General features: G+C 32.9%; 1 protein-coding gene across 1 annotated transcript; it reads right to left on the bottom strand.

Annotated features, from left to right (window-relative positions):
- Positions 1–54,245: 54,245 nt before the first annotated feature.
- Positions 54,246–171,315, bottom strand: Ets65A (DNA-binding protein D-ETS-3). Its single transcript, XM_077445894.1, has 8 exons — positions 170,936–171,315; positions 150,133–150,216; positions 92,942–92,995; positions 77,763–77,834; positions 64,671–64,718; positions 58,178–58,367; positions 55,660–55,868; positions 54,246–54,400 (listed from the first exon to the last, which is right to left on the bottom strand). Exons 1-8 carry the CDS (start codon positions 171,276–171,278, stop codon positions 54,273–54,275), a joined length of 1,128 nt encoding a protein of 375 aa, XP_077302020.1. The 5' UTR covers positions 171,279–171,315; the 3' UTR covers positions 54,246–54,272.
- Between the last annotated feature and the right edge of the window lie 62,391 nt (positions 171,316–233,706).

Below are 233,706 nucleotides of genomic sequence, written 5' to 3'. Positions count from 1 at the left end.
ACTCACAATTTAAATACATATATGTGATTTTTAATGGGAAATGAGTCATACGTTATTACACATGAGTCATGATATTTTTTGACTTTTTGGTATGTCAGCATTTTGGTGAAAGTCTCAATTTTGAAACGAATGCAGATTTTAATGATCCTATATACTTACATATGTATAATATATAGCTTTGCCGATTTTTTTTTCTTATTTTTATTTTCAAGTACATACATACATACATATGTATGTACGATGATGAAAACAAGTCAATATTTTATTTTAAGGATGCAGAATAATCATATAATGAATAATTTAAAAACTATATTTTAAACTGTAACAGCACATGTCTGCATATATCATATAAACAATTTTACGAAAAAATCTATTAATGATTTATATATGTATATGTAACATACATTTCCCTCTCTTATTAATATTTCTTTGAAATTTGTATATACATATTATATATAAATTATAATAGATGAAGGGCAAGTTTGAATGAGGTCATTATTATTAATATGCATATGGACAAATTTTATATCCAATAAATTGTATGTATAAAATGTTAGGTTCACACAAAAACATTGATTTGATTAAAAATAACAGTCGAGAAATGGATTTTTCTCACGTTATCATATTGCGTCTTGAAGTTCAAGGCGAACAGTATCTATAACATTCTGATAAAATTTTACCAATCAATACTTGTATACATACATAAACAGTCAACTCACATTCGGGTGTGGTAAGTGATTTTTTCATTACGTGTAATTAATTACAAACACATTGAGAATCACACACGTTTTGATATACAATTATGCTTGAATGAACGTTTGATACTTGTTTATAATACAAGCAATGTATCAATTTTGATTTGTTAATGCAAATATTCAGTGGCTGATTTACTTCTTATATATTTACTTACATACATATATAAATATAAAAAGCTGGTTTCAAAACTTGCCCTCCCCCGTTACACGTACAATATTTTCAAATTAGAACAGATATTTTTTTTTTATATAAATAGTACGTATCATCATCCACTGCTGGATGAAGGTCTCTCTATCACGCTTCAATTTAACTCTGTTTTGCGCAAATCTCATCTTTCTCACCACACACATTTTCCTAATTTCGTCTTCCCATGTCCTCTTTCCCTTTTAAAATATATCGGGTACCATTCTAGCACTTATTTTGTCCACCTTTCGACCATTTTTCTAGATAAGTGAACCGCCCATTGCCACTTCAATCTCTTCGCTATATCCACCACCCTTGTCAAGTTTCCAACCCACGTATTCCGCTTCCCGTATATCTTGCTTCAAATATGATAAAGTTCCCCTTTGTTAGAAACGTTATTAAAGTATAGAATAATCATTTTTGTACTAACAAATGTGTTAAGTAAAGACCACAAGAAGGTTAGAATGTCAGAATTAGACTGATTTAAATCAACGATTAAACCGGTTTCGAGTGAAGACTAAAGCCATGCGTAGTGCTTTTTTGGAAATGGGTACGTGCGCGCATAAACATCCCCATTGACTTTTTGATCGTCTGGAATATTATATTATTACTTAATCTATGTTTTTTAAATAAACATAAAATTTTATTTGCACTGTGCATAAATCCGCCACTGCAGATACTCATACTCAAAAATAACGAATATCGTATTATACGGGGGGGGGGGGGGATGTTTAAAATGTTACAATTTACAAAAAGGAATACACACACACACACACACATATATATATATATATATATTTATATACCCATCATCTGGACTTTCATTTGTACTGTTATTCGATTATCACTTTATATATATATATATATATATATATATATATATATATATATATATATATATATATATATATGTTTAAATGTGTACATTGTATCGCCGAAGCATGCTATGGATATTATTTGATTAGAAAAATTTTTCGTGTCGACCCATTAAATTACATTAAAGTTACATTGAAAATGTCATATACTACGTACTTGATAATTAAAAGCGTGAAAAATATTGTCAAGTAATGGCGTAGGTGGAAAGTGAATGCTGTAATTAAATTGAAAAATTAATGCTAATTAAAAACGCAAAATATAAATAGAATCGAAAAACGGGTTCGAATGAAATTCAGAGACTTTCAATTCTTTTTTTTTCCTATGTATAATATTTGCTTGCAATAGAGCTTAGGTTTTAATTCTAAAAGGTCCGTTTTAAAGGTCAATCACCTTTATATGAAATGATACAAATTTATAATGAGAAATTTCGTTGAAAAATCTGGGTAGGTATAATAGTTTTCACTCCCACTTCATTTCACCTGTACCTGAATTGTAATAAATCTTTCAACTCCTACAGTGTTTACTCCTGAAGATCACCGAACAAGATTTATCGGTTCGAAATTTCCTCGTCTACTTGACTTGCTTTCATGGCTAGTAAAAATAATAAGACTGCGAATTTACTGTTTTTCTGGATGAAATCTTAAAGGAAGTAGAGGGAAAATCTGCAACGTATGTACGTAATTTATGTATATACATATGTATGCACATATGTATTACTTTTAAATATTTTTTAATATCTACATCTAATCTATAATTTGGAAAGAGACTTTGTATGTATGTATGTATCCTTGGTCGTCGTCGTCGTCGTCGTCTTCGTCGTCCGTAGATCGGTGACGTCATCGAACACGTGATTCGATTTTTTTTTTTTTTCGATCCATGGGCGCCGATTTTTTTTTTCGTTTCAATGGATTCACCCCCGCGGGGGCGCAAGGCGAGTAGCTTCATGGGGCCCCGCCAGGGGCGCCACAAGGGGCGCAGCCCCGAAGGGGGCCCGGGGGGCGCAGCCCCGTGGGGCCCCGAAGGGGGCCCGGGAGGCCCAGCCTCATGGGGCGCAGCCCCATGGGGCTCAAAAGGGGGCGCCAACAGGGGCACAGCCCCGTGGGGCCCCGAAGGGGGCCCGGGGGGCCGAGCCTCATGGGGCGCAGCCCCATGGGGCTCAAAAGGGGGCGCCACAAGGGGCGCAGCCCCGTGGGGCCCCGAAGGGGGCCCGGGGGGCCCAGCCTCATGGGGCGCAGCCCCATGAGGCTCAAAAGGGGGCGCCACAAGGGGCGCAGCCCCGTGGGGCCCCGAAGGGGGCCCGGGGGGCCCAGCCTCATGGGGCGCAGCCCCATGGGGCTCAAAAGGGGGCGCCACAAGGGGCGCAGCCCCGTGGGGCCCCGAAGGGGGCCCGGGGGGCCCAGCCTCATGGGGCGCAGCCCCATGGGGCTCAAAAGGGGGCGCCACAAGGGGCGCAGCCCCGTGGGGCCCCGAAGGGGGCCCGGGGGGCCCAGCCTCATGGGGCTCAAAAGGGGGCGCCACAAGGGGCGCAGCCCCGTGGGGCCCCGAAGGGGGCCCGGGGGGCCCAGCCTCATGGGGCGCAGCCCCATGGGGCTCAAAAGGGGGCGCCACAAGGGGCGCAGCCCCGTGGGGCCCCGAAGGGGGCCCGGGGGGCCGAGCCTCATGGGGCGCAAGCCCTAATAGGCATTAACTAAGGGGGGCGAAGCCCTAGACGGCAATTAATCATGGGGGCGCGGAGGGGCGAATTTTTTTTTTTAATTTTTAAATTTTTTTTTAATTTTTTTTTTTTTTTAATTAAATTAGCTTAGTCATGTTTAAGCGGTTTATATTATAAACACTGAGCGAAGCCGGGTAATACAGCTAGTATATAATAAAATATCTTCCATTTGTAGTCGTTTTTTGCTTGCGGTGCAACTTGGTATTTAGTTCTTGTTGTTTTTGACATTTTTTTCATAATTATTGAGCATGTCGTTGAGAAATCAATACATGGACTTCCAGTGCCAATTTAATAATTAATAAAAAATCCATATTTGACGAGAGTTTGCTATACTCTAATTTGTCACTGGGAACCTACAGTTTTTCTTGTACATATGTAGATCCGAGAGACGCGAATATACCTATACATACATACATAATAAATACAATCGAATCGAGAATTTCATCAGTGCGAAAATGATTTGAATATCAAGTTGTCTCTTCGACAGCACAGCGTGTTTACACACATCGAAAATAACAAAAATACAATTGTCTCGTAGGTATACATGATGCGATTTGCATTCAATTGTCGTGCGTGTTGACCTGTGGTTGCTGCGCGCTCATTGCATGTTAACATCCAAACTGCGTTACCGTTCCACGCCAATTTTTTACCACATTCTGCTGTAATTTCCCGGAAAGGATGTTCGAAACTTTAAAACGTGGATATAACACTCGGATATGTGACATTAAAATTGAAATTTACCATACAGTAACTTAATTGTTAAAGATTAGATTGAAATAATACAACGTGTTTGATCAAATATCATTTAAATGATGATGGCAGATTGTATAACAAATCTTGGCGGTTCACTTAAAGATTCGTCTGCTGGGTAATGAAATTAAACATGTCATTACCTTCACTGATGTGAGGATTATGCCAGTCATTTATTTAAGCTTAAGTTTGGGCCATTATGGCTTTACGGGAATCCCTAATGCGCCACAATGGTCGAATAAATACAGAGAGATGAGAAAAATAAATATATATGTATATGTACAGACAAAAATTACATTTATACAAAATCATAAAAAAAAATTGTATTATAATCATTGCAGATAAAGTAAAAATATCAAACGATAAAATTATGAAAATAATGATGAGCGCAGGCTACCAGACAAATATGTTAAAATAATCTCCAATAACCTACGATCACTGTGGTGGAAAATGTCATATTCAGACACGGCAGTAATTATGTCATTGAGAAGTGTGATAGCTCTTGGAATAGGAGCCATTCGACATAACCATCATATGATGATCTACCACGCACATAATTATTAGGGACATACAGTCCCAACTGTTCCAGCAACGACGGGCATGACGTCTTACCATGTAGAAGTAATAAAAAAAGAAACATTAGCTATATAAGAAACATTGGCTTTATCAAAACGACTAACTTACTCCTTTAGACTTCGCACATCTCGACATCCTCCGAAACACTAGAGTAATGTTCGCACCCAATCGAAGGACTGATGTATCGATATTGAATCATGAACAAGTGCAACCAAAGTTAGCGAGACCACAGGGCTTTTGACGCTTATGGCCAATTTACACATGCAAGTATAGTCGGTTGACCTTTTCGAGCAGTTGATCGTGCCATCGAAGCTCATTTTATTATTTACTTACGAGCGAAACCGGGTCGATGCTTTTTATATATGTATGTGCGTATGAATGTGCATGCCCGATCCCCCAGAGAGTTTGAGTGTACCAGCTTTTGTCAATGGGAAAAGCACACGTTGAAATTGAAATTGTACGTGCTAAATTGCGTTGAATTCCGATGTAGTGCCATTTTACAATAAATACACCATGAAATCCGGTACTAAATTGGTGAAATATTCGCCTTACGTTAAAGTATTAGTAAACATTTATTGAACGGTCCAGTAAATCAGAAACATGTCTGCAAATAAGTCGCTGCCAATTTATCTGTCGTCGATTCTTAACGATGTGTCTGTCGGCAGGTGAGGCTTTTAGACAAACTATAATATAATATGTCGGATGATCCTACAGGTAAAGACACACATAGAGGTACGTAGCACGTGTGATTTTTTTTAGATAGTATGTATTGGATAAGCAAAAAATGCTAGACGTACACTGGTACGCCAAATCTGTTCCCCTGGAATGCTTTCGATTATATTTTATCCTTGAATTGACATAAATTGATTCCCATATTTGAAACAATGTAGGAGAAGGTTGTCAATATACATTTTTTTAAAAATAGTGTGATAGTTCAATTTAACAATATATGTATATTAATCAATGCGAAATCAGTTTATGAAACGAATTGGAAACTATTGAGTAGATTGATTTTTTGCATCACATGCTTTTCACATCATCGTAACGTATAGTACATAGACAAAACAAGTCTTGATTAATTTCAAGCTTCATCAGTCAGTTGTTTATTATGACATTTTCTGATTTTACACTGCATTTACAACAGGTATGTATGAATATACATAGACACCAATTAGTCAGGTGAGATTATTCTTCTAGTTTGAGTGCCACTTTTGATCTAGCCGCACGTTATAAGAACAGCCATTGTGCAATGTATACATGATGTAAAAATTGTAAATACTATATACAAGCATATGTATGTACGTATAAAACTAGGGTCCTGATGGATAAGGCTTTGGAGTGGAGGCCGAATCTGAAAAATTGACCAACTAAAATAACTAAAACTTATTTATGAACAGTGCAGTAAATGATACAAATTCGCAAAGCGTTGACGCCATAACTTGACTTTTTAATGGCAGGATAACGCATCTATCCAATCCCATCAATAAAGAGTCACCAACCATCTAAATTTAAATTTATATCGTAAATTTACATTTACGACGCATGCACATAACTCTACACGTCGTTATTGGTGGATTGTTTAACTTTGCGAAAATTGTGATTTTCCCCTTATCTCGGACATTGGAAACCAACAGCTGAACCTTTAACGACTAAGATAAACCGAATGTTATTATGATTGATTCATGTTGTAATAGGAAAAGTTATAATTCTGCATGAAAAGCTTTCTTTACTCGGTTATATACATACATATAGATGGCATATCCCCGGGAATATTTAAAAGAATGATGCTGTACATCATTACCTCGTTTGGAAACTATCAATGTTAAATTCACATTTGCATTTTTGACATTGAGAAGTGAATTCGTAATTATATTATTAGATTCATACGCTTAACTACCGGAGTTATGGAAATAATAATTTCACTGTAACATATTTATATTATTTACAGGTTACGACCCATTTTAATGCATAAACAAATAAAATTACATAAGAATAATAACCAAAGTAAATAACATCAATAGATAAATTTAATAACATATGTCACTTCATCATCATCATCTACAGCCATCCACTGCTGAATGAAGGCCTCCAACACTCTTCCACTAATCTCTGTTTTGCGCAATTTTCATCCATCTTATCCCATACATTTTCCTAATTTCATTTACCCATCTTCCTTCCTTTTGCATTCTTTCGGATACGATTATAGCACTTCTTTTGTCCACCTTTCGTCCATTATTCTAGCCACGTGGCCCGCCCATTGCAATTTCAGTCTCTTTACTCTATCCACTATTCCGCTTCCTGCATTTCCTCGTTATGCCGAGCATACAGCGCTACATACTTATTTGAGTACATTGGACTTTGTGTTGCATCTTGGCGTTCAATGTCCAAGTTTTTCATCCATATATCATCACTGGCAAAACGCATTGATCGAAGATTTTTTTCTTCAGGCAGAATGGCAATATTTTGATTTAAAAACAACATTCATTCGTCCGAATGCACTCCATCCTAATTTCATACGTCTCTTTATTTATTCTTCTTTACTACCGGACATGTATATTATTTGACCTAAATATTTATAATTATTTACTACTTATACTATTTTATCAATGTCATTTACATACATAATCATACATATGAATATGGAAATGCAAAAATAGTATAAAGCATAATAGACAAAAGATAAAAGAAGAGGACACTAATAAATAACATTCAAGAAAAAATAATGTGCTGTATAGAGCTAATAAATTGACCATAAGTCACATTAAATATGTCGAGATTAATATGATCAGCTAAATGATTAAATAACCCCATGACCGTGTATATTTGGAGAATTGAAAATAATGCTATATTTTGCGATAATGGGTGAAAACAGAACGTGTTTCCGTACTCTAAAATAATTTTTAGGTACATAAAAATTTAATTCTTGGAGAGTCGGCGGATTATAAATAATTCCACGAAGTACAAGGAACATGTGACGTAATAATATGTATATAAAAAAGAGCATTACCTTTCTATTACATGAAATTGAATGCTTGTCCTAACCTAGACCGCAGACAGTTTTAGTAATAGTTCAAGGCGGCAAATATTTTTAAATAATTCTATTAATTTTACTTTATCAGTTGATCGCGAATATGTGCCGATTACGATCCTACCTATGTTACGAGAAAGTGTTATCGGTCCTTCGACTGTTACACACAGAGTTGACCTTAGAGTAAGTTTTGGCGTGACGGATTGGATAAAAGTCACCAGAATGTCAGGTCACTTCGGGCGTCATCTGGAGCGTTAACCCCGTGATTTCCCGTTGGTTTTATTACAATATGTATGTGTATTTAACGCGAAGCGATGAAGATATCCATCTGACGACGGACGTGCATCGTAAGCGCATCGCTCGTTCTCTTTCGAATTTCAATTAGCGCGGTATCCGGGCTTAGGCCACAGACCATCAATCACGCGCGCTTCTATTGTGCTCGAATTGACCATTATATCAATAATGAGCTGAGACTCGTGCCATCGCTTTTTTTTTCATCTTTTTTTGTTTCATTTTTTTTTTGGCTCACCCTAGCTACTGATATGCCTTCACAATTTGAACAATCTATTATATCGTTGACATACATATATAGATTCATACATATATAGATTCATACATATGCAGTGGTGTAGTGCTAAATTAAAAGGTTGTGGCTATTTGCAGGTACCATATCAGGGAATTATTAGCTATTTGCAGGGACTATATCTGCGACAGGCGCAAAGCCTTCTGCGCATGCGTGTAAACCGATTATGATTTCTTACATTTAATGTATGCTAGACTTGTTTTATAAATCGTTCATTATACATGCGACAAATAAATTTCACACGTTATTATAATAGATTTATATCATTTAGCTAGTTCGCGGCTTGTACTTGTATGTATGTAGGTATTATACGTTTTATATGATAATTATTTTCTAACAATTAATAATATTAACTAATTTGGATTATATTTTTTACTCTACGTCACTTTATGAGTTTGAACTAAATTTTAAGAGGTTTAAAACAAAATTTTAACAGTAAACACGTTGACAGTGACAATTCACGCGCATGCGCAGAAGGCTTTGCGCATGTCGCAGATATAGTACCTGCATATAGCCAATAATTCGCAAATATAGTACCTGCAAATAGCCAATAATTTGCAGATATAGTACTCCCGTTTTTTTTTACTCCATAATAGTACAGATATAGTACTCCCGTTTTTTTCGTTACTTAAAAAATATGTATCTTAATATTGGTAGCATCAAATGCTAATTAACTTGAAAAGTCAATGAAAATGGTCTGAGTAAGTTATTATTTTTTGCAATATAATAATATACAGTTCTGATGATTCGATTTCGGCATCATTCAAAGTATCTATAATTTTTACAATGGGTTGTTGGGCTGTTTTTGAAAATTTTTCTGCACTCAAATGGGTATTTGGGTGAGGATATGGTTGTAGTCACCAAACGCTCACAATATTTGGTATACAAAATTTGATTTGAAATATAAGCAAACATATTTTTTCATAAAAAATAATTTTTATATCAAAGTACCAAGGCGGCGACCTGGTTCAAAAATAAGTACCAGGACGGCGACCTGGCCCGACTACACCACCATTATTTTCATAATTGAGTGGAATTTTAATCTTATTTCTTCCATTTGGGCCTCGCAAGGATGTTTTGTATTTGGGGCTGGTTCTTATATATTGGAGCTGGCTATAGGTGCAAACCATTCCCTACTGTGTATTTTTCTTATTTGATATTTTTTTTTGTAAATTATCATCTTTAAATAGTTTCAATTCTATTTGCACAATGAAATCTAAATACTTGCAATGTTTTGTTTCAATTTCTATTATTTTAGTTATATAATTATAATTAGTTGCAATCAGCATATTACATTAAAACGTTTACTCGTTTACATAAAATAAATATGCATTGTTGTTCGAATTCCATTGTGATTACTTGCGTGGAATTAAATATTTATACAATCGTCTAATTATACAATAACTGGCAAAGCAGAGACAGAGACAGAGATGAAAAAAATCATAGTTTGTAAGACTCTAACTTTAGAAAGATATGTATGTAGTTATCTTGTATACTATTTAATTCGAATAAATAAGTAAAATGTAGTATATATATATATAATATATAAACTCTTCTTGTGATTATTTTCATGCTATAAAAAATATTATTTGGGAGAAGGGACTATATACATAAATATATATATATATTCCTGAACAACCCAGAATAAATCAATTTGTAATAAATCAATAGGACTAAATATATAAATAATTATATGGAATGATTCACTCCATCTAAATATCTTTCAATTTAAGGTAACCTTAGGTAAGTTTAGACATTTCAATAGGTGGCTTTGCATAGGAATCGATGCGTGATTTAAAATAAAGTTGAAACTTATGACTTTTGTACATTGCATTTCCTAACAAATTTGACGTAAATTTTAGAACTTTTCAATGTGCTTTGATAAAATATAAAAAAGGTACAAAATTGTATTAAGCCAAATCGCAGGCTTATCATTGTACTCTAAAGATTTGATATGTACGGTATTGCGGTATGTGGAGATAGTCGTAGCTGACATTTGAAGAGTTTTAAAATTAGAAGATTTTCTTCGTGCAATGACTGATACTGATAGCTTCTAATAACCGTCAGAAAAATATTATATTTAAATTTATTGAAGTTTTTATTGCAGAACTTAGATCAGATATGCATGTAGATACCCGTTATGAATATATTTTTTCCAATTAAAAATAAAATGCAATACATTTCGCTCTTTACGTAAACACCACTCACGATATAATATATATTTACAACCTGGCAATATCTCAAGCCGCATAACGATAGATTGAGAATGTGTGTGTGTGTGTGATATTGAGGAGATTTGCGGTGGACCCCGCGCGTCGATGTCTCCGACCGGTGCACACTGGTCACCTATTGTGGAAAGCATTGGCCAAAATTGTTACAAACGACTTTCTTTAGTTGTCAATTTACATATATTGTGGGAATCGTGATGATATAAGATTGCAGAATTGCAAAGTGATTTTCACAATTTCAAATGTTGGTACGTATTTGAAATTTGGAAGTTATATATACATAGGTAGGATAAAATAGCTTCATTTGTACTTAAGTACTTATATAATGTCTGGGTTATTTCATGATATTTTCTTCAGACACTGGCATTGACAGTCTCTACTGAGAAAATGATGAAATTGAGAACGCGCTCTCAACCACGATTGAAACGATTAATCCAATCATAAAAAGTGGTTTTCTTTAATGCATTGACTGACTTTAACTCATTTTAACAAATATTTCAACGCTTCAAATTTATTCAAATTCATGTTTGCAGATTCAATACTAATTCCAAACCAACATAAATGATCGTGCAGCATTGTCACGATGAACTTTTTAATTTTGACGCAAAATGTCGTATTTCACCCGTTGAAATCAACGGGTACAACAATAATAGTTCTTAAATAAATAAATTAATAAAAATGCAATAGATGAATATTTAGCGTTATTTTTATAAATCTAATATATAATTTCGAAAGATACTTTGAAAGAATGTAAATAAATATGTAATTTTGGTTGGTAACATCGAAGACAAATCGAAGTTTCTATGATGATTCGATACATTTTTTTTCGATTCAAATAAATTTAATAAAAAAAACAAACAAATATTTACTATTAGCTGAACCCGACAAGCGTTGCAACGCCACAATAACGCATGCAATTCCCGTTTCCGTTCCCATTTGTCAGAAAAACGCAGGCAGCGAACGCATTTGAAATTATTGCATTGCAATGACACTCATTCCCGTTTCCGTTTTCGTTTTTCCCGTTTTTTTTCAGAGTAATCTTCCCGGACATGCATACAACAAATTCGGAAAGTTCCATCGTAATCGGTTCAGTGGTTTAGTAGCCTATTCGAGACACACACACAGACATTCATTTATATATATATATATATATATATATATATATATATATATATATATATATAAAAGATTAGATTCGCCATGTTTAAGCTGTTTATATTACAAATACTGAGCGAAGCCGGGAAAAACAAACAGTACTTTATAAATCAGAACTATTTAAAAAAAAATCCATATGAGAAAACCAACTTTTTCTAATTTTTTGTCGAGATAAATCGATTGATTGAAGGCACAGGACATTGTTTAAAATCGAAGAATTTTTTTATTTACACTTATATGATACGTCGCAAGTTTTCCACTAGGTCCATCGTGGTAAATCCAAAATTCACGTTTTTCGCTTCCGCCTAATGTACACACATACATACATACATGCCTACATACCGGTCTCCGTGACGAGCCAGAATGTTAAATTACAGAAAACACAAATATCGGAAGACAAAGATCAAAAATCGAAAGATCTTAAGTCGAAAGATCAGAAAAAAGGGTGCATGGTAAACGGTACATACTCACTTAATTTGCGCGAGCAGGATACAACAGGAACAAGAGGAACAGGCTTTTCCTCCCGTATTAATGTGCGCGCGCAGAATACGGGAGGAAAAGCCTGTTCCTCTTGTGCCTGTTGTATCCTGCTTGCGCAAATTAAGTGAGTATGTACCGTTTACCATGCACCATTTTTTTTTTTTTTGATCTTTCGACTTAAGATCTTTCGATTTTCGATCTTTGCCTTCCGATATTTGTGTTTTCTGTAATTTAACATTCTGGCTCGTCACGTAGACCCCATACATATGTACATATGTCAAAACAATTACATATGACTGGGCATTGTATGACGGGCCACCACTGTGCACCGTTGCGCTGGAATGTAATTGTTGAATAGTGAAATTTTCGTGTTCCTCCGGTTCGGCAATAAATAGCGCTAAGTGTCTCCTCCGGCATGCGACCAGGTGCGCCAGCCTCGTCTGCAGGTGGACCAGGAGAAAGTTCTGCTCTTCGAGTTCGCGAACCGGCAACGAACCGCCTTGTGTGCTTCGACTCCGCATACTAACCGAGCTACAAACGGCGAAACCGAAAAAAACACACACACACACACACACACACCCAACACATCGACCGCGTTCCAGATCGCCTTTTTATGCGATTGTTTTTGACCCGTGAGAACCGCCGATCGATTGGAGAAAAACTAGCCGACGTTGACGCAACCCTTATTCGAAAATCAATATATTTTCAAATTCACCTAGAAACTAAATTCCGTGCCTATGTACATACACATATATAATATATAAGGCTCGGCTATGAAATCCTTATATTAGGGAATATAATAATAGCCAGCAGCGTGGCTCGGTCGTTAAGCTTCTGCTTAACACTGAGAGGCGCCGAGTTCGAGTATATCTGTAATGCTGCTGGTCAGACCAGGATTTGTGACTCCTGGTTGATCGTTTCCTATCAGAGTTTGCCAATTTTCTCTGATTTCATTGTTGAAACGATTCCCGATTAAAAATTGGCTAAAAATCCTTCCTACCCACTATGTCACCACTATTTGAGTATGATTAATGTAAATATTACAATAAAAATGTATGTACAATTCATAGATGTCTCGTTAATTGTCGAGTTTAAGTCAGTGTCTCGTAATTTAGCGACTTATATAATAAAAAATGCTGTATTGTTTGTAATTTGGCCAGGAAGGCGCATTGGGGTTTACCTGTAATGCCTTCCTGGTATGAAATAAAATAAAAAAAATAATTACCCTTAGTTTTAGATAGTACTTGCTGAAACCGGCATGCGTTACTGCAATGTCACAATAACGCATGTTCTCGTTCCCATAAGTCAGGAAAACGCAGGCAGCGAACACATTTTAAATTATTCAATTGTTTATTTATTTGGTAAAAGTCGGAGTTCTCGACAGGGAGGACCCTCTAGGCTCGGAAGAGAGGCTCGGTCGACCCGCTCCTTCCTGTCATTGGTTGCTCTTTGCGAGTACTTGCTAGTATTGCCGTGCCCTGAATTAACTCAACTTTTACCTGATGAAATACTCCGACATATACTGCCTGGTTCGCATATAATTTCGGATGGTTATGGATCACATATTTCGAATGGAATATACATACACGCATTCATTTGTGGTTCAATACAAATTCATCTAAATATGAATCAAAACGGGCACGCGATGTGCCAAATTGACGCCTTGTCTTTCTTTTCACATATTTTCCACATTTTGCGTAAGTATTTCACTATCATTTGGATCCGCGAAATTATAACCACTTTTAACGGAATTCTGAATATTTCCGTACGCTGCCCAACCGTTCGAAATTATATGCGAACCAGGCAGTATATGTCGGAGTATTTCATCAGGTAAAAGTCAATTAAAAATATAAGGATGAGCGCAGGCTACCAGACAGAAAGGTAATCTACGCTCACTAAAGTGGAAAATATCACATTCAGACTCACAACGATTATATTCAGGCTCACAATGAAAATATCATAACGATTTCATTGAGGAGTCGGATAGCTCTTGGTCGGATAGCTCTTGGAGGTACGACTATCAATAGCTCTTGGTCGGATAGTTCTTGGAGGTACAACTATCAAATGATGATGTCTACCATGCTCATAATGATTAGGGACATACATACAGTCCCAACTGTTCCAGCAACGACGGGCATGACGTATTACCACGTAGAAGTACGAGAACAAAACGAACTACATATGTATGTATATGTATGTGTAGTCGAGGATAGGTAAGAAACGGGATACGTGGGTGAGAAGTATGACAGATTGACGGGTTACGTAGCTTGAAAAATGGATGAAAGTACTCGGATGGTACCCAAGATAACGTAAAAGGGTGCAAGGAAGGCCACAAGGGAGATGGGTGAATGAAATTAGAAAAACGTATGAGAATTGATCAAAACACAGACGAATGAAGTGTGTTGGTGAGGTTTTCATTCTGCAGTGGATAGTGAATGGCTGTAGATGACGATGATATAATATGCAGCAGCAAATAAAACATGTTTTAATATGTTTACTGTATGTTCTTATTATCAAATGTCTATCATTTTAATATAGTCACGTTTTATATGTATTTATTTTGTGTACGTAATACAATTATTTTCAATATTTCACCAAACAGTCTATCCACTTTTTCAATGTTTTTTCACTTTTAGTTTAATTAAATTTAGTTTAATTTTATGTTTTCACTGTTTTTTAATTTTCTTCTTTATTTTTTGTTTCTTTGAATATTTTAGGTAACATGTGAAGATAAAATGTCGTTATGTATATTAAAATAAAATAAAATAAAATATGTATAATATAAAAAAAAACGATTTGCGATTGAAGTTTATAAATTCAGGCCACATATGTATAGGTACATATGTACCTATATATGTACATACATATAAGAAGTTGATAGACAAAGTTCAAAATTAAAATACATATTTTCAAACAGCATATATTGCTGTGATATTCAAAGATTGATATTTTTTTCAAAAAAAGAATTAAATTGAAGGGTAAAATTTTGAACAACAACCATCCTAGACATAGTTGATCATAAAATCATTGCAATCGTATTTAATATGAAATGTATTAAATAGCCTAAATGTAAGCACGAGCAAGGTAGATACATAGGTATATACAAGTATGCTTGAATAGTCCTCGAAACCAACTCTTGTTTGCCATTTTTGACAAGTTGGAAATTTGTTTTTCTTGTTTGTTTTCCTGAGAGTGTGCACTCTTGCAAATTCACACGATGCAACATAAATCATAACACTAATTCTATATAACTACTTGGAAAAAAAAAGCTTCCGAATTGGTGGTATTTACGAATTTAAAACAGGCTAATATGTATAATAAATGGATGCACACAAGTTAAAATAGTACACATAGCAAATCAGAATACTAGAAATGCAACTGTTAAAATTTCAATGAGCTCGTCTTATACGATTTAATTTTTTACAGGTATGAAGCACAGGTAATAATATTTGAACGCATGCCGTTAATTATAGTTATCAAGACGTTATAAACGTATAAGTTATAAACCACAACTTTAAAAATATAATGGCTCATATGTAGACTTGCTTATGTTTATACTAAGCTATTCCACAGATAAATCTCTACTTTTGGGATCCTGGTTCTTTTTAGTTGAAACATTGTGTATGATTTTACTGTTTAAGTGTACGAAATTGATGCGGCCAAATATAAAAATCCTACCCAAGAGAATGCATTTACAGAGTGATAATGGTGCGTTACTTACGCTTTCTTACGTCCGAGTTCATAAAACGTCATAAAATTTGTCCCCAAACTGGTTGGTTGCCAAATTTTGTACGAAACGTTGATTATTCCAATGTTTATTCAAGATAAAACTTACTTTGCAAAGAAAATATTACTTTGCAAACAGAAATAAATATACTATTACTAATGTTAAATTATGAAAAAAACAATTAATTAAAAAAAAGGATAAAGTTATTAAATTAAAATAAACCTAAAAAAAACGTACATATGTATATAAGTAATTTTTACATACGAAATTACATATGTAGGATCATTGACGTTCTCAATAATACGGACTTAATTTGGAATATATGAAAATGAATCATCAAATGGTACTTACATAATGTTAAATTTCATTTAAATGCATTTACTCTAATCATGATAGTGATATGGTATTGTTTTGTTGAATCTTTTAATTAAAAATAAATTGTGTTTTATAGTTTTATGTATTTATGTACGTAAAACTGATCTCCATCTTTTTTGCATTCAAAGCTATGCGATGAATTATCTTAACCGCGGAAAAAGGCGATAAATATTATACGTATATACGTATATGTTTACATACATACATATATAATACTTTTGTTAAGCCAGTTACCTTACTTCAATATTAAAAAGAAGATCATATGCCAATTTTGTGGTTGTGATTTTGTGATTTCGGAAATGAAAGATATTATAAAGTATTTTCTGCTAATTTATATCTTTACCATACTCCTTTCCTTTTGGGCATGCTTGGGTGTAAGTCCCTTGAACATCGGAGAAACTTCATATTATTAATTCGTTTTGTTGTCCAGCTTCTACGTGGTAATACGTCATGTTCATCGTTGCTGGAACAGTTGGGACATTATGTCCCTAATAATCATCTGCGTGGTAGACATCATCATTTTATGGTTGTATCGAATGGATCATATTCCAAGAGCTATCCGACTTCTCAATGAAATCGTTGCTGCTGAGCTGGTTCTTAAATATCGGTGCTGGCTATATGTAGATGCAAGCCATTCCTTACTTTGTATTTTATTATTTTATATTTTTACTTTAACTCCTATTATTATAATTTTATTGTTTTTTCTGATTATGTATAAATGTATTCTTGTTTTTCTCATTTTTTCAAGCGGGTGGAATTTTATATGAATAAATTTGAATTAGATGTTTTTTATATGTATGTATGTATGTATATATATATATGTATATATATATATATATATATATATATATATATATATATATATATATATATATATATGTATATATATATATGTATGTATATACATATATGTATGTTTATATAATATTTAATCATATTCAATCAGAAATATATTATTGAACGGAGCAATGAAGATTTATAACATTATTAATGTATGTATTGCAAAGAATATATGTGGATACGTATAAGGTATATATGTAAGTACATATGTATAGCAATATAAGGTTTAAATGTTGAATGAAGATACCAGCTGTACAGTTTATTGAGCTTTAAAGTTCTATTTATGGTTTTGATCAATTAAGTCGACACAATTTTGCTGTATAACATTCACATTAAAATTTCTGCTATAAAATTCAACTGACATTTTAAATTAACACATACCGATTATTAAACATATTTATGTATTTATTTTAGATACTTTATTTTTAATGTACCTTCATATCGAAATACGAAATACCAAGAATAAATCATATTACAATAATTAAATTAATAATGTACATTTGAAATGAAGAAGAGCTAAATGGATTTAAAGCTCAAACGCTACTAATGTATAGGTATATTCATTTCTATTGTGTAAAAACATACATTTATGTCATAGAAATGTGTACATTTTGCAAATTCCACTTGACTAAGCGTTGCAAAAAATAAAACGAACTCTCTCGAGACAATAATTATGTCTGATACGACATTCTGTATATTTAAAGTTACAGCGGGAGACTTAAGTTGCGCAGTTGACTTAAATTTCATTCATTGGACACTCACGTCTTACTTACTTACAAATAAAATTGGATTGTCGTATTTTCAGAATATGTGTATGTTTGAATAAACATATACATTTGTACGTATATTTCTACTTACATACATATATATGGAGGGAGGGGTATTTGATTTCGTTTTTTTCCCAAGAGTGTTGAAAAAAAGTTTTCCAAAGTTTGCGAACGTTTTTATAACACAATTTTTCAGTTCTAAAATTGATTATATTACTAAAAATGGACAAACATACTTGCACGGTGTCACCCAAGCGTTTTTTTAATTGGCAACCATTCGATCCCCTGCTCCGAGCAGTTCTAAAATCCTTCTACGGTCTTGCATAGTTACCATGAGATCGTATTAAATTTATTTGCCCTTATTCGGAAATATTAATTTGTATTATATATGTATATACGTCGACATATCATTTTTTTAATACTTATTATTAACAAAATTATGATTTTGTTAAATTTTCAAGTATAAGCATTTTAATGAAAATTTGAAGATTTCAAAAATCTATCAAGCTGTTATATATTTTATACAAAACATACATACACATAATAATAAAAATTAATATTCATATGTTTGTTTGTGTGCTATGCAAATTTACTGTTTTCAGCGAAACGCCATTAAATTTGGTAGACGTACATATACATATGTATGTTAGTGTGTGCATGGAATTTCACGATGCCCTGAATTATATAAAATAATATGTTTAGGTTTTGGAAGTGTTCGGAGACTTTGGAAAGACGTTTTTACAGTTTTCATTATTGAAATAATAGTAAAATCGGAAGTACCCGAAATTGAGTAATATCACTTACGTATGTACATATGTATGATAATAAGACATGGTGTTATTTTAACCAAAGGTGAAGGAACACCGTTAGAAAATCATAAATGAATATGAAAAAGAATCAAAGCGGTTAAAAGGAAACAGAAGAGCACATTATTTTATGTCGTAAAGAAAGCTTTTCTATTTTTTAAGAGCGTCGTAAACACTGTTAGATTACGTCCGTGTAATAAAATACGTCTAGTACAGATCATAATGGCGGTTTTAACTGTTTATGTGTGAAATGAACAATCGCAGAACTGATCGTAGACATCTCGAATCTAAATTTCTGTATACATACATATGTACGTATGTATAAGTATATGTACATATATAATACATGTGTACATGCATATAATATGTTCACAGAACAAATAATAAATATATAAATACACACACAAATACATATATTGCATTATATATATGTATGTATGTATACATATATATGTAATATGTACCTGCGTGCATATTTACTTTCTTTTTAAAAGTCGCTTAGACGATTGATTTATTGAGCCATTTCCAAAAGATAGATTTTTATTTCACTTTCACGAGTTGGTGAAATAAATCGAATTGAATTATCGTTTCGTGTGATTATTTAGGAAAAAAAGAGCGAGTGCACGGAAAAAATACTCTTTTTGAAGGAAATAGATTAATTTTAAGCGTGTGTTTAATCAAAATTTAAACATCCGGTGCTAAAAAAAAGACACTTCGACAGGACGTGACACTCTCTCGAGTTAGTGTTTCTCTTTTCGTAGTGTTTTATTTTATTTTCTGGAAAAATCGTATAACTTATCGATTACGACGTTTGTTTCTTGACGTTTTACTTTTCTTTTGTACGAGATTATTTTATTTTCGGATTCGATATGCAAAATTGCATCCGAGAGATTTTAATTACTAGTTCGACTTCCTCGAGTGTTTCTTTAACTGATGGAAAAAATTGGACTAGGATTCAGATGAGCTATTGCGAGAGCTATTCAAATAAAATATTAGCTCTAATAATTATTTTTTCTTTAAGTTTGAAGCAGGAATTACTAGCCTTTTTTATTCTATGAACCTCTTTATCAATAAGATGTACATAAGTCACGAAACCCTTATCAAAAGAACGTTTTTAAGTGCACAAAAAAAGAATAATATGTAATATGTACCCACATATGTACATATGTATGTAGATATATAGTAATTTTTGTACAAAACACTGCAATGTGAAGACTGTTTGTTTTTTATTTTAAATAAAAAACACTAAACTGTAATTTAATATTTAACAAGGCAACACGCATTTCATGTTGGACATTGAATCGATTTCGAATTTGATTTTTCATTTTTACAAGTATTGAAAATACCAATTTGAATAGTCGTTAAAATATAATTAAAGCTGGTATAGGGCGCTTTGCAAAACGTTTAATAATGTTGATTAACAATTCTCTTCCTAAACAATGTTTTAAACCACTCTCGAGACAAGATTTAACCAGCAGCTTGGATTAATGGCTAGCATATTGTTCTGAAAATACCAATTTGAATAGTTGTTTGAAGTTTTGAAAACACCAATTTGAATAGTCGTTAAAATAGAATTAAAGCTTGTATAAGGCGCTTTACCAAACGTTTAATAATGTTCATTAACAATTCTCTTCGTTTAATAATCTTCTGAACCACTATCGAGGCAAGATTTAACCAGCAGCTTGGACTAGTGGTTAGCATATTATGGTTTCAAGCAGAGTGGTCACGGTTCGATTCTCACTAGTAGCTGCTGGCCAGAATTTGGTTTGTGACTCCAGTTCGATCGTTTCCCATCAGAGTTTGTCAATTTTTCAGATTTTCGTTGAAATGGTTCCTGTAAAATTGGCATCTTATTTGGCAAGTTATTCTCTGTGCTGAGGTTCGCCAATTTGTACAATAAAATACTGCAAAAATTTCTCCATAGATGTCACTGTGGAAGATGTTTGTATGAATTCGCAATGTATTGATCGTATTGTATCTGTATTAGTACACTCGTCGCTTTGGAGCGAACTGTAATGTTCGATTGAAATAAAAAAAAAAAATAGGATCAACGAATTCATCCTCGGTTAAGTTAACAGTTAAAGAAAATATTTTAGATTTTAGTCATTGAAAAAATTATTTTTTTTACTCGTTGAAATTTTACAACAGGTTAATAGCCGTTGATTTGAAACGACGATAAACCCCATCCTAGTAAAGAGTCCAATTAAAATGTATACGAAATCACTTTCGGCAGGGGCTAAATCTAGTCGGTCGCCGTTTGCGCGGGAAAAGTCCCACATCCCACGCACTCCTCAAAGCGAATCTATCGTTGTTCATCAGTTAAAAGCTTGGTAAAGCTGTAGACAGCGAGAGTGGCATTCTTGTATCCATCAGAGAGGTTCGAGTTGGCCTTCTATAGATCCGGATTCGAATCCCGGGCGGTTTGTGTGGGTGTACAGTTCAAACCGACAACAATGAACGCAACAACAACGAGACGACCCGGCCCGCCAACTACGCCAAATTGACCGCGAAAGTATCAAACTATGTCTATTATTATAAAAAAAGCCTTCAACTTTGACCGATCCGATCGAGAGTATGGTGTAAATGGACCGCCGGCAAAAATTTTGTAAGCGCCTCGGCTAGTTTATGTATTTCAATGTGGCCAAAGGATAAAGATAAAGGTGGCCATCCACGCATAGATCTATCTCTCGTACAGACTTTAACTGTGAAAGACGAATCGAGAGATAAATCTCTCGACAAGATTTTGAAAGAAATTATTCAAACTGTTGGCTCGACTCTCAAAGTAAGAATTCACGCAGAGATCTGGACAGAAATGGAATAATATTGACAAAATATTTAATTATTGTTGTTATAGTCGATCCGATTAGCGCGAGACTTACGAGAACTGACAATGCTGTCACATTCGTGCAATGTATTGTAATATTGTAAGGACGTAAAATAATTATTTATTTATTTTTTTAATTATTTCTATATAATATTATTACAATATAATTCAATGCAAGGTCTTTAATAACACTGTTCGACAAATGACGACTTTTTTTTGGTTCAGAGACGAGATATGACTTTTCAAAAATTCTATAAATAACTGGCTTATCTCGATAAAATAAACGAATTTTTGTTATTAATCCTCAAGAATAGTAGAAATATGATTTTTCTAAGTGGAATTTTATTTAATTCTCATATAAAGATAATTTAATATATTATCCCTATTAATTCAATTCAGATTCGTGTAAATACGAGTAAACACTAGTACGAGCTTTTTGCTCGCAATTTTACCGACTTAAAGTTCAGCACACTTCCAATTAACCCTTTTAAACAAAAACAAAAAATATTGTGGTCAGAACACTATCTCAATAAGCATGTTTCAATAGAAAATACTCAATATATAATAGTATTAACAGTGGGAAAAAATCCCAAGTGAAAATACGTACTTTTGACTTTTGATTTGAACTGGATGACTACTTAGAGAGATTTGAAAGCTGAAAAGTACTACAAATGAAAGATAAAATAGCCGACTATAGATTCCATTATTCATTTTGAACAGGAAATTGACAGATTTTGAGACATCGACCGAACAACACCAAGATATAGAAAAATCGCGCGATTTAAAAAATCTCTGAATCTCAAGCCAATCAACATTTTTTATTACCAGATTCGTGTTTACTGGGAATAGATCTATAAGAAAAGTCATATCTCGTCTCTGAACCATTTTTCGTGTCGAACAGTGTAATATTATTGTAAATTTTGCTGTCCATAACATGACGTTGACAACTTTTATCATCTAAAAAATATAAATTTCTATTAATCTAATATATAATTTCGAAAGAGACTTTGTATGTACATATGTATGTAAGTATTGTTGGTTGGGACAAATACTGAGCGAAGCCGGGTAAAACAACTAGAATAAAATATATACGTATTCCATAAATAAATTAATAATGTCAACAACTTACGTATTTTGTATTAACAATTTATTAATGTAAATATTTCAAAATACGAAACACGAATTAAAAACTAACAAGAAATAAAAGTCAAATTCTACCGTCCGCTATATGCGCGAACAATGTTGTATTTCTTGATCAAAATGCAATGCGAAACTAAAACGAAATGTAATTGGTCATCGCGGGTCAAGTGGGGGGTGAATTCGATAGCATGTATATTTTAAGTAAGCCACATATTAGATTGGTTCGAATATAATGTCCGATAATCTAAATAAAAATAGCTTATGTGGGGAAAAACTACTATGTATAGGTACATGAACTTTTTGATTGAGCATTGTCGGTGTTAAAATTATCTCCAAAGCTCACACATGCATTTTTTAAAAACCAGGGAAAAGTGGTCATTGTCGATTCCGAGTTGGGTGATTAGGTGAATGAGATAGCATGTAAATTTTAAGTAAGTCTCATGCTGTGTAGATCGGTTCCACTATAAAAGCAAACCTACTCATTGTTCAAAAAAAAAAAGTGTTGAGATTATCTCCAAATGTTCCAAATAAAGATTGAAGTCTTTGGATGGTTCTACAAATAACAATGTTCAGGATTTCATTCACTTTGGAATCGTTTTTCAGTGATTTGATTTGAAAAAATGAGAATACAACTAGAATCACCCGACTGAATTGAAAAAACTTTAAAATTTAAAAATCTTTTAGTGGACAAGTTGTTAAACTTTAAAAAACCGCTACGACAAACACGTCGATAGGAACTTGATGTGTCTGCAGTCATTTTTTAGTTTCATCTTCATAAATTAATAGTACTTTAAAACAAGACAGATGACATATTGACACATTCTTCAATAGAAATTCTTATACCTACATATATAAATGTGTATGTAGTTCATAATCAGACCCAAAGGTATTTGAATGAAAATTTGGTTACAATTCAAAAGTGCATACTTTAAACTACATAAAATCATCTAAACATCCCCTTCAATATATTTCACACAACAGACAAACACTGTGTAGAATGCGATACCGTATTGCGAAACAATAATAAAACCGACGACTGGGATTTGCGAAATATACGAATACCTTAGTGGCATATTTTAAGCGGAAAATTTATTTGTTTGTTCCTTCGATTATTACAATAACAATTTAAGCCGTTCTATTTATACGAATATCGCATAATAATATTGTATGATTATTAAACGATTTCATTATTTATGTACATATAAACTTTTGCAATCCAATTTTTAACCCACTTACTTACACCGAGCTAATTGAAATTTTGTAGACATATGCATTGAAAAATATACTTTAGATTGTTAGCGAGACTTGATCAGCTATGTTTGGTAAGATGTCACGACAAAATGATAACGCGACATAATGTCTACGGACAAAATGGTAACGTGACATAATGTACATACGCAAAACATTCATATGTTCAAAAATGATTTATTTTAACGAAATAAGCGTGCACATACATATTTAATAAAACGTGTGGTGTCGTTGAGCGTTAGGTCCAATGAATGGTCATAGTAAAAATAATAAATGGTCAGAATATACAAGCTACAACGATAATTATCTTGTAGATCATTGTGTTATTCATTTGAATGAAAGATTCAATTTGAGAAGTATGTAAGTATATGGGAAAAGAACTCAGTCAATTTCAGTATTTGGGAATGTGTAATCTTTTCTGAATATTATCGTTCAATTCCTTGGAAAAAAAGTCTAGCTTTAAATCATAGAAATAAATCATTTTTTAAATTTATTTATCCATATTTTGGATAAAAATATACTAGTATAATATCTATGAATGTAAGTTTAAAACAAAATCTTTTAAATAATAATTTTTTGTATGAAGTATGTAGGATTTATAAACACGCTGTGTTAACGGTTGAATGAAATTTTATTAAAAACACGGTGTATGTTTCTACGGCCAATAGTGAGTTAATATTATTCGACACAATAAGATGAAAAAAATGCAGATCTACTGATTTGTGACCAATTTGTTTACTAGAACTGTATATTTTTCAGAATGGCTGAAAAGAATACTGATGCTATTTTGGACGGTGAAAAGGTTAAAGAGGATGAACCAAAAGATAAAAAGAATAAGTCTCACAATGAGTCCATTGAAGAAACTGTCGCATAATGAACTACATATTTACATATTATTATTATTATATTGAAATGTAGAAAAAAATTTACTGAAAATGAGATTAAAGTTCGCAACATGTTGCCCAATCCAACGTTCCAAGACATGCTTCCTGTTTTGAAGAGATACTTCAGTTTTCGCGGAACCCACCGTAGTTTTGTCCGTAGACATTATGTGGCGTAATCATTTTGTCCATATATATTATGCCACGTTATCAAGTTGTCTGTAGACTTTATGTCGCGTTATAATTTTGTCGCAGACGTTATGTTGTTAGAAATTTTCTCGCGGTACCGTTAAACTTATAAAAAAAACCAATTTAAAGACTGTAATTTAATTAGTTAATTTTAAATACCATATTATAGATCAGAAGGTCTTAATTCATATTAAATTTTAGCCTTTTATCCAAAAATATAATAATTACTTTAGAAGGAATGCATAAAATACCTACATATATCTATACATGCAAAAGAGGTTTTTGGTTGGGATAAAACGATGGTGGATTTAGTCAGGCGCTGCTTGTGTATTTTTCGTATGAAAGATGTTAGATCCCCTAGCCTATCTAAATACCACATATAGTATAAACGAGGTTCGTAAGAAAGTATATCAAATTTAACTACCCCGAATTGAAAACTGTGGATTTGCGTAATAGACAAACGAAATTTCAATTTTGCACACATATGTGCAGGTATGTATACATATACATAGACTCAAAAACTCATCTTGAATGCTTACAATATTAGCATTACGAACCGTCCATTTAATAATTGTCAAAATAGAGCAATATTTCAACATAGACTTGGTTCACTTTTATTCATCGGAGACAATAAAACAAAATCAAATTTGGAGAAAAGCTTTTTTCGCACAGCCCCGATAGAAATACGGTCCAAGCTGCGAGGAGCGAGGGACTCCAGAGCGACGTCTCTATACGGACTTGGCTCACTTTTATCGAGCAGGGTCGCGATCATCGAATCGTTTAATCGTCGCGTTTAACATGGCACGGTTCATTAAATGGTCGCCGACGTATTAAAGTAGACCGGAATCACGCTTCGCACGTGAATTACAATAAGCAATAATATTCGACATAAACGTATGCATGTGTGTATGTACGTACGTACACGTGGATTCCTCGACATACAATTTATACGCTTGTGCATACATACATACATATGTATGCATGTACGTAAGTATGTGTTTGTGTTGGGGGGAAGATAGGGCAATTATTTATATGAAACGGTCATCGAATAGTTTATACGCAACATTTGTTAATATCCGTGGTGGGCTCCCGCACGTGAGAACAACAATCGAAACTCGGGGGAAACGAGATACATTGTTACCGGGCCGATTGATGATGATACCATAGCCAGGGGAGATCAATCTGCACGCTGGTGTCATTTATAAAATATGACATGTGAATTTTTGCAACATATGTACATATGTTTGTACTAAAAATAACACCGATTTTGATTTTATTTTACCTTAGCATTTATAATGCTGATTATTATTTACAATTTTAAATTAAAAATGAGTAAAATAGTATACACACATACATACATACATATATACAAATATACCTACTGTTTATTTCATGGAATTTTAAAAACAAATGCTCAGTTCGTGAACGGGGCAAGCTCGTTGCCTTTTGGATGAAGTTGAAATATTTGCCGAATTCGCGAAGTGTGAAAAAGTGTTTTGCTTATTTCACGAATTTAGTATGTAGATAATGATTTACTGACGGTTCGTCAAGCGGTTTACGTAAAATGCTATCGCATTCACTCCACACTCGCCCCGTGATGGCCAATTACATTTCGTTTCAGTTTCACATTGCATTTTGGTCAAGAAATATAACACTGTTGGTGCGTATAGCGGTCAGTAGAATTTGACTTTTATTTTTTCTTTGTTTTGAGTTCATGTTTGGTAATTTGGGATATTTACATTAATACAATTTTAATATAAAATACGTAAGCTGTTGCTATTGTTAAATTATTTATGCAATGCGTATATATTTTATTTAAATGGAAATTTATATTTTTTAGACGGATTTTAAAAAATTGACAACGTCATGCTATGGGGGGTAAAATTTACAGTAATATTATCAAAGACCATGCATTGAATTATATTGTAATAATATTATATAGTTTAATAAGAAATAATTAAAAAAAAAGTAAAGAAATTATTTTACGTCCTTAAATATTATTTTTAATGTTACAACACATTGCACGAATGCGACAGCATGTTCGGTTCTCATAAGTCTAACACTACATCGGATCGACTATATACATATGTACTTTAATCTAGTTTGTTTAATTTTTAAATCACGTCTGAAATAAAAAATAAAAAACGTGAAATAAAAAATGCCAACGTCTGAAATAAAAATTATTATTGTAATTATAGTGAAATTCATTTCAATTAACGAAGTGAAAATAATGCATACATGATTAACGAACAAATTAATCATAATTTAAATAATTAACCGTAAAATACGGTTTGTGAGATTTTTAATACAAACTAATTTGAGAGAATGAATCATTTTGTCAAAATAATAGGTTTTCTTTTTTACAAATTCATGAATAAACAACAGATTTATGACGTTGATTTTGATTTTTAAATGCTTTTTTTTGGTACTAGTCTATTCTACACATTACTTTTCTTGTAAGTATTTATAGTATGCACTTATTTGTATAAAGCATAATAGGAAAAAATAGATTAGAAACCTATAACAATTCTCATAAATGTTCATAGTAGATTTCAAAAATATATTATTTTTGAAACTAAAGCCTCTTAAAAGTGGACGATCTGAAGCAAAAACAATTTCACGAAATGAACAATTTCTCAAATTATGTCTAACGTGCAAATATACACGTTTCATACTGATCACATGCCAAATTGTTATCTCACAAGTGATCCAACACACAAACGAGATTAACAACAATGAAAAAATGTAAAAAAAATGAGAGCCCCTGACACGCATACGATTAATTCTCATGGGCTGAGTGGACTTGACAATCGTTTGCTGCCTGAACGATTGCCGTAATACTTCACTGATTTTTGGATATAAGTATGCATTTTTTCTTTTTCATTTACAGTTAATAATGAGCATACTCACGAAATGTGACCTTTTATATGATACACACGTACACAATGTTCTATCGTTCGATTAATAACAACCTCGAGTGAATGGACTTGAAATTCCCGAATACGATACGTAGGACCCCTCCTATATTTATTATTGTATTAAAATTGTCCGCGAAATTGACATACATTGTATTTGTAAGACGTTTGGAAATAAGTACACGAAATAAAATTACCTGCATTTGTATCCAGGCGTCTGCAAATGGACTGTTGCTCTGGTAAGGTGGAGGAGGAGACGCCCAACAGTCGGAAGCGCCTGGTACAATCTGTCAAAATAATACATAAAATTATTAGATTTAATTAAAAACTATCTAGCATAAGACTTATGTTAAATGTACATGGTATTGCATTCACCCCCCACTCGACCCACGATGGCCAATTACATTTCGTTTCAGTTTCGCACTGCGATTTGGTAAAGAAATACAAATTGTTCGTGCATAATAGCGGTCGGTAGAATTTGACTTTTTTTTTTTGTTAGTTTTGATTTCGTGTTTAGTATTGTGAAATATTTACATTAATAAAATTTTAATATAAAATACGTAAGTTGTTGATATTATTAATTTATTTGTGGAATACGTTTATATTTTATAATAATGGAAGTTTATATTTTTTAGACGATGAATGTAGTTGCCGTCGTCATGTTATGGACAGCAAAACTTACAGTAATGTTATTAAAGACCTTGCATTGAATTATATTGTAATAATATTATATAGTTAAATAAGAAATAATTAAACAGAAATATAGAAATAATTTTACATCCTTACAATGTTAAAATACATTGCACGAATGCGACAGCATGCTTGGTTCTTATAAGTCTCGCGCTACATCGGATCGTGTGATTTGATATATGACCCAGTCCTCGTCACTTTCCTTTCGATTGCAAATAAAAGTTATTTATTTTCAACTTTTATTGAAGCTTTAGATTTTATGTCATCGAGCATTGGAAGGCATTCAAAATACCGAATTTTATTACTTAGAATGGAGAAATACCAAATTTGATTGATAAAATAACGTAGTAAGCAGTAGGTAGTACAGTTTCATTTATTGATTGAAGTGAGAGCTGATTTATATCGATTCTAAATATTGAGATTCGATATATTAAATACACATCCCCTACATTGCAATAAGCAATGATTAGTGAGAGTAATTGGCATTTAAAGCGTTATAATATGAAAATGATTCATGTAATTTAGTATTTATTCATCATATAGTTCAGATGACAGAGACTCGTATAACAGCGTGTTGATCACTCTTTTTGCTTTTTTTTTGGTAAAGTAAAGTAAATACTTCAAATTGAGTTAAATGAATTGTATAACAGATATAAATAGATCTAGAAAAAAATCTTAATTGAAAATATTCGATATGATTTGATGAAATCGACGGGATTGAGATCGTAATAATCATCCACTGCTGAATGAAGTCCTCTCTGACACGCTTCCATTCATCTCTATTTTGTAGAATCAATCTCTACCCACAATTTTTCTTATTTCATCCACTCATTTTCCTTAAGTTTATTTTTATCCATTTTTTTCTAGCTACGCTGCCCACCCATTGCTTTTTCAATCTCTTTACTCTCACCACTTGGCCCTTGTTATGCCGAGAATTCAACATTATATACTTCTTTGAATAACATTTTGGCGTTGAAATTTCGCCAAAAAACACATTGATTACAGATCTTTTCCTTCAGACAAAGTAGCATTTTTGATTTAAAAACGATGTTTTTTCGCCCAAATGCCATTTGCCCTAAATATAAATAATCTAACTAAATACTTCTACTGTTTTACTATTTAATGAAATGAGGAATGCCAAACCATAACGTTTCCAGGTGAGGTTTAAAGCTGTTTAAGCAAATAAATAATGCATAAATTCATTGTTGCAACATTTTTTTAATCTAATGTAAAATTTCGAAAGAGACTTTGTAACTATGTATATATGTAAGGTTTATTGAATGTAACAATTGAATGTTTACTATTAGATTGTTTCGCCATGTTTAAGTTGTTTATATTACAAATTCCGAGCAAAGCCGGGTAAAAACACTAGTAAACTATATTCTTCTGCGGTGTAGTATAATCATTCAACGAGGGATCAATACATCTTAGATATCAGAAAAATAAATTTAAAGAGAGAAACGAACACATCGTTTTAAGTGCCATCATTTGTGTCATAATTAAGTGCCTTAATAAAGTTGTATGCACCACTTTCATAAAAATAAATGAACAAATTACATATACACATCTCTAACAACTCTTAGATGTTCTCTTGATCATGGTAGCTGAAGGTATCATCAGCTTTTTAGTGTTAATCATCTCTTTAGCAAAATTCATCCAGTTAAAGTTAGACTGACAGTACAGTGGAACCAATAAGACACGTACAATGTAATGTTTTCCTACTTCGATTTTCTACCCCAAGGAGGTGGCATTTCAAAAAAAAATTAAGGTTAAATGCGGACACCGCAAATCACGAATAAAACGCATACAAGCCTATGTGGAACTTGCAACGTTATGGTTATGGTGTGGCAACCCTCAAATTTAATCAGGCATACAATACTCATTGAACATAGTTTGGTATTACCTACGTTTTTTTACGTAATTTTAATCCTACTTTGCTAATATTGTCGAAAATCGTAATATATGCGTATTATTATATTGAATTAAAAACTATCTAGCCTGAAACTTGCGTAAAATGTACACGCTATCGCATTCATCCCCCACTCGACCCGCGATGGCCAATCACATTTCGTTTCAGTTTCGCGTTGCATTTTGGTGCATAATAGCGATCGGTAGAATTTGATTTTCATTTTTTGTAAGTTTTGATTTCGTGTTTCATGTTTTGAAATATTTACATTAATAAAATTTTTAATATAAAATACGTAAGTTGATGTTATTGATTTATTTATGGAATACGTATATATTTTATATGAATGGAAATTTATATTTTTTAGGCTATAAACGTAATTGTCAACGTCATGTTATGGACGGCAAAACTTATAGTTATACTATTAAATACCTTGCATTGAATAATATTTTAATAATATTATATAGTTAAATAAGAAATAATTAAAAATATATATAGAAATTATTTTATGCCTTTGCAATGTTGAAACACACTGAACGAATGCGACAGCAAGCTTGGTTCTCGTAAGTAGTCACCGGACCCAGAAGGTGCCGCGTATTGTTCAAAGGTTGTAAATGCATTGTTCAAGGTTTGCCGAACCTTTTTTACGAAGGATTTACAACAATGGATAGCACTGTGACTATCCTACCTCTAATTATGAGTTCTTAAAAGACAGCGACGGACATAATTAGGACTTTTTATATATTGGCATATAAATGGCTGGTTTGTGAGATATTACTACGACAGAAAATTTTTTAGTCTCAAGATATGCCTGCAAACAAATCTCTACGTGGAATCTCGTGGTAGGGTTAAGTGTCATCCCCTTTTATTTATTTTTTCTAAAGAAGAAAAAATCGCACACAAAGAGATCTTTGGGTGAACCTTCACCTTTATTGTGTACATATTATATGTTATTGATAATGATCAATTCTAGTTCTGGCATAGTATGATGAAAAAATTATGGGGTGTTTCAAAAGTGTGCTCCGAAAACTAAATATAAATCTGATTTCGAGTTAAGTGATGTGACTTTTGATCGGTAGTGTATGTTATTAAGTTTGATCAATATTATTAACAGGCTCAACTGGGAAGTCTTGCAATGTAGGAAAGTTAAATAAGAAATAATTAAAAATATATATAGAAATTATTTTATGCCTTTGCAATGTTGAAACACACTGAACGAATGCGACAGCAAGCTTGGTTCTCGTAAGTAGTCATCGGACCCAGAAGGTGCCGCGTATTGTTCAAAGGTTGTAAATGCATTGTTAAAGGTTTGCCGAACCTTTTTTACAAAGGATTTACAGCAATTGAACAATGGATAGCACTGTGACTATCCGGTGTCTACTCATAAGTCTCACGCTACATCGGATCGAATATGCCAAAAATCACCGTTGGAAGGTTGATTTTCAAATAACAATAGAGTGTTCAAAGCAAGAGAACAAAAAAGCATGTTTCTTTAAACAAATTTACAATATGAACCATTTTTTGTGCGAAAAGCATCCATCGCCTGCCTAATACTGATTATTACAGAGTAATGAAACTGAATATGAAAAGCGAAGGTAGAGGATTTTAAGTGGCCATTTTGTGTACAGACAAGTCTATCGTAGGGTATCTGGCTACGACATTTGTCATATTATAAAAGCTGCGAGAGACCCGTCGAGAAACAACCATCTAAACATTGTTTCTGAGAATCTATATAATCGAACGAATTTTTTTCCTTTGAATATATTGACGTATATACATATGTATGCATAAAAAAGCAACCATAACCCAACATGATTGATTTAGGTTGATTGAAAAGGTTGACACTTTCAATACAAACAAAAATAACAAAGGTTTGCTACATAGTATAATCAGATAATTTAAAATGTTAAGCGATATTCGGTTAAATTAACACAAATTCCTTACATTTTGATTTTTTGAGACTCTTTTCTTACGAATTTGTTTAATTTGATGCATTCCATTGTACTGTATGTACATGATGTGAATTTGTATAGACTGTTCTCTTTTGTTTGTTATTTATTATTCCTTTTGTTTTTTTTTATATACATTTTTATTATTTATTCAAAGCACGTACGTTTTATTTTTAAATTAATATAATATTAACTATAATACATACATTTTTATATGATAATAAACATGATTCAAATTGGTATTCAAACAGCATCTCAAGTCCGAAAAAATAAAACGATTGGATAAAGTACTCTTTCGAAAACGAATTGAATCGCCAAATGTTCATTCATTGATACATTTATGTCCATATGTATGTATGTTATCGATTTGAATTTCTTCGTTATTAATCTACACACTTGGATATAAAACGGGCGTCAATCGAATGAATAAAAATCTTAGTATACACTGTAAGATAATTCTCACAATAAAAGTCAAAAGTTCATATCATGATATGCCTATATACTATCTCGGAGAAATATGAAATTAAAACACTGGCGGCATTGTAATTTTTCAAAATTAGTAATCCGTGATTCATCGATGGAGAATCATATTCATATATAAATAATATAACGTGATATAACTTCATGACATCAACGGTGTTATTAATTCGTTATGAAAATTCACCATGACGGATGTCCTATTAAATGTCGCCGAAGCGCACAGGTATAATTTATCGATCGAGTTATTCATCATAATCCTTGGATGAGAACGATTAGGTACACTTATACACGTCTGTTAATTATCTATGACCTCCTCTTTGCTTTTATTATTACACACTTGGCGGCTAGCCCGTCATGAGACGGTCGGTGCTCAAATGTTTCGCCTTTAGTCGGCATATCCATACGTATAAAATGTATTATGAATAGACTGTTTCCCTTTAATGTTGCATATACATACTATGTAGGTCTCTTTTTAAGAGAACATGTCCTCTTTGTTGACATACTTTTTTTGTTCCCCTTTTTTGTCAAAAAAACACATGTTCAAAATGTTGTCTTTTTGGTTTGGCCGACTTCTAAATATTTCGTAATGATTAAATAAGTGTTTATGATTTTTTAATAATAAAATATGCATTTATAGTATACTAGCTGAACCCGGCGTGCTTTGCAATGCTACAATAACGTATGCAATTCCCGTTCCCGTTGCGTTCCAGTTCCCGTTCTCGTTCCCGTTCTCATTCCGGAGATGTATACAATAAATCCTGAAAGTTCCATTGTAATCGGTTGAGTGGCTTAGGAGCCTATACGAGACAGACAGACAAACAGACAAAACATTCATTTTTATTATTATTATATACATTCATACAATTTGGAGCAATCGAATTGTTTAGTTCTAGGATTATTGAAAATCAACGAGCGTGTTATTAAAATATAGATATAAAGGATATTATTAGAAAATTTGAATAGTTAAAATCTGATCGAACAGCTTACTTTTAATTTGAGTGTTAAGAGGGCTGTACACCCGAAACCTTAATTTTGTTACCGTTCCTTTCTTCGATATATATATTGAGTGTATGTATGTATATATTGAGTGAATGCGACAATATATATATTGAGTGAATACGACAGTTGCGCTTCGACCAGATAAAACGTATTTTAAATTGACAAAATTGAGCTTTCGTATTCTCCTATTTTCTCCTCCAAAACTGGACCAATTTTAAAAAAATTTCATCATCGGTATGAGAAAGATACTTTCTGTGCATCTATTGGCGTATTTTTTTTTAAATCGACCGTTAAATAAGCACGCTGGACTCGTTTCGTGGGTGTAAAAAAGAGGCGATTTTATAGATGTTTGGCGGCTCCTAGCTCCTATAAAACATAATTTTTCAAAAAAAAAAATAAAACGATAGATGCACCCCAATGGTCGATATCCATAGCATATTAAAAAATAATTTCTCTAGTGCCATAATTGAGGAAGGGAGAAGTATAGTACGTTTGTATGGACAAGGCGCTGCTGTCCAGCCCTCTTAATGTGTTTCTGTAAGAAAATTTTTCAATCATAAGTGGATGTGATGGATTTTCATTTTATGAATTGTATCTATGTATAATCGTTTTGATGATGTTTATTTAAATTTTGACTATTTTAAAATCAATTTATAAATAAAAGAAGAAGAATATAACGCCATATTATAGTCGATCCGATTAGCGTAAGACTTACGAGAACCGAACATGCTGTCGCATTCGTTCATTGTGTTATAACATTGTAAGGACGTAAAATAAAATCTTTATTATTTTTTATTTAACTATATAATATTATTGCAATATAATTCAATGCAAGTTCTTTAATAATATTACTGTAAGTTTTGCTGTCAATAATATGACGTTGACAGTTACTTTTATCGTCTAAAAAATATAAATTTCCAGTAATGTAAAATATATACGTATTCCATAAATAAATTAATACTATCAACAACTTACGTATTTTGTATTAAAATTTTATTAATGTAAATATTTTTAAAATACGAAACTCAAACTCAAAACTAACAAAAAATTATAGATCAAAAATTCTAAACTTCTATAAAAAATTAATCACAAATAGAAAGAATAAGGAAGAAAGTACTATTAAGATCTTAACATGGATAAAAAATTGATATGCACCTTATCTAGTGTACGTATTACAATTGGATTAAAGTTAAATAGTATTCGAAGTTATTGTATAAGTTTGAATGTTATCCAATGTTGTCAATTTACGATCGAATAAATCTATACATTAATGAAATACACAAGTTAGGGATATGTTTGTTAATACATTCATTATACAGTATATATAATATAGGTACTTGCAATGTGCTTGTTGCAAAATTGCCTGCAAAAGTTTCAATGTACATTCGTAATTTTATAGGATTTTATATATATCAAATTTATATACTAATAACTTATTAATTAATTTGTGGGTCAATTAATTAATAAGTTATTAATCTTTAAATTAATCTTTAAGAATTGATTTTTAATCATTGAATTTACCCACATCGAAACACATTCATTCATTATCAGTTTTGTAAATAGTCGATTGAAAACTATCGAATGTTATTATAGTATATTTCAACATAAATTAATACGGAATGTTTCCTCTTATAGGAAAAGATTTGGGTTATATTTTTGGTTGAGAAGAATATTCTGTAGTGAATTTTCCAATTTGTTTTTAAGAAATTAGAATAAATCTCGAAACAAAAATCGGTTGCTTGAAACTTGATAATATTCAAATATAGCCAGTCGTTTTATCTTCGACTTCAGAATCTTTAGATAATATTATGTATTATGAGCATTTATAAGAATATTGTAAATAGGTTTTTGAGCTATTTTTCCTATTGCGCTGTACATTATAAAATTATATAATACTATAATTACTAACAAAAAAAAGTTGTAAAATAGAAAACGGTCAATAGATCACTAGCTATTAAAATATAACATAATTTAGTAATAATAAAAAAGTATTTAAACATAATATATGCAATAAGTGCAATACTTAACTGCATATCCTCTTGTTTATATACATTTTTAAAGTTTTAATATATATATAATACATGTTTCAATGAAATTCTACAGCCGCTTAAGTCAATGCTAGATATTTTCTAGATAAATAATAAATAGCATTTTGTAATAATATATCAGTAGAATGTTTGTGAATCCATCAAATTAGAAGTACATATTACATTTATTTTCAACTAAAAACATCTTGATTTCAAACAAAACTCATGTTTTCAGATTTCAGAGTGTTGTTTGAAATACATATGTTGTATCTTATGAATTTTTGATGTGCGATTTTTGATACGCGACTTTCAAAAAGTCAAAAAATTAAAACCATATAAATGTAGATAGATCCATAGAATTATACAGTTATAAAACCGACAAATTGTTACTACAAATATTTATATCCGAATTAGATATGCCAGTGTAAAGATATCGATATTGAACCAATTAGAAAGAAATAGACGGCATTACAAATTGGTACATATTATTTTCATATTAATATAATTTTTATTTCATTAAATATTATATAATTTTATTGCATCATGATATATGTATGTATGTATGAACTTTACCCTTTTACGCGATTTTTTTCTAGAGTAATCGAATTCCAATCTTCGATTTACAATAAGGCGTAAATAGAGGAAAGGATTTCACACTATGCAACTTTTTGCCTTTCATTTCAAATCTGCCTAATATTACATAGAAAGATACATATATACATATACATTATATTTATTTTACTCAAAACTACGTCATACGATGTTTTTCTCAAAACCTTTTGTTCATAGTTTAACTTTTTTATAAAGGTATTGCTTAAAGCTTTCATAAATATTAAGATTGATTGATCCATTTATATTTCTATTTCTATTATACGTATATTCTTTATCCAATTATATTATATCGCTTTATGTTTATCCAATTATATTATATCACTTTATGTTTATCCAATTATATTATATCACTTTATGTTTAATTATGCATTGTCCTATTGAGTCATACTTTAGTTTTTATTATTTTCTTTTTAATTTGTTTGTCTATATGCAGTGGTGTCACCCCAATTTTGGAACAACGGCTTTCCAATTTTTTTTCAGTTTATATATGTATGTACATATATACATACATATATTTTTTTCGTCCAAGGCACTACTATTAATTGCAACTAATCTAAAATATTTAGATAATATATACTTCATGAATTATAATTACTATTTGGTGTGACTTCACATCTATTTTTTATCAAACTTCTCTTTGACTTTTACTAGGAAAGATAATTCCGAGTGCAGACTGCAGACAAATTAAACAGTAAATTTCGCTTGTGCATAACGGAAGAAAAGGTATTTTCTCTTTACCTGCTATGTAATATACTGCGACCTTTTTGAAGTTGTAACCACCGAAAACAATTTTCAAGATTCGTATAATTTTTAGATTTCTAACAAAGAGTTTCCGGAAATTTTTTAATTTCAACAACCATTAGGGTAACACCACTGTCTATATGTACTAGATATATTATGTAAAAATCTATAATTGGGCTGAGATGCTATTTTGTTATATGTATTTATTCTTTATTTTTATGAATTTCTAGATCTGAGGCCTGTTGGTTTTTCAATAAGTACATATGTAATTAAAACTGACCGAAAGGGCATCAGTTTGCAGTCAGCAAACTGATGCCCTTTGCCTGATGCCTAGCAAACTAGATATGTATATTGAAAGGAAAATTCTTTATTTTTATGAATTTTTACATCTGAGGCCTGTTGGTTTTTTAATAAATAAATAAATACATATGTAATTAAAACTGACCGAAGGGGCACCAGTTTGCTGACTGCAAACTGATGCCCTTTGCCTGATGCCCAGCAAACTAGCTAAATATATTGAAAGGAAAATTCTTTATTTTTATGAATTTTTACATCTGAGGCCTGTTGGTTTTTTAATAAATAAATAAATACATATGTAATTAAAACTGGCCGAAAGGGCATCAGTTTGCTGACTGCAAACTGATGCCCTTTGCTTGATGCCTAGCAAACTAGCTATGTATATTGAAAGGAAAATTCTTTATTTTTATGAATTTTTATTACATCTGAGGCCTGTTGATTTTTTAATAAATAAATAAATACATATATAATTAAAACTGGCCGAAAGGGCATCAGTTTGCTGACTGCAAACTGATGCCCTTTGCTTGATGCCTAGCAAACTAGCTATGTATATTGAAAGGAAAATTCTTTATTTTTATGAATTTTTATTACATCTGAGGCCTGTTGATTTTTCAATAAATAAATAAACTTTATGAATGTTTATTTACATATAAAACAGTATGAACTTTATCGAAAGTCGTCAGGGATATTATATGAGCCGTTATCAAGTCCAATTTCAGTTCCGAAAGCACTATTTCAGTTTGACTTAATTCACAGATTGTCATCAGCGCTTTTAAGTCCAGAATTTGGGAAAAGCGGAATACACCAACATATTACAGGCCACCAGTATTTTTAAATATTTTAAAACGCAAAACATAATATTTAATGTTTCGCGAGGTATTTCTCTAAATGAACAAAAGTGGACTTACGCCAATTTCAAGTATAACGGCTCATATGTATGCGATGTGATGTTTAAAATCAAAGAACCCACTGTTGCGGAATTCGGTTGACACCACCGACGAAAGGAATATTGCAGAATCTCACCTGATCCCCCAGTGGATCCCCAGTGGTTCTCAATACGCAGCAGGCAGCCTCCATACCCCCCGCGACTCCTGCGTTGTTCGAGTGCCCCTCTAACACCGCCTATACCGCCCCCGCATCCCACAAGGGCGGCCACCGCTTCTCAAACTGTCGACAGGCGAAAGCACCCCCCTGTCTACATATCACCAGTGCATTTATATATATATATATATATTATTTTATGTTATATACGCACGAACAACCACCACTCACTCTAATATTTCGGTCTAATATATTGTATAGAAATGAATATATTTCTTCGATTGTTGATATATTTTTCGGTTCGAAAGTTTCACATTGGTTTAATATGTAAATGTAAATGAAAACGGTTGGTTTCGAGTGAGTTGAACGAGTTTTGGAGTGTGTACAACAAACAATATGTGTATGTAAGTTGCGAGAGTTGAGTTGAGCCGCGTACTAAACTGACTTGCGCGACCGCCACGACTCGACTGATCGAGCCTGACGTTCGGGATCGCACTGTTTATGCTAATACTCGTTTCTTGACATTACACACTCGCGCCAGCTTCGGCCAATGTGCGTAGTCGGCCAATGTGCGAAAAATCCTAGTCGATTTTCGATTCGGCTTGGAGATTTTTCCGATTTTCCCATACATTTCGGCTTCGGCTCAGTACACATGTACGCACTTGCTATAGATTACACCTATTTGTACTCGGAATCGACAATGACCACTTTTACCTGGTTTTTAAAAAATGCTTGTGTGAGCTTTTTTTTATTATTTTTAAATGCTTTTTATTATTACGAAATTATGTTCACAATACATCTTATATCTATTTTAATAGCTACTGATCTACTGATCATTTTCTATTTTACAATTTAATTTAATTTGGTTAGTAATCGTAGTATTATATTATTCTAATGTTAATCTACAGCATAATAGGAAAAAGAGCTCAAAAACCTATTTACAATCCTTATAAATGTTCATATTACATCTTAAATCGCCCGTTAAATAAGCACGCTGGACTCTTTTCGTGGATGTAAAAAAGAGGCGATTTTATAGATGTTTGGCGGCTCCTAGCTCCTATAAAAAATAACTAATCAAAAAAATAAAACGATAGATGCATCCCAATGGTGGATATCCATAGCATATTAATTTCTCTAGTGCCATAATTGAGGAAGGGAGAAGTATAATACGTTTGTATGGACAAGGCGCTGGTGTCCAGCTCTATTAATAGCTACTGATCTACTGATCATTTTCTATTTTACAATATAATTTAATTTGGTTAGTAATCCTAGTATTTTATTATTCTAATGTTAATCTACAGCATAATAGGAAAAAGAGCTCAAAAACCTATTTACAATCCTTATAAATGTTCATAATACATCTTAAATCGCCCGTTAAATAAGCACGCTGGACTCTTTTCGTGGATGTAAAAAAGAGGCGATTTTATAGATGTTTGGCGGCTCCTAGCTCCTATAAAAAATAACTAATCAAAAAAATAAAACGATAGATGCATCCCAATGGTGGATATCCATAGCATATTAATTTCTCTAGTGCCATAATTGAGGAAGGGAGAAGTATAATACGTTTGTATGGACAAGGCGCTGGTGTCCAGCTCTATTAATAGCTACTGATCTACTGATCATTTTCTATTTTACAATTTAATTTAATTTGGTTAGTAATCGTAGTATTATATTATTCTAATGTTAATCTACAGCATAATAGGAAAAAGAGCTCAAAAACCTATTTACAATCCTTATAAATGTTCATAATACATCTTAAATCGCCCGTTAAATAAGCACGCTGGACTCTTTTCGTGGATGTAAAAAAGAGGCGATTTTATAGATGTTTGGCGGCTCCTAGCTCCTATAAAAAATAACTAATCAAAAAAATAAAACGATAGATGCATCCCAATGGTGGATATCCATAGCATATTAATTTCTCTAGTGCCATAATTGAGGAAGGGAGAAGTATAATACGTTTGTATGGACAAGGCGCTGGTGTCCAGCTCTATTAATAGCTACTGATCTACTGATCATTTTCTATTTTACAATTTAATTTAATTTGGTTAGTAATCGTAGTATTATATTATTCTAATGTTAATCTACAGCATAATAGGAAAAAGAGCTCAAAAACCTATTTACAATCCTTATAAATGTTCATAATACATCTTAAATCGCCCGTTAAATAAGCACGCTGGACTCTTTTCGTGGATGTAAAAAAGAGGCGATTTTATAGATGTTTGGCGGCTCCTAGCTCCTATAAAAAATAACTAATCAAAAAAATAAAACGATAGATGCATCCCAATGGTGGATATCCATAGCATATTAATTTCTCTAGTGCCATAATTGAGGAAGGGAGAAGTATAATACGTTTGTATGGACAAGGCGCTGGTGTCCAGCTCTATTAATAGCTACTGATCTACTGATCATTTTCTATTTTACAATTTAATTTAATTTGGTTAGTAATCGTAGTATTATATTATTCTAATGTTAATCTACAGCATAATAGGAAAAAGAGCTCAAAAACCTATTTACAATCCTTATAAATGTTCATAATACATCTTAAATCGCCCGTTAAATAAGCACGCTGGACTCTTTTCGTGGATGTAAAAAAGAGGCGATTTTATAGATGTTTGGCGGCTCCTAGCTCCTATAAAAAATAACTAATCAAAAAAATAAAACGATAGATGCATCCCAATGGTGGATATCCATAGCATATTAATTTCTCTAGTGCCATAATTGAGGAAGGGAGAAGTATAATACGTTTGTATGGACAAGGCGCTGATGTCCAGCTCTATTAATAGCTACTGATCTACTGATCATTTTCTATTTTACAATTTAATTTAATTTGGTTAGTAATCGTAGTATTATATTATTCTAATGTTAATCTACAGCATAATAGGAAAAAGAGCTCAAAAACCTATTTACAATCCTTATAAATGTTCATAATACATCTTAAATCGCCCGTTAAATAAGCACGCTGGACTCTTTTCGTGGATGTAAAAAAGAGGCGATTTTATAGATGTTTGGCGGCTCCTAGCTCCTATAAAAAATAACTAATCAAAAAAATAAAACGATAGATGCATCCCAATGGTGGATATCCATAGCATATTAATTTCTCTAGTGCCATAATTGAGGAAGGGAGAAGTATAATACGTTTGTATGGACAAGGCGCTGGTGTCCAGCTCTATTAATAGCTACTGATCTACTGATCATTTTCTATTTTACAATTTAATTTAATTTGGTTAGTAATCGTAGTATTATATTATTCTAATGTTAATCTACAGCATAATAGGAAAAAGAGCTCAAAAACCTATTTACAATCCTTATAAATGTTCATAATACATCTTAAATCGCCCGTTAAATAAGCACGCTGGACTCTTTTCGTGGATGTAAAAAAGAGGCGATTTTATAGATGTTTGGCGGCTCCTAGCTCCTATAAAAAATAACTAATCAAAAAAATAAAACGATAGATGCATCCCAATGGTGGATATCCATAGCATATTAATTTCTCTAGTGCCATAATTGAGGAAGGGAGAAGTATAATACGTTTGTATGGACAAGGCGCTGATGTCCAGCTCTATTAATAGCTACTGATCTACTGATCATTTTCTATTTTACAATTTAATTTAATTTGGTTAGTAATCGTAGTATTATATTATTCTAATGTTAATCTACAGCATAATAGGAAAAAGAGCTCAAAAACCTATTTACAATCCTTATAAATGTTCATAATACATCTTAAATCGCCCGTTAAATAAGCACGCTGGACTCTTTTCGTGGATGTAAAAAAGAGGCGATTTTATAGATGTTTGGCGGCTCCTAGCTCCTATAAAAAATAGATAATCAAAAAAATAAAACGATAGATGCATCCCAATGGTGGATATCCATAGCATATTAATTTCTCTAGTGCCATAATTGAGGAAGGGAGAAGTATAATACGTTTGTATGGACAAGGCGCTGGTGTCCAGCTCTATTAATAGCTACTGATCTACTGATCATTTTCTTTTTTACAATATAATTTAATTTGGTTAGTAATCCTAGTATTTTATTATTCTAATGTTAATCTACAGCATAATAGGAAAAAGAGCTCAAAAACCTATTTACAATCCTTATAAATGTTCATAATACATCTAATACATAATATTAATTAAAGACTCTCTAAAGTCGATGACCTAAAGCAGATTGTGTTTAGGTAATCTGTGTGTTATACCTGAAGGGTATAGACATTTAGTTGTAACCACCGAGACTCTTCACAAGTGTGTTAGTATGGTTATCAGTGATTCTGTCATAGAATCTACTGGTTAGTTTGTTAGTAATGTCTGTAACAAACGGAATATTATATATGGCATGCAGTTTTTTCAAGTTAGTATATATGGGTGGAGATAATTTTAACACCGAAAATGCTCAATCAAACTGTTAATGTTAATTTCTCCCCATATAAGTTCTTTTTTAGATTATAGGACATTATATTCGAACCGATTTAATATGACTTAAAATGTACCGGTCTCCGTGACGAGACAAAATCACGGAGTTTACCATGCCCCATTTTTTTTGATCTTTCGACTTAAGATCTTTCGATTTTCGATTTTTGCCTTCCGATATTTGTGTTTTCTGTAATATAACATTCTGTCTCGTCACGTAGACCCGAATTTGACTTTTATTTTTTGTTTGTTTTGAGTTCGCGTTTTGTATTTTGAAATATTTACAATAATAAAATTTTAATATGAAATACGTAAGTTGTTGATATTATTAATTTATTTATGGAATACGTATATATTTTATATTAATGGAAATTTATATTTTTTAGACGATAAAATTAATTGCCAACGTCATGTTATGGACGGCATAGTTTATAGCAATATTATTAAAGACCTTGCATTGAATTATATTGTAATAATATTATATAGTTAAATGAGAAATACTTATAAATAAAGGAACATTTTTACGTCCTTAAAAAATCATTGCTCCAAATATTTGAATAACGGTTTTAATCTATATTTTAAAAAGTGCAGTCAACATAAAAATAGAAGATTAATATTGTGGATTATAAATATTTGCATGAAATCTGTCCCTGCAATAAAAAGCCACTGCTATGAAATGTCTGGAAACGCTTTTTTATTAGCATTCATTTATCTCCTATGCTTCACGACGGATTAGGCTGAAACTTTTTTAGATTTACTAACAGGTATTATAAATATCATTCTTATTTTTAGATCTAGAAAATCGACATTACATCTAGTCTCTTTTTTGGGCAGCTTTCAATCATTTCATCCCATACATTTTTTCTAATTTCGTCCAATCGTCTTCCTTGCGGCCTTCCTTTCAGCCTTTAACATTCTTTTGGGTATCATTCGAGCACTTATTTGATGTATTCTGATGGCTACGTGACTCGCCCATTGTCATTTCACTCTCTCTACTATATACTTACATACATATATTCAAAATTCCATTCTTGATGCATTCGACTTTGTGAAACATTTTGTAACAGTTTCAGATCGAAGATCCTTTTCTTCAGGCCTATATGAACTGAATATTTCATATGATATTTCGTATATACATATATACATAAGTTTTCACTTAATATCATAATAAAAGAACATAATAAATCAAGTGAAGATCCGTCAATCAGAAATGAAAGTTTCACTTTTTCTTTTACTATTTTTTACGAGAAAATCAAGGTATAATCATCCTATTGATAATTACAGTATAAAAATAAAAAAAAGCTACATTTTTTATCACACATATTGCATAACCGAATTATGCAAATGATTTGATAATTTCCTCACGTGAAATACAAAATGAGATCAGGAATGAAATTTACAATAAAATAGTGATTGATTTTAAATTTTAGGGACTCCTTATTTTTTAAAAACTCCTTATTTATTGAATAATAAAGCCTTTGATTCACAAAATTGTTTATAAGGATTTCAATGATCGTTACTAATACATACGTATATTGGAGTTACCAAAAAGCAATTTCATGATTTGAATTTGGTGATACGTTTAAATTTATTAGGATTCTTAAGAATCGCGATTTCATTGTTATTATTCATTTATTTATTAAAAAAAAAAACAGAAACAAACATTACAACGTATACAACATTGACACCAAAATGTCTAAAAATTATTAAAAAAATAAAACAAAGAAGAAAAGCATTGAATAATGGTAGATATGGAATTCGCATTTCGAGAAATATTTCTCAAAGCATTTTGCTTTTAACAATATTTAAAAATTCTGGTGGCCTGTAATACGTTTATTCTGTTGTTCCGAGATTCTGGACATATCGAATTAAATGAAGTGGTAACAATTTGTGAAATAATGTTTTTTTAACTGAAAATTCAACTACTGCCAATTTTAAATGTAACGGCTCATACGTACATATGTATTAATTGATCAAACAATATAAATTTAAATCCAGAACCACAAAAAGTATCAATATGAGTGGGAAAATTGTTAAAACAAGAGCACGATCTGTGTATATAAAAAGGAATCACAGAAATAGTCGGTAGAATGGTGATTAATGTGAAATTACAAAGGGATCTCATTGGACATTGGAATAGGATGTTATTAATAAATATGGAATATATATTATATAATTCAAAAGCTTTTAAAAATATATTACAGTAGAATAGTGTAAATACGATAAGGAATAGTAAATTAATGTTTTATGCGAGTGTTCAAACATCTCGTTTCAAGTCTTAATACAATTGCAAAATACTAATAAAACGTTTTGAAAATACTTGATTGATTTCAAATTTATAAATATACTACATTGTATTATTGAAGGAAACTTGTAACTAAATTTTGTCAAATCTTGAAGCTATCTTCAATGTGCTTTAAGTACTTGATATTGAATCTTGCATAATAATCCCTACTTATATAATCTTCAATTCAATTTATGAATCAATAACGTGTTTCATTACTGAAACGATGTTTTTTTTTAATTCGAAGATGACGACTTGATCAAATAGTGAAAAAGTTGACGATATTAGATGGTTTAATGATTCGGCTTATGTTAAAATAAACCCGTTCGGTAAATTCTTCCAAATGTAGAAAGATATTTCTTGAATTGCAAAAAACTTACTCGAGTTAAATGAAATGTTTAAAGTCAAATTTCAATAAAAAATCATCAAATAGATTGATTCAAGTGATCTGAGATTTTTGTTTTTGTTTTAATGATGCAGATATCGTCTCTAATTTCAATCGACAAATAAAATATGGCTTACAGCATTATTTACATCACAACATGTTTTTGTATGTACATAGTTAGGAGAGTTCAGTTATGGATACATTCGTAAAAAATAATATTGAAATAAAAATAAGGCATTATGTAATATATATTTAAGAAATCAAAAGTACTTCATATCATATCGCGCTTAGTATCATTTTAAAGAATGGTTTCATCAAAATATTCAATAGAGCTTTAGATGGTTAGCTTTCAGCTTCATTTAAAATTTCAATGACAATAATAGTTTTGTGTAATGGATTACGTTTTTTTTAATAGAAAATCATCGATATAATCCGCGTATATATATATAATTCATATATCGATGGCTTGGTGCATAGTGTCCATTTTCGAATTTGTATCGGATTTCAAGTTTTTATCGAATTTTAAGTTTGTAGATGTTGGAATAATTTAGGTTTTTCCTTTCAAGGTAATTTATATGGTATACATAAATTCGAAAAAGCCATCGATATGAACATATATTGTATTATTATAAATTGATTAGGTGGTTAGTCCGTCATAGGACCATTTTTGTTCAAACATCCTACCAATTTTAAATAATCAAAAACTTTTCATCATTCACTTCATTGCTTCAATTCAATTGTTTCACAATCATATGATCCTGTTTTTCAAATTCATCATTTTTGAATTTTGAAATTTTGTTCCTCTTATGTGTACCTACATACATATTTATATTATATGTACATATGTATATAATTTATTTATCTCTGCTGGCAACGATCAGACTTTTGAACTTTTAATAAGCAATAAATTTTGATCAATAATACGAAATTTATTTTGATAATATTAAATGCTATAATTCTCGAATGAAAAGTTTTTATAATATGATTTTCGGTTTCGAATGGATTTGAGGAAGTGTGACGAGACTTTTCAAAGTCAACGATTCATCTTTACAAGATAATGAGATGTAATCTAATATATAATTTCGAAAGGGACTTTGTATGATTGTTTGGTTCAAATAAATTTAAATAAAATAAAACTATTCAAATAAATAAAAAAAAATGTTAACTATTAGATTGGCCATGTTTAAGCGGTTTATATTACAAATACCGAGCGAGGCCTGGTAAAAACGCTAGCATAAAATAATTTGCATACAATATAAAAGTCTCGCAAATATTTATCTTTATGAGATACGGAGATATGATATAAAATATCTGGATATACATAATATAAAAGCCTAAAAATGTTCTAAATTTTTCAATTCACAGTTCTCTTGGCCTCGAAATGAATTACGGTCTCTTGTATTTTTATCCAAATGGGCTTAAATATTGATAATATTATTGTTATAAATTTATTTTACACCTTAACCGAATTCAAAGACCATAAAGTGTAGTAAAAATTCAGTGAATTGTAGTCTGAATATAAGAAAAACTTTTTGCACGTGGATTTAGTACAATGTGTACCTGCAAATAGTAGAAGTTGTTAAAATAGAAAATCTATGCATTGCGTAAGAAGTCGGCTAAGAAGTCCTGTTGTTGATCGGATCGACTTTCACTTCTGCTCTATCGAATGAACAAGTAAACCCTTAGCATTTCGCTAAATCGCTACGAATTGAATACGAATCTCAATCATTTTAATGTTGAGTGTAATTGCGCCGCTCACACAGGTGGATACATCAATGCTTCGAGTTTGTGGATATTTCGAAAGTTAAGGATCTATTTGTACTGAGAATCGCCTATTGTGTTTTCAGGTCCGCGTTCAAACTGCCATTAAAGCCGACAAAAACAATGGTTTCGATTGTTACCGAACCGTAATTATCGCACATAAAGCGCATCTCTGTCTATACAGCCTCAATATTACATACATAAATACGTCCGTGGATGCAGTCAATTTGCACTCGGGATGTTTGATTTTTGACCGTTTGAAAGCTGTGAAAAAATAAATTGCGTTTGTATTGTTAAAAGTTAAGGAACATATGTATTTGTAAATATGTTGATTAAATAAACGAGGGTAAAGAGACATCTATGTTTGGAAAATAAAACTAATGAAATAATATTCGATGGAAGTTCATTTTCGTAATGATAATTTATAAATAAAATATATCATACACTTAACAAATAAAATTCATATTGAATATTAAATATATTATGATAGCGTTAAATATTATTTAAAAAGCGTAGGTGTCTCATTATATTCCCAAGCATATTAAACATATGAAGATATTTAGTTTTTGGCCGAATAAATTAATATTTTTATCGTGTATTATATAAATATGTATATATATAATATTTTGTTGTCGTGGATATTTTAATAAATGGCATATTTTGGTTTTTAAAAATATGTAGTTTCAACTCAAAAATAGCTTACAGTGCCATCTATCCATCAAAAGTTAAATTTATCAAGCATTAAATATAAAATATGTTTTAGTTTTAAATTATCTTCATAGATGTCACTAAAATTATAGTTTTCAATTAATTTAAAAATACAGAATAGCACGACAATTCAGCGCACGTCAACTCAGCGGACGACAATTCAGCGCACGGATTATTCAGTGCACCGACAATTCAGCGCAAAATCAATTTTTTCAATAATTTTTAAATTCGAAAATAATTACTATTTAAATATTTTAAATTGTCGGCCATATCTACTTAATAATTTCATAAAATGCGAATAAATTTATTTGATACCTTTGTGTCTGTGATTTTCTCACTGGGGTCCACGAAATATTACGCAAGCAGGGTTTCTTAACTAAGGCCGCAAAAATTTATTCTTAAACAGGGTTTCAAACCGGGCAGCAAATATTTTTTTACATTTTGCCTTTTAGCTATCCAAAATCTTACGTATGCAGGGTTTCTAAACTAAGGTTCGCAAATCGTCATTATGGGCTTTGCTTTTGATAAAAAATGGGAGAATCTTTGGTTTTCTAGTTTTTTTTTATTTGTATCAGTGAGGCAAACATTTTTTCTAGCTTTGCAGCCTTTCAGCCCAGCTTCATTGAGTCTCCTTCTTGCGGTTTAATTTCAGCAACTTCAGCAGATAGCTTCGATGAAGTCATTCGGCGGTTTTTTAGCGATAGGCGTAGCAAAAAACGATCTTCAACAGCCGTTGTGGCCCTTTTTCTTCCTGATCTAGGCTTGCTAACTATGCTATTCGTTGTTATGAATCGATTCAGTGTTTTGAACATAACCACCTGAATACTTTAATTGCTGTGCAATTTTAACTTGACTCACCCCTTAAGAGGGCTGTACACCTGTAACCTTAATTTTGTTACCGTTCCTTTCTTCGATATATATATTGAGTGTATGTATATATTGAGTGAATGCGACAATATATATCAATATATATATATATATATATATATATATATATATATATATATATATATATATATATATATATATATATATATATATATATATATATATATATATATATATATATATATATATATATATATATATATTGAGTGAATGCGACAGTTGCGCTTCGACCAGATAAAACGTATTTTAAATTGACAAAATCGAGGTTTCGTATTCTTCTATTTTCTCCTCTAAGACTGGACCAATTTTTAAAAAAATTTCATCAGCGTTATGAGAAAGATACTTTCTGTGCATCTATCGGCGTATTTTTTTTAAAATCGACCGTTAAATAAGCACGCTGGACTCGTTTCGTGGGTGTAAAAAAGAGGCGATTTTATAGATGTTTGGCGGCTCTTAGCTCATATAAAAAATAATTAATCAAAAAAATAAAAAGATTGATGCACCCCAATGGTGGATATCCATAGCATATTAAAAAATAGTTTCTCTAGTGCCATAATTGAGGATGGGAGAAGTATAGTACGTTTGTATGGACAAGGCGCTGCTGTCCAGCCCTCTTAAGAGTTGAGTAAAACAATATTCGCTCTATTTAATTCACTAAATTCGCAGTTTTTTGGCATTTTAATATAGTTTATCTTAAAGGTCGACATGCGCTGAGTTGTCGGGGAGCCAAAATACAGATTTGTATCTTATTTTTTTAATTCTCGCCCACATTGACTTATTTGTTTACTCCTTGCTTCCATTTAAATATTCATTATATAATCTACTTTCTTTTTCTATGATTGCTGATTTAAAGATTTTAGCTTTTTAATTTATTTAAAAGCTGGTTAATTTCAGTTCTATCTATATTAATCATTAAAGAAACTTTTTTTTATCAGCTTCAATCTGTTGTTATTCATATGTATGTATGTGTGTATGTACATAGGTACAATATATTATATAACCTGAATGATGTAATTGTATATAATAATATGAATTTATTAAAACTTTTAAATCACCATTGAAAACATTAGTGAATTACTAATTTTCATTTTTGTCTCAGTTCATTCATCGTCAGAAAGGAAAAGGAGTTGAGAGACAAAATTCAAACAAATTCAATTACAAATATTTATATTTTTAATTGTACTTTTTTAATATTAATAACATTTATGCACACCGGCTACTACACAAAGGTCAGTAATGTAAACCTTACATTTTCATTTTTATTTATTTTTTGACATTCGACATTTTTCTCATCATAAAAAGCTGAATCTTCTAATACCACCACACTAAATTGAAAAATATCGATATATATATATATATATATATATATATATATATATATATATATATATATATATATATATATATATATATATATATATATATATATATATATATATATATATATATATATATATATATATATATATATATATATATATATATATATATATATATATATATGTATGTATGTATGTATGTATGTTCAATGTATATGTTCGATAGAGATGTGACAATCGAATATACGCATTTACATATGTATACATTTTCCCCATCCGTTTTGTTATATATTAATAATAATAACACAAAATAACACGAGAGGATAATAAATAATAAAAAAATACGATCATATATACGTATATATGTATGTATATATATTTAGAGTACGATAAATAATTTATTTTCCTATTTTTCCTAACATTCAGATAGATTAAATATCAATAATGCAATAAGTCTAAAAGGAGGTACAACATAACACATTTATATACAGAGTGAATCGATAATGATCCAAGTATGCATCTATTTATATGTGACACTTTACATGTCGCTTATCGATTCAAAAATCAATCAAATATAAATTTACACAAAATTAACAATGGATTTCACAAAAACTTTATTAGAGTTCTTTTTTTGTTGCATCGCATAATCAATGTATATAAAAAATGAAATACGTCAATGTAAGTCAAATATAATAACTTTTTAAAATATTATTGGAATTCATCTATTATTTTATTTGACCGAAAAATGTTTTTTTGACAGTTTGACTTGTGTCGGGATAAAATTTTGATATGTCGCATTGTTTTTGGACGGAAATTTAAAATGTAATATGAATTCGTTCCATTAAAATTGTTTTTAAATTTGTATGTATTGTTAACGATTAGTTCGAGCCTACTATTTTAAAAAGTTATCATATTTTATTTACATAATTTAATTTTGATACATATTTTAAATGTATGTACGCGAAAGAACACAATATCAATAATGGGAAATTAGAAATTGATATCATTATTAAATATTATTTTAGTATCATACACATAAATTTCTACAAGTTGTACACATACAGTAGCTCTATGTACAAGTTCATACGAACTGAATTTTTTATTTATTTTTTTTTAGTTCAATATTAACTCATTACAATAAAATATTTTACAAAGTCTCGTTGCACTCGGAGATTGTGCGCGATTCGTCAAATCATTTGATCAATATGACATTTTAACATTGAAAAATAATTATTATAATTATAAATAAAATACAATTTACACAGCTCACAAAAAATTTACAAGTGACAATAATTCTTAAATTGTATATACAATTATTATATCCTACTTTCCTTTCGTTGTTAGAGAACGCACGCGTTAAAGTCTCATTCTGTTTAATGCATTTTTTTTTATATTATTATTCTTTGAAAGGAAAGCGACAATGATGTATTCGAAAAGGGTAACGAAACGAAACAAAAATTTACGTAATCATATTATAGCTTTTAACAAATGTTAGGACAATAGTCTTAAATCACGTTAGTACCTAAATAAAATTTTATCATAATGTATATTTTTATATGTACACATTATCATTATTAAAAAGTAAGTCTTAAGCGACACACCACGATTTCACCAGCCTCACTTCGCCGTTTTGAGACTCAATTGAGTTTTTTTTTTCTTTAATAATGAAATGGAAACACACTCAAATTAGTCGGGAAATGTTGCGCTCTTTATTTAATCACATCGATTTACATTTAGTACACATATGACACGTAAACATTTAAATATTGAAAATTCGATGTGAATAAATTAGAATCGAAATATTATACATTATACAATCACAGAGGTTTGCACATATTGCAACCGTGATGCAGCTATTTTACTAAGAAGCTGTTATTTTGTATTTGAAACATATATTACCAGGGATATTTCAACTACATATGTATATGTATATCCTTTACGTTCCCAAATCCCAGCTGATGTTTTATTCACAAAAAAACAACAATCAAAGCGCTATGTTTGTGTGTATTTAACATGTAAATGCAATTATACTAGCATGTATTAAATGTTTTTCGATTTTGTAATTGTTTAAGCGTTAAAAGCAGGGATTCTTTATCTTTTTTGTCCAGTTCAGAAAGAAAATTTTAAATGCTTAAAATAAAATTACAATATAAGATATGTTGAATTGTAGTTTTAATTTCATAAATGGATCAGTGAGTTGAGATGAAAATAGTTATTCAAAAGTTTCTGTAATGCTTTCGAGTTCTTTTCTAAAAAAAGTTTGATCTGATCATTGATTCCTCAGAATAAAGTTAAAATAATCCAGATATATTGAATTTAAGTCTCAATATCATGTATAAATTATGATGAATGAGTTCATCATTGATTCACTTAAGAAAGGAAATGCTTAATAGTTCAAATTTCATATCATCGAGATGAAAAAAGTTCTGTATTGCTTTCAAATGCTTTTCGAAATAATTGAGCATTTTGTATTTCAACTGCATAAGGCAAAGAGCATTGGAAAGTTTGATCCGATCATTGATTCCTCAGAATAAAGTTTAAAATAATCCAGATGTATTGAATTTAAGTTTCAATATCATCTTTAAATGATGCTGAATGAGTTTATCATTGATTCATATCAGAATGGAAATGCTAAATATTTCAAATTTTATATCATCGAGATGAAAATAGCTTCTCAAAAGATTCTGCATGCTTTCAAGTGCTTTTCAAAATGATTGACAGAGAATTTTGTAATTCAATTACATCTTGGCAAAGAGCTTCGCATAGCATTGGAAAGTTTGATCTGATTATTGATTCCTCAGAATAAAGTTTAAAATAATCCAGATATATTGAATTTAAGTTTCAATATCATGTTTAAATGACGCTGAATGAGTTTATCATCGAATCATAACATAAAGGAAATGTTTAATAGTTCAAATTGTATATCATCGAGATGAAAATAGCTTCTCAAAGGGTTCTGTAATGCTTTGAAATGATTGACTGATAATTTTATATTTCAATTGCATCTTGGTAAACTGCTTCTCAAGTTTGATCTGATCACGAACTCCCCTAATCTTTCCATGGACCACTAGATAAGAACCCCTGATTAAATTCTACAAATCCGAAATTATACGGTAGATCAGTTCAATGTAAAAATGTAACAAATCTAAGAAAAAAAAATGAAAATGTTATATAAAAACGTGTCATCTTCTGTATCGTGTTTATTACATTTTCATTTATTTTTCCCTTCTTACTATTTTTTCAGTTTTCGATTGACTGGTGCTTTGACAGAAAAGCGGCATATTTTACGGAAAATTTGTTCTGTTTGAGTATGTTCTTACATTGTACAGAATTGCGAAAGTATTCTACATAAATATAATCGAAATTGAACAACACAAAGAAACAAACGGACTTTTTGCATGTTTACAATACATATACAACGACTAACTTTCAGGTGGAGCGCTTTCTGTGTTCTATAATAGTTATTATATAAAATTAGACACTTAGAAAAATTAATTGATTGATTATTGTATTTATTTTTATTTTATTTTTAGGATATAATTATGAATGTCATCCACGAGGTCCGGCAACAAGGGTGGTTTATTTTTTTTCTTCTCATCTCCTCATCTCGTCTCGTTTCGCCCGTCTAGTCCCATTTTATCCCTGCTTCTGTTCTAGTTTATCGTTATTATTTACTTTTATTCATTTTTTTGTCGTTTTGGATTTATTTTATTTAACTTTTGGTATTTTTTAGATGCTAGGTCATGCATAATGCGGATATGAGCCTAAATGCGAAGTGACGTGAGGGGGTGCCATCGAATGGGGCGAATACAGGTTTCCACTGCCACCGCCCCAGTTGCTCCATGATGCTGCTCCAGGGAATATTGAGGCTGTAAGATTTAAATCTGTTAATGAAAACAATACGGTTAATCAAAACGAATCGACAAATAAGTGACGCCGGCCTTACATATTATATAAAGAGTCCCATATTATATAAATAGTAGTAAAAGTATATATATATATATATATATATATATATATATATATATATATATATATATATATATATATATATATATATATATATATATATATATATATATATATATCGATAGGTTTTACTGCTGAGGAAAATTATCAGAATATTATATACATGAGCGATTATTTTTATCGCAATACTAAATGTGAATCAGTTGTGAATTTTTCACCAATTTATATTTCGTTCGACAAACTGAAATATGTACATAATTTGGAATTGGAATTCATGCTACTAAAATTTATATGAAAATGATGTATGATTCAACTCCTTTAAAAAATTATAATCGAAGCTATTATATATGTTATATAGGTATAAGCTGTTTTCACCAATTAGATCAAACATTCTTATAAAACGTCTAATTTTAAATGAGTGACTTGAACAATGAAATATTGTGAAATAAGTAACTAACTATTCTATGTATACTTTGAAGATAAGTAGGGGTGGCAAAAAGGCGCATCTGATAGCCAGTTGTCATCACGTTGATCTGACAGATGATTCCGATGCAATTAAGCTTAATATTGGATACAATTGCTTACTTTCAGTAAAATCATTAAATTACCAAAGCAATCGGAAGATTGAAAGTGGTTCAAAATCAGCTCACAAATGTTGTTTAATTATAAATGTGAATGAAAAAAGTAACTACCACTAATCAAAAATTTCAGCTGTAAGTTGCAAAGGGATGTTAGGAAGCCGCGTTTGGATAGATTGCTGTCATCGCCTCAATCTGATGTAATTTTTAATTAGTTCGTTAGTGAATCAACTCCTCTAGCTTCATGTCAGGAACATTGGCTTAATAATATCGAAGCGATCTAATGAGTGGTTCAAAATCAGATAACAAATTTTTGACATAGTGGAATGACTCTTAACTAGCTAAAATAAAAATATGGCATGAATTCCGCAATAGAAAAACCACAAACGGAATACTAAATTTGGATTCAATACCGATCAAGATCATAATAATGAACCTCATACGTATGACACATCACAAATTAGTATATGAGCGAGTGCAATTCGCAACGCGTCGCATAGGACATTCGCAAACTTTCGAGAAAAACGGCATACGCGCTTTAATTTTGTTTTTTGAATTTTTGAATAGACATGACTTTTAACCTGAAGAGGTGGGCATGGCGGCATGTGGTGACATGAACGAAGACAACTTGGCGCTGTGATGATACGAGCTCATGAAGAGATCACTCTGGTACTTGTATGCCGGGTCGCTCGCTGCGGGCTGGGTGGCTGCTGCCAGGCCTTGGAAGTCGAACTTGTAAGCATATCTCTTGCCATGGACTTTGGTCATTATGTTCTTGTCGTAGTAGTACCTGCCGGTGACACCATGGAACACATCAGCTTAAACCGTTTGAGTATCGTCACGTATACACACGGGACACATATCTCAACAGTCGCAATATTTACGTATATAATGTAGCGGTTATATGCGCAATTACATATATTAGATTTTTTAAATATTTTATATACACATATTCGCTGAAAGTTTGTATATATGCTCATACAATTACTTAGGAATGAGTTTTAAACTGTGCTAATTAATTTTGAATTTTGTAGTTTAAAATTTGATCCATAGATGTCACTAGTAATTAATTTTGAATTTTATAGTTTAAAAATTGATCAATAGATGTCACTAGTAATTAATTTGTTTTATAAAAAAATATATTCAAAAGGCAGAATATTAATTGTAAATGATACTATGTATAACGTTCTTAATTATAAAAATATTTTAAAAACTACATATATTTCACATATTAAATATTAATAATTTTACTGTTTGATATTTATATTAAAAGAGTGTTTAGAAAAAGATTTCCATGAAAATACGTAATAAAAATGATTTTTCAGGTCAGAATTTTAATACGTTCGTTGTCAGAATTTATATTACAATAGCAGTGCTACCCGGATTCGCTCAGTAAATGGAAATGCAATCTAGTATTGAGAATACCGTCAAACCATGAAAACAATCTTCATTTGTTTTTTTATTAAATTTATGTAAATTGAAAAATAATTATATTGTCTAACGACTGACTAATTACAAACGTCCTTGACCAATCCAGCCAATCAGAAACGAATTATAGATGCCGTTTCGGTTTTATATTTAAAGTTGGTCAGAATCAAACGGTCAAAATACTTTGACAGAATATAAATGGCCAAAATAAATATTAGATGGGCGGAATTCATACTTATTCGTCAAAATTTATATTGAATGGTCAGAATTTAAACTGGATAGGTTATAATTTACATCAATTAGTGAGAATTATTCTGAAAGATGGTCAGAATTGTTTTTTTTTTCAGTTAGCAATATCTAGTGTTGTTACTATCGCTAATATTCATGACCTTATGTACTTTCTCGTCTCGGATACGATTCATATCACTGTAAGACGATCAGTTAGCAGTTGGAATTTCAACGTACTCTAACCTAGTTAAAATCCAGTATTAATGCCGACTTCTTATTATTTTTGACCAATCTGACCATTTATAACCAATTATAACAATTCTGACCGTTTATTATGACCATTTTGACAATTTATTATGAGCATTCATTACTTTTATTTTGATCATATGCTACTTTTTTAATAAAATAAAATTGAATAGTAAAATTCTGACCGACATTCGATTTTTTTTCCGACCAAAAGTTGATTTAAGTTTTGACCATTTAATTTGTTGCCAATAAAAAGTGGGGGGTGCAAAAATACTGTCCCAATTGTTCTTATGAATTCGGCAAACTCTATTAAGAGATATTTAATTTGAATTATATATTATTTAAATCTTGTCGAAGGCAATAAAAATAAACGAAAATATTTCCAAATTGATTTGAGTCCGAATTCTCAACCGAAAGAATATGCATTAAAGATCTAGAGGTATTTAATAGTTTCCATTTATTGAATACCTTTTTTTATTTTGCTTAAAATTGATCATTTGATTGTGTTATTTATATATATATGTATATAAAATACAAAAAAAATCTTTTTTTTAGTCAACAAATACAAATGCTAAAAATAAATCGCAAAAAATACATCAACACCAAATGGAAAATTTCGCTTATTTATTTTTTATTTTAAATCAGAATCTTTATATAATATTAGAATTAATTAGTTAGATTCTGATTTAAAAAAAAAATATATATATATTACACGTATTTTTAACGTATAATATATTATGCAAATATTTTTCAAGCAAATTGATTTATTATATATAAATAATATAACGAATGAGGCGACTTTTTTTGATTATATGGTACGTTGATTGCTTTTAAAACAAACCAATCTGTTTAAAATCGACAAAAATTCGCCACAAATAAAACAAAATAATTCGCAGTGCAGCAATAATTCGCTTCGCCGATGTACAATAGTAAAATCACAGTAGTTTAAATTGAAATTCAATACAAATTCAGTGACAATTTCACCAAATGTGTACTTTATATACCTATATGCACATACATATATAAAGGTTCGTTCACACCGTAGTACATAGATGGCGATCGATCGCAACCACCATAGATAGGTACATACATATATGCAGACATTTCGACGTATATAAATATTATTCGTCGGTGTGAACGAGCCGTTATAATGAAAGTGGTCGATCAATACTAATTTCGTCTCGTTGGATTTCTAACCTAAGTGCGCGGCTGAGTTTGTCGTAGTTCATGTTTGGCTTCGATTTCCTCTCCCCCCATCGCCTCGCCACTTCGTCTGGATCCGTCAGTTTAAACTCGCCATTAGTTCCCTCCCAAGTGATACATCCGGCGTTGCTAGAGTCGCTCAACAGCTCCAGTAGAAATTGCCAAAGTTGGATCTGACCAGAGCCTGAAAACGACCAAGTTAAAAATTTAAATAACGTTCAATTATTAAAAGATATTCACTTAATATGACAAACGATAAAAAATTTTATTTTTTTATTTTTTGCCTTGGGTGGGTATCGAACCCGTGAGCCTCATACTGATAACTAGAACATTTGTGCATTTGATGTGGCGAGAGACTCACGAGAACTAAGATGCCGTCGCATTCGTGCAATGTGTTGTCACATTGTGAGGACGTAAAACTATTTATTTATTTTTCGTACAAGTATGTTTTATTTATTATGAATATAATATTATTTTACATATACCTTGATTTTAATTAATATATCAATATGTGTGTGAGAGGGTTACCTGACAACTCGTTCACAGATTTTCCGTAAACCGAGGATGCGCTCTAGGCATTACGTATACGGCCATATCTTTCTCACCCCGTCTGTTCACCAAGATCTCGTTTACTATGCCATTACGTATGCAGCCATCTCTTTCACAGACCGTCTGTTATCGGTGAACAGACGGTCTGTGAAAGAGATGGCTGCATACGTAATGGCATAGTAAACGAGATCTCGGTGAACAGACGGGGTGAGAAAGAGATGGCCGTATACGTAATGCCTGGAGCACATCCTCGGTTTATGGAAAATCTGTGAACGAGTTGTCGTGTCACCGTGTGAGAGATACATAAACGCTTGACGAACATAAAAGATAACTGAGGCTTTATGTTACCGTCACCAGCCGAGGGCCGAAATCAGGTTATTCAAATTTGGATTCACAGAAGACGTCTTCTTGACTTAGTCACCACACGTTGTTCAAAGTGTGTCCAGTAATTCATCTGCTGTAGGAAGACACTTAGTAGGTAAAACGTACATATGTATGTACATGCTATCTCTTTCACCGCCTCTCGACCAATAGTATTTCGTATAGACAAAAGAACATTGTACGTACGAAATGCTATTGGTCGAGATGGGGTGAAAAGGACAGCATATGCGTTTTAACTATGTAAGTGTCTTCCGACATTTCATTAAAGATTATAATTGTCAATGGAAAACCCGAAATTCATTACTTCACGCACTATTTTGACCATGTAAATATTACCTAACGGAAATTTCACTTAGCCGGGATTCAAACCATTTCACTTGACGCTGTTTTGTGGAATACTACTGCGTTAGTTCTCCTTGAGCATCTTTGAAAGTTTGGATGTCTCGAGAGTGCAACTATCTCGAGTGCATTTTTCCGATCACCATGAAAAGGTTCCCGGAAAGGGTGATCGGAAAAATGCAATCGAGATAGTTGCACTCTCGAGACATCCAAACTTTCAAAGATGCTCAAGGAGAACTAACGCAATAGAATTTCACAAAAAAGCGTCAAGGAGTAGTTGTATGTTATCCGTGGGTGCTAGCCGTTTTTTGTGAAATTCTATTGCGTAAGTTCTGTTTGAGCGCCTTTGAAAATTAAACAACAGATAAAATTAATTTGAGACAGCTACATACATATATGAAAAATGGTTTCCGGAAAGATGCACTAAATTGCTCTGAATAGTAGCGCAGTTTCGAGAAGTCCTATTTTTCAAAGGCGCTCAAAAATAACTTACGCAATAGAATTTCACAAAAAAAGGTTAGCACCCTCGGATAACATACAACTACCCATTGACGCTTTTTTGTGGAATTCTATTGCGTTAGTTCTCGTTGAGCATCTTTGAAAGTTTGGATGTCTCGAGAGTGCAACTATCTCGAGTGCATTTTTCCGATCACAATTTTAAAATTCTTAATTAAATATAAATAATTCGGTCTATTAATTTGTTATTTTTAATAGATTTTTTTTATTGAATAAACGATTGATATTTCACCAGGCTTATCACTAGTGTAATTCTAATTATCATATCGTACATAATATTGAATTAATAACGTCAAACTCCCCAGTCGCGTGTTAACCCTATTAAATCTGTGTCATTTACAACAACACCGGCTAACCCTCTTACTGCCGTCGTTGTTATTATTATTGCTATCGCGCATTTAATGACACGTAAGTCAAAGGTAATCACAGCGCACCCCAACTCGTTTCAATGGTTTTTAATGGTTTTATTGGCCTTTAGTCATAATCAACTCCCAGCCCGAGTGTACCTACACCATAAACATACATTTTAACCCCCCCTCCCACCCCTCATGCCGTTATATCCATAGTATTTATCACCGTACATTGAATATTTAGATTTGAAAATTTTCTAGGCGAGCCGTTATTGTGTAGCGTATTGATATTTCTACGGTCTGTGAGTAGAATTATTCGCCAAGTTATGTGTTGTGCGATTCTGTTGCTTTTTAATGTGTACTTTTAACGAATGCCGCACTAAAAAGTTACAATTTATCGCCTAATAAAGATTACTGGTGAGTTTTACATACGTACATATTTAGCATTGTGCAAGATCCTTCGGCTCATGCCGGTCGTAAATTCGACTTTTGGAATATTTTCAAAACCAAAATGACTTTTCAACTTTTGGCAGTTCGAACAACGTTGGGTAATTCGGCAAGTATAATTAAATTTATTTTAAGAAAAACCAAAGCTAGGAGTGTAGTGATTTAAATTACATAATCTTGTATACAATCTTATTAAAAATAAACGCATTGATTTTTTTAACAAAATAAAATTTCTTATAATTAACACTTTGTATGCGGGAAACGGAGATTACAGTCTTTAGCGCATTGTTACTTGACGGCAGGAGACTGTGATTTGTGTAATGAGACTGTGTCCGTTTGCATCCATGCTCTCCCACTATGATTTCCGTGAACAGTAGTAGGTTACTAACCTTTTTTTATACAACAAATTTTTTAAAGTGAGAAAAAAAATCTAATAATATTCCCATGGTCTTGATGTTATTAATTATTGAAAAATTTAAAACAAAATAAATTTTTGACTAGAGGAATAAGCCTTTTTTATACAAAAAAATCATTTCTGCAATCATTTATAGCAGAAAAACGATTTTTTCTAACTTGAAAATTTTATTTTATGAAAAAAGGCTTGTACGCTAGTCAACAAATTATTATATTTTAAATTTTGCAATCATTTATAATACAAAAATGATGGAAATATATTTAGACTATTTTCTCACTTCAAAAATTTTGCAATATAAAAAAGGTTGGTGGAACCAGTCCAAAAAATTATTATATTTTAAATTTTGCAATGATTTATATCATTAAGATGGTGGGAATATTTTTAGACTTTTTTCTCAACCCAAAAGTTTTGTTGTATAAAAAAGGTTAGTAACTCCCTTTTTAAAATATTAATCGATTAATTAGAAGTCCCTAAATAATCATTGGAACTTCCATTTTAATTTTATTTCAATCAGTCAATGCGTTTAAAAGTTTTGTTTTCACAAATGTTTTCAAGTCTTTTTGAAAATTTCTCTGATTTGCCTGCTACTCGGTAAGGAGCAATTTTGATTGACCCCCAAGCAAAGTGTTATCAAGCCGTTATCAGGTAGCCCTTGAGAGACTCTATGGTATTAAATTTGTACATATATAAATTTTGAAACCAGATTCCAATAGTGGGTAGGATGGTTTTGCCAATTCGATGAAGAACCGTTTCAACAATGAAATCAGATAAATTGGCAATATCCGATAGTAAAAACGATCGACTTGGAGTCACATATATCCAAGTCTGACGAGCAGCACTACAGAAAATACTCGGAATAAATTCTTTTCGATCGAGATCAACCTAAGGGATCGAACCCGGCAACCTCTCGGTGGTTAGCATTAACACAACCACCAATCTATGCATCTGTATATATTACCTATGTACATATGTAATGACTGATATTTTAAAAATCATTAATATTCATTTATTCAAAAGGCGAATAGTATATTTGTTAGCCTGATAAGATAAAATCATGAATAGTTATAAAAATAGACCGACCTATGGACATGCGGAACTGTTATATTTTTGTGAAATGTAATCGAATGAAAGCATTAAAAAAAGTAATATTTCAAATGCATTTGAATCTAATGAACTTAATTCACTTGTTAATTTTAATTTGTTTTCAGTTGACGAATAACTGACGAACCCTACACTAGGCAAAATTTTGTACGCGAATATTTGACGTTTCAATCAAATTGAATCAATCGATACAATGATACAGTTCGCGAATAAATCTGAAGACTTTCAAGAAAATTAAGCTCAATTCAAGTGTCGATTATAGTTTTATTGTATATTATCGTCTGCGAATTCGTACTTATGTATGAGCGCAGCGTCTGCGTACTTTGTTTAGATAAATCATCATTTGCAACAGTTACTAGTGACTATTAGCTATGTATTGTGATAAAAGTGATTTCAATGAATGTTTTTCATAATAATCTTAATTATTTCGCTGTTTAAATTTTTCTTCGCGTGTGAAAAATAAATTCATTTGTTTTTGTATAAAGTGAATTCGAATTTTAAAAATAATCAATATATAATTATAAACGGAAGCATAAATAAATATCAATGTTGAATTATGTGCAGTTTTTTTAAATGCATATTGAAGAAGATGATTGGCAAAGGCGCTTGAACTATTGCTATGGAGACTACGTACAGCTGGTGAATTTAATTTTGTTTAATTTTCCCGTTCAATTTTCTTTGATAATTTGAATTTAAAATATTAAATTAAAATTTTTAGGTCGCAGTGAAGGTAACATATTTAATTTAACTTGCGGAGACGATTTACCTGTAAGTGAATTTAATTTATTTTTATTACGAGATTTTACTTAATTTCACTTCTTCAATTGGTCTAAAAAACTTCCTACACTCTTCTGATCGCTTTGAAACGTTGCCATTTTGCGAGGATTGGCCACCGATAGCGATTTCAATTGAGTCCGCCGAATTGTGTCGATGGTGAAATATAATCGTAATAAACACGTTTAAGAATCTAAAAATGTTGAAGAAAGTGACAGCTTACCCATTTCTAATAGCCAGTAGTCTTATTTGTTTGACTTTCCACCCCCCCCACTAGTTTTGTCAGATTTTTATTGTTCAAACGCCAATAACTTTATCATATTCACACTATATGTACATATCTTATAAAATAAATTTGCATTATAGACTCTCATATATATTTTACTTCACTAATAGGTATAATGAATGTATGCGGTCTACCTTCACATATCTACTTTAGTATGCGATCTACCTTCACGTTTTTACTTTATGCGGTCTCATTGTCTCAGTTATCGCGTGTGATACTGGGACTGAATAAAACCGACCCTGACAACCTAATCTTAAATTAATAGGGCCCACCTTAACTTAACCTAACCTATCCTGACCCTTAAATAAATACGTGTTTGCTGCTAAGATATATATATTTGTTTAAAGTTTTATTTCATCAATATTTTCACAAAAATAAACATATCTTAGCAGCCAACACCTATTTATTTAAGGGTCAGGATAGGTTAGGTTAAGTTAAGTTGGCCCTATTCATTAAAGATTTGGTTAAGAGATATGTATCTGTTGACAATATTTTGATAGAAATACTTCGACGACATTATGGGGCGGCAGAAAAAACAAAAATTGTAATAAACATTTCATTGCTACGATACAAATAAAAAAAAATAGTCGACTGTGATTCAAAGGTAGATCGCATGCTAAGGTAGACTGCATACTAAACTAGCACCGTTAAAATGTTTATATTATAATGTAGATAATTCGATATGCCTGCTATGGCCAAAACACTAACGGTAACTTTTTGACGTCTCTCCGCTCGAACCAGTGTTTTCAACTCTCTGAATTTTTGCTTTTTGGATTGATTTTGAACAGAGAGTGTCTATTCGTAACTGCGATATATTGCGGACTTTATATTATACTATTTTTTATAAGCTATTTTTATACAATCGCCTATACCTTTACTATTTTAAAAACAGCTAAGGAAAAAAAGCAGTGTCGCTTTCATAAACAATGGAAATTTTCTCTATTTGTGTCCGGCAACATATTATAAATTACACAAACAACACAGGAGAGCCGTTGAAAAATCAAAATCGAATATTCCGAGCGTGACCGTTTGATTCGCGATAATATAGTGCTATGAATAATAACGACTGACAAAAAAAAAAATAGGTTCCCACTGTATATATGTACATTTGAAGTGGGGTAGAGTTACCAAGTGAGCAAGCTGACGCGTGTATTACTCATAAATGATAATGTGAGATTATTAAGGGGTGGCGATGGACACGTGCCGTTGACTACTGACTTTCGAAATGACTCGGTCTATCATATTAATCGTACTGTGTGTGTGTGTGTGTGTGTGTGTGAGTGTGTTGGATGAAAATAAAAAAATATATTTAAATCGATTTGAACATACCTGAACTCGCCAGCCGACTACTCGTAGGGCCAAACATTTGATAGGGATCTGAAAAATGCACGCATGATACACATTAATAAGTATAATAGTGACAAGTTTGAATATCAATGTTTGTTCTCAAAATTTCAGATTCACCCGAATCCGTTATGGATTTGGGAAAAATGATAGCTACATACATTGATAATTCGTATGATGTTCTAAAATAGTTAATACATGTTCTAGAGATTTATATAATTATAAAAATAGAAATAGGAATAAATTAATTATAGGCAGAGTTAATAAAGCAAGATCTGCAGGAGGTGTTTTTCACAGAGGTATTCGAATCTATTATTAGATTAGAAGTGCTAATAACATTAGTGTTTTCTTGAAGGGTGTAAATGGATACCTCTGAGGAAGATGATGTAATTATATAAATTAATAAATGCAATCTTTGGCTTCCTTTTCGGCCTCGCAGGGATGTTTCGTATTTACGGCTGGTTCTTACATGTTGCCGGTTGTAAATGCCAAACATTCTATACTTTGTATTACATATATTTATTTTATACTAGTGGGTTTACCCGGCTTCGCTCGGTATTTGTAATATAAACCGCTTAAACATGGCTAATCTAATAGTAAACATTTTATTAAATTTATTTGAATAGTTTTATTTTATTTGAATATTCATTTATTTTTTTATTAAATTCAACGCCACGGATTCTACGAGCCAAAACTTATATACATATGTACATATAAAGTCTCCTTCAAAATTATATATTAGATTTTTAATGTGTCTACCATTGTTTTTAATGATCATTTAATAATGTAAACTTAAATAAATAAAAATAAATAATGGAAAAAACAGCTAAACTATTGCTTGTAAACAGTTGCAAAAAAAAAGTACAATGTTGTACGTTGGCAAAGTTGCAACAGGTTGAGAAACTCATTTGGCAATTTGTCGTATTGCTAAACGAGCAAAATAATTTTGCGTGCTCTGATTGAATATTAAAGTGGGATTAAAACTGCATTAGACTCAATTCGACCAATTTGTGGAGTTGTCACCTTTGCGTACTACATACATATTGTATATGTACATATGTATGTGTGTACACTTTCTAATCATTCCAATCGAGGATTCTGTTATGATCAATCTGTTTTTTTTTTTTTTATTATAATATAATAGTTGTTTGTGCTCAGACGATCTCGAATCCCCTCCCCGTACGACATTCCATAATGAAACGGCAATGACATAAAGGCGCAGAGGTGAGGGGGTAAAAACACCCTTCGATTCGAAATTGAAAACGTAATCAGTTTTGGCATTCTCGCAAATCGCTAAAATAATATGACATCTGAGAGGAGGTGGGGGGAGTGGGGGGGGGGACAGGAGCACTAATTCGATGATCGGTTTTATTCATTTTTATTTTCAATTCGAGACGGAAAACTCGATTAGTCGCAAAACCATACGTTCGAGCGGGGAGAAGACGACTCCCCGTGTCTTCGTTATTTTTATTTTTAGTTTCGATTCGGAACTGCAATCACACGCGGATTTGTGCCGAGATTTGTGTCTCTGCAATGGAAGGCATTTGCATTGAACTGGCGTTAAATCAGGCGTGTCATCGGTCTATTGACCAGAACAAGAGATTTGCCCCGTTCACGCTATGCGAACATTAACTTACCCCAAGTCGGTAGTGCGCAAGCGAAAGATTCATTGTTAGGGGAGGGTTCGGGAAAAACGGGAGAAACCTTTAGGGTGCGCGCACTCGCTTGGCGTCTTGAGGTGTAAAAATTGGAAAATGAATATCGAAATCAAAACGTCTATTGTGTTGGTGTGCATTTTTTGCGGTGTATCCAAAATAGGCTGATCGTGAGCAATTTATTTGTGAAGTGAAACTTTGCAGGAGATTTTCCATTAAATAACGTTTCTTCGTACAGGAAGCCGAAAGTGGAGGTATTTGGAAATGTTCCTCTCTCTCTCTCTCTCTCTCTCTCTCTCTCTCTCTCTCTCTCTCTCTCTCTCTCTCTCTCTCTCTCTCTCTCTCTCTCTCTCTTCTCTCTCTCTCTCTTTCTCTCTCTCTCTCTTTCTCTCTCTCTCTACTTCATCCGCACAATCATCAACAAAATCTGCTCATCTGATTAATAAGTAATCATCAAATTTAGATCGAGAATTTCTTGCTTGGAGTTAGTTACATATTTTGAACAATATTCGCTGAGACGATTTCATCAAAAATCAAACGTTCCCACCAAATAATAATCCATTCTCACTTTCTATTCGTTTCCTTCCACTGCAGACAATAATCTTTCACGGGAAAACACTGCATGGGAAAGTCGTAGAAATTTTTGACATTCAAACGGTTCTTCAAGTAAGAAACAAGAATTTTTTTTCATTCTCTCTCTCTACTTCGTATATGTTTATTTTATTTTTTCTGAACAACATGTCACTAGTCAACGATGAAGGTAGCTAGCACTTATGGACTAGCACGAGAACCGAGCATGCTGTCGCATTCCTGCAATGTGTTGTGACATTGTAATGACGTAAAATTATTTATTTTTTAAATTATTTCTTATTTATATACTTAATATTATTACAATGTAATTCAATGCAAAGTCTTTAATAATATTACTGTAAGTATTGTTGTCCATAACATGACGTTGAAAATTACTTTTATCGTCTTAAAATTATATATTTCCATTAATATAAAATATACACGTATTCCACAAATTAATTAAAAATTGTATTAATGTAAATATTTCAAATTATGAAACACGAACTCAAAACTAACAATAAATAAAAGACAAATTTTACCAACCGCACTAACAATGATTATTTACTATACGCACGAACAATGTTTTATTTCTTGACCAAAATGCAATGTGAAACTGAAACGAAATGTAACTGGTCATTGCGGGTTGAGTGGGGGGGGGGGGGGGTGAATGTGATAGCATGTACATTTTACGTAAGTCTCATGCTGGATCGTTTCGAGTAAAGCACTATATTTGTGATTGCATAAGTTCATACCCGATTTTCATAGGTTTTTTTTAGCGGAAAACGATCATGAACTAATCATCGAATACAGGGTTCCTCAAACAATGGTTCGTGAGTTGCAAAAAATATGAGCGAGAAACTGAACAGGATTTTTACAAAAGTTATAAAAATTATAAACAACATTAAGAATAGTCCTTTGAGAGCAAGGCTGTTTGCAAAGCTGTGTGCTGATATGGAAGCTAATTATACCTCACTTTTGTATGACGAACGATAATTTTATTGCTAAACTTAAACTTGAAATTTTTGGAAAATTGAGCGGTTTAAATAAATCAATGCAGGGATCACAAATACACCCACTTGTTCAAAAAGACAAAGTAAAAGCTGTCATTACAAAATTAAAGTTATGGAAATCAAATTTACAAAAGAATGGGTTGGATAGGTTTTCACTTACCAAAGATTTCTGGGCCACAGCCAATATTGAAGCAAGTAAAAATATTTTTACCGACCACTTGGATGTTTTAGTGCTGCATTTTTCCAATTATTTCAAAGACCTTAATTTCTCAAAGTTTTTTTGGATACAGAATCCATTTAACTACAACGAAGAAGACGAATTCGAGCTGACAACCATCGAAAAATAAAAATTGATAGAATTATCATGCGATAGCTCACTAAAACAAAAGTTTCAAAATGAAACCATAATTAAATTTTGGATGAATCCTAGTGGAGAGTATGAATCTTTGTATTGCAAAGAAATGCAAGTGCTGCTACCGTTCGTAACGTCTTATTTATGCGAAACGGGTTTTTCGGCACAAGCTGCAATGAAAACCAAATATCGAGCCAGGTTAATAGTCGAAAAGGAGTTACGAGTGGCACTCTCCATATTGCCCCCAAGATTTGATAAACTTTGTGCCAATAAACAACAACATCCTTCGCATTCAATTTTGATGTGTTAGATGTTAGATGTTCGTATAAATTTATGTTATAGCAAAACCTTTTTATTATTCTGTCTATTGTAGAGTTCAGTATTTTATTTTTAAATAAAGGTTTATTATTTAAAACGTGTCTATATTATTATATCTATTAAAAAATAAAAGGTAGGGAGGCGTGAAAAAAAAAAATTGGAAACCGCTGGTCTAATAAAAACACATTAAGATTCATAAAACACAAAAAATATATGATTCACTATGATTTTTCGGATGAATAGTTAAACAAAACGCTTCCGCTAATCTCTCTTATGAGCAATAGTTATATGTATATCTGATCCAGCGTTAAATTCTAACCCCACGATTTTTACTTATTTTGTCTACCTATTTTACTTCACCTTCATTTACATTTTCTTGGGTACGTTCGAGGACTTTTTTGTCCAATTTTCATACACTAGGTGACCCGCCCATATAACGTCCTATACTGTTTTGGATGTATTTGATCTTTTGTAACATTTTAGTGTTGACTTCTCAAGTTCTATACCCAACCGTCATTTCCGACAAAACAAAAAAATCTATTAGGTACTGCATATATGTATAATATTTAAAAATTAGTGATTTTTGCAACAACTTCTAATTGAGGTATTCAAAAACGTAATACAGATTTATATTAATAATTATCAAATTACTGTTCAGATATGCAGCGAGACAAAAAAAAAGCTTTTAAAAATTTTGTATATTTTTTTGCCCAGCCATATAATATAATATAGCCGGTATTGTGGGAGAATGTGTGTAAATTGGTGAGGGGGTTGATCGAAGACGAGGGATTGTGGAGGTTTTTGGGAGTGGTGTGGTGGTGGTGGTTGTTGGTGGTATTAGTGGCTCAATCACTGCTCCCTTTGTTGGCGTTATTCTCCTTCATCAGCCGCCTTCACGTGCCCTTTGTGCTCCGGCCCTATTTACTAATGACCTTTTGATCGATGTTACTTTTACTTATTGCCAATTAGATTTATCGGTGGGGTGAATGAGCACGCTTTTAAGGGCGGGTGTTGGCTTTAAATTTTACAAATGTGCTCAAATCTATGTACTCGGCGTACCCACGCTAAGAAAAAAGGATTTCCAGTTCGCTAGAGACTTCGATGGAGCTCTGTGACCAACCCACGACTTAATCTATGTATTTAAGGGATATAAGAAGTATAAAAAACAAAACTCGATTATGAAACATATGTGCATACATTACGGTTATGAGAGCATTTTCGATACAAATTGAGCGCAATTATTCCAAGGATTATATTTGAATTTTCTCGTGAAGAGCACAAATGTTTAAAGGGTCGAAAAAAATAGTGGAAGAAAAATCGAACAAGAGTAAACTGCCACTTCCAGTTGACGGGTTCACTAAATTATATATGTATACTTATGTATATATGTAACTTGGTGTTAAATTGAAACTTCTAGATATGAAATTTCAGTTCAATACACTAAAAGTTTTTTTGAGAAAAACATAAAAAGCCTCGACCCTTTAGAGTAAAATTAGTACTTCCGGTTTAGGTAAAAATACTTTTAAAATATTAGTGTATGAAATTTATAATTCCCATTACGTGTAAAAAAATTTCAGTCCGATTTTTTGAACGGTTTGCGAGATAATTGAATTAAAAACATAAAAAAGGACACTTATTAGGAGAGGCACAATTTCCGATCAACTTAATAATTTGAAAAAAATTTAGATCGTACCGATAAACATTTCAGTAATGATACCACGTTTCAGTTCGATAGGACTCCCCAAAATACACAGACACACACACACACACACACGCATTTTTTCTAGATCATGAAAACGTGATCAGTGATCAATTCTGAGTTTGAATCAGTTAAAATCACGAGTAAGAATTTTTGCATGATCATAAAACTTCATCTATTGTTACTACGTATGTACATAGATAAAGTAAAAACAGTAGTGGAACTTTATAAACAGTAGTGTAAATATTCTGACTAAAATAGGATCGAGTGGTCGTCACTTCCAGAGTAAACTTTGAATAAAGCTCGATGTTTCACAGGAGACGCCAGTATAATACATACATATGTATGTACATTACTCAAGTTCTTAACGTACACGTATTCAATTTTCAGAACGGAATGTTTCGAGCTGAAATCCACCGGTGATTTGTACATATGTAAGATATGTATGTATGTAGTATGTACGAATGTACATTCTGTGTATCGGTGTTGGGTCGCATTTGCATGGCTTACTAAATAAAGCGGAAATATGGGTCTGAACCGGGTCTGTAACACGTGTCGCACTTCCGGTTCACGCAAGGTCGCGACACGCGTCTTGGCACCCCTGAACACACCTTGGCACAACACGTACGCCGAACAAATCAATGTTTCTACACCGCGATCCAACTCTATGCGCCCCCCCCCCCCACCCACCCACACCCCTTGATATACAGCATGTCTCAGAAGCGCGGCTACGGTCGATAGGCGAGGTCATTCCGAAGTTTATTGATGTTTTTTTTTATTTATTTTTTTAGTTTAGTATTAGGACGTCTTTGTTTCTATTTCTATTTCTGAATGAGGGGGGGGGGGTTGACTGTTATGTTGAGTTTTAAATTTATCCATTTTACTTTTTAAGAGGATATGTGAAATCCATTTCTATTTATGAAATTGATACGTTCGGTATTCCTCGACTCTTTTTTTGTCGTTTTCTTTGTAGTCGATCCGATGTAGCGTGAGACCTACGAGAGCCGAGCATGCTGTCGCATTCGTGTAATGTGTTGTGCAATAATTTTTTTATTTTTTTTAATTATGTAATATTATTACAATATAATTAAATGCAAGGTCTTTAATAATATCACTGTAAGTTTTGCTGTCCATAACATGACGTTGACAATAATTACTTTTATCGTCTAAAAAATATGAATTTCCATTAATATAAAATATATACGTATTCCATAAATAAATTAATAATATGAACAACTTGCGTAATTTATATTAAAATTTTATTAATGTAAATATTACAAAATACGAAACTCGAACTCAAAACTAACAAAAAATAAAAGTCAAATTCTATCGACCGCTATACGCACGAACAATGTTGTATTTCTCGTGGCAAAGTCTCTGTAGTGTTTTTTTTTTTTGGTTTCGGCATCACAAAGTGTTTTAAAAATGTTATTTACAACAACAAAATAATTTCATTATATGAGCCGCTATATGTGAAAATGTCGGAAGTCTAATTTTCAGTTCCGAAAGCACTATTTCAGTTTTACTTAAATAATAATTCACCAATTGTAATCACTATTTTTAATTCGATATGTTCAGAATTTCGGAGAAGAATAAACTTATTACAGGCCACCAGTAGTTTTAAATATTGTTAAACGGAAAACATTATATTTAATGTTTTGCGAGATATATTTTTTTTGTTTGAACGTTTAACTTTGTAATTATTACAAGCCCTGTTTGTTTCTATAATGTGCTTTGAAATATTCTTAATTAAAAAAATAAATAAAGTAGAAGTATGGAACGCTGTAAGCTTGCCATGATTAGAAGAGATAGAAAAAGGTATAAAATGAAATGGAAATGAGCGGGTCATGTAGCTAGAAGAACGGACGATAGATGGACGAAATAAGTGCTCGAATGGTACCCGAGAGAATTTAAAAGGAAGATGGGTAAACTAAATTAGGAAAATGTGTGGGGTGAGATGAATGAGAGTTGCTCAAAACAGAGACGAATGGAAGCATGTCCATCGGTTGAAAACGAATGGCTGTGAATAATTAATTATTTAATTAATTAATGTAATTGATTAAAATATATAGTTTACGATTAACCAACAATTAATTAATCACTATTTTATTGGTAATTCATTAAATTTTATTTCTCTATTTTTTTGGAATCCCTAGTACTTTTGAAATACATACATATTATTTTATAATTTTTATTTTCATTTAACGCCAGTCGAAATCTCAACGAAAGAGGGTCATCGCAGTCATTATCCACGGTTTAAAATTAATCGCTATTGTCGGGGGCTCTAGGGTGATTCACCAAGACCCTCCCACCCTCCGCTTTTTCTGATTGCCGTTTGCCCCGAGGAACGAATCAATTTTTATTTTTGTCGTTATGAAATAATTTGCGACATATAAAGGGGTCACCTCCGCCCGTCTCCTCCCCTCCCCCCCACCGAGCATGTGTATGTACCTATACATATAGCTAAATAAGCATGTGCATATGTACATACATACGTGTGAAATGACAATGGAATGTTCTTTTTGTTTGACATATTTTCAATAAAATTATTAAATATAATCAAATTGAGGTGAAAAATATATATGTAGATACATATATTTATGTATCTATTTATTGGTATGGCGTAGTCAACTTTGTGTATATTTGTATTATGACCATATTATGTGCATAGAATGAGTCTGGAGGATTCGTGGGATCTAATTGTTAATCAAGTCTTGTCCGAGTGGCTCTCGGGACCAATCACGTAAATAATTCCTTCTCTATCGGTAGGGACGTGTGATCTGAAAGCTATCAAGAGATGGGCTCTTTGTCTTAATCTGGAGCCTGAGCCAAAGTGTAAATATAACATAATACGTGCCTGGAAAAGGTTAGTCAGTTCGTAGAAATGGGGTGGGGTTTGATTGAAGCGTTGTTTGTGGGAGGGAGACTTTTTCGCAATATATTTATTAAGGTCAGCGAAATTTCGTATATGTACATATGTGTGTATGTATGTATGTATGTACGTATGTAGTTAAAATAATAATTAAATTTCACTTTTCATTGAATATATAGGTAAGTATGAGACATATCACAGTGCAAATACATATGTACATACATCCATTAATTGAAGGAAATCAGCTACTTGTACCTCTCTGTCTCTCCTCATTTCAAAAAATTTATTGTAAAGAATATATACATACATATATGTATGTACATAAAATATGACTTAGAATTTCATATAATAATTAGTCAAGCAATAAAATGTCTTTAGATCAGCGGTGGTGAGCCTTTTGAAAAAAATGTCACTTATTTTGAAAAAATTCTACCTAAGGTACTCAAAATTTATGTATAAAGCCAATATTGAGCTATAAGAATATTCTATAGGTGGCATATATAATATGTATGTATTTTTCAAAAGATGATGGTTTCTTGATAACTAATCCGCTCTTTCTTTCCATTAATTCACATAAAAAATTGAATTTTATTCTAATTCAATTATTTTTAAAATATTTATACATACAATTTATTTTTGAAGAGATTTCAATTTTTAAATTATCTTTTTCAATAGATTTGAGTTCACTTAATTTATTGATTTTTACAGATATTTATTTTTTCAATTGAATTATATTCAAAATCCAATACGGAATCTACATATACTCGCTGAATATCCTAAATTCAAATATATATAATTTTATAATGGTTATTATTATTGTATTATATAAAAAAATTTAAATAGATTTTGAATTTGTAAATAATATGAACATTAAGCGTAATCAAATATTTTTTTTTACTGCAGGTCTTTTCTGTGATAATTATATAACACGTGAAAGAGGGGGGGGACTTCGGGTATTTTTGAAATTCCAAAATAAATGTCTCCCCCCCCCATAAAAAGGTACAGAATTTTGCAAGGCTTTGATAAATCTAGTCTTTCTTCACCTAAATCCGGCTCTGTCTGAATATTATTTTTCAACATTTTATTACAATTAGACAATTAGAAAATAGATAAATTAGTCCATTTGTCAAAAAGGTTGTGCATCGCTGACACGAAATAAACAACAATGAAATTTTTCAATTAGCATTCAGTACCTTTATCATTTAAGTAGAATTTTTGTTTAATTGTTGAAAATATTTTGCGTGTAAGAGAAATTTTTCTACATAAGTTTTTTTTTAAATTGAAAAAATTTCAATAAAACTATTGCAGATGGGGCACAATTTTGTAAGATAAAACCCTGACATGTACTACTATAATATATGTACATGTGTATCAGTCGAGAACGGTCGTATAACGGTATGTAGAATCAGTTTGGATTTGAAGTTTCTAGATTGGCTCTAAGAGTCAAAGTATAGTAGACTCGTTGACGAGATATAGTCAAGTCGGGTGAGTGTATGGGTGCTTTAGAGCCGTGTTTGAGGACAATATACGGCGACAGGAATAAGCTTTTATGTGCCGAGCGTAACTGACCGTGCTCAACAAACACGCCGGGAAAACAAATTCAAATATTTGTACGGGCTGATGGAAGCGCCAGTTATATATTCTATATATATGTACGTACATACTTCTATATGTATATGTATATGTACGCTAGGTATTCGCCCGGTAGCCCTTCGTCGTTTTTGTCCGGCAAAACCCTAAATCGGACGCTATAATTCGACAAAGTTTATTCCCTTTGAGAGCCTTTCGACGATCGACCGTTCGAACGGGACAAATGAATGAAGCGTCGAGGTTGTTTGAATTTGCATTTATGCTGTGCGAAAGCTTAGGAGTGTCCGCTGAGTTTGAATTGCTACACAAACAAAAGCAATATTTTAAATATAACTAAATGGGACAAATCAATAAAAATGTTTTCTTTCTCGCCCGGGTGAAATTTAATTTTGGATTTACGAAGTTGATGTATTCGTGTAATTATATGTATGTATGTAATGTGTAATATATTTTTCATTGGAAGACACATTTTAATTTTTTTTCTGATGTATATTTTAGGTAAATTAGATTCTATCAAAAATGAGGCAAGCGTAACATTTATTTTTTTACGAGGTTTTCATTAGTTCGTTAGTATGGACAAACTTCCTACACTCTTCCGATCGCTTTAAAACTTTGCCATTTTAGGAAGTTTGGATGTTTGGATAGGGATTTCAATTGGGTCCGTCGATATAAACCGAAAAGTCGATATAAACATGTTTAAAAATTCGAAAATTGTGGATATGGTGACAGCTAACCCAATGACAATAGTCTTGTTTGTTTGATTTTATGCCCCCCACTCGTTTTGTCAGATTTTATTTGTTTAAACGCCTATAACTTTATCATTTTCACACTTATATCTTATAAAATTTGCATTATTGGCTCGCATTATCTCTCATATATATATATTTTTACTTTACTGATAGTTTTTCTTTTTAATATGAGGCATCACACTTTGATTTTCTTTATAAATATTTCGATGAAAAACTATTAACGTTAGCAAGAACGATAATTTTCTATTAGACAATAACAATTTTTAAAGTATCTTAGAAAAAAATGTTCTTTAATTGAATTAAAAAAAAAGACTAAAGGCACATAAAAATATTAAAAATTGACATCAACAATATTAATTTAACAGTTAAGTTAGTAAAAAACTTGAAAACACTAGAAATGTTTCCAGAGTCGTAAAGAAATCAACCGGTTCCAACTACTTTTATTAATTTTTTTAATGAATAATTTTGCAGAAGGTGTCAACTAGAGTCTCTAATTTTATTTAAGTAAAACGACTAATAAATTGAAATTTAATAAATTCTTTAAGGAAACCGTGAATTTCAATTACATTATAAATGGAATCGTAGAATTTCACATATTTTGATGTGTTCATATATTTTTTTTATTCTTATTTTTATATTAAATTGATTTGTTTGTGTATTAAATTCATACACATATACTATAAATTTGCTAAATTTTTATTTACATAATATACCTATTTCTTTAATTCTTTAATTTTTTATTTGTTTCAATTGCTATTATTTTTACTACTAATAATTTTATACGTTGGGAAATTTATACGAAGTCTGTCTTACTAAAATAATTCAAGTTGACGTTGGAGTCGAATCATAAAATAAATCCGTAGTCGGAGTCGGTAAATTTTGATCCGACTCCGAAAAAAATTATTAATGAAGTCGAGTAAAGAAAGAACGTTGTACATAATTTGCTTGAATGTCTATACATACATAAGTTAATGAATAAAATATATGTATGTGTTATCATTGACACACGTTGAAGACTTTGACTATTTTCCCGTTAGTTAGATATTATTTGTTCAATGCACTATTTTGAATTGCAACACTTCGGATTTTGAAGAAGTTAGTATTGAAAAAGCTCAAAAGACTTCAAACAAAAAGCTTTTCTACCCTTCATTTGTCTTTCGCTTCAATTCACCTCCTTGATTTTCACTTAAGTACTATATGTACGTATACACATAGCTATATACAAATATCTAAATTTAAACGAAAACATAAGCTATCTTACTTTTAGTTCCGTGAGGAATACGTGAGGATACCCCGATACAGAAATACCCCAAGATCAAATTATCAAAAATTAAAATTTCCTTTTAGCGAATTTCTTTTCTTTACCTATCGAAACTCTTGACAAATAAATGCCTATACATACATACATACATAGATATGTTTGCAGAAAAGTAGACGATATTTGGGCATTTTGTCGCCGTAGCCACGTCACACGCAGACATTGCACTTTATGCGGCACAAGGGGAATATTTGCAATATAGTCTGCAGCGTGCCAATGTTTGTTTGGCAAATATTTGACACGGTTTCGCGAATTCATGTTACATTAAATATATCCATACACACACATACACGCCCATATATATATATTTATGCATTGGTCGTTTTACATTCATCGGGGATGCCACGAAATAAAATTTGACATATAAATTTCTAAGAAAGCAATGACAAAATTTTATTTATAATAGAATCAACATTTATACGACACAATGATTAGTAGTTCGGATTATCGAGAGTTTTTAATTTTTCGATCCCCCCCACTCTTCACAAATAGTTAAGTATGTAAATAAGTTTTAATTACCAAATTTTAATTTTGAGTCGTTAAGTTATTTTATTTGATGTAATAGCCTTTACATTGCGCTTTTATTGAGTTGAATTTCTTGTTCATATATTTGTATACATATGTACTTGTATATTTATACATAATTTCGTACTGGGGAGTACTAGAGGGATGTACATTTATTAGCGACACGATAAAATCACTTTTGCAGATTCTCCACGCGGGACAATTTATGGGCAAGGGGAACACATAGACAATAAGGAACGAACTATTAATTGGGTTTTCATAGCGAGCACAATGGATGTGGGGACTTTTATTGCTCAATACACTTCTGCGAGGATTGAAGGGGGTTTTATCGCTCTCGTGGTAGGACGAAAAAGACATTTTGCTATTATGTTGTAGTTTAGATTTTTTTTAAGTGTATCGCATGTATTATATGTACATACCTGGCTGTCTGAGATGCGAGTGCGCTTCCAGTGTCGATTTTGACATTGCAGACAGTGAATTTGTTCCATAACCTGTTGAATAAATAATAAAAATTGCGATTAAAATATTGTTTTAAATCATTTTGTGCTGGAAATAATGCTCTCTAAAGTAATACAAATACATATTGAGTTGTTTCTTAGTATTTTATTATGTGAGCCGTTATATTTGTAAGTGGCATAATTCCACTATTCTTCACTGGGATAATCTCGCAAAACATTAAATATAATATTTTGCATTTAACAATACATATGTAGTTAAAAATACTGGTGGCCTGTAATACGTTTATTCTGCATTTGCGAGATTCTGTACATATCGAATTAAAAGAAATGATAACAATAAGCGAATTAAGTAAGACTGAAATAGTGCTTTTGGAACTGAAAATCGGACTTCCGCCACTTTCAAATATAACTGTGATGCTAATAATTGTATGCCATAAAATGTATGGAGTCATTTATTATGTATAAAGATTAACGTTTGCCCGGTTGCTCACTCATAGCTTACTTATGCCGTGGATAGTATTTAATGCTTGGATTAAATTTAATCCAAAAACGAATATAGCCGTAACATAAAGAGTATTAAGAAATTGATTGAGTCGATGGGGTTTCATCTGAAACGACTTTCCATTTCTATTTTGCAGCGAGATACCGCAGGAACAAAAGGTTTTTCAAAGACCTTTTTGAATATATAAAGTGGAAAGAAAAAAATTATATATGGCAGATATGGTGGAGCAGTTTTTGAAATTGATCTTGCAGATAAAGTAAATAAACAGTTTTTACTTGAAAAACAAGTTAAAGAATCACGAAGTTCTAAATTGAAAACTGTACATTTGCATAGATGATAAACAAACAAGAAAACATTTATTTTTAGTAGAAAATTAATAGTGCCACTTATGTATATGTATGTAGAAATATAGTCGATTCGATGTAGCGTGAGACTTATGAGAACCAAAAATGCTGTCGCATTCGTGCAATGTGTTGTAACTTTGTAAGGACGTAAAATTATATCTGTATTTTTTATTTAACTAGTATATAATATTATTACAATATAATTCAATGCAATGTCTTTAATAATATTACTGTAAGTTTTGCTTTTCATAAATGGCGTTGACAATTACATACTTTTATCGTCTAAAAAATATAAATTTCTATTAATATAAAATATATGTATACATGCGTATTCCATAAATAAATTAATAATATCAACAATTTAGTTTTCATATTAAAATTTTATTAATGTAAATATTTCAAAATACGAAACACGAACTAAAAATTAAAAAAAAATATTTCTTGTATTTCTTGACCAAAATGCAATGCAAAACTAAAACGAAATGTAATTAGCCATCGCGGGTTGAGTGGGGGGTGAATGCTTCATCTCATGCTAGATCGGTTCGACCAGAATTACATGTGTACTTTTACATATCGGTCAGATCAATTCTGACAGCTTGGGTGTATCCAAATTTTGTTAGCAGTGACGATAATCGAGAATTTACGAGCAAGAGAGCTCCACCGATTATTTTTCAACATTGTTTGAAATTTGCAGTGCAACCCAACAGATTGTCGGCGAAATGAGGGAGGGGAGGGACGATACGAGAGAAAATATTCGCGTTAGTAAAGGCTAATTTAATCGTCCGAAACGAGGGTAGATCTCGGCGCTACGCTCGGCGAGGGATGAGACGGTTCCCGTGCCGGAATTCATGTAACATTAACTTGAATAACTGTCCTGGAGGGAGGGACCGGGAGGACTAAGCCTCTCAAAGAGGACTCTGCGTATCCCTCACCCTCCCTGCGGACGATGACGAGTGTCAGGGGGTATGTTGGGGGCGATTACCTGCCAATTATCTGCGGCTAACCACCCCCAAGAGTCACCGATTAGTCGGCATGGCGAACAAAGGCGCACTCGAAAAGAACACTCATTCGCCGAAAGTTCGTCATCGTTCTGAATATCCGAGTAGTATTGTTATGAATTATTGTCTAGGTATGTACATAAATATGTATACATATGTATGTACATACGTTCGAACGTATGCACGTGTCTCGAAAATGATTACCTCAATTAAAAGATAAATATTCACTAGTTACAAATTATAGTATTGTTACAAAGCTATATTTTTAAGAAAATGTCTCTTGGGTGAAGTGCAATGTGTGCATTTCACACGGGCGGCTCAATTCTAAGGGCGGTCTTCAGCGAACTCGTATTCATTCATACAATATGCATATGCACTATGTCAGTTATATAGAAATTGGCGAACCTCAAGACGCTGAATGACTCGAGATTTGCAAGAGAGATTGGAACGAAGACGCCAATTTACAAGAACCGTTCAACGAATATCGAGTGAAGCCGGGTAAAACAACTAGTAATTAATAAACATTATCTTAATTAGTCATCATTGACGTCAATATGTACAGTCGATGATCGAAAATCTGGTAATCGATACGTTTTCCTCAGATCCGGCATGGATTTAGGAGTGCATTTTTAAATTTACCGCGTTCACGCTCCAATAAATAAATAACTTGAATTTGACACTTGAGACCAGTTCGATAATAATCTTTAATGTTGCAGATAAAATTGAAAGTACATATGATTAGAAAATTAGATATTTGGAATGTTTGTATCAAAAATGATCAAACTGAAGTATTTGAAACTTTACATAATTTCTTATCTGAAAACAAGAGTCGTATATCTCGGGATATACGTGAAAAAATAATTTAATATTTAATAGGGCTCGTCATTTACGCAGTGCTTCCCCAAGCCTTTTAGAAGCAAACAATTTGATTTCAAACCCCTTTGTTAATGAACATTTTTGGACAGGTACCAAGGAAAAGGAGAACTTAATTGAACTGTCAAATTATAGCATTTAAAAACTGAATTCTAAATAAATAAGGTTATTAATTTTTGGCTAGGTATTAGTGAAGAATATAAACAGCTTTATGATATAGCGCTTAAATTTCTGTCGCCGTTTACTAGCACTGAACCGGTTGAGAGAGCTTTCTCTTCATATATTTTAATAAGAAAAATATAGAAATAGATTGAATCCAGCTCCAGACTTAAGGGTAAATCTCGCATCATTTGAACCAAATAAAAAAAAACTAATTACAAGGATCTCAATAAATTTATTTTGTAAGGAGATTTAATGAAAAGAAAACATATTAGATGTACTTTGTAATATTGAGTTTTATTAAAACAATCAATAATATTTTTACTATAAATATTAGAAGTATGACAAGATAGTAGATTATATTAAACTTTGAGCATATTATAATTGACTGAATTGAATTCCATAAAATTGCTTACCAAAACAGATCTACATATTGCGTGTATCATGTCTTCACATTCCTTACCATGCAAATACTATATATAATAATTACACTTGCAAAAACAAATTTCATGAAATACAATCATTTTTATATGGTGGTACAATTTAGCGTTATGTACTACCAAGTGGTACGCGAGTCAAAAAAAGGTTGGGAAACGCTGGTTTAGACTAACTATGTATATGTATGGACATATGTATGTGCATATGTAGAAGGTGCACATATTTAAAATAATTTGTACCTATGTACATATATATGTATGTGGGTTTTATTTATCGTTTTTGTAAGTAAATTCCACGAACACGCCGTAGATTGAATCAGACCCGTGAAAAATAACTAAGCTGTGAATAGATCGAATTTATTTTCGAATAATTCGAATACCGTTTTCGTCGGGGTAGAGTACCGTTCGTGTTTGCGTGTCTGATTTGCAATGGGGGGAAAGCTAAGCTAGTTTACGGCGACGGTGATTTGCGCTTTGATCTCTAACAATTGCATTTCACGTATTGTTGAAAATAAAAAGGCTACAATTAGCTAGCACAGACATGGGATTTTCGATTACTATTTTTCTTTCTTTATGTTCTGTTCCCCATAAACCGATATTTTCGAAATCAATTCCGCCAATACCCACTCCTAATTGGAAATGGGGAGAAAAATCAAACGAAAAAAGCTGAAACCATATCTTATACCACATATGTACATACATACATACCATATACATATGTATGCATGTATGTACATGTCACAAAATATTTTCAAAAATGTGTGGAAGCTAAAAGTATATAGGAGTGTCAACATTTTCCGCACTGTGATGGGTAGCGAGTGACCAGGACTTGTATTCTATTTTATTTCTCCAAATATACTAAATTTAGGGTCTTCATATTGCATGTATTCCTCATCAAAACCTCTATGATTCGAATTATTTTATTTTAAGTTTAAGTTTGGACCATCGTGGTATTACAGTAGTCTCTAATGCGCCACAACGGTAGGAAAATACAAGGAGATGAGAAAAATAAAAATATATACATACATACATATGTATGTATATACCTATATACAGACAAAAAATAAATTTATACATAATCATAAAAAACAGTAGCATTATAGTAATAGCAGATAAAATAAAATAAAATACAAAGTAAGGAATATCTTGCATCCATGTATGTATGTATAGCCAGCACTAATATATAATATTAGAACCAGCTGTAAATGCAAAACATCCCTTCGAGGCCCAAATGGAAGAGAGCTAATCGAAATTCCACTCATGCATCACATTAAATTTTGAAAATAGTGGTGAGCGCAGGCTACCAGACAAATAGGTTAAAATAATCTCCGATATTCTACGTTCATTGATATGGAAAATATCACGTAAAAATAAAATTGATTAATAACAACAGAAATAATCATTTTAGCGGGGAAGTCTTTTAAAAATTTCAAGAAATTCCCTACTTTGTTTTTTTATTATTTGATATTTTACTTTATCTGCTATTGTTTTTTTTTATGATTATGAATAAATGTATATTTGTCTTTGTATATATGTTTATTTCTCCCATGTCATATGTATGTATTTTTCCGACCATTGTGGCGCATTAGGGACTCATGTAATGTCACTATGGTTCAAACTTAAACTTAAATACATAATAAATAATTAGTATTTTTAAATACGGCTTCGCTCGGTATTTGTAATATAAACCGCTTAAAGATGGCCAATCTAATAAATGGTAAACATTTTATTATATTTATTTGAATAATTTTATTTTATTCAAATTTGTTTGAATATTCATTTGATGATCGGTGACGTCACGGATTTACGAACCAACAATAGTTACATACATACATACATAGTAACATGCAAAGTCTCTTTCGAAATTATATATTAGATGGTTAATACTCGTTTGTGTATTAATCAGCTATGAAAATTTCATCGTTTTCAATCTATTTATAGAGTCGCCGAATTCAGAATACTATGTTATGGTATTCTAATTTAGATCTTAGACGAATTTTGGAAAAAAGCAAGAGGAGGAAAAAAATTAACTCTCATTCACCCGAGCAACGCCACGCATACAGGTTAGTATGGTATAAATATTGCGAATCTGCTAAACGTTTTTACGCGTGATAAAATTTAAGATTACAACCATTGGATTTGGTGTGTAGAAATTCGAAAGCTGACATCTATTCAGGCTCGAATTCGACTCGAAACTTTTCGAGTTCCCTGCACTTATGTACAAAGTGTATAAGGAGGTAGGGGGAGAGCGGGCGTTGAAAGCAGGCACTGTCAGTGGTGTATATCATATAATACACGTATAGAGGGACGGTGGGGTTGTTGAAAATCTCCTTTTGTGGAGACGTGAGAGATTTGCGAGGCAATCGCGCGAATTACACACTACAAAGGGTGTCAAAAAAGGCGAGCGAGCCGGCCGTAAACAGCCGCCCTGGGGCCATTTACCCTGCCGCACAAAGTGACTCGTTGTCTTTGACGTCGGCACGACACTGGAACGCAATCACTACACGCCCGGTTGAACATTTCGCGCACACACTCCCGCGAACTTATCCAAAGACATACGTGTATATGCAAGATGAGATTTTTCTTAAATAAAAACGATTGCGTGTCTCGATTTTGGCAAAAAAATATTTTGATTTTGTACAATTGTCAAAGAAATGTTTGAACGTTACACAAGTGTTTTTTTTTTCAAGAAAATGTGCAGAAAGTGATTTTTCTGTGCGGTTATATCGATAGTGAACTTTTATAGCGAGGGGTTCATAACGGATGTAGTAACGTCATTTGTAACGAAGCGCTGGAAACTGGTTGTTTTGGAAAACTTGAAGACTTCCGCTTGATCTGTGAGATAAAATAAAATTTTCATAAAAATGTTATTTTCTTATTTTCTTATTTTCCTTGCCACAATCCCCTGCTGATCTATACCATCTCTCGCTCTGATCATAAATTCAAAGAAATCAAAGATATTCACCCCGTGTCACGTTTGACATGCATGCCATCAGATTTCCTTATAGTGATATTGATCAAGACCGTTTTAATTTTTATATTTAAAGTTTTGGACTATTGTGGCATTTCAGGAATTCCTAATGCGCTACAATGGCCGAAAATATAACAGAAAAAAATATCTGTACAGAACAAAAAAATATATTTATACATAATACATAAAAAAATAAACGTTCAAACAATAATAGAAGAGGTCACAAAATACATTATATTAGTTAATATAAAGAGAAAAATTGGGAATGTCTTTTAGAACCAATACATATGTACAGCAGTGGTAGCCACGCGGGCTTTTTTCGGGCATATTTTATATTTTGGGCGTGAGCCATTTTTTATCGACTAATACAGAATGAATACCAGTCAAGAAATTGATATTGTTTTCGCATCTTTTGAAAATAAATAACTGCAATGAATACTTATGGTATAGTAGTACATGCGATGCCCGTTCATTGATACTATTTTTGTATGAAATTTCTGTCACTAAATACATTTTTTCTGTAAGCAAGACATTGTTTAGCTGTCAGCAGGGATGTTCATTTTATTTAAAAATAATACTGTCAAAGAAGCCGAATAGTTAAAAACAGGAAATAATGTTTATTGCGGACAGACGGACCGATGTCGTTAAATGTAAGTGCAAGCCTAAATACAAAAATAAAATAGATATAAACTTCATCGACAAAGAGAAAAAGGAAACGACAGATCTCATCTAAAATGTTTAACACGAAACATTTACAATTGTTATTGATTTATTTTATGACAATACATAGTACTTGCTTATTTATTTTATTAAAATAATCATATTTTGTATTGAAAACCCCTGTCCATTGCATCTATAGATAAAAAATATGCCAAATTAACTACGTCCGAAAAAAGCCTGCGTGGTAACCACTAATGCACTAGAACCAGTCGTGAATACAAAACATCCACGTGAGACCCGAATGGAAGAGAGAAGATCAAAATTCATTCATACATCACATACAATTATGAAAAATAATTATGAGCGCAAGCTACCAGACAAATAGGTCAAAATAATCCACAATAACCTACGCTCACTGAGGTGGAAAATATCACATTCATGCAATGAAGCAAGGATTTCATTAAGCATTTGGATAGCTCTTAGAATAGGAGCCAAAGAAGTGTGCGGGCAGAACAACCATCGAATGATGATGTCTACTAGCCACATATTTATTTATTTAAGTTTATGTTTGGACCGTTGTGGCATTGCAGGAGTCCCTAATGCGCCACAATGATCGAAAAAATACAAGGAGATGAGAAATATACACACAAAAAATAAATTTATACATACAAAAAAGCAACAGCATTATAGTAATAGCAGATAAAGTAAAAATATCAAATAATAAAATACAAAGTAGGGAATGTCTTGTACCTACATATAGTTAGTACCAATATATAAGAACCAGCCGCAAATACAAAATATCCCTGTGAGCCACAAATGGAAGAGAGAAGATTAAAATTGCACTCATACATCACATTCAATTATTAAAATAATTATGAGCGCAGGATACAAGACAAATAGGTTTATATAATCTCCAATAATCTACGCTCACTGAGGTGGAAAATATCTATTATAATAAAATATAATTTAGATAATATGTACAAGAATTTTTTTTTGATAAAAATATTATATGTGAACAATTAATTGAATTATTACATACATAGAGTGGAAATATAAATCGCGCTTAGCATCCAAAACACTTTTTAGATCATAACGAAGATAAATTTAGTGTTTCTATAGAACATTTCTACAAGGACTGTTGATGAAAATTTCGCAATAAAATTTATTAGCGAAATTTGACCGTAAAATGCTAGCGGCACTGAAACCTCATTACATGTACGAGTACATAGGTGTGTACGTATTTTGAGCGGAAACGTATCACGTGCGGTTTTTGCACTCATGTAAACAGTATCATTTACAAATCGGTGCTGATTCAAGAGACACCCTGTATTTATGTGTGCAGTGCGAATGAATGGATACACGAGCCGCGCGAAAACAATTTGTGTTAAAATTGAAGTAGTGGGCGCCAGACCGCAATGCTGCCTTTGATGTGGTTACGGTGGGTGGTTATGGGGTGAGTTTTGGGAGTGGTAAGGGTTCTGCATTTGGGACGACAAAGGCGTTGTATTGCGCCCCGGGGCGGGGGCTGACTCCGGCTCCCGCCCTTTGAGCGTTACCGAAGTTAAACACCCAACGTCAACGCCGAAAGCCTTTTCCACAGATGCATGCTCAATCTTTTGATTTTTTTTTTATAGCGCAACCGTAGCTTTGATTCGGTGTTATGTATCAATGAGATTATCTCATGCTAGATTTAAATTTCGGTCGAAGGCGGTTTTATAAACAAAAGGGATGAAAATATTTTTTTTTATTTATCTGTAATTTCTTCCGTCATTATGTATATTTTCATTTCTCTACTATTTCAAGTCGCGGCTATTTTTTTTTTGCTATGACTGCTTATTTAATTTTTCATTCATCGTCAAACACCCAATTATGAATCTAAAATAGTTTCTTCCATTAAGTAATCATCAATACAAGAAGGATACACTCTCTTTATAATAGTTTCATCGTAGGATATATGTATGTACATTCGCTTTTATTAAACTATTTGTTTGAAACATGTTTTTCGAGATTCAAGATAAGACTTCCCGGGCAACGGGACATCAAAAATTTCCTGATTTCCTGAAATATCTGTCGCAGTTCGACTCGGGCAGATTGTATGTATATATGTTTGTTCACTATAAAAATCTATATTTTTCAACTTATGACCATCAAATTGTAAACCGTCTCATGGTATCCGAAATTAGAATTTTAACGAAGATTTTTCCACTTTCATCCGCCTGATTAACGTAATTCCATTTAAGATGAAAAAAGTGAAAATGTCCAATTTAGTATTGTTGGAGAAAATAATTTTCAACAAGAAAAAACTACACATTATAAAAGTACTACATACATATGTTGGTAGTAACGTGCACTTGATGTTTACAATGTAAAGAAAGTAGAAACGTTTCACTATTCATTTCACTATTAATCCCACTCAAGAAAATTTACCCTACATTCATATTATCTAATATATAATTTCGAAAGAGATTTTGTATATATATATATATATATATATATATATATATATATATATATATATATATATATATATATATATATTTATTTTTTTATTTTTTTTTGGTTGGGAAAATAAGTTTCTATGACGACGTTTCGATTGGTTGAATATTATATAGTTTTCGATTCAAACAAATTTAATAAAAAAACAAATTAATATATACTATTAGATTCGCCATGTTTAAGCTGTTTATATTAAAAATACTGAGCGAAGCTGGATAAAACAACTAGTACTCACTTTTATAAGAAGTTCAAATTTATAAGCAACCAAAGATTAATGAAAACATTTATTAGAAAATCTTTTTGCACGCTCGTGAAACATACCGTCGATCTTCTCACGCCATAACGATGTTTTGACACGAGCCACAGTCGGCCATTTATTATGTGCAAGTAATAAAGGCCCCGCATCGATGATGCGGAAAATGCACGACGATGATTTCGATGGGTCGCATTGAGCGTGCGTTTTCCTAACAACAAAAGAGCGCAACGTTTTTGACCCCCTCGCGACTAGCTAATGTTCCTCGACTTGTGCACTTTAACCCATTAGGACGGCTGATTTATGATTGTTTAACGTGTTTGCACAATAAAGTCATCGGCTCGTTTAACCACCGAGCAATTAATCGTCCAGAAGACGCGTGACTACCATCAAGCGGTGAATTTTCATGTGGATTTGTTCCAAAGGGAATAAAATGGAAAATGTTATTTTAATATAAACATTTCTGTATATGTGTGACAGTCGAAGTGTATTTCAGTTGGAATATATTCCAACTGTCGTTTTAGGTCATTCATATTCGAATACAATTTAGCTAGTAAATTATAACTCTACAAGCGCGAAGAAACTTTCAACAATGTGCGCCAGTTGTAATATAACAGTTGAGTTTTAACAGTTCAGATGCTTTTACGAATGCTTTAGAATTTAAAAATGCGTTAATATTTGCTAGGTATTACAAATAAACGTAATGAGTACCGTATTATGATAACTCTAAGAATGCGAATATAGAATATTAAAGTAATGTATTCACCTTAACCTTGATGGGTACGATTATTCGTTTTTCATTCGAAACACTTAAAGCTTGGACAAGAAATCGTGCCTTTTAAGGATTGAAAAAACTTTTCAATAAAACGTTTTTACTCACTTGTATTTATTAGAAAACTAAAAATTGTATTGAACATAACGAGGACGTAAGTCTCATGCTAGATTTGTAATATTTCTCTTTAATTGATATTTTTATTGGAGTAATAAATAATAACAAATTTAAATTTTTTTTATTGCTTTACAAATAAAATGTCTTAAGAAAATATTAAAAAAATCCTTTCTATTGAGGATATTTTTTAAAATTTAAAGAATGAAATGTCTTTTCCACTCTAAAAATGTTTTATCATCATTTTTACTATTATAATTTGTAATTATTATATACATACATACATAGAATTTGAGCTTTGCATTGAGCTAATCTTATGTAATATTTGTGCAAATTACTATATTTTTAAGTTTTTTTTTTTAATTAACTTGCAAAATTTAAAAAAAATGCAAATACAATGAACCTATTATCTGTATTATACTCAAGAATGATATATTAGATTTATTCTATACTAGTTGTTTTACCCGGCTTCGCTCAGTATTTGTAATATAAACAGCGTAAACATGGCGAATCATTTTTTTATTATTAAATTTATTTGAATCGAATGGTCGTCATAGAAACATTGTATTGTTTTCGAAGTTCCCAATCAAAAATATTTACATACATACATATATACAAAGTCTCTTTTGAAATAACATATTCTATATATATATGTACATACGTAGATTTATCATTCACTCCATACATACATTTTTGATCAAAATTCACAGAGCCACAGAAAGTTTTACGTTGAAATATGCAAATCGAAATTCAATTTCATTCAAAGATAAAAATAGCTTTCCCCACATCGGAAAAAGTTTTCCAGAGACGATCAAAAATAGTATATTTATTACATAACAAAACTGCAAACACGTTTACATATGATACTTATGGAGGAGTTACACGATGATGTGATGCGTACAGCCCCGCTTAAAAGTTTAACTTCAGTGATTTGCTATGTTATCCAAAACACAATACACCCACACACATACATACATACATACATATATAGTACATTTGTAGATACATACATATATGTATATGTATATGTAGTATGAGGAAATCGTCCCCCCTCTGATAAGGTGAATGCTCATAGTATTGTGTTTAAGTTCAGTGAAGTAAGTGAGCGCGTGAGCTTACGGAACCGTGAGCTTCACGCTCGATCGCAGCTTTCTAAACTTATCTACGAATATACATACTTACTCGTACATACATACGTGTATAAATACATTTAATCGGTACAAATATGCTACTGTAAAAGCTCGAATGTCAGTGAAACGCAGCATTGGCGTGCAAAGTTTGGTGTTTTCCTCTTCTGAGAGCTTAGAGTAATTGTTTAAAGTCGCTCTTTATATCTTTAAGTATTCTGTTGTATATTTTGTTATTTGGCCTAAGCTTACTTAGTTTTATTTACTTAGTTTTACAACAACTTTTGGTATCATATTATGTGATTCTAAAATTCAATCGCAAATTCTCTTATTTTTCTTTTAAATAGTTTCTATACATACGTAGTTATATCGTGATGCAATATAATATTGAAATAGTTTATTTAAGTATGTTTATATATGTAGCTATGAATAATAAATGGAAATGAAATTGCACATTCAATGTACAAATATAAGAATATGTAAATATTTTATTTTTGATGATTTCTAGTCAAAATGATTTAAACATGTAATAAAAAATAGTATTTCATAGTTAAAAAAATATTAAATATGTTAAAGTACATACATACATATACAATAGCAATCTTTTTTTAGATTAAAATATATGTAGGTTTGTACGTACATATGTACTAATAATACGAGTCACATTTATTATTTTATAAGTATATTTTCTTTAAAATGGGTTGTGAAAACAAAATCGTTTCTATTTAAGTTTGAAATAAATTTTTTTTTACCTTACATCCCAAAATGAAAAATTATATATTATTATACTGTTATTTTACTAAAAATAACAAAAAAATAAACGTTTGGGAACTTTCCAATGTATGTACATTAAATCAAAAGTGCTAAGCAATCAAAATCTAAAAACGTGTTAGAATGTTTTCAATGATTACCAATGTGGCAAGATATGGATGTTTATAAAATTCAAATCGACAGTTCCTTTTAAAAAAATTCCGACTTTATTTAACTAAACCAGCCCTCCAAAATCGTAATCCATTCCCAAAGAGAGCAAACTGAAAAATAAATACCTTCTTCAGGACAACTTTACTACTTATTATAATAGGTACAAATGTCAGACACAAGGAATTTAATATAATTTATTATATATTAGTTGACTGAATCATAAAAAAAAATAAAAATCATCACACGGGGCCCCACTGTGTGGCGCGATTTCTCACGTGATCGACTCGACACGATCGAACGCAATTATTATTTTGATTTATTAATGGCATTTTGGCGCCCCATCCCCACACTTAGGGGAGGGGAGGGTGGTCCATGGGAGGCTGCGGGGAGGTGGGTGGCAGTTCAACCCCTCGACTCAACTGAACCGTGTGCGGATCCGCATTTAAAAGATATCCATCGGAATATTGCGTCACTTAGCGAAATATTGTAACTGTCAATCAATGCATTAAGGGGTGTATTGTTCGCGGCGCGTGCGGCGACGCAAGCTCAACCCACCCTCGCGACACGCTCCATACTATTATATTATATATACATATACATATATACTATGGATATGGTATGGTTTGGTACTCTGTGCCATCAGTGCTCTGTATTATGTGTTTCGATCAATTCGTCGATGAAATGGGGTGGGTAAGTTATAATTGCATAGGTGAATGATATTGCTCCTTGTATATCGGTTAGATGAGTTCCTCTATATCGGTTGGATGAGTTCCTCTATATCGGTTAGATGAGTTCCTCATACATGTAAATACATAAATAAATGGTAGTCGTTTTTGGAATATATTTTGACGTAGAATTATTAGTGAGAGTACAATGCACTCTCACTAATTCTACGTATTTTCTATCTAAGTGTTCGCCAAGTAAGTTGTTTTTGGGCGTAGTTTATATTTTGGGTGTGAACATTTTTTTCGAATAGTAAAGGACGATACTAGTCAAGAAATTGAAACTGTTCTCGCATGTTTTGAAAGGAATTAACTTCTAAATGAATACTTGTGATATTTTAGTAAAATAAGAGATAGGAGATATAAAAAATTACCACTTGCACGAAAACCATGTGAAATGTAAAGGAGGTATGTAATAATGAATGCTTGTGGTATTTTAGCACCTGCTCTGCCCGTTCATTGAGACTATTTTTGTATGAAATTACTGTTAACTAAATACTTTTAGACATTATTTAGCTGCCAGCATAGATATTCATTTTTTTTTTAAATAATACTCTTAACCCTTTGAGTGCTGACGTCCTTTCTGTTGAAAGCCCGCCACGCTGAGAATTTCGTCAACATTTACAATTATAATTACTTAGAAATCCAATAGAAAGCAGGTATAAAAATTGTAGCCAATCCAAACAAACCCTAGATAACTACCGTTGAGGATTTAGAGTTTTGTAAAGGTATGTTTAGACTCTCTAATATATCTTGCAAAAATATAAAATAAACAAAATAAGTCTATTTAATGAATGTATTTTTCTAAAACTAGTTCCATCTTCTTCATTGTTGTTAAAATGTAATGCTCAAAATCTAAATGCCAAGCCATAATCAAAAATACTCAGCAGTTAGGGATTTCCATCGGAAAATTCTGCTATGGTTATAAATTCAGAAATTTCGATGTAATCCAGTCTTTATAAACATTGACACGGATTACACGACCCATGTTCAATGCTAACTGGAAAGGCTTAGCGGGTAGTATTCTTGTTTATTTGTTTATAGAAAGAGAGAAAAAAGATACGACAGATCTCATCTAAAATATTTAACAAGAAAATATTGTCATTGTTATTTATTTATTTTATTACAATTATTAGTACGTGTTTATTTTTTTTATTGTGATTTATTTTATTAAAATACATATTATATTTTATATTGAAAACCCCTGTCAGCTGCATCTATAGACAAAAATCGGCCAGTTGGTTAATCTTGGAAAAATTAACTACGCCCAAATATAGTAGCTTGCGGTTTACATATACTTGCTAGCGGTTTACACATTATATGGAGAATGGGACATGTACATATGTAGATGCCTTTAGTAAGTCGAATGCCTTTATGTGTTGAAGGCGAATCTCCATCTTCAAAGAGCTGGAAGTTTCAGAGAGATTCTCCACAACATGTTGAAAAAGGATTCTTTTCTACTTTGGCTATATTGCCAGGAAGAACGTGGAGAATTTTGAGAAGTTCGTAGTTACTGGAACACCAGAGAGAAGGATGGTCTCCCACAAGATGGTCAGATCAAACCAAAGAAGTGATGGGATCGTCCTTAAACACAGCATTTACATATGTAACTTGGCACAGAACTGGGAGGAGTGGAGGCGGAACGTCCACCGAATTTCAGATGACAGAAATGACCACGACGCTCAGAATTGAGCGAAACGAAGAAGAAAAAGTCTAGTCTTATTATTATATAATCCAATGATGTACATATGTTCTTATTTGTATATGTATAATGATATGAAAATAGCTCACCTTGTGATCCTTGTGAAGCGGCATGAGAAGACCAAGAGCTTTTATACGACGCATCTGAAAAAGGCAATAGTACAAATTAATAATTTCAAAAGAAAAACTTAATAATTAATAATTTTAATTTGTATTGAATTTTATTCCATTAAATTCAAGGAATAATATTTTTGAAATAGTCTATTGTATGTAGTTGTATTGAAATAAATATGTCTGACAGATGTGTGTTTTATAAGAAATATGTTTATCAAATTTTAGCTTTTCATGAACGTATCTACAAGTTATTTTAAAATCTCATTTATTGGTAAATCAGGTAATAAAATTAAATATTCGAGTTGGTCCAATGTAATTTAATTTGAAATCAAGATCACCCAAAGTCTCATAAAAAATGAATACCTACACAATTAGGTGTATTAGATACATACATATTATTTATTGTTTTTAGTTATTAGTACTCTTTATTACTAGTAAAGCATAGGTACATTTAAAAATTATATATAATAAAATATTTCACATATTTTCCATTGCATTATTACTACATATTACTAGTACCTATGTACATATGTATATAAGAATTTATAAATATATCGATCAGCTGTTGTTGTTATCAGCTGTGAATATCGATTTTTCTATCAGTCATTTTGAGATGATGCAACGTTTTTAAACATTTTAAAAATAGAGTTCAGGTGCTTATGAAGTCAATAAATCATTTTATGTTTTAGGAACAAAATTTTATGGTATACTTGAACATAAAAAAAAAATCACGATTTTCTTTAAAGTAATTGAAATTCAATAAACAATCACTACAAACAAAAATAAATAATAATAATTAGTAAATCAAATGAAAACATACTTATTGATACGTAAGCTTTCATTTACAATGAATACTATCGATTTACATAGCTGTTACTTAATATTAGAAGAATAACCCAAAATAATATGTATTGAAAATATTATCTTTTACATACATAGATTTTTCCGGATAGTTGGAGTCTTATTGGAATATATTCAGAATTGCACCCGGAAAATCTTTTATAAGCTAAAACAGCATTAATATAAAAAAATAAATGTGAATTAAAATAAATTTTCCTAAAAGCACTAAACGTTTCTAATATCTCAACTCATTTTATTTATGTGATTTTACATAAAAAAATTGTATATACATGTACATATATATGTACATGTATATTCGACCTTTTTTGGTAAAAGGGGTAGGATTTTAAGATACTAGAATTATTACACAATATGCATCATGACCATAAAGTTGACTCAATGACATAAATCTTGATTGATTAATCATATAAAATTAGCCGTTTTTTAAATTTTTTCATTGAAAAACACTTCAATTATGCAATTACAGACATTTGAAATGCAAATGTCGGTAGGTTTCTTTTGTGACATTGTAATATTTAGCTATATGCATAGCTACAATACACATATTTATGTATGTATATATAAAGTCAAAAATACATATTTGTGGAAAATTTAGAAAACCCAATAGGAATTTATGTAAGCAGATTCCAATTATGGAAAATATATTTATCGGAAAATCGAAGACACGTGATATAAAATAATATTTGAATATTAAACTTCTATTATTTTGACTAATACTAATTCGTGAACTTTGTATAGTTTAAGTTATATTATGTTAATATTTATGAAAGAAAACTGTTCGAATGGCAAGAAGTACAGTAAATATTTTATAATGAACGATACTTGCGGGAAAACTTCGATTCAGGGATCAGCTTATACTAATAAGCTTATTGATATTTTCACAGAAAATACTACGTGCTAAAATCATACAGAATTGCACGAATTTCCGTTCGAAAATTGAAAAACACAAAATGACACATTTCACAACACTCAAAAAAAGCACCAATCGACAATGCAATTCCGTCGATGATTAAGTCATTAAGTACGTCATCACGACGTTGACGCATAATCGACATTTTGTACATACTAATTACAAAGCACGCACTTTCAAATTAATTTTCATATACGGACTGAACTCAACACAATCGACGATCACCGTATAATACAACCGAATCATTAATATTGGCAACTGACAATCACTGCACTATTTACAAACGATTTCACAACAAGCATTTTTATATTGATTTCAAATATAAAATATAATATGTAGTAAATAATTATCTATATTTAAGTCAAATAATTGACATGTCCGGTAGTCATGTCGAAAAAGAAGAAATAAAGATACGTATGAAACTATGTAGGATGGAGTGCATTTGGACGGATTAATGTTGTTTTTAAATCAAAAATACAACTTTGCCTGATGAAAAAGATTTTCGATCAATGCGTTTTTGCCAGTGATGCAAAACTTGCACATTGAACACCAAGTCCAATGCACTCAAAAAATTACAAGGAGATATACATGTGTAGGAAACGGAATACGTGGGTGAGAAGTATGACAATAGTGGATAGAGATTGAAATGGCAATGGGCAGGCCACGTGGCAAGAATAATGGACGAAAAGTGGACAAAAGAAATACTAGAATGTTATCCGAGATGATGCAAAATGCTAAAAGGAAGATGGGAAGACGAAATAAGGAAAAGTGAGATGTACTAGAGTTGTGCAATATAGAGGCCTTCATCCAACAGTGGATGGTGAACGGTTGTAGATGATGATGATGTATACATGTACATATATGTTTATTGGATTATTAGTCACATTGCGATCGCCCAAAAGGCAATTTTTACCTTAAAAATCGTGAATTCAAAATATTTGGCACTCGAGTTCTTGTTAGTGTGATGGACTTTTCGGCTGCCATATATTCCGTTATAGAGATTTTAGTGACTTTGTGACATACATATGTATATACACCTTCATTCCGGACGGTATTTAAATTCACAAATCACTTTAGATGAGAATTGAGTTTATGTTGCAATTTAGGATACATACATGTATAGAAGTCGATTTACATCGAAGGTTAGGTGTATACATTGGTAAACTGACAACAATGGAAGTTAGTATGAATGTGTGTGTGTGTGTGTGTGTGTGTGTGTGTGTATATATATATTGACCGGCGAATAGCATGGAGAAGTTGGTGAAGGTGCCAGATCTGGTGAGGTAGTCAGCGGAGCTCTTGATGTCCAACATGGCGCTATGTATGGTATGAGTATAGGACTAGCGCACCACAAATGTCCGCATGTTCGTGTCGCGTTCGGTCGCGCGCGCCGATCTACACCACTGTGAAAGCACCTCAGTTTGCACCCCGCGACTAGAAGGGGATGATTTGGGCCGGGGGCGGGCCGAGCCGCGCGTCGGCCAATCGCGGCGAAGGAGACAACGCGCTCGACCAATCGGAAGGCTCCGCCACGCCTCCCCGCATAGCGTTAATCCTTATCGCGGCGCGCGCCACTAAAATAAACATCGTTAGCGGGTAGAGAGCGCGGCGCCTATCGTTTTCGGCACAGATAATGGCGGCCGCTTTTTACCCCCGGCCCTCTCACCCTCCTCCGGTGGTCTCCCGCTACCCTCCTATCCTCCCGCGCCTACCCATCTCTCGTCTGAAAAGTGTACCGCGCTAGCCTCTCGAGTGGCGAGCAGTGGCGGTGCGTGAACCACCGTTGTCCGAGTCCGGCCCGCACTGCTATGTACAACCCTTCCGCATTTCGTTTCGAGTTTGTAGGCCCCGCGCTTTAATGATTATCAAATGTGACACAGTTGAGCTCGTGTGCGGACATTTGATCGCGTGACCATTTCACCGCACACGCCATTTTATCGCAGGACGACTTCATCGCGGCGGCGCCTTTTCGTCACACAAACGTTTCTTCGGGGATCTTTGGGGTTCAACTCAATGGCAAAGAGAAGACATTTATTTCTCGGGAAAAATTTCGTAAAATTATTAACCTTCCAGCGGGCGCGCGGAGTTATTTACTTTGAGCGGGCGCTTGTCGTAAATTTTACGTCATCAAGTTTTCTTCGTGTAAATGGTGTTTTATTTATGTAAATGGTGATTTCTTTATGTAAATGTTAAGGAAATATTATAAGGTTATGATAAAAAATGATAAATGACAATACTTTATAAATATATATTTTACTTTCTAAACAAAAAACCAAAACAACACTCTAAATATGCTAACGTTTCAAAACAAAATATTTTATCGACCTATTCGATAATTAGTCAGGATTATTAATCAGAATCAATATTACCTATTAGTCAGAATTAATATCTTCATCTTTACAATTACTACAAACCAACTCAACTGCAGAATGCTTCTTCCATGTAAAGGACTCAACCATTGATGTATAATACACTAGATCCGCCCTCACGTGTTATACTGGTCTCCCGTTTGGCGCATGAAAAATACATGGCGCATGCACAGTTTCTCTTAGTAGGTAGGTAGGTACCGCTGCGTCGTAGGGAAAAAAACCCAACTTCCCCGCTAGTTAAACCCCCCGCACCCCTCAGTTAGTGAAGACAAGATCTCCGACCAAAATCACACGTCAGGGTCCATCTATGCGTATTATACATCAATGGACTCAACGGAAATTCTCAAATATCGATGACTCACAAAAACTTCTAAGCACAACCGATTCGCCTGCAGTTTCGGGAAACACTGACCTTCGAATAGCTCAAGGTTCGATGCTTATCATTAAGTGGTAAAAGTAGGAGATGTGATAAAGCGCATTTGTCGTAAATTTTACGACAGCGCGCCCACTGGAAGGTTAAGAAGAGGATAGATTCACAATCCTGCTAATTAGGGCTAAAACAAACGTGCTTATGAATCCCCCCCCCCCCTCTTGAGAGTTGTTTGACTCCTCAACTTACTGGTGAACAAATCCTACGGGTCTAGTTCACGGCATCGAAAGTCGAAAGATCGAAAAGCAAAGATCGGAAAGCAAAGATCGAAAATCGAAAGATCTCAAGTCGAAAGATTGAAAAGAATGTATGTATGCATGGTAAAAGGTACTATGTAAATATAATATATATCAGTGGCATGCGGTGAAATTCTCTCTCTTTTTGCCGTGCAGCCTTGCTTAATGTGCACGGGCAGGATACAAGAGGAAAAGCCTTTTCCTCTTGTATCCTACTCGCGCAAATTAAGTAAGACTGTACGATAAAAAGAGAGAGAAATTTTTGTAAAAGTCGGAATTCTCGACAGAGTGGACCCTCTAGGCTTGGTCGACCCGCTCCTTCCTGTCATTGCGAATTCCGGTAAAAGTGGTTATAATTTCGTGGATCCAAATGATACTGATAGATAAATACGCAAAATGTGGAAAATATGTGGATGCGTGTGAAAAGAAAGATGAGGCGTTAATTTGGCACAACGCGTGCCCGTTTTGATTCATATTTAGATGAATTTGTATTGAACCACAAACGAATACTGCTTTCGCTAGTATACATAGGTATCCTAAGCTGTATTCCCGGTTCACTTCGACCGATATATATATATATATATATATATATATATATATATATATATATATATATATATATATATATATATATATATATATATATTATTTTATTTTAAAAATTAATACCACAGTGGCTTAACAGTTAGTTCTAATGCGTCCCTCTAGTTAAATACATATAATACAAATATATAATACAAGTAGATATAACAAAATGAAGAAAAATATATAAAGCTTGTTAGAAATATGTATAATAAAAACAAAAAAAATATTATATCGTGTTACGTAAGTAAAATGTGTTCGACCAACTTAACATGACTAGCATTGTAGAAATCCAAGGAATTTTCGTTTAGTTAAGTAGTCGAACAGCTTTCGAGAGGGACGAGTTCATGAGCATGTTTGTTCTAGCCCTAATGGGAAACAATATCTCACGTTTTCGTAAGACCCTATGATTATCCAGGACCAAAAATTTTAACTTCTCCGGAATAGGAGGGTTGTAAATCACTTTCTTTAATAATTTCATGAAATGCTTCCCAAGAAATAAATCTCTTCACTTTGTCAAGGAGTTGAACCTCAAAGATTCCAAGACAAAGGCACTAGTGAACAGATATATGTATGCAGATAAAATCAAAATGTCTTCACATATAAAAATCTGAGGAATTTTCTTTAGATTTGTTCCAACATCAGGGAGTAATAATCTTGATAGGATGACCATATAGTAGGGACAGACTCGAGCACACTGCGAACGAGTGTACAATATAATAGACGAATTACGGATCACGAATCCAAGGATAATTGTATTATCACCGATATTTCCAATATGGATGTAGAAACTCTAATTATTTTCGAAAATGATTCTCAGATCTGATATAAATAATTCTCTCAAGATACATAGATAATCATGAAATTTGTACGAATACTCAATAGGAGAACGTGAACGAGAGTAAGAAATAACCCAACTAATTATTTTTACTGCTTTATTATCTATCGAAATACTACCAGGCAAGCAATATTTAGAAGAGGATTTAATTTTAATATATATTTTCCAATTTTGGGCAAGATTTTAACCTTCAGCTGTTATTCAACCGATGGGGTCTGTGTTAAAGTGCCACACGAATAGTTGGTTACACCTGGCCTGTGCGCAATTGATACCCCATAAACCGCAATAGTGACCTCACGGTCAGTCAGTTCTAAGTGTCTAGCATTGATTATTGATCGATTCTGTGGTCGGGGTGAGAATTGTGAGCTCCGAATGCGGCCCTTACTAGATACATCGCAGTGACCGCATCGATAAGCGACCACAAACGCGTAATTGAGTACCGCCACGCCACATCACCATAAACCACACCACAGCCGGACCCATAAACCACATCACCCACGAGAAGGTGACTTCCAGGGCAGCTCTCTTACAATTCGGCAACTGGAGATCTAAGAAATTTTCCAAAAAAAAAAAAAAAACTAAAATTATCTATTTATGTACATATTTGCCAGTTGAGGGTTTGTGGGTCCAAATCTCGATGGAAATTGAATCATTCATACCATCGATGATTATGTTTATCGCTGTTAGAATGGTCTGGATGATTATTATTTTTTTTATTTTCCATCTCCTGTCAGAATTTGCTAGTTTTATCTGACAATAATTGTTGAGACGGATCAATACGAAATAGCTGCCACAATATCCAACGCACCAACATTATAATCCTTTTCCACTTTCCATTCTTTCACCTACAAACATACTATTGGCAGACCATTTGGGATAAAAATTTGACTTGAGACAATTTTATTACATGGAAAACAGTAAAAGTGTAAATATTAACCAGCAGCGAGGTCTCTTGTTTGGCATATTATGTTTTCACTAGATGAATAAGTTCTCAAATTGTACCCGATAAAATGTATGTAAAAGGGTGCATGGAAAACTACAAGAGATACAGGTGGATGAAATTAGAAAAATTGAGTCGCTCAAAACAAAGACGAATAGAAACGTGGTGGGGAGTGAAAGGCTGTAGATGCTGATTTTATTTATTTATTTATACTTGGGAAAGGTGGCATACATACAATGTAGTCGATGTACCCAATTTTATATTTTCCCAAGAAGTTATCGAATTGCCCCTGAGCGACATCTATGGTATTAAACTTGTACACATGTGCCTTTGAATATACATTTTGAAATGCACTCAAAGAAGTATGGAACGTTGTACGCTTGGCATAACGAGGAAAGACAGGAAACGGAATTCGTGGATGAGAAGTATCACAAGGGTAGTGGGATGGTGACCGGAAAAATGCACTCGAGATAGTTGCATTCTCGAGATATCCAAACTTTCAAAGATGCTCAAAGAGAACTAACGTAATATAATTCCAGAAAAAAGCTTCAAGGGGTAACTGTATGTTATCCGAGGGTGTTGACCTTTTTTTGTGAAATTCTATTGCGTAAATTCTTTTTGAGCGCCTTTGAAAATTGGAACTTCTTGAAACTGCGCTAGTATTCAGTGCAATTTAGTGCATCTTTCCGGGAACCATAGTGGAAAAGTGAATAGAGTAAAGAGTTTGAAATGGCAATTAAATGATGAAAGGTGGACACAAAAGTGCTAGAATGGTACCCGAGAGAATGCAAAAGGGTAAAAAGAAGACCGCAAAAAAGATGGATAAGAGTTGCGCAAAACATAGACGAGTGGAAGCTTGTTGGAGGGGCCATCATCCAGCAGTGGAAGGTGAATGGCTGTAGATGATGATGATGATGATTCAAATAGTTGTGACATAGTGGGTAAAACGGTTTCAAGGAACCGTTTCAACAATGAAATCAGACAAATCGGCAAACTCTGATAGGAAACGATCGACTTCGAGGCACAAAATCAAAATCTGACCAGCAGCACTGCAGATAATACTCGGAATAAATTATTTTTAATCGAGGTCAACTCACAGGATCGAACCTCTCGCTAGTTAGCATTAATGCAACCACCAAACTATGCTGCTGTAGGCTCTTGATTTGTACAATGTAAAGATTGACGTACATATGTTTATTTCCTATTCAAATCTACAGTTTTCAATATATGTACATATATAGAACCACTAAATTTGATAAAGTAAATTTAAAAAAATAATTTTTTGCTTTTTATTTTAAATTTTAATCCACCTGAGCAATACCAGACGATTCGGCTCAGTCACTACTTACTTAGTGTCTAAGTGGCTTAGTATAGGTATATGAAGATGTGATTTTCGCTTCACACTCGGCATCTCATATATTTATGTATGTACATACATATGTACATTCGACTTGCACGGGCAGAGTGGAGATTTATCCAGCCGATTCGAAGATAAGAGCGATCGATTCGTCTGGAAAATGCAGACATTACGCTCGGGTCTCATAATCGCGGAATATAATTTAATTGCGGCGACAAATTGTAAAAATGGTCGATTTTCGCCCGCAGTGGGTACGTGTTGAGCACAATAAATACGAAACGGTTATTAATGGGGCCCGACCACCATTACGGGGGGCGATAACGCAACACGACATAGGATATGGGAATAACATATTTACCAGCAACATTTCCTAACGCTGTTACGACCGGCGGCGTATTTAAACCGTGTTTAATTATTTTTTCACAGTTATCACGCGACCGCTCTATGTCGTCGCACACGCGTATAAGTATACCCACGTAAGTGACGTAAGATCGCACGCTTTTCCGAAATTTGGCATGCATACGTTCCGAGGAGAACGCTGATTAAATTACCGAACGGAATAATTGCTCGATGTATGTATATGTACATAAATACACTTCGAATAAATCTCTATTAAAAAAATCGACCGTGTATGCTGGGGTTCGTGATTAAGGAATAGGTGTGGGCACCTTTCAAGCGTCGAATTCTACATAGTTGCAGATGAGTGGGGTTGCCACGTATTGTATCACGTTTGGTTCTATTTGCTCTACCATGAGTGGAGAAGTTTTCAGGTCGAAAATTTGCTTTGTCGATATACATACGATAATTTGATTAATAAAATTTGATATGAGGAAAAAAGCAGTTTGGAAAGGATCGGATAAGAACCCCAATTTCGTCAGTCGAAAAAGCGAATTAAGAAGAGGTTAGTAAAAAAATGATCTATGCTTTTTCTTATTTTGATGCTGGGATTGAAATTTTAATGAGAAGTTTAAAAATATATTTTTTTATTTTGACTTTGAGTTGACTTTCTTATTATTATTATTTAGTATTATTATTATTATACGTGTACTAGTGTTGTATCTGATGACATATCATCGCATGGTGTTGGAATATTAAGTTATTAAATAAAAAAAAATTAAGAGAAATGTATCGTCCGTCATGTGTTCGATCCCCACGTGGTCGAATTTTTTTAAAATATCTTTTAAATATATTTTATTTAATATTTAAATTTAATTGTTTAATATGAAAATAAATGGTAAAACCTACCTACCTACCTACATGTGAACAGTATAAATCACCAATAGAAAAATTAATGGCCGCCGCCGAGCTGGCCGCCGATCTCTGGTTATCACTTATTTTAATTTAATGTCCAGAATCTTGGAAAAGCAGAATAAATATATTACAGGCCACCAGTATTTTTAAATATTGTTAAACGTTAAACATTATATTTAATGGTATTTCTCGAAACTAGGAAAGTGGATTTATGACACTTTCAATTATAACGGATCAGATATTAATATTTGTGTACCGACGAATCGTCCCCGGACGAAACGCCGAACGATACAATGTCCCCGACAAAATGATAACGCGACATAATGTCCACCTACAAAATAGTAACGCGACTTAATTATTACGGAAAAAATGATAACGCGATATAATATGAAATTAATATGTTCAAAAACGATTTTTTTAACGAAAAAAGCGTACAACATTTCAAAAAAACGTGCGATGGCAAAGATCTACATATACACGTCCTTTGTCATATTAATAAATGAATATTTAAAAGCCATTTATTTTGAACAACAATCACTGAACTAACCTCATACATTTTCCTTATTTCATCCACCCATTTCACTTGTGGCTTCCGCACTATTTTGGGAACCATTTATAAATATAATACAAGAAATACAAACTAAAAAACTTTGGATGGATATTTTTGCTCTGTTTGTTACTGTGTCGTTAAATATGGATCTTGACCTTCTCAAAACATATATATACATATATATATATATATACAGTGGCGGACTGGGACTGAAATTAGTGCATGCCAGGAGTCAAAGGGGGCCCACCCAGGGTTAAAAAAAATTGTCCACCCCCCCCCCCCCCCATATAACAAAATTTTCTTCTTTCCATCACGCTTAAAATCAAGGGTAAAAAAAAAATTTTCAAAAATGGGAATAAACAAATTTAAGTACAAGAAAAATGGCAAAAGCAAAATAGAACCATAAATTACATTGTATATTTCTTTTTAACCCTTGTCCTAGGTAAATAGAATTCATCATAAAAGAATGCGGCATAAAAGCGGCTTTTACTTTCGGTAGAAAACAATCAGGGACGTCATTTCAGTTTTTTCTTGGGGGGCGCAGGCAAAGATTGGTCAAATAGATTTTTTTTCAAAAAATCTTTTTTATATCGGAATAAAAATGGAAAATATTCTTTGCATACACCTTATTGAGTTATAAAATATGAAAAAATAAGCTTATTTTTAATAAAATAATTATAAAAAAATATTATGAAAAACGTGAAAAAAGCGCCGCAGGCGAAAAATTTTTTCCACAAATCTTCACATGGTCAACAAAAATCGACCATAAAACTGAGTCACTAAAAAACTATCAATTAACTTAATTTCTACCGACTGTCTTTTCACTTTATCTATGTACATACATCCATACATATGTACGTAATAACAATAGATAAAGTTTTGTGATCATGCGAAAATCGGGATTTTGGGGAGGGGGCCCCTATCCTATATTTCTATATACATGGATGTGTCTAGATTACGAATAGATTTTATATTCGGAAACTGTTTAAAATTGTGTATTTAAATCTTACTATATCGTCAAAGTATAATCAAATGTTATTTTGAAAGTATGAAGTAAATTTAAATCGCTGGTTGATGATGAATCGTCCTATCAAAATTGTTTTAAGCAATTCAGTTTATATTATTTACGGAAATTTGTTTATTCCCATTTTTATTTCAGTAGGTAGTTGTTACATATATAGGTATTGGTATACACATAATATTAAGGTTAGAAATGTTAGAAATGTTGAAACAAATGTTGAAACTTACATTTCGAGCCTAATAAAAAAAGTTAACCGATCCTTGGGCTGTTAAAGCAGGTATTAGTTGTTTGTGTATATCGTAAGAAATTGTTTTGTTGAAATAGCCAAACTTTAGGTCCCAAAGTGCAATATCCTATAAATTTTTACACACGTGAAATAGTTAAAAAGTTATTTAATTTTACTGAGGGCCCATATTTTCTAACAGATAGTGGGGCCCACATGCCATCGGGCATGTTCGCTTGTATGGCCAGTCCGCCACTGTATATATATATATATATATATATATATATATATATATATATATATATATATATATATATATATATATATATATATATATATATATATATTTGTAATTTTAGCAAAGCGATTAGCACTTGAAACTGAACGCTAACTGAAAAACACTGGTGAAATCACCCACTAATAAAAACTTGCAAAATTCTTTATTGGAATTTTATGTTTTTGACTAAGAAAGTCGTTTTTAAAACACTTAATAGTTTGGTAAGTATTTCCTGAAAAAAATGACAGGGGGGGGGGCATAGTTACGTAACCTAGTGCCTCTCCCTCTTGGTTTTGCATATATGAATATATTTGTATTCGAATGTAGCATAATACTTAGAAACAGTAAAACATTTATCTCTTATAATAAATTTTTCATCGTTTATTTATATGAGTGCGTGCGTTTTATGAGTTTCCGCTCAGTGCGTACTTGCGTTTGAATCAAAGTGTAGCGAATTAGAATTGAAAGCATCAAATTGTTATTGAATCGCAAAATACTTCTTGTCAATATTTCATTTCATCATATTTCATTGTTACTTGTTACAATTTTAATACTATTTCAAAAATATGCAAATAAATAATTATAAAATATGTTTTGAAATTTGTACGATCGATGAAATCATTGTCATATAATAACATTCTATGTAGAGTCGTTAGCAACCACAATAAATATAATATCTACATTATCTTCGGTTTATTCGTCCTTTGATCGTCTTACGATATATACATACATATGTATGTACATAGGTATAGTCAATTCTATAATGCGGTATATCGGTTCAGTAAAAAATATTGGAAAGAAAAAGCAAAAAAATAAATGAAATTGTAAGAAAATATGATATAAGGTAACATGAAGCTTTCATTATTTTTTCTCTTTTTACGTACCTCACTTACGATTACTATTAAAGAAAAATGTTGCCTCTTATTCGATCGCTTTCATACTTTGCCATATTTTGACCTTTCTTTGGTTTATTTACTGTACTAATATACCACGTTTAAGGCTTCCAATCCCGGGATCACGGAACCGGGTTTTCTGGTTCCATGAATCCCGGTGCTGAAACTTGTCTGAATACCGGGATTACGGAGCTGGCAAAATTTCATTGAAAATATTATTTTTACAAAAATAATAAAGAAAAAACATAAAACTACATTATATAATGAACAATGGTGGGATGAACAATGACAGTCATAGTCCATTTGTTTTCTCTGACCCGTTTTGACACCGGCTTGCCATTCCCACGAAATGCCACATCGGCCTGTATTGTGTCGCAGATTTTGTGCTCAACTGCAATGATAGTTGTAGCATATTTTGACTGATTCGAACTCAGAATCGATCACTGATCACGTTTTCACGTGTGTCTGTGTGAGTGTCTGTTTGTACATATGTCTGTACGTCAGTGTATTTTGGGGATTTTTTGAACACCGTTCGTCCTATCGAACTGAAACTTAGCATCGGTTACTGAAATATTATCGATATGACGTAAATTTTTTTCAAATTTTCAAGTTGACCGGAAATGGTACCTCCCATTATAGGTGTTCTCTTTTTTACTAGCCTCTTTTCAGCTTGCTTTCAATTTTTTCGTCTGACAATATTTTCGGGTTCTTATCCACACTCTTTTGTTTCGATGAATAATTACTAGACGGTACAAACTATTTGCAAAAAACGAATCATTGAATCAAAGTTATGTTTTTTAATTTATTTGATTACATTAAAGGATGTCTTTCATTTAATCTTAGAAATCTAAAAATGGATTTGAACCGAAAATTTAAAGAATGTAGCCAAAATCTCAAAACAAGAACGCCAATATGAGGAGTATTTTTTTCGTGAAACATCGGAAGAGTTTGCAAAATGCAATTGAACGGTGTTGAAATATGAAAATATGCAATTGAACATTTCTTTCTTTTTTTGTTGTAAATTTGATTTCCCGGTGCTAGCACCGTGATACTGGGATCGGAAATTCCTAGCACCGCAATCCCTTCCGGGCTTGGAAGCACTAACCACGTTGTATGAGGTCTATGTATATATTTATGTTTGAGTCATCCTCACTTTATCGAATATTTTGCGAGTCTCACAGTATTCTTTTTTATATTCTTTTAGGGATGTAGAATAAATACCGAAAGTTTAAAAATATCATTTTTATTTAAAAAAAATAAATTGTAAGATATTGCATTTTAATTATAAAAGGAATTACATGAGATAGTGTGAAAAAAGTAACTGTTAACTAATGAGTTGCGTATTTGACGGCAGAAGACGCATTGGATAGCCAGTTGTCATCCCGTCGATCTGACAGACGATTCTGATGAAATTTTAATGATTTCGTTAATGTTTAAATTCCTCAAGCGCTACATCAGCGATATTTGCTCACTTTAATGGGAGAAAACTTCTGTTTGTCGGTAAAATATCAAACTGATTGGAAAACGGGGTTCATTTCACAAATTTTCTAGGCAAAACGTCTATTTAGTGAAACTAATTAAAAAAAAAGCTTGAAAAAAATACTTTGTACTCATTGCAAAACAAAAACGAATACACCAAGACCACTCAAATGTTATATGTATATATAATACACGTATATATGAATTTCTTTGTAAATAAATAGAAATTCATCCAATATATAATATCGAAAAAGACTTTGTAAGGTTTAATGTATGTTTTAAATATATTTAACTATGTAAGGTTTGGGTGGTAGAATCCGTGACGTTAAAGTTAATAAAAAAATAATTCTATATATTCAAATAAATTTAAATAAAATAAAACTATTCAAATAAATTTAATAAAATGTTTACTATTAGATTAGCCATGTTTAAGCTGTTTATATTACAAATACCAAGCGAAGCCGGGCAAAACCACTAGCATTAAAATTATGTCTTTGAAAAAAGTTTTAACATGTAAATCCTCTACAACGTGGATTAACGAAATATAATTGTATGCTATTGAATAATTATTTTTTACATATGCTACTAAAGGACTTAAAGATTAAACTAGTTGACTAAACAATTTGTACTTTAACTCATTAGATTGATTAGTGCAAAGAAGAATATATGAATATATGTATGTTCATTTGTTGATTCGGAACTAATAGTCTGTTAAGTAACAAAAATAAACACACAACATTGACAAGGACAAACATATCAACGTAGGATATCAATAATGTCCCACTGAAACACCTAAGCAGTAAGCACACACTCGGTAATATCATTCAGCATCCCGTACGCGTCTGAACAACGAAACCTCCCCTCACGCACAGAGGGGGTGAATAATGCAAGGGGGCTAGGGGCAAATGTGAAAATCGGAATAATGAATACGAAATGCGCATTAATTACGCGGCTTCTTCTAACTAACAACGGGCCATTGTTTTCCGGGGTGCAAGCTGTCCTTACGACCCCTCGATTGTCGCGTGCATATTTTTTATGCGTTACACTCTCGCGTATTGTATTAAATATACGCGTTGTGCGTGTGTGTGGAGGGGGAGTGGGACAGCGGCAGTGAATGTGTTAACATAGTCTTAGCCGAAGTCCTATCTGCGCTCCGTATCGACCGATGACGCACAATTAGGTACGCGGCGTTATTCGTGTGATCTGTGCGCGTGCGCGTGTGAAACTTCGGCACTTATGGTGTTAGCACTTTGTTCAAAAGGAGGCACCCAAACGGAGGCCGTGTCCTCTTTTACGAAAATAATCTTCATCCCTTTTAAGCACTGTCCTCTTTTATACACCATTTCAATTTGGTCCAATATAAAATATAAAAAATACTTTTTAGAAAATATAAAAAAAAATTCACACTAATTGAACAATTTAAGACTTACATATCTATTGTTTGGTGCACAAATATTGTATGTCTTTTTGAATTGGTATTGAATTTTAAGTTTGTAGATGCTGGAATAATTCAGGGTTTTTTCTTTCAAGCTAATTTATTTGGTATATGTACATATATGTAAATTGAATATATGTAAAACAAACTGAAAATTCGATACAAATTCAAAAATGGACATACAATATCTACGCATCAAGCCATCGATATGTATATTTAAACGGATGGTATTTAAATGGTCAGTATTACATTGGTGAATTATATTGAAACGATTAGAATGAAATATGTATTAAATTTCAAAATGGACAGTATTTTTATCGACTTCGGTCAGTGTAAAAATTAGCCGAGCAAAATTTTTTTTGTTGATATACAAAAATTTTGCCAAACAAAAAAATATTTAAAATGTTTTGTACATTTTAATAACCATCATTTGATTTGACTGACTGACGTATACCGGACCATTCAATAACATACTGACTGTTTTAATATAAAATACTGACCGTTTAATATAAAATACTGACCATTTATTATTTATACTGAAAACTAGCTGCTTTAGGTGCTGACTGGTACATATTATATATGTATATATGTACTGGTCCGTCTTATAAAAATACGGATCATTCATTATACATATGTAAATACTGATCATCTGTATATACATGTGTATTAGTCCAAATAGACGTTTTCTTTTAATAATAAAATATCGGTTTATTTTATATATATAGATAAACACATAGGTACTTCTATGTTTATGTATTTGTATTTTTTCGTGTGGTAACCCTATCAAATCCGATCCTTTCTATAGAAGACTCGAACAGTTTTGATATAAGAAATATAATTAGGCTATTGATGTGAAATTTATCGTTATAAAAAGTGAGCTTTTTTTCAACAAAATTACTTTATACAAAATAGTTTGAACAAACAAAATCATCACATTGAAAAGGTTCAAAGGTCAGATTTTTTCCACACAATCTTTTATAATTGCTTGTACCACTAGGGGTGCACCGCGGGGGTGTTTTTCTCCCCGGAATGAAATAAGCGCGTGTCGTGGTCGGTTACGCTCGACCCGATCCGGAACCGGCACACGCTCCGGGTCCGCCAGACCCGACCCGACCCGACCCGACCCGGCCCGATCCATCAAACGGGGGCTCACCCATAGTGAAAAACACGCGCGGGTGCGATAAAAGCCAACCCTTGGTCAATTCACTCCACGTATCGCTTTTGATGGGGGCGATACTCACAATAAGCTAAGTGTCACACTCTCCAAAAGGTGATTCTCCCACATTTATTCGCGCCATCTAGTCGGTTAATTTTCAATTGTACGATTTGTAGGGTTACCATATGTAGAATATCCAAATTGCATAATATTCATTTTAAATTGTGTTCGTAGAGCGCAAGGGCCAAATTATCAAGGAAGGGTTTTAAAAATAAAAATTATATTTCTTCATAATTGTTCTTGTAGTGTTTTGACTGTTGACCGTTTGTTTAATGGACGATTTTGGAGAGAAATTGATACTTGATTTAAAATGAATGTTAATATTTCTAGCTTTGTGTATTGTATTGCAAGAATAATGTAATGCTATTTTGAAATGTATTCTGAAATTGCATTTACATATACTACAATTTATCCCACATGTGGATATATGTATTATTATTAGTATAGGCCTAAAAAAAGGATTATAGGAGATTTCATTAATGTCTTTTTCGATATAAAATTGGCAAAAACACAATATTAATTCGTTTAATATTATATAAAAATATAATGTATAAAAGATTAAAGTAAAAATGTTAACATATGTTACTGTTATATTTGAAAGTGACATAAGTTCACTTTTCTTAATTTCGAGAAATATTTCGCAAAACATTAAATATAATGTTTTGCGCTTTATTTAAATACACAATATTTAAAAATCGCACTATATTTAAAAATACGTTTATTCTGCTTTTCCAAGATTTTGAACATATCGAATAAAATAAATGATGACAATTTGTAAATTAAGTCAAGCAGAAATAGTGTTTTTATGTCTGAAAATTGGACTTGTCACTTTTAAATATAACGGTTCATTTGTGATAATATAATTCACTGTCATCGTTTTTAAGTATTAAATTCGTTCAAAGCAATGGATTGTATTTAAATTATATGTATACAGGGAGGTTTATTATCAAGATAGCAATACAACGATAACATTTATATATGTATATAATACAAAAGGGATAAAAATAAAAATTGGAAACTTGTATTGTATCACACTCAAGAGTGCGGCACGGGAAGCGTAGATTTGAACCCAGCTGTAATAGACATTTTTTTATATCGTTGTTTATTTGTACGATCTTATTACTTCGACAAGTTTTTTTAAATTTGGTAATTAGCGTTTGCGAAAGCTCTCAAATCTAACCAATATAAACATAAAATATCACCAAAAAAAACTCCAGAGGACTTGCAAATAGACGCGATGGTATAGATTTGCCCTAGTAGTGTTTTTTGCATGTGAAAAGCTCTGTGTATCTATCATTTTCAGTTGATATAAATATTATCATCATTTACAACCGTTCACAATCCACTGTTGGATGAAGGCCTCTCCAACACGCCTTCATTCGTCTTCGTTTTGCACGACTATCAACCATCCCACCCTATATATTCTCTAATTTTATCCACCCATCTTCCTTGCGGCTTTATTTCACTTTTTGTCATACCAGAACTTCTTTTTTCAAACTTTCGTCCATTATTCTAGCTTCGTGAGCCACCCGTTGCCATATCAATCTCTTAATTCTCTCCACTACTATTATATCCACTACTTTTGTTATACATACTTCTCACCCAGGTATTCGGTATCCTATCTCTTCTCATTCTAAAATAAAATATTATATGTAAAAAAATATATATCTTCACACTGTTCACATATTATTTAGGCGTAGTAGACGTGCTATTTTACTCGGCGGAAAAGTAAAGTTTGCTTTAATTACACGGAGGAAATTCGAGGGAAAAGGCGAAACGGACTGAAGGGGCTTTCAGAACAATATAGAGTACAACACAAAAGGGCATCGAGTTTTCAGGATACACGTGAGCTGCACTCAGCTATAATCATTGTGGCACTCGTGCAGTTATGGACCACTTCACCTCTCTTCGATGCACCCTTGCAACCACTTGAAACAATTCACCGCGCGGCCCTTTATTACTGTTACTTTGTTTCTGCCATTCTCACTAAAGCTTGCCAATTTTTATAAACAATGCTGTTCATTCAAATTATTACTTTAACACTACACGTTATTATTTTCGTTGAAATTTGAGACAAAAAACAATACTCTGTATATATAATATGTATGAACATTTCAATCTGTCGAAGGATCACTGCTGTAATTTTAAGATCATGTTGTTGATTGTATTTCACAGTAAAAGTGAGATTTTTGAGAGCATACAGGACGTTTGACCTTGTTTGACGTATACAACGATTGCATTGACATTCACACACGCTAGAAAGAAACAACTTTCGTCACGACTTCCGTAACGGTCAGCACCGAATTGCGCCCAAAGGAGTTAATATGTGTAAACAAAGTATTTTTTAGTTGAGAATTGAGAAATGTTTTATATAATTGACGGCTATAAATAAAGATCGGATAGTCATTTCATGTATAACGATTTAAAATATGTCATTTCAGGGGCCGAGCTAGGCAATCGTTTTATATTTTTCAAGGCATTATTATAATTTATGATTTTTTTTAAATAAGAAGGGATAATATTTCATTGATTGTAATAATAATTTTACTTTTATTTTTTGTTAGTTTTGAGTTCGTGTTTCGTATTTGGAAATATTTAAATTAATAATTTTTTTATTCTTTGTTTGCCGCTATATTTACAATCTGTTTAAATAACATTTCAATGTAAAATATGTAAGTTGTTGATATTATTAATTTATTTATGGAATACGTATGTATATATTTTATATTAATGGAAGCTTATATTTTTTAGACGATAAAATTATGTAATTGCCAACGTCATGTTATGGATAGCAAAGCTTACAGTACTTATTATTAAAGACCTTGCATTGAATTACATATATTGTAATAATATTATAGTTAAATAAGAAATAATTAATAAAAAGTAAAGAAATCATTTTACAATCACCTTACAATGTTCAATACATTGCAAGAATGCGACAGTCGATCCACCATATTGGTCGTCAAACATAGTTGATCCACCATATTGGATCCACTATGGTGCACTAAATTTAGTAAATACTGATTAATCCCCCCAGTCCGGTAAGTAAAAACGTGATTTTTTTGTTGTTCAGTTTAATTGTAGTATCTATTATTAGAGTTAAATATTTTTTATGAGCCGCGAGGATAAAAGTTCTTTTTCTGACTAATAAAAAAATAATAGTCTGTCTAGGATATTTTTAGGTTGACGAGAATATAATTTAATAATTAGCTATATGTATTTCATTTATGTAATTTTCTATCAATAAAACCCTGTCCTTTTTCTTGTTTTTGAACTGGTTCTGCCCCAAAAGGATTCTGCCCTGGTAATAATCTGAGGTCTAGGCTCATAACTAGAGTACGGATAGCCAAGGTGCCGTTTTTTGTTCAATTGTTGTAAATCCTTTGTAAAAAAGGTTCGGCAAACCTTAAACAATGCATTTACAACATTTGAACAAAAAACGGCACCTTGGTTATCCGGGCTCTAGTCATAACTAAGGATAAGGAATAGAAATTGCCTAGTGGCAATTTCTATTCTATTCTATTGTGACCTTTTTTTTTGCTCTCTAACTTTGTAGGTTGACAATAGGAAAACCCTATTTCAAGGAAAATAGCACCTTAGCGCTTATCCTTAGTCATAAGCCAGCATTATAGCTTGGTCGTTAAGCTTCCGAGAGGCGCCGGGTTCGATCCCATGAGCTGACCTCAATTGAAAAATAATAATTTAGTATATCTGTTGTGCTGCTGGTCAGACCTGGATATTTGTGACTCCAGGTTGATCATTTCCTATCAAAGTTTGCCAATTTTCTCTGATTTCATCGTTGAAACGGTTCACGATTAAAAATTGGCTAAAATTCTTCCTACCTACTATGTCACCACTATTAGAGTATGATTAATGTAAAATAAAATTTATGTACAATTCATCTCGTAATTCAGCGACTTGTATAATAAAAAATGCTGTATTGTTTGCAAGGCCTTCCTGGTATAAAATGTAATAATTAAAAAAAAAAATAACATTGTTCACATTAATGTATGATTAAGGCAAAAAATATTAAATTTACCTATGTCAAAAATTATTTCAAATCCACCACTACTTATTGCAATGAAGCTACATTGTTTGATAATAGCTCCCGAAGCTAAAGCTTTGATTTATAAAAAAAAAGTAACTTTATTGTGCTGTAAAATTTTATTGATAATACTCAAACTCGATACGCGGGCATTGTTATAAACAGACATGTATATGTGTGAGAACGGGTCAATTCAGAGATTTCTCCCCCTCCCCCCTTCGTATAGTCTCCTCATTCCCATCCCCCCTAGAACGCAACAGTTCTCATGATCGCTCGAAAGGCCCAATTAAAGCACTTTTGTCAGTGAAATTGCCGGTCATTGTTGCGATTCGGTCGTTGTGCGAAAAAAATGTCGATTAACACGCTCGCGCCCGGTCGCGCGTGCGTGAACACAAAAACGCAAAAATTGAATATTTTAAAGCGGCAATAAATAGAGGTGTATGGCGACCGGCACGCGACAAACCCGACCTATCGAATGTCACGCAAAACAACCGCGACACAAAACGCACCGATTACATCCGTTTTATTGTTGCCGCTATTATTTTATATACGAGTGGATTCTTACATACAAATAAAATCAACATTTGCGATGTTCTCGCACATCGATCGTTGCTTATCTTCGTCTCTTTTGCCGAACATATTTCTTTCAAAGTGAATACCACTTTTTTATTCATGAATTATAACATTCCAAAGCTTTTTTTTAATTTGTTGATTTGTATATGTTGTAATTATGCATTGTGTCATCACATGTGGATGTGTAAGAAATTTACTGATTTAGTTTATAAATTGAAATGTAAGTATATGCATACATTTAGGTATAATATACATATTATATATGTGGGTAGGTACGTGTGGCATTGCAATATCCTATCAGAAATTATTAAATCGTTTCTAGAAATACATCATCAACGTTTCAATATTTAAATGAGTTTTGCTGTACAGAATCGTACCGGAAGTTGCATAAATTCGGATGTATGTATTCACGTTTTCGAACGATTGACATTTTATACAATTATAGATTTCTAAAACCATAAATAACCCAGTAGTGTATATGTAGATACATAAAATTTTGCATTGAGGTTTTATTTATGATTGCATTATACATATATGTATATATTTTTAACTATTTAAAAACATTATACATATATGTAAATATGATAGTGAGCTTGTCGGCTATTTCAATCTATAATTTTCATTTTGAACCATTTAATTCTGTATTTTATTTCACAATAATTTAACTTAGATCCATAGATTTACTTTATTTTTAATTTTCACCTTTCCAAGCAATGCCGGGAAATTCGCCAAATATATGTACATATGTATATATGTATGTACATATCTTTTCAATATTTAACCACCCGAGCAATGCCATGTGAATTCGGCTAGCATTGTATATTATTTATTTATGAAAATAATGGTTAAAATGATTAAAAGTTTATATTGTAATAGTTTCAACCTCAAAAATCGGTAAACCATCTCATGGCAACCATAACTGATCATATACGGGGTTTATAAAGGATATTGAATGTTTTTTATTCAATTTTATTCCATCGCTAGTGTGATGTAGTAGATTTTGAAGAGTAAACGCCATTTTTACAAGGTTTTTCTTAATTTCACTGAGTCATTTAGTCTGACAAACTTCCTACACTCTTCCGATCACTTTGAAACTTTGCCATTTTGCAAAGTTTGGCCGACGATAGAGATATCAATTGGATCCGATAAATCGGTGGTGAAATATAATCATAATAAAAACATTTTAGAATCCAAAAATTTTGGAGACGGTGACATCTCACCCACTGCCAATAGCCAGTAGCCTTGTTTGTTTGACTTTCTACTCCCCATTCGTTTTGTCAGATTGTAATTGTTTAAACAGCTATAACATTTTCACATTATATCTTATAAAATTTATATTATATGCTCTCATTACCTCTCATACATATTTTACTAATAAGTTATACATATAATGAATGTTAAATATTGATAATTCGATATACGTGCTATAGCCAAAACACTAACGGTAACTTTTTGACGTCTCTCCACACGAACCAGTCGATCTTTGTTTTCAAATATCTTATTTTAGCTTGATTTTGGACTGAGACCGTACATTCGGATCTGCAATATTTTACAAACCTCATTTTGTACTATTTTTTCTGGTTTATTTCAATTTAACAGCCTTATTCCATCGATTTGTTTGATAAATAGGCACTTTTATTGTATGTATGATGCATTCAGTATAATATTGGTCATCATCTGAAATAGAGCTTGTTGCAAACGAATCGATCGAATACGGAGACCGAAACTTATCACGATAATCTTTGGTACGTTTCTTGGCTATCGGATGGGAGGACGAGTGGGTGGGAAGACGGGTGGGCGCCGAAGGGGTTGAACAGCGATTTAACCTTTTTAACACGCGACTCACGCCTAGCAAACAGCCGTATCTGTGTTCGAGGAAAAAGCCACTGTACCATGTCTCCGGTATGCCGATTTGTATGGGCGCACGTATGCTAATATTACGCATACTGTACAATACACGTGTATGTATCGCTTTATATGCGAGTATAGCACGTTCGTATACACGTGTATGTTCGTGCCAGATTTGTAGGGGGTAGCGTGACATTGCCGTAAAAGTAAAAGTTTAACCTCTAATAAGGCAAAAGTCGCACGTGTGCGTTGCACGTTATTTATACGCAAGTGCTACTATTTGTATTATTCTTTGAAAATTTTCGATGACTGGTGTGTTTGAAATGAATTTTGGGAGGAAAATAATCTGAAATGGAAAATAAAATACTTGATGAAAAACATTTAAAGTGGCACAATAATGAAGCAAGACTTTTTTGATCAACTTTCATTAGTAAAAATTTTAGTCGAAAAAATGCTGATGACAATTTTGTATGAAATTGTTTCTACAATTATCGTCAGATGAAAACCAAAAAGATCCAACAAAGGCCGATCTTCATAAATATTATTATTAGATTACCAAAACACAATTTGATTTCTATCGACGAGTTTAGTCGAGTTATCTCTATAGCTAAAAATAGCATATATGTATTATGAACATTTATAAGAATTATAAATAGATTTTTGACCTTTTTTTTACTATCATGCTACATGTATATATTACTAGTGTTGGGCCCGTTGATTTCAACGGGTGGTTTCGAAAAGGAATTGAAAATCGAATGAAAATAAAGTTAAAGATGTTGAATCGACTGGTTTCGGAAAGAAATTACGAAGTGATTACGAATTACGTTTTGTGCATCGTCCGGCACCCCGGGGCCTTCGCCCCCAGCGCCGCAGACACCTCCGGTAGGGCTTCCTGAGTTTTAAAAATTGAGTTAGCAACGTTTTGTCCAGATTTTTTTTTCAAGTCAACCTGCGGTCCAGATACATACCCAGATATTTGTGAAAGTTTCATGTTCAATTCAATTGTCTGGGGATGGGAAATCAGAACTATACCCAAAGTTGGGTGGCGGCTCCAAAAAGTTAAGGGCGAAAACACACAGCACATGGTTTTTTTTTTAAATTATAGAACGGCCAGCACGCGTCGTTCAAAATGACCCACTGGAGTGTTTTCGGTAAAATTGTATCCTTGTATTTATCCTTGCTTGACAGTGATCGATAACATATTTGAAGAAATATAGGAGAACTTGTCGACGATCCACGTGTCACATTCCGTGCTGTGTTTTTGCCCTAAGAAACGCAGACATAATGTGTTTTGTGAACACAGTATATGTATGAAAATTAAAATCCATTTAAAATTGAATCAGAAACAGCTTTCGGTCATGTCGGCGACACAGCCTCGGTAGATAAATACATTAACTGTCGATATCCTCGTGGAAAATGCACTTCCCGGGAAATTTTCTTACATCCACATCAAACTGTGTAAATATCCGTCGTACATATGTATAGGTACCTACATATAATCAATGTAAATAGTGCAATGGTGTGGGTTGTGTCTTGGAAGACAGTGTTTGTCGTGGTGTCGGGCAGGCGTCGCTGCCGCCGCCGCGACCGGAAGTGTTACCATGGCGACGCCGGGCGCTCGCATCGATCAGCCGTTGCTGCGGGGGGCGCACGCCGGGGGCGCCGCCTCAGCCTGCGCCCCCGCCTCCGCCCCATCCCTCCAACCAAGATGCCCTCAACAAAGATGCAGAACACAACCTTATCGCTCCATTTTCATTTTCCACCGCCCTCCTAGGCTGCTAGATGGTTTTTCGCCTCGGTTCGTCTTCTCCAAAATTGAACCAAGTCCGGTCGGAAAATCGATATTTTCACTGCCCGCCCTGCCGACCATCGGTCACTTTTGCGCTGCTGGAGTTCATTTTGAATCCAGGTACAATGGTATTCGTATAAGTGAAATTTAAGGAAAAATCATGAATTTTCATCCCGGTACAAATTACACTGTTTGACAAATGACGACTTTTTTTTGGTTCAGAGACTAGATATAACTTTTCTTATAGATCTATGCCCAGTGAATACGAATCTGGTAATAAAAAATGTTGATTGGCTTGATATTCGGAGATATATGTGTTTTTTAAATCGCGCGATTTTTCTATATCTTGGTGTTGTTCGGTCGATGTCTCAAAATATGTTAACTTTCGGTTCTAAATGAATATTGGAATCTATGGGCAGGTATTTTATCTTTCATTTGTAGTACTTTTCAGCTTTCAAATATCTCTAAATAGTCGTCCAGTTAAAATCAAAAGTCAAAATTACGTATTTTCACCTGGGATTTTTTTCCTCTGTTAATACTATTTTATATCGAGTATTTTCTATTGAAACATGTTTATTGGGATAATTTTCTGGCCACACTATTTTTTGTTTTCGTTTAAAAGGGTTAACTAGAAGTGTGCTGAATTTTAAATCGGTAAAATTGCGAGCTAAAAAGTCGTACTAGTATTTACTCGTATTTACACGAATCTGAATTGAATTAATAGGGATAATATATTAAATTGTCTTTATATGAGAATTAAATAAAATTCCACTTAGAAAAATCAAATTTCGACTATTCTTGTGGATTAATAACAAAAATTCGTTTATTTTTTCGAGGTCAGCAGGTTATCAATTTTAAGTTCATATGTAATATCAACAAAAAAATGCATACGTTACTAGCTGAACCCAAATGCCACAATAACGCATGCAATTTCCGTTCCTGTTCCCGCTCCTGTTCTCGTTCCCGTTGACGCAGGCGAAGAAATTGACTTGACTTGACAAAAAAAAACAATTTAATTATTCAATTGTTTGTTTATTTTACCCCAACAACGTAGGTTGTGAACTGATTTGAAATTATTTTCCATGCAATGCCATGCATTCCCGATTTTGCGGGATTTTTTCAACAGAAACCATAGCGGAAATGCACACATTAACTTTAGTGTGTCATCGCAATCGGTTGTATGGTATTGGAACGCATACGTACCTTGCCGTAAAATCGCGCCGTACGTTGCTTGATTTAACTTTCCTGCACAAAGAAATTAATAACGAAATTGATAGTACTGACATCCTAAATCATATATCGCTTTCTATACCCTTTAGATACCCTAGATACCCCTTAACTAAAACCTTCCATATCCCTGTCTGTAACACTAATCTCGGATTAAATGCACCTATTGCAAGATTATGTAGAACCTATAATGAAGTAAACTCTGAACGATGTAATATAGATATTTTCAATGATTCCATTATGATGTTTAGGAAGAAATTATTATTGTAATCGACAAATATGTCTTAATTGTTCTACTGTATTCTAGATTAATTGTTTAACATTTTAAAAATAAATATGTAATATGCTTAAGTAATGTTGTGCACACTTATAATTGATGTATTTACCAGTATCATAAATATGTAAAGATTGTGTTATGTATGTATGTACATTGTTGGTGAGCCAAATAAAAAAAAAATAATAATCATCAGGTCTGGCCCAAAGTACATATATGATGAACCTGGGCAGATTGGTTTTCAGCGCCCCCCCCCCCCTATAGTTTTTTTAAAATAATTAAATTTTTAGAAGAAAAATAATAAAGGCGTCTCGTGGGACCCTTTGACTATGGTGTCCCTAGGCAGGTGCCTAGTCTGCTGTACCTTTGAGCCGGCCCTGCGTATAAAATATTTCCAACTAACGGAAAGTTATTTTGGGATTGTAGTAATTTTAGATGAGAAAAAATGGGCGGCCTTAATTTTGGATTATTTGGTGGTTTGTATCGGAGGCATCATCATAAATTACAGGAGTGTGTGATTTTTTCCAATAAATCGTTGTACTAAAGAAGAACTTTGTATTAAAAATGTAATAAGGAATTTATATAATGATGATTTTCATTTTTTTTATATATTTATTTGAATCGACCAATAATTCAAATAATGAATTAATTTATTTATCATAAATATTTTCATATACATACGTAATATGAAAGTATGAAAGGATGTTGGTTCACTATTTATGTTTGGTGACTCGTTAATTTACTCGATCGAGTGGTATACGGTAGCTGAAAAGAGAAGTTTCACAGTGGTGCACGAGACGGCGATTCTCTCAAACCAGCTTTAGATATTTTCCAACAAAGCAAGTTTACCTATTCTGAAATGCTAGTGGAAAACTGATTGTCATAAAAGCTTTTCCTATATAATATCACGGGATGGTATAATACAAATTTGCAATTTATCGCGTAAGTAGCGCCACCAGATATCCACAAATAAACTTCTAAGCCTAAATGGATTATATATGTAACTATCAGTTTCTCTCCACAAATGAATAGATAGGTACATATTATAATGTATAAATCTATTTTTGGGTACTTGTATTTTATATAAAATATATGTATCTCTATAACAATATACAAAAATAACAATAAAAGTCTTGAGAAATTCAAAAAATCTTTTGAAAATTTCGAATTTACGAAATTTATTCCAAAATTGATACTCCGAATTTGATACTATATTCGATTTAAAAGTAACAGCCAATTAATGGTTCAAGGTTTTTTTTTTTTGATACTGTAGTCGATCCGGTTACCGTGAGACTGTCGCATTCGTGCAATTCGTTGTAGCATTGTAAGGATGTAAAATAATTTCCTTATTTTTTTTTAAATTATTTCTTATTTTAATATATAATATTATTACAATATAATTCAATGCAAGATCTTAAATCATGTTAATGTAAGCCTTGCTATCCATAACATGATGTTGACAATTAATTTTACCGGCTAAAAAATATAAATTTCCATTAATATGAAATATATAGGTAATCCATAAATAAACTAAAAATATCAACAGCTTACGTATTTTATATTAAAATTTTATCATTGTGAATATTTCAACAAACGAAACACGAACTCAAAAAATAAAACTAACAAAAACTAACAAAAAATAAAAGTCAAATTCTACCGACTGTTATACGCACAAACAATGTTGTATTTCTTGAAACTGAAACGAAATGTAATTGGCTATCGCAAGTTGAGCTTTGCTTTTTGATAATTTAATTAAAATTCGCAGCTTTTTAACGATGGTGCGAAAAAGTAAAGAGAGGGGGGCATTTATGGCTTGGAAGGCGTTCGCTTCAGGGCGGGGTCGAGTTTATTTTAATTAGATTCCTCGTCTTAATTGAGTGTTGCGATGGAAAGACGGCCGTACGCGGACATTGTTTTCTTGTAAGGGGTGTCAGGGAGCTTGGTTTGAGGGGTGGTGGCAGGGGGGAGGGGGCGAGTTTGGCGTCAGATACGGCTGAAATAATAATTAAATTGCTCCCTGGAAGGGGGCGGCCGCACGCCCCTGCCCTTCGGCAGCTCTAAGCTCATTTCCGCCGCGCCGCCTGCGTTATATTAATTTTAAATTAAAGTCGGCTAACACACGCCCGCGAGCACCAGACGTTTTCGCCGTACTATAATCCAGGGGTAGACAAACTTTTACAAATTCATCAATGCCGAGATGATGTCTGACTGCTTTGTGGTTGATCTTTGATGTGAAATATCGTGTCAAAATGTTCAAAACGGAAGCCTAAGATACGCGTTTGTTGACTAAAGGATTTTTTTTAGGTTGTACTAGTCTTACTACATTGGGTGGTAGGAGGGGGAATTAATTTAAAATTACTACTATTATATGAACTGTTATATTTGAAAGTGCCCGAAGTCCAATTTTCAGCTCTAAAAACTGTATTTCTGTTTGACTTAATTCACAAATTGCTATCACTTATTTTATTTATTTATTTGAAGTTTGGACCATTGTAGTATTACAGGAATTTCTAATGCGCCACATTGGTCAAAAATATAACAGAAAAGAAAAGAAACAAAATAATAACTATAGAAATTAGACATGAAAAAACAAAACATATATGTATAGTTACATATACACAAACAACACATTTAACATAATCATAAAAAATAATAAGCTACAAAATAGCGGATAGTAATAATAAAATTATATAAAACAATGAAGGGAATGTCTTATAAAAATAAAAAATAGAGAAAGAAATATAAATATATACATATGTACATATATATATATATATATATATATATATATATATATATATATATATATATATATATATATTTTTTTTTTTTTTTTTTTTAATTCCATGTGTCCAGAATCTCGGAAAAGCAGTATAAAAGTATTTTTAAATATTGTTAAACGCAAAACATTATACTTAATGTTTTGCGAAATATTTCTCGAAATGAAGAAAAATGGAATTATTCTATTTTCAAATATAACGGCTCATATCATCACACAAACCTCAAATGCTTTTTTTGTCCTTCTATTAAAAAAATCCTATTCTGTCATATACATTGATGTATAATACACTAGATCCGCCCTCACGCTTTATACTAGTCTCCCTTTTGGCTCATGCAAAACACATGGCGCATGCACAGTTTCACTCAGTAGGTAGGTAGGTACCGCTGCGTCGTTGGGAAAAAAACCTTTTTTTTACCAACTTCCCCGCTAGTTTAACCCCCCGCACCCCTCAGTTAGTGAAGACAAGATCTCCGACCAAAATCACACGTCAGGGCCCATCTATGTGTATTATATATCAATATACTTAAACGGGTTCAAAGATCATTTAAGAACTTATACAAAAACCTTTTGATTACATAAAAGCTCTGACTTTAGGGGGATAGCTACTTTCAAATCATCATCATCATCATTTACAGCCATTCGCCATCCACTGCTGGATGAAGGCCTCTCCAACACGCTTCCACTCGTCTCTGTTTTGCGCAACACTCATCCATCTCATTCCGCACATTTTCCTAATTTCGTTCACCCATCTTCCTTGCGGTCTTCCTTTTACTCTTTTGCCTTCTCTCGGGTACCATTCAAGCACTTCTTTTGTCCACCTTTCGTCCATCCTCCTAGCTACGTGACCCGCCCATTGCCATTTCAATCTCTTCACTCTATCCACTATGTCCACTACCCTTGTCATATTTCTCACCCACGTGTTCCGCTTCCTGTCTTTCCTCGTTATGCCAAGCATACAGCGTTCCATACTTCTTTGAGTGCATTGGATTTTATTTTGCATCTTGGCGTTCAGTGTCCAAGTTTCACATCCATACGTCATCACTGGCAAAACGCATTGATCAAAGATCCTTTTCTTCAGGCAGAGTGGCATTTTTGATTTAAAAACAGCATTCATCCGTCCAAATGCACTCCACCCCAATTTCATACGTCTCTTTATCTCTTCATTTTTACTACCAGACATGTCAATTATTTGACCTAAATATAAATAATTATTTACTACTTCTACTGGTTTATCATCTAAGGGGATGCTATCAGGCATGCAATAACTATTGAACATTAGTTTAGTCTTATCTACGTTAATTTTTAATCCTACTTTTCTACTTTCCCTGTCCAGCTGTGTTAGTCTGATAAGTAGGTCAGCTGAATCACGAGCTACTAAAACTATATCGTCTGCGAACCGAAGGTGACTCAAAAAGCGACCATTGATGCTTACTCCGGCTGTATCCCAATCCAATTTCCTGAAAACTCCCTCAAGCACCGCATTGAATAACTTGGGCGAGATTGTATCTCCTTGTCTTACTCCTTTTCCTATGCTAAATCTATCTGTACCTGAAAAAATTTTAACTGAAGCTGTGGCATTCTTATATATTGTAGCTAACAGTCCCACATAGGGTTCCGGCACTCCCTGTGTTTTTAGAGCGTTAAGTACTGCATTATGACTAACTGTATCGAAGGCTTTCTCATAATCGACGAAACCTAGGCACAGTGGCCGTTGGTATTCGTTGGCGCGCTCGATTAGTTCGCCAACTACTTGGAGGTGGTCCATTGTGCTGAAATTTGCCCTAAACCCTGCCTGCTCTATAGGTTGGTTCTCGTCGAGGATATTCTTCAGCCTTTCTGTAATAACCTTCGTGAAGAGCTTGTAGACCGCTGAAAGTAGACTAATGGGTCGGTAGTTCTTGATATCGCTTTTGTCGCCTTTTTTGTGTATTAAAATGATAGTTGCGTTATTCCATCCTTCTGGTATAGCTTGGTTCTGGATGCATTTGCTGAAAAGCCTAGCTAAGATATTAATTAGGGGGGGGCCGCCACATTTTAGTAAGTCGATGGGAATATTATCTTCCCCTGGGGTTTTACCATTCTTTGCAGTTTTTAGCGCGGCCTCTACTTCGCTAGGCAATACTGCAGGAACCCTTTGGCCGTGTGTCGATTCCAGAGTGGGGAATTGGCCGTTGTCGTTCTCGTATAGTTTTGCATAGAACGTGTAAACTCTGTCTATGATTTCTTCTCTATTCCTAATTATTACTCCGCTCTCTGATCTGATTGCGATCATTTGGTTTTTGCCTAAGAAAAGATCCTGTTTGCACTTTTTCAGGCTACGGTTATTCTTAATGGTATTTTCTATTAGCTTGCTGTTAAAATCCCTGACATCCCTGACTATTCTCTTCTTAATTTCCTTATTTACTAGATTGTATTCTTGCTTATTATTATCCCTATCTAAATTCCTTTTATGCTTAATTAGGTTTTTTGTTTCCGCTGAAATTTTGCTTAATTTAATCTGTTTCCTGAAACCACCTAATTTCTTACCTGTTGAGGTTAGAACCGAACTAATTACAGTGTTCAATTCCTCGATGTCTGCTTCTGGGTTTAATTTCCCGTATCGATTTCCAAGTTCGAGTTCGAATTCCTTTTTCCTAGACCTTAGTTGAGCGAAATCTGGAGAGTTACTGCATCCTTTTATTAATTTCCTACGTTCGCAATTTATATTAATGGCCATCTTGGCACGGACTAATCTGTGATCGCTGCCTATATCTACTTTACTTAAAACACTAACGTCTTTAACGGAGTGCAGGGCATTTGTTAGGATGAAATCGATCTCGTTTCTGTCTCCTTTAGGACTCTCCCAAGTCCACTTATTGTTGGTGTTTTTCCTGAAAAATGAATTAGTGATGAAGAGCCTGTTGTGTTCTGCGAATTCTATGAGGCGATCGCCTCTGTCGTTTCTTTGGCCGGTACCAAAATTGCCTACTGCTCTTTCTGTGTTTGCCTTTTGTCCTATTTTTGCGTTAAAGTCGCCCATGATTATTTTAAAGTGGTGGCGGCTATTATCGTATGCGCCCTGTAGTTTTTCGTAGAAGTCTTCTATTTCCTCGTCTGGGTGGCTAGATGTGGGGGCGTACACTTGGAAGATTTGACAAGTGTACCTGCTCGAGATTCTTAATACTACATAGCATATACGTTCCGATATGTCGTTTATTTCTATAATATTTCTTTCTATTCTCTTATTGATAAGAAACCCTACTCCTCCTATTCTACCATTTGGTAGCCCTCTCCAGTAGAGACAGTTACCACTTTTTAGGATTATTTGGTTTTCCTGTTTTCGTCTTACTTCGCTAAGTCCTACTAAATCCCATTTGATACTTTCTAGTTCATTCTCTAATGCAAGCACACTTCCTTCACTCGATAACGTTCTTACATTGTACGTGGCTAAATACAGGTTTCTATTAGCTAAGCTATCATCCATCGTCACTCTTACCTTGTTGGAGGTTTGGATATTATTTTTCTCGCATTTATCCAAGATGTGTTGAGAAAAAGGCGGTACTTGAGAGAGATTTCCATTCAAGGAGTGAGTTCTTACCGCCATAAACTCTTCTCTGTGGTCAGCTTTGACATATAGTCATCCTAGGTATCACTTGGATCACTTATGAGTTATTACATGCCATTTAACAGGGTTACTTTGTAAGTGAAAGTAGTTAGTTATGATAATAATAGATTAGCAATTGTTATACTACTTTTTTACAGATCTTTATCGTGAGACGCCTCTTTGGAGACAACGGATTTATATATGTGAGTGCGGTTTGCAATTTAATATTTTAATAATAACTTTAGTAAAGTATATAAAATTACACGAATTACTTTAATATAATTTAAATATGAAAAAGAACTGATAGACAGTTGGGAAACACCGTTTCTGTTTGCTATTATTCTATTAAGTAAAGTTCGTTAAAGATTTTTGGCTGGAAGCAATTATGTGGAAGATTTATTGCTTCTGTGGGACCGACTTGGCTGGCGAAGGACCCTTTTTTTGTATTCAGGTAGGGAGATGTATCTCGTTTGACACCGATTTGACACAAAAATTAGCACAAAATTTTTCGAAATAACTGATATAAAACCGCTTTTTACGACCGATTTGCTGTTTATTTTTACACTTAAATTATACTAGGATGCAATTAGTAAAATAAGTGATTAGATGGTTAAGTTAAATTTCGTGCAATAGCCGGGTTTAAGCGAGTAATAGCGGGAGGAACGCAGAAGCACGTCCTCCTCACATGACACGAAAGACCGAACTCTACTTTCAAATATGTAGCCTTAAATACGAAGCTGTGTGCACCAGTGCGCTTATGGCGATGTGGTTAACTCAAAATCTAGTATTTTTGTGCCAAAATTTTATGTTAGAACCAATTATTAGATGTTTGTTCTATTGATTGTTATTTTTTATTACTTTATAATACGTATAATTAATTATCTAGCGAATTTTAAAAGTCAAAAATATACTTTTTTTTTTACACATTTTTTATTCAGTGGATCGGAGTTAATTAAGATTGATTAGTCTCCGACCCGGTAAGTAAAAAAACGTATTTTTTGTTGCTCAGTATTATTAGTAGGTATATTATTATGATAAAATTGTATTAAATGAAATATTTTGTATTTATTGTTTTTTCGGACTCGCCTTTTTTATTGTGGGGTGGGAAGGAATTTAACGTTAATTGAATAGGCATTTTTAAATGGTATATCACAGAATATTTTTTTTAAATATTCTTTAATACAAATGGGGACTAGGTGGGGGGGGGGGGGGATTTCTTAAAGACATTTTATGAACATAGATATTATTATTATTAGATATTATTTTTTATAGCATATTATTAAGATTAAATTGTATGAAACATTATATGTTCCATATTTAATTTTTTTCACAACAATGACGTGTGCTGCAGGTGATTATTAAATCTCATTAGATATAAACGTAAGAGTGTAAAAGTCTAAGATTCATGGAAGTTTAATCTTACTTTATTGGGATGAGATTACTTAAAAAACATTAAATGGATTAATAATATACATATTTCTGACATCCGATTTGATATTTTCTTTGAAATAAATAAACATAGGTATATATTTATAAATATTAATATACATTTGATATATCATTTATGGTGGTGTATCAAAAACAGCAAAACTTTAATAATATCTAAAATCAATTATCCTATGTATGTACGTTTAATATGGTAATCTGTTTATTAAAATCTTAAGAAATGTAAGAAAACGTCATCTTCCTCACGTTTTTTGTTTTAATAAGGTACCAATGAACCATTTAAAAACATGTTTTTTTAAGTTTTCCCATTAAGAAAATGACAAACCCCTCCTTTTTGAAATTTCTTAGAAAATTGCTATAACTATACTCATATTTTTACCCTACGTACAAACATGAAAAATTACAAAATTAAACTTTGTTTGAAGATGGCTCGTACACCAATGGTTTGGTCGTCCCTGATATACGTACACATACACACACACATTCAATTCATGTCCAATTCTATTAAGAGAAAAATCCCCTTTCAGAAAATTCAAATATTCCATTCATTCTTTGTCTTTTAAATGTCGCGTACAATATGCAAGGTGTTCGGAATCAAAGTGGACCAAGTCAAGTGTAATATTCTAATTTCAAGACCACCTCGTTTATGAATGTGTTTCATATTCGCTATATCTTAGGCGAACCAATATGATGATAGATGATGACATAGCGGAATTACATATTTTACAGAAAGTTTTTTTGGATTGCGTGAAATATCAGTAATTACCCTGAACGCTTCCATTTCCTCCTCTCTAGAAGGTAACCATAAATCATCGAAGAAAAACCATTCCTAAGACGCTTAATCATATGACAGAGCAAAATGATTGTCATGGTGAAGCACTTTCACGTAAAATGGTGACATTGAAAGTGACCTACCTTACTTAAGATGAAAAAATATCAACATTTTTAAGTATAATTTTTTTTTAGAATAGTTTGATTAGGAATCAATATACATATGTTTGTTAAATTGTTCTTTATAAAATACCACAACTTTCAACTTAGATCCGAAAAATTTGACGTACTATTTCACGGTACTATAACTTGGTCGTTGACGAGCTTTGGACTTTATAACTTTATATAAGTTTTTTCAACCTTATACCTACATATAAAGAAATCAGCTTTATAAATATGAGTGTTTGCTTAATATAAAGGTATAAAGAAAATAAAAAAATATTGAATACTTAGAATGTATAAAAAAATATAGAATATTGAATACTTATGTAGATTTTAAACGGTTTTTGAAACAGATCGGACCCCAGGGTCAAGGGTCTTCCATATCAAATTTTCTAAAAATGCTTTAAATTTTTCCTCTTAATTCCAACGATGCCAGAGCAATTCCAGGTGATTTAGAAATGTAATATAAATACTCTTTACAAACAATTTCATAATATTTTGCGTATCTATAAGATGAATAGTTAATAATAATAAAATATTCATCTTATAGATATGATGATTTTCAATTCAATAATTTCAATTATTTTGTAGTCAATTTTTAAAGTAATTTAGTTTAAGGAAAAATTGAATGAAACATTACTATGAAATTTTTTTTAAATATGAATGATATAATTTAAATGAAACAACAACATCTTACAAGTGTCGTTTAATGTTTATAATATTTCAAGTATAAATTGGAAAACGTTTGTGATAAGAGAAAACTTTTTAAAATTGGGACAATATATTATATTCAATATAAACTCGGTTGACGTTGGTCCATTCTTGTACGTGGAAAATACATATAGTTTATATTTTATTTTTGTAATCGGGAAATGTGTGTGTGAGTGTGTACTGAGTGCCGTCGGAAAAACACGAGCTTATGAATTTTTCGATATTACTGAAGAAGCTGAATCAAATATTTATATTAAATGTAATATTTGTCTGAGCTCGGGATTGCCGTTTATTATTTTTCCAGGAGAGATTTTTCCGCTCAATATCAATCATCTCGCGGCGCAGAGTATCGGAGAGGGTGTGAATGTTGCCCTATCTATGGTTTATGGCGTACTTGTCCTTTTTTATCCTCCGGATATTGGATTTATAAAAATAAATCTCTTCATTGAAAATAAGAAAACTTTTGAATCGGAGATCTGCAGCAGCAGTGCTTACGAATGGGCATGTTTCGAAACAAGCAATATTATTCACAAATTCATGTACATATGTACATATGTATATATAATTAAATATTACTAAAGTAAATTTATTCCAAAAATCCTGTACGTATTAAGCAGCTTTAAAACAATAACATGCAATATCATTGAAATCAGTTCTATAAAACATGGCAACAAGTGATCGGCACCAATATATGACTTTTTCATGATACATTTCGCTTCGATTGAATCGAATCTGTGCTTAAAATTCGTTGTTTAAAATAACCAAAAGATTTTTATGAATACTGGCAACTTTCATTTTGATGCTTTTTAACAGATCATTTATAAAAATTATATTAAAAAAATATATTTATGTAAATCTACTGGCCATTCCAAATATTTTCATAACAACAATATGTTTATATTTTTACGTAAAAATATATGTAACAAACCAATCCTGAATAATACATTATTCACTTATTAAGAAACCCTCGAAACTGTAGAAAAAATTACAAGGCTACAATATTGAAGACTGACTACAAATCACCAGAAGTGTTATTGTTACAAAGCGTCAAGAATTTATCCAGAATTTCAATGCTAGGGTTTATTAAGGGGTTTAAAGCGATTTTAAAGACCTTCACAGTTAGACATAATTCTAGAGTAACCATAAATTAGAGCTTATTTATATAATATATTTTATTTTTATTTAAAACACTTGGGAGGGGTGGCATAGCCGATAAAACCAAAAGATTTGTCAATTTGTAATAATACAAAGATTCAAGATAATACATATATAAAAAAAATACATTAGAACGAACCGATAAAAAGAACTACAAAAACCCATTATTTTTTAAGTATATTTTTTAGTACATTTTTAATGAGGTTCAAACTTATACGTATGTATGTATTTATGTAGCAGTTAAATATGTAGATGCCCTGACATGTTAGATGCATTCGAAATGTGATGTTGGAGGCGGATGCTGTCCACTCCATGGAACTTAAGATGCACGAGCATCTTCATTCTGAAAGAGTTGTCAGTTTCAGATAGACTCTCTACAACATGAAGAAAAAATTCATTCCTACTGTGGCCATACTGTTTGGAGATATCTGGAGAGTCTAGACTAGAATTTGGTCACTAGAACACCAGAAGGAAGGGTGGCGAGAGGACAGTCTCCCAAAAGATGGTCAGATCAAATGAAAGAACTCACGAGATCGTTTCTAAATGTTGCTTTCAACTTGATACAGGACCGGGAAGAGTGGGAACAGATCGGCCACGGGATCCCAGATGATAGATATGACCGCGACGCCAAAAGAAGAAGAATCGTCGTATTTTTATTTTCTAGCTTCTTCTTACTTCGCTTTCGATTTTTACGTCTGATTTCGTCTGACGAAATTTGGGTTCTTATCCGATCGTTTTAAAACTTTGCCATTTTGCTCGGTATGGTCAACAATATATGTGGAAATCAAGTCCGCCACTACGATGGTGAAAAATAATCGTAATAGACACGTTTGAAAATACTCTATTATCTTTCTCGGTGACGTTCATTGTCCACATTGCCGGATTTATCCGCACTATTCCCTTTTCACTAGTTTTTTCCCTTTTCGCCACCCTCTCGCTATGTCAGATTTTAATTGTTTAAATGCCTATAACATTTTCTTTTTTCCCTTTATCTATATATGTATATATAAAATTGAATGTCTGTTTGTCTGTCTGTCTGTCTCGTATAGGCTCCTAAACCACTCAACCGATTACGGTGGAACTTTCAGGATTTGTTGTGTGCATGTTCGAGAAGCTTGCTGTGGTAAAAAACATCTTAATAATAATATTCGAAATAACGATTTTACCGACGCGAAAGTATGAAGCGTCATTATGTAGTCAAGGAAAATTTGTTTGTTGGTAACCGTGTTACCAGTTGGCTTATGACGACACGGCGTTGAAGAGACTTTACTCCACGGGGTTGAGCTCCAATCATCACTTGAAACGGGAACGGGAATTGCATGCCTTATTCTGGCATTGCAACGCATGCCGGGTTCAGCTAGTCTATATTTATAAAATTGAATGTCTTTGTGTGTGTGTGTGTGTGTGTCTCGTATAGGCTCCTAAACCACTGAACCGATTACGATGGAACATTCAGGATTTGTTGTATGCATGTCTGGGAAGATAACTGTGAAGAAAAAACGGGAAAAACCTCTTAATAATAATATTTGTAATTACGTTTTTACTGACGCGACAGTAAAGCTAACCCACTTTCAACGCATCACGCCGCGAGGGTGACAATAATCGCGCCATGCCTACCTCGCACTCGAATGTACTGACCATTCAGGGCTGTACCCGGGGATGGCCCACGTCAACAAATATATCTGGGTCTATCTCACGGGACCGAAAGTGAAAAGGTCGAAAAAGCAAATATCCGAATGCAATGATCGAAAATCGAAAGATTTTATGTCGAAAGATCAAAAAAAAAAAAGGGTGCATGGTAAACGGTACTTTGTATATATAATATATATCAGTGGCATGCGATGAAATTATCTCTCTTTTTGTCATACAGCCTTGTTTAATGTGCGCTCGAGGGATACGGGAGGAAAAGCCTGTTCCTTTTGTTCCTGTTGTATCCTGCTCGCGCAAATTAAGTGAGGATGTACGACGAGGGGAGAGAGAGTTTTACCGCACGCCACTGATATATAGTATACTAACCGTATTTCATATAAATAAACGAATATTATAAGCCGACTGAAATTTCGATTCATTCAATGCTGAAGATCTCCGAATCGCATGGTCTCCAAATCCGGATCGAAGGATGTGATGGATAGAACTAGTGAAGAGGATTAAAGGATAACCTGTGTAGATGTGATGCGACCACTTTGTCGGTGTTTTAGGTCGGAAGCTGGGGGCCCCCGTCTCCGTCGGGGCGCATCCGCCGGGGGCGTATTCCCCGCCGACGCCTAATTGTCTCCGCTTCCACTTATTCCGACGCCCAGCGCCGGCCCTTCCGCCGCCCCTGGACCCTTGTCACACCCCCCCGCCGCCCCCAACTCCCACCTACCTATGTTCCTTTTTTTAAACATCCACATGCCTAATTTTTCGAGTCTTTATGTGTGTGTCTGACAGATCTGTCTTCCTTCAATTCTTCGAGTGCATACCTTAGAAATTTTTAAATCGGTCTTAATTAGTAAACATTCATTGTTTTTTGGCTGTCCCTTTAGCTGCTACGATATTTTTTCAAAATCCTAGCGAGAAATGCTAACATTTCTAAAAAAATGTATTAGTAATTGATCATGTGTACTTCATTGGACGAGCGCGCCATACTTGATTGTACATTTTATTTGTATATATATTTGTAGTATATAAGTCAATCCTAAAGCCAGTCTGGACATATGGTATCCAACTATGGGGAACGAGTAGTAACTCTAACGTGGAAATCCTACAACGATTCCAAAATAAAGCCCTTCGAATTATAACAAATGCCCCATGGTTTGCGAGAAACACTGAAATTTATCAACATGTACCATCAATCAAAACGGAAATAGAAAGTTATACAAAAAACTACAAGCGTAGACTCGAAACCCACTCAAACGAGCTGGCAAAAGCTCTTATAAAGTCTAGTGCAAAAGACACTAGACTAAAGCGCCGCAGAGTGCTCGAGTAATGGATAAAAAGCTGGCAATTAATGAATTGCCAAATCATCTGAAAAATAAATTGTGATAAAATTTGCTTATGACCGACGGGTCGATTGCAAATATCTTAAATAAAAAAAAAATTATATGAAACGAGTGTTTGCTTTCGCTTTCTATTTTTTTATTACTAGCCTCTTCTTAGCTCGCTTTCGAATTTTTCGTCTGACATTTTTTGGGTTATAATTCCGATCGTTTTCAAACTTTGCGATTTTGGTCGGTTTGGTCATCAACATATGTGGAAATTAAATCCGCCAAATTTGTCGTTTTACAAAAACAAATTCGTCATGTTGCAAATCAAATTAAACAATTGGATGTATTTTTTTAATATTCATTTTATTAAACACATGTACATATATGTACATACATACATAGTGAACTTTATAAAAAGAAAAAGAGAATATTCATTCCAATGATGTACTAGCTCAGAAGCAAGTATTAAAATACTACCATTATAACCTCAACAACGATCGTTATAAGTAATTCTCACCGTTTTCAAAAACAATAATATTTTAAGTTTTATTTATTTATAATTTATTATTATTTTTTTTATTATAACACAGCGACGTGACCGACGACGTGACGTCACCTTAAATCGACAATATGTCTAACTGTATACAATGCAGGTGTTGATTGGATATTAATTAAAAACCGTGTGAAAATGTATTGCTGTCAACAATCAACAAGTTTGGACTGAATTTGAGTGAGTGAATCTGTTGCATATTGGCGTTCCAATACATTTTGTCTTATTATAAAAATACAATAATTGTATAATATACAATAATTGTTTCATATCGGTATAAAATATTATATTATAGCGTAGATTTTCCATTTTGCAGGGTAAATATGGCATTATTAACAAAGATACATTTCGGTGTCGATTCAAAGCAGGGCTTTTATATTAACTTCGGTTTGAAATCGCGCGAGTGTTAGAGATAGGGATGGAAAGGGAGGAAAAGAGCGCTCTCGAGGTTCCTTCGAGTATAAATAAATGCTTATTTGCCAGAGAAGATGGCTTTAAAAGCGAGGACAATATTGGCGTGAGGGGGTAGTTGTAAAGAGTGGTGTTAGGTAAAGTTAGGGGTGAACGGCAGCTCTGCGTGACGTTTCAATGCTCAATGATTACCTTCTTATTCTACATAAAGAACCCACAGACACGTTCGAAAAGAGTTGATGGGATCTTTTAACGCGGTAAAAGCATACAACGACCCCAACAGGACACGGACAGTCTATGAAAATATCGAATTTAATACAAAAATGTATTTAATACTTGTTTTGAAAAGGGGTGCAAGTCGTTATTGAATTGATTCAAACACAGAACAAAGACCATCAATTTTAAATTTATATTTAAATTTTTAAAATTCATTCAAAGCAGAAAGAGGCAAAAACAAAAGCATTTTGAAATTCTTATACATACATATATTTTTTTTTCTATGAATTTAATTCTTGTATCTAATCCTACAAACTGGCGTAACGACTTTGATATTTATCATCTTTCCATTTCAATTTTGGAAAACTTATTTGAGGGCAATATGTATGAAATCTTCTGTATTTTGCATGACCTTATCCCATGTTAAGATATTAACTACACCTGTCTCCATTTGTTCATTTTTCGTGTAGCTTAAGCGCATGCGCTTTTCGGACGTAATGCATATGCAAGGCTTTAGGGCGAAAACACACTGAGTGGTACGGAACGTTATGTCAGTGGGTGTTCCCCAAATTCGGTTGTAGCTGCACGTTCAGAGTGCCTATGTTTCTCCTACATTTCTTCAAATATGGGATTCACCGTTATCGATCACTGTCAAACAAGGATAAAATATTACCGAACACTAATTGTAAACATACACTCGCATATTTAAAATTAGTTTTTTCGCCCTTAGATTTGAATGGACACGTTTTGACAGATTGCACGGGAAGCGCACGCACTTTTGTCTAGTATTTTTGCAATTTTTTGTGCGTCAAGTGTGTAGTGGGGACCTGAATGTATGACATGTGCTCCTCATACTTAACACTGAGTGACGTCAGGCCGAACGATGGGTGACGTCAGTATTAGATGCACACATTCACAAAGACACACACACACCATCATTTCGTTCATTCATTTCGAACGGATGAACGGGTTGGATCAACGAGCGTGTAATCAACGCACTCAAATTTTTCTATTAATACGTGCGCACTAGCCTATAAATGACCTTACATTATACATATTTATATATAATACATATAACATATTTTATTTTATTTACTCGATTAATCATGTACACTGGTTTATTAAATTGAATCCAAAGCGACGAGTATACTATACAGATTAAGAAAAATGTCAAACTACATATAATACATAACCATTATATACTTTAACATTTTTGCATTTTATACAGTACGACTATTTTTCTACATTAATCATCCACAGAGACATCTATGGAGAATTTTTTGCAGCATTTTTGTATATAATCGGCGAACCATGAGACACTGAATAACTCAAGGGTTTAAATAGAAATTGGGGAGGGAATGTCAATTTTTACAGGAACCGTTTCAATGAAAATCAGAAAAATTGGCAAATTCTGATAAGAAATGATCGAGTTCAAGTCACAAACCAAGGTCTGGCCAACAACGGGACTCTAGTGGGAATCGAACCCGTGACACCCTGCACGAAAGCATAAGACGCTAACCACTAGGCCACGCTGCTGGTTACTTTATTTTATATTAGTGGTTTTACCCGGCTTCGTTCGGTATTTGTAATATAAACAGCTTAAGCACGTTTTTTTATTAAATTTATTTGAATCAAAAACAAATAACATTCGACGATATCGATGTCGTTGTCGTAGAAACTTTGATTTGTTTTCGATGCTCCCGACAAACCTTTAAATCTTACATACAAAGTATCTTTCGAAATTATATATTAGATTTAACATTATTTTAATTCGTGAATTAATTACTTTCCGAAACCATCCGTTGAAATCAATGGGCACAACACTAGTATTGAATAATTTAAAATTTTCCGTTCATTACAGTCCGATTTCTTCGTATGGGGCTATTTAAAGGTATGGTCACTGACTTGAAAGTATTTGGGAATAGAATGATAGCATCCACACGAAAATTCATACTGATGAAAATAATATAACATTTTGTTGATTACAACAAAATGTCTATACCCTTCAGGTATAAACACAGATTACCTAAACAAAATAAGCTTTAGGTTATCGACTTTAGAGAGTCTTTAATTAGTATTATGTATTAGATGTATTATAAGAATTGTAAATAGGTTTTTGAGATATTTTTCCTATTATGCTGTACATTAACATTGGAATATTATAATACTATGATTACTAACCAAATTAAATTAAGATTTTAAAATAGAAAATGATCAGTAGATCAGTAGCTATTAAAATATGTAGATATAAGATGTATTGTGAACATAATTTCGTAATAATAAAAAGCATTTAAAAATCAAAAAAATACATAATATAACGAGCCGAGTTCGCCCAAATGACATTATCTTTGACATTGTCGTATAAGACTGGTGTTTATTTATGTAACTTATGTGTTCCCTTATAAGTACCAATCATTATTTAATTGCTTCCGAAGTACATATTTCATATGAATGTGTTTTAAAATGTATATAATATATGTACTATATGTATATAAATATATTTAAAATTGATATATGGGGTGCGTGAGTCGGTGTGGTGTGGATGTACCGAGGCGTATCCTTCCCACCCGACCATCCCCCTCCCACCATCCCCTTCAGAAGCACTTGACGGCAGCTCTAATCGCAGCAATCATCACCTCATCCTCTTGCGGGTGTGATGCGACAGAGCGAGACGTGGCTATTCGCGAGAGAGGGATGTTCGTTGTCACCCCCTCCCACTTTCGTCACCCTCCCACTCCCTCCCGCCCCCTCCCCTTGCACCCACCTCCCCACACCCACCCTTCGGTCGGTGCTAATCACTACAATCATCTTCTGTACGAGCGCGCCTGCTTCACATACTGATGTATTTGACTGCCGTTAGAATCAGGGATGTTCAACCGAAGAAGTGTGATGTAATGTACATTATGTACGTGTGATATAAGTGTCATGTAATGATTGCGATTATTTACGCATTTTTTGAATTTTCAATTAAAACTCTTACATACATACATACTTATATACATTTCTAAGATTTTGAAGGAATTTGTCATAACTTGCAAACAAATGGGTTTCGCCTGGATATGTAGAGGTGGGGAGAGGAAAATTCACATGATTATATCGACACTATTGTTGTGCACGTTGATTTCAATAGGTGGCCGTCACTGCATCGAAAGTGACTTGAACGAAAGTCTAAAGATCGAATTTTTTTCGCGATTTTTATGACGATGTATGAAATACTAGTTCGTTTACCATACATAAATTCTTTTCGATCTTTCGACTTTCATTCAAGTCACTTTCGATGCAGTGGCCCAGACCCAATTTCAACGGGTGGCTTCAGAAAATAATTGATACACGAATAAGATAATATGTATATATATATATATATATATATATATATATATATATATATATATATATATATATATATATATATAAATATATATATATATATATATATATATATATATATATATATATATATATATATATATATATATATGTATATCTATATAAATATAGTGTAAGGTAGTTTATAGGCGCGCGTGCACATTAATAGTAAAAAGTCGAAACCTTAATTTTGTTGCCGTTCCTTTCTTCGATATATATATTGAGTGAATGTATATATTGAGTGAATGCGACAGTTGCGCTTCGACTAGATATTACGTATTACAATATATTACAACTGGACATCATCGGTATGAAAAATATATTTTTTATGCAACTGTGCGCATATTTTTTTTTTAAATCGACCGTTAAATAAGCACGCTGGACTATTTTCGTGGGTGTAAAAAAGAGTCGATTTTATAGATGGTTGGCGGCTCCTAGCTCCTATATGTATATACACAGACAAAAAATTAATTTATACATAATCATAAATAGCAATAGCATTATAATAATAGTAGACGAAGAAAATATTTCAAATAATATAAAACAAAGTTAGGAATGTATTGCACATATACCCAGCACCAATATATGGTGGCGACAAATAGCAGGTAGGATGGTTTTGCCAATTTGATGAGATCGATCGACTTGGAGTCACAAATATACAAGTCTGACCAGCAGCACTGCAGAAATACTCCGAGTAAACTCTCTTCAATCGAGGCCAAGCCAGAGCTTGAACCAGGAAACCTCTCGGTGGTTGGAATTAACGAAACTACAGAGCTATATACTGGTGGCTACATTGAGCTATACCCGGGTTCGAGTCCTGGTTGGAATTTTTACTTTATCTATGTATGTAAGTAGTAACAGTAAATGAAGTTTTGTGATTATGTGAAAATTCGAACTCGATATTTTGACTGATTCGAACTCAGAATCTATCACAAACACGCTATAAACCTTTTTATTTATTGAACTGAAATTTCATATCTAGAAGTTTAAGCTTAATACCAAGCTATGTATAAAATTTGGTTAGCATCCATCAATCGGAAGTGGCAGTTTACTTTTGTTCGATTTTTCTTCCACTATTTTTTTCGACCCCTTAAACGTATGTGCTCTTCACAAAAAAATTCAAGTACAATTATTTTATCAATGTGATGGAAATAAAAAAAACACTAAATTTTATAAACCGGAAGTGGGCATTTTATCCACTTAGAAAAGTCAAAAATGTTGAGACCACGATTATTTCCACACCCCTGAACGTATCAAGCTGAAAATTTATATTTGTATTTTTTATGCACTAATTTAAAACTGATAAGGTTTTGGTCAGAATTCATAAACTGGAAGTAGTATTTTTTTTTAAAACAACATTTCATTATTTTATTTTGACCTTTCAAATTATTTTTATTTTGTTGATATTTAATATGTATAATATTTGTAGTGATTTTTCATAATAAAAAAATTTCGAACAAAATCCAACAACCAGAAGTAGCACTTTTGTCTTGTGTAAGTTTCCCTACATTTGCGCTCAATTTATATCGAAAATGCTCTCTTAACCGTTGCGTGTGAACGTGTATGTGTGTTTAAATATCGAATTTTGTTTTTTGACCTTTATATATTCCTCAAATACATAGATAAAGTCATGGGCTGGTCACATATGATTTTTTTTTTGTCTACAACTCACTCAAAAATTAAATTAAATTTATTTAAATGTCAACCAAAAGCTGAAGTTGAATTCCCCTGGTCCTGGTCGGTGTCACCCATTTAGCGTCTGTTCGTTAGACAGTTCTGGCGCAAGACTGGCGATATAGCCAAGCGCAATAAAGCACCTTTCAAACGCGCCCGCACCTATCCAACACATCTTTTACATATTTTGATACACGCAACAGATACCAAACTCAAGCCCTTACTACTCCCCCCCCCCCCACCACCTGGGGCCCCGTCGTGAACGTGTTATTTTTCAAATCGACCAATTTTTCAACCCAAAAGCCATAAAAATGTATCACAAGTTCAGGGGGGGGGGGGGGGAAATTACGGCGAATTTTACGTCAAACATCCACCGAATATACTCTTCTGATAGCTAAGCTGTCTGGAAAATATACGATTGCCATTGTTAAAAAAAGATATCTGAGATGTGATCAATTTTAACGAGTGTCAGTTACTATTAATCGTTTTTAATTAAAAATGTCATTAAAATAATAAATATCAATATTTTTCCTTATAAACAATTCATATTGTAATAACTAGTATTACTTTATGTAAAAGCTAAGTTTGATAATGTGCTTTTAATACTATGTATTTGAATTATAATTAAATGCAAGTCACATCTATCGAGATTTTCCTACAGGAAAATAACCAATTTTGCAAACCACCACTGGTGTTAGAATTGCGCGGAAAATTCGTTGGGTTTGTGTCTTTGATAAAAAAAAATTAGCAGCGAACTCTATAGGTCAAATGGAAAAGTTGTTCATAATTGTTGGAAAAATTCATTTGCGTGAAGAAAATTTTGGGAAATTCGTTTAAATATTGTTTTGTTTTTTAGAAATTAAATTAATTAAATTGCGACAGTTTTTGATAAACATTTTTTTAATTTAAATAAAATGTATGTAAAATATATTAGAATTTTTCCGATGGAAATTTTACTCTTTTTTTTATTACAAGCCTTTTTTTATTATTATCAGGTTGCTTTCACTTTTTCTTACTAGTCTATTATTTACGTTTTTTTTAGTGATAAATCTTTATAACGGATTCTCGTAATATACGTTTATATAATCACATACTGTCACAAATAACAGATTATCTTTGGAAAATTCTATATTATAGTTTTATAGAAGCTTCCATTGCCTTCTATGTAAATAGAGAGGAACTAAGTAGGGTAAATTTCAAATGAAATCATCTCAACAATTTAGGTAAAAAAAATCAGAAAATCGTAGTGATAGTCTACGGATCTGGATCACAATTTATCAGAGGATGTGACTGATATGTACAATTCGTTTTCAAATATGAAAATATATTTGAAACAGCTTTACGAAATCCAATCAACCGAAACGCTCAAACTGTATCACAAACAGTGCTCGCATACATAAAAATCTATATTTTTCACGTCGATCCAGATAAGCACGTTGAGGCGTGAATAGCATCCCAGTTTATTATACTCGGCAAAAATATCATACGGTACATACACACATACATGAATACGTATACATATGTATGTATATGCAGTCGGTACTTTGTTACAGAACACGATATGACTAATCTATGAATTTCCGGCGTGGAACGATGGAGCCACACGTCACTTCCATTTCCGGCACACACGACAGAAAGCGAGAGGGGGGTAGGGATGGGGGGATAAATAGGGGAGGTTGGGACTTGGGACACATCTTCCCCGTCCTCCCAGGACTTGTTAAATGGACCGGAAGCTGGCGCATGCAAATTAAATGCGTTTCGAATAGATTCGCGCGCAAACTTACGGGCTAATGGTCTACGATCTCGAACATACAATTGAAACAATATGCTGTTGAATTGTTTAGTATTATACGTGTGTTCTTTTGTGCGTTTGTGAAGTGCATGTGTAAGGGGATTGTGCAGGTTTTAATTAAATAAGTTTCCGCACGAATTTTACTATGAAAAATTTCAAAAAAAAATTAACACTAAACTTCACATTATAAAGAGTATGTAGAATTAAATAAATGTTTGAATCTCAACTTCCTTAAACAAATAAGGTTAAGTAATTTTAAAAGTTTTTATCTAGTCTTTAATCAATTTAAATTTTTATCATATATTAAATTAGAAAAAAACCATCTCTATTTTGATTGAAAATAAAATTGTGTAGATGAGTTTGTGTAAATTTTACGTTTTTAAAATGTACCCAGGAAATATATGTAAAGGTATGTACGTATGTATTTAACAATTGTGAAAGGACATGCACTCAGATGAAATTTTTTTTAGAAAATTCGTATGTAAATACATATGTATGAATAGTTGAGATGGTAATTATTTTAATATTAGTTTGTTTGTAAATAGCATTGAGCACCAAAAAAATCTCGTTTTATACTTATTTTTGTTGACTTACTCTCGTTTAGGAGATATGAGCGCTTAAAAATACATGCAATGTTTACAGATTTTTGGCTTTTTCAGTCCCTAATTCAAAGTCTAGTATTACTGTGCCAAAAGTGATTGTTGGAATCAATAATTAGCTATTTTTCTATTGGTTGAGTATTTAAAAGCAATAAAAAATCACAATCAATAGAAAAAACATTTAACTATTGATTTCAATACTCACTTTTGGTACAGCAATACTAGATTTTGAATAAAAGATTGCACAAGCAAAATATCTGTAAAAACTGCCTATTTTTTTAAACGCTCGAATCTCTTCAACGAAGCCAAGAAAAATCATTGACATATTCGAATTTAGTGGCTAAAACTTAGTAAAGATTGATGTTTCCGCTCCGGTAATTTTTTTATTGCACAGTTTAGTTAGTAATGGGTCAAACTGTTGATCACTCTGATCAACAGTTTAATCAATGGTTTGGTCAATAGCTTTCAATCGACGATCAAACTTTTGATCAAATTGGACGATCAAACTCTTGATAAAACTGTTGATCAAACTACTGATCAAACTGCTAAAATTGAGAACTGTTCATCACATTGTCGAGAATTGAATTATGAATCGAGATGCAGAAAGTCCGGGAAGAAAACGGGAAATTTGGAAAAAATGTGATATTCGTCAAGATAAATTTAAATTTTAAAACATATGTACATGTATTTGACGCTGAGCAATAATTTCAATTAATAATCAAATACTGGAAAAATTCCACATATTTTTACGTGCAATTTGAGAAAGGCATTGATTAAATGTTGAATTATTGTATCTACGTATAAAATGCACATTGTGGATAATAAGTGAATAATGCTATTCGGATTGAGCAACGTTTGCTAAACCTACTACCCCATCGGAGGTAACAAAGGGATTGGGGCTGTTGCAAAAAGGGAATCCCCGTCACTGGTCCCCGATAACAATGGTCGATTTAAACCAAGTGCTTTTGTTTGTCGACTCGTTAGGGCGCGGATGGTCTTTATTAGGACACGCGACCCGTAACGACACACCGTGACGAAGATTTCTCCTCAATGCTACTGAAGAATTCATTAATGAGTAAATATTGTTTTATTTTTTAATATGAATGTATCGTATTTATTGTTGCAAATTAAAATATTAAGCGGAATAACGAAACATCTTCCTGCTATAAGAGTGCAGCGTATCTAATATATAATTTGGAAAGAAACTTTGTATGTATATATGTATCCTTCGTTCGTTGGATCGTAAATCCGTGACGTATCGAACAAATAATTCGATTTTTTTAGATTCAAAGGATTCAAAGTCCCCGGGGGCAAGGGCGCCGAGGGCGAATCCATATGGAGCGGAGCCTCCGGAGGTTGAGCCCTAGGGGGCGCAACCGCGGGGGTGCAGGTGCTGGTCTGGTCTAGATATAATTTCGTATACATACATATATTTTTTTATAAGAGACTTACTATATATGTTTGTTTATTCGTGACAGTCAATTTAATAAAAACAAAACAAATGAGTATTCAAATAAATTTATATAAAATAAAACCATTCAAATAAATTTAATAAAATGTTTACTATTAGGTTAGTCATGTTTAACCGGTTTATATTACAAACACCGAGCGAAGCCGGGTAAAACAGATAGTATATTATATGTATATGTACATATTTTAACGTTGGAAAATTATGTAAATAAACGTGGGTCATTCGTGTAAAGATTTGTCTGTATAAATTGGCAGAAAAAGATCTTCGATCAATGCGTTTTGTCAGTGATGACTAGAGGTAGGACCGGAAGCGCGCCGTCTATTATTCCATTATTGTAAATTCTTTGTAAAAATGGTTCGGCAAACCTTTAACAATGCATTTACAATATTTGAACAATAAACGGTCCCCTCAGGGTCCGGTGACTAGTGATGACATATCGATGTGAAACTTTGACATTGAACGCCAAGATGCTACACAAAGTTCAATGCACTCAAAGAAGTATGGAACGTTTTATGCTCGGCATAACGAGGAAAGACAGGAAGCGGAATATGTGGTTGAGAAGTATGAGAAGGGTAGTGGACTTAGTGGATAAAGTAAAGAGATTGAAATTGCAATGGGCGGGCCACGTGGCTAGAATAATGGACGAAAGGTGGACAAAATAAGTGCTAGAATGGTACCCGAGAGAATGCAAAAGGAAGACCGCGGGGAAGATGGGTAGACGAAATTAGGGAAATGTGTGGAGTGAGATCGATGAAAATTGCGCAAAACAGCAACAATTGAAAGCTAATAAATAATAATATTTTATTATTATTATTATTTATTAGTAGTTTTTTCTCAGATGAGGCTTTTGTTCTAAGTTATATAATCATTGAAAACATTATAATGATCCGGACATTGTATTCAAACTGATTTTTTTTTAACAAACAGTTTTCAATTATATGTACATACATACATATATACATATCATACATATGTAAGTCTTGTCACAAAATAATTGTATTCGACAAAAGATTCTCATGAGATTTGTTTCTAAACGTATTTCTCACAGAGTCTACGTAGCATCTGTAAATGGCAAATAGAGAGATAATAAGATATTAAATGCCTTTTCATATCTTGATTTTTGCCAGGATCTTCTCATACTCTTCATAGGATTTCTACATTTGAAATGTTTTACCAGTTATGGTATTTTTAGTACCCTTACATATAAAGAGTTGATTTTTAGTATAAATTTTATTCATTAAGACAAATAAGGCCATATGAAGAAATCTTGATTCGTTTTAATGTATTCATAGAAACTACACACATAATAATATTTATACCTAAAAAAAACAACTATATGTGCATTTATAATTTTTAAATATATGATTAATACATGTGGTAGAGTTTCATCTTTCAGATTGTGTATTAAAATTGACAAATTTAAATATTTAGTAAATTTTTAACGGTAAATTTAGCTCTTCAGATATATGCGCCGCGGGAAGGGGACTACGCATCATAGCGTAACTTTCTGGATAATTTACACATAGCAAAGGTTAAGCAGATCGCTAATTGGCGGGTCGTTACGTTTTCGCTTTGTCTCATTTAAAAGCAGTCGCATAACGATTGCGAGTCGTTAAGCGCGAGAAGAAAGCCATTAACGACATAATAATTGATCTCGTTATTGTTGCCCTTTTGTGTGTCGCGTTCGGGAAAAGTGAATAATTAGCAGAGGCGTCTCGGAGAGGGAAAGAAAATTTAAATAACATATATTCACTATATTTATATATATATATATATATATATATATATATATATATATATATATATATATATATATATATATATATATATATATATATATATATATATATATATATATATATATATTCAATGCAATGTGTCATTTTTGTTTATTGTATAATATTTAATCAAATATAAAACATGATATATTTTCTGTATTACATGAAATAATTAAAAAAAAATCATTTAATTTGTTTTGAAATTAAGTTATTTCTAATATGATGACGTAAATATTGAATCGCATTTTTGCGAATTATGTATATCGAAGATGCTGACCTAAACAAGGATGAAGTCATTAATTTTAAGACAAAAATTAAAGCTTTATTAAGAGAAGTCTAGAGAAAATTCTGGTGTTTTCTGAGAGAAACCTATTATTTTCATCTGATCTGTAATCATTTTGATTGTGTTTGCAATGACAAATGTATATATGAGCTACTATGTATGTATAGCTGAATGTCCAATTTTCAGTTCCAAAAACACTTTCTGTTTGACTTAATTCACAAATTTTTAACACTTATTTTAATTCGATATCCATAATCTCGGAAAATCAGAATAAACGTATTACAGGCCACCAGTATTTCTAAATATTGTTAAAGGTACATATTATTAATATAATAATAAATCCGTCAAATTCATAAATCCATAATTAGAAAAGGAAGCACAGCGAGAATTTAGCAAATTTAATAACACTTCACTCAAAGAAGTATGGAACGATGTATGCTTGGCATAATGATGAAAGACAGGAAACAGAAAACGTGGGTAAGAAGTATAACAAGGGCTGTGGATATAGTGGATAGAGTGAAGAGGCTTAAATGGCAAACGGTGGGCCACGTGGCTAGAGGAATGTACAAAAGAAATGCTAGAATAGTACCCGAGAGAATGCAAAAGGGTAAAAGGAAGACCGCAGGGAAGATGGGTAATGGGAAATTAGGAAAATGTGTGGAGTGAGATGAATGAGAGTTGCACAAAGTAGAGAAAAATGGAAGCGTGTTGGAGAGGCATTCATCCTACAGTGGATCGCGAATGACTGTAGATAATAATGATGAATAACATTTGGAAAAACCCCAAAGGCACCAATATATTAATTAATAGTAAACAATTTTCAACAGAAATAATCATTTGGAGGATAGAAACGAACAGAAATACGACGAATAATATTGCAAGATACACTAAGATAATTAGTATAAACTCAATAAAAAGAGCGTCCTTCATAACAGCTTACATACATTTACATGATATACATATGTAGTAATATAAAAAAATAAATGATAATAAGCTTCTACTTCAAACTTAATTGTTATGTTTAGTACATTAAAATTAATGAGATTTTTGCCGTACCTTTTATATATTGATACATAAATATATACAGTAAGAAAATATATGTATATACATATATACGTACATACATAAAATATCTATAAGAAGAGAGAGAGAGAGGTCCGTTATCTAGCATTATCTCGCCTGCGGCGGTGTCGTAGACCGGGGGCGATGATTAATGGAGATGATGTTGCCTCAAGAAAACTAAATGACGAACGAAACCAGTATACACCCCAGCGAGAATAATGGCCATAAACAGCACCTCTCCTCCCCGTCGGGGTAATGGCGATAACAACCCCTGGGATAACAGCGGGACCCTGCTTTGTCAGCCCTGCGCGTTCACCCACCGAAACGGGCCGTGCCTCACTTGGCCCTTTGTATCGAATAAAGAATAAACAGAAAATTCAATATTTCTTACATGCGTATGTTTCAATGCTAAACTATCACAAGAAATCATCTAAGTCAACCATTTATATTAATATAATATACTACAGTACCCAAGTTAAATTCCGATAGTTGTAAATATTACTAACAAACTAATCAGAATCTTAGAATGAAACAATCATTAATTATTATTTTGAAAAATCAGCTGATAACTAAAAATAAAACTATCACTGTTTGATCTGTATACATATGTATGTAGCTTGTATTGGTTAGAAAGTTTTTTTTGGAGGAATAAACAATGAAATTTGAGGTTATGAGTTGCTGCCGGCAATATGTATACTCATTTATGCCGGGAACCTTACAGCTTAGAATAGTTTATTAATACTAAGATTGCTTTAATGATTTGCTTTAAGAATAGTTTATCAATGTATGATTGTCCATAAATGAGTTTATGTATTTACAGAAATGAACTTTTCAATCATCAGATAAATTAAATCAGCTAGCTGATAACTAAAAATAAGTGTATGTATGTATTTAAGCTTATTGTAAAAAACTAAATGTATGTAAGCTTATTGTAAATCATATTAGCAATTAGATACAACATAACTTCTTATTGAATACTTATCTCGCAGATAAAACCAACTGAGGAGATATACAGTGAAATGTCAGATTTGACATATTTGGCTAAAAATCAATATATATCGTGTATTACAGTACATGAAGCTAGACGCCAAATTTGAAATATATATATATACATATGAGAGTTAAAACTATAAATATTTAAATATTAGAGATAACGAGAACCTATAGAGCAAATTTTATAAAATATATGTAGAGTGAATTATAGGCATTTAAACAATTAAAATCTTATATGGCCATATCAAGGCGAACAGGTTGGAAGACGGGAAGAAAGCTTATTAAACACCAGGAAGGTTTACGGGCCCCGTTTTTAATGTATACGATATTTTATCTCCAACGTAATGGCAGACGATACATTAACGTGTATTGATGACCAAAATGAGCAATATGGCAAAGTATGAAAACGATCAGATAAGAGATAGAAATGACCACTAGCACGAAAGCCATGTGAAACGTAAAGGAGGTATCTAAAAAATACCAATAATTTTGTTTTACTACCACCATCTATGTTTAAAACTAAAAACTGGATAAACGTCAGGCGCTTTTCAGAAATTCAAATTTCAAACATAACTTAAGAAATTCAAATTTCAAGTCTTACACGATATTTTTGCACCATCGTAATGGCGGAGGATCCATTTACTTATATTGATGACCAAAATGAGCAATATGGCAAAGTATGAAAACGATCGGATAAGAGGCAAATTTTTCCTGAATTGTAATCGTAAGTGAAACGTAAAGGAGGTATTTAAAAACCGTACTATGCAAAGTGTGAACAGTATCAGTTATTATAAAAACTGTGTCAAACCCTTCAGGTATGAACACAAATTACCGAAACACTATTTGCTTAAAATCTAATATATAATTTCGAAAAAGACTTTGTACGCTTATATGTATGTAAGTATTTTTGGTTGGGAAATTCGGAAACAAAACAAAGTTTCTACGACGATTCGATATTTTTTTTCGATTCAAATAAATTTAATAAAAAAATAAATGAATATTTACTATTATATTCGTCATGTTTAAGCTATTTATATTACAAATACTGAGCGGATCTGGGTTTATCAACTAGTTTATAATATGTATAATATATATTATGAACATTTATAAGATTGTAAATAGGTTTTTAAGCTTTTTCCACTTAAATTGATTTTTATTTTATAAATATGAAAAATTATATGTACATATGTGTAGTTTTTATGAATTCATTAAAACGAAACGAGATTTTCTTTATATGGTCTTATTTGTTATGAATAATATTACTACTAAAAATTTAAATCTTTATAAGGGTACTTAAAATACCTAATCTAGAAATACATTTCAAATGTCGAAATTATTTAAAGAGTATAAGAAATTCCTGACCACAATCGAGAGATGAAAAGGATCACATCTACAGCTTAGGCATTTAATATCATATTATCACTCTGTATGACATTTATTACTGTCGTAGCTAAAGATGTTACGATATACTCTACGAGAAATTCGTTTAAAAACAAATTTCATGAGAATCTTTTGATTAACAGTAAAATATTTCGTTGAATACAATTATTTTGTGATAAGACTTATGCATGATATAAACATATGTATATGTACATACATAATTGAAAACTGTTTGTTAAAAAAATCAGTTTGACTACAATATCCGGTTCATTCTGATGTTTTCAATAATTAAATGACTTTGATAACAATAGCTTCATCTGAGAAAAAGCTACATAATACAACAAATAAGAGACTTATCTGCCATTTTATCTACATATAGATAAGTCTTTACAAATTACTTTGATGTAATTTTCAACGTTAAAATAAATGTATATAATATTATACGATACATTATTATTACAGGAAGACGTGTCGTTATTTCACTAAATATTTAAATTTGCAGTAGATAATAAATTTTCTCTAAAATAAAACTTGGCAATGAAATACGATACATTCATATTAAAAAATAAAACAATATTTACTTAGCACAATTTTGATATGAATTGTAAATTGGTTTTTGAGCTTTTTTTCCTGTTATGACTTTAACACTTACATTAAAATAAGATAATGTTATAAATTTTATACTAATAATAAAAATAATGGGTAAAATACATTATGATCTTTGGATCAATAGCTATGTACATATATATACCGCTATTTGGCGAAATGTTTTTTCTGATTTTTCAATATAGAAAAGTATCTTGTTGAATGTTTCATAGTCCGATTTTTCTTTTAAATAATATAAAAGTATGTCTTTCACTTAAATGGACAAAGCTATAAAGTTTTAACTATTAATCGTAAGCATTGTTTCAAATAATCCATTCGGAACAGTATATTTGAGTAACGGTTTTATGGAAAAGCTGTATTGTCAATATATGTATTTGTTTTATAAATGTACCTTCTACTATATGAAGATTAATGTTTATTTATATGTATGCCACTGAGTTTTTCCATTTTAAACCGCAAAGCTCGATAAACTATCAAAGGCCTTGTATTTGAGCCTTAAATCGAGGTAAAAACATATTTAAAAAATTCAATTTTATACTTTGTTCCAACTTTTACTCGTAAGAGCAACGTCGGGTATATTACCTATATTTTTATCAATACATGAAAGGCATGAATAAATTGTAAATTTGAAAAATATTTCTGTCATTATTATTCAAGAAAGAAGTCTCATTAGCATTTTTCCGTTTTTAAAGTTTGTTTTTATAGCTTGATATATGGTTTTACAATATTATAAATATGTGTATATGTATGTAGGTACAAAAAAAACTGACGATCAATCAAACTCACCTGAACATTTTGGATTGCGAAACGAATCTGTCAAGCTCGTAGTTCCATAACTTTTCATCAGGCCACTGCTTAATTTATCACCACCTATTTAAAGCGAAATACAAATGTTAGATAATATGTATGTATAAGCCAAACTTTTAGTGCAAACAATATATATATGTATTTATTTATTTATTTGGAAAATTTACAGTTTATTAAGTTACATAGATTGATAGTAAAAAAACATAATTATGTTAAGTAAACCATTAATAATTTTCACATATAGGTAAAAAAAAGAAAAGCTCAAACATTTAAAATAAGAAACAAAAATGATAATAGAGTAAGAAAGTTAGAGAAAACAAAAAGAAAAAAAATAGAAATAACAGTACAATAAAAATATCAAAATAATAAGAATAATAATATGATAAAAATTATGAAATAATAAGAATAATAATATGATAAAAATTATGAAATAATAAATATAATATAATATATAACAAAAAACAAAAAGACAAAATAAATACATCAAAATAAAAATTCATAATCACAATCGTAAATTTTCAATAAAATTAATCATCGAAAAACAAATTTGCAATAGTCACTCTAGCTTGTATAGCATTAATATTAAATAAGTCAAACATAGAAATTGTTAAAATTAGTGTGTTGACGGTGGAGCTTGCACGCTAGATGAATGAACTTCTTCCATAATTAGAAAAAGTATTAGGTATGTAAAGGAGCTCATTACATCTAGTCATTCTATTTGGCACACGCAATGATAGTCTGCTCAATAATTGAGGACAGTCGATCGAGCCGTTAAGGATGTTCAAAATTGTTGAGATGTCAGCTATCTCCCTTCTTTTGACAAGTGGAAGTAGATGCTGACACCTACAAGCATCTTCATAGGAAGTATAGGATAATCCAAAACGGCTACTGATGTACCTCAAGAATCTCTTCTGAATGCGCTCCAATCTGTCTCTTGCACCAGAGTACTCTGGGTTCCAAACTTGGGATGCAAACTCAACAATACTTCTTACGTATGCACAATATAGTATTTTGTATGATTTAATAGAAGTAAAGCATTTGGAGGACCGGATGACGAACCCGAGGGCCTTCGACGCTCGAGCTACAACATTGTCAATATGTTTACTAAAGGATAGATCAGAGTTTAAAAAGACTCCCAAATCCCTAATTTCCGATACCTTGTCCGTTGTCGATGTCCGTTGATTGAATGAGGAAAGTCAACTGGACATATATAGTATTCTGGTGAAGGTTATGCAGGAGCATTTTGCTACATTAATTTCCAACTTATTTATGCTGCAATAAGCCTCTAGCCTGAACAAATCATCTTGTAGGGCCAAAGCATCATTTCGGTTGTCTATTCTCTTGAAAATCTTCATATCATCAGCAAATAATAGTAAACTTGAATTCTGAAAACATTTTTCAATATCGAAGATGAAGATATTGAATAATAGAGGTCCCAAGAGGGAGCCTTGCGGAACACCAGAAGGAATATTCATCCATCTCGATATAAATCCATTTAATAAGACAGCCTGTGATCGACGTGTAATGTATGAGGTGAACCATCTATAGAGATCACCATGAATACCGATCTGTAAAAGTTTTTCAAGGAGAATATCGTGATCAATCCTGTCAAATGCCTTACTATAATCTGTATATATAGTATCAACCTGAGACCGATCGTTCATGGTATTAGTAACAAAATCATTAAATAGTAGTAAATTTGTTGTAACTGAGCGTCCTTTCTGAAAACCATGTTGTTGCATACTAAGAGATTGCGAGATAGCTGGAAAAAGTTGGTCGTACACTAATTTTTCTAGTATCTTAGCAAATATACATAGCTTTGATATAGGCCTGTAATTGGAAATTTCGTTTTTTTTCCTTTCTTATGTACAGGAGATATGAATGCTGATTTCCAGATACAAGGTACAAGGCCCTCACTAATAGATCTTTTATAGATAATGGTTAGTGGCAAAGTTAGGCTTTCAGCACATTTTGAGATAAAAATTGGAGAAATTAAATCTGGGCCTGCTGATTTATGAATATCAGTTGATTTCAAAATATTTAATACTTTTTCACTTCGAATTTCAATTGATCCAATTTCAGAGGAAGTTGTGACAGAACAGACGTTGGTTGGTAAGGGTTAAGAGGAAGTCGATTGATTAGAGACAGGTTTAAGGAACGTCGAGTAAAAGAAGGAAGAAAACAAATTACAAATGTCCACCCCCGTACCAGCAGTAATGTCACCATGATACAGAATATGAGGTAGGACGTTGTTTTTGTTCCTTGATTTAATGTAGGACCAGAATGCTTTGGGATTCAAGGAAATGTCGTTTTCTACTTTAGTCATATAATTTTTGAAACATTCTTTCTCTAAAGTTTTTGCCCGATTGCGTAATAGTACAAAGGTATGATGGTCAGCCAAGTTGTTATAATTTTTGAATTTCTTAAAAAATTTGTACTTTTCCTTCAGGATTTTTTTTAGGGGTGCAGTATACCAAGCGGGAAATTTTCTACTTTGAATATGTTTCTGTGGGATATATTTATCCCTTAAATTATATATATATATATATATATATATATATATATATATATATATATATATATATATATATATATATATATATATATATATATAAGATTATAAAATGAATTTACAGCATCATCAAGAGAAACAGTATGTAAATAAGACCAAGAAACAGAGTTTAATTCATTTTGAATCTCGTTATAGTTACCAAGATCAAAAAGGAATCTAGTATAAGGTTTAGATCTAAGTGATCGATAAATAGTTAGATCAGCAGTAATTAAAAGAGATTTATGATAAGGATCCTCAGGAACGAGAGGATCTAAACAGGCATCTACTACCAAATGTTCATTTGATAAAACTAGATCTAGAATACGGCCGAATAAGTTAAGTACTCCATTATATTGTTTAAAGTTACAAAAATGTAATGCATCAATAAGAGTCATTTCGGTGCTTCTTAATGAATTGATAGGCATAAGTCCTCATCTGGAGATATCCTGGGACCATTGGATATTACTTAGATTGAAATCTCCCACGATTAAAAATCTATCATCCGGGTAGTTTGTTGAAATAGTAGACATGTTTTCAAGAAAATTAGTAAGTTGAGTATTAAAAGAATTACCTATGTTCTCAGAACATAAATACAATACACATACATGAAATTTGAGAAGGTTGCGATCATTAGTGATGTTGCGTAAAGTGAGATATATCCACATATCCTCCACAGAAGAGTGCCATTCTGGACGTGAAACAACTCCAAGTTCACGCTTAGTAGCTACAAGGCAACCACCACCACGTTTTTGGTTTAATCTAACATAATTACGATCTCTTCGCCATACTATATATCTTTCATCAAAGAGTTCCTTATCACTTATAGTGTCCATCAACCAAGTTTCAGTAAGCAAAATAATATCATAATTGGACATGTTTATATTTCGTAAAAAAATATCAGTTTTTGTACGGAGACCACGTACATTTTGATAATATAAATTAATAGAATCCATTAAGTAGTCTCAGAAAAATCATAAAAAAAAGGTACACATATATACATATATGTGTATACAAATGCATATAAACACATATACACATATATACAATTATACACGAAAATACACATGTCCATATGCATACATACAAAAATATGAAACGGATCAATAGAGTAGGAAGATAAAGCATATGGAAATAAGGATCATGGAAAGTACACAGGATAAAATATAGCAATGTAATAAAAATCGGATAAATTGTAAAACGTAAATAGAATTAGCAATTAATGAGTACGTAGTGATAGACGTGTAGATATCCATAAGCATAAATATCAGTAGTTATGTGTATATGTATATAAATATACATAAACTTGCATCCATAGAAGTGATACGGAATTACCGAGCAAACCATCACTCGTGATACCAATTGAATTATAATATAATAAATAAAGCGAATTATATAGTTGTTTGGCAAGTATTTGTACATAATATAATAATAAACAATGATTTAGATGACAATTGACGATAGAATTGAAAATAAAGTGCGTTTAGAAACATAAGAAATAACCAATAATTAATAATGAAAATAAAAACCATAATATATAGGTAGAATTGATAGTGCATAAAGATAGATGTATAAGCTTACATGCGTAGGTAAACATAGACATATGTATATAAATGAACATGCATTAGTAATTATAAATAAAGATATAGAATTATTGTTCAAATAATAATCATTGATGGTAGTAAATGAATTTGAATATATATTAATAAAGTGAAATATGGAATTAATTAGTTTATATTCTTTAATAATAATATTAATATTAAGATAATAATTCATAATAGAAGTGAAATTATAGTTATAAATAGAGCAAAATGTATGGGAGAAATTACAGTAAAAAATGTAATTGCATGCACAAGTATATGTAATTATAAATGAAGATATAGAATTAATTATCAAATAATAATTATTGATGATAGTAATTGAATTGAAATAAGTATTAGTAAAATAAAATATGGAATTAGTTAGTGTATATTCTTTGATAATAATATTTATATTAAAATAATTATTATTAATAAAAGTGAAAATATAGTAAAAAATATGGTGGAAAATACAGTAAAAAATAAAGTAAGAAATGTAGATATAAAATATAGAGAAGAGAATAACAGGATCGGTAAATATAATTATCACATAAAAGAGAAGGTAAGAAAAATATAAAGAAAAAATTAGAATTGATTGCTTATTCATTGAAAAAATATTTATAGAATCTTTTTTAAATCGTCCAAAGTCTTTATGTGCAGAATCTTTGAAGTGGAGTTTTTTCTTAAAAGTATGTTTGAATTTCTTACCCAGACGTATTGAAACCCCTTATCTTTAGCATAGGATTTTGTTTTGGTCAAAAGTTGTTTATTGGCAATGGTTAACTGATCATTTATGTAGATTTTGGTATTATCAACACCAACACCTATATCGTTAACCGTGAGATTCTTGTGTTTACGGGTAGTCGCAACAAAGTTTTCTTTAATATATCTATTGATGAAGCTCACTACAAGTAGTTTATCCGAAGTGTGGGTGGGAACTCTTGTGATATAATTAATTTCTGATTTTGGAATATTACAATTTACAGTTTTGGAGATCGAGTCAAAAATATTAAAGACGTTTTCATTATTTTTACAAGGATTCCTTTTATTTCCACATTGTTGAGCCTTAATCTCTGTTCATTGCTTGCGATTTTATTTTGTAATAACATCAACAATATTCTGAAGTGACTCAATGTCTTTCACTTTATCCTCTACTGCACTTATCCTATTTTCGGCCTCAATAATCTTTGAACTGTTGCTTTGAGGTCGCTAATATCAGTTTTTATCGTTTTTATGTCTTCTGCAAGCGACGGCAGGCATGATATGTTACGTTTAATATCAAGGATCTCCTTAAGTAGTGTACCCAATGACGGCGAAGGTGACTCGGTCAAAGACTGAGAACTTTGTGGATTACGGCATCGTGGACACTTCCATGTAGCCCTTTTAATAGCTCCCAATCTATTGTAGCCGCCTTCAGTAATGTTGGCACAATTAAAATCGTAATGTCTCTTACAATTACCACATTGAACACCATTAGAAAATTGCGTTTCACAAGATGCACAACACTGCATGATTGCCAAATTGAATTGAACTAAAGGTTGACAATCTATGAAATTCACTCTGCGAACGAGAATGTATGGACTACCCACTTGAAACTTGAATTCATATTTTTGTAATTATTATGAGTATATTGAGTATATTTTATAAGTACGAATTAAAAATAGCACAACAGGAACAAACTTTGTTGACAGATTGTTTGATTGACAAGACCGTTTAGGTACTTTAATTAAATATTATTTATGGAAGAGCTAATAACGGTGCGAATGCGTCATCGATCGACAACGATCGACGGCGAACTGATATTATTTATTTATTATTTATGTAGATATATAAAACATGAATACATTATGTATTATGTTGGGAACCAAAATAAATCAATTGAAATTGAGTTAAAAATAGTTTGTACAGTATTATTTAAGCGAATCATTGTAAAATGTATGTAAATGTATTCGCACATTTACCTTGAGTTTATTTCACAAACATTGTACACAAAGGAGATGAAAAGACTCGTAGCCAGAAATATCTGCAGACCACAAAGGAGACAAAAATTTAGACGTCGTTGTTTAAAAATATTTTGAATTTCTGACATACAGTGACTAACACAATCACGTTTATTCAGCCGATTGTATTGTGTTGTAAACAAAAACCTTATCTGATAACAGACGAGTCATTGATCTCTGAGAAACCGCTACGAAAGGCAAATGGCCAGAGACTACGTTTTCTAGTACTATGAAACACATGAATATATACATATTTATTCGCTTATTTCTGATAAGAAACAACATCGTATGTACATGAAGAAGTATAGTTTTGTAATTAAATATTGGTCAAAACTATTATCTTTCATGTGCATGCTTACATATATGTAAGTCAGATTTTTAAAAAGTATCGAAATTTATTCATTCTAGTTGTAATAAGATATATAAATTATTATTTTGAATAAAAATACCAATAATTTTATTTTACTACCGCCATCTATGTATAAAACTAAAGACTACATAGACGTCTCCCAGATTTAAAATTTTCAAACTTCAAACGCGTCTTAAACGATATTTTATCTCTATCGTAATGGTGGAGGATCCATTTACTTATGTATATTGATGACCAAAATGACCAATATGGCAAAGTATGAAAACGATCGGATAAGAGGCAAATTTTTTCCTGAATTGTAATCGTAAGTGAAACGTAAAAGAGGTTTGTAAAAATAGAAATATTAATAATGTACATATCATCATCATCACTTCGTCTCTGTATACTCTCATCCATCTTCCATCATCTGCCCTATTGTGTAAAATTAAAGTTGTATGGTAATGCGTTCCAGTTATCAGTAGGAGGAAAACGGGTTCGAAATCCACCCAGGACAAAATCCGACTTTAGTTTTTATATCGTATCGTATGTCGTATTAAATATTTACATACTTAAGTAACAACAAACAAACAAACGGTGTATCCCAAATTCGTTATAGATCACTGTCAAGCAAGGATACAATTTTACCGAAAATAGTCCGAAGAGTCGTTTTGGTATAGATCACTGTCAAGCAAGAATAAATACTACCCGGTCTCTGTGACGAGCCAGAATGTAAAATTACAGAAAACACAAATATCGGAAGGCAAAGATCGAAAATCGAAAGATCTTAAGTCGAAAGATCAAAAAAAGGGTGCATGGTAAACGGTACATACTCACGTACATACTCACTTAATTTGCGCGAGCAGGATACAACAGGAACAACAGGAACAGGCTTTTCCTCCCGTATTCTGCGCGCGCACATTAATACAGGAGGAAAAGCCTGTTCCTCTGGTTCCTGTTGTATCCTGCTCGCGCAAATTAAGTGAGTAAGTACCGTTTACCATGCACCATTTTTTTTTTTGATCTTTCGATTTTCGATCTTTGTCTTCCGATATTTGTGTTTTCTGTAATTTAACATTCTGGCTCGTCACGTAGACCCATATCAAATACATACATCGAAACGATATCTGACATATATGATGAGACATTACAAACATCTTATACAATACGATCAATAACATTTTTCATGTAACAATACGATTTTTTACATTCGATAAACAACCACAGAGACATCTATGGAGAGAAATATAGCGAAACCTGGTTTATAACAATAACTCAAGGTTTTGTAATAGAAAATTGAAGAGGAAAAGCCAATTTTACAGGAACCGTTTCAATGAAAAACAAACAAATTGGCAAATTCTGATAAGAAACGATCGACCTCGACAAAACAAGGTCTGGCGAACAACGAGACTCTAGTGGTAATCGAACCCGTGACACTCTGCATGAAACATTTCTGTAATTTAACATTCTGTCTCGTCGCGTAGACCCATGTATGTTTAAAACTATCAATAAAACTATAAATATTTATATATTAGAGATAACGAGAACCAATAGAGCAAATTTCATAAAATATGGAGTGAATTATAGGCGTTTAAACAATTAAAACCTTATACCGCCATATCAAGGCGAACAGGTTGAAAGATACGGGACGAACGCTTATTAAACGTCAGGAAGATTTACTTTCCGCGTGTTTAAAACGCGTTGTATACGATATTTTATCTCCAACGTAATGGCAGACGATACATTAACGTGCATTGATGACCAAAATGAGCAATATGGCAAAGTATGAAAACGATCGGATAAGAGATAAAAATGACCACTGACACGAAAGCCATGTGAAACGTAAAGGAGGTGTGTAAAAAAATTGTGCCACATGCACCACTGTGTGGTTTCGCCCTAAGACGTGCCTTGCTGTTCCTTTCAGTGTGTTTTCAACTCTAAAACTACCCGTTGAATGTCAACGAGCGAAAAAGTACGTGCATACATACATATATACAAAGTGCTTAAATTTGGAGTTTAGGTTTGATTAGATTGTATCCGAATTGAAAGGCGACCGCCCTCTGTGTTTGTTGATGAGTCGGCATGATTGTAGGGCCATTTGTTAGTGTGCACACCCATGCCGGCACGCGTCCTCTTCCTCTCATTCAATTAGACGCCCAGAACATATTTACCGACTGAAATGTGGCGTAAGTTACGCCCCAACCCTCGCTTCATTATCGCATTCACCCCGTATTTTTATAAAACGCTTTTTCACACATTCAAAAACGTGATCATAGATACATCTCTTCGAATTTTTGTATATGTAGGTATAATACATATACAAAATTGATATGAAGGGATTCCTTTATTTTATTTATAACTAGCTGAACCCGGCGTGCGTTGAAATGCCACAATAACGCTTGCAATTCCCGTTCCCGTTCCTGTTCTCGTTCCCGTTCCCGTTGCGTTCCCGTTTAAAGTGATGGTTGTAGCTCAACTAACAACGTCGTGGTATAAACCAACTGGTAACGTGGTTACCAACGAACACATTTCCTTGACTACACGGTTAATCGGTTGAGTGGTTTAGGAGCCTATACGAGACAGACAGACAAACAAACATTTTATATACATATGTAGATTATTATTCGTTTGTGTGAAAAGAGTTTTGAATTCTAATTCACTTAATTTTTATTTTTAAATATGTCAGCAAACGATTCCGACACATTAAAACATTTTAAGTACATACATACATATATATGTACATTCCCTTCTAATTACAGAAAAAGCAGTAAATTTGAAAATGTTGAATAAAATATAAAATAAGATAATATATATAACTCTGAAGAGAAACTTTGGAATAAAAAAATTCACTTCTCGTATTAATGAAAGTAATCATTTGGTAGCAGCAAACAGCCTGCTTCAGCCTTCACATCTTCCAAACTATCTATAGTATCTACTTACATATATAATATGTACATATAACAGAACATACATATGTTTTGAGAAACAGTCTAAGTGACATTACTATCTGTCAAGAAAGTAGTAGTGAAAATTAGACAAATACAATATAGATACACTTAGAAACAAAAAAACGTAAACGAATCTTTTTTTTTACTACGAGTATACTCCTCGTTTTATTGAATGCAATCATTTGGTAGCAGCAAACAGTCTATTTCGGCCTTCACGTATTCCTAACTATCTATCTATAGTAGCCATAATTAATTGCATATGATTTGATAAACAATCTCAATGATGATAATATCTGAAAATTGACAAATAATTAACTCTTTCATATATAAATGTATTATTTTTTAAAAAAGTGATGATCAAATATGAAAGACACCATTACATTACATACATATGTATGTATATGAAGAATTAACATATGTATATGTTGTGTAGTAATTTATAAACATACATATTATATGTATGTATGTAACCATTAAGCTTTAATTTGAATTCTAAATCAGGTATCAATTCCTTTCCTAAAATACTCATTGAAATGTTGATGGGCAAAATAAAAGTCAAGGGAGTTTACGAAGAGTCAATTTGAAATATTTAAAACGCTGCCATGAAGAGTTAGGTCCCGTATTGTATTAAGTATAGATCTAAGTATTGTACGTAGACTAATATCAATCTTTAACATACTGACCCAAACAATTAGGTGTTATAGAGGGGTCTACATCACGGCATCGAAAGGTTGAAAAATCGAAAAAGCAAATATCGGAAAGCAAAGATCGAAAATCGAAAGATCTTAAGTCGAAAGATCAAAAAGAATATATGCATGGTAAACGATACTATGTATATATAATATCGGTCTCCTTCACGGGACCGAAAGTGAAACGCCCGAAAACGCAAATATCGGAAGGCAAAGATCGAAAATCGAAAGATCTTAAGTCGAAAGATCAAAAAAAAAAAAGGGTGCATGGTAAACGGTACTATGTATATATCATATAATATATATGAGTGGCATGCGGTGAAATTATCTCTCTTCTTGTCATACAGCCTTGTTTAATGTGCGCGCGCAGAATACGGGAGGAAAAGCCTGTTCCTCTTGTTCCTGTTGTATCTTGCTCTCGTAAATTTAGTGAGTATATACGACGAGGGGGAGAGACCCTTTTTTATCTTTCAACTTAAGATTTTTCGATTTTCAATATTTGCCTTCCGATATTTGCGTTTTCGGGCGTTTCACTTTCGGTCCCGTGAGGCAGACCCATATAATATATATATCAGTGGCATGCGGTGAAATTATCTCTCTTTTTGTCTTGTTTAATATGCGCGGGCAGGATACGAGAGGAAAAGCCGGGTAGTATATATATATATATATATATATATATATATACTACCTGCTTTTCATATGTATTCCTGGTAAACGAACATTTTCGATTTTTCGAGCTTTCGATGCGGTGACTAGATTACGATGCGGTGACTAGACTAGATACCTTACTATCTATAGAAGCGATATATTATGTACATATTTGTATAAAAAATAAACATTTTAATGAATTCAAGTACATATGTACACACTTAGATACATATGTATTATACATATATACCAAATTGCAACTCATGCCGGAGTACCATTACCGTTTCACGTGGCTTCATCTGAACCCTTTACACTTTGCTTTCTGGCGGGTTATAATTTACCTTGGCAGAGCCGGGCAGAGGTGCGCGCACAAGAGAGCTGATAATAAAGTGGTGAAATAATGGAGAAAGTGGGCGAACGAGTCTTCTTAAGCCCAGCAAGCCCGCCATCTTCCTACACTCTTGGAAGTCTCAACAACAAAAGGCGTTGTGTTTTCAAAAGCCGGGGCCAAGCCGAGTACACCGGTTTCCGGCGGTTCGCCATTACAGCTTCCGCAGCCGCCATTTTTCAAATACAAAAGAAAACAATGCTCCGGCCCACTCCTCTCTCTCGCTCCCCGTCTCTCTCTCGATTTCTCTCTCTGTCTCGAGTTTTTCTTTCCTCCGTCCCCAAGTTAAATTTTCTTCTTTAGAGAGTAATATTAAATTGTCCTCCGGGAGGGTGGGACCTCTATTATGCACGACGTCCATAACTTCCCTTCCAACAACAAAAAGTCTCCAATATTCCTTATCTCTCTGTACTGCCTTCTTTCTATTCGCCTGAATGAAAAAAAATATATATACACACCTACAAATGTACAAAAAAAGTTTTTCTTCTTTTTACGACGAGTCATCTCTGGAATGGCCGCACAGAACAAAATGCCCTTTCGTCGACCTAACGTTCGTCATGAGATTCGAAACAATATGATTTTAATTAAAGACATATCTCCTATAGAAAAATGTCTTTATATTTAAATTTTTGTTGAAATATCTCGCTATTTTCCATGGAAGATATAAAGTAAATTTAAAAAAGAAAAATTCTGCATTAAGCAAGGCGAGCAATAGTTAAGTCATTTTTTGAATAATCTTACTAACTGTGAAATTTAATATTCAATTATTTACGTAATTTCTCTGTTTTTTCTTATGTTCATTTCCAAATTGTATGTATGACTACGTGTATCTTTTCCCTTTAGTTTATTACTACCAGCGGAAGCCTATTGGTCTTTTGTAATTTATTTTATTATTTGTTCTGTTTTGATTTAAGACTGTTGGTTTTTCTTTTAAAATAAAATAAAATAATTATCATACAATGTACTGTAAATACTCATGTACTATGACCAAACCGATCTAGCATTAGACTTACATAAAATGTACATATGTATATGCAATCGCATTCACCCCCCACTCGACCCGCGATGATCAATTACATTTCGTTTCAGTTTCGCATTGCATTTTGGTTAAGAAATACAAAATTGTTCGTGCGTATAGCGGTCGGTAGAATTTGACTTTTATTTTCTTTTAGTTTTGAGTTCATGTTTCGTATTTTGTAATATTTAAATTAATAAAATTTTAATATAAAATACTTAATCTGTTGATATTATTAATTTATTTACGGAATACGTATATATTTTATATTAATGGAAATTTATATTTTTTAGATTATAAAATTAATTGTCAACGTCATGTTATGGACAGCAAAACTTACAGTAACATTATTAAAGACCATGCTTTGAATTATGTTGTAATAATATTATATAGTTAAATACGAAGTAATTTAAAAAAATAAAGAAATTATTTTCGTCCTTACAATGTTACAACACATTGTACAAATGCGACAGCATGTACACTTTACATAAGTCTAATGCTAGATCGATTCAGATGAAACTTATTAATCAAAGCGTTCACTAGAAAGTAAAAAAATCCTTAAGTAGAAAAAGTTTCTTAAACAAAATGTACTTCCCCACGCATTAGATAAGAAACGGATTAGGTTTGTGAGGTAGTCCTAGATGAAGTCGCAAAATAATTCCAAGTGTCTTACCCTGTGTAGTTTCATGCAATGTTTCACAGTTGCTATGGGGAGAGAGAGGTCAAGAAATCAAGAAAATACAAGGAAGGACAGGTGGGTCGATGGGGTGGTACGTAAAGTGTAACTTCAAATATGATATAGTGTGAAAAACCTAAAGTTATAGGCGTTTAAAAAATTAAAATCTGACAAAACGAGTTGGGGATGTAAAGTCAAACAAGCGTGGGCAATCTTTGAACATGTCTATTTCTTTAACGAAATATCTATCGGGGGCCAAACCTAGCAAGTTGGCAAAGCAAAGAAGAAGGTGCAGATTACGCCTACATGCATACATGCATATATCATCATCGCATCACTTTAATTTACACACATAAACAACTAACGAGTAAACGAACTGAATGAACAACCGGACTTCCGGTCGACGGCGGTTCCCACTCGATAACAACAATAACGTTTGCAGCATCGTGTCGAATTTCAGTCATCGTCATGAATACGAAAGGGATGCGCGTCGAGCCATTATCTGGGGGCGCGCATAATGCCGCTGATGACTGGGGCGGAGGGTTCGCCGAGCCTGCGCCCCCTCAGACTCCACGAACCCCTCGTCCCACCCCACCCCTCGCCCTCCCTTTCGATAAATCAAACCGTTTTTCCGATTGGATTCGCCGGTCACGGTCGACCTGGCGCGCGCTCCAGGCCACGCGGCCGCACAATGGGATGACTCGTACCCACCGATCCCACCCCATTGCCACCCCACCCCATCGTCTCCCCACGATTAACATATTACGGTGATCTGGCGCTTTCGTCTCGATTTTTATTGCCGGCACGTGGAAACCACTCGATGGGAACCGGAGGACCCGAAATCCAACCCCCCTGCCCCTCCCGGATCGAATCGGTCCATTACAATTTTACCAACAATGTCGTCCGACAAAATGTTCACCTCAATTATTGAAAGGGTATACGATAAATACGCCGATGTGTGTGTATGTTTTTTTTTATTTATTTTCGATACGTTTGTATGTATTTTTATACCTTCACATTCATATAGATACGTAGGTAAACTGTCGCCTAAAATTTCATAACAATTTCATCATAGTCTTGTACTCATTTTTTTTTTATTAATGTCTTTATAAATAATTTAAATAAGTTATAAGTTTTTTTTAAGTGTTTTTAAAATCCTATATCTTCATACATCATTTTCAATGGAAGTCTAAGTTGAAGAGTCATTAGATAGTATATTTATCAAATTTGGGTGATTTCTACATTAAAACTGTAGATTTAAATAGCAGACAAGGAATCAAACAATAATTTATTTTTTTATATAATATTTAGTATGTAAAAGAAATTAAATTTTAATAAATTTTCAAAATTAGTCATTTAACTTAAGTAATTTTTTAAGCTAAAACAGCATATCTATATATAAGTAAGTTTATGAACATGTTTTAAATTAATTTTAATATTTGCTTGTTATAAATGGCAAACGATTATGAAATTTTTAAAAATAACACTGAGCAACAAAAAAAATTGTGGAGCAAAGACCAATCAATTTTCACTAAATTTAACTCACTGAGTTCGAATATGACTTATCATTTAAGAGATATGAGCGTTTAGAAAAATGGGCGATACTCACAGATTTTTGGCTTTTGTAGTCCTTAATTCAAAACCTAGTATGTCTGTGCCAAAAGTGACTATTGCAATCAATAGTCATATATTTTTTCTATTGATTGTGAGTTTTAATTGCTTTGAAATACTTGTAATTAATTATCTATCGAATTTTAAAAGTCAAAAATATCACTTTTTTCCATGATATAATGGGCTATTTTCACTTATTTTTCACTTTATCACCACTATAAGGATTGGTTTTCCAACTTAATATTTTTTTATTTTTTTAAAGTACTAATTTGGGGAGTAAATGATTTTAAATCGAGTGCAAAAATGTTATACGGAATGATGCAAGAGCGAGATGAAAAATAGAGAGCACATCACTCCATCCCACTCCTTTACGCTCGTTAACATATTTTAATTTAAAAACTTAGTAAAGATTGTAAAAAATGTGATTTTTGTTGCTCAGTGTAATTGGTTTATAATTTGAAGTTAAAATAAAAACTTTGCACATTATGCTGACATAGAATTACAAAATAAGAAAAAAATAATCAGCTGATCTCGCGTTCGCGCCAAAAAGACCTCGACCTATGAACAAGCTGTATACAACAGCCATCTCTTTGTGCGGAGAGTACCCGATAGGTATAACATTTTAGTCTGTGCTTCATCCGGAGCTAGCAGGCCGACGGATTAAGAAGAATAAACTACCTTACCACTACTGCTGCGTCTTTCACTTCGATCACGGAAACCCCTCTACTTGTTCACGCTACAATATTGGCTCTATTATGTGAAAAACTAAAAAAAACAGTTAAATCACTCATAAGTTAGCTTTCGAGTTACGACATCCTGCCATCTTTCAGATGCAAATTCAATATACATATGCAATTAAGAAAAACGCATTGCTTTCAAGATTTGTAGTCGTTGTTCTACACACACGTACTATATATGTACATATATATGCAGACACTGTGCATAATATAATATAATATACAGCGAGTGCACAATAGACACTGATATGTCTTATTTATGGCGGCGCGCGAGACTGGTTCAATGGCTGCCACTTGGAAATTGATGTTGGCCGTGATTTATAGGGTCGTCGGACCATTGTTCGCCACGTGTGAATCCCAGGGTCGGAACGTGCAATAATTGTTTCGAAATTTCGCCTAGTCAGAGTTTGTCATGGGGGGAGGGGAGGGGCGGCAAGAAACGGGCGCCCCTGAGTGTTAATTGCGCGAACGGCGCTGCACTATTGTCCCGTCGAGTGTCAATAAATCTCCTCGTGTTTATATCGTTTGATAATAATGGCGAAAATCCAATGACTCGACTTTCCGGATGCGCGGATTCGGCACACGCCACTAAAAGGTTAAAGTCGATCGTGAATATGTTTGGATTTTTTTATTGTCGATATATCTGTGTGTGTTTACACAATGTTTATATATAGAAATTTAATCTGAGTGTTGGGTTTTGAATTAAAGGATACAGGCTTTAATTAGTAGTGTTCAATTTTCCCGATGGAGGAAACTAACCAAGAGGAAATCACTGATAAACAATCGGGAATCAAAATTGCAATTGAAACCGGAATAGGAATCAGAATCGAAACTGAAATAAGAATCGGGAATCAAAATTTAAATAGAAACCGGGGACCGCAATTGAAATAGGAATCAGTAATCGTAATTGAAATGGGATTCAGGAATCAAATAAAAATCGGGAATCGGAATTAAAATAGAAATCGGGAATTGAAAATGAAATAATAATTTAAATACGAGTCAGGAATCGGAATTGATTCGGTTAAGGTATCGGAACTGAAATAAGAATCGGGAATTGGAACTGAAATTTAAATCTAAACGCAGTCGAAATCGGTATAATAACTCTTGATAATTCATTTTTTTTTAATTTCCATAGACCACATACCCACATATAATATATCCCGTTCATTTTGATATAAAGATATATTTCCTGAAATGAAGAAAGTGGACTTCCACCCCTTAGAGATATAACGACTCATATTATTATATAAACTAATCATAATACAAACACACAAGGTTTGTAAACAATAGCACATATATGCCAGTAAGACAAGGTAGTCCAATTTTTTCAATTAGCACACTCTTCAATTAGCAAACAATTGATTGACCAATGAGATTCTATATTATATGAGTCGTATAAAAATTACTTCATACATGTTATTCACTTCCTCTAATGTCTGTAATGAGAAAAAAGAAAAATGGAAACACTGTATTTAAGTACTGGCTTATCACTTTTAGCACAATCATGAACCCAACGTTCGTTCGTAATTCAACACTAACCTGTTCGAATGTCACAAAACTATGTGAGACTCCACGACTCAAATATATGCTACATTGTATAGATTGTACATTGTATTGCAATAGAATGTAAACAACGAAATATAAAACTAGCATCTCCACTTAACTAGCAAACAAACCATTTAATAAGAAAATGGGTGATTCAGACTCGTCATTACGAATTAATTCTTCCACCCTTCAGACCATTCACAAACAGTCACGCGATCCCGTTCGAATTGAGAAATCAAATGGCAACATTGCAGCACGAGCTCGTAGGCTTTTTTAGCATCCCATAAAATCTGAGGAAAAACTAGACGAGGGTGTGTTTATCTAGATGTGTGATGGGGCGTCGCTGAAAAGCGTGGGCGGGAATGGGGCGTCGCCGGTCACCATGGAAACTACCCCCAGCATCTCCCAAACTACGTTCTAACCAGAAAATAGCTACAGAAAGGTGTCAAAATTACTACTATGCAGGTAGTTGAATTTATAATATTCAAAATACGCATTTTTAAACGCATTCGATTCTATAATGAATTGTAATGAAATTGTCTTGGGGATGATGTTTTATCTTCAGTCCTTGTTTGATTTCTGGAGTGAAAATTGGAATAGATTTTATATTAGATATCAGAAGGTTTAGTTGTGCCACAAATTTGAAAACTTAAAAAGACCAGGAGATGGTCTATATTTTCTTCAACCTCGACTGACTTTTTTTAAAGAATTGTCTGTATACTTGGGTTTTTGACCCGGGACAAAAATCCCCGGGAGTTCACGGAAGTTTCCATGTCCCGTGTCCCAGGAATTCTCATCTGGGAAAAATATTGTTATGTTATAATAAAATCGAATGTACATACATACATACATATATTCTACAATGAAACTATTATGTATCCGAGTTTGAGAATTTATCGAGTGTATCCTTATTGTATTGAGGATTCCACATTGGAAGACTCTTTTAGATTCTGATGAAGATGAGATAATTGTGTGCTTGAAGATAAATGAAGAGTTAAATTAAGGAGATATCGAAGACAAATCTACAAAATAACGTTAATAAAAACGATCGGATAAGAGATAAGAGATATAAAAAAGTCCTCTTAATTGTAATAGTAAGTGAAACGTAAAGGAGGTTTGTAAAAATAGCGTCGACTTTATAAAGGAAATGTTAGCATTAAAACAAATAATTAAAAAAAATTCGTCCCTTTTTACTATAAAACAACTTCGACCGTAATTGAAAGAGTTTTTTCCAATGTTGGAAATATTTGGACCAAATTTAGAAATAAGCTTTCAGATTATCATTTAAACGTTCTAGTACCTATTCTTATGAAGCAATTTCAAATAAATTTGCTTTTATAATAACATTTTTTCCAGTTAATATATTGTTATTTAATATTTAATATTTTATAAATAAATAAATATTCTATCTACATTGTACGTATCCCAAGATCTCTGGAATCAAGGGAACCATCCCGAGCTCCGTCCCGTGTCCCGGGAATTGAAAAAATCCAGAAAATCAGAAACCCTAATGTGTACTGTATTTTGACTTTCGGAAATCTTTGTTTTGAAGATCTTAAGGTAGACAGAATTCTTCAAAGTTTTTCCATCATACATAATTGAACTAACTGGAGAATAACTTTTGTAAAGAAATATTTCAGAGGTTTCTTATTACACTATTACAATATCAATATAATAAAAATAAAAAAACAGTATAATAATCCAGCTAACACTGACAGTTTTGGGTCTAAGTATACATACATGCAGTTATTTTAGATGAGCTATTGAATAAGCTCATCTGAATAAAATCAACGAAAATGTAAGAAGAAAATGATATAAAATATAAACATAACTTTTCATTGAATAAAGCATTTCCTTTATTTACTATTTTTTCTTTATTTCGCTATATAATAGTATAGTTTTAACTATTATTTAAGTATTTGAATGTATAATAGAACGAATGTAAATTTAGCTAGTTTGCGTAGTATGTTTCATATTACGACATTCATACTACAATTTAAGAATATAAAATTTAATATGTACTAACATGTATCAGAAAATGTTGACAATATGAAATAAGAATGTTTTCAACCGGACAGTATTCAAGAAACATTATATAAAATTCACTGTGAAATATCATCAACCAGACGAGTTCCAAAAGCTGCAGATATTGTTATGTAGATCAAAACAATAAGCAAAGAGAAACGTTTGATTTTTTTTCAATGAGTGGTATTCCTCATGATTTAAAAAGTGATAAACTGATGACAAGGATCTTATTCCGAATCTAGCTCTATTATTTTCCTAGCTGTATACAGTGTTGCGGTCTGTGGAGGGAGATACAACCGTAACAATAGATATATAATATATTTTCATTCTTCTACATAATATATTAATAAGTTTTATTTGGCTCGTGAAGAAGAATAGTGGGTTGGAAGGGGGTGGTGACGGGGCATAATAATAGATTCGCTTTCTTACAATGGCGGCAACAATGATGGGGCGGGGCGAGGCCAATGGTGGCAATAAGCAACTTTCCCGGCTCGGAAAAGCGTCCGGGAAGAGCTCTTCTCTGCTTTAGAACTTTTAAAAAGAGTCATTACCCGAATGTTTGATAATAGAGCGAGTGCGGCAATAATGAACCTTAAACTTTTGCAATCGGATCCTCCCACTCTGGCACCGAATCCTTTTGAAAGGTGAATAGAATTGGAGGAATTTCAGCACCGCAGATATGTATATGCCCCGCTCTATTCAATAGAGATTCTACACAATACAGAGCTACTCAACGTTTTTAATTATTTCCAAGGACGATTATTGAAATTTTATTCTTTATTTTTATTTTATACATAGATATACCGGTAAAAGTCGGAATTCTCGACAGGGCGTACCCTTTGGGCTCGGAAGCGAGGTTTGGTCGACCCGCTCTTTCCTGCCATTGGTTGCTATTTGCGAGTACTCTAAGTATTGCTGTGCCCTGAATTAACTCGACTTTTACCTGATGAAATGAATACGATAACATGCTTGCTTCTCTTAAGAGGGCTGTACACCTGAAATCTTAATTTTGTTGCCGTTCCTTTCTTCGATATATATATATATATATATTGAATGAATGTATATATTGAGTAAATGCAACAATATATATCAATATATATTGAGTGAATGCGACAGTTGCGCTTCCACCAGATAATACGTATTTTAAATCGACAAAATCGAGGTTTCGAATTCTTCTATTTTCTCCTTCAAAACTGGACCAATTTTTAAAAAAAATTCATCATCGGTATGAGAAAGATATTTTCTGTGCAACTATTGGCGTATTTTTTTTAAATCAACCGTTAAATAAGCATGCTGGACTCTTTTCGTGGGTGTAAAAAAGAGGTGATTTTATAGATGTTTGGCGGCTCCTAGCTCCTATAAAAAATATTTAATCAAAAAAATAAAACAATAGATGCACCCCAATGGTAAATATCCATAACATATCAAAAAATAATTTCTCTGGTGCCATAATTGAGGAAGGGAGAAGTATAGTACGTTTGTATGGATAAGGCGGTGGTGTTCAACCCTATTAAGTCTCACGACTATTGTTAATCCGAGTGAGTTCTTTTATTTGTAGATTGCTTTAAAAATAGTCGAAATTTAAATAAACATCGTTTAAATATCACAAAAAAAACGATTATACATATATATACATATGTATAATATATACAATTCATAAAAATTAAAATCCATCACATCCACTTATGAGTGAAAAATTCTCTTACAGAAACACATTTACATAATTGTATAGTTTCATTTGCGGTCCCCAACTATTGAAAACATACGATATATTTACATTTTGTCATAAAAATGCTGATATAGTAGCCAAATCAACAAAATCTATTTATCCAATACGGACTTATGCTAACTCTCGCTGATATAATAAATATCAATTTTGGGATGGGTTAATTTTCATTTCGATGAGGTTTCGAATGATATTGAAAATTGTTCAAGAAAGTCAGATCAAAAAATTGATTAATTCACACAAAAACATAGACTTGAATTATAATAAAATAGAATATATGTAGATGAACAAGTTTAACCTCACCTAAAGACTTGGTCTTCTGCTCCAGTGTTGTGAGGGTAGATTCGTCAGGTCTAGTGGTGGTGCGTGCATTGAAACCCAATGCATTTCCAGTCGCCTCCTGTCCCAGATGATCTGCGATCCTCTGGTTTCCTCCGTAGAGGTCGCTGAAAGCACTTGCGGTTCCCAGGAAGCCGGATCGGTCCTGGAGTGCAGCTTTCGCTTTTTCCACACTCTGTTTCAACTGTTCGAATGTGGACTGGTGTAGACGATAGGGGGGCCATTCTCCAGTAGCCCAAGGCTCCTCTTTGAGGGCACCTCGCTTCAACTCCAAGGCACCCCCGTACGAGCAACTGCTCTCGTACATCTCACACAGAGGCCTCTTTCGTACCAGACGACTCTTCTCGTACCTGCAATTATGCAATATAGCAATAAATTAATAATTCAAATAACACATTTTACATTAGCATTCAAAATTATATCATTCGTATACAAAATGCTGTAAGATAATGATGGGTTGTGCTATATTATTTTGAAATTGGCTTCGCATCAGCTCGACGATTCGAGATTTGGCTTGATTTGAATTGCGTCTAGCATTGAATTCTCTATTCTTCAAATCTGATATTTTCTACTGATCAAATCTGATATCGCTATCATGCATATGTAGATATCAACAGAGACAATGCGCTAAAGAGAATCACTCTTTATGGATGGATTCATCGTTTTGAAGAGTGTAAAATGAGCATCAAAGATGACAGTCACTATGGAGATCGTTTCATACTTCATTTTCTAAAGAAAATATCCGTACTGCAGAGACCGTGATGAAAAGTAATAATTGAATAACAGTGGAATGATAGCTCACACTCAAATTCAATTTGTCGTCGCTTTATTGATATCAGTGGTTTTCAAGATCATATGTAAATGAAATTTTTAGTGGTCCAGTTATTTAATTCAGGATGTTTGTGACATTGGCACAGTTTGGATTTGAAACACCACATCTTCTCTATTCAACAGTGAGTGGTGATTATCAAGATATACCTTACTACGTTTAACTAAAGATTTGTCGGCATACAAGTCTGAGAAACATTTCTTTTATATTTACCTATATATAATATGTATGTATAAATAAGAAATAGAAAGATACGTATGAAATTAGAATGGAGTGCATTTGGACGAATAAATGCGGTTTTTAAATCAAAAATGCTAATTTGCCAGATAAAAAAGATCTTCGATTAATCTGTATTGCCAGTGATGACGTATGGATCTAAAACTTGGTAATTGAACGCCAAGATGCTACACACAGTTCAAAGCACCCAAAGAAGTATAAAACGCTGTATGCTCGGCATAACGAGGAAATACAGGAAGTGGAATACGTGGGTGAGAAGTATGACAAGGGTAGTGGATATAGTGGATAAAGTAAAGAGATTGAAATGGCAATGGGCGGGCGATGTGGCTAGTAGAATGCACGAAAGGTGGACAAAAGAAGTACTATAATGGTACCCGAGAGAATCCAAAAGGGTGAAAGGAAGACTGCATGGAAGATGGGTAGACGAAATTAGGAAAATATGTGGGGTAAGATGGATGAGAATTGTGTAAAACAGAAACGAGTGGAAGCGTGTTGGAGAGTCCTCCATCCAGTAATGGATGGTGAATATATGGTAATGACGGTAAATGACAATAATGATATTATATAAAAATATATTTATATGACGTATATAAAGTTTAACTATACAAAAATACTGAATTGTTGGTACCACATAACGTAGAAATTTTGGTTTGTCTTATTTTAAAGATGAATATTTATTTTTAATACACAACGAACACTGCAAAATTAAATAATAGAAAGGGTACAAATATTACTAGAAATACAGAAGAAAATAGTCATGGCTTTCCGTAATTGTGACGTATTCTTCATCATTGAAATCTAAAATAGAATTTGTGATAAATTCGTTCATGATGTGAACACGAACACGTTAAACGTTGACAACACAGGATGTGAAGTTTCGCAAACAGATTCTCAACAAGGACAATTGTATTAATCATTGTGTATCCTAACCTAGCACAATTCACGCTTACATTATTATACGTACACAAGTACATAAAATTTCAAATTTGTCAAAGAAAAATCAAAAACTTTGCACACATGTACATATGTATATGTAGAAGTCTTAATGGTTATTAATCTCATTTACGAAAAATATTTACCGTAAAATTAAATCTTGGTGTATAGCTAATGCAATTCATTATCTGAATCAATTCAATAAATTTATAGTAACATGTATGATATGAGTCCGGTTAGTCTTTTAATTTTATGAATTGACATTGCTTTTATTGATTTCAGAAAGCATTACGATTTTCTATTGATTTTGCGCTTTTCAATGTCGAATAAATACGGCAGATATGCAGTTAAGACATTTTTAAATATGTGGTGATTTGAAAAATACTAATAAAAATCGACAATGATAATGAAGGAGGAAAGTTCAGCAAAACAATATCTAGCCTGAAAAATCCAAATGAATTTGCACAAAATGAAATATCAACAATAAGGAAATACAGATATAGTCTCGCTCAATGGAACCAAACCACACTTCATAGAAACTTTTGTTAATTATTGTCATATATTAATAAAAACGTGGAAAAACGTGGACTATTTATTATACATTTAATTACATATTTTGTAATGTTTTACATTCGCAGTATTAGTTATCTTAAATTTCTGTAATTATTTGAGCGTTTTTTGTCTAAATACTAATAATTAAATAAGAGAAACATTATAAGTACTAACAACAAAAGAAAGACGTGAAAAGCAGATGCTTCAGTAAATTTCAGAAATGATTTTAGACAATTTTATATATATACATTATAAACAATAAAATGTATTTAAAAATCAAAAATTTGCCATATATGTATAGAGTACGATTTTCACTCCACGAGATCAATAGCTCGATTAGTTATTAGATATTTAGAATATTATCCTTGTTAGATGTTGCATTATTATGCTTAAATTAGGCTAAGTTTGCCATGGGTTTCTATCTAGTATGATCATTTCATATGTTATAATTTAAAAAGGTCTAAAAACACATTAACATGTAATAACTTTTTACTTCACCGAATTTTAACGCAAACGTTAGTTAAAACCAACATTCAGACACTTGCACTTGCACAAGCATATGCATCGCCATTTACATGTATGTAAATAAAGACCTCAAACTTGGTCTCAATTTTGTTTTCCAATACAATCTGAAGAGAAATCGATATTACGAAGCAGACATTTCGTATGCGCTCGTTTCCGGGGCATGGTTCAACCATCACACTTTGAACTTTGAACCATTCGTGAACATTTCAATGGATCCATGAACACTTTGTTATGCAAAACACACCACAACTGCGCTGAAAATATAATCGCCAGATGCGTTCGAGTCAATGGGTACACTTTCATCTCACAAAAGATTATCACGACACGTCATCTCATTCTCGAAGAAAATACAGCCGAAAGTTCATGTCACTATCACAAAGACCAGGCCTACATATATTCGGCTACTTGACACTGTGTGGAGATATGTCAATGACTTTTGACTAGGGGATTTTTCCTGAAGATTGAGTGTTTGGACCTCATGTCACCAGAATGATGGACGCTGGATGTGGACGTCGCGATCGTCTCCTGGCCGGTATACTGATGATGGCGATGATGCTGACGATCGGTACTACTCCCGCCAAACAAATTGGATACATCCGGTGCTGGGGAAATGCGTTGCGGCCCATTTACGGACGCGAACACTCCTCGCCCAATTATTTACCACGGCTCGTCTATCGAATTTGCGCTGAATTATGACCGAAACATGCTAAATATTCCAGACTGTTCACATTTCAGATGCTCATTGAGGAAATGCGTCCAATTTGATAGCGGTTTTAGAATGAGCTAAGATGAATCAAGGTGAGAGTTCATGGATAGATTTGTCTCATGGCATCTATAGATACAACATTTATCGTATGATGGATAAACTGGAGACGAGAAGAACTAGAGGTGATTTAATCGAAGTCTATAAATTAATTAATAATCACTATAATTGTCATATGTCTAATCTTATTACACTCAACGTAAACACTCACCTCTGAGGTTACTCGCTTTGACTTCAAAAAGAAAAATCTAATAAATTGATCAGAGATTCATTATTTTCAAACAGAGTGGTTTCAGTTTGGAATAGTCTTCCCCATTATAACCTCTGATAACGTTAATATTTCTAAGAATAAGCTTGATACTTTTTTTAAAACTAAAGGATTTCTGTAATTCTTCTTTCCCTTAATCGTATTTATGTTTTTTTATGTTTATATTTTTTTTGCTCTCTTATTTTAATTTTAATGTATTTAATTTTTCTCATTTTATTTGCATATATGTATAATTTGTTAAAATATGTTTGATCAAACCCCCAAGTATATTAAATAAATAAAAATAAAGCCCTAGACTTAATGTTCTAAAATGTGAATCGAATGATTTTATAGGATTACACATATTTTGTTTTATAGGATTATACATATTTGTAAATCAACGCCAATCTTCCTTATATTGGAGTGAGACTCTTTCAATCTTCACCAGAGTCTCTCGTTAGGTCTTTGTCTATGATATATGTATGTACATACGTCATTAGGAAACCCTGCGATAGAAAAATCTCTCGATTTAAATAACGAAAATTATTGCCATCATATATGTATATGTTCGGTCCATTATTTGATAATTTGATATTTACAAATAAGTTTGTATTGTTTTGTGCACAAAGCCTTCTTTGTCGGTAGACAAGCTGATAATCGTTGAAAAACAAACAAACAAAAATCTTTCTGTGAATGTTCACCTTTAGCATTCATATACTGCTCAAGTGATTTCTTGGGAAGGCAGTTTATTTATATTGAATAAATTTTTTGAGGTTCATTGACTTCATATGCACATATGTATTATACCTAATTGATTGCTGAAAATGCGTACAAAAATCAATATAAAATTATGTACTTTCCCTACAAATTTCATGTAAGGTGATAAATATATTAAATATTTTCTTATGGTAAATACATTGTTTTACTTTAGTCGCAATTTTCATTGTTTCATTTCAAAGATCAGCTGGAAATATTCTTTTTCAGGATTATTCGAAATAAAGCCTATTCAACATATTATTTCTTACCTACATAGTGTATATGTATATACAACTCTGTGTTACTATGTTTTATTTTATATTTAATTAAAAATAATATTTACGTTCCAAGTCACTTAAATTCGTGATTTTCGGTCGAATATTGAAAAGAAGACCTTTTAGATTATACCATACTATAAATTATCGATGGTTCCAAATATTTGAAATACACGTATGATCTCTATTGGAATCGTATTCTTCAATTAATTGTATTTCTTGCTCTATAAATACATTGAATCTTTATTTGACAAAGGTTTGAGTGTACTTTTAATGTAAATAACAATTATATACAGCCTTATTTTTCATTGGAGATTGAATCGTTTTTCTTCAGAGAAGTTTACAGGAAAATATTATCAGTTGACATTTTTGAATGAATAGTAAAGCTAAATTGAAATAGGAATGTAGACATACATACATATCTCGAAACGAAAGAAACATAACTTAGACCACTTCATAATAATGGGCACATATGTACATACACGTGTATGTATGATCAAAGCAATATTTGAAACAATAAAAATTAAGCCAAGTCTCACAACAACGATAAAATTTTCTTTAAAAAAAGGAAATTGAGTAATTTTCATTAGGAATGTTATATAAACGAAAAATATGTATAATAAAAATAATAATGGTACATAGATCATAAAAAATAATTACCACAAAATATGAAATACTCATTTCTGTATTTTTGTATTTAGTATGTAGTCATAAATAGTTCAAATGTGTATGAATTATTAATAATAATACTTTTATTTGCGTCTATTTTCAATTGAAAATGGAAAAGTTGACCGTAAGAGTATAATTTCTACATAGAGCATATTGGCCTGTATTTAATCGGTCAGTAACTGAATATTTGCTACATTACTTTTGTCAGTAGTCAAACCGTCAGTAATTACATATAATGATTTACACATGTGTTGATTAGAATTTATATTTAACAATAAGCAAAAAAATTAAATGGTGAGCTAAATTTGATAATTCCTAATTTGACATGTGAAATTCTATTGTGTCATTACGCACAATGAAATAATTTTGTAGAGCGGACATTTACAAAATTATTTACTGACAAATTAGCCAGCCAAATTCAATCAAAAAGAGAGCGTAATTAAAACAACAACTGACCGAAAATTTTGGTGTCTGATAAATTTTATCATATCATTATGCACGTACATTTTATTTTGAATTGTCAATTTCGGTCATTTCAATACACGAAAAGAAAAATGGCACACGGGTAAAAATAAGCCGATGTATTAAATCGGTTTTCACACGCTCGCGAACCGTGCATTGTGAGCCTCTGCCACGAGCGGAAATTTAAATTAATCGTTTCGGCGTGGACGATATGTATTATTCAAAACTTCACACTGCCAAATCACAAACATTACTGACCTTCGTGACAACACGTGTATTGTATGTATTTTAATTGTAATTGTACCCGAAATCATTTAGCATCCAATTGAAGACTCGTTTGATAAATTACATTGCTCATTGTTTTTATTTTTCCCGCAATTTTCACTAATTTGACATTTTACTGTATTATAATGAACGGTTGTCAAACATTTCGATCATTTCCCCGTACACTATAATACATACATACATATGTATGTTCATCTTACAAATGGGATACTACACTTACCGGTATTACTGACATTGGGCAAAAACTGATCTTCGATACTACCGAAACTAAGAAATAAGGTACCGATAATACTGGATTGGACAAAAGTCGATCTTCGGTACTACCAATATTACGAAATAAAGTAACGATAGTACCGGTTTTGGACACAAATCGATCTTCGGTACTACTGAAACTAAGAAATAAGGTACCGATAGTACTGTATTGGACACAAGTCGATCTTCGGTACTACCGATATTACGATAAAAGAACTGATAATACCGGTTTTGGACACAAATCGATCTTCGGTTGTACCGATATTATGAAATATAATCTATTCCCGATAGTACTGGTTTTGGACACAAATCCATCTACGATACTACCGATATTATGAAATATATTTCCGATAGTACCGGCTTTGGACACAAATCGATCTTCTACTAGCAATATTACGAAATAAAGTAACGATAGTACCGGTTTTGGAAACAAATCGACCTTCGGTACTACCGACATTATGAAATAAAGTACCAATAGTACTGGTTTTGGGCACAAATCAATCTTCGGCACTACCGATAACGAAATATATTGGATCTCTTATATCTGATTTATAGCTGTATTTTTCATTCTTATTTCGTGTCAGATCGTCAACACAGAATAATATATACATATGTACTTTCAAGGAATTTAAAAAATAAATATTTAATATATGTATAATATGTATGTATGTACATACATACATATGTATGTTTAATGTTTTGCAATTTCTTTATAATCCGAATAAATAGTACAAGATGATCAAAAATGTATTGTAAATAAATTAAATTTTACTGCACCGTTTATTAAAATTATTTACTAGCGGTATTATTGGCGGTTTGAAAATAATTTTCGGTAATATCGGTATTGCTAGATGACTCTATTTTGGAATCTCCGAATTCAACTCATAATTAAAAATGATAAAAGTATACTTACATATATTTAATATATTTTTAACAAATATTTAAAATATACAAGATTTTTACAACTTATATGTAATATTTGATTCTGATACATTTATAGCTTAATTTTATAAGAGAAAATTTATAAAAATAAATAATCAATGATTGGAAATTTCATACAAAATTCATATAAAATGGTTTAAGACCATATATTTCATTTTTTTTTTAAATTAAAAGGACAATATATTATTCTATGTATCTAAAAGTGCAAAAATATTTAAGTATTATATCATGCAATTAAATTTACATATACAAAATTCATCGCACGACGACGTGTTTATGATTCAAACTATGAAAATGGACATATACCGAATATATTTTTAAGATATTGTTTTATTCTTCACTAACACAGGTTAAACATGAAAGTTTCATAGGAAAACGAGGAAAATATTGAAATATGCCTTCATTCGATGTACAAGACTCTCTGAATTGAATTTTGCAAGTTTTCTGTCTGGTTCTGCACTTTGAACTGCACCGTGGATTACTGGGCTATTTCTGCACTATGCAGTGAGGTTGAAGATTAGATGCATAGGTAAGTATAGTATACTAGATTAGTCTTTTTATGGTACTGGTTAGCATCCTGTCCCATGCGGCCGCAAACATAAGTTAATTAAGTCACAGGAAGCGCCTGTACGCGCTCATTGTCGCCACGCGCCCAATAGACTAATTCAGTGCTTCTCAAAATGATATCCGAACATCAATATATGAGTCGTTATATTTGAAAGTGGCAGGAATCCATTTTTCAAATCCAAAAACACTCTTTTTTGACTCAATTCACAAATTGTTATTTATTTTTATTCCATATGTCCAGAATCTCAGAAAAGCAGAATAAACGTATTACAGGCCACCAGTATTTTTAAATATTGTAAACACAATATTTATGATATGATATTTAATGATTCGCGAAATATTTCTCGAAATGAAGAAGAGTGGAATTATTCCACTTTCAAATATAACAGATCATATCATCATACAAGCCTCAAATGCTTTTATATTGTCCCTGTATTAAAAAAAATCCTATCCTGTCACATATCACTATACTAAAACGGGTTCAAAGATTTTTATATCTGCTTTAGATCATCGACTTTAGAGAGTCTTTACTTAATATTATGTATTAGATGTATTATGAGCATTTATAAGAATTGTAAATAGTTTTTTGAGCTATTTTTCCTTATTAGAATATTATGATTAGTAACGAAATTAAATTAAAATTATAAAATAGAAAATGATCGGTAGATCAGTAGCTATTAAAATAGATATAAGATGTATTGTGAACATAATTTCGTAATAATAAAAAGCATTTAAAAAGCAAAAAATATATTCGGCTGCCAGTTCGAAACGCCAGTATGGTGGCTTTGTTAAGCGGCTACTTTGAAGCTTTATTTTTAATATTCATCGGCAAATTTTTTTTTACAATAGTGCACTTAAAGGATAAGAGATGCTAAAAAATGAATAAATAGGATAATTACAGTAAAGGATTAGCGTCTATACTGTTTCTAAGAATATTTGCATGTTTTACCTGATTCTTACATTTGAGTGCGCTCTTTTTCCTATTATGCTGTACATTAACAAAATTAAATTAAAATTGTAAAATAGAAAATGATCAGTAGATCAGTAGCTATTGAAATAGATATAAGATGTATTGCAAACATAATTAAGTAATAATAAAAAGCATTTAAAAATCAAGAATCAAAAAATTTTTTATGAAATTGTACAAAAATCTTTTGATTACAAAAAAGCTCTGATTTTAGGGGGATAAATTACTGGATTCAAACTACTAAAAACTCCCATTCAGTTGCATAGGCTACCTACATATTTCTCAAATTAATAACATACATCCAAGGATGTGCTGTAAATGATTGTTAAGTTTTTTTTTGATCGTTTTTTTATCGCAAGAAAACTGATTAAAAAATGTTTTAAAATTAAAAATTAGTTTCGTAATTCCTCACAATCTGTATGATATCAACAATTATGTATGTTTGACATCTCACAATTATGTTTGACATCTCACAATTATGTTTAACATTTCACAATTATGTATGATATCAAAAAAATATTCAATGACCAGTTTTTCAAAGGTTAAAAAAATAGTAAGCACAATTTGCTATTCAAATAAATGAATTTAATAATTACGCAAGTAAAAGTATTTCTTTGTAGTTGTCACAATGGAGGAAAAATTATGATTGTATTAAATATAATATAATCAAATGTAATGAAAGAAAAGCATTGAACGAAGTAATATTTCAAATGCATTTGAATTAAATAAATTTAATTCACTTGTTAATTTTAATTTAATTTCAGTTGACGAATAACGGGTGAGCTCGCACTAGGCAAATATTGTACGCGAATATTCAACGTTACAATTCAATATTAATCAACACAATGATACAGTTCGCGAATAAATCTGAAGATTTTCGAGAAAATTAATCTCAATTCAAGTGTCAATTATAGTTGTATCGTATACTATCGTCTGTGAATCCATACTTCATACGCAGCATCCGCGATTTTTTTTGTTCTGACAAATCATCATTTGCAACGGTTACTAGCGACTATTAGCTATGTATTGCAATAAAAAGTGATTTCACTGCTTGTTTTTATAATAATCCAATTTATTTCTTTATGTTGAAAATTTCCTTCGCGTGTGAAAAATAAATTCATATAAAGTGAATTCAAATTTTAAAAATAATCAATATGATTCTAAACGGCATCAAAAATAAATATCATTGTTTTTAAATACATATGTATTCAAGAAGATGATTGATTGGCAAAGGCGCTTAATCTATTGCTATGGAGACTTCGTACAATTGGTAAACTTTCGCATCGTTTTTTTATTATTGTTCAATTATTCATTTTTATTACTGTTCTATGCTAATTTTAAATCATATGTTTAACTTTTAGGTTGCACTGAAAGCAAGAGATCTAATTTAACTCATCGAGATAAATCACATGTAAGTGTATTTTGTTTATTTTTATACTTGTGTACATAAACAATTTAAATCGTTTTTCAATGTTGCTGCTCAAATTGAAATTTGAAAATTTTAATGATTTTTATGAATGATGTTGCCGAAAATACATACATAGAATTCGTTTTTATATAAGTATATTTTTAGAAAATTAATTTTCTTCTTTTAAGGAAAGCTTTCTAAAAATCATTCATTGAAATGTCAACGGGAGAAACACTAGTAAAAACCAAAACCCAAAGGACTTTTCGATTGAAATACACATCCATTGTTATAATTAGAAAATTTTATAGTCAGTTTTCCTGATTTATAGATTAATTATCACCATTGCGCTTTAAGGACATGAGATAATATACGCCTAACACTTAGAGAAAAAAATTAAATTTAGACAAAATGTATCTATTTCAATGCAATATGAAAATTAAAAATTATCTTTTTCGTATTGCATCATTATCGCTAATTCCATAATTTGACAATTGTGTTTGGTTCTTATTTTAATATTCTATCAAAGCACATTAGCGACTTTTTAAAATAAAATAACATTTTTTTGACAATGTATGTAATATACATATCTAAGCGATCATAAAGTCGAATAGATCAGTTAGAGTGTATTCAAAAATGTTTCCCATGAGGCTAGTGTTGGTAGATTGTTGTCAACCTATAAAAACAGACTTTTAAGATCATAAGTTTCATCGCAGAAATAAGACTCATAAGACTCATCGCAAAAGTGTTTTTGATTTTTCATACATCTGTTTTGGCTGATATTAATTCGGTCGGTCAATACTCAGTACACTAGATGTTCAAAACTTTTTTACCCACCAAATTTTAACCTTTTTCAATACTTCAGTAAATGATACAATTGCCCAGATATGTCGTCTTTAAGATTGCACAGAAGATTTCCCTGATTTGTTCTACAAATCAATCAGCACTTTTAGGGATAAGGTGAAGAAACACTATTTTTTTGAAATTTTTGTTTTTATACGATTTATATTAGCTACACTTCGTTAGTATGGACAAAATTCCTTTCGATCGCTTTGACATACTAATAGAGATTTCAATTGAGTCCGCCGAATTGTGTCGATGGTGAAATATAATCGTAATAAACATGTTTAAGAATTCAAAAATTTTGCAGACGGTGACAACCAACCCATTGCCAATATGCCAGTAGCCAGTTTTTTGTTAGTTTTGAGTTCGTGTTTCGTATTTTGAAGTATTTACATTGATAAAATTTACATGTCCTATAATACTAGGATATAAGTTGTTGATATTATTAATTTATTTATGGAATACATATATATATATATTTTATATTAATGGAAATTTATATTTCTTATACGATAAAAGTAACTGTCAACGTCGTGTTATGGACAGCAAAACTTACAGTAATATTTAAAAGTAATTGACCTTTGACATCGCAATAGTGACTAGATAAAGTAAAAAAAGGCTTGATAAACAAGGCAATCGGTTTAGAAAACATACGGTAAATGCACTGGTGTAGTGGAGTCAAGACTAGCTGGGCTTTTTCATCTTACTTTATACAAATCATAAAACAATTAATGAAAACATAAATTTTAACACTACACTGCTGGGTAAATGGATCTTTCATCTCCACGGTTAATGCTGATATAATTATGAGTCTGTAATCTATGTATAACTAATATAACTAGCGTTCGAGACTAAATATTTCCCATGACAATAAAAATATTTGCATTATAATACATATAATGTAATATAATAGTTATCATAGTATGTGCATTATAATACATTATAATCATACAGACGATATAAAAGTTTTTTTACACAGCTTATATATGCTTCACTTCGCTAATGATTCAAGCAAAATTCCTACATTCTTCCGATCGTTTTACATGTACTAGTAGAAAAATGAAAGCGATTCGAAACATTACAATCGGTTGGAAAAGAGATTTCTTCCACGACTGAGGTGGTATTTAAAAAAAGGAATAAAAAAAATGCAAATTTCACAAAATGATTTACCTGAGCGGGCTGACACGTTCGTGCACCGACAAAAACACGTGGCCGCGCTAAACTCGAACCGTATCTATTTGCATACGGTTTGCATCTTCATTATACAGCGTCCACGGTCACCCTTTGTCGGCGCCAAAATCACCCCTGTCGACCGCGAAAATTGTGCAAATTCAACAGAAAGGTTCGGGGGCTCCTGTGCACGACTCATTCCGCCACCTCAACACTCGGTGCTCATTATTTATTTTCACACGCACTAAATATTTAACGTATATTTAAATCTGGCAACTCAAGTCCGGTCGACCACTGTGCGAACACTCGTATATATATTTACATATACGTATGCAAGTATGCAGTACTTTCGAGCCGGTGGATGATCTTCTCGAACGCGATCCGATAGACACCTGACGCGGTAGACAAAAGCCGTTGCGGATAAGATGAGGACCGTGGGGGGATGGCCACTTCCGGTTGAAGAAGAAGGGGTGTGTGTGTGTGTTTCTTTGTGGGTGGGTGGTGGGGCGATCTCGGGTGGGTGGGATAAAGCTGGATGAAGGAAAAAGTCTAGCGAGCGGAACGGGAAAATATCTCTCGTGTTTATGGGATGGAGGGTATTGTAAACGTGCTATCGGATATCGGGCCAGCAGTGGAGTTTCCTACCCAGAGGCTACAGGCCGCTGCAGGTAGTTGGCGCCCCGCCCCAGGGCGGGTCCGGGAGGGGCGGCCGCCCCTTTTTTACTCCCCCTCTAGAACGCCCTTGCTCTCTCCCTCTGATAAATCGAGCGGAGACTTTATTATCCTCGACGTACGTGGCCTCGCAAAATGCTCCTTTGATATTCTCGCTCTTAAGTTTGAGCATCGGAAGGACTTTTTCTAATCTACTGTGTTGGGAGTGTTTTTTTTTTTTTTTTGAATACCTTCAAATAGTATGCTATAAGAAATTCAGCCACTTTCGAAAACGCTCGTGTTGTATGTACATGTGTATGCAGGATTTAGTTTAATCAGCAGCGTGGTCTTATGGTGAATATTGAATTCTTTCGTGCTTGATGTCACGGGTTCGATTCCCACTAAGAGTATCGTTGTTGGCCAGACCTTGGTTCGTTGGTAAAAGTCGGAATTTTCGACAGGGCAGACCCTCTAGGCTCGGAAGCGAGACTCGGTCAACTCGCTCCTTTCTGTCATCGGTTGCTCTTTGCGACTACTCTAGTATTGCCGTGCCCTGAATTAACTCGACTTTTATCTGATGAAATACTCCGACATATAATTTCGGTCGGAAATATTCCAAATATTGCGAATGGAATATACACGCATTCGTTTGTAATTCATCTAAATCCTCAATGGAGCTCTGCTCCATTTCGTGAAATCCAGTAACGTAGCCCTGACTCTCGTGAAAATTCTGAAATTTCCGGAGCTTTCGTACATTTTTAAATAAATTGAAGTTTAAAATTATTCTCGAAAATAATTTGCCAATATTGACTGTTGTCGGAAGCCTACAATTCTTTTTTACATTATAAGTCATAATTGTTATGTTAAGTATAATCCCTTTACATTTCAATTCCGTCAAAAATTCTGTAGCCTAAAACCATTGAAGTTATTAAATAACGGATTCCAAATTCTATTCAATTCGAGGGTTTTATGATTCCATGAACATATTTATACTAGTGTAGGGCCCGTTGATTTCAACGGGTGGTTTCGAAAAGAAATTGAAACTCGAATAAAAATAAAGTTAAAGATATGGAATCGACTGGTTTTGGAAAGACAAAGGCACAAAAAAATGAAAATTATGAAAAAAATGAAAAAACTGAAAATAATAAAAATATGAAAAAAATGAAAAATATGAAGAAAAAAAAATTTGTTCCCCATACTGGTTGATGGTTGATCATAAGAAATCGGAAATCGAAAAAGATTGTCGACGAAAGCCGAAGATACGCGAATGATTGGTTCCCCATACTTCTATAGGATAATCGAATATTAAGTAATTTTAGAGCGTTTTTTCTTTGCTTTGATTACTTTGAGAAATTCTGGTTCATCACACACATATGGCAGTCTATTATGAATATATATAATATACATATACATATATACGTTTGAAGATTTTGAAGATACTCTTCTTCGAACAGTGGCCGATTGAGCTCATATTGTACGCCAAGCTTTATCGAACTCCCAAATTTTTTTTTTGCCTACTGCGCATGCTTTTCTTTTATTGAATAAGGATTTTATTTTATTTCTGATATTCTAATCTTGAAAATAAGTTATAGAAACACTACATCTCAGATATGTATACATTGAGTATTGGTGAATCACTCTTGTCGCAAATATGAGTCCTACATTTGATTCAACAATTCAATATTTACATACATGCATACATTATTACGTAAAATATTAAAAAAGCAATCGAAGTCGAGCAAGTCCTGCGAGCTTTGTACTCGTATGTCGAGCTCAGCTCGACACAAACTTCAAATCCATTTTTAAGATAAACCATGAAAGAAAACTATATTTTTTTAGTACCCCAAATTAACAAGTGAATCTTTGAAAACAGTTTCATCTATGTTTATTTAAGGATTCGGTGCTTCTCAAACTTGCATTTTAAGAGGTCAAAATATTTGATTTTCCTAGGATTATTCTCAAACTATCTTCCTAATGTAACTACATACATAAACAAATAGTGATGTTGAATTTTTTTTTAATTCAATATTTCTCAAATTTTTTTATTAGAAAAAATATTGAGTGGCTAAAAAATAGTATATGGCTAATTAAATCCAATATAATTATAACAATTAAGTTTTTCTAAAATATAATTTTTGTACCACTGGTTCTCAATCTTGTATTTTTTATAAAGAAAACTTTTCTTTGGGAACAATTGAATATTTCATTAGAATACAAATATTTTTCATTGAAATTATTCCAAAACCTTATATTTTATAATAGCAGATGTATGTATATTCTTTAAACACTGGTTCTCAAACTTTCATTTTTATAAAAGAAAATTTTTTTTTATTAATTAAAAATTCATCATAAAAAAACAAAGCGTTTGGTCAAAATTTTATTTTCGTAATGGAAAAAAAACTGGGAATCCCTGACCTAAAGAAAAAAATCTCCATACGTTTGATATTTATTGTATGTAGTTATGTATATAATATCATTGAAATTTGCTTTCGAGACTCGTCAAAATTTACTATGACATTTAGCACATCTATTAAGTATACATATGTATGTACCAGTGGCGTGCGCTGAAATTCTCTCTATTTTTGTCGTACAGCCTTACTCAATGTGCACGAGCAGGATACAAGAGGAACAGGCTGTTCCTCTTATATCCCATTCGTGCACATTAAGTAAGGCTGTACGACAAAAAGAGAGAGAATTTCAGCGCACGCTACTGGTATGTACATATATAGATTTGTATTTATTAATTTATTTTTCTAAAATGTCCCTCCCCCCCTATACCTTGAAGAATCCTTGAACTTGTCGCTGATCATAACGATGACCTAAAATCTACTTGGAATACCTCATCAAATTCAAACTGAAGGCAAATACAACTTTCACGAAGGCTTGACAGGAAGACCCCAATGCGCCGCCTTCCTGGACAATTAATTACAAACAATGCTGCATTTTATTATTACATAAATCACTGTATTTCGAAAAGCTGAAGAACACGAAATAACAATTAATTAATTAATTAATTAATTAATTAATCCATTGAGACATTTATTAATAATTAATCCATTGAGGATTTAGATTTTGTACATATTTTTTACAAATTGTGCATACAATAAATTAAGAAGATTTTTTTGCTAATTTTGAGCAACCGTTTCAACAATGATCAAATAAAATTGGCAAACTCTGATAAGAAACGATAGATTTGCAGTCACAAATATCCCCAAATCTAACCAGCAGTATAGCGGATCGGGGTCTACCTCATGGGCCGGAATGTGAAATTACCGAAAACGCAAATATCGGGAGGCAAAGATCGAAAATCGAAAGATCTTATGTCGAAAGATCAAAAAAGAAGGGTCCATGGTAAACAGTACATACTCACGCACATACTCACTTAATTTGCGCGAGCAGGATACAACAGGAACAAGAGGAACAGGCTTTTCCTCCCGTATTCTGCGCGCGCACATTAATACGGGAGGAAAAGCCTGTTCCTCTTGTTCCTGTTGTATCCTGCTCGCGCAAATTAAGTGAGTATGTACCGTTTACCATGCACCTTTTTTTATCTTTCTACTTAAGATCTTTCGATTTTCGATCTTTGCCTTCCGATATTTGCGTTTTCGGTAATTTCACATTCCGGCCCGTCACAAAGACCGAGCGGATCGAACCCACTGATCACTTTCTGCTAAACATATGTACACACTACCATTGAGCCATACTCCTGACTAATGGCTCAATGGTAGCGTGAATATGTCCCCGTAATGAATCCCGTATTACGATAACTTTAAGAACGTGTTCAAAACAAAAAAGTCTAACTTTACAACTCAATTTACTAGTCGAGTGACGTTTTCACGAAAACCTAACCTCTCTATTTGGCCTGGTACCAACTTATAGTTGAACTGTATTTTCAGTAATATTATATTTTGACCAGTTGGAATGTAATCCACCATATGAATCAATTTATGTGGGTTAGACGGAATATATTCCAACTAGTCAATATATATTACTATCATTGAGCCATACCATTGCTGACTGTACATATGTATGTATGTGTGTACATGACCCAGTTGTCACCGAATCTACCGAAGAATAGAGTGGAAGTCGTCGAAATGTTGTAAAGATGAAAACGGTGAGAGGTGCCGCCTTTCATGTCAAACTAAAATTTGTCACAGCGCACTGCAAATTGATAGCGCATTTTACAAATTGTTTATTTGCACACTGGAATCGATGGGCGAAGTGTGACGAGCCCGAATTCGATCGCGTCAATCCGGGGAGATCTCGGGCGCGAAGACGACGCCGATGCAAAAACCCACTTCCGGTTGCGGCCGAAGGGATGACGGAGGCGCGTTGGGGGGTTGGGAGGGCACGGGGGGATTTGTCTCCCCTCAGCCACCCCTACGGCTAATTGCCGCGGCGCCCCATTGGCGGGGCTTCGCGGAGGCGTGGTCGTGGCCAGATAATCAATACGTCAATATACACCGGCGACACTGGACCCCCCTCCCCCCCCAAACAACGTTTATTTATTTATTATTTATTTATTAATTTATTTAATATAAGCGTCCGGTCCGATCTGGCCGGCCGCAAAAACCGAGCTCCGATGCGAGCGTCCCACTTTCCCGCGGCAGAGGTCTCCGAGTTCAACCGATAGAACCTTTGTTGTGTAAATACACATGTGTATGTATGTGTGTTTGTACGTATGAGTAGTTATATTTGACAGTGGCCGAAGTTCAATTTTCAGTTCCAAAAATGAAATTTCTGTTTGACTCAATTCACAAATTGTTATCGCTCGTTTTAGTTCGATGTGTCTCGGAATCTCGGAAAAGCAGAGAAAACGTATTACAGGCCCACTGGTATTTTTAATACAATTTCTGTTTGACTGAATTCACAAATTGTTATCGCTCGTTTTAGTTCGATATGTCTCGGAATCTCGGAAAAGCTGAGTAAACGATTACAGGCCACCAGTATTTTTAATTCAATTTCTGTTTGACTCAATTCACAAATTGTTATCGCTCGTTTTAGTTCGATATGTCTCGAAATCTCGGAAAAGTAGAGTAAACGTATTACAGGCCCACTGGTATTTTTAATACAATTTCTGTTTGACTCAATTCACAAATTGTTATCACTAGAGGTCGGAATCTGAAGGGGCCGGAATCGCGCCTAAGGGGGGCGAATAACCCCCGTTATTTTTTTTTTGATTTTTTTTTTGATTTTTTTTTTATTTTTTTTTTATTTTTTTTTTTAATTTTTTAATTTTTTTTTTTTTTTAATTAAATTAGCTTAGTCATGTTTAAGCGGTTTATATTATAAACACTGAGCGAAGCCGGGTAATACAGCTAGTATAAAATAAATACAGTAATTGAACACTTTAAGATTTCAAATTAAACAATCCCTCAACCGGATCAGCATGCTTTAAACAAATCCAATATAATAGAAATCTACATAGTTGAGGAGCTTGATGCCTCTGGAAAAAGGTGTATATGCCTATCTGTAATTGATATCTAAAATCATAAATGAAATAATAAAATAGAATGTGTTTCCTTTATTATAAATAAACATATTATTAATGTGGGCTCTATTTATTCAAGGGGATCAATATAATGTAACTGGAGGAATTCAGAAATTTGTACTGTTTTTATTTTAATATTAGTCACTTTAGGGTGTTTTTTTATTTTTATTTTATTATAGTTTTTAAATATTGAAAAGATTTTTTGTGCGTAATTTCTTTGTTTTTTTTTTATCATCATCATCATCATTATTTACAATCATTCAGCCCCCCCCCCTGCTGGATGAAGGCCTCTCCAACAAGCTTCCACACGTCTCTGTTTTGCGTAACTTTCATCCATCTCACCCCAAATATTTTCCTCATTTTTTCTACCCATCTTCCTTGATGTCTTCTTTCATCCTTTTTTACGCTCTGTTTCTTTTATAATGTTTTTTATATAATACTAGTTGTTTTACTCGGCTTCGCTCAGTCTTTGTAATATAAACAGCTCAATCATGGCGAATCTAATAGTAAATATTCATTTGTTTTTTTATTAAATTTATTTGAATCGAAAAAAATATATACCGAATTGTCTTCATAGAAACTTAGATTTTTTTTCGATGTTACCAGCCGACATTACATAATTACATAGTTACAAAGTCTCTTTCGAAATTTAATATTAGATTTGTCAAAATTTTAGATATCATTTACAGTAGATTATCATATGTAAGTTTAAGTATTGGGTCAATTCGAAGAGAATTATTTGTTACATGACTTAATATTACGACTTTCTCACTTTCACGAATCATGATTTTTATCAGTTGTTGAGATAAAAATATTGCCAATTGTTTTACATTACTCTTGTATTTCACTAGCTGAATTGAATTGTCCAGTGTTGCTCGGGGAGGTTTGAAATTGAAATAAAATGAGTAAAAACTTTATTTTTTCAAAACATTATGATCCCAACTACATATGGATACTGTTAGATGGAGTATCAGGAAACACATAGTATATTAAATTTGACGGTTTCAAATTAAAAACTATAAATAGAAGATTCATCTTTACATCTGTGCTTATAATAGACATAAAACGGTCCATATACATATGTATGTATATGTAAATTGGATCTAAAAATATTTGACACATGTTCAATACAAAGAGACTCGTTTCGACAATAGAGTATGACTCAACGTCGGTTGAAATAAAAGTGAAAATTGTTCAACGAGCCGTTCGAGTGTCTGTGTCGTTTAATTGTTGGCACATCTTTGAACCGCGGGTACCACCGGCTAGACAAAGGGCAAGGAACAGGGAGATGGAAAGAGTGAAAAGGGCACATGTGCCGATTATTAACGGTTTTCACGGTGCGGTTGTCAAATGAGACTCTCGGGTGACATTTCGATCAATTTAACACCGTGAATGCCGGAGCCCTCAAAGCGGTCTATCAAATGACTCCTCTCGTCAACCTAAAAGGGTGACCCACCCTTTTTCTTCACATTATCATTCGAAAGGCCTACTGCGAAAGCTTTTCATATCACACAATGTTCATATGTATGTATATCGGACAAATTTCTCATTAATTCGTTTTGTTCTCCAGTTTCTACGTGGTAATACATCATGTCCGTCGTTGCTGAAACAATTGGGACCTTATGTCCCTAGTAATTATGTGCGTAGTAGACATCATAATTTGATCCTGTCCGCACAGTTCTTTATCGAATGGCTCCTATTCCAAGAGCTATCCGACTTTTCAATGAAATCGTTGCTGCTGAGCCTGAATGTGATATTGTCCACCTCAGTGAGCGTAGATTATCGGATATTATTTTAACCTATTTGACTGATAGCCTGCGCTCGTCATTATTTTCATAATTGAATGTGATGTATGTAATTTTGGTAAGGAATTTTGATCTTCTCTCTTCTATTTGCGACTCGTAAGGATGTTTTGTATCTGCGGATGGTTCTTATACATATATTGGTGCTCGCTATAGGTGCAAGACATTTGATATTTTTACTTTATCTGCTATTATGTATTATAACCAGCAGAATAGACTAGTGGTTAGGATATAATGCTTTGAACAGAGTGGTCACGGGATAAAATCCCACTGGTTTCTGCTGGCCACACCTTGGATTTGTGACTCCAGGTCGATCGTTTCCAATCAGAGTTTGTCAATTTATCTGATTTTCATTGAAACGGCTCCAACAAATTGGCAACCTTACCCATTTTCTCACAAAATCTCAAGTTATTAGCAATTTCGAATTTCGCTGAATTGCATATAATGCTGCAAATTTACAAATTTGCCATAAATGTCTGTGTAGATGTTAATTGAATATTTATTGAATTTCGCTGAATTGTTTAAAACGCTGCAAATTTACAAATTGGACCATAGATGTGTTTGTGGATATTAATTGATATGTATTTATGTATTTTGTATCATATGTATGTATGTATAATGTTTCTGGCCAGGAAGACACCTTGAGGCTACTTGTAAATTAAAGATAAAAATAATGATATTTTTTTATGATTATGTATAAATGTATTTTTTGTCTGTGTATGTATGTATGTATGCATATATATTTGTATTTTTCTCATCTCTCTGCATTTTTCGACCATTGTTACGCATTAGGGACTCCTGTAATATCGTATTAAAAAAATATATTTTAGAAAAAATCAATTTGATCAGTGAGAACAGTGTCACGACAAATCACTCATGGATTTTACACTCAACTTAAATCGATAAAATACAGCAAATAAATTTTCAATATAAAACATTGTCAAAAAAACGAATATGGGTAATACAATCTGTTGTCGTCACTAGGGATTACAATACCGAAAGTACCGATACCGGTGGTATCGGTATTTGACCGAAAATAAGTTTTTGGTACTACCGGTACTATAAACTAAATAAAAGCTTTTGAAAATCCGCAGATTTATCAAAATAATTGATCTGACTTTACAAACGATTGCAGTGATCGTAATTTACACGTTTGAACTGGGTCTACAAATATCGGAAGGCAAAGATTGAAAATCAAAAGATCTTAAGTCGAAAGATCAAAAAAAAGGGTGCATGGTAAACGGTACATACTAATGTACATACTCACTTAATTTGCGCGAGCAGGATACAACAGGAACAAGAAGAACAGGCTTTTCCTCCCGTATTCTGCGCGCGCACATTAATACGGGAGGAAAAGCCTGTTCCGATATTTGGGTTTTCGGTAATTTCACATTCCGGCTCGTCACAGAGACCGGTTTCAACTATATATGATTTGATACATGTGTCATTGCATCGATCAAAAACTATAAGCGGTTGAGTGTAAAATCCGTGAGTGATTTGTCGCGGAACCAGTGAGAACCGATAGATTGATTGGTCAACTTATAAATTCGTTTGATTGATATGGATATTCAATTTAATTAATGTCGAGCCTTTCGATCTACATATAGTCCCATCACCATTTTTATATATGTACAAAACGATAAAAACACTTACTCCTCATTGTACTCGTATAGGAGCACTCGATTCGATATCGCTCAAGTATTTCCACACCGACGGGAAGCCGGCTATCTTGATCGCATAATTAGCGATAGAGGTAGCTGACGGGGAGGAGGGGAGGGGGGAGTGTTGGGGTGTCCACGACCCCGGCCTGCCAAACCCTGCAATTAATCATAATAAAGTTAGGTGAGCGATAGTGTGCCACGATAGGGGGACCACTAAGTGAATGTTTCTAATTGTCGGCTTGGGCCGCCGCTAATGAGGACAGACACTGATTGACCCCAAAGCACCTGGTTGACCAAACTGTGAGTCACTGGGGTGCGGAACACCCCTGACTATGATTTTTTTTATGACGATGCGGAGTCTTCGATTTGTATCGCAAAACGCGTACTCGACGCAGGGTGAAGGACGTTTCGTTTGTGTGTATGAAATTTTCAAATCGAAACTTCGCCAGTGTGTCTGATTGTCACTGTTGTAATATGATGAATTTTATACGAAATTGAATTGTAAGTATTTGATAAATATCTGGCTGTGTTTGTGTAGACTTGTTTCTAGTAGCTCATCTAGCCGATCTAGCATCAGACTTAGGATGTAAAATGTACATCTTTTCGCATTCACCCCCCACTAGACCCACGATGACCAATTACATTTCGTTTCAATTTCGCATTGCATTTAGTCAAGAAATATGACGTTTTTCGTGCGTACGGATGGCGGTTGGTAGAATTTGATTTTTATTTTTTGTTAGTTTTGAGATCGTGTTTTGTATTTTGAAATGTTTACATTAATAAATTTTTTTATATAAAATACGCAAGTTGTTGATATTATTAATTTATTTATGGAATACGTATATATTTTATATTTATGGAAATTTGTATTTTTTAGACGATAAAAGCTTACAGTAATATTATTAAAGATCTTGCGTTGAATTATATTGTAATAATATTATGTAGTTTAATAAGAAATAATTTAAAAGAAATATAGAAATTATTTTAAGTCCTTACAATGTTACAACACATTGCACGAATTCGACAGTATAAACGGTTCTCATAAGTCATATGTAAGTCTCACACTACATATGTAAGTATCGACTATAGTTTGACAACTAATAAGGAACAATATTTGTTCACAATGTCTATTTGGAATATTCACTAAAGAGCAGACTATGTTCCAAAGACAATTTTTTATTAAATGATGGACTGAACGATTCAGATTTATTACGATTGCTTGAAATTCAATTTTTATAAACCCTTTAGAAGAAGGTTTTCAAGCCGAAAGATGATGATGTATGTATATATGTGCATATACATATATGTATATTAGGTCAGAGCGATAAAGCCGAATTTTAGATTTTCACAATGGACCTGGTGGAAGACTTGATGGATTTTAAATAATGTAATGTACCTCCAACCAATCGATTTTCTCGACAAAAATTTCTAAAAAGTAGGTATTTCGTACACATTCTGTTTATTATTTATTTATTTTATTCTAAACAGACCATTGTGGCATAACAGGAATTCCTAAAGCGCCACAATGGTCAAAAACATAACACAAAGAAAAAACAAAATAACAATTAAACACAAATCAATACACAACGAAAATAATACACCCATCAATTATACATAAAAAAAATACATTTGAACATAAACATAAATACATCCATACATAAACATAAAAAACAGCATTTAATAATAACAGATAAAGTAAAAATATCAAATAAAAAAATATATAGCATAAGGAATGCCTTGCACCTACAGGCAGTTTCAATAAATATGTAAGAAACAACTACAAATACAAAACATCCCTGTAAGGCCCAAATGGAAGAGAGTTAATCAAAATTTCACTCATAAATCACAATCAATCATGAAAACAATGATGAGCGCAGACTACCAGATAAATGGGTTAGAGTAATTTACGCTCATTAAGGTGGAAAATATCTTATGGAAATAAATATTATGTTATCTGATTATAATTGTGATATGAACCACTTCTGAATTCTGTTACAAAATATTGAATTTAATTAATGAACCCAAAATGAAGCTAGAGGAGTTTAATCATTAACGAACCGATAAAAAATTACATCGGAATTTTGTGTTTGACTTTTTACCATCCCTTAATAACTCACATGCTAAACAATTAAACAGTTATAATAGTTATTTTTTCACTCCGATTTTCTCTCATCTCATATAAACATTTATAAAGATTGTAAATCTTTTCCTGTAAATCTGTATATGGTACAGTCGAAGTGTATTTTAAGTTGTTATACATTCCAAATGGTGTTTTAGGTCATTCATATTCGAATACAATTCAACTAGTAAATTATATCTCTAGAAGCGCAAATATACTTTCAACAACGTGCGCCAGTTGTAATGTAACAGTTGAGTTTTAACAGATCAGAAGTTCTTACGAATTCTTTAGAATTCAATAATCCGTTAATATTTGCAAGGTATTGTGAATTATGGTAATTAGTACCGTATTACGATAGCTCTAAGAAAGAGTTCAAAATAAAAATGTGACTTTCCAACTCAATTTACTAGTCACTTTAGTGACTTTTCACAAACCTCTCCATCTAACCTGGTACCAACTGTATTTTCAGTTGTAATATATGTATATATATATATATATATATATATATATATATATATATATATATATATATATATATATATATATATATATATATATATATATATATATATATATATATATATATATATATATATATATATATATATATATATATTTACAAGTTAGAATGTAATTCGCCATATGAATCATCTTACGTGGAACAGAGGAAATATATTCCAACTAGTCAAAATATATTATATGTAAAAAATAAAAAGCATTTTAAATCAAAATCATAGTCGAAAGCTTTATTTCTCGTAGGGTATGTAGCGTTTCTAACTTCAACAAATTAGAGAAAATCTACCGACGGATTTTTCCGTGAAAGTTCACCTTAAATTTTTCAACTGATGACTTTATGAACAAATATATCTATAGTTATTTAGCAACTCGTCTGCAACCTGAAAGTTGTCTACGAATACATAAGGCTACTATTAATAATGCAATCGGTTGGGTGATCCTAATTTGCATAGCAATCAAATACAAAATAGATATGTATAAAATATACTATGAACATTGATAAGAATTAGGTTTTGAGCTTTTTTCTACTGAAATTAGAAAAAAATGTGGGATAAGATAGATAGAGTTGCTCAAAACACAGACTTTTATTAAAATAAGATAACATTATAAAATACTAACAGGAATAATAATGTATGAAATATATGTACATATAATGATCGATGGAAAAGTAGCTATTCGAATAGACCTAAAATTTATTTTCGACATAATTTATGAATAATTAGCTGAACCCGGCATGCGTTGCAATTCCAGAATAAGGCATGCAATTCCCGTTTCCGTTTCCGTTCCTGATGCGTTCCAGTTCCCGTTCCCGTTTCAAGTGATGGTCGGAGCCCAACTAACATCTCTTCAACGCCATGTCGTCATAAACCAACTGGTAACGAGATTACCAACGAACACATTTCCTTGACTACACAATGACGCATCAAACTTTCGCGTCGGTAAAATCGTAATTACGAATATTATTATTAAGAGGTTTTTTCCCGTTTTTTTTTTCATAGTAAGCTTCCCGGACTTGCATACAAAAAATCCTGAAAGTTTCATCGTAATTAGTTGAGTGATTTAGGAGCCTATACAAGACAGACAGATAAGCAAAATTCTATTTTATATATTATATAATATATATGGATAAAAAGTATTTAAAAATCAAAATCAAAAATACAAAATAGAAAAACGTCTAGATATTTATATAGGCGTATAGTCGTTGCGTCTCTAACTACGACAAATATCGTAACCAGAGACCATCTTCATTAAGTTTTGCTGATCTCAATATTATAATTTCAATACGATGTAAAGTCGTAAACGAATCTGAAGTATCCAGTTGCCGCTAAACATATTGGTCCGCTGAATGAAAAACCATGAATTAAACGCAAAAGCAAACACGGACAGTTGATAGCCGTAGCGTCACACATAGCAAACCGAACTGGACCGCGAAATAAAATTTATTTCGACAAAAGTAAACAATGGGAATATTTCGACAGTAAAGGGGACGAGGAAGGGGTGGAATTGGGCGATTGGGGGATGGGGTGTGACAACGACAAAATATGTTGACCGGTCAACTGACCATATTCCACAAATAAATTGATCGCTTTTAACCTTTCGAAAACTTCCCGCGTAATATTATTAGGTATAGATCTATCGATATATGTACATATATGTACATACATATGTATATATAGAAATAAAAAAAACGGCAAAAATTGAAAGTAAACATTCCCCCTTCTCACGAATCACCCTCACCGAAGCCGTCAAACGTTCTGTCAGCGAAATTTAGGCTATTTGTATTTATACACATCGTAACATCAGTGATGTTAGAATTTTGTTCTTTTTAGTTGTAGTCTGCTAAAGTTTAGTTGTTCCATTGTAAGGAAGTAAAATAATTTCTGTATTTTTATTAAATGATTTCTTATTTAACTATATTATATTATTACAATATAATTCAATGCGAGGTCTTTAATAATATTACTGTAAGTTTTTCTGTCCATAACATAACGTTGACAATTATTTTTATCATCTAAAAAATATAAATTTCCATTAATATAAAATATATACGTATTCCATAAATAGATAAATAATATCAACAATTTACTTTTTTTTTTTAAATTTTAATAATGTTAATATTCCGAAATGTAATTACTGAAACGAAATATAATTGGCCATCGCGGGTCGAGTGGGGGGGGGGGGGTGAAAGTTTCAATGTATAAAGTGTAAACTAATGAAAATATTTGACGTTTAAATATAATATATAATTTCGAAAGAGACTTTGTAACTATGTACATATGTAACGTAAATACATAAGGTTTGTTGGTAACATCGAAAAGAAATCAAATTTCCTTTGACGACGATTCGATATATTTTTTGTTCGATTCAAATAAATTTAATAAAAAAAAGAATGAATATTTACTATTAGCTTCGCCATGTTTAAAACTGTTTATATTACAAATACTGATCGAAGCCGGGTAAAAGCAGCATGGTCTCGTGGTGAGTGTTGTATTCTTTCATGCAGAGTGTCACGGGTTCGATTACCACTAGAGTCTCGTTGTTGGTCAGACCTTGTTTTGTCGAGGTCGATCGTTTCTTATCAGAATTTTCCAATTTGTCTGTTTTTCATTGAAAAAGTTCCTGTAAAATTGGCTTTTCTTCTTCAATTTTCTATTACAAAACCTTGAGTTATTGTTATAAACCAGGTTTCGCCATATTTCTCTCCATTGATGTCTCTGTGGTTGTTTATCGAATGTAAAAAATCGTATTGGTACATGAAAAATGTTATTGATCGTATTGTATACGATGTTTGTAATGTCTCACCATAGATGTCAGATATCGTTTCGATGTATGTATTTAATTTGGGTCTACGTGACGAGCCAGAATGTTAAATTACAGAAAACACAAATATCGGAAGGCAAAGATCGAAAATCGAAAGATCTTAAATCGAAAGATCAAAAAAAAAGGGTGCATGGTAAACGGTACATACTCACTTAATTTGCACGAGCAGGGTACAACAGGAACAAGAGGAACAAGCTTTTCCTTCCGTATTCTGCGCGCGCACATTAATACGGGAGGAAAAGCCTGTTACTCTTGTTCCTGTTGTATCCTGCTCGCGCAAATTAAGTGAGAATTATACCGTTTACCATGCACCCTTTTTTTTTTTGATCTTTCGACTTAAGATCTTTCGATTTTCGATCTTTGCCTTCCGATATTTGCGTTTTCTGTAGTTTAACATCCCGGCTCGTCACGGAGACAGATTTAATATATGTATATACATATAATTTCTCGAGTCTTAATCTGTTGAGCACACTCGCCGCTTTGGAGCAATCTGTTAGGCGAGTGTGCATGATTGATTGAATAAAAATAAATATATAAAAAAAAACAACTAGTGCATTATAAAATTGAACGGTTTTTTTTAAATACAATTTAAGTCAACACGTACTTGTAAATCTGTGATTATTAAAGCGATATTGCTATGTAAATAGGTATCCGAAATGAAGTTTCGAGTCGGTGGCTCCAATCCAGTTGGGGTAAATATGTATTATAATTACGACAGTTGATACAGTCGCGAATGATGAACTGACGTCGGCATCCCTGCAACCGGAAGTCGCTCCGTGCACAGGAAGCGACGGGGGCAGGGGGAGGGGAATGGGAGTGGGTGGGAGTGGGTGGGAGGAGGGAGGATAGGAGATATCCAACCTCCAATCCACTCCGACCCCACAGCCACCATGCAACCCGCCTCCAGGCAAAGGGCACTTGAGCCTGACTTTCACCGTCTAGCTTTGTACAAATGTTTCAAAAGTATGAAGCGAATCGTATAGCGTTTAGTAATTTAGTATAGTGCTCGTACTATTTGTGTATAATGTCCCACCCCCACTCCGGGTAAAACATGCGCACACTAAAAATGTGTTATGAGCATTGCATTTGTGGGAGAGGGCTTTATAAATGAAACGATCTCTACAAGACCGAATCAATATGTTTTTCTTTCATCTTCAGCTCAACACGCTTGGAATCTGGTTTGCTAATAACTGCACGTAAACAGCACATGCATATGTACGTTTTGTGTATGTGACGCACCGTAACAGCAGAAGTCGGCACGATCTATGCATACTATACGGCAGTACACGCCATCAAAACATATTGTTGCGTAGGGGTGGGTGGAGGATCCAAGAAAAGGCCTTAGTCGTTTCACAGCATTTATTGATGATTAAGGAGATGCACGCACTGGCAGTGCTCAGTTCAGAATTACATGATATCGCCTATGTACCGCGTTGAGTATGCTGTTGGTTAGACCTGGATTTGTGACTTCAGGTTGATCGTTTCCTATCAGAGTTTGCCAATATTCTTTGATTTCATTGTTGAAACGGTTCCCGGAAAAAAAAAATTGGCTAAAAATCCCTCCTATACGATATGTCACCTATAATTTGTTATTAATTAATGTACAATAAATAAGTTTGTGTACAAATTAATAGATGTCTCATTGATTTACGAGTTTTACAGTATCTCTTAATTCAGTGATTTATATATGTATAAAAAAAATGCTGAATTTTAATTTGTAAATTTGTAATTGGCCAGGAAGGCGCATTGGGGTTTACCTGTAAGGCCTTCCTGATATATATGTAAAATAAAATTAATTATAAGGGGTAGATCTCTCAGGACGTCTAATCTGTTTACCTACTGTATAGTCACGTATTCGGATATGTATTCCCACGGTATGGGTCAGTCGTTCTGAGAAGTGCAATCATTGTTTAGCTTATTTGCACTTAGCCTGTCGCTAATCCTTGAAACCACTTATACCAGTCACCGGTATGCTATCGCCTCTAAGTGCAAGCACTTAGTTAATCCGTTAACAGATAATCCTTGAACGGTCACACAGTCTCTGGGATTCTATTCGCTTAATCCGCGGTGTGCGTAACAATATCAAACAGAACTGGTTTCTTTTGGCCATTTTTGAGGTATTCATGCATGGCGTCTTGTCATAGTGGCGAGTGCACCCGTACTAATGAAAGTGTTGCCATGTGCATATGAATACTTTCGGAAACATCATATTGTTACAATATTGACTCGACCGCACCGCGTTCAATTATTGCAAGCAGTATCGTCGCTTGGGATTGCAAAAATACCGGAATTTCCGATACCGGTATTATCGAAATAAAAAGAACGATACTGGTATGCTGGACACCAATCGTTCAGTTAAAATGTGTGTTTTAAGTTGAAATAATGCAAAATCTGCAAGGATAATTATTGTAATTAGCTATAAAAATCATTTTCAAGATGGATATCATTCTCACACTGACTGTTGTGCGAATGATTTCAACTTTTCATCATTACAACCTTGACTTTGACGTCACAATCAGAGTAACTCACTATACCACCCGTAAGGGCACAGATACGAAGAGTGGTTTGAACATGTAAAAAAAACATGCTAGTACGCTTGATCTATGATATAGCAATCCAGGCTAAAACTCACGCCATGGAATGTTTTGGTGATATATTATCCTTGTATTGACTTTTTTTTTTTTTTTTTTTCTTAGATATATACCAGGAAGGCCTTACAAGTAGACCCCAATTCGCCTTCCTAGACAATTAATTACAAACATTGCAGGAATTTTATTACATAAATCACTGTATTTCGTGAGGCTGAAGCACACGAAATTAACAATTAATTAATTAATTAATCCATTGAGACATCTAATGATTTAGACTTGTTCATATTTTTTTACATATTGTACATAAATAAAATTCAGATATTTGTGACAGCGGGTAGGATGATGTGTGCCAATTTGATAGAGGAACCGTTTCAACAATGAAAGTCAGATAAATTGAGAAACTATGATAAAAAAAACTCGACTTGGAGTCATAAATATCCAAGTCTAACCAGCAGTATTAAAGATTATCATGGGATCGACCCAGTAATCTCTCGGTGTAAACATAAACGCAATCACCGAGCCATACTGCTGGCTGTATGAAAATAGGTTTGACAGTATTAATAACAGTGATTAGCATATGTAATTTGTCGAAATAATAATATCGTACGAATTGACACGAGGATACGCCCATCACAGTTTGAGTCTACCTAGGCTAGAGAAATCTTATAATAATAGAAGTGCCTTTACCAATAAATTGCCTGTTTCAAAATAAAAAGCATAGCGTCTCGATAACTACGCATATATACATACGTTACAATGAACAGAATATAATCAGGGTCATCACATATTCACTACAGAAATAAAAGTTTTATTTTGATATAGATTTATTTACAATTTTAGTATATGGTGGTGTTTGTTGTTGGTAGCTAATTCCTTTCTTTTCTCAATTGGCAGATTATTTTTATCCACTTTTTTGTATTTTTCTGTCACTGGGAACTCTTAAATTAACGTGTAATGTATAGTTTCAACAAAAATGAACGATATTTATATTAATTAAACTTAAATAATTGGTTGTTAATATAACCGAGTATTCGGTGCCACCAAGAGAAATGTTTTTACATTTATTTAAAAATAATTTGTACATTTCTCCGGTGCCACCCGTGAAATTTTATGTAGAATGCGAACGATCGCCATGACACTTTTAAAAACTGTCAAACTGCGATGTTAATACAATAATATGCTACTTAAATGATCAATTTACTTATAAAAATGTATCCCATGTTGTTTATTATATGTTTTTGAATGCATTGTGCAATTTTTAACGATGCACTTTGCCTATGTTGCGAGTAATATAAACAAACGAAGAAGTTTTTATCGGACATACGTCGAGCACCAAGCATCAAACACAACTGTTGCTGTAGTTATTTGAAAAGGTCTGTGGACATTCATCAGTTGACAACAATATGACGCCTCAAACCACTTCTATTATTATAACTAGAGCGCGTATAGAGACCGTGCTTTTTCCAGGAATCGGGGCGGTTTGGCTCTATTTACAAAGCTAGAGTCCAAAAAAAAAGGTTCGAAGAAACTTTAACAATGCATTTACAACAATTGAACAATGAACGGCGCGCTCTGGGTCCACTCTTTAATAATAACACTATTTTTATGCCCGTTGAAATTTCAACGGGTGCTTTCGGATTGATACATAATTTAAAATAAAGTTACAATATGAATAGTAATAATTAATCGGAATCGGAACTGAAAGAGTAATTTTAAAAGTAAACTAAATAATTCATGTGTAAGGTCGAAGACAACTGCAAAACCGCTGTATTCCAATTTTTAATTTAATGCATACAAAAGTTTAGCTATTATAATAAGTTAACAAAATTTTATATTTTCCGTTTGTAAACAAACGGCCATTGACCTCGTAACAAATACATACATATATGATGTGCATTTACCACACATTTTGGCGAGACGATAGCCGCGTGCCCGCGAAAACTAAAATCAATTTTATTCTTCGAATATTGTCAAAATATAATTAATTTTAATTTAATTAAAAAATATTTGTAATTGTTTAATATATCAAAATCTCGCTAAATAAAATTATTATAATTACATATTGTTATATGGCAAGAAAAAAAAATTTCAATTAATGTTTAAATAAAAGGACAATTTCAATTCGGACTATGGTGTAATCAGTTAACTCCCAACTCGAATATACCTATAATGCTGCGTACGGACTAAACCAGCGGCGATTACAAAACATCGAACTAAAAATTAAATTTAAAAAACGAAATTAAAATATCAAAATGAAGCTAAAGAGCGAGATTGAGCTAAAATTAAATCATCGTTGCTGTTTTGAATTACGACGATACGCATTTACAACCAGAGAAATATTATAATTTCTCTGCTTACGAGCGAAAAATAATCTTGTTATTATTTCTTAAAAGTCGTGCTATGTATGTATCCTGCCGTCGATGATCGACATCGCGTTGACAAAAAAACCGAAGTCAGTGATTTGTCAAAGGGTTTTTTTTCTTTCGTTGAAATAAAATTAATAATCACACATTATCCGATAACTTTTACCTCTGAAATGATTTAATTACTTGATTTATTTCGACGAGAGAAACAATTGAAGACTAAAATAATTTCGATTGATGTACCGACAACGCAACGGATTGGCGACAATCGTTGGATCACCCATACTAATACATGATATATTCTCAGTAACTGTGCTTTACGGGGAAGAAAAAATAATAATTCTTTGATTTTTTTTCGATCTTAGTGCGTATCTTCGTAAGTCAAAACGTCTTAAGTCGAGGATTACCCGTATGTGATTGTTGATGATCTAATTTTGGGTCAATCTCCAAAATTTATTTAAATTGTGCATGCTCTGTTTTAACTTTCAATATTTTATTTTAATTTTAATATAATGTTTATAATTTTATTTTGATATTTGAATTTAATTTTAATATAATAATAATAGTTTTAATTTTGATATTTAATTTCAATTTTTAAATTTAATTTTTATTTCGATATTTTGTACGCTTCTGGTTTAAAAACTTGGCCCAGAGACCGTCCGTTGGTTTAGTTCGTACGCACCATAAGAGGGTATTTGTGTTTGAGAGGTCACCGGTTCGAGACCGCGAATGAATTTATACAAAGTTTAGGATTTTTATCGATTCATTACGTTCGGCTAGCATTAGGACACACACACACACACACACAGTCTTTATATTTGTATATAATTTCTCTGACCTAGGAATACCGTGCCGTACGATTTAGTGTGTCTGTGTCTTGGAGTTTTCCTTTTGGGCCGATGTGAGTCGGGCACAAGCCCTGTGTAATGATGTAAAGGTTTTCGTGCACCGTACATAACAACTGTATTGTAGTTGATAGTTGAAGCGGGGATGTTTTAATGGGGCGTGCATGATCGCAGAGTTGGCCACCCCTGCCGATCTGGATGCTGCTGCCACCAGACACTGCTGCTCCTCCCCTTTCATTTACATTGGAGATAATGCCGGGGACCAGGGGAGGACCTGCCCCACAACGAATTGTACAACCGTGCCGATATACCAGATTACCCAACCAATACGCTAATATGCTAATATACGTGTATAAACTCTCGTATAAGTCAATTCCGTGCTCGTCGAAATTTTAATGGCCCGTAGGAAATTTAAGGTTTGGTCTCGTGTACATTGCACTTTTTTCCTCTCTGAATTCGTCCCTGTTCGTATCAATTCTCACGGATCACGGCACGGTCCATCGCATCGTGGCGACCCCTGACAGGGAGGAGAAATGGCGACTAAAATCCGACGACCCTTTTCGTTGCAAATAAATACCTCTATCAATCCTCACTTGACCTTAATGACGTAAGTGAAAGTTCGTGATCTGCAACATAAAAAAATATCAGAAATTTATTTTGTATACGTAAATATATATATGTAGGTGGGGTTTGGAGCCCTGGATCGAAGGGCTCCCATACAAAAACGAATGATTTCGCCTCAATGCAATTTCAAAGTTTTCATTAAAAAATATATATTATATAATTTCTTTCAATTAGAAATGTTTTTCAAAGCAAATCAGAAATTTCTTAACAAAACTAAAAAAAATTGCCAAAAGTGAGTATTGGAATTGAATTTTTTGTTGCTTTTAAATACTTATAATTAATTATCTAGTGAATTTTAATAGTCAAAAATATTCTTTTCTACGTAATATTATGAGCTAAGTTAACTAAATTTATATTTTATTACGTTTAAAATATGCTAGATAATTAATTATACTTATTTTAAAGCAATAAAACATCACAATCAATAGAAAAAACATCAGACTGTTGGTTCCAATCCTCACTTTTGGCACAGCAACACAAGATTTTGAATTACAGACTGCAAAAGCTATAAATCTGTAGAAAGTTCCCATTTTTTTAAACGCCCATATCTCTTAAATCAGAGTAAGACAACAAAAATTATTGTCATATTCGAATTTAGTGAGCCAAAAACATTAATCTGTTTCCGCTTCGGCAATTTTTTTGTTGCTCAGTATTATTAAGCCGGTTTTTACTATGATGTTGAGTACATTGCAAAATTTAGTGCTTTAAATTGAAATATTAAAATATATTATTGTATACGAATTTCAGTATTACATCAATTTTATTGTATATCAGCAAAATTTTGATTATAAAAATAAAGTTGAAAATTTCATTAAATTTGCATTTTAATTTTAGATTTGCTTACCAGTTTTTGTTTTTATTTCATTTTATTTTTATCTTTAATTTATACCAGGAAGGCCTTACAGGTAACCCCAATGCGCATTCCTGGACAGAAACATTGTACATTTGATACAAATATTATTAGTATTATACAAAGAACATAAATGAATATTAATTAATATCCACAGAGGCATCTATGGTCAAATTTGTAAATTTGCAGCATTTTAAACAATTCAACGACATTCGAGATTACTGAAAACTCGAAATTTTTCAATGAGGTTGCCAATTTAAGGTCGAAAGTAAGGTTGCCAATTTTTAGGAATTGTTTCGATGAAAATCAGATAAATTGACAAACTCTGATAGGAAACGATCTACCTGGAGTCACAAACCCAAGGTCTGGCCAGCAGAAACCAGAGAGATTTGAACCTGTGACCACGCTGTTCAAAGTATTAATTGATCTTTGATCAATGCGTTTTGCCAGTGATGACGTATGGATGTGAAACTTGGACACTGAACGCCAAGATGCTACACAAACTCCAATGTACTCAAAGAGCTATAGAACGCTGTATGCTTGGCATAACGAGGAAAGACAGGAAGTGGAACGCGTGGGTGAGAAGTATGACAAGGGTAATAGACATAGTGGATAGAGTAAAGCCACGTGGCTAGAAGAATGAACGAAAGAAGTGCTTGAATGGTACCCGAGAGAATACAAAAGGGTAAAAGGAAGACCGCAGGGAAGATGGGTAGACAAAATTAGGAAAATGTGTGGGGTGAGATGGATGAGAGTTGCGCACAACAGAGACGAGTAGAGGCGTATTGGAGATACCTTCATCCAGCAGTGGATAATGAATAGCTGTAGATGATGATGATGATGATATATTAAATTTGTATCTACATGGGACGTAAGCCATTACTATGGCCTCATTTTTGTTAGTATGTAGTGTGTAGTGCGAAAGTGTATGTTAGAAGATAATTTAAAATTAGCGTTGTCTGATGGTGTGGCGAGCTCGGGCATGGGCTGGGGGAGGGATGGGTGGATGAATGGGTGGTAAAGTGGGTGGGTGGTTCAGGTGGCCTCCCGGCCGCAAAGGTCGCAATAACTCAGCCGCGAGTTCCTGTCTCCTTCCGAAGCCGGGAATATTTACTGCGACTAAACATCGGCTGTCAGCAGGCCACGGTAATGGACAGCCACCTCCCCCGATCTCCAGGGGTGCTCAAATTTGTTACAATGGTCATTGAAATTTGTATAGTGTAACCAAAGTTGTATATCTAATAAGTCTCTCATCTAAATATATCGGCTTTATTAAAACAGTTTTTCAAATTCAAATTCTTCGTTTCCTTATTATTATTAACTAACAGAATATGAATGAATCGGGGCAAACTACAAAGCTAGAGAGCATAAAAAAAAGATTCATCATAAAAATGAACAGTGAACAATGAACGGCGCAAAGTTGGTCCGCTCTTTGGCTCTCGGTAATAAACTTTATGAATTTTTACTCGGTATTATTCGGCATTTACTCGGTATTAATTTTGCTAGTGCATAACGGAAAAGAAGGTCCTCCCTTTTTTCTGTGATGCCACAATGGTCCATTACTATAAATAAATAAAATTAAATAATTTAGAACTAGCAAAAAGAGTAAACTCGCTGGCCATACTTAATACATAATTAACTTCAATTAACGATACATTTATTTAATTTTATCAGTAAATAGTGAACAGAAGCACTAGCAAAAGCACAAAAATACTCCCCAAATTGATTTTTGAGCTTTTTTCTGATTATGTCTTGAACACTAACATCAAAAGAAGATGATACTATAATTCTAGCAAAAATGTTATTATAAAATTGACTTAAGTTGTATTGTGAACACAAAAGATATGTACATGAAAAATAAAAAGTTTTTAAAACCAAAAAAAAATATTATTACTATTTATTATATTTTATTATAAAAGCATGGCAGAAAAATACTGTTCCGTTTACCATGCACCCTTTTTTTTTGATCTTTTGAAAACTGGCATCTTGTCATCTCGAGTACTTGAGGTTTGATTTTTGGTGGCCAGAATTTTTTGTCACGTGGCCCTCGTCTGGAGAAGACCTACCACTGCTAGATCCAAATCCATCCAATTAATAATGGATAATATAGGAAAGATTTGAGGGTTGAAAGCCCCTGCCGCGGATCCTTTAATTCACGTCGGACTGACAAAATTCCCACTTCCCCCGAGAGTCACCTATCTCTCCGTCGGCATTAGGAAAGTTTTTTACACTTGTGAATTACCTGCCGTCCTGGGGTGAGCTCTAGACTCTCTGGCATACATATAAACGTACATATGTATGCATATACATAGTATATCATATTTATCACGTGTACATACTCTCTCGGTTGGCCAACCGAGAGGTGCATGTGAAAATCTCATTTCGCTTCCAAATGAATAACTGCTTTTGTTATCAGCCACCCCCGTTACGCCCCACCTCAACACCTCAAAAACACGCACCCACACATCCATTACACATCATCGTACGTATAGTGTACATATGTATATCATATATGTATGTATGTACAGATTTGTCTGAGGAAAAGTCTTTCGTCGGATAAGGTCGAACCGATCTAGCACGAGACACGTACAATGTACATGCTATCGCATTCACCCCCCACTCGACCCGCGATGACCAATTACATTTGACTTTTATTTTTTGAAAATTTTATTAATGCAAATATTTGAAAATACGAAACACGAACTCAAAACTAATAAAAAATAAGAGTCAAATTCTACCGACCTCCATGCGCACGAACAATGTTGTATTTCTTGACCAAAACGCAATGCGAAACTGAAACGAAATGTAATTGGCGATAGCGTGTACATTTTACGTAAGTCTCATGCTAGATTGGTATGACTATTAAGTACAATTTTAATGGTCATTATCAAGATTATAATGACCGGTCCATTATTCATTAATATTTTTTTGTCTTGAGGTTTTGACGAACAGAATAAGGATTATCCAATTGATTATATTTTGCTATGAACATGCCCAGGCCGAGGGTATATGACGCCCCTAAGCAGATTGATTTCGGTGCCCCTCCCCCCTTAAATTATTAAACAATAAATTATATGTTGAAAGAACTTAAAATTTAATTTAAAATTTTTATTCAAATTAAGCACAATGAATAAAACACGGATAGCTATGAATAAATTCGGTAATGAAGACATTAATTTATATTCAACACTGAATTGAAGAATTTTTTAGACTGACATTTCGTCTTTCGAATATTATTGTTCAAGATATTTAAGTTCCTGAAACAAATCCAACCCTGATGTCACAGTGAAATTATATTTCAAGTGAAAATATATTTTCACTGATGTTTCAGTGAAATCATAACCAGTTACATTTTCAGGGTTGGTTTTATTCATTTAAGATTAAATTTTTAGGGTTGGTATTATTTAAGGATTAGGATATACATAGGTTAGGTTAAGTAAGGGTTGGCCCTATTCATTTAAGATTGGGTTGTTAGGGTTAAATTTATATAGTTAAATGTTATAAATTCATTGTTTGATACATTTTCACTGCTTGAATTGGTGAAAATGTATTTTCACTAGTGAAAATATATTTTAACTTGAAATATTCTTTCACTGTAACATATATATATACATACATTTCAGCGGTATTTTATATAAAATACAATTCCAAATTACCATTTGTACCGACGACAGTTTGTTGTTTTACAAGTTTTATTCGTGAGTCGTTGATATTTGACAGTCAACCTCATACGTTCCTCGTTAAATATAATATTTTACAATCAGTATTGTTACTTTGAGTAGAAAAATTAAGTTGAATATAAAATATTTTTATAAGTTCTAAGAAAGCTAATTATTTTTTTATTTTTTCAATTGAATAATCAAAAAAATGGGGGCATTTTGCTGCGCCCCTTGTCTATGGCGTACCTAGGCATGTGTCTAGTCTGCTGCACCTTTGAGGTGGCCCTGGCTATGAACAACAACATTAAATATTTGTTGGAAAATTAATAATGACTGTTTGCAAACAATTCCCATAGATGAGAATTCTCACCATTGATATGTGAGCATGGGGTCACACACAAAAATTTAAAATTGGTCGAATTTTTGGGTGTGACCAGTTTTTTCGTGACTAATTTTCTGGTGTGACCAGTTTTTTTTTTATTATTATTATTTTATTTCATACCAGGAAGGCATTACAGGTAAAACCCCAATGCGCCTTCCTGGCCAAATTACAAACAATACAGCATTTTTTATTATATACATAAGTCGCTAAATTACGAGACACTGACTTAAACTCGACAATTAACGAGACATCTATGAATTGTACATACATTTTTATTGTAATATTTACATTAATCATACTCAAACAGTGGTGACATAGTGGGTAGGAAGGATTTTTAGCCAATTTTTAATCGGGAATCGTTTCAACAATGAAATCAGAGAAAATCGGCAAACTCTGATAGGAAACGATCAACCAGGAGTCACAAATCCTGGTCTGACCAGCAGCATTACAGATATACTAAATTATTATTTTTCAATTGAGGTCAGCTCATGGGATCGAACCCGGCGCCTCTCGGAAGCTTAACGACCAAGCTATAATGCTGGCTTATGACTAAGGATTCTTTAAGGCTAAAAATTCTTTTCAATCGAGGTCAGCTCAAGGGATCGAACTCGGCGCCTCTCAGTGTTAAGCAGAAGCTTAACGACCGAGCCACACGCTGGCAGTTTTAGAGTATGACCAGTTTTAGGGTGTGACCAGTTTTCTCGTGACAAGTTTTAGTGTGACGGGTGATCACGTGTGACCGATCAAGAGCGACCGGTTGTCCTGTGGCTGGTTCAATTATGACTAGTAGTCCATTTACCGTGAGCATGTAACCTTCTATGAACATGATTTGGAACGAGACCAAAGGTGTTTGTTTGTATAGGCGTTTGCTAGACATATTTTTTCGACAGAAGTTTAATTTATATCGTTCAAATTATTTCATCTAACCACTTGTAAGAAGAGTTGACTTTTTATAATTGAAAAAGTATAGTATCTTAACATGTTAATACATACGTGTATGCATATAGTATATGTAATACATTTTCCATAGGGATTTTTCAAGCCCCGACAATGTCATCCGGAACGGTTCGCTTATTAGCAATGCAAGTGGGGTCGAAACTACCCCACGATGCAAATAGCGTCGCGTGCTTAACATGCTGATGTTCCGGGTTTCGCAACTATATGTATGTATGTACATACAACCTATAACTGTTACGCTCGTCCAACATACATAAATTACATGCGACGAAAAACTAAATAAACTAAACGGGGAAAATTTCTCGTCTGACGATTTATTTAAACTTAATATAATGGTACTTAGCTGCAATGCTTCATTTTGCTTTTGTAACGTTACCGGAAGCCTGTATAAAATTCATACCAAGTGTATATATGTACATATATGTATGTATGTACGTGTCTGCACAAACTAGAATTTTATTTTATCTGGATATCCATTTTATCTGTGGACTTCAGCTACCCAAATATTCTCAGCATTAAATCCTTATAATCCCAATTTATCGGTCCCACTGATATATGCGAAGAATCCCAGGGGCCGATTTATCGACACCTATTAGGGTAGGTACCGCTTCCGGTCAATTAAAAAATTTAATTCGTATCGATAAGAATTTCAGTAACTGATAAGACTAAAGGTCTACAAAGCAAAAAAATAGTTCCAGACCATCAATTTGGATTTCGAACAAATCACACAACAAGTTCACAGATTAATAAAATTTGACAAAGTCTGACATCCAGGTTTGTAAATATTCAAATGTAAAAAACAACTTCCACACCATTTACATATACCAAATAATAAAATCATACCTAAGTGAACGTCATTTCCGAGTGAAATATGGTGAGGAATACCCCAACTTACGCCAAATAAAATCTGGAGTGCCACAAGGAAGTGTGCTTAGCCCCGTGTTATATCTAATATACACTTCAGATCTTCCAATTACACCCCAAACCACAATAGCAACCTTTGCAGACGACACCATCATAATGGCATCACACACAGATCCAAATTGGCATCAGAATTCCTACAAATACACCTCAACAAAGTGCAAGAGTGGCTGAATAAATGGCGAATAAGAGCCAATGAATCAAAATCGACTCACTTGAACTTAGAAAGGAAACCTGTCCAGGAGTAGAACTGAAGACAAATCCCACAAAAGGAGTCGACCAAATATTTAGGAATACATTTTGACCGAAGACCTACGTGGAAGGAACATGTTTGGAACAAAATAAAGCAGCTCGGTATCCAACTAAGAAAACTTTATTGGCTAGTTGGTCTCTGTTCACATGTTATCTGGCTACAGTGTCATCTTGGTGTGACCTGTGAGGACACTGTGGTACATATGAATATGTATTGACATTGAAATAAAATAAAATACGTAAAAGCGTCTCAACTTAGGTTTTCAATCATTTTAGAAATATAATTGACGCGTGTCATAAACCAAGGAGATCGCTGCACAATCGAAATGGAAATTGAGCGCTTTTTGCTCGGGCGGTTTTGTCTCCCACGGTTTTGATGCCTCGCAGTTATGTCGGGGCGGTTTCATCGGGGCACCTTTGTACCGAGCGCTTTTGACTAGACACCCACACCCAATTTTACGCAACGAGAATCAGTCAACAATAACAATAAAAAATAAATAAATGCGAAAGCGGAGTCACTCGATTATTTAGAAATTTTAACTCCGACTCCACAGCCTTATTAAAAAGCTAAAATTCAACCATCAATAAGCACTGGGGTAACAATAAATACAAGCGAACGTTTGCGTCACAACATCTAACTACTACATAATACGAGGGAGGGTTTCGAACAAGTCAAATATTTTGTTAAGACGGTTGTTTGTATAATTAATTTTTCCGTTGATGGAATGTTTGCACTTTGTAGTACCACGTAGATATACTATACGTATATACATATAAATTCCTGACAATTAGGGGGGGCTCCCCTACTTCTGTACTACTCTAGTTAAATGTTAGCTTTATCACCGCGCTTCTATCGATATAATTGATATACGCCCATTTCGACCGATTATTGGTGTCTTGAATTCGTCGTGCCAAAATCGCCAAGATCGAATTCTGATGAAAATATTAATAAGGCGCCAATTAAACGATCGTTCGAATGTATGGGGTCGGACCCTAATTGAAATTTATGTATGAAAAAGTAGTATAAAACATGCATTGCTTGCATACATACATATGTATCTAAATACATATATGTATTTAGAGTGTTCAAAAAGTTTTGGCAGAGTAAACTGGTTATATTAAAACTGAAAATGTGGCAAATGTGAATTAGGTTAAATATTAATTGCGCATTGAATTCAAATTTGAAATAAAATTATATTATTTCAAATATCTCAAACTTTTTATAAATATTATAGTTTTAATTTAGGAAATTGACGGCCTCTACTGCGAGGCCGTCAATTTCCTAAAGAAAATAGCTTTGCTGTGGAAACTATTGTGAAAATGTATAAGGCACGAACAGATAGAGCACTTGAAAGACCAAAACATGCTCATGCCTTCCAGCTGGGAAGGGCGTTTCTTCAGGTCAGTTTTAGTTTGTACTTCCACAAGTTTTTCCTAAATTTCTTCAAATTTTTCAAATCTACATTTCTTGTTTAACTATATAATATTATTACAATATAATTCAATAATTTCCATTTATATAAAATATATACGCATTCCATAAATAAATTCGAAAGTGTCGTCCCACAGAGGATGGACTATAAAGTCTATATATGATGATTAAAATTTAAGCATATTTGTATATGTAGGTAAGATCAACAGAGATCATTAAAAAGAAAGCTTTCGTCAAAACTGGAATCGATTTTTAATGCAGTTGCTACAATTATAGAATACTGAAGAGCTTAGTTGGAACATTGCATAATATGCTTTAGCTAAATTGGAACATATGTATGTATCTACATAGGTTCGGTGATTATTGGTCACAAAGCGCTCGCCCAAAAGTCACTAAAATCTCATACTAACGAGAAAGTCCATCATACTAACGAGAGCTCGAATGTGAAATATTCCGTATTCGCGATTTTCATGGCAAAAATTGTCCTTTGGGGGATCACAATGTGACTAATAATCCAATTAGCATGTACATGTGTTGAAAAATTAAGTGCTGCTAAATCAATTTGGTGTTTTTTTTAATAGGATTTTCCAAGAGCTTTTTGATAAGCCCCCACACAATTGTGGGTGCATTACTTACTCGCTTTCTGTGTACGAGGGTGGGTTTAGAACCCCATAGGATCAGTTTGTTTTTAGGAAACACGTCGTAATGTCTTACAAATCTCTATTGACACGTGTTAATAAATTACGTTCACTTACGGTTAATTTAACGCCCGCACCTTGCGTTTAACCTATGTGGGGGAGAACGCTCAATTATTTTATAACGTTATTTCATTTCATTTTTTTAATATAGTATTGTACTATTTTTTATGGCTATTATCATGATGATGAATCATTCGTTTACATGTCTCGTGATTTTGAATGTGACTTTAGAAAAAGAGTTCACGCCAATGAAGTCGATTGATTTGTTGTATACTGAATGCCACGCTTAATATATAGGTATATTGATTAAAATAACCAAACTTCGTTTGAGGTGACGTTCTGTCAGATTGACATTATCTAAAATTGCCATACGTCATATTTTACCTTAAGTGTCAACTATTTGAAGACTTAAATTTCCGGACAAGTATTTGACATATGCAAAAATGTCTTGAATTTTTTCCACAGCATGTGTAAGTACCTACTAGAAGGGAAATAAATATTGCTGGTGTCAAAATAGTAATAGAAAGTTGTCGACAGTTGGCTCTTTGGAAATTGAACTTTCGAAGAGCATCAGAATTTAATAATTATCATATATGTATATACTATATCAAATATGGAGTCTACATATGAGCTGTTATATTTAAAAGTGGTGAAAGTCTAAATTTCAGTTCCCAAAATAATATTTCTGTTTGACTCACTTCTTTAATTCAATTTGTTCAGAATCTCAAAAAAACAGAATAAACGTACATACTACAGACCACCAGTATTTTTAAATATAATTAAACACAAAACATTACAATATTTAACGTTTTGCGAGATATTTCTCAAAATGAAGAAAAGTGGACTTATGCCACTCGCTCACTCGCTCATATGTTTAAGGGTTTAAAAAGATTCACATACATAATTTATCAACAATAATACTGAAAAAATCAGAATGAAGATAGGTTAGGTTAAGTTAGGGTTGGTTTTATTTATTTTAGATAAGGTTGTTAAGGTTGGTAGTACGTTTTAATTCGATTTACAAATTCACTGACATTGAGACTTAAATTTGTAATTCTATTGTTATATCCGTATTCACTGATTGAGTCAGTGAAATTATAATTTCACTGACAATAACAATTTCTCTGTAAGATTAAAACTATAGACATCGCTTAGGGTAACTGTAATATCGCTATGGTAATATATAATTTACTATAAAATAAAATCTAAATAATTCAATTCTGGATTTGATAGATCTATATATGTATTTCCAATCATACTAGATTGGAATACAGATCTATATATCCAAAATCATACGTTAGCATGTGTGTATCGTCGTGCGACGAATATATATGTACATACATATGTATGTATGTGCATGGGTTTAATTAAAAGACGAAACGTTTTCTTCGTACGGTTCATTTGCGTATAATGCGCTTCGTACTTTCTAAAGAAAAAAATCCGTTCATAATTTTTAATTTAAAAGTCGGAAGTAGATTGCGCTTTTTGTCGCCGTTTCGTTATTTACTTCTACATTATTTTCGCATATTTATTTCCGCTCTCTCTCTCGTTTTTTTTCTTGGTCGCAAAATAATGTAGGCCATTACGCAAATAAAGGAGACGGCGAAACGAGTACCGGAGGGGTAACGATTAAAAAAGAAATACAAAAAAAGAGTGCCCCAAAAATAAATGTACGAAAGGCGAAGAAGCGGGTGAAAATTTCACAGTGGTGAAATTTTTCTATTATCGGTAAAAATTTTTCCTGCTGCTATTTATTTTTTTATTATTGTTTCGTTTTACATTTGTTCGAGGCGTTCGTACTCTCTCGCGCTACAATAATGCTCGTTTCGACATGAAACGCATAACAATAATTGACCCACAAAAGAGCCAAAAAATTATATTGTTTTCGTTTCCTCTCGACGGAAAAAAATAGAAACCGGGGAGGTTGTGCGAGCAAGTGGAAGGAGAAGGAGAGAGGAAAAAAAGAATTTAAACGCGACGAGGGAAAACATTAATAATTCATTTGGTGGTGGGTCGTGAAAATCACAACAGGCCTGTTGTATAGATTGTGATCGTAATGCGATGTTAATTTCGAATAACATTTGTACAATATTACAATTGTATATTTAATTTCCTCACGCTTTTCTTCACGCGTCGAACCGAGGGAAAAATTAATAGGCGCGTATTATTTAGTAGTCGTCGTTCGTTATTTATTGTAATATATTGCCGTGAAATTCCCCTGAATAATTGGAAAATTTTCGAATAATGCGATCCACTCGTTTTCTACTCAATAATATTAAATTTTCACTATATCAATTATGTGTCTACACATTCGAAAAATTCTCTCAAATTCAAAATTTTCCCCAATATCTTAATATTTACTCAACACAAATTCTAGTAATGTACCAAAATCTATTAGGCAAACAGCATTAAAATGAATATAACTAATATTGATACCAAAAATGTTTCTAAAAATAAATCATAACATAAATCATAAGAAAATCTTTGAATAGTGGAAGATACGAGATAAAGAAAATACTGAAAATAATGTTTTTACATGTATTAAATACACATACATATGTATTTAATTTACAAATTTACAGTTTTTATTTACACAACATTACCAAATTTAGTGTTATAATCTTAGGGCAATTTTTCTTAGACTGTAGATTTTTCAACTTTCAACTGTGATTTAGCTAGTCTAACATATAAATATGAGTCTATTTTTCCGCAATGCAAAACCTACAGTTTGCTTTACACAAGATTATCAAAATTAACGTATAATCTTACGGTAATTTGTCTTACATAGACTGTAGATTTTTTAACATTCGTCTAACCGAGCAACGCTGGTAGATTCAGCTAGTAATATATGTATGTAGTAATATATATTTCATATAAATATTGGTCTGTTCTTCCTCTATGCAAATCTACAGTTTTTCTTTACATAAGATCACTGAATTTAGTGTACGTACTATAATCTTACAGCAAATTGTCTTAGATCGTAGATTTTTCAACCTTCACGTGATCGAGCAACCCCGGGCTATTCAGCTAGTCTAACATACATATGTATTAATATATAGTAGGTTTACTTTTCCGCTGAAAATCTGCAGTTTGCAATTTAGACCTGTTAAAATTCCATTATCTTATACATAAAACCGAAACGGCGTCTGGAATTCGTTTCTGATTGGCTGGATTGGTCAAATACGTTTGTGATTGGTCGGTTGTTAAATAATTTTTTTTTTTTCGATTTTTCTAAAACTATATACATACATGTACATGAAATTTAAAATTATTAAATTAAAAAATAGGCTAAAAATTAAAGTGCATAGATTTTTGATTTTTAAATGCTTTTTATTATTACTAAATTATTTTCACAATATATCTCATATCTATTCTAATAGCTACTGATCTACTGATCATTTTCAATTTTACAATTTTAATTTAATTTTGTTAGTAATCATAGTATTATATTATTCTAATGTTAATAGGAAAAAGAGCTCAAAACCCTATTTACAATTCTTATATAAATGCTCATAATACATCTAATATTATATAATATTAATTAAAGACTTTCTAAAGTCGATGACCTAAAGCAAAATGTGTTTAGGTAATCTGTGTGTTATACCTGAAGGATATAGACATTTTGTTGTAATCACCGAGACTCTTCACAAATGTGTTAGTATGGTTATTAGTGATTCTGTCATAGAATCCACTGGTTAGTTTGTTAGTAATGTATGTAACTAACGGATTATTATTTATGGCATGCAGTTTTTTCAAATTAGTATATATGGGTGTATTATAAATTATTTTTAGGGATTTATTTTGTATTATTTGGAGCTTGGAAAGGTTAGTATTTAAGGCGTTATTCCATACAGGTGAAACATAGGTTAATAATCGTAATTTGAGCGCGCGATATAATTTTATTTTATTTTTAGTTGATAAAGAACTATGCTGATTAAATATTGGGTATATTGAGGATATACCCCGCATCGCCTTGCATTTCAAAGTGCATAGCTGAACATTGTCGCAAACCATTATAGTGATATAAACTTAGTCATTGTCTCACTTCAAAATACTTTAGCATATTTTATTTATATAGTTTCATACAGTGGTGTGGTCAGTTTGAAATTGAAATATCGGTCGTTTCTCACACAAGGCCTAAGGGGTATTGATTAACGGCTAGGCCAGGGCTTATCTGGGTGCTGCAAATGACCGTTGGGGGTCACTTGTCAAAGCCTCCACGTTTTCCAGCATTGTTGAGACGACAATGTATCGGCCGTAGTGTAATTTCCTCTGGTACAATATATGCCAACCATAAACATGTCCCTGTAGTTTGACCGGAAAACCCAACACCCAACAAACACCCTGTCTCCAATCATACAAAACAAAACAATCCATTCCGATCCCACTCCCACTGCCACCGAGGTTACAAACAATATTTTCCAGCTTTGAATTGATTTTTGATATTTTGCACGAACATAGGTATATGAATAATAGTTTCAATTGATGGAGTCAACTATCAATTTACTATTTACATCTAATATATAATTTCGAAAGAGACTTTGTAAGAAAGTTTCTGTGACGACGATTCGATATATTTTTTTTGTCGATTCGAATAAATTTAATAAATAAACAAATGAATATTTACTATAAGATTCATTATGTTTAATCTGCTTATATTATAGATACTGAGCGAAGCCGGGTAAAATAACTAGTACTGAATGAATCCATACCTTCAATTGGAAGTTGTTTTGTCTGTTCCCAATGTAACAAATATATATATAGTAGTAATACTTTTTCAAAAAAAAAAACAAATTTGTTGAAACTTTTCAATGACATATTATTTTGAACCGATCCAAAAATAAGGCATTTAATAAATTTTCTTGAAGAATTTTTTACAATGTTAAATTCAATTAAATAGTAATTTTACAATTACAGTTCGATTGAAATGAAAAAAAAAACGTTTTTTTCATTTTTCTCACATATTTTTTAAATCCAACTTTATTTATAAAAACAAAATTTCTAGAAATCAACAAAAGTATTTTATTTAATAATTTTTACTGTACATATCTAAACATGTGTATTTTTTTATAATACATTTATTTTATTAATAACTAGCGTTTTTACCGGGATTCGCTCGGAATTTGTAATATAAACCGCTTTAACACAAATAAATTTAATAAAATGTTTACTATTAGATTAGTCATGTTTAAGCAGTTTATATATACATATATAGCTTTTCGAGCTCTTTTTCCTATTATGCTGTATGTACACTAACATTAGAATAATATAATACTATGATTATTAACCAAATAATTAAAATAGGATTGTAAATAGGTTTTTGAGCTCTTTTTCATATTATGCTGTAGATTAACATTAGAATAATATAATACTATGATTACTAACCAAATTAAATTAAATTGTAAAATAGGAAATGATCAGTAGATCATTAGCTATTAAAAGGGCTGGACACGAGCGCCTTGTCAATACAAGCGTACTATACTTCTCCCTTCCTCAATTATGGCACTAGATAAATTAATATGCTATGGATATCCACCTAGGATGCATCTATCGTTTTATATTTTTGATTAGTTATTTTTTATAGGAGCTAGGAGCCGCCAAACATCAATAAAATCGCCTCTTTTTTACATCCACGAAAAGAGTCCAGCGTGCTTATTTAAGGGGTGATTTAAAAAAAATACGCACATAGTTGCACAGAAAATATCTTTCTCATACCGATGATGAAATTTTTTTAAAAATTGGTCCAGTTTCGGAGGAGAAAATGGGAGAATACGAAACCTCGATTTTTTCGATTTACATAAAATACGTATTATCTGGTCGAAGCGCAACTGTCGCATTCACTCAATATATGTATATATATATATATTGATGGAGTTCGGTCTTTCGTGTCATGCGGGGAAGACGTGCTTCTGCGTTCTTCCCGCTATTACTCGCTTAAACCCGGCTATTGCACGAAATTTAATCTAAAAACTTAACCATCTAATCACTTATTCTACTAATTGCATCCTAGTATAATTTAAGTGTAAAAATAAACAGCAAATCGGTCGTAAAAAGCGGTTTTATATCAGTTATTTCGAAAAATTTTGTGCTAATTTTTGTGTCAAATCTGAGCAAAAAAATATACGAACGAGATACATCTCCTTACCTGAATACAAAAAAAGGGTCCTTCAGTCGGTCCCACAGAAGCAATAAATCTTCCACATAATTGCTTCCAGCCAAAAATCTTTAACGAACTTTACTTAATAGAATAATAGCAAACAGAAACGGTGTTTCCCAACTGTCTATCAGTTCTTTTTTATATTTAAATTATATTAAAGTAATTCGTGTAATTTTATATTCTTTACTAAAGTTATTATTAAAATATTAAATTGCAAACCGCACTCACATATATAAATCCGTTGTCTCCAAAGAGGCGTCTCACGATAAAGATCTATAAAAAAGTAGTATAACAATTGCTAATCTATTATTATCATAACTAACTACTTTCACTTACAAAGTAACCCTGTTAAATGGCATGTAATAATTCATAAGTGATCCAAGTGATACCTAGGATGACTATCTGTCAAAGCTGACCACAGAGAAGAGTCTATGGCGGTAAGAACTCACTCCTTGAATGGAAATCTCTCTCAGGTACCGCCTTTTTCTCAACACATCTTGGATAAATGCGAGAAAAATAATATCCAAACCTCCAACAAGGTAAGAGTGACGATGGATGATAGCTTAGCTAATAGAAACCTGTATTTAGCCACGTACAATGTAAGAACGTTATCGAGTGAAGGAAGTGTGCTTGCATTAGAGAATGAATTAGAAAATATCAAATGGGATATAGTAGGACTTAGTGAAGTAAGACGAAAACAGCAAAACCAAATAATCCTAAAAAGTGGTAACTGTCTCTACTGGAGAGGGCTACCAAATGGTAGAATAGGAGGAGTAGGGTTTCTTATCAATAAGAGAATATAAAGAAATATTATAGAAATAAGCGACATATCGGAACGTATATGCTATATAGTATTAAGAATCTCGAGCAGGTACACTTGTCAAATCTTCCAAGTGTACGCCCCCACATCTAGCCACCCAGACGAGGAAATAGAAGACTTCTACGAAAAAATACAGGACGCATACGATAATAGCCGTCACCACTTTAAAATAATCATGGGCGACTTTAACGCAAAAATAGGACAAAAGGCAAATACAGAAAGAGCAGTAGGCAATTTTGGTACCGGCCAAAGAAACGACAGAGGCGATCGCCTCATAGAATTCGCAGAACACAACAGGCTCTTTATCACTAATTCATTTTTCAGGAAAAACACCAACAATAAGTGGACTTGGGAGAGTCCTAAAGGAGACAGAAACGAGATCGATTTCATCCTAACAAATGCCCTGCACTCCGTTAAAGACGTTAGTGTTTTAAGTAAAGTAGATATAGGTAGCGATCACAGATTAGTCCGTGCCAAGATGGCCATTAATATAAATTGCGAACGAAGGAAATTAATAAAAGGATGCAGTAACTCTCCAGATTTCGCTCAACTAAGGTCTAGGAAAAAGGAATTCGAACTCGAACTTGGAAATCGATACGGGAAATTAAACCCAGAAGCAGACATCGAGGAATTGAACACTGTAATTAGTTCGGTTCTAACCTCAACAGGTAAGAAATTAGGTGGATTCAGGAAACAGATTAAATTAAGCAAAATTTCAGCGGAAACAAAAAACCTAATTAAGCATAAAAGGAATTTAGATAGGGATAATAATAAGCAAGAATACAATCTAGTAAATAAGGAAATTAAAAAGAGAATAGTCAGGGATGTCAGGGATTTTAACAGCAAGCTAATAGAAAATACCATTAAGAATAACCGTAGCCTGAAAAAGTGCAAACAGGATCTTTTCTTAGGCAAAAACCAAATGATCGCAATCAGATCAGAGAGCGGAGTAATAATTAGGAATAGAGAAGAAATCATAGACAGAGTTTACACGTTCTATGCAAAACTATACGAGAACGACAACGGCCAATTCCCCGCTCTGGAATCGACACACGGCCAAAGGGTTCCTGCAGTATTGCCTAGCGAAGTAGAGGCCGCGCTAAAAACTGCAAAGAACGGTAAAACCCCAGGGGAAGATAATATTCCCATTGACTTACTAAAATGTGGCGGCCCCCCCCTAATTAATATCTTGGCTAGGCTTTTCAGCAAATGCATCCAGAACCAAGCTATACCAGAAGGATGGAATAACGCAACTATCATTTTAATACACAAAAAAGGCGACAAAAGCGATATCAAGAACTACCGACCCATTAGTCTACTTTCAGCGGTCTACAAGCTCTTCACGAAGGTTATTACAGAAAGGCTGAAAAATATCCTCGACGAGAACCAACCTATAGAGCAGGCAGGGTTTAGGGCAAATTTCAGCACAATGGACCACCTCCAAGTAGTTGGCGAACTAATCGAGCGCGCCAACGAATATCAACGGCCATTGTGCCTAGGTTTCGTCGATTATGAGAAAGCCTTCGATACAGTTAGTCATAATGCAGTACTTAACGCTCTACAAACACAGGGAGTGCCGGAACCCTATGTGGGACTGTTAGCTGCAATATATAAGAATGCCACAGCTTCGGTTAAAATTTTTTCAGGTACAGATAGATTTAGCATAGGAAAAGGAGTAAGACAAGGAGATACAATCTCGCCCAAGTTATTCAATGCGGTGCTTGAGGGAGTTTTCAGGAAATTGGATTGGGATACAGCCGGAGTAAGCATCAATGGTCGCTTTTTGAGTCACCTTCGGTTCGCAGACGATATAGTTTTAGTAGCTCGTGATTCAGCTGACCTACTTATCAGACTAACACAGCTGGACAGGGAAAGTAGAAAAGTAGGATTAAAAATTAACGTAGATAAGACTAAACTAATGTTCAATAGTTATTGCATGCCTGATAGCATCCCCTTAGATGATAAACCAGTAGAAGTAGTAAATAATTATTTATATTTAGGTCAAATAATTGACATGTCTGGTAGTAAAAATGAAGAGATAAAGAGACGTATGAAATTAGGGTGGAGTGCATTTGGACGGATGAATGCTGTTTTTAAATCAAAAATGCCACTCTGCCTGAAGAAAAGGATCTTTGATCAATGCGTTTTGCCAGTGATGACGTATGGATGTGAAACTTGGACACTGAACGCCAAGATGCAAAATAAAATCCAATGCACTCAAAGAAGTATGGAACGCTGTATGCTTGGCATAACGAGGAAAGACAGGAAGCGGAACACGTGGGTGAGAAATATGACAAGGGTAGTGGACATAGTGGATAGAGTGAAGAGATTGAAATGGCAATGGGCGGGTCACGTAGCTAGGAGGATGGACGAAAGGTGGACAAAATAAGTGCTTGAATGGTACCCGAGAGAAGGCAAAAGAGTAAAAGGAAGACCGCAAGGAAGATGGGTGAACGAAATTAGGAAAATGTGCGGAATGAGATGGATGAGTGTTGCGCAAAACAGAGACGAGTGGAAGCGTGTTGGAGAGGCCTTCATCCAGCAGTGGATGGCGAATGGCTGTAAATGATGATGATGATGATATATATTGATATATATTGTCACATTCACTCAATATATGTATATATCGAAGAAAGGAACGGCAACAAAATTAAGATTTCAGTGTACAGCCCTCTTAATAAAATAGATATAAGATGTATTGTGAACATAATTTCGTAATAATAAAAAGCATTTAAAAATCAAAGCGGTTTATATTACAATACTGAGCGAAGCCGGGTAAAACCACTAGTATTATATATACATAGCCATACTTTTCAAAAATTTTCAAACGAACAATAACACAAACCTTACATATAATATTTTCGAACATTGTTAAATGAACTCGCTCCATTGTCATTTAAAAACAGCGCATACAATGTATCGTTGAATGTTTCGAATACGGTGATTAGGGATCATTTATCTCTTTGGCATTTGACACCGTTTCGATATAAAAATATCGTCGAATATAGGACTGGGTGGGAGGGGGGGGGGTGGGGGGTGGTAAGTCTATCTTTCTCTCTCCCTCTCGAACAACATGTCCTAATTTATGGGTGGGCAGATACGAGTCAATTAATAGGGACGTGGGCGTTTTGCACATTAGCCGCATAAATCCACGGGAGCACATCCGTAAGCGCCTATCATCCCTTAACTGTCATCCCCCTCACTGATATATGACTGATCCGTCCACCAGACACTCCACGGCCTTTTCAGAACCACCACACTTGGCTGTGCTCGATAATTTGCATATGTATTCTATATTGTCAATGTGTGTATGTAATCAAAAACCACATATCAATGGTGATGAAATGTGGAAACTATTACATAAACGTAGTCATTTATTATTTTTATTTCAAACAAATTCAATTTTCAGATAAAAATCAAAGTCTTAAAACAAATCGGGTATATCTAAATCGTGTATATATGTACATACATACATATACATATATGTATGTATATGTATATATTATATCACTTTATGTTTAACTATGCACTGTCCTATTTAGTCATATTTTAGTTTTTATTCTTTTCTTTTTCATTTGTTTGTCTATATGTAATACATAGATATATTATGTATTTTGTAAAAATCTATAATTGGGCTCAGATGTTATTTTGTTATATTTATTCTTTATTTTTATGAATTTCTACATCTGAGGCCTGTTGATTTTTCAATAAATAAATAAATATGTACAATGGTCCTCATAAGAAAACAAGAATAAAAATCTAAGTAAATGTACATACATAAGAATAAATAACCTTAAATTAACAATACAATAAAATAATATAAAATAAACAGAATATGAACATAGTAGGGAATGACTTGGATCCACAGCCAGCAACAATACGTATGTAGAGTAGCATCCAGCAACAGAAGTAGATCATTGGTTAGCATGTAATGCTTTCGATTTTGCGATCACGGGTTCAATTCATGGCTTTGTTGCTGGCCAGATCCTGGATATCTGACCCCAAGGTCGATCGTTTCCTTTCAGAGTTTGCCAATTTATCTGATTTTATTGGAAACGGTTCCAAAATATTGGCAATCCTGTCCTATTTCTCGCAAAAAAATTAAACTTCCAGCTTCTCATATTTTGTTGATATTTAAAATGTTGCAATTTTTTTTCCATATATGTATCTATGGTGATTGTAATGTTTGATGATTGATGTTTGTAATTAGTATTGAAAATATAACACTACATACATATGTACAATCTTGACGGTTGATGTCATGTTAATAAAACAAAAATGGGTGTAAACCTGTATAAATAAAAATAAATATTAGAACCAGCCGTATATACAAAACATCAGATCAGGAAGAGAGAAGACCAATATTTTACCCGTACATCACATCCATAATAATGAGCGCGGGCTACCAGACAAATAGATTAATATAATCTTTGAAAAACTACACTCAGTGAGGTGGAAAATATCACATTCAGACAATGCATCAACCATTTCATTAAGAATTCGGAATAGGAGCCATCCGATAAAGCACTGTGCGGGCAGGATGTACGACCATCAAATGATGATGTCTACCACACACATAATTATTAGGGACATGGAATCCCAACCTTTCCAACAATGACGGGCATGTTGAAGCTGGAGAACAATACGAATTAATGAGGTCTCTCTGTCTTCAAGTTCAAGGGGATTTATACCTAAGCATGCCCAAAAAGAAAGTAGTCGGGTAGATATGTATATGGGTTTTATAAGAAATATTTCCTATAAAGGAAACGAAGAAATATGCCTTTCTCAATCCTTAGAGACTAATTTGCTTCATGCGGGTTCTAGATAAGCAAATAATCAAGCTGGAGAATAACCTGGCATATCTCGGGACAAATCCAAGTCGACGAAAGGAAACGCCAGCAACTGTCTTGATGGGGTTGTGAAAGGTGAATTGAGGATCAAAAGTTATACCCAAATCAAAAATATATTCCACACGCTTCAACAAAACGGATCCAATAATATGTAGATAAATAGAAAATGATGTACCTGTAGTAAAATGGAGAAGAATTTTTGAATTGCATACTTGATCTTTACACACTTTGACACTTGACTCACCCATCATATATGTATCATCATATATATAATATCACTATTCCAATAGTCGTTCCAATTCGACATACATATGTACGTCACAGCTAAACCACTGCCAACAAAACGTATACGAATGTAATAACAAAAGAAAAAAGCTTCTATATATATATACTGTTTGCTACCAATGTTTCTTCTAGGCAAAGTCTCGGAGCATTTACTATCATCTATTGAAAATTTATTTGATTAATTAATTTTTCTATTGGTGTTTTATATTTTTTAGCAGCTGAACCCGGCATGCGTTGCAATGCCACAATAACGCATGCAATTGTCGTTCCCGTTCCCGTTCCCGTTCCCGTTTCTCGATGTGTTTCTATAAGTGAATGTTTCAGTTTTAAATTGATACTTAATAATCAAATTAAATTACAGTAATGATAATTTGTCGGAAAAATGCAAACGGCGAACACATTTGAAAGTATTCAATTATTTGCGTATTTTACCCTAACAACGCAGGTGGCGACGCATTTGAAATTATTGCGTTGTAATGCCACTCAATCCTGTTTTCCCGTTCCCGTTCCCGTTTTTGGGTGATTTTTTTACAGAAACCATCGCGAGCATACACACAATAACTCATGTAAGTTTCATCGTTATCGGTTGAATGGTATAGGAACGCATATGTACATGACAGACAAACATTGATTTTTATATATACGTATAGATGTAGGTAGTTTTTACCATTGTTTTTTCATATTAAACAATTAAATATAAATATATTTAAAAGTTATTTGAAAAATGTCCGACCGCGTGCGGATGGAACACAGGACCGACACATTTATTTTTTATTTAATAACTTAATATGCCAACACCCATGCGATAATATTTCATCGGGTACAACACTAGTATATTAATAATCACACGAGCTGTCTATTATTTTTACCCGTTACAATAGAATAATATTGGCAATTGATTTGTATAAATGCTGACCATTTAAATAAAAATAATTGCAAATATCCAAACTAGAAAATGACTAATAAGCAAAAAAGAGTCACATTGGAAAACATATATTGACCGTTAAGGGTTAGCTCTTTGAATGTAATGAGTACACGATTCAAATGTAAATTCAGTCGAAACTTGAGCCTTGCAGTAGCGGGGGAGTTGAAACGTGCATATTTCAAAAATGTAACGCACCAGCCTATCGTTATTGTTTTATCTGCCGTGTCGTATCTTAATTTAATAGCCGTAACGCGTGGCCGTTACGGGGGAGGGTTTCGGGGGTTGCTCCGTACGTTTTGAATTATTCATAAATCAATATTAATTGCTATTAATGTAAATACGGACCGGGCGGCGAGGGGTTGGCGAAAACGCGGACAATATACACACACCACATACCTATTATATTTTATGTATAATATGTTTATGTGGATAGATATGGCCCGGGGGTGGGTGGGCGGTGGCTTTTGAATGTACAACAACCCCTCGTAGATAAGGTGAAGGGACCCTCGTGGCTCTGAAGGGCACAAAAACACGATCGCAACTATCGGATTACACGAGCCGATACCGCTACCTCATCATCGAAGTCTCCTCTAAAGGATAACCCTTGAATTATGTCTGCTCTTCTATGAAAATTTTATGTCAGTTGGTTCACCTTTGTGGTACAGTTCAGTGGCACTTTTTAACTATACGTTAGTATACTAAATTGTATATGAAATTTAAATCTATGTCTACATCTTTAAATTTTAATATATTTAAATGAAAATAAAGTCTAACATTAAAACGAGTAAGCCAAATTTAAAAATAATACATCTATTCTAAATCGAAGAATATGCCAAACTCAGAGATGCAGAAAGTGTGCAAGTTTGAAAAAAATGTCGACTATCGGCTTCCTTTTGATTGATTTTTAAATGCTTTTTATTATTACGAAATTATGTTCACAATACATGTTATATCTATTTTAATAGCTACTGATCTACTGATCATTTTCTATTTTACAATTTAATTTAATTTGGTTAGTAATCATAGTATTAGATTATTCTAATGTTAATCTACAGCATAATAGGAAAAAGAGCTCAAAAACCTATTTACAATCCTTATAAAAGTTCAAAATACATCTTAAATCGCCCGTTAAATAAGCACGCTGGACTCTCTTCGTGGATGTAAAAAAGAGGCGATTTTATAGATGTTTGGCGGCTCCTAGCTCCTTTAAAAAATAACTAATCAAAAAAATAAAACGATAGATGCATCCCAATGCTGGATATCCATAGCATATTAATTTCTCTAGTGCCATAATTGAGGAAGGGAGAAGTATAATACGTTTGTATGGACAAGGCGCTGGTGTCCAGCTCTCTTAATAGCTACTGATCTACTGATCATTTTCTATTTTACAATTTAATTTAATTTGGTTAGTAATCATAGTATTATATTATTCTAATGTTAATCTACAGGATAATAGGAAAAAGAGCTCAAAAACCTATTTACAATCCTTATAAATGTTCATAATACATCTAATACATAATATTAATTAAAGACTCTCTAAAGTCGATGAACTAAAGCAGATTGTGTTTAGGTAATCTGTGTTTATACCTGAAGGGTATAGACATTTTGTTGTAATCACCGAGACTCTTTACAAGTGTGTTAGTATGGTAATAGTGATTCTGTCATAGAATCTACTGGTTAGTTTGTTAGTAATGTCTGTAACAAACGGAATATTATATATGGCATGCAGTTTTTTCAAGTTAGTATACATATATGGGTGTATTTTAAATTTTTTTTAGGGATTTATTTTGTATTACTTGGAGCTTGGAAAGATTAGTGTTCGAGGCGTTATTCCATACAGGTGAAGCATAGGTTAATAATGGTAATATGTGACAGTTTTTTGGAATAGGTATGTCATTTATATATATGGAGAACAAGAGTGGGCCAAGCAAGCTCCCCTGCGGAACGCCAGCTGCGATTATTTTTGGAGACGATAATTCATTATTTACGCTAACCACTAGCTTTCTACGAGTTAAGTACGATTTGATGATGAGAATTAGGTAGTTTGGTATTTTGTTAATAAGGAGCTTATGAATGAGTCCATCGTGCCAAACCGTGTCGAAGGCCTTTTCTATGTCGAGACATACCATTCCGGTACTTCTCTTCATATTAAAGTTCTTCGTCACGTGTTCAGTTAGTCTTGTTAGTTGTTGGGTCGTGGAATGTCCAGTGCGAAATCCAAATTGTTCATTTATTAATTTCTTATTTACGACTTTAAGTAAACGTGTGTAGATTATTTTTTCCAGAATTTTTGAAAGCGTGCAAAGTAAGCTAATGGGTCGATAATTGGCCGGGTTTTTTGAGTTTTTATCGGGCTTAAGTATGGGAATTACGTTGGCTGTTTTCCAGTATTCTGGGAAATACCCGGTGAGTAAACATGCGTTGAATATTTTAGATAGTGAGACTAAAGCTTTAAATGGAAGTTGTTTGATTGTGATGTTATCTATTGAATCTCGCCCAGGTGCCTTTTTATTTTTTAAATTACGTATTATATTTTGGATTTCACACGGATGCACCAATTTTATATTTTTAGTACTGTTAGTGGGAGTTTTTGTGATGATTTTAATGGACCGGTTGACTTTATTATGCGTTGGTATGTGATTGTAATGTTGTGTGAGTGTGTGATGTTTTTGGAAGGATTTTGATAATAGTTCTGCTTTGTCGCAATCACGCGTCACTGAGATTCCTGCATCATCTAATGGAGGAATCGAGTTTTTTGTCCTGTGAATCGCTTTAGCTAATTTCCATAGAGAGCCATCAACTGAGCTCAATTTTTCTAATTTTTTAGACCAAGCTTCATTTTTGATTTCTTTGATTCTAATTTTAATTTGATATGTGAGCTTATTAATAAATGTTTTCAATGCTGGATTTTTTGATGTTTGCCAAATTTTACGGAGTTTATTTTTACTTTTAATTAGATTTGCAACAAAGTCAGTTATCTCTAATTTGTGTTCAATGTATTGTGTCTTAGGTATGTGAAGGTGTTTGGATCGAGTTATTGATTCCGTTAGGTGTATTATGGAGCTGTCGATTTCGGTTTTGTTTGTGAGTGTGGTAGAAGTTAGAATGGTTTGGTCATTTATGTACGACTTGAACTCTCGCCAGTTAGCTCTCCCGTAATCCCAACTATGCTTGATGATTTCCTCGGGTTTCCCGTCGATTGAGAAGATTATCGGGAGATGATCAGACGACAGGGTTTGAAGGGCATTTGGTGTCGATATTTTTGGGCAGTTCTTGACGAGGACAAGATCTAGTGTGGATGGTTGTGAGTTATTTGTGGGATAGTGTGTGTACATATGTATCCGGATGAAGTAAGATTGTATCTGTTAGTTGAATGTATTTAAAAAGAGTTGTGCCTTGTTGGTCAGTGTTTACGCAACTCCATAACGGATGTTTGGCATTATAGTCACCAGCTACCACTACCGAACTACCAATGTTAAATATTTTGTTAAGATCGGATGCCAATAATCGTTTTTGGGGAGGATTGTAAGCGGATGCTACTATGTGACGGGTGTTGTTAATTGTTAGTTCGATGGCGGTTAGTTTTAAATTTTTTAGTAGCGGAGTTATTACGCGACAATGTTTAATTGAGGATTTTATAAAAAATGGCAACTCTCCCTCCATGCTGTTCTCGGTCTTCGCGATAGCAGTTAAAGTTAGGTAGGTTAATACGGATATGAGGTTTTAAGAAGGTCTCGGAGATTAAAACTATGTCAACACAGTACTCACCGATCGCCGACTCTAGTTCGTCAATCTTATTCTTAAGTCCACGAGCATTCCAAGCTAGAATGTTCAGGCGCCTCCCGTTAATCAAAGACATCGAGATATTCGACAAGCATGAGTGCCAGCTCTAGTTTGTCGGTGCAACCGCTGGCCTTGGCACGAATCTCCTGGAGGATCTTCAACATCTTCGTCATAGACGCCATGGAAGTTAGGTCTGTTGTTGGTTGAATGTTGGGATTGGTTGGTTGGTGGGGTTTTTTAGGGATATTTGGTGAAGGAGTTTTAATGGTCGGTAGCTTTGGGAAGTTATGATCGTTAACGACCGGGATATTTTGTGGCTGCACCACTGGGAGTTTCCAAGGGTTGGCTTTGACAATTGATGCTCGATTCCAGCATTTTCAGATAGCTCTGTCTTTTTGGACAGTCTTTGAAGTTAGCGGGGTGAGATCCTGAACAGCCTGAGCAGACAGCAGGGGTAACTATTCCTTGATTGCATTGTGCGGTGAGGTGAGCGCCGGCACATTTGACGCACTTGGCCTGCCGATTGCAGTTTTTCGCAGCGTGTCCATATTCTTGGCATCTGAAACATTGAGTAATATTTTGTGATTTACTAGTATATTTAACGACACTGACCTTTGTGTAACAGATGTACCGGATTTCTTTAATCTTCTTTGCCGATACCGATGGCTCGAAGAACACCAAGTATAGCTCGGTGGCGTTGCTCCTAGGCTCCTTCGTCTTCATCTGTATGACTTTGGTTACAGGGAATCCCTGTCTGATGATGTCATCTTTAATATCAGCTTCCGGCAATTTCGGAAAGCCACGTACGACACTTTTTATTTCCTTTTCCTCCTTCCTGGAAAAGGTATGGAATTGTCGGTCTGGTGTCAATCCATCCCGAAGTTTTTTAAAGTCTTCAAGACTTTTACATTGTATCTTGACATTATTTTGACCAATGTAAGTCATTGTGAAGTCTTTTATAAACTTCTTGATCGACTCGATCATGCTGCCGTGAGTACAATGGCGATCTAACGTTGGATGGAGAGGTGAAATGGAGAGAGAAAGAGTGAAAAGATTCAAATACCTGGGTACCTGGCTGAATGAAGAGATGGACCGAGATCTAAGAATCCGCATCAAGATGGCTAGAACAGCGTTTATCACAATGAAGGCGGCGCTTACAAACAAGCATCTCAATCTTCGTACGCATTTGAGATTCGCGAACAGCTACGTCTGGACAGTGTTACTACGTGGACTCCGAAGACCAGGATGATCCGCCGCATCGAAGCTTTTGAGATGTGGGTCTACAGGCGTATGCTGAAGATCTCGTGGACCAAAAAAATATCAAATGAAGCTGTCCTCGGCATGATAAGGAGAGGCAGAGAACTCGTTTCTGTCATCAAGCGGAGAAAGAAGAAAGAAACATGATACGGGGTCCAAAATACGGGAAAATAAAAGGTAAAAAATGGATTGTCTTGGCTTCGAAACGTGCGTATGTGGACCGATGTAAGCGCCGAAGGATGTTCCGAGCCGCTGAAGACCTATGCGGATATCTTCAAACAATCGACGAGGTGGTCGCCAACATCCGAATGCGGACAGGGCATTGAGAAGAAGAAGATGTAAAATGTGGAAAATTGGATAAAATTGAGTCTCTTGATGTAAATATTTAAATTTTCAATATTCCAATGTATTTAAATTGTATACATATAAAGGAAAAAAATATTCAAATTTGGACGAAAGCCGCACGGTAACAAAACGACGGGTTAATTGAAGTGGAGGCGTCCGCAGCACTGCCCAAATCTGTTTATAATTGTCCCCCCACCCCCACCCCCTCAAACTCTCCCTTTCCCTGTTTGCATATTTATAACTTGACCGCTATCGTAATTTACCACTATAAAAATTTACATGTGACGAAAGCCTTGTTGGTATAAATAAAACAATAAAAAACTGAGTCCGACTCTCGTATAAATTATGAGAAATGATTCCTTATTTAGAATTTTTAATTAATTATAATTTTTAGATAGTGATGCTTTTTTAAATAATTTTACTCGATATTTGCGTTAAAATATCAGTATATAAAATAAATATATAAGCTTTAAAAAAAAATGAAATTTGATTAAAAAAATCTTCTAGTGACATCTATGGTTTCTAATAAAAAGATGAGTCAATTTAAATTTCATCGTACATATTAATTCGTAAAGTTTCAGATTATGTTTTTACATTATTCCAATAAAATAAAATATTTTTACTTGGCTTTTATATGACTCGCTGTAACAATAGAGGTTTTCGTATTTTATTTCAGTTTTATTCTTCATTTCAAATTTTTATTTACAAGAGTCATCTATTGAAAAAACTTTATATCTTTATTTTAAGTAAAATTGGATATACAATGTATCAAAGCTGCTTATTACATTACATAGACTACGCCATTAAGAATATTATAAATTATTTAAATGTTTTTATTACATTTAATAAAAAATATTTTGAAAAGAGGGCAGTGTAAATAGTTTTAATAATACATAGTTTATATTATGAAATAACATTTCTAGATTGTTTAATTTTTTATAACTGAAAAAAAAACTCACATGTGCATATTAACTCACATATATGTATATATAAACAATTT

Source organism: Arctopsyche grandis, chromosome 2, assembly GCF_051622035.1.
Source record: "Arctopsyche grandis isolate Sample6627 chromosome 2, ASM5162203v2, whole genome shotgun sequence".
NCBI classification, from domain to species: Eukaryota; Metazoa; Arthropoda; class Insecta; order Trichoptera; family Hydropsychidae; genus Arctopsyche; species Arctopsyche grandis.
This window is presented reverse-complemented; position numbering and strand designations above follow the sequence as displayed.

What these genes read in the sequence shown, in the direction of transcription:
- Ets65A (XM_077445894.1), bottom strand. Translation starts at nt 171,278, where the DNA reads ATGTACGAGAGCAGTTGCTCGTACGGGGGTGCCTTGGAGTTGAAGCGA. An exon ending in TCGCAATCCAAAATGTTCAG is followed by an intron (nt 92,996 to 150,132) that starts GTGAGTTTGATT and finishes TGCCTTTTTCAG; the next exon opens with ATGCGTCGTATAAAAGCTCT. An exon ending in CGCCATGCCCACCTCTTCAG is followed by an intron (nt 54,401 to 55,659) that starts GTTAAAAGTCAT and finishes TAAATCTTACAG; the next exon opens with CCTCAATATTCCCTGGAGCA.